Source organism: Pezoporus occidentalis, unplaced genomic scaffold (assembly GCF_034315485.1).
Source record: "Pezoporus occidentalis ecotype Australia unplaced genomic scaffold, CSIRO_AGI_Poc_V1 ctg70, whole genome shotgun sequence".
In the NCBI taxonomy this organism is placed as follows: Eukaryota; Metazoa; Chordata; class Aves; order Psittaciformes; family Psittacidae; genus Pezoporus; species Pezoporus occidentalis.
Window position 1 is genome coordinate 3,673,164 of NW_026916053.1, and position 285,275 is coordinate 3,958,438.

At 44.6% G+C, this 285,275-nt stretch overlaps 8 protein-coding genes and 1 long non-coding RNA gene across 21 annotated transcripts; 6 read left to right on the forward strand and 3 right to left on the reverse strand.

Annotated features, from left to right (window-relative positions):
* The first annotated feature begins 7,621 nt into the window (after positions 1-7,621).
* Positions 7,622-64,332, forward strand: NTSR1 (neurotensin receptor 1). Its single transcript, XM_062642054.1, has 4 exons — positions 7,622-8,644; positions 46,684-46,885; positions 57,206-57,296; positions 59,585-64,332. The coding sequence occupies exons 1-4, from the start codon at positions 7,973-7,975 to the stop codon at positions 59,832-59,834; spliced, it is 1,215 nt and encodes a 404-aa protein (XP_062498038.1). The 5' UTR covers positions 7,622-7,972; the 3' UTR covers positions 59,835-64,332.
* A 51,644-nt stretch (positions 64,333-115,976) lies between these two features.
* MRGBP (MRG domain binding protein) lies at positions 115,977-119,682 on the forward strand. The gene is made up of 5 exons (XM_062641996.1): positions 115,977-116,214; positions 116,681-116,802; positions 117,327-117,408; positions 118,319-118,393; positions 119,394-119,682. Exons 1-5 carry the CDS (start codon positions 115,992-115,994, stop codon positions 119,582-119,584), a joined length of 693 nt encoding a protein of 230 aa, XP_062497980.1. The 5' UTR covers positions 115,977-115,991; the 3' UTR covers positions 119,585-119,682.
* Positions 119,683-122,213: 2,531 nt separating this feature from the next.
* Positions 122,214-131,494, forward strand: OGFR (opioid growth factor receptor). Of its 4 annotated transcripts, none has more exons than XM_062642226.1 (9): positions 122,214-122,517; positions 124,463-124,516; positions 126,429-126,473; positions 127,173-127,235; positions 127,570-127,654; positions 127,981-128,059; positions 128,532-128,598; positions 128,887-129,035; positions 130,032-131,494. In XM_062642226.1, exons 1-9 carry the CDS (start codon positions 122,302-122,304, stop codon positions 131,392-131,394), a joined length of 2,121 nt encoding a protein of 706 aa, XP_062498210.1. In that variant the 5' UTR covers positions 122,214-122,301; the 3' UTR covers positions 131,395-131,494. The 4 variants fall into 4 exon arrangements, with proteins under 4 accessions (XP_062498210.1, XP_062498211.1, XP_062498212.1 ...); XM_062642229.1 differs by having other exon boundaries at positions 122,502-122,517; positions 124,114-124,516; XM_062642227.1 differs by lacking the exon at positions 124,463-124,516.
* Positions 131,495-134,318: 2,824 nt separating this feature from the next.
* COL9A3 (collagen type IX alpha 3 chain) lies at positions 134,319-170,493 on the forward strand. 2 transcript variants are annotated; one of them, XM_062642230.1, is made up of 31 exons: positions 134,319-135,096; positions 136,285-136,362; positions 140,469-140,504; positions 141,107-141,178; positions 141,269-141,322; positions 144,418-144,457; positions 145,559-145,632; positions 146,349-146,402; positions 147,129-147,170; positions 148,718-148,774; positions 150,020-150,073; positions 150,543-150,596; positions 151,233-151,286; positions 151,973-152,026; positions 152,862-152,915; positions 153,289-153,342; positions 153,620-153,673; positions 154,230-154,283; positions 154,856-154,900; positions 155,784-155,837; positions 156,227-156,280; positions 158,808-158,861; positions 159,584-159,655; positions 163,907-163,942; positions 165,198-165,242; positions 165,619-165,651; positions 166,035-166,181; positions 166,806-166,860; positions 167,595-167,777; positions 168,042-168,119; positions 169,607-170,493. In XM_062642230.1, exons 1-31 carry the CDS (start codon positions 135,031-135,033, stop codon positions 169,780-169,782), a joined length of 2,037 nt encoding a protein of 678 aa, XP_062498214.1. In that variant the 5' UTR covers positions 134,319-135,030; the 3' UTR covers positions 169,783-170,493. The 2 variants fall into 2 exon arrangements, with proteins under 2 accessions (XP_062498214.1, XP_062498215.1); XM_062642231.1 differs by lacking the exons at positions 134,319-135,096; positions 136,285-136,362 and having other exon boundaries at positions 140,465-140,504; positions 141,269-141,320.
* On the reverse strand, positions 169,988-176,380 carry TCFL5 (transcription factor like 5). 2 transcript variants are annotated; one of them, XM_062642234.1, is made up of 7 exons: positions 176,345-176,380; positions 175,371-176,097; positions 174,512-174,698; positions 173,726-173,885; positions 172,892-173,126; positions 172,344-172,485; positions 169,988-171,752 (listed from the first exon to the last, which is right to left on the reverse strand). In XM_062642234.1, exons 2-7 carry the CDS (start codon positions 176,093-176,095, stop codon positions 171,633-171,635), a joined length of 1,569 nt encoding a protein of 522 aa, XP_062498218.1. In that variant the 5' UTR covers positions 176,096-176,097; positions 176,345-176,380; the 3' UTR covers positions 169,988-171,632. The 2 variants fall into 2 exon arrangements, with proteins under 2 accessions (XP_062498218.1, XP_062498216.1); XM_062642232.1 differs by having other exon boundaries at positions 172,892-173,129.
* Positions 176,381-178,827: 2,447 nt separating this feature from the next.
* Positions 178,828-229,916, reverse strand: DIDO1 (death inducer-obliterator 1). Of its 7 annotated transcripts, none has more exons than XM_062642147.1 (18): positions 229,697-229,916; positions 217,547-217,733; positions 215,766-215,967; positions 213,603-213,713; positions 212,385-213,294; positions 211,773-212,091; positions 208,655-208,867; positions 208,000-208,225; positions 194,167-194,635; positions 193,306-193,465; positions 192,477-192,593; positions 192,146-192,253; positions 191,556-191,691; positions 190,886-191,432; positions 189,931-190,084; positions 189,001-189,090; positions 188,164-188,359; positions 178,828-182,708 (listed from the first exon to the last, which is right to left on the reverse strand). In XM_062642147.1, exons 2-18 carry the CDS (start codon positions 217,709-217,711, stop codon positions 179,350-179,352), a joined length of 7,482 nt encoding a protein of 2,493 aa, XP_062498131.1. In that variant the 5' UTR covers positions 217,712-217,733; positions 229,697-229,916; the 3' UTR covers positions 178,828-179,349. The 7 variants fall into 7 exon arrangements, with proteins under 7 accessions (XP_062498131.1, XP_062498137.1, XP_062498136.1 ...); XM_062642153.1 differs by lacking the exon at positions 217,547-217,733 and adding an exon at positions 228,979-229,449 and having other exon boundaries at positions 215,766-215,964; XM_062642152.1 differs by lacking the exon at positions 217,547-217,733 and adding an exon at positions 228,983-229,472.
* Positions 229,917-232,100: 2,184 nt separating this feature from the next.
* Positions 232,101-234,103, reverse strand: LOC134175771 (uncharacterized). The gene is made up of 2 exons (XR_009969138.1): positions 233,894-234,103; positions 232,101-232,232 (listed from the first exon to the last, which is right to left on the reverse strand). It is a non-coding gene; the product is annotated as an uncharacterized LOC134175771 (long non-coding RNA).
* Positions 234,104-235,383: 1,280 nt separating this feature from the next.
* On the forward strand, positions 235,384-243,206 carry GID8 (GID complex subunit 8 homolog). Its single transcript, XM_062642339.1, has 5 exons — positions 235,384-235,540; positions 236,740-236,869; positions 238,016-238,212; positions 238,827-239,024; positions 239,335-243,206. Exons 2-5 carry the CDS (start codon positions 236,752-236,754, stop codon positions 239,506-239,508), a joined length of 687 nt encoding a protein of 228 aa, XP_062498323.1. The 5' UTR covers positions 235,384-235,540; positions 236,740-236,751; the 3' UTR covers positions 239,509-243,206.
* Positions 243,207-246,025: 2,819 nt separating this feature from the next.
* SLC17A9 (solute carrier family 17 member 9) lies at positions 246,026-265,193 on the forward strand. Of its 2 annotated transcripts, XM_062642042.1 has the most exons (13): positions 246,031-246,336; positions 254,134-254,331; positions 255,856-255,995; positions 256,665-256,764; positions 257,500-257,630; positions 258,301-258,397; positions 259,254-259,350; positions 261,311-261,398; positions 261,713-261,747; positions 262,299-262,414; positions 262,874-262,929; positions 263,067-263,096; positions 263,206-265,193. In XM_062642042.1, exons 1-13 carry the CDS (start codon positions 246,242-246,244, stop codon positions 263,367-263,369), a joined length of 1,347 nt encoding a protein of 448 aa, XP_062498026.1. In that variant the 5' UTR covers positions 246,031-246,241; the 3' UTR covers positions 263,370-265,193. The 2 variants fall into 2 exon arrangements, with proteins under 2 accessions (XP_062498027.1, XP_062498026.1); XM_062642043.1 differs by lacking the exon at positions 254,134-254,331 and having other exon boundaries at positions 246,026-246,336.
* The last annotated feature ends 20,082 nt before the right edge of the window (positions 265,194-285,275 follow it).

Below are 285,275 nucleotides of genomic sequence, written 5' to 3' on the forward strand. Positions count from 1 at the left end.
CATCTATCCTTGCACTGAGGTGAAGCCACTCATCTTGGTGCTGTATCTCTAGGGAAGGCAAGGACTGTGTGTGTCTCACTGCATCATCACCTTAGACAACATCGGTGCCAGGCTGACCAGGGGCTGCAAATCTTCCTGAAGGATTGGCTGAAGAATCCAGGTAAATTTTGGAGAATCAAACTGTTTAAAGGAATCTTTTTTGCTGATTGAACTCTCTTTGGCTGTTCTGACAGCTCACCTCACAGCTCCTTCTGTGGCACTCATTGTCACTATTACTTTTGCGTTTATCACGTAGCACAGTGTGACTTTCTTTGATGAAATTATCACCACCTAGGGAGAAGGATTCCATCTAATTTTTCCTTCCCATTTCACATCCTTGTCATCAGCGGGGCTTTGCTGATGCGTATCAATTCCTTCTATGAACGCACCCTTCTACCTAAATGATCTTCTAGACCTTTCCCTCCAGCATTCAGACCTGGACTGCTGTAGCACAGGCAGCTTTTCCTGTTTCGCTGTAAAGCCATGCACTAAAAGAGAATTGATTTGGCTTCAACATCCATACATGGGCTTTGTGAGCTGCAGCCTCTGCTCTTGCATAGATACATGAGCTGGGAATATGCCTTGTGTACACATCTGTTGGGTGTTTCAATGTGATGCCCACCCAGGATTTTCCCAGTTATAGCCCTACTGCTCTGCTATGCTCCAGTTTAAAACCTCTGCCAGTGTGCATGAGCTCTCTGTATTCCCATATGTTTGGGGAAATAGAAACAGAGCAATTAATTAATGTTAATGGAGTACATTTTGAGATGAAACACGTTTATGCATTTCCCTTCCTCCCCAAGTAAGCCTGTGCACTGCACTAAGCCTAATCCACCCCTGTGCTTTTCCCTGGTATTAAACTATGCAAAACCACAGGCTGGATAAGGCTCCTCATGAAGACTCTTTAAATGCTGCAAAGTCTGAGCTAGAACAAGCTGTGATTTAAACCATCCTTTGCACTGGTGAAAGACTATTTCAACACAAGAGGTGGATTGTCTTCTTTAGAAGGTCTTTTAGATTGGTCTCGATGGGTCATTAGAAGGTCTTTAGATCGGTCTAGATTGGTCTAGAAGGTCTTTAGATTGTCTTCTTAGGAGAGCCTGAGAAAGAGCTTGTACCATTTTCTTTGCACCACAGTCCACCCTCATCTCACAGCTCCAACAGCAGATTACCAGTTCCAGCAAGGATACCATAGCATCACCCCTTGCTTTGGTGTTAGGTTTTGAGAAGTTATTCTCAGTTAGACAGGACAAGAAGCAGAGAGGGGAACTCTCTAAGAGCAAAAAGGAGAACGTGCTGCAAGAGCAGACATTGTTTTCTATGTGAGGCACAAAACTCACTTATTTTTAGCAATGAAGCAGTTGGAAATAGTTATCCTTGGAGTCAGAACAGTTCGGGGTTTATGACAGAGAGAAAGCCATTGTCCAGGGAGCTTTCCTTCCCAGCAAACATCTTTCTGCTGAATCAACCACAGGTTTATTTCACACAGGCTGGGTTTGTATTTCTTTGGTTGTTTGTTTGAATTCTTCAGCACCTGCAGTTCCGCAGACTGCTCTGATCAGGTTTACCAAACACTCTTATGTACTAAAAGCAACTACAAACAAGCCCCAGTATCATGTGGACCGGCACTGAATGAGCTCCCTCTCTAGCACAGGCTGAACTGAATGGTCCCTGACTGTATTTTATAGGTATGTTTCACCTCCTGCCTCCTTTGGCTGTTTTCTTACAGCATAATTCAGAGTAGTTCCAGGGCTGCTCTACATTAAAGCCTGGGGCTATTACCTGAGCGTGGCAGCTCTTTCCCTTTGGGGTGGCTGCAACCACTACTGAGCCGTAACAGAAGAAGGCAAAGAAAATCCTTCTCCAAGGACTCCCTGCTCAGTCTCACAGGGTCAAAGCTATTTTGCTTGTCTGGGTTGAGATGCTTGAACTGAGAAATCATCCGAGTGAGTCTGGTCAAGAAGGGGGAGAAAATCAGTAAAGCCTTAGGTGTGGGATTGCAAATCAGGGCTGTGAGACTGGGCCAGCATGCACAGGGCTGTGAGGCAGTGCCTCTGCAGGTCTGCTAGTGAGTGCCTTGGGACAGAAATACAACCAGGACAGCCCATGGAGAAGAGTTCCCAATAGTCCCTGGCCACAGGGGTGCAAATAACCCTTCCTTAGGAAGGAATTTTAGGAGAATTTTAGGAATTTTAGGAGAATTTTAGGCAGAAGCTCTTCCCTGTGAGGGTGCTGAGGCGCTGGCACAGGGTGCCCAGAGAAGCTGTGGCTGCCCCATCCCTGGCAGTGTTCAAGCCTCTCATTTTCCTCCTGGGAATAACCAGGAAGGACCTTCTTATCACTCTCACAGGCTGCAGACCAGCGTTAGCATCCTCTCCTCGCACAGTGAGAGGGATGCCAGCACAGGCTTCGGAGCAGCCCAGGCTCAGGCAAATCCAGTGTGCCAGTGCTGTGAAAAAATGGGAGGATGTGAGCTCTTAAATGGGAAGAATAGCAGGAACAAACCAGGCTGCAGAGTACAAGTAACATGTATTTGCAGCAGGTCACGGTGTGCTTTGGAAGACACAAAGCACCAAGTTTTCAAGTCTGCTGAAGGGGTACAGCGAGACTTGAACCCAGCATAGGGTGTCCCAGGAAAATTTCCACTGGGAATCTCCCTGGTGCTGCGTCATGAAGCCCTGGTCTCCCTGGTGTAAGGAAAGGGCCTTTATGGGTGTAAGGGATGAAGGCAGAGAGGGGTGTCTGAACAAATGTTATCTTGTTTGGTTCCATACGGCCAAGGAGAAAGCCCTACCAGCCCATGGCATTTCCAGCATTTAATAAAGGAGACTCACCCTAGGAAAGAGCACAAAGCATGCCTGGTGCTTTGTGTATTTCCTGAAATCCAAGGCATTTAACAAGGATTTGGGAGCATTTCAAACGTATGAGAGGGTCACTGGAAAAGGCAGTAAAGGGTGCGTGGCCAGTTTCCTGTGCTGCTTTCCCATTTACATTTGAAAATTGCTCTGAAATTTTGAAAACCAATGGGATTTGGGGGATGGGGAAGTGAGAAAATGAGGATAATCTGTGCCCCTGACACTTCCGGAGGGATGCTGGAGGGGTGTGCGGGGAGAAGCGACGGTGCTGAGCCGGAGCTGGAGCGGTCCCAGCAGGCAGGGCTGTGCTCCGAGCTGGCACCGCTGAGCGGAGCTGTTGGAAGCATCGCTGCTGGAGCTGCTGCAGCTCCGGGGAGCCAGGGCGGCACAAGCACTGCCCGTCTGCATGAGCACCGAGGGTGCCAGCGCCGTGCTTGGGGTTGCGGGAGAGCATCCCGGCTGCAGCGAGCTCAGGCGCTCCCTTTGGAGTCCTCTGTGCCTGATCTTTCTTATGTGTTCCTGGAATAAAGCAGGATTTCTGAAGGGAAACCCTGTGCGCAGTGTGAGTATGACTGTGTGCTGAACATTTGTATTCCTATATGAAGATAAAATGCATTTATTGCCATGAGGAATCTCATTTGGGCTTGTTGCAATAGCAGCTCAGGGGACCCAAAACCTGACTTATATATAAAGTGGGTGATGTCTCCTCTGTGTGTCCACTTAATGCATCAGTCTCTTTGAGACAAATATTAGTGTCTATCACCATTAACTTTAATGGAGTTTTGCTCCACTAAGGACTGACCATGCAGCACACAGAAAATAGGACCTGTAAAAGGTGTCTGCACACCTCATTTCCCAGCTGTCCCTTCCCAGAGATTGATCCTTCTTCAGGGTAATTCTCTTACCAATGTCATCAAACACACTGGGGTATGTTCTGCTTTTTAAGTTGCCCATTTTTGTGTTGAAACCTGCCCCAGAGACACAAATGCTGTGGGCTTGTGAACATTGCTCTGCTCTGGGTATGGTCCAGCCCACACACCGATGTGCTCTCCATGCACAATCTCAGCAGGTTCCCCTGCTATGAAAATCAGAGGCAATAAACATGTATCAGCTGGTTTTATTTAAAACACTCTCCTGAAATCAGTTCAGCCAAAGGCAGTAAATAACATGGAGCCGTTGGGAATCTTTTATTGCTCATCCAAACTAGCAATACTTCATTCTGCAATATGTTGAGTGGAGGAAGGGAAGTACTTCTGTGCCTGTAAGTAATGATAAAGTCGATACTGTCATCAACAAAGCTGATGTATGTCCCTTTTTCTATCATCCCTTTCTCCCTCACTTCCTTGTTTTTCAAGCACAGCATCCTTAAAAAAGCCCTGTACCCCCCTGGATTTTACCTTCTTAACACATCTTAGGAACTCCTGACTTTTAGGGAGAGCTTGTCTATAGTGAGTCCACAGGGACCACCTTTTAAAGACATGCAGTGACAGGACAAGGGGTAACGGGTTAAAACTTAAACAGGGGAAGTTTAGATTGGATCTAAGGAAAAAATTCTTTCCTGTGAGGGTGGTGAGGCACTGGAATGGGTTGCCCAGGGAGGCTGTGAATGCTCCATCCCTGGCAGTGTTCAAGGCCAGGTTGGACAGAGCCTTGGGTGAGATGGTTTAGTGTGAGGTGTCCCTGCCCAAGGCAGGGGGCTTGGAACTGGATGATCTTGAGGTCCTTTCCAACCCTGACTATTCTATGATTCTATGATTTTAAATGCTTGATTCAGCGGGACCCTGTTCTAACAGGTATTTGGGGCTGTGTGTTGGGACTGCAATGGGAAAAGGTTGATGCAGTCTCTTAGCATCTGCTCTTGCAGAGCTTTCTCTCTGCTGCTTTCAATGGCCTTAAGAAAAATCCCACCTGGTGAAATCAGATGGGAACAGGATTAATATGAAAAATTCCTAGTAGTTCCCAACTGCATCTGGAAAAAGCAAAGATGAAAAGCACTTGGGTCAATATACCAGGGAGTGAAGCAACCTGTTGGCCTCGCATCTTGGGCACTGTGGGACCCTCAGCTCAAAGTCCAGGCAGTTTTAATAGATGAGGTCTTTGGGTGACATTTTCCGGCAAGATTTTAAGTAAATGCCTTTTGGTAACATTTGAGATCAGGTATCTCTTGGTTTCCAGGATTCTTTTCCTTTTTAAGCCACAGACACACACATACAAAATACATTAAAACGAGCTCAGCTTAGCTGAAAGGTCGGCTAGTTCAGAAGCAAACAGCGGGGATTTAGGTTGGAGGCTTTGGTGCACAAGAAGAAAGCAATGAATCTCCAGCTCTGTTTTTGCTTGAAGGGGAATATGAATTAAAACCTTCCAAGAAGTAAAAGAAAGAAGAGATCCTTTTGTCATTCATTTCATTATCCCACACCAGGAAAGGGACTTCACACCCTAGCAGCAGTGGGGTAAAGAGGTGCTGGATAGAGGTGCTACGTGGTGAGGCAGGACTGGGGTTGATGTTGTCCTTTGGCAGGATAAACCTCTACCTGCTCCCAAGCCAGAGTTTGCAAGGGGTGGACCAGTGGTAAGTGTCCAGCTCTGTAAATGTGATGTGAGAACAGAAGGTAGAAGCTGCCTGGGTATAAAGCTCTCCAAAAAGAGAGGAGAGGTTGACCCCTTTCCTCATGGAGAGAGACAAGACTTCCTTTTCCTTCTTTACAAGCAGTGACCCACACTTCTGCATGTGGCTGCATCCTTCTGTGGGGCTGCATCCCAGGTGAACTCTTTGCTCAACTCTGTTCTATGAGGAATAGAACAGAGCAGAGCTATCTGCCTGTGACAGTGAGGATGCTCCATGTGTGGCTGAGACAGGCTTGCCAAGGAATTACTGGAATTCATTAGTTAGCTCCTAGAAACATGCTTCTGAGGCCTTTACAGATGGGAGCACCCAGCCCACTTGCTGGGTGGTGGTACCCTTCCAATGCACTTCTAGGAAAGGAGAGGTTTGGTCGGTACAAACTGCACCAGCCTGTTGAAATGTTGATTGCAAATCAACAGCCACTTTATTTCCAGGTACGTGGTATTTCAGTATGTAATTAGAATTACACTATATCTGTTGATATTCCTTCCAGCACTTGGCATAGAAGGAAAGTGGAGGAGGCAGCACGTGGTGCACTTGGGAAGAGCTGCTGGGACAGAGCAGAGATGAGGAACACTCTCCTTGTTAGCAGCGTGTTTGTGCATTGCCTTCATTGTGCAGAAATAAGAGGCAACAGAATCCAAAACAGAGCATGTCTAGAGACAGCTATTGATATGAATGTGCACATCCACACTGTAAAATTAGACCAGCAGGTGGGTATCTTGCTCGTGGGGATACCAATTGCTTTCTACAAGGCCAAAATTAAGTTCTAGGACCACAAAGGGATGATAACTCTTCATTATAAACAAAGATCCCAAAGGAAATAACTTGCTGTGGGAAAAGTGCTTTAGTCCAGGAGCATGGGCTTGTGCTTGGAACATGTAGCTACCAGCTCCCCCCAGTTTGGAGGTTAGGAATAGGGACACTGGGCTTTGCCTCCCAGCTGAGTACCTCCTTCAGACATCACTTATTTCACCTTCCACTTTCCTTCCTCAGGATAAATATTCTTGATCCATCCCTAGAACCCATCCAAGGACCAGGAACAATGGGTGAGACCAGCTGGGAACACCAACCCTGGTAAACTTCTCTCAGCTAATAGAAAATTCATAACAGAAGCTTTTAAATGAAAGGAACACTGGTGTTAAGGGATTATTAGTCATTCTTGAAACCAGTGTGGGATGAGTACCGGAAAACATTAATCTTCAAACTTGTAAGAATAATATGACAAAATAAATCAGATTTTGGATAGTTTTTCATGGTGATCCTATTGGGTGGATTTAAGAGGAGGAAAGTTTGGGGGAATACTGGCTCTTGGTGGAAAGCTCACTAATTGCACACAGACGTGATTTGATTGACTGCAGGATTAGACATCTTGTATCAAATAGGCAGTCAGCAGGACCTCAGCGAACATAGAGCCTACTGACTACTGGGGACCAGGTAGTCAACATCTGCTGATGAATGGGAAAATTATGGCTGTCTTTGGTTAAATCAGTGATTCTCGGAATGGGATTTTCCTACATCTCCTCTGTGTGTTCGTAAAGATTTTATCGGGAAGATAACTGAGTGGACAAACAGCTCATTGGAACCGCAACGGGTGCTGGCTCCATGCCCCAGGCCTGAAAGGGCAACCTCACCACAAAGGGCTCATCCTTCAAGGGTAGATATTTGTAGGTGTTTTTTTCCCTCCTTTAAATGCATTTCTCCTAGCAGCAGCTGCAGGTGTGAGTGCCTATTTAGGGACTAGGGGGATACACGGATGTCCAAGTGTGATGGAGCATCCCTGGTGCCTCTCCTCTCCCCGGTGGAGGGGGTGTCTGTGCTGGGACCCCCCACCAGCCCCTTCACCAACCCTCACCATGCCCCTGGGTCTGCCTGTGCAAGGGATGAACACCCCGATCCCCAAAGTGGAGAAGGAGCTGGGGCTGCAAAAGCCACCTCGGCGGCGAGGAAGGGAACCGAGCCGAGGGACCCCCGGAGCCGAGGGCTGTCACTGCCCGCGGCGGCAGCAGCGCGGTCAGCAGCGGTGCGGCGACTCCCGGTACGGCTGTGCGAGGCATGGGGAGGGGGATGCGATTGGGTGTGAGTCCATGTGTGTGTTTCAGGGTGGCAGGGGGAGTGTTTGTGTGTGGGTGTGTGCAGGGAGGCTCCTGCGCTTCCAGGGCACATCAGCGCTCCGGGAGCTGCAGGGAGGATTGAGCCGGAGCTGCTCACATCCGAGGCTGGCTCCAGGCGGGGAAGGGGAGGGGAGGGGGCTGGTGGTGGTGGTGGTGGTGCTGCGGGGTGTGTGTCTCGCACACGCACACGCGCGGCAGCCCGGGACCGCAGGCGCCTCCTCCCCGCCGCATTAAAACGAGCCAAGTTTCCACGCCGCGGGCAGCCGCACGTCGGAGCGCGGCGCCGGGTCGGGTCCGGTGCTGCAGCCCCGCTGGGACCGGACCGGACCGGCCCCAGGATGCACCTGAACGCCACGGCTCCTCCGGCCGTGACCGGCGGCCCCCTCCACCTGCACCCCATCGGTTACGCCAATGCCTCCAACCGCTCCGACCTGCTCCCCAAAGTGCCCGACGAGGAGGACCTGGACGTTAACACCGACATCTACTCCAAAGTGATGGTGACCGTCATCTACTTGGCTCTTTTCCTGGTGGGCACGGTGGGTAACTCTATCACGGCGTACACGCTGGTGCGCAAGAAGTCGCTGCAGAACCTGCAGAGCACCGTGCACTACCACCTGGCCAGCCTCGCCTTCTCCGACCTCCTCATCTTCCTCCTCTGCATGCCCATCGAGCTCTACAACTTCATCTGGGTCCATCATCCCTGGGCTTTTGGGGGGGCCGTCTGCAAGGGCTACTACTTCCTCCGGGACGCCTGCACTTACGCCACGGCGCTCAACATCGCCAGCCTCAGCGTGGAGCGCTACATGGCCATCTGCCACCCTTTCAAAGCCAAGAGCATCATGTCCCGTAGCCGCACCAAGAAGTTCATCAGCTGCATCTGGATCGCCTCTTTTCTCCTCGCCATTCCCATGATCTTTACCATGGGGGAGATCTACGGCAAGGACCAGAATCCCGACTCCCTCATCTGCACCACCATCGTGGACGCCTCCACGCTGAAGACGGTCATCCAGGTGAGGGGCCGGGGTCCCCCTCGAGCAGCGGGGCCGGGCAGTCACCTCCTTCCCTGGGTCGGGTGGCCAAACTTTGTGGAGACGGGAGGGTCAGGAGGGGGAGGCCTGGAAGGGGGAACCGGGTCTCGGGAATGAGGGTGTCCCGGGCAGCCCCGATGGGATGGACCGGCGCGGGGTACGGGCAGGCGGGATCTGGGGGAAGAGGAGGGGACGATTTCGGCTGCTCCTCCTCGCACAACCCCTCCGGCACCACAGCGCTGAGCTGAGATCCTGCACCGGGGTCAGTCCTGCCCTGAGGTTAATCCGGACCCGGGCCGGTGCAGAGCAGCCGGGCCCCTCTCTGCCGCGCGGCCGCTGTTTCGGAGTGGGGATGCTCGGGTCTTCCCCAAACGTGGCAGTTCAGAGCCAGAAAAACCCATAAATCTCCACCCTTTCTCTGCATCTCCTTTCCTTAAGCTGGAAAGTGGCCAGCAGGATCGAGGACAATAAAACCATCTCCCCCCTTATCCCGGTTTCTTGTGTTGAGCCTATTTCCCCTGTCTAGTGGGAGATCCCCACTTCAGAAAGTTTTGGGAGCAAGATGTAGCATAAGCATCCGAAAAGGAACTGCATCTTCAAAGCCAGAGGCTGCTATTTTTGCTGCTTTAACTCACAGATCCCTCCTGAGTTCAGAAAGGCTTTTCTGGTCTCCACACACTGCTGCACCTAACACACCCAGGCATGGGAAGGGTTTCAGCATCAACACTTGCTGTGCTTCAGTGCTCTGAGGGGTTGAGGCATTTGTTCATTGGAGCATTAGGCTTGAAAAATGCAAGAGACGTGGAATGAGAGAGACAGAAAGAGCAAGACATCAACATCCACAGTCCCTTTGCTGCCAGGCTGGCATGTGATAGCTTCTCAATCTTTTATCTAGTACATGAATTTCAGCTGGGTTTAAACAGCAGCCAGTTAGAATTTAAAGCTGCAGGTGCACTAAAGCCTTTAAAGTGTTCCCACAGTTTACTAGGTGGTCTTTAAGGTCCCTTCCAACCTTAAGGATTCTATGATTAAAGGGAGGGAACTTAAAAGGAAACTAATCAGAACAATTTCTCCCACTAAAAAGCAGTTGAGAGCACACATGGTTAGGTTTAAGCCCAGAGCCTGTGGATGTTTAGAGACGTCTCTGCAAGTTTCTCCCTGTACTGCTTCCATAACCCAAAATCCAGCCCGTAGAGAAGCCCTGGGTTCCCTCTGTGCCTTGTCTTGATACCAAACTTTCATCTTTATATGCTGGGGGCTACATTTCTCCTGTAGGTGCTTTGTAGATGTTGCCAGTGGCAGCCCAGTGTACTTAACCCAAATCATCTGCTCTCTGAGGAGGTATGAGCCATCTGATTTGAGAACAATGTGGCTGAAATGCATTCTTCCCAGTCATCTTCCCCTCAGTTTAAATTGATGTTCATTGTTACCATGGTAGGGCTAAAACCAGAGGATTATTTCCTAGCCATGTCCTTGGAGATTACATCTTAAGAAATTCTTGACATATTTTACAGTCTGGCTATTATTCAGGCTATACCTTATCCTGTTAGCCAGCTATGAATGCACAGTAAGTGAAGCTCACCTGTGGGCTTTTCCTCATCCATTTTGCTTCTTGATTATTATTGCTCTTATGAATAAATTCAGAAGTAAAAAGGAAGAGGCAGCTGCTGGGGGAGAAAGCAAGCCAAACCCTTGCATACTGTTCCTTCTCAGGGGATCTGGCTACAGGAGTAGATTTGCTAAGATAGGACGGTTGTTTAATGGCTTCGCTCCATTCCTCTGCGTGCAGGGAAGCAGCACACAATGCGATGCAGGGCCCTGGGCTGGGGAAAGCTCCAGGGTGAATAAGCAAAGCAGCTGCAAGTCAGGTTTGAAGCGCGTTAATGGAAAGCACTGCGCAGCGTGCGAGCGGGCATTCGCACATTGGAAGCTGTGCAGGGGGTTAGAAAAAGGCAAATAATGGAAGATCTGTGAAGGAAAGGGCAGTGGTAGCGTGGAGGGGGCAAGGAGAGGGCTCGCTGGTTGGAAACCTGGAGCCCTGGTCTCTCACAGTGGACTCAAGCTGCATGAGGTGTCTTTGCATCTCTTCGCGTTCATTTTCTGCCTTTAGATTAAGCAGAGCAATGATGCACTTGCTCGAGCTGGCAAATCACTTGTAATAAATCACTCAACGTATTTCACTCCTCTTCCTGTTTGGCAAACTGTCTAAAGCAAATCGGGGTTGTTTTGTTGTGGCTTTTTTTTGGAAGCCATTAGTCCTCTAAGAGGTTTTATTTGTTGGCTGATTGAGAGCCAGTCCCAGAACAGAGCAATTGTAACCATTTATAGCCTCAGAGCCCAGTGTGAGCTATGGTTCTGGTGGGATCATCGCAGGAAAACACTCCTCCCTGGACTGGAACAAGCTCTCTGGAATGAACGTTTGAGTGTATTCATTGAACGTTTCTGATTTTGAAACATTTCCTCTGTATTTGCTTTGAATATTGAAGTTTTAATGGGCATTCCTGAGTGAAACTAGACTGCTGAACAACCAGCTTTCCCTATGAGAAAATAAGTAACTCTTCAAACAACACTTCATGCTTTGATTCTTGCCCATATTCCTTAACTTGCACCACTTGACCTTCACAACACCTCTAAGAAGTAATTACTGATATTGAAGCAACTGCAGATTGCTCAGAGCAGCACGTAGTGATAAGCAATAGGTGGGATGCTCTGTTGGGTGTCACTGTGTGTCACTGAGGTCGGTACATCCAGGCATGGCACATCTCACCTCATGCCATCAAGCTCTGTGTGACCTCTGATGCTTTAGGGAAGTACCATTTCCCAGCTTTATTGTTATCCTTGAAGCTGCTTAAAGCAGCCTGTGAGTCTGGTTTATTATATATTCCTCATCGCCAACTCGCCTGTTACTTCTGTTAGTCGGGGATGTCTGGTTTGAATATCGGCATCAGCGTGGGATCTGGTAGCAGGAATAAGTCCATTATAGCCACATTATTTAGGTCTAGTTAACACTTTGACTGGCAGGCATTCTCTAGAACACTCTGCAGCCAATTTTAGGTTGGGGTTTTTTTTTCCACACAAATTGAACACCTCTTCAAGCCATCCCCATACAAGTAAATTCATGTTTTCATGCCACTTCAGCTGGAGGAGGTTTTAAAGCTGCTCATTGTGGCAGCAAGAGATAAGAGAGCTCCAAGGCAGCATGAAATGCTTCCTCTGTTCACTTGCAGGTCAGTACCTGTGGGTTTGGTTACATCCCAGCCTTGCTGTTGGCTATAGGGCCAGGTCCCCTGACCCTGGAGCCTGCCAAGTGTTCCACTCCACCACATGCAGCATCACACACTCAACACTGCTTCCCAAAAGCTCTGCATTTTAATGGCCAGATGGCTCTGCAAGTCAGTTTTCCTTTGTTGCTTCTTTCTTACCTTCATACCCTCTTTTCTGGATTGGTCCTTCGTGGACCTGGGGAAAGAGGGGAAGTTGAAAGAAATACCTGGTGCACCATCAGTCCCAGGGCAGTCAGGCAACATCTTGACCTAAAATCCCAGGATTTTTAGCTGAGCTTGGATTTGGCACATAGATGAGGGGAGCCTGGGTACGGGCAGCTCTCTGGCACCCCATAATTCACAGGACAGAGGGGGATGTCTTTTCCCACTGGCACGCTGCAAAATGTCCCCTACGTTATGGCAAGCGCTTGGGTAGGTAACGCTTCACACATGCTAATGTTTGATTTGCATGGACATCTGGTGTGAACCCATTTATTAAAACACATGGCCCTGAGCCTCCATAAACTGTCACAGCTCCATCAGCTCCAAGCTGCTCATTTGCCAGGGAAAATTCTTGGGAAGTGCATTGGGAACTTCTCTATACCTCAAACGGGTTTGGGTGGGCAGCTCTTCTGCTGCAGTTCTGCTCTGCATCAGCCAACCCATGTGTGGCTGCAGCCCCCCTTATCCCTCCACATATTTAATATGTCTTACGAAGCCTGCTCATAGTTCAGGAGATTTGTAGAGTAAATAACTCTGCACACGAAACAACTGCTTGGCCAAGGAGGTCCTCTGCTTTATTTCTTCCTATGTTCCTTCTTGTGATGCCTTTGAAGGTATGCGCCAAAGAGCCCCAGGAATGAAAGAGAAGAAAGGACCAGGAGTTGGAGCTGGTTCAGCTTGGCCTCTCAGCATCCATTAACTAAGCTTTTTACACACTCTTCCAAGGACATATATTCAATTCCCATTTGCCTGAGAGGCCCACAAAGTTATTAATTCCATGCGTGATGTTGCAAATGCTCCCTTCCACTGCCCTGCGGTGAGGAGCACCTTGGCAGGGTTGTGATGAGCTTTCTGCCACAATGCACATGGCCGGTGCTGTGGTTGGCAGGGCTCTGCCCACTGGCAGATCTGTGGTGCTGTGTAAATAAACACGACAAGCATCTCTCTGCAGTACATGTAAACAGCAACCCATAAAGCCAAATGGCTGAATTCTCCCCAGGTTTGTTGGCAACTCATATCCAGGATTAGTCAATGGCTTTAGTTCAGGAATCCTGTGTTTATACTGATGTTGACTAGAGGAATTGCTTTCTTTTCCTTAGGTCACAGCCAAATTCCTACTATGGCTTTTAGTGACGGTACTGTTTTAAATCAGTCACTACAGCTCCACGCAGTGATAATCCCACCCATGGCCCTGGCTGACAAAGCTATTTTGGCTACACACACACAGGACCTCTGGAGAGAGGCTCCCAACCCAGTGGGGATGCCCACCTGTGGTGGTGTGAGCATCCCTAAAAAGCTGCCTTTTTCCAATGGACACAGGGAACTCAGGGCTTTAGTTCAGTGCATGCACATCAGCCTAGGCTGTCTAATCCCAGCCCGCTTACACTGTGGTCCGTCTTGCAGCTAGATCTAAATTAAATAAGCTCTTGTGTTCATTGCTTTACATAACCACTTGGCCTGCTGTGGTTTGCCAGTTCTTACATAATTTCTTCTCTTCTTTTTATTCCCCCCAATTGATTTCAATTTACTTGATTCCTTTTCCCTCCCCCTTCCTGAGATGTCAGCCAGAGGGATAATAAAGGAATGGGGAAATGTGGCTGATCAATTTAGCTCTTGGGTTTTCCTCTTAACAGCAGTTTGCAAAGGCAGAAGAAACCAAGGTAATCTAGTGGCTCCTCTTAGAGTAAAACACAACCCACAGAACCTGCAGCTGCCTCTGATCTTCTTCCAGATCATTTAAAACAGCTATTTAATTATCTTCTCCCCACTTCCCCCCCTCCTTTCCTTTACAGGCTTTTGCTGTCGTCTCTGTGCAGCATCTGCTTGAGACTCACAGATGGCACTTTTCCTTCCTGACGTTTAGAAACGCTTCTGTGTCCTGCCCAAGGCTCATGCGATGGGCAGCATCACACCATGGGACACGTGGGTACCTGGGCAAGGGACAGAGGCTTCCACAGTGTCACCACTGTGTTTTCCCTACTCTGAAGCCATCCCTCGCTGAGGGGCACAGGGCAGTGGGTGAGCAAAGGGATGTGGAGTGTGATGGGGTCCATGGTGGGAAAGTCTGAGCATTGTGGCCATCTAGCCCTAAAACAGGTAACATTAGATGATAAAACCAGCAGTCCCAGTGCTGACATCCATCCTTCTCCTTTCATTAAGCAGATGAAGCTGGGTTATGACATTTCCAATCTGTCTGGTCGCTCTCCGGTTTAAGCCACTTGTGCTGTGTGAAACTGGAGATGCTTCCAGTGCCCATCCTTGAGTATCTCCATACCCTATGTTCCTCTCACAGGGGTCAGCACTTTCAGTCTGGCATGTCAGAGAAAAGCAGACTTCAAATTCAGAGCTCTCCCAGCCTTTTCCCTAGTTCTGGAGACACACAAGCACCCTGCAGTCACTTGTGTGGTGTGATGATCTGAGAGCACCCAGTCTCAGCTGCTGGCACCCATCGCCCTCTGTACAGACGCATCTGAGCAGGGACCTGGCCACACTGGTCTCCTGGCTTCATGAAGAGCTGCCTTTCTCCAAGTGGTAGATTTTGCTGCCTTTATTATGGAATTTGAATGGATGCTCTTAAATTCCCTTACAAAACACAGCAAAGTGTCCTTGCTAGTCCCAGACTTCTTTGAAATGCAAGCAAGGAGCATTTTGCATCATAATTAATGCTGGTCTGGCACCATGATAATTGGGGTTCAGCAGTTCCTCTCCCACAGTGGAGGGAGCATGGAGCTGCTCAAGCATGGCTGGGCATCGTTTCCACATCACTTCCCAGGGGGGGAGATAACACCAAGGGCAGGGGCTGCTCTTCAGCAGTGAATTAAGAGTGGATCCTGCAAGGCTGGATGTGCTTTGGAGGACGAGGGACAGAATCACCACACTGGCATGAGCCCTGCTGAATAGTTCCCTTCTGTAATTTCATGTAAAGGTGTGATCGCATGGAAAGGTTTGGAGCTTTCCTCCCTTAAATACCAGTCTCAGGGGAGAGGGCCAGCTAACTCGTCATGCTCCAGTAACATCAGCCCCCACATTTTGCCTCCCATGGATGACATTTCTTCCATCCAATTTCAGTTTTATATCCCACACCTTAAAGCTGATGATAAATCAGTTGAGCTGATGAGTTATTCAGAAAACAAATGCTTGGGGCTGGTTTAGAAAAGGTGGTGGTGATGGAGTTCTGGGTAGCAGAAATTTCTAAGCTGCTTGTTCATTCCTGGTGTTTTCCCTGCCTTCAAACTAGTAAGCTTTCCATGGATAGGAGGGAAACAGCAGTGAGACAATTTTATATCCTGATACCAAAGTGCCTTTCTGGTCCATCTGTCTATGAGGTCCATCCTCCTCCTGCCTCCCTGGGGTACCAGAACCCTGTCATCACCCCTCTCCCGGTGGGGCAGAGGATGCTGTGGGACAGGGCTGTTCCTTACCAGGAAGTGCTGCTCTTGTCCTCATCCTTTGGAGAAGATATGTCTGGTGGGCAGGAGGAGCTGGTTACCCGCAGGTGGTTCGAGCATGTGAGATTTGCTTTTGGTCTCCTGTGGCTTTTCCATGTCAATAATGCTCAGTGCAGAGAGGGCACTGCCGGGCACAGCTTCACAGGGGCTCTTTTTCTCTCAAGGAACTAAAGATAATAGAACAAACAAGGTCTTTTTAACAGAACTTCTTTTCTTTAAGAGAAAGTTCACTGAGGTTTCTGTGCAGCTTTTAAGTTCTCAGGGACTAGAAACAATCGTCAGTTGAAGACAGATCCAAGAGGTGAGATTTTCCTAGTGGAAACAGGAAAAGAAAATACAAAGGAAAAAAGTAAACTCTCACAAAGTCTTCGCTATGTGAAAGGAGGGAAAAGGGCATCTCCTTTATTCAAATTGCTCACAAAAAAGCTGGGAGTACCTCTAAACTATAAAGCTACACACAGAGCACAAAGCATATTTAGCATCAGTAAATCAGAGGCGTTGGAGTGACAGCCAAGCTGGAGGACGTGCCCTGGGGTTGGTGCCCGTGGTTGCTGGCTCCATGGGAGCAGCCACTTGCTGTCCTCATAGGCAGTCTCTGTGATTTACACCCAGCCCATGATGTACATCTCCCCACATGCTGAACCATCTGCAGTAAATCTTTCCTTATAAAACCTTCCAGGTGTCCCTTTGCCAAGTGGATTCCTAAATATACAGAAGAGGAATATACAGCTTAGACAGGACTGGGTATAGAGCCTGATTTCAGTGTTTGCCCTTCCCTTTGAAAATACCTTCCTGCCAAATATTACTCCCTCTACATAATAAAGAATAAATTTAAGGCCACTGCTGCTGCAGCCAACTTGCACTCTTGAAGTGAATGGTTTACCTTGCTTCAAGAGATCTGTTCCTCCTCCAGAGCAAATGAAGGAGATTAGCAAACACTCCCTTAGCATGTGGTATGCCCATCAAGAAACTCTGGGGATCCTGGAAGCTGTCTGAGCATCTTTATTTCAGGGATTCAGGGTCAATCTGGTTTAATCTTTCTATGACTTCCCTTTTGCTGAATGACCCTGGGAGAGGTAATACTTCAGGGCAATGCTTTGGATGTGCCAATAAGCCTTTCCTGCTGCCAGCACCACGTGTTGGGAACTCTCGTACATTAAAGCATCACAAGTTGTCCACACAGTTTCTTTGTGGTCAATGAAAAACTGCTGTCCTTTTGCCTGGATCGCTTGCCTCACTTTTGGAGCCTGCAGGATGGTTTCCATTGCAAGAGAAAGGGCTAACACAAGGCTGTAATCTCTGATAGACACTGGCTTACAGAGCCAACGCATGCACCTCTATTTTCTGAGGGACTTCAGGAGAATGTTACAGTCTCTTTGCTCAGGTTTCTGCCATGCAGTGGATGTACTGGTTGTCTTCTTTTCCTGGGCAACTCAGCCCTGCTGATGGATCTTCTCCAGCCCTTGCAGGCACATCCTGATGGATGCTCAGACTTGGCTGCCTTGGCTCTACTGCCCCAGGCTTTTTGGAGTACCTAGAGTAGGAGAAGCAAACTCACCCCTTAACTGACTGATTTTCTTCCTCCTTTAACCCTGTAGAAAGGGGTCTACCAACTTACCAGCTTCACCCAGACCTGAGGAGCAAAGACCTGCTGTGTACCAGATATGAACTCTACGATGCAGCACGGCATTTAGCTCAGCAGACCTCTTTTTTGGATCAGAAATCCAAGGAGCTAATTAATGCAGTCACTGCAATGCCACATCCTATTAACTGTAACATAACCAAGAACAATGCAGGTCTGCAGTGCTGAACCAAATAAATGTGGTCTCGGTACTTGCTAGGACTGTTGTATCTTGTTCTCTCAGACAAGTTGTTTAATAAGTCAATAACTATTCAAGTATGTTCAATACAAGATTAACCTTCTTTTCCCCCATATTCTGTGGGTTTTTTCAAAACCATCTTATAAATATGCAACTCACGCAGCCACTGGGAAAGTTTAGCTCCTTGCTTGCATCACTATTGATTGCTCCTGCAACAACCTTACGTTTTATCCTCATAGGCACAATTTATACATTTTAATATACTCATTTCATTCAAAAGAGAAACTCACAGGATTGACTTTCTCTCCCCAAAGCCCACATTTCATTTTTCATCCCTGACAGTCATGGGCTTATGACACTGTCATACTCGTTCCTGAACTCCAAGTGTGTGCAGTGTGATAAAGCACTGTAGGAGGGAGGGGAAATGCAGGTTCAGACCAGTGCAAAAGAGCTGTGGGATGGAAATATCCTCTGGAAGGGGAAAAAACCATGCAGGAATATGGTCAGAAAGCATACCACAGTGCAACAGCCCAGGGCATGCATCTACCTGGCAGCCCTGCTCCAGCCAGGACCAAGTAATGTCAGGAAGCAAATCCTGTTATACCTTTTTCCTTGCTCCTGTCCTCAGCAGTGCAAGAGATGCAGGCAAAGCCTCAGACCTGCACAGTTGTCGTGGAGAAAATCCTTAAGTAGAGTGTGGCAGGGGGAAAGGAAAGCAAAGGGATGGGGGGGTTGTGATTTTGTAGCAGGTAAGAATAAGCTAGCAGGGTCTGAAAGCTGCTAAGGGGTTAGAGAGGGATCAGTGGGCTGGGCAGCACCAGAAGCGGACAGAAATGCCATGTGATGATTCATTGGTCATGTACCTTCCTCTGAATATCTGTGGTCTAATTTGCATCCTGGGGGGGAGACATTTCATGTCCATGCTGCCAGAGAACACTGTTCTCTGCCAAGGGTACAACTATTGCTGGTGGCTCTTACTAGGTCTGAAGCAAACCAGAGCAACTTCAAACCCTTCTCTCCTGTGCTCGGCTCAAGACAGTCATTCCCACCTTCTCCTCCTTCAGCTAAGGGTCCAAATCGGGTGATGCCCTCCTGCACCGTGGAGCAAAGGGACCAGCAGCACTAATAGTTTCTCATTTCTCAATAGTTTTCCATTCCCCATTTCTTAACAATTTTCAAACTGTCTGGCTCTATTAAAATAACACTGCTGGCAGCAGTGCCAAAGGGCTTGTGCCGCTGGGGTCATGGTCCTGCTGCTGGAACAACCTGTGTTTATCCCTGGGATGTTAGTTTTCATCATCCAAAGCTTCAGTTCTTTCACTGCTATGCAGTTGGACCCATCTATCACTTCATGTACTCTGGGGCCAGGAGCAGTTTGCTTCACTTATTTGACTAACATATGTGATGAATTCATCTCAGTGAAGTTTAGTGCAAGCTTCTCTTTCCTTCCTGCCAGAAGAGCAAGGCTGACTGTGGTGCTATAATTAAGGTGTTTATATATGAAGTGAAAGAAATGATGCTCTGGAGGTATTTTTGCCCAAGCCAAAGTGCCCACAACACAGCCAGCACTACCAGAGGTTGGACTGGTGCTACAAACCCTACTCAGGGTGTTAATTGTCCCCCAGATGAGTTTCTTAGGGCACTAATGATGGAACTTGCCGCTACCATTTCCTTCAGCAAGTCAGGCAGCCACCCAAATCTGTACAGTCAACTGTTAACAGCTCTCACACATGAGCCTGCAGTCAACAGTGGGACAGTGTTGGACTTAAATATGGCCTTTAATTTATTTATGACTCCATATCCAGCACTCAGTATCATATTTAATGCAAGTAACATTCAAATGAAATCCCCACTGAGAGGCACATTATGAAGATTAACAGCCTGTCTCTTCTATTACTCTGGTTTATATGGTGCTGATTTGTGCTTGGTGTTTTACAGGCAAGTGTTAAGAATATTTGAATCAAGAAATCTGTATCTAAAAATGCTATTTTGTAAGAATCAGTGTCTGAAAGCCTGCTTGTGGCTCCATAGGCAAAGGGAAGAGCTGGAGGCATAAAAACCACTGGGAAATGCTGGCATCCAGGTAGGCAAGAACCTTGGAAGACAATCTCTGCTCATGCAATAGGCCATCTGTTTTATTTCTTCTAATTATGTAGCCCACTTCCCTTTTGAACAAGCGTTGAGAAAATTAATCTCACCAAGTTTAAGATGGCACTGAACATATTCTCATGCTCTGCGATTATCGGGAGCTATTTTATTCCCTTTTATCCTCACGTAATGACTTTGTCAGGTGTAATGCCGTGGGCTCACCACTTCATTATGGACTTTATTGATGGCTTTGTGTCTTATCCTTTGTCTGGGCTCCTCTCTGTCCCACCTACCCTTTAAAGCACTGAACACCCTGCCCAGGTCACTGCCTGAGTTCACCTTTCATGGAGGAGAAATGTGGCCAAACCCAATAGCTGCCAGGGAAGAATCAGTTTTGGTTTGATTCTTGCCATGGAGCAGGCTCATACTGCAGCTCTGCACACTGAAAACTGCAAAGGGCATTTTGCAGGACATTGGCTCTGTGACTTCTGTTGAGATTCGTTTCGCCATCTGCTCTGCAGGCTGCCATAGAGGTGCAGTTCCGAGGTGCATAAGGGAAAGACACAAAACTCAGGGTCTAACCCGCTCCTTGGCTATTGCAGTGAGGCAGCCACAGCTGTGTATATCGGGACACCGAGCCCCAGGCCTCATCTTGCATAAAGAACATTAAAGGATGATGCATGGAGATGTTTAGAAGGTGTAGATGTGGTGTTTAGTGGTGGACTTGGCAGTGTGAGGTTAATGGTTGGACTCCATGATCTTTAAGGTCTTTTCCAACCTAATTGATTCTATGATTCACTGCATCAAAGAGTCTAAATCATCACCAGAGTGCTGCCTCTTATTCCCCATGGCATTGTACAGATACCGGCTCTGTCACTGGAGTACTTGTTGCTCATTAAGAGATTTCCTCTTGTTGCAAAGGGGAAGGGAAACCTCTCCCCCTTTTCTCTCGAGATAGAGTGATGCAGTGCTAAGACCTCCTAATAAGGGCAGCTACTGCTCGAGAGCAGCGTTGGGCTATCGGCAGGGAACAACCAGCACAGCTTTAATGGGAGACAGGTCAACATAATGGCAGCATAGTCAGAAAGGCTGCCTGATCTGATCTTGTTGTCCAAGAACGTCCTGGAGCCAAGCAGGTATCATTTACTCTTTAGTGTCTAGGGAGAAAGGGGTTTCATTTGAGGACAGAGCACTGGCAGCTACAATAGCTGTTTTCCTGTGAGTCAAAGAAAAATGGCAGAAGCCCATTAGACGTTCGAGAACACATTCTGCTTGGGAGCAGCAAAAAGCTCGGAGGATTTCCAACAAGAGCTCCGTTATGGATGCATTTTCCCTCAGTTCGCTACCAAGGCAGAGCTGGGACTCACTGGCATGTCTCGGGGCAGTGAAAACAGCACCACTGTCATGCAAAGAAATGGACTTTTAAAGGTGGAAATGGCGATGAAACACGAAGTGCCTGTGGTTCCCAGCACCCAGCTGCCCAGGCTCAGCTCCCAACCACAAATCCACCCTATCCACCTGCACCTTCCCTGTTCCTCCTAAACCCCATTAGGTCCTATCAGTGCTTCCCACAGTCTTGCCTTGTTTCACCGAGATTTCAGCTTGGTGCAGTCCCTTAGCAGCCTACTCTTTAAATGCCCTGCATTAGGGGAAGGCTGGGGGCTAAAGAAGTTGGAAGCAAGAGGAGTATTTCAGGTTACAAGCACTCATAGGGCTTCAGGATAGAATAGCTGAGCAGTGTCAGAGGGAGCTACTCTGCTCCTTTACCAGATAGAACAGGCATCTATCTCACTAGTGATATTAATGCTAGGGGTCCTCTAGGAAAAGAGAAGGAAGATGAAGCATGGCAGGAGTTATCTATTTTGAGAATGAGATGCCAATTGTATTACTGCTTGCCAGCTGTGTCTCTTCCAGCAAATGAGGTCTCCCACCCCAGTCACTCCCTGCTTAGCCTGAGTTCCTCTAAGAAGTGTTAGAGATGCGATCTGCAGGGAAAGGCTGTATCACACAAGGTGATGCAGAAGGTCTTCCACTTTCATTAATGCTTCTCTTTTCCCTCTTCTCTCCCTTTTATCAATGGAGATGTTCCAGGGAAAACTACCACATATATAGTGATGCTACAGCCAGAAATAAAGCTGGCTTGTGTAGAAACAAGTGTGTTTGGGGAAGGGGAAGATTGCAGGGCATGCTCTAAAGAGGTTTTCTCATATCATGTAGTGCTATGCTAAACTGCATCCTTTAGATACTGCCTAGGCAGAAGTTGCTATTAACATCTCTCAGGGGCTGCCCCCCTCATTGTGGGGTTATGTCCCCTTGCTCTTGCACAAAACAAGTTCAGATAATGTTTCTGTTTTCTGCTCTGAAGATTGCTGATTCCTTCCCTGTGAAATAATGGAAAACTTTGTTAAACTCATCAGCTATTTAGGAAAAAAAAAGTCGTTTACTCAGTTTCTATTAAAACAAAAAACCTAAAGCAATAAAAAACCCCACACTGGCAGCCTGTTATAAGTGGAAGCAGAGAGACAAGGGCAGAAACAGGGCAAGAAATGACAGTTTTCTATACGTCCTGCTGCGCAGTGATAGAAGAGGCCTTTGTGCCTGTGAAACAAAACTGGTTTTCTGTGAAAGCAACTATTGACTCAGGCTCTACAACTGCAGCTGTAGCTCTGCACAGAAGCTGTATGCCTGCAAACAGACCGACTTCCTCGCATCTGCTCAGCCCGTGCTCCTGCCTCTGAGCTGTATGCAGCTCTTTACAGGACAGGGGCTGCTCTCCCTTGGTGGTGTAAGTCAGAGCTGTTCCTTCAAATGCAGACAGAAAGAACACAACCATCTCCGGTGATTTTCCAGGAGGAGTTGGTTTGGGTCGTTTGCATGACTTTGCCTATTCCCTGTTTTACTGGGCTGGACCAGTGTGGCTTTTGCAGGAGCTGGGTCCGGCAGGGTGCAATCCCTGATTTCCCATGTGGATTTGTACTATTGCCTTTCCTGAGCCGCCCTCATGACAACAGAGAGTAGCTTGGGTTTAAGGCCATGCGTATCAATCCAGCTGCAGAGATTATTTTGAATGGTGGTCATGATAATTGATATAAACCACTTGATATAAAAGTGAATCACAGATGAAAACCTTCTGGGCATTAATTACTTCTCAGCAATGGGCTTCTTTCTTCTCTGCGATGCTGGTCCACAACCCAGTGCTTACATTAAAGGAAAACCTTAATAGAATCATAGAATAGAATAGTTAGGGCTGGAAAGGACCTTAAGATCATCTAGTTGCCCTCCATTTCTACAAGAGGGAATAGTCCTACAAGCCTCACACAATCACATTTGCATAACCTGCTTGCGCTGCATGGAGCCATTGCATTGATCTCCTGGCTGCTCTTCTTCAGACACAACATCCCTTTAGCTGTGATGCTCTTCTGCCAAGAATTAACCTGTGTCTTGGGCCTTTCAGGTCAGTGTCTTGGCAGCAGGGAAACCACTCAGGTGGAGAATGAGTCTTTCTGCTTGGTTGCCTCCACTTATAAACACACACCAGTCCCGAACGCAGGGTTGGTGTTGCAGCAGCGCGATGCTGGTTTCCTTCCTTGGAGCTGGCTGAGCACAATAATTCCAGCATAAGCCCTGTATCAGCTTGCTAAGCTGCTTTTCTTGTGCACATGTGTTACACCAACATATCTATTGGCATAAATCATGGACATAGACACGGAAATTCCTAGGAATCCCTCAGGGAGGGAGATGGCAAACACCTCTTCAATGGCAGTGAAGAAGAGTGTCCAGTGTCCCATGAGGCTGATGGGGAGAAAATCACCTGTTGCCTTCTTGTAATGAAGCTGATGAAAATTACTATCAGCAAACACCAATGAAGAAGCCATGAAAAATTACTCTCCAGGCTGGGACAGTGGTTGTTTTGATAGAGGTTTCATCCCTTCATTCAATATTCCATTGAAGCTTTGCTGGAGATAAGAGATCTCATAGAAAACAGGGCTTTTGTGTCCAGTCACAAAGAATGAATTGCAAAGACTGCTGAGGAAAGCAGAGTTATTATCCAGGGAGAGGAGAAATTCAGCTGAAAATAAGCATGGCTTTTTTATTTGGAATTCTAGCAGCAACTTGTCAGAAACCTGACTCCAGGCAAGCAGATTGGGCTGCAAATGGGGGACATCAGCAATTAAATGAGCACTGCTCACCCCTAAGAAACCAGCTTGCTCCAAGACTCAGAAAATGCTTCTGGCTTCTCCTTCTGCTCATATTCAGCTGTGTAGCATTCAACAAATATAGGATGGCTTTTAGGAGTATGTGGTTAAGGCAGTAATGTAGATATGGAGCAAGGCTGCTGCCTTGCCATCCTGTCCCAGCTGCTGGGTAAAGTTTTGGGCTTGAATTGGTTTAAGGTAAATGAGACAAGCTTGCCTGGAGCACCAGCATCTATCCCAGAGCAAACCCAGACAGATTAAATAAACAGAGATTTCCCTGTTATTAGTGCTGTTTAGAGAACTTTGATATGCTTATTATTCAAAGTAAATGAATTACATAACCTTTCCCCCTTTTCTGGCTCAAAAAGGAGTCAGTGAGTTTCCTTTTTCAGAGCAGACCTTTTGTGCTTTTTACCATCATTCAGGATCAGTTTTCACTTCAAAACCGGTAAGCAGGTGATTCACTGTGACATATTTCGTGTTGGCAAACAGGCCCCATCTCAAAAGCCTCCATACACCAGTGTGGTCCAGGCTGTGCCGCTCTAAAAGTTGGGACTGCAGCTGCAGTGATCCTGGGGGAACCAGCTCCAAAGGGATTGATCCCTGGACCACACTAGTAGCAGTATTTCATTACCTTTTGCAGTTAGAGTACATCCTTATACTTGTGAAAAGTTTCATGGGTCACTTCCAGCTTTTCCTTTACTTTTTAAATTTATTTTTATTTTTTTTTTATTTATTTATTATTTTTATTCATTATTTAACCTCATTGCTTAGCCCCCATGTAGTGATGAGGGTGATCCTCTCCAAGCTATGGGTACCTGCTGCTGCTTTCTCTCTTCCTCCCCATTCCCTGGCCAAGGACACAAACCACACTGGCAATATGACCCAGCTCCTCTTTTCATCACCGTAGCTCCATCATGGTTTATATGCTGTCCCCCTGTTTATCACTTTGTGGGCATCCTCCAGTTTGGAGCTGCAGGGCTTTTTATCCTTCCTGTTTAATACAAGGCAGGTAACGTGGCAGGAAGGGTTGGGGTGTGAGATGGTTTTGCTCCCTGAAGCATGTCTGTTGAACTTAAGGGAAGTCATTTCCCACCCTGGTTGTCCCTGGTTTCTATCGCTTTTAAGTGAGAAGAGACAGAGCGGTGCAAAAAGTGCTGTGGAAACTGCTGCTGAACTCTCCCTTTAGTGTGTTAGTGGCAACAATATCATTCTCCAGTAGCTTTTCTATTTCCATCTAATTAAAACATTATTGCTTCAGTTATGTTAGTTTGCATTTTAAACAAGCAGATAGGGACAGAGTAGCTGATTGATAACTTCTTTTCTGCATGGGTAAAGAAAAGCATTAATCACCCCCTTACATAGACATCAGGTTGCAAAAGAAAGGGAGAAAGAGTCTATGTCTTGATGACACTTAATTTGCTTCCTCTGCTGCGTGTCAGGGAGGGATGGGACAGGTTCTTGCTGGCTGCTGCCCACACATGTGCTGCATTTTGAGGAATGAGGGAACTTTCATCCCGAAATGAAGCTCTCCTTTAGAATTAAACAGGCTTCCATCTCCCGTTGCCTTTCATTTTGATTATGTTTTGTCACTGCCATGTGCCTGCCCCTTTGGTGTGTGAAGGCAGGAGAGGGAAGAGAGCAAGACTGGGTGTGTATGCAAACATCCCTATTAGAAACATTATCTGAAAGGAGGTGATCCTGCCCCTCTACTCTGCTCTCGTGAGACCTCACCTGGAGCATTGTGTGCAGTTCTGGTGTCCCCAACATAAAAAGGACATGGAACTGTTGGAACAAGTCCAGAGGAGGCCACGAGGATGGTCAGGGGCTGGAGCACCTCCTGTATGAAGACAGGCTGAGAAAGTTGGGGCTGTTCAGGCTGGAGAAGAGAAGGCTGCGGGGAGACCTCAGAGCAGCTTCCAGTGTCTGAAGGGGGCTATAGGGATGCTGGGGAGGGACTCTTCATTAGGGACTGTAGTGATAGGACAAGGGGTAACGGGTTAAAACTGAAACAGGGGAAGTTTAGATTGGATCTAAGGAGGAAATTCTTTCCTGTGAGGGTGGTGAGGCACTGGGATGGGTTGCCCAGGGAGGTTGTGAATGCTCCATCCCTGGCAGTGTTCAAGGCCAGGTTGGACGAAGCCTTGGGTGAGATGGTTTAGTGTGAGGTGTCCCTGCCCATGGCAGGGGGGTTGGAACTGGATGATGTTAAGGTCCTTTCCAACCCTAACGATTCTATGATTCTATGAAATAGTCTTCACCATAAATAATGTGGTTCAGCAGCCCCTCAAAGCCATGATTTGCTCTCAGAATGGCTGGCTTGCAGCAAGCCCACATCCACACCACCCACAGAGCCTCAGCAGCCTCAGACCCCATCATACAATCATAGAATTACAGCATACTTCACCCCTCCCTCGGCATGAAGCCGCAGCAGAGATGGTCAATGGAGATCCAGGCATGTTAAATGGGAGCAGAGGTGCAATACTCAGCACAGCTGGGTTTTGAAGTGGGGAGCTGGAGCCTGATCGTTTTAAAGCTTCCCTGCCCCAAGTGTTTCTGTAGCCCTGAAGCATGTGTGCTTTTGTAGGGTATTTTTAGCAAGCTGCAGTTTACCGAGGGTCACAGAGAAGTAGAGCATCAGCATCTGGAAGAGCTGTCACTCCGCTTCCAGTCTAGCAGGACTAACACATTGACTTATTTATGAGAGCAGCCAGCTCCCTTCTCTCTGTGTGTAACAATCGGCTTTACCTTGCCCAGCAGAGAAATAATTTTATTGTCAACAATTCTGTGTCTTTAATAAAACCTTAAAGCGAGTTAAGCAAGAGGGAAATGGAAATGTTTCCAGATATTTATTTTTTCTCATTCTTTCCAAAATAACCCAGTCTTTCAACAAACAGATCACTGCTATGGCCAAATGGAGGGGGAGAACATTATAAAGCATGAAGACTGCTAGATAAACCCTTTATCCCAGCAATTCCCAGTTGCTGTGTGAGCCTTTGAGTGTTAGCGCCATGCTCACATCTGTTGATTTTCTCCTGTTGGATCTAGCTCCATCTCCTACCTAGGGAGAGGGACTGGCAGCATCTCGCCAACACCAGCAATTCACAGTTAGTTTTCATTCCATCACTTCTGAGCTGCACCAAAACCTCTTCCTTGCAGGAGTAAAGGAGCTTGAGTGCACAGCGAACTTCAAGCAATCCATTAAATCTTGCAAGGCAACATCCAAACACTTTGTGCCCAGTAGAAGCATAAACTGTTGCTGGAAAATGCCCCCAGTCAGTGGAGTGAATGTACAGGGCCATGAAGACTTCCAACATTCACCCACAAAGTCCAGTGAGGTTCTGAAGCCTGATAGCAAGGTTTTCTGCCTGAAGTGGGCACCCTATCTGTGTTTATGGGAATGCCAAACTGATTTCCTGGGTTAGATTTTGGTGGTACATCAAACAGTGCTTACCCTAGGAATGAGCAGTCCAGAGCTGGTTAGCCAGGGTACGGTAGTGAGGACTGTCAATCATCAAGATGGGCTTGGCTGAAAAGCCGGAGACTCGAAGATAAGATGTCCTTGTGCTTCATCAATATAATTATTTTCATGAGAAATGCCAGTTCTTATTAAACAATTGCCTGTCATAATTGTCTCCAAGACCATTATTACCAAGGAGTCAGCTGTCACTTGCATAGATGTGCTTCTGGAGAGGTTTCTGCCTAATTCAAATGAAATTGCCCAGCAGAGCATTGCTGTAGAAGACAGAGATAGCCCTGGGGCGCAGAGAAGGGTGATACAGCTCTGCCCTGCCTTTCCCCAGATGCTAGTGTGGTCTCTTCAAGCTGCAGCAGCAGCAGAAGCTGATCCTCCCTACTGTTCTTATTCATTCTTCAGTGCTGGTCATAGGAAAACTGGTGTTGAAGGCAGGAGATGCCTCTGCTCATAGCAGGAGCTACACTGCTGCTTCCAGTGTTCATGGGCTGGAGCTGCTCTTTGTCCTTCATCCACTCTTTCTACTGGAAATGTTCCTCCTGCGCTTGGGAGAACAATGGGGTTTGTGGTTTTGTAGTGAAATAATTAATTTTCAAAGGAAAAAAGTACGTTTGGGTCAAACCAAGAAGAACGAGTGAAGAAATCTATCAGGGGTCAGATAAACAAAGCCATTGATTTGGGGCTGACCTGCAGCGCTCGGTTTGCAATTGAAACATCTAGTTCGAGCTGAGGTGAATTGCCTTGCTTCATTGTTGGCTTATAAACCATCTTCTTCTTTAGTTTTTAGCTGAGGACAATTGTGAAATAAAACAGAAGTTCAGCAGGGTTTTTTTTCTTTAATATTTTGAAATGAAACATGTTGGTATTTCCAGAGGGAACACAAGTGTTTAAAAACAGGGAAACAGCTCAACATTTGCCCCCTTTTCTTTGTCAATACCGTTTATTGAATTGTAATACGAATCCTCAAGTAGCTTTTGGTGTCCTTCCAAAAATAATTGTTTTCATCAAATTCACCATTCTCAGAAGATGAGCTGTCTCGAGCTGCTGTATGCTTAAGCAAGGGCAGAATCTTGGACCTCCAGGCTTGTAACTCCCCATCCTTTTGCGTCAGCATTCACCTGGGTGACCTATGTGGGTTGCTGAAGCTTGAACCGGGGACCTCCAGAAGGAAGAACACAGCATGTTACCACCTGCTTTAGAGGCTTAGAGGGGTCATAGAAAGCTTCATTCTGTAGAAGCTTTTAGAGGCTTCCTTCATTCTGTAAGAGGTGTCCTTAAAGGCACAGCTTTTGCAGTGAGGGTGCTTATAGCAGCTACTCACAGGTGTGACAGGCTTCAAAGAGCACAAGGCTTGCTCTTTTGCTTAATCATGTTTTCTATTATTAGAAACTCCTTATAGGACAAAGGCATTTCTCAGTTGTTATTTTAACTTGTATTCTTGCATCTGCTCAAGCCCCGTACTTTTCTTTACCTCGCAAGAGCGTGTAATATATCCTTAAGTGCACAAAGCTTTTGAATTCTCCAAACAGATCTTTCTGCTTGTATTTTTCATACAGCTTGCACTCAGATGAGTCAAAACATGAGCCTGGTTTCATCAAACCCCAAGCCAGGTTCCACTTCTTTTAAGCCTTTTATTTGATGCATAACAAATAAATGAAAACTGTTCCTTAAAAGTTAGTTCTTGGCATTCTCTCTTGATTCATTTTGTTTAAAGTATCTGTCCTTTTATTTTAGTTTGCTCTTACTCCTTCAGTGCTAAAGATCAAATGTTTTCCCTTGTCTGTGCCAGGTATATGCCAGGGACATTGTGGAGTAAGAGTATTTCGTAAGGTCCCTAATGGGCTCTAAATATAATCAAATGCCACTCGACTGGTTGGTGCCTCTCCCTCTTTATGTTTGGTTCAGGCTCTTCATTTTTGTTCTCAGGTTGTGAGACTGACTGTGTCATTAAAGATCAGACAAATCCCTTTTTTTCATCTATAGGATCCCTGCTTCACCAACAGCTGTGCAGCAGAGCAGAACATCTGAATGCCTTTTTGACAAGCCCCAGACAGGTCCTTGCTTGTGAGACATTTTGACACAATCTAATTGGGTTTGAACTCTACCTTCAGGATTAAAGCTGGTCCTGGTACCACATGCATGCATCTATGCAAAAAAAACATTTCTTCATGCAAAAGGAGAAAAGCTCAGAGAAAGTGGTTTCGCAATTACCTTGACAGAGCTTTCGCAGAGCCAACAGCCTCAGCTGCTTGTACTGACTGCAGCTATAGAGACCTGGATGTACCTGGATGCCCACGGGTTTGGGGTGTGTGAGGAGACCCTACACTTCTGAGCTCTCTTGTATAAGCTGTAAACCTGATAAAGTGGTCAAATTTGGGAAAGCCTGTTGTTGTAGCTGTGCTTTTCCAAGTGAAGCACTGCTGGAAATAGAAGGTAAAATGAGTATGAGCTGTAAGTAATGGGAAGAGAGGTGTTTTCAAAACCAAGCTGGGTACCCTAAGTGGGGGGATTGCAGTGTGATTGGGGCTGGGGATGGGAAGTTGCTATATGAACAAATTATAGAATCATAGAATAAAATCCCAGACTGGGTTGGGTTGGAAGGGACCTTAAAGCTCATCCAGTTCCAACCCCCTGCCATGGGCAGGGACACCTTCCACTAAAGCAGGTTGCTCCAAACCCCATCCAACTGAGCCTTGAACACTTCCAGGGATGGAGATTATTACCCATTGCTTCATGAGAGTGATCATAATTCAGTGCAAAACAAGCACTCATTTTCCTTCTTGACATCCTGCTTTAATATTGCTCCTCCTCCTTCATCACTTCCACTGTCAGTGGAATAACTGAGGACATGGATGTTTTCATTTCCATGATTTGGTTTCAGAGTTAGCAACACATGGAAATTAGAAGAGCCGCTTCTCCAAGAGACCCAAATCCCTTTAAACAACCATGGACATCACTATCCAGCCAAATCCCCCCTGCATTGGTGCAAAAAGCATGATTTCTTCCTGAAATCTACGTCTTGCAATATCTGAGTACTCAATCTGTCAGCCTGGCATTTCAGCTCCCCTGTGGATGTTTTTATTGCCTTTAGTCAAAGCAGTATTACGCAGGAGTGAGACTGAGGTATGGAAAATCAGGCTTCCCAGGGCCTCTTGAAAGCTTCATTTAAAAATAAACCTTGCTGGAAAACAGAGGAAATAATTATGACAATGCTTGTGAAGAAGAGATTTAGATCAGATCTATTCATTTTCTGCCTCAGTTTATTAACCTGTAGAACAGCAATAATAAAAACACTTGTACCCTGAAGGAAGTGGAAAGTTTTACTCGATGAATCTCTTTGTCCATAAAATGCTGGATGAATCCAACGTACTTCTGCCATTTCAGTGCTATGTATGCTATTCTCTCTCCATGAAAATTCATTGCAGTACCCGAATACTGCGAGCTAATGAGAATTCTCTGCACTTAAAGGGCTGAAATTAAAATATCGCAATTACTGAAGTATCTTCCATTAGGTGGAATTATTTATGAGAACTTGTCACTTAAAAAACTCTCAGGTTTTACTGAAGCAGAAATCAAGAAGTTTTAAGAACTTGTCATATTTTCTTTTCCTACCAGAGTGAGTGGCACGGGAGCAGCTCTTCCTACACTGCAATGAGTTCTTTGGGAGAACCGAGCCCAAGGCTTTTTATGTCTCTTCTCTGATCACTGTGGTTCAAGTGGAGTCTCTCAAAACAGTTCAGAGCTGAAGAGCTTCATCTTCAGCAGTTTGGATGCTCATCCTTCTCATGACTGGTCCCTCATGGGAAGTGAATCTGAAAGGAATTCAGTTTATTGTCCTGGCAATATACACACACACACACACACACATATACACATATATAATATAGATGTAGTCCTAGGTGTTGACCATAGGGAACCCCACCAAATAATTACATTTTTCAGCTTTTTATGGCAGAGACAGACCTGAGCTTTGCTTCTCAGACCTTTTATGCCCCTTCTCACATCTTCAAAGCTTGGAGCATTCATTTCCTAAGGCCATACTTTCATCCCAACTGAATAGGTCACCCCTCTAACACTTTGAGGCTTTGATCCAAGCAGATTCCTTTCAACTGGAAGAAGTAAATAATGTCAGAAGTGCGTCTGTCATCCATTGTAAGGCATCATTTTGTATCTTTTATTAAAATAATGAACTGAACTGGAAAATAATCAAGGAAACAAAAGATCTTGGTGAGCTCCTGGGCAAGCAGGTCCGTCTTTGATACCAGGCAGGAGCAGACACCTTGGTTAGGTATCAGAAAATCAATTCTCTATTAGTTGAAACATTGGCAGTGGCTCGTCTCAGGAGTAGTTGCTTATGCTTAAAATACATGCCTTGGTTTAAGGGTAGGAAGGGTCACTGTGAGTCTTGGTGGTTTATTAGCCTTTTTCAAACAGAAAAGTTTTTGAGATGTGAATAGTAACACCGCTGGTTGTCTGTCCCTTCCCTACTGTTGAAGGGAGAAAAAAGACTGGAGATATTAATTGCATTTGAAAGGGATCAGATATAAAAAAATTGGAGAAGCTCTCAGTCACTGAAAGGAGAAGAATGTCTCATTAGGAAGCCAATTTGCCCTTATTGGACTGATGTGTGCAGGTACTAGCCTGGCCGTATCCATCAGCATTCGGCTGTGAGGCTCTGAGCAGAGCCAGCCCTCTCCAATGTATGGGTTCATCCTGTCCCTCTCCTCCCACCCCCCATCAACCCATGTTCTAGTGAAAGCCTGAGGACAAATGTAGTATCTTTAAAACAGAGATCAGAAATCAGCCACCAGAGAGATCCACACCAGCAAGGGCAGGGGCTGGAGCATCTCATCTCTCCTGCTTCTCACCTGGGTTTCCGCCAGCATCTGAACCTCTGCAGAGGGAAGATGAATGGGGTTTGGTACATCGCCCTTGGGAAGCTGCCAGCCCCCACGTGAAGCAGCTCAGCTTTCTCCTTTGTCACTGAAATGGTGCCAAAGAGGCTGAATGAATGGGGTGGCTGAGAAGAGCTGCAGGATCACACCTTGCCGCTCCTGCCAGAGGGTACCGGGATGCTTCCTTAGCCTGCAGCCTGCTGGCTTTAACTGGGATGTTTGTGTGCACTGTGCTTAGGCTAACGATGGGAAGGGAAGGGTCTGTACATATGGGAGAGCTCACAAGGTAAAAGCCAGGAAGCACAAAAAAGGTGCTTTTCCACAAATCCAGCAGGCAGCTCACCCAATCCAAGCTGGGGTTTGTGCTTACCGGCATGGCATTCAGGGCAAGCCAAGAACCTGGGTTTTGTATAACTATGAAAGCATAAATGCTCTGCCTACCTGAAAGGAGAGACCAGCCACAGAGATGCTGGCTATGGCACGTGGCAGAGGTTTGTGCCAGCAGCTGCCTGGGGAGTTGCTTTTGTGGTTTGTACTGACCTTTCCTTGTTTCATGCAGTGATGGATACGGCACATGCTAAAACAACGGCAGAGCTGCCCAATAGCTTCTGCATGAAAGTGTCCCCTTGCAAATAGGCATAAGGAAAAGGATCAAAGGATGATTTTGCCGTCCAATTTTGTTCAGCAGCAGCATCAAACAGAAACATAATGTGTCAGTTTGCTGCTGGGGTAGCAAAGCCAGATGTTCCCCATGCTCCAAATAAAAGGTGCTTCATTTCTCAGTGCTTGTTCTGAAACCAGTTTTCAGTGGTGAATTAGAAATTAAAAAAAAATTAAAGACTAAATAGTCAAATCTTGGCTATGAATATTTATGACAATATTGGACTTGCAAATCTAAGGTAATTTAAATGTCAAAACTGGTGTAAAGTCTTTCCTTTGGAGGATAAGTCAGAGAAAATTAATCTTGATTACAAGTCATAACATTGGGAAATTAGCATCTTAGGGCATCAGTGATAAACACTTCTGTACACCCCCTGTTTAAGTCATGTATGTTACAGAGATAAGAATTAATTTTAATAAAAAAATAGCCCCTTAATTAAGCAGTTCGTTAATTAACAGGGAAACCCTGGCTGCATTCATGACACTGTGATTATTTCATCTTGGTAAATCAACCTCCTCTTCTGCAAGGACGCTGCCTCCATAGCTGGTTGGAGAGGAACAGTTTCTACCTGAGCCTGAGCCTTGCGGCCGGGAAGCCTGCCTTAGGGATAAAAGCAGTGCTTGCCTTAGGGATGAAAAGCAGCATTATAAATTCTTGTGCTTAGAAAACTCTTTCAGTTAATGCATAGCAGAGGGCAGTGTAAGCAAGAGCCAGCAGCATCAGCTGCAATGCCCCTGTGAGCAGAGGATGATGCTACCAGCGGCCACACTCAGATCCTTGAACAGGACCATGAGTTCCTGTGTACCTGTAGGGATTTAGCTCCCGATTCTTGCATTGCAGAAGGCAGGGTGCTGGAATCCGGCTCCTGCTCCAGCTTCCAGGTCAATGTTTCCAGCCATTCCTCCACGGACCCTTGTGGGTTTCCAGAAAGGTAAATCTGAAAAGCAGCCCTAGGGTTAACAGGCTGTAAATTGCTATACAGGAGTTCGGATGCCAGGGGGAAATAGAGATTTTTCTAAACTTGTAATAAAAATCTTAATATAAGGAATAGCAATTTCTATCTTTGCAGGCAGCCATGGCTCCACGTGGAATCTGAGAAATTAATTAACCTCGGGCTTGCCTCATCCATCAGATTTTTAGCCAATTTCAAATGCTGGTTGCAGCCGGATGCACTGGGGTAAGGTCCAAAGAAATTTATTACAGAAAAGAAGCCACCCCTCAAATGAAATGCCTTCCTTATAGCAGTCATCTGGTGGTGGATTATGCCTTAAAGCAAAGTAGGTTACATAAATACTGTATTCAGTAATGAACTCCTCAGCAGCTACACCAGAAACAAATCTGACATTTGGCCTACTAGTCTCATTAGCAGCCTTATCCCGTAGCATTAGGTTCCACGTGTTCATTTTGCACTTTATATAAAACCCAAAGAAAATACATTTTGAGGAATGGAAATGCAATCAGTGCTTGTCTTTGTTATGGTTTGCACGAGAGAGCCATGACCTCTTGATAGGTTTTGCCTTGGAATCATTTTATGGAAGACCATGCAGGTTTGGGGTTCCAGCTGACCAGTTAGGCTTTGGACATGCAGCTCATTTGGACTTCACCTATTCAATGTAGTGAGTTTTAAGTAGCCAACAGAGACATTGTCACCAGGGAGGTGTTGCTCTCATATCTGCTTCTCCCTTTATCTATGCTAGATTTAGGATTTCTCACTCTGCTCATCACTCAAGCCAACGTGTACTTCCATATGGTCCCTACTATATGTGTATTGACCTGTTGATTTACCTTCATGGTTTTGTGCAGCAACAGGTCAGCAGCCTGAAACCAATGGATCCTGTGAGCTCCTTGGAGGTGCCAGGTCTCTCTTCACCCTCTCTGTTTGTCTCATCCTCCTGGCAAAATGGCTCTTCTCCAAAATCATGTCCCCACACGCACACCTCCTCAGGCTGACACCTGTAATTCTGCAGTAAGAGCAGCAGAGTGCATAGTATTACTGTAAAAATATTAAATAGGTCTTTTTTAAGTAGTCTGGAAGTCTGCATGAATTATCACTCCGCTTTCTCTTTGGGAGCTCATGGTTTGCTATACAACAGTGGTTAAGGAACCAAGTTGATGTCTCCACAGCAACCATGAATGCCCATCACAGCGCCCATCTCAGCCAGCTTTAGTACCCCTACTTGTGGAAGGTGGTATTGGCTGTGGGTGGAGATGTCCAAGATGACTATATCCACCTCTTGCAGCAGTTGCTGTTTCCCCTGAAAGCCCCACGAGCAGTGTGGCAGCCAAGCCAGTGCTCACTGATGGTCTCTGATGGCCCGCTGTAGTTCCACCTCCCAGACGGGCTAACCCTTGTGTCCATCTTGCACTAATAGTGACCTGTATCAAAGCTTCAGGCATGGAATTGCTCACTCAAGAGTAAATGCATCATTGTGCCCAGTTCTCAAGCCTCCTTTGGAAAAAGAACCATCTCTGAGCATCTCTAGCTATGGTGCTTTCGTTTTGTCCCTTTCCACGTTTACCCAAGTCATTTGTATTTCATCCCTACAACACAGAAAAGGAAAAAGAAGTGGTACCCACATCCACTGAGAGTGAATGGGCTTTTTTTTTCCACCTTCTGGACAGATCTGTTCCCTTCCCTCCTCCAGCTCTTCACATCCCTACCTCTCCATCTCTCTGATGCTGTAAATATCCTTCACAATGGATGGACTTAGCAAATGTACTAAGGAACATGCAGTGCTGTGGAGCAAACAGCAGCCACACTCAGATCACATAGGCTGGGCTAGGAAAGGCACGAGGAACAGACCTGGAAAAACAGACTGTAATATAGCAACACAATGATACATCTGGCCATTAAAGCTGCCTGACAAGGGCAGAGCTGATGCACTCCCATTCATTCTGGGAACACAAGAGGGCCAAGTCACTCCCAATTCATACTTTACTTTATTCCTATTTTTTTCCCACTGGCATTCAGCTTATGAACTGGGGAACAAAATGTAATTAATGCAGGACACACAGCAAGCGTGTGATAAAGGAAGAAAGACAAATCTGGTTTTGTGTTAGATTTATGATGTGCTGCCTACAGTGAGAGAGAAAAACCAAAATGATATGGCCAGCATCACCGAGGTGCTCCATGAAATACAAATGCATTTCCCTCCTTTGGAAATAGAAAACTGCTGGGAAGCGACTGAAATTTCTCAGCTTTGGTAAGGTCATAAAGAACCTGAGACCATTGTGAGTAGTCCCATGATGATAAACATGGGATAAACAAGTCTATAAGCAAAAGTGTGGTTGATTTGCCTTGGTCACATTGCTCAGGCGCAACAGAGGGAGATAATCCTGGTCTCTCTCAAGGCACTACCTAGTCAACGCTTCTTTTTGGTGGCTCATCCAATCACTCTGATTAAATGATGTGTAGTTGGATCCTTCAGAGCAGCAGGAGAGGGATTCGGGACAGATGAATGCACAATCAGGGCCACTTGACCTTGCTTGTTTTCGAGGGGTCACCTACATTTCCAAACAGAGCATCTCAAAGGAGAGATGGAGATGTCTGGAAATAGGGACCTCAGGAGGGTCTTACGGCATTAACATTAAGCTAAAACCTCACATTGCTTAATGTCACTGCTGTCCCGAGGTTCTCATGTTGATCAGATGTTAGACCAGCGTAGGTGCCGGTTGCTGCCCCTGCCTGTGGGGCACTGCTTTGGGCTGCAATATGTTTGTGTAAACTGGAAAACTATAAAGACAGAAGATCTGCATGGCCACAGCTTAATAATGCAACTCGGGTGGGGAGGAAGCTGAGCATTTTCTCTGTAAATTGAGGAGTGTTCAAAACTTCAGCTTTAAAGTTCAGACCCCCAGAGAGATTGTTAGATTTTAATTGCTACCTTAATCAACGTTTATTAGCGCTAACCAAAGCTCCTCATGGGTTTAAAATTCAACCCAATTGTCAACTACTAATTATTTTAAGCAGACAAGCTGTTATTTTACCAGCTATAATAATGTGACTTCTCAGCATCTGTGAAATAGCTTCAGAAGATTTCATCCTGAAACATAATTCAACAGATAAATCATTCTTTGCCATGATCCCACTTGTCTTTCAGGCACCAATATCACCTCTTACCCTCATCTGCCTCCACCTCACCTGCAGAACGTGCAAAACCAGAATGAGATCCAATGTGGGTTTCAATAGAAGAATAATTTGTTCTATTTGTTGCTTTCTTTCTTTTTTAAACTAATTCTCCTCTGAATTCCCTAGTGGTGTGTGTGCCTCATGCATCAGGCTGAAGGTTTAGTGGCTGGCTTGGTTTATAGCGAAGTCTTTACCTTAAATCTCCAGTATCATCCTGGGGGATGGAGCTGGTTTATTAATTACCCTGCACTCTTGTTCCAATGAGTGTGTGCTTTCCTGCCATCCATCTCCACAAAGAACAGCAGTAGGGGGGGGTCACTGCATCTTTGCGCACCAGTGTTCCAGCCCTGCTGTAGGACTGTGACTCCACATGCCTGGACCCAGCTCGGAGCCCAGCACCCAGCTTCTGCTTGGCTGCAGCATTGCATAGGCTGGGTGTAAAACTGAAGTTTGATAGGCACCACGTGAACAGATCAGACTCACATTCCTCTCTGTCAAGATCCATCTACCAGGAGTGTGGGAAGAAAGCAAGCAAACACCACTTGCTTTAACTGTTTGGAGCTCTTTACAGTTAGAAATCTTTGCTTATTATACTCCCATGCTTGTGGCTTTTGCTTCATTTTACTCCTAAACACTGACTAGAAATCCCCACGCTGGCTTGCTCCCTGTAAATGACTTCATACCCATGTAGGCAAAAGCCATCTATTTCAATTAGCAGGGATGAAATGACTCAGAAAAGTTGGGGGATAATTGACTGTCACCATGGTTTGTTTCTTTATTTGACATCATCTGTGCAATAATATCCAAGTAAAAATCTCCTTCATTGCAACAACTATCCCAAGCATCAACAGAAGAAATATGGAATGACAAGAGAAGCAAGGATCCAGGCATCAGCACACAAAATCAGCTGCTGTGATTTATTTACATGGGGATACACTCCTAAGACACGCGTGTACTCCATGCTCTCACTAAGGCTGTGGTGTCTGCCACCCCTGCGCCCGTCCCAGGCTGCAAAACCTGCACAGCAGGAACACTGGGTGTGCTGAGCACTTGCACTCACAGCTAACAGCATAGGAAAGAGTATGAGCTTCTTAGTTTTAACAAGGACATCATTACCTACCCTCAACAGAGAGTATCAGCTGCGCCAGGGGAAACACCAGCCATGGAAGCACTTTCTTTGGATTGAGCCCCCATAGCTTGTGTGATGCCCGGTGGGAAAAAAGGCAAGAGGACAGGCACAAAATCACTGCAAAAGATGGATTAGGATTACTCAAATGCCAGGAGCATGAGGCACTGTATGAATATTCATTAAACATTTAGAGGGCTGACAAGCAGCTAGAGAAAACTAAATATATTGTGATAGGTGAGGGGGATATCCCTTTGGTGAAAAGAAGGAAGAGCCAAAATACCAACAGACAGTGAGACCTGAAATCCAACTGCACTGGTAAATTATTTAGAGCGTATTTCCAACCTGTCGTTTGAAGATGAAGTGTTATTTCCCCTTCAGTAGAATATAGCTGCTGGGGAAAGCGAGGGGGAAGTAGTAACATAGACCTGCATGTTCAAAGGGAAAATTGAGGCCAATATCCACTGAGTTTTTGTTCAACCAAAAATATTGCTCTAAATAGGGCTATGGATAACTAGAGCTGAGGAGCAAAGCCGAGGTCAGTGAACTGCCAGTGAACAGATTGACTGTATTCTTGTTTGCAAGCAAAATTGGGTAAATTTAATTAATTTGCCTTGTAGCTCAAGGTACCAAATCACAGGAAACTAAGAAGGAAGGTTTCCTGAAGGAGGAAGAGAGGAAGGTTTGAAGCTTTTGATTTAATGATGATGTGATGGAAGATCATCACTGGTGCTATCACTTCTTTCTCCTCTCACCAGATACAGAGAGGCAGCAACCATCCTGGGCAAAACCCTTTCCATTTTAGCTTCTGCATATCCCTCTTAAATCAGTAGCAGGATGCTCTAGATTAACTGAAGTGAGATGTACAAGACCCCCAGATCCCACATCTTCATCAAGCATAATCCTAGCAAGGATAACTGCTTTACTCTTCATCTTTCTAAATAAACATTCTTTTATCCTTCAGTTTTATCAAGTGATAAAGCTGAATATCCATCATGTACAACAAGGCATTCAGGAGCACACAGTGGTAAACCTCAAAACCTTCCTTTTTGCCCATTCTCCGGTCCATTATTTCCAGTATTTCCTCAATTTCACAGCTTTTATCTCCCTTTGGAATCTTGAATCAGAAGAACCATTCAGGTCTGAGACAGAGATCAGGAAAGAAAGACATTTTCTCTCGTAAATAGTTACAATGAAGAAAGTTCTCTGGCATTTAGCAAGGAAGTGAAGAGCCCTGGGGTCCCTAGGGAGTTACTTAGGTATTACCCTTGTGTGCTATTAGCTGTAATAAGCTTTGTATCAAGCACTTATGAATGAATCATACCTTTTTGCTATTACTTATGATAAATCTGAAAACACTTTAGGCCACAGGATTGTAATTATGCATAGAAATGGGGTTAAATGATCTCTTCGGGTACCCAGTCAAGCTCAGGAACGCCACCGTTATCCATCTTTGCCAACCCATCATGAGCAAAGAGACCCATTTAAGTTGTTCTGCATCAGATGTTGGTTTTTATGAACAAAAGCTTTCTGCATGGAGGGAGATTTATGAATGGGAAAGCTGGTGGAATGCTTTTGCCATAGAGATATGATGGATTTTTTTTTGTCAGTGTGCAGTTTATTTCCATCTGTTCTGAATCTGATTAACTCCTGCAGAGTATGTGATTAACTTAACTTCTCGAGATCATTAGCTGCTCTGCATTCCCGTTATAGTTCTTCAGTCTGGGACCACACACAGGCTTGAGAATGCTACGTGTTGGCTATTCTTAATATCTCAATCCACACCAACTGGTTATTCTCTCATGATAGCCATGGATGTAAAGAGAAAAGGCTTGTTACCAGGAGAACATCACTGCTCTGAAGCAAACACAAAATGCTAATGAAAAGAGAGTTTAAGCAGATCCCCTTGATCTCAGTGCTAGAGCTAAATTAAGCCCTTTGGAAGAGCTCATGCCTGGTGTTAGCCAGTTGGAGACAGCACTGGAGGCTTCCAGCCAGCACAGAGAGAGGGAGGACCACTAGAATCTGTGAGTGGTTCCCCTGCATCACCATGTTGTACTGAACAAGTCCCATTTTGCAGTAGGTTGCAGGTACTTGTACCTTGTAGATCTCAAAGTGCAGCACAGACCACAAACAGTGCTGCCACTGTAAGCCCTTCAGTAACTTGTATTTTCTTCTGATGTATCTACCAATACAAACCCTGAAACATCTAAATAGAAGCAAGAAGCCAGAGCTCATGCACAAGCTTTTTTGCATTGTCCCTTCAGTTGTCTTCTGAGGGGTTTTCCTTAAGTGAAAAAGGCCAGCAAATGGATGTGTCAGCAACAGATGCTCGCCATGCAATTAGTAACCAGTCTCATTGATATTAATGGCTGCAGGGCAGGAGTATCATGAGGACAGGACCTCACCTGGTCACTTGGGAGCATCCATCATCTCCATCTGATCATTTATCTTCAGACCTGTCTGCTCTATTTCTCCTCATCAGTACCTGCAGTTCCGTACTCCCAGACCCCATCCAAAACAACAGGAAAACTGGGGCTCCTGCAGAGGTCTGAAATGCACAGGTTTGCCCAGCTCAAGCTCTACGGTCAATTCTGGCTGAGATCAGCAGAACTTGCTGTGTTATTTCATCAGATTGAACAGGATGCGCCTGCCTCTGAGGTTTTTCTTGTCCCTTGAATGGCACGTTTGATGTCCTGCTCATCTCCGTATTTAGATCATGCCCACATCACTGCCCCAGCTCCCAGAGGTTTAGCTGCTTGTGCCTGCCATCCATCCCCCTGTCCCTGTGCAGCTGTGTCCTAGCTTCAAGGTTTGCCTCTGTAATTTGTAGCTGATCAAAACGTTTTGACATCAGATACCTGTGCCTGTGAGGAATGTTTCACATCACAGTAACCTTCACTTGAAACGTCTGGGTTTGGTATTTAACACCTCTGAAAAGGCCTCGCAGGGGCAGAACAAAGGTGCTTCTCAACCTCTCTGCTTAACAGCTCCCAGAGATGAACAGGGGAGCTCTCTGGGGTGAGATTAGAGCAATTCACATGATCTCATTCTGCAAGAGGTGAGATGCTCCAGCCCCTGCTGATGCTGGAGTGGGTGTCTCTGGTGGCCAATTTGTGTTTCAAAGTGTTTTACAGATACTCCATTGTTCTCCAGGATTTCACACATGGATTGCTGTGGGATGGGAAGAGTCAGGATCAGCCCATACATTGAGGAGAGGGCTGACTGTACAGAGCCTCACAGCTTCTAGCAGCTTCTCCTGTATCTCCCCCACTGTCACACAGACCCAGTGCGGTATTTGTTGGGGTTTAGCATCTTATCTTTGATTACCCATTAAGCTAAAGATGAGCTATAATGTCCCACCACCTGGATCTGTATCAGATATATGCATTCTGGTCCTGGTTTTGAGGCATGGAGAGGGTTATTTCACACAACTGATGAAGGCCTTCTGGGCACGGGCACCTAGTACAACCCATCCACATCACTGCCAGCCTCCATCCGAGGGTGATGGCTGTGTCACATCGTATCACGCTGTCAGGGCTGCTTGAGATAGCAGCCACCAGATATAAAACGTGACAGGCAAACATGCCTGACTTAAAACTGGCAGTGTGCAAAGACCGAGCTCCTGCTCGAGTGCGCTGTTAGAGCTCTGGATTTACACAGGTTTCAGCACCGGACCCTATTCCTATTTATCCAGGATTTGTGCTCCCACAGCAGGCTGCACTTATCCAAGATAAGACTTTCAAATTCCTTAGTTTATTCTCTCACATCCACACTCTTTTAAGCTGCCTCCTTGAATCTGCATTATTTATTATACGAATGACCAGAGAAATGAAACATTGGAAAGATTTTCTACTAAAATCTAGTGCTAATACCCTCTGAAATTAATAAAATTCCTCAAAATTATTCCAGAAGAGCTGAATTCCTTCCCTAGGCTATGGTTTTTAGCTTCCACATTCTTCCCTGTAACAGGCACTGGCTGCAGAAGCAATTCTTATTTGCTTCCATCACTCACAAATGCAGATCTCTCCTGCCCTGTTGTATCTAAGGAATGGCATTTACCTGATAACTGTAAGATACTTGGCATGGAAATCTGGCAAGCTATGCAGAGACGAGGTTTAATTAGATGGTGATTCATTTACTGAAGGGGATAAAAAAACCCTTTGCATTTTTCACCAGATACATCCTGTGAACATTAAACACGAGTACCACGACCAAATGCTCCTTTTGGCATGCCAACGCCGTGTGCCTTTCCCCTTCCTGCTTTGTCTTGCGCAGATTGATGTATCCAGGAATGTGGTACTGTGCTTATTAAAGTCTGAAATTATCCACTGGGTGGTTAAAAAACTGTTAATTCCGGCCAATGAGTGAAATAGCTGGTAATTTTGTAAAGTACTCTTAGACAAATAAGAGTTTTTGGCAGCCGAATGTTGATGTAGCAGAATGTGCTTTTCTGATTGACATATGCTAACAATACTGCCTCCACAATCAGGGGGAGGATAATTTACTTTTCATTTCCATTGGAAATGAGGTGAACCAGAACGTGGTAGCTTGTTAAATCCCAGCTATGTGGGATTTGCTCAAAACCACAACTCAAACGATGCTCTGCATCCTCGGTCCTCTCCAGCATCACTTCCAGGAAACCAGCAAAGGCAGATTTCCTCCTGAGATAGTTTTCAGATCCTTTTTGGGTTTCTCAACCATTTCCCAAGGCTTGTGCTCAAGGGGTGGCTGGACTGGAGGAGAGCTCTGCACTGAGAATCCTCCTCAGTGGAAAGCAGAGAGGCTGACAGCCAGTTCATACCATTTCCCAGCCGGAAAGCAGGTGTGCAGCAGGGAAATGAGGTATGAGAGAAGCTTAATCATCCTGGTGAGGTTTTACAGTCTCACCATCATCCACACTTCTCTCCATTTTAGTTGTCCTTCTCACATCCCTGAAGATGAAGGGGTCAAAACTGCTCTGAGCATCCCAGCTCACTGCTGGAAGGGGCCGTGCCTCCAGAGATGTGGCACTGACAGCGAGCAAGAACTTGGCTCTGCTGTCACCTCATTTATCAGGCAACAAGGCAACATCTCTGGTCTCTGCCACAAAACCACTGTCATAACCCAGGGCTAAAATTAGCCCTAAATATTAGTTGTTCCCCACATCCGCTCCTGCCGGCAGGGGATCCCAGCTGCTGCTTCACGGGATGCTCCACGCCGCGCTGCTGCTGCGACCAGCATTTCACTCTTCATTTGCTTTGTGGGACTTTATTTACTTATTTAGGAAAGAAAAAGCCTGAGGGAGCACACAAGACACATATTCAAGAATATTTTACGGTCTCAGTAATGGAACATTTTCTCAGCAAAACCCTTTCAAAGAAAATATTATGAGTAGCTCTGATTCGCGGCTGTTTGTCGGTATAAATACTTGCAGTGGAAGTGTTTAAGTTGCTGCTGTAACTCCAGGAAAAACCTTTAGCCTAATTTTTTTACTTTCAACCACTCAAGTGCTCCAAGACCTTGTAGACCCTCCTCAAACACTCACTAACAGTTCCATACCCTTTCACAGCCACGTGCTGACGGAGCAAGGGAACAATCAGCTGAAGCAATTGAGTTTTGCTGTAAGTGCCTGTAACTGATGTAGTATTTCTCCTCCTTTCCTTCAGATACATATATAACAAAAGCCTGGGCTTGTAGGAGGGATGGAAAAAACATCTTCTTGTAGTGGTCTTTAAGTTTCTATTCCTACAGAAGCTGCCTTGGAGCACAAAAGAATAAGCCTTCATAAAACTTCTGGTTTAGAGGACTCATAAACCCCCCCAGGGAATCCCTGAGTGAAGTTATAAGCTCATCTTCTCCATCACCGTTATAAGTGGATGTCTGCTTTTAGTGGTAACCCAGGGAAACCACAGCAACCAGATAATTTGAGGGACAACTTGGCAAAAGCAAATCACATCAACGTGAAGGCCAGCGGAGCCGGGGAGCAGTTTTCTATACGAAAGATATAGGAAGAGTCACAAAGCCAAGAACTGGCTTCTGCTTTTGTATCACTTGATGTTTCTGGTCCACCCCCTCCATGTCTCTCCCATGTTTCTGTTTCAAAGGAAGAGGAGAGTGATTCAGGTCTCTGAGTGTTACTGTTCAGCTGGTGCTGGAAGTTGTTTTGCATGAGACAGAACACTATATGGTCCTGAGGACTAATCCTACCCTACAGATGCTACCAGACTTTAAGGATTGAACTGATTACTGGAGTGACAGCAGCGTGGAAGTGGGTTAGTGTTTCATTCTCTCCTGCCAGTGACAAACATTGCAGTATTGGGTTTTCTCTCTTTTTTTTTTTTAGGAGGATTTAGCACAGAGTTACAGGGTTTGAGGTGCTGGGGTTTTTTACACTTGAGAGCAGTCAATGCTAAGCCTTTCCATGCACAGCTTTGTGCTTCTGCACTGTGCTTATTCTGCATGCCACTGTCCATCATGGTGCTGAGCAGAAACCTCAGATCTGGTGGGTTTACACTGATGCAAACACATGAATTTTAATGGCGAGGAGAATCAGACTGAACCATGCTTTGTGACAGCAGACATCACAGAATCAGACCGCTTTTAGTGCATGCAAGCAGCCCTGAGTACAGAATTAGTTTAGATGCAGCACTGCACAAGCTGTCCTTTCCATGATGAGCCAACATAACACCTGAGACTTTCAGAGTCAAAAATGAACCTGGACACTGCCTAAATCTTCCTTCCCAGTGATCTGTAAAGGTATATAAGGACCCAAAGGCTCCCACAGCTGCTCACTGACACTTTAGCCCCATTGATGTCACGAGTGTCAGTACTGGGCTCCAAACTCGCACAACCCAGCAAGCAGCTTCCTAGACAAAGCACTGAGTACGGAGGGTTTGCAGGAGGGGGTTCAGCTTTTCCAGCCTTTCTAGTCCTCAAGAGTTTGTGTTTGCAGATAATTCCTTCCATAAATTAAAACCTTCTGCTTCTGGGGAAAACACTGATTATTTTTTTTTTTAACTATATGAAAGTTTTGGTACAAATCAAGCCATGGGGAAAAAATCTTTCATACAGCAGAAAGCTTTCACTTTTCCCATAACGATTCATAAAAAGGAAAGTCAGTGCTATTCTGGACAATTGGCCAAGCTCTTTAGAGACTTCACAATAGAATTATGGAATGAATCAAGGCTTTAAAGAAAGGTCGGAAAAGACTTTTTGAGTTCTGTGTGATTACATTAGGCAAGGCTAATTCATAGCTAGGGCAAAGGTTTTGAATGAAAGCAAATAAACTCTGAAGCACAAGTGGCAGAGTGAAGCTTTTTGAGACTTGTTTCCTTTTACTGATGTGCAAATATCGTTCTGCAGTAGGAAAGGAGGAAATTCAGGTGCTAAACACAGAAATAGGAATGGGGACCTACAGGGCCCCTTTCTTAGTCTGACCCAGTAAGTCTGAGCAGATCATTCCACCCCAGGCTGCGCCAGCTCAGCCCAGCTACATCTTGAATAGATGAAATAGGTCCTTTACAAGCACAAATTACTTTCTCAGTTAAACCATGTCATTTTGTACCAGCTGAGAACTTGATCCTTACTGCTTAATGATCTTCCTTAGCCTCTCAAGGTGACTCCAAAAGATAACTCCTCTTTATATGGAGGAGGCCTCTGAGATATCTTAAAAGCTTAGAAAACCACTATATATATAACAAAAGAAGCCATTAACAGTGCGTGATGGTGAGGTGTGTCTAGGAACTTTCTCAGTCCAAAGAGGAGCTCTATTATTATCACCAGCATAAATGAGAGATGATGTTCTTCTCACAGTGTGGGTTGCGAGAGACGAAACCCAGCTGGTACTTTTGCTAAACACATTGAGTTCTGGGCACAAAACTGTATAGAGACAGCTCACCATCCCACCACAGCAGCTCACCATCCCACCATGGCCGCCTCACCACAGACATACAGGCAAATCCCACACATGCCTCTATTTCCCTGGCCTGCCGTTTGTTAAGCTCAGCTCCAGCAGGGTTTCTAGACAGCCCATAAGGCCTGACTCACAAAGTCTTATTTGAAATGAACAGCGACTTGCACTTGATTCAATCACTGCTTAATTTGATCCTCCATTTAATTTTATCAAAACTGTAGTAATCAAATAATTCGTACTAAAACCATTACAACTTCCACTTGTTTATTCTGGTCAATTTTAATCCTTTAAGGCACAAGGTTTACTGGGTAATTTGGTTATGAGATAACAAAACGCTGTCATTAAATACACAAGGAAAAGACCATAAAAAAAAAGGAAGTAAAAAACATCCCAAGGAGTGCTCGTAATAAAGAAAAAATACAGTAACATGCTGTTATTTAGGAGTCACACTAAGCACAATGAATGCTAAGAAGCATCCTGCTGTTCCTGAGATGAAAAGATCAATGGCATGTTTCAGTTGAGACATTTCTGGCAATGAACTGCACTGAAAGAGGGAAGCAACATAAATGAATGTGAATGAATTAGGGGGTTTTGAGTGTCAACCCATGTTAATGAACGTGTATCAGTAGCGTATGAGTTTTCTCTCTGTGCAATACATCTTCAAAAGTCAAACCCAACAGAGTAAGAGGAACGAAAAGATTTCCACTGCAGGCTATTTCTCTGTTGCTTAGAGAAATAAAACCCAATCTCCTGCTCCATTGATCCTGCTCATGCCTTAACTGTGCCACTTCTCTCCTCTGCAGGTCAACACTTTCATCTCCTTCGTGTTCCCAATGGTCGTCATTTCTGTGCTCAACACCATCATCGCCAACCAGCTCATGGTCATGTTCAAGCAGGCTGCCCAGGAAAACCAGGTCTGCACCATCGGTGGGCAGCAGACGATGCTCAGCATGTCCATGGAGCCCAACCGTGTGCAAGCCTTGAAGCACGGCGTGAGGGTCCTGCGTAAGTACTGTCATATTTTGGCATGGAACTGGCTACAGGTGTCGAAGTAAACACCATTTGAAGAGTAATAGATTGAAACTGATAAACACTTTCATCCTAAACCTATTTTAAATGAAAATTAGCTCTTTTTGGAAATCCAAATTGCCCGCAAATGCTTTGATATTTTCAAACACTGTCCTATTCTTGTACCATAGACACAAACTTTGGAAATTTAATTTGTCCCCTTGCTCTCTTTCCTTCTCCATCTTTTTCTTTCTAAGTCACAGAGAGTTTTCTAGGGAATTTTATCCTCTATTTCCCATTATTTTCTTTTCCTCCTAGTGTCACTTTTCTGAGTTCTAACCTCCCTTTAAAGGACTTAAAAAAAATCATAGAGCAAACGGAAGAGGTCTAAGTATTATTTAGCTGACTGTGCTCAGACAAAAACCCCAACATTTGCATGGATTTCATGTTCTGTGAAACACAAACAACCTGATAACATCAAGCTTTCCTCTTCCTTCTTCTGTTTCTGGCCAGCTCTACCCTGAACCCTCCACCTCTTTCAGCTGGTGCTGGATTTAGGCTTTGAGTGTGACCAGGGGACTGATGTTGTTTTAGACCCAAACTTACTTTGTTTGAAGAGTTGCACTTTACCTTCTCCCACCAGCTATTGGGCACCCAGTGTTTTGCAGACTATTTGCAGCCATAATATCTAAAAAGACATATTTTCTCCAAGCCGAATCAGTCTGGCTGTGTTCAAGATTAATCAAAACCCTTATGTATTTATATTAAAAAAAATGCTGCTTCTTATATGATTTTTAAGTAAATCTTGCAGCCCTTTGAGGGCTATTGAAACATCTTTCAGCCAAATTCCCAAGCCTTGTTGTGGAAAATAGCTTTACTTCTATTTATTTCACATACAATAGAGAGCTCACATTTGCACATGTGATGTCTCAAACAACATTTATAACTGGGAACATAAGTGGCCATTTGTGACCTGCTTAGGTTGGTATTCATAACTTCACAGAGAAGCTAGACAGAACTGTGAACAGAAAGACATTCAATTTAGGGTTTTTTAGTCTTCCAAACAGCCACATTTAAGGTAATCACAAAGAATCTTTTTCTTTTTCCTTTGTCTGGTGATATGTAGAGGTAAAGAACAGACCTGACCACAGAGACTCTCTGAAAAAGCAAAACTAGCCCAGCATTTTAATGATTTAGTCAGCAGCAACTTGAGCCTTGCCTATTACCTCTTCTTTTACTGCAGGGCTTTGGTCCAGACAAAGGTTAAATAAAAGATCCTGCACCGAGGAACTGAGCTGTGCTGCAAAATGCTGGATGGCTTAATTAAATAAGCTGAGGAAAAGACCAAAGTGTTGGGTAGCTTAAACAGAGAGATAATGCAGCAAAAGTTGTTCAAAAGCAGTACCCAAAAATAAGTGACAAACTGTGATTGTTTGTTATTAACAAACTTTAAGCTGTGAGAGTCGCATAAGATGGGGAGGGTTAGCTAGCAGGGAGCTTTTTGGCTGGTGCTTTTCATGGCAAAGCTCTTGGTAGCTGAAGTGCTGTGGCCAAGGCCACACTTCCAGCAAGGAAATAAATCCCTCAAGAAGGCACTAAGAATCTCCAGAAGATTTTTCCAGCTGTTTTTCACACGGGATATGTCCTATGCAGCGCGCTATTCCCACATCATGTGCATCACAGCTCCTAATACCATGCTGGGAAATGCCTACTGAGAAAAAGAAGAAAAAACACCAGAAAACATGGAATTCCCCATAAGTATCTTGTTGGACTGGGATATTTACTGTTTCTGCATCCTTTATCCACAGGGGGATAAAGCGTGAGCCTTGCTTCAGGGCTGAGCCTGCAAGGATGGGGATGTGCATGTCACTTGGTTCCCTGCTTACTTTTTCTGTTTCCTAGCGCTTCCTCCTGCTGCCATTAAGTGAGAAGTTGCTTTTTCTCACTTGTGCTACAAACATCTCACACCTTTCTCTCTCCTTTTAGTATTGTGTACTCTTTAAACATCAAGAAGAGAGAGCTTTTCATGAATAATAAGTGCGAGACCTGAATTTACACCTGCCATTCTCTGGCATTGCTTGGTGGTGGTGGAAGACCATCACTCACCAGCAGGTCCAATAAGGTTAATTTCCTTCTCCTTCCCCAGGCAAACTTTTGCTTATGTACTGCAAAAGCTGAGAAAAGTTAGCAAAAGTGAAGGTTTTCCAGTATGTAGCCTGAAATGGTGCAGAAGTGGGTCAGATGTGGCACCGTGGGGCCTTATGGCAGTGATGCACAGATGTTAAAGCATCACTGTAGTGCCACCCCAGCAACAGGACTGAACTCCCTTCCCTACTGGGAAAGCAATGAAAGAGCGGCTGCTTCCTCCTTCTCTGCACGGAGGAAGACCCAGCAAATAAGAAATTCATCATCAGTTTTGTCTGTGATTCACCACATGATGCAGAAAGGCTTTTTTTATCTGCCAAGCGTGAGTGAAATCCTGCTGCATTTCATTTTGCAGATGCACTTGATTACTGGATGTGATTGGCTCACATTTCCTTTTGTCACCTATTCCTTATAACTCCTTTTTCTTTCAATAAATCAGGCCTGTGAGCTGTCTGAAAAGCAGCAAAATACACAAGGACACAAAGGATTTAACCTGGGACCCGTGGCAGCCAAAACCACGTACGCAGTCTAGGCTCATATATGGAAGAGGATGGGAATAGAAAAACGGCACTTGTCTACACTAATAGAACTGTTGACACAAAATCAGAGCTTCACAGGGGTCAAGTTATTTCCCATTTCCAAAAGTGAACTTTGGCTTGAAGTACAAAGAGCTTGATACACTTTCTTAAGGTTGAAATGTTTCAGAACTAGTGCCCAAAAAAGACCTTTTTTTTTGCAGTTCACGGTGTGCAGAGCTGTTGGATGAGATCAGAGCAGCAAACACCTTCCTCTTTCCTCCAGGTCTGCTGAGATGATGTATTTATTGACAATGAAGTAGGAGCTAAATCGATCAGGTTAACAGCTTCGTTCAAAACATGCACAACGTCATTTGGTAGCGTTTGAGTATTCCTTGGCTCTGTCTGACTTTGGTCATGTACAAAATGATTAGGGAGATTGGGATCAAGGAATGCATCAGCCCGGCTGCCAGGGAGCCACCTTGTTAATTCAGTCACCATGTGATTCCTGATTGTAATTCCCTCTCTGCTGTCAGCATTCACCAGGTGTGAGGATCCAAATTCAGGCAGCACTGGCAGCTTCCCAGCCCTTTAGTGAGGGTAACAGGGAAAGTCTGCATCAGTGCTGCTGCTAAATGCCTCCCACCACCAGATTTTGTGTCTTCCTTCATCCATCCAATATTCCATCTTTCCAATTGCAAACCACGTCCAATCTTTGTTATTACTCCTTGGCTAAACTGCAGTGATGAGAGCTGATTGCTTGGGCGATGTGTGTTGCTTCATGGAAGGGTGAGTGTTCTCTGATTGCCTGATGAGTTGGTAACATCCTAAATGAATCTTAGAGCCGTGCACACACGTACCCTTCAAATAAGCAGCCTTCAGTAGGTAAAACCTCGTGTATGCTGTGCACACTATTGCATGCTGTATCCAGACATAGAAAGACAACATAAATCTTCCCTATCTGTCTCGCATTTCCAAGCAGCACTGAAAAATCAGGTGATATTTGAGCTTGGTTCGGGCTGAAAGCACAGTTTGGGCAAAATGTCTTCTCAAAACGGGACAGTTTTGTGACAAGGATTAAATGCCCCATCAATACACCAGCCTGCAGCCCATTTTTCACTGAGCAGCCCTCAATGCCTCCCTGACTGCCTGTCAGATCGGTTCTGGCCGTGGATGGAAGGAAGGAAGGAGGTACTGGGTGGCACAGCTCAGCTCTGAGAACGTTGAGACTAACTGATGGGCATCAAGAGGAGGCTTTGCATGTCCCTGCGTGGACATTGGCTAAGCCTATTAAAATGCAATCAGTTCCAGGTACCATTTGCTCCATTAGAGAAGCTGCTTAGTGAAAGCAATTCTAAAGGACTTGGAAAGATTTAACCAATTAAAAGAATATCCTTTGGTCTCCCACAGCTGGCTGGGTGATGCCTCCTTAAGGGGCTTCTTAGGAGCCGAAGTCAGACTGCATTCTTTTTGCTGAAAATCCAAGAATTTGTAAATTATGATTTTTGGGGTCTGTATTTCTTCAAGTAACACTAGACAAAGGCCAAGCATTAATGAAGCATCCATGCAGCCTGCATTTCATTAACTTCTGCACTAATAATTCCCTTTCTGCAGGAATGTCTCGAAGGGTTCATTCATTTCTCCTCTCTGATGTTCCAAGTCTGAGCTATCTGTTTCAGGAGAATATTGCTGTGAGATTTAGTGTAATCATCTCACAAACAGGAATTACAAATAGCTAATACTTGGCAGCTGCAATACACAGAAGAGCACCAGTCTGCAAATGTGCTCCTTAGGCAAATATAGTTCATAATTCCTATATACTAAGGGAATCAGATTTGTCCATGAACCATTTCTTTTGGAAGAAAGGAACTAAATTCATGGCAGTTTGTCTCCCTAATAAAAAGCCTGAGCAGCTCCAAGTGGAGCTCAGCAAAAGCGCTGTGATATTAAGGGTGAGTGGAAGCTGGGTTTAACAGCTCAAGTGTCACACTGAAATCCGGGAGGATAAATTAGCTATAGGACAGTTGTATATATTTCCCTGAGATGTTTGTACGTGTAGGTTTACTTTAGAGCCTGCCAAGTGACATCAAGAAAGCCGTATCAGAGCGCTCTATAAACACCCTCTGAGGAGCAGGAAGGGGTGATGGCTGTACCTCTCAGGACAGGGGTACTCTTTGTTCTCCTCTCCTAAGCCATGTCCTTTCTCTGGCACTGCAGCTCAGGCTGCAGCGGATGCAGCTGGGATTCAGGCTCCCGTGGCTGCATCTCTGAAGACAACTCTAAGGCTTGTCTTGCCCAGCAAGTGGATTTTCCAGGTGTAAAACCCTGTCAATGTGAGCATTTAAAAGGTGACTGATGTGGTTTTAAATATAAAGTCTGTCCAAGGCCTTAGTCATTGCAGAAGCATGCAGTAAATACAGCTCCAGGGTCCCTCTGGAAAACTTCCTTCTTGGAGGAAAACTTCTTGGAGGACCAAAGGACACTTGAAACCCAGAACTGGAGAGAAAAGGAGAAAGGAGCTGCAGAGGATGTTAATTCAGGTTATACCTGATCTTACCAAATAGAAAGAGCCTTGAAGCTGGTGAGGAGAAGGCAGGAGCACTTATCTATCCTTCAAAGGGGAAATTTTCTTTCTTTCTTCTTCCTTCTCCTCCAAACACCTGGATATCCCCAGGAGAAACGGCAGGAATAAAGTTTAAATGGGATCGAGCAACTTCTTGTTTAATTTCCAAAATAAATAATTGCTTTAGAAGGTAACAGAGGATGAGACCCCAGTTTGCAGTGGGTAAGCAGTGATGCTCTGCTAGTCAGACCCTGTTCCTGAGCTTAGCTTTAACCTTCGTTTTCTGCCTTGCTCCTTATGGATGAAACCAGTGGATGTCGTAATCCCCTGCAGCAGCAGGAATTCACATCCACTTTCAAAGCTGTCAGCTAAAGCCATTGGAAATCAGGGCTGGAGAATATAGTCTAAGTAAAATGTGCTGGTTTTGCATGCCAGAAGGTTTGTCTAGTCACTCTGCTGTCTCACTGCCATTAACAAAGTGTTTAGGGGAGCATGGCTCCTTTCAGGAGAGGCAGCATCTTCTACCTCTTCATCCAAGAAAGAGGCAATCCTCCCGCAATAGGAATAAAAAAGAAGGAAAATGAAACAGAAAGATAAAAAGCAGATCTCCAGCTTCTTGGAATGGAAAATAAGGAGTGAAACTGATGTTTACACTGCTCGGTAATACACGCAAGAGCAAAGGGGGATTATATCCAGCAAATGCTCTGTGTTTTCAGGGGTGTCTGAAGGAGCCAAGGGTTCCCCAGGCCCATTGTTATTCCATTTCTCCTTCTTTGCTCTCCTGAGTACTACTGGTGCGTAAAGCTCCTCAATCTGGTTATTATTGACTTTTATGGAAATCCTTTCTTCTGCAGCCTTGTGACCCAAATAGCAGCATAAGCAGTTTTAATTTTACTAGGCTCATACCCACCCTTGCAGCTCCCATAATCCCTACTTTGGGGCCCGCTGGAATAAACATTGCCTATGACCTGTCAGGTAGTGCATCATGTTAATATAAACAGCGCCTCGAGGTTTAACTTGGCAGTGCCAGCTACATCTACACTTGGCCCAGCTTTTGCCATCTCTCATATCAAATGGCACAGTGACTCTTGCTCCACTTTGGAAGAGATTCTCTTGTAATAGCATCAACTAAATAAGCATGTTAAACCCAGGAGCTTTGAATACACAAGAACTGTTTCTCCCAAAATCAACATTAATGCAGATCCCTGATATGAACCCCATAACACTGTCATATATGTTAGCAGTACCAGCTGGAGCATGCATTCCTTGGGCAGCATTGGAGACACATGGCTGCTGATGAGCTGAAACGCAGGAAAGGCTGAGAGATGTTGTTCAGATGGGTCTGTATGTACCCAAATGCAGCTCCTGCTTCTGCTCAGAGACTACAACGCGCTGTTCCCCAGCTGTATGTGTTACAGCTGCCCTCGAAATGCGCAGAAAAAGAAACAAATTGGCCAAAATAATTTGAATTAAGCTATCCAGGAAGGATAGATCTGAGCTTCTCTGAATGCCCCATCAACAGCTGAGGTGGTTTAAAGAGGGAGCAGCATCTCTCTTCTTCTTCTCCTGGACAGAAAGGAGGAGAGACGGAGGGATGTCCTTGCCAAGGGCCACCCTAAACCATGGGGTTGTGACTCAGCATGACCCTGGAGGGGATAGAAGAGCTAAAGTGAGGAGGAAAACACCAGCCAAGTGCTTTGTACTGCAGTGGATCCCTGGGGTCCTGCATGACTCAGCAGCAGTGGCACATTACCCATCACTGTCCCAGTGCTTTGAGTCACACCAAGCCTCAGATGGCCCCAGAAGAGGGACCAGGGCTAAAAATCCCTCCCAAGCGTGGCTCCTGTGCTCAGTCAAACCAGCCTCTGAGCACTTAGCATGGTATTTTTACACATGATATATTGCTCTGTGCTCATGTTAACCAAACATGAGTTTTCTGAGATGCTGGCCCTGGAGAAGGGCTGTCTGCCAGCTTCAGCTACAGGATACACACAAGGTAAAATGAAATACTCTGTGCAATCTAATACAATTTAACTTCCAGAATTGCTTCCACATCCAGTTTAGTCTGAAAATCAAGACTGGCATGGTTTAAATCTTCTTTTGCACAATGAAAAGGATGTCACACAAAATGTATGTTTCCTTCTGCAGGACTTCCTGAGCAATAAACAAGAGCTCATCCACCGCTGCTCCTCCTTCCCCCTCTCCCCATCTTCCTTGGGATGTGGTTCAAGCGGGCAGAGAATAAGGCCATTATAGGACAAAATAGAAGGCCACAGGATGCAATAATTCAGGTTTTAATACACATTTACAGTAGGAGTTTGATTTAGAAGGGGAACGAAGATACAGCTCATTTTAGACTAAAGCTCACACGTTCCTGTATTTCATATCCATCCCTGAGGAGGGGAAAAAAAACAGGGCAAGATTGCCACCTTAAATCTTCTTGATCTCTTGTATGATAAAATTGAAACATACAGATTAAGGGTGACAAATACAGGTCAGGGTCTCCTAATCTGTGCAGCAGAGGCTGGCAGCACAGAACCGCACAGCGTGCTACCCAGCTGGGATTGCCAAATCAGACTGTAAGTGTCTCTGATGCACTTAGCAATGTGTTTAATAGAGTTTTAATTGCAGAGTGATTGCATGTGATATAACAGAATTACCACAGATTACTTAATTGACTATTTGTTTGCTGAGGTTAAGAAGATATTTCTCCCAGTATGTGTTGTTTCTGCTATAGATCCTTGCCTCCATATTATTTAGCACAGTATTGTCTGAGCCACAGAAGCAGAGATCCTTTACCAGGAGAAAACCACTTTCATTTGATGCCTTGGTAAATTTAACAGGCAGATGTGTGAGACTTAATATTGGCTGTAGAAAGAATCCAAATCCTGCTGCTCCTAAAGAGCTACATGCAGGGGAAGCAGCTGGGAAGTGCTAGTGGATGTAGGTCTCTGCAAAAACTATGATGTGCGCAAATGAACCTGTGTTGGGAGCCCGTTGGGAAGCTGCTTTCACAGCCTGAAAACCCAGTTAATCCTGTACAGGTTCTGGGAAAGCAGATGGACTGGAGCTGTGATGCTGGCTTGTTCCCATTGGCCTAAGGCTGATGGGTGGAGGGGAAGAGGCTGGACAGCATCACTTCTCCTGTGGCCCCTGGCAGGGTCCTCCTGGGGGGTCATGGGTGGACTGCTCCATCCTGGGCAAACCACAAGACCATCCAACAAAGAACTTAGTTCCTGGAGATGCTCAAAAGCAGATGATCAGAAACATGGAAGAGCAGGGCAGGCATCCAGCGCTCCCTCTGAGCTTCCCAGTGGACATCCCCACTTCTCCTACATCATGTGTCATCCAGGGGCTGTCCCCATCAATGTCCCATCAACGTTCCTCAGGGCAGGATCAGATGCAGGTCAACTTCATTCTCCTGACAGCGTCTGAAAAGCTGCAGGCTGTCTAGTGATGAATTGCATCTGTGATCACAGTGACCATACAGCAGCCAGAAATATTCAGATTGAAATAATGAATTCACTTGGAAAAGAGAATAAAACCAGACCCTCTAGCCTTCCTTCCAAAACATGTCCCTTCAGTTGCCTGAAACTTTATTGAATAAATGGCTTTTGCAGCATTCCTGGAAGATACTCATATATCATGCAGGCTGATGCTAAAAGAATATAACCATCTCCTTTGTTAGTTAGGAGAGACAGCACACGGAGTTGAAATGAGGCTGTAAGTACTGAGGAATTAATTTCTGTACAAATTAGGCAGCGGCTCTGTTAGTGATGACACCCACAGAAACAGGGCACAGACCCTTCCCTCCCCACTCCACTACTGAAGCCTCCCCCGTGCCTCTTGTCTGAGTAATGGTGATGGGGAGATGCAACCACAGCCAGACTTGCTCCTCCTGGACTGTGTTTTTAAAGGGAAACACATCTTTCTGCATGTCTCCTCTATGAGCTGTGGCATAGTCCCTGTGGGATGGCAGTGTCTGGGTCTGAGACACATCCACATAAATATTTTCAATCCCAAGGCAGAAGGAAAAGCAGCCTTTTCCTCCACGTGCCAAACCCGCATTGCACTGGTGATGCGTAGCTCTCAAAGAGAGCTCTGCTGCTTCCTAGCCCCTTACAGGTCACATAAAGGACAAGAGTGATGTGGCCTCTATTCTCCATACAGCAAATTTGGGATGAAGAATTAGCATAATTATTTCATTTAGCCTTCATTCTCTTCTTATCTTTTATTGTGTTACGTTTTAACTGAGATTTCTCGATTTCCTGCTAGGATTCTGCCAGAATCCTGTCATCTCATGCAGAGGTTGAAATGCATATTACAAAAGGAAACAAATCTTTCCCTTGATTGCCTCATCTGTCTGGTCTTTAATCTAGATTGACTAACGCACTCTATCCAACAGCACTTTCGTCCTTCAGAGCTGTTGCATTTTATTTTCCATCATTTGATGTCCCTTGGCTAGAACCGGAAAGGAAAAAAACATATCATCTTTCTCTGGTTACCCTTTAATTTATCATTTTTATTATGGCAATGTCTAGAGCCAAACATCTTGTAATCCGTGTCTCAGGAATTGCAAAAACGTGGAACAAAAGGACGAGCCCTGACACCAGAAACCAGCTCCTGAGGCTGTGTAATGATCCCTAGCACCACAGGGACTGAGACCAGTGGCTCCACATAGCAAACTAATGGGATTACAGCGTCCCTGACTCCCTGTCTACCTGGATGAAAAACATACACTAACATCCCTCCAGTAGCTTGGACAAAATACCCAGTGCCACAAGGGCATGAAACACAAGGACAGATGCAAACACAGTTTCGTAAGTCTGAACTAGGCATCAGCAGTTCTTTACCTTAACTTCTTCTATCATAATGTCATTTTCCCTGTGCTTATTGTTAGTTTCTGTTATCTCTGTTATGCTTGTTTTTACAGACATTTGCAGGCTGGCTGTCCCTCAGGGTTATTAATTCTTTGCAGTAGGGGGGGTTTAGATAAAACAGTTTACAGCAATAATCACCACACATACAGGTCTCTTTTTCACCCCGACAGAGAATTGCTAGCAAAAAGTAATGGGTTTTTTTCATACCTTGCAGGTGCTGTGGTGATTGCCTTCGTGGTCTGTTGGCTCCCTTATCACATACGGCGTCTCATGTTTTGCTATGTCCCCTCCAGTCACTGGACAGAGTGAGTAACAACACAGGGGACCAGCTCCCACCATGCTGGGATGTGGTCTGGGGATGGGGCTGCCACGATACCAGCAGACTTGGGGATGGAGATGGGGATTTGAGCATTCTCCATATGAGGGGTTAAAGCCTCAACCTCCTAGTTGTGGTTTGGTTTATTCTTTTGGGTTTCTTACCATTTTTACCAGCCAAATTAAGAGTTTTATCGTCTAAATCCCCATGTGTGGGTGAAGGAAGCATTAGTTCGAACCAAGATGCATTGTCAGCCCTTCCTTCTTCTGTGGCTGCGACCACAGCCTCGCCACTGTTAACAACAGCAATGGACAGCCACCTCTGACAGGCCTTGATGAAATGACATTTGGAAAGGGGGTTTTAGACATCCAAAGTGAATTGCTATCTCTGTGGCAGAGTTATTGATCATCAGCCCTGAAACGGAGCAGCTCCTGTCAACGCACGATTTAGCTCCATGATGCCACATTTCCTTAGTGACAGGAGAGATTATCACATAGGTGGGGAAATAACTGCACTACTCACTGAGTGTGGGGCACGTTACTCACTGGGTCTTGCAGGGAGTGGATCAAAATTAAATACTAGCAGTTGCACTGAGTAGAAAATGTGCAGATTCTCAGAGAATTTAGGGATAAGTGCATGCTTATGCTGAATGCACGTGCACCAGTCACAGATGTGCAAGGGCACACAAGCAGCTCCTTGCAGCCTTTCTGCTGTGTCAGGCCAAGTTCCTCAGCAAAGCACCCATAGAACTGATTATTCACTTTAAATCTGCAATTAAGTGCTAATGCTGTCTGGGGATACATACCCAGGTAGCCTGAGACAGGGTGAGATGCACTGTCCTCCCCTGGTGTTACATCCCTGTTCTCCCTGGGACCAGGTCTGTTTCCTGCAATGAGCAGGGAACAGACAGGGAACAGGAAAAGAAAAGAATCCACAATACCAAAAGGCAGAGGAACTCTGAGACATTAAAATTTCATTAACTGCAAACATAAAAAGGAGTAATTTACAATGCAGAAGTCTATTGAATGGAATTGTACATCCATCCGTAGTGAAAACCACAAACCTATCTTCAATCACAGAAACAGAGCTCTAGGCACACACTGGGACAAACTGCTTTTTCTTGCTTGCTTTCCTATAGGAAAAGCACTTAAAGCAGCAATCAATTATGTGATGACTGCCTTTGATTTATGCATTGTGGTTGCACTCCCATATTATTTGTTTCTCCTTTTAAAAGCCATGAGGGATCCTAGGGAAACATTGAATTTACAGGCATATTAGGAATGGGGAATTATCAGTATGGTACCTAATCAAGAGCTTGCTGCATCTGGATGCGTTCATTTATAAATGCATTCTGCCCATGAAGTTGGTAGACTTTTGCTATATTAATTCTTCCCATCTTCATATAAAAACTTCTTGGAAGAACTGGATGGGTCATGCAGTACTTGGCAGTGCTGAAGGGGTGTGGAGGGATTGGTGATATACTCCAGCACACATCTATTTATCTTTTGTTAGGCAGCGCTCAGCTAACAAAAAGGTCTGCAATTTCCACTGAGGTGAATGATCCTGGGCAACATCTTCTTGCAAATGAGACCCATGTTGTTTATAACTGTTTCAGCTCCGAGCTGTTGATCTCAGTTGGCCCAAGGGGAGGTATTTCCAAAAGAAAAGAAAAATAGCGACACATTTTCAACCAATTCTAGTTGAAAACATTATACTGCTATGGTCAGGGTATGTTTCAAGAGCACGCTATCATCAGCTTGCCCCCAGAATAGAAAATGCTATCCCAGATTGCATGCAGATCCCAACCCAGGGGCCCATTGAATGAGCTGATGCAGCTCTCACTGCTGGGAGAGACAGCTGCATCTGGATCTTGGCTCTTCTGTAGGCTCTGTACACTAAAACTGCAGCCAGAAAAGTCAAGCTAATGTATATGCATGACACAGAAACAGATTTCCATCCGGCTTCTCAGTTTCCAGAATCTATCTTTGATTTCAAAATGAATGCACAAGGTAAATACCACGTCCAGACCCAGCGCATAAATAAGCTTCTAACTGCTAGTGCTTGGGGTAAGACTCTCATAGAGACATTTGACCTACGTTTGGCCAGTCCAAGTGGAAAACATAGATGTTTTCCTGGTGGCTCATGCACCATTGGTAAGTTCATGTCCCCAGCCAAGATGGATTAACTGAAAAAACAGCTCATGCTTTTCTCACCCTTGTGGCTTTGACTTGAGTTCTCCACACTCTACTTAGATTTTTCTTTCATCTGTTCTTCCAGCTCCCTTTTCAACTTCTACCACTACTTCTACATGCTGACAAACGTCCTCTTCTACATCAGTTCGGCGATCAACCCCATCCTCTACAACCTGGTGTCTGCAAACTTCCGACAGATCTTCCTGTCTACGCTCACGCTCCTGTGCCTGCCATGGAGGAAGAAGAAGAAACGACTGGCCTTCACCAGGAAATCCAACAGCATCTCCAGCAACCACACATTTTCCAGCCAGGTCACAAGGGAAACTACATACTGAAGCCAAAGGATGAAAGGAAACGCATTTCATCGTGGAGTCAAAACTTGAGAGAGGCCTCTGTGACTTTCATGCATGGTCTCCAAATTCACGTGTAACACAAATGTGTCTAGCAAAGTCATTTTTGTTGGAAGAGTAGGCTTCGTTCTGCCAGTAACTTTGAGGTTATTTTAAAGCATTGGCCTTGCCTCTTGTGAGTAATGTCTACACGTTTTGTAACTTCAGTCTGGCATAAATCAAGATGCAGTGTTAACTGGGAAGCCAAAATATGTTATACTTAGGCAAAAATCATACTGCGTTCATCCTTGTCTCAATGCAGAGATGCCATGTTCACATCCAAGGGTTTGAGATCCCGTCTCTTGGTGGCACCGAGCAGAGAGTCTGATGAGGAGAAAGCGGTTTTGAACAGAAAAGGATGTTTTTGGAGAATGGACATGCTGTTCTATGGGATGTTCAATGGACGAGGAGTGAAAACTCAGGGAGCCAGGTGGTTACTTTAGGAATATGTCTACTTTATGACTAATATGACCTAGGTGCTCAGAAGAGCCAGTCTGGCTCCTTGGAATGAAATAACAACATATGATGCCTTACCTAGGTTGGGGTGGCTGTGGCCTGGGGGAATGAGGGTCACCTTTCACTTTAGGGCATCTATAGTGCCTGGCACAGTGAATCCCCTCTCCCGCTGGTATTGGTACTGCAACATCAACAAATAGCAAAGTCTCTGGCAAAGTCAAGAATGCAGAAACTCTGCCCAGCTGGAGCACTGAGAATGAACAGAAATGGAAAATCTTCCTTTTTCCATATAGCCAAATCCTGTTTTAAACCTGGGAGAACAGTTGGCTGGCCTGCATTAAGAGATGAAAAAGTGTCAAGCTCTGTGGACCTTCAGATTTTTCCCATTCTTATTCCAATTTTACTTGCTTCCTTACCATTTTCACAAACTGATAGCTCAGAGGTCACATCAGTTGTAAGCAGCAGGGCCTCTTGTTCTGCCTATTATTTCTTTTTGCTGCCAGACCTGCTGTCACCCTGATCTGCACAGAAGAATCTTCGGGTATTGCAAATGGAGGACTCAAGAAGGTCTAAACTGGGGAGTCTTGGCTCTAAAATAACTTTCTTTTAACAGGCAAAAGGAACAGAAACAAGACCTGAAAATTCTCCTTGACATTTCTCAGATGGTCAGGATAGGTAGCATGAGCTTTTCCCCCATATGGTTACACTTCTAACAGCCCGCTGTGCAGTGTACCAACTGCTCCAGAGTCTTTGGCAAAGGAAATCGCACACTTCTGGGACAAGCTAAAGGGCTTTCCCTGCTGTCACATCGCCACATGGTGACCTGCATGAACCTGGAACCAATCCATCATCCTCTGCAACCTCTGCTGTGATTTATTGGTGGTGACCTTGCATCTCCTTTCACACCACATTTTATTAGGAGACCAGGGCTTGCCCCTTTATGATGACAAATGAGAAGAGTCACTTGGCTCAATTCTGCTTTCTGGTCCCATGCCACTCTTCAGCTAACAAGCATCCTTGGTACTTAGCAGAAGTCTCAATGATGGAGATGTGGATCTAGTCCCAGTGATGAACTCACACAGTGATGGAGACGACTTACTGATCCACTGGGTACCGGTGAATTCTCCTGATATAGATGTGCTATGATGGAATATCTCAGGTTGAAAGGGACTTATAAGGATCATCGAGCCTGACTCCCTGGGCTAGTGATTTAAGTCCTATTGGGCTTAGGACATTGAGAAAACAATTGCAGAGCATTTGCTGTGAGTCGTTAGAGAAAGCCATCTGCTTCTGAGGAATATATAACCTGGCAGTTGTAAAGACTTAACTACCATCATAGACCTGGCTACCATCAGCCATGGCCCCCAGCCACACCAGGGATTGGAGATTATTTTAACCCTTAGTACAGAACCACTCCAAAAGAAAGGGCTCAAAATAGAAGTCAGTGAGGCTTTAGTTTCAGTTTCTTCTGATTCAGCCAAACTGCAAGCTCTCTTCTGTCATGCCTTCTAATTCCTTGCCCTGGTTGTACCAAACAGGGGGCAGAGATTACAGCTGACAAAGCACTTTAGTTGCTCGTGCACAGTTGACTCCTCTTTGGCAAGAAAAACAGGTAATGGCACACACAAAAGAATAAAGAAAGAAAAAAGCAAAAAGGAGACTGGTCTCTTTGGAAGGAAATCTGAGAAATCAGTAAATGTCATCTGTCTGCCTGTTAGAAATAGCTTAGGCAGGCTGGAGAAAGCTCTAGAATACTGATACGTATTGCCCCGTACAATGAGCAAAGGAAGAGGAGTCTTAATGTCACACACTTAACATTGGCACTTCCAGTGTTTCTGGAGAGGATCCACATATTTTAACTTCACCTCTAAAACGAGCCAGCAGCTGGGAGGTGGTTTTGGAAACCTCCCACAGAAGCTGTAACTGTTGCTTTGACTTCCCTTGGGATTTAACATCCTGCGTGTCTCAGTTGCTTTTGAAAGGTTAAACATTATTAATATGCTCCTTCCACACCAACCAACCTGCTGAAATGTGCTGGGTTATCTTAGAAAACACTGTTCAAAACCTTGTTGTTTCACATAAGATGCTTGTATCAGATTTTCATTACTGAGATACATAGGCAGAATACAGAATATTCGATCACAGCTCAGAGAAACTGGTGGGTTTATTTCTGGTTTGACATGAAAATGGGAACAAGCTGGAGTAAAAATGAAGTTATCATAAACTCTTCCCACAGTATTTGTTGGGCCACTCAAGTCCTAAAGGGATGACTATTCAGGGGGATGTATCCAAGCAGTTTGAGGGGTTCTACAGCTCCGTTCCTGCAATTTAACATGGGAGCAGACCTAAATCTATGGCCTTAATCTGAGATTGAGGCTCAAAGCTACCTCTTTCACTGGCCAAATCTGACTACCTTGAGCTGAGAAGTGTAAATTACAGCTGATTTCATCCTCTCCCCCCTCCTCACCTATTTTTGCTATGTTCAATAGAGATATTTAGTGCCCTTGAGCTCAAAGAAGTGAGGATAACTCACTGCAGGACGCCATGGTTTTGTAAAGGAAAGCATGACACCATAGAGAAGGAAATAGTACAAACTGCCCAGTATATGCTAGAAAACTAGCTCTTTCCATGTCTTTTAACAACAGTTGAACTACAAACCCAACAAGGTTTATCTTTAAACCTAAGTGAGTACAAGTGGCTTTTGCCATTAGACAACATGCATCCTCCCATCCTTTGCATTCCTGTCTTGTCTGGGGCAGAGGTGAGTGTTGGAGCAGCACGATGTTAATCTATGCAAATTTCCTGTAAGTGTTTTGAAATGTTTGTTCCCACTTCCTAAAGTATCTGTTGAACCCACAGATGTGAAGTGCTGCCAGATGGATCCCGAGAAATTCCCATCTGAAGAGAGTCTACCAAACGACCTCTTTCAAATGCTATTTTGATGCTTTGTTTCTCTTCACAGCATCCTTGCTAGGGCCATCGGTTTGGCAGCGTGTGAAATCAGGTTTACAAAGTCATGATGCGATTTGGAAACCTCCTCCAGACAGGACTTTCTCACCAAAGGCCCAGCACGCATCAGTGTTTGAGTGCTCTGCTGAGCTCGTCTATTTTGTAAAGTGCATGAGACCTCGCTCCAATGACTGCGCCCCTAAAGGAGAACACTAAATGGAAAAGCCAAAGGAGGGTTAGGAGGACACAGGCTGTAAACATGGTAATAGCAGGACTTTTGCACTTATAGCATCAAACGTTCAGTGAAATAAAACCCAAGGTGTGCTCTTGCTGCAGACAGCTTGTGTTGCAGGTTTGAACCCTTCATCGTGGGGCTGCCATCCCTACCGTGCCCCTGGACAGACATCCACATGGCATGAGAGAGCTAGAGCTTACCTGTACAACACCTTGAGTGTCAGTCTGATACCCTCCTGGCTGTGTTGTTTGGTAGCTGTTTAAACTAAGGTGTATCTGCTTGAGCTCAGGCTGGTTCTTAACATTACAGCTCGACCAGTTCTCCTGTTCTCGGTCTGGATTCGGTTAGTACAACAACAGGAATTGCCAATCCAAAATCTCATGGTGCCGTGTCCTGGCTTTGTGATCAAGAGTCCTTCCCCAGCCGTGCCACCTGATTGTCCTGCACATATTGTATTTAAATGGCGAATACTTTTTGAAGTGCACCTTTTATTTTCTGAGATACAAAACGTTGATGTGCTTTATTTTCTGTGGCCTGTTGTGCAATGGGGAAAAAAGATGAATGTTGCAAGTGAGTCAGCGTCTCCTTTGTAGTATTTTCTGTGGCAAAGGGAAGGAAGAGGGTGTAAAATCCTTTTGTGTAGCAATGGGAACCACTCTTTTGATGTAACATGCTGTTATTGATACTGTATTTACTGATCGAACTGCAATGAAATGGTTACTTCTTGATATAGCCTTTGTACTGTATGGTATCTTATTTTATTTTGTCATTTATTGATCCTAAGAAATAAACATCCAAATTTAAGGCTTGGGCTGGAAGTGTTTGAAATGGCAGCTGTGCCTTTAGCATACAGCCTGCTTACCAGTGTGGGCTGTCTGGTTGTGGTCTAAACTGGTGAAATCCCATCAAACTTGAACTGACCTTTGCATCTCCTCTGCAGGAGGGCCCCTGAGTCCTCTCCTACAGTCTGCAGGCAGGCTTCAGTGCACTGGGAGCTGTAGGTACAGAGCAAAGGAGATGGCCCTTATGCCAAAGAATTTGTTGCTTGAAACCAAAGCAGGTTTACTGTGCCCTAGCAGTAAGATTTCCCTTCCTACCTTCCTCTCTTTTCCATGATGCACTACCTCCCCAGCATCTGTTTCTGTAATAGAGATATAATTTTGTGGGAACAAAATACTTGGGTGTCACCCACTATATTAAAGTGTCCTAACACTTAATGAGCAAAAATCAGTCCCCTGCATTCCCCCTGCAGCTCCCAGTTAACATCCTGCTGTGAAATAGCCCAGCTGAACACCAGGAAAATCCACAAAATATTCATAGTTTTTAGGCATTCAACCCTACTGCATTGATTTCTACTAGAGGGAAGTTTGCTCGGGAGGAGCAACAAAATAAACATTAAATATTTGGAATCATTCATGCCTGGAAAATCTTCTGAAACACAGCTAAAATCACTGCCTCTCCAAAAGCGTTTTGGTGCTGCTTCTAGATGAGAAGAGCAGGAGCTTCTATTGTCCTTACACCATCAATCATTAAAGAATCATACCGTTTATTTTATGGATCATTTTATTTGGTCTCCAGCCCTGCTCTGTTAAAAGGTGTATCTTTAGTCTGATGCCTACGTTGATGCTTTCGTGCCTTCAGCAGTGAAAACCCACAACAAGTGGCAATCTCCTTGTTTTCTGGCTGCAGGAGACCTTTGTGCAGGGCACGATGCTCCCAGTGGATCCTCCATGTCTTAAGCAGAAATCCAGACCACATGGAGTGAAATATGCTGCCCTTTGCTTATGACTTCTCTAGCTCAGAGCTGACTCCTTGACAGAGCAAAGCCCTCGGGAACCAGAGATCCTCATTCCTCCCATGCAACCCTCCCACTCAATGTCACGAGATAGAGCATCCCATCACACCACACCGACATGAGGCAAAACAAAATGCTGCAGACAGTCCATTCATTTCTGCCTTTTCCTGTTAGAAAGGCACAAGGACTGTGCCCCAAGCAATGAGGAATGCCCGTATTTCTCATTTCAATTGGAAAAGTAACTTCCATAGTCCACAAGAGGAAAATTTCAGGCGTCTTCTGAAACAAATGTTACGTTTTAGTAAATGGCTTCATGAAATGTAATAAAACATCCACCCAGAAGTTAATTTATTTAAAATGTCTTTAAACCCTCCTCTGCCTTATTGGATTTGTTTGAACTGTAGATCAAGCCGGAGTATATTCATGAGGGCATTTAAGCAATAAGGCAGTGCATCCTGGTTATTATAAGTCTCCTGTGGGCTATGAACTATGAAGCAGAGCAGGAAGTGACTTTGGGCACTTAAGTGCAAAGCCCCCTCAGAAGTACACGAGCACAGGCACAGCCCCACGTGCTGTGAGGCGGCCAAACCAAAGTGATGGGGTTGTTTCCCAGGAGTAAATCCAGGGAGGGTGAACACAGAGGACCCAGACCTGCCTCTGCCAGCCCAGCACTGGGCTCACACAGCCAAATGATGGAGGAAAGGGTCATAAATATCACAGCCTGGTTTGGGTCGAAGGGATCTTAAAGCTCATCCAGCTCCAACCCCTGCCACGGGCAGGGACCCCTTACACTAGAGCAGCTTGCTCCAAGCCCCTGTGTCCAACCTGGCCTTGAACACTGCCAGGGATGGGGCAGCCACAGCTTCCCTGGGCACCCTGTGCCAGCGCCTCAGCACCCTCACAGGGAAGAGCTTCTGCCTAAGAGCCCATCTCAGTCTAAGACAGTTCAACTGACCCACCAGGGACCATAGCTACCAAAGAGAAAGAAAACACAATTGTTTTGTTCCTGAAGAAAGTCTTGCTGAAAGCAAAATAAGTGGGAAGAGTCAGAAAAAACTTAAATTAAACTAAAACATCTCAGAGATGGCCAGAATATCATCACAGCGGTGAAGATGCAGCCACACTCTCACGTGTGCATACACTCACTGTAAGCTGTTGTCCTTCCAGTGGTGAGCTCTTCCTCTTGGCTGGCTTGGCTACTTTGCATCACCAGTGACATGATCTTTCATTACACTTGGCTGCTTCTCTATGAAATGCTGAAGAAAGGGGAAACAAAATCCTTCACCCTTTTAACACAAAAATGTACAACCATCTTGTAAAGCAGGAGCAGTCCACTCTGTGCTTTCACACTGCTGCTGTTCCACTGTGCACTGCTGAGTTGTCCGGCTTTGTTGTGAACTGAACTTACATAAAGGAGTGATTATGAACACATGGAAGACCTGCTTCAAGATCTGCAAAGGTACAGAGAGAATAAAGAACTCTTGCAGGTAACATTGGTATCTTGGATGGATCATTTCACCTTGATGAAATGCAGCATGAAGATGAAAGGACAGACACAGCATGTTTTTCTATCACATTAGTTTCAGTTGCATTAAGAGCTGAACTAGTTAAATTGAGATTTCTTTGTTCCTTTCTTCTGCTTCTCCATTCTCCTGACACTGGAAGCTGCTCTATAGGTGCGTTCAAGACTTCTGCAATACAGCTTTCAGCCTCGGGCACTGCTATAACACATTGTAATTATTCAGCTCTTATTGATCTGTACCTCATCGCTGCTCCAGAACTATGCAATCTCCAATGAAAACATTCACATAGCATTTTCATCAGTGCTGAGCAGGTATCAGCACAGGTCACACAGCCCTGTGGTTCATCTCCCTGCCAAAACCAAGCATGCAAGGGAAGATTCCCAGCACCAGAGCTACAAGGGATGTTTGTAAAACCCTGGTGTTCCCAGAAATGCATGAAGGGAAAGCTGCTTTCCCAGCCAAGCTGGCGCAGATGTAGAAGATACTCTGAATAACTGGAGTGTGGGTTGCACAACGCCATACTCACTCCTCTGAAATCACATTTACTGTAGAATAGCCTCCCCTTGGCTCAGCTGGAGAGCAAACAGCCACTTCTGCATCCTGCATGCTGTACAGTCACTTGGGGACTCGCCAGTACCTCAGCATCTCATGAACATCATTGAGATGTAATAGCCGTCGTTATGAAGATTTAACAGTGTTAGCCCACTGCTAACAACCCAGCAAGCTCTGTACCTTCATTGCTGCAAGGCTGCTTTTGCCTTATGGTACAGATTTCAGGCACAGAGAATTTAAGGGATTGACTCAATGACTGTAATGAAATCTTGTAGACCAGAGAGTCAAACCCCAGCACAGTCAACTCTGATTCATTGTTCCCTTCATTCAGCATAAGCAGGTAGTCTATGAGTTATTTTAAACCTCCATTCCAAGACATAAATTAGCAAAACATGCCAACATTCAACCATTTGAAAGCAACTTCTCGCTGGCTGTCAGCAACAGCAACCACCTTGGCATAACACTTGGCAGGTCTCAGAGTGTTCCTGAGGGTGCTGTTATCCGTGCTGTCTTAGTACAGGCTGCAGGAGCAGCTGAAACGCTGTGCTCTGAATTTAAACAATATCCATTGAGTGGGAATGACCTCAGCAGTGCTACGGGGAGCTGTAACAAACTCTGTGACACCTGACATTTTCAACGCCCTAGTTCTTTTGTCCACTTGAAAAGCAGCTACTGCTACCTACAGCATTTTCAGTACGGCTCCACACATGGCATGCATTCTTACAGCTTCACATTCCTGCAAGAAATCATTTGTTTGTCTTCCTTCAGGCTGGCAGTTGGGTTAAGATCAATTTCTCTTTGCCATCACTGCAAGCATGAAATGACATTTTCTATGACCATCCCAACAAAACACCTCATGTAGCCAGTGGTGTTCCCTGACTCAGAACTTCAGGTTTACCCTTCTCCTTTCCCTGGCCTTCATCTGGATTGAGGCAAGCAAAAGGTACAGGGATTTTAAAGCTGGTCACCAATGAGCCCCAGCAAGGCAGCCAGGCTTGCCTAGAGAAGCGAGCATCTTTCCAGAGGAGGCTGATCTAGCAAAACATGTAAGCACAAGCCTATAGGATTTAGAAATGAAACCTTCTGTATCTGCAGACAAACCCAGTTTGTGTTTCAATGACCGAGTCTACCTTTGTTTTAGAGGCTTTTTCTTTCAAACATCATTTAGCAGGGGCAGACTGAAGCAGTTCATTATGCTCACAGCTCCAGAGCCAATCTTAGATGCCAGAGGCACTGATCAGATTTAAACAGAAATCACAGTTTGTAGCTTGTGTCTTGAAGGAACAAAGACTCCCTTCCTGATTTTAACTGAATACAGAATGATATCTCTTGCTTATTGTATATATTACAACTGCAAGGAGGGAAAGCATTTGTCACAGCACGCCTCGGTGCTTCTTAATATACTGTTTATCATATGGAACTCACTGACATTCACAAAACACCCTTGCAGATTTCACTTTGTATCTTAATGAGTTTCATAGACTTTGGGAGGTGATGGAGAAAAAGAGGTGCTCCCATGCTGCCAGCCTCACTCCATTCACACACCATTAAAACCAGCTCCTCATCGAAGAGCACACTGGTAGAAATCCCTCTCCCCCTTGCCCTAGGGATATGATCTTTGTGAGATCAGCCACTTTGTTATAGCCTGATTCCTGGGGAAGAAGGGCTGTCCTCTTCAGTAAACTGAGGACAAATGCGTGTGTGAATGGCAGCTTTATACCTGTGGTGAGCAGGAAAGCTAAAGCTACCCATAGATGAACACAAAGACTGAATGTGTGGAGGGCTATTTCTGCCCAACTGATCAGTCCAGAAGGCAAATGCAAAATTAATGAAGCTTTGTACAGGGAGATAGAGGCAAGAAAGGTTTCTGCAGGAGAAGGCCTCACTTTATTTGGCCCCCTGCTGAAATGCACGCCAACCCAAAAGCTACTGACTTTTCAGTGCCCAGCTCTGAGACAGATTGGGCCGTATCAGCTTAATAGGTAGGAAAAATGGTACAAAGGCCTCCAGATGTCTTCAGAAAACGTGAGTGAAATAAGTGCACAATAATTCTCTTTGCTTTCTGTGTTTCTATGTACATCATGTCATCAAAACGATTTGCAGACTTTTTCCAACTGAAGACAGTTGTGTTAGCAACACCAGCATGCAACAAAAATACATGGAAAATGGAAAAGGGGGGGGGGGGTGAAGAAAACATTCTGCTCCTGTCTGATTTTCACATCTTCACAAATCAGTCAAAAGCTTTTTTCTTCAACCAGAATCTCACTTCCACTTGTTTACGACAATTCATCCCCCTGTGCTATTCGTTTTCCTTGCAGATTGCCTCCAGGGTTCAGGGTCTGCCTATTTTTTATCTCCATCTCTCCAGGAGGCACCATAGGGTTTGAAGACCCGTTGTCTTAATCAACACAAAAGGGCTGGTTTATGTCAGAAGGGGCTGCGAGTCACAGCAAGACTTTGATGAGCCCAATAGACTTCCTTAGTAGTTGGCACCAGAGTACTGGAGATTTAGGAGGTGTAGGGCTGAAATGAAATACTGAATCAGATGATAGGATGGGAAAGATGTTTTGCTGGGGAGACAATTGATAAAGCTGAGGATATTGCATTTTTATTTGAAATGGAGCCTACTTAATTGAGGCACAAAATGGAGCTTCTCAGGAAGCTGCTCAATTGTACACAGAAAGAGAAATACAGAATAGGACCATAATCAAAATGAGCTAGAGGGGAGAGAGGGTTGCTCAGACAATGCACCCAATGCAGTGGAATGGAGGAAGCGCATGCGGACAACCCCAATAACCTGCTCAGTAAAGCATCCCTTCACCGGGCACCAGCATAAAGCAGAGAAGCAAAGAGTTAAGTTTGTTCATATCTCCCAGCAAATGCTGTTCCTACAATTTCTGTCTTTTTTTTTGGCCAGAGTTCTGTATTTTTTAACTGTTCTCGACTCGCTCTCAGAGCGATTATTGCAAAGTGCAGCTGAGGACATTTTCCCTTCTGCTCAGATGCAATTCGTTTCTATTCAGTTTGGTAGCAGCTCCTTGGACCACCTTACAGCATCTCCTTTCTTTGGTTTCTAATCTGCACGTACCAAGCTATAGGGAGAGCTGCCAAGACACTTGGAAAGTCAGTGGGAGAAGTGAAAGGGAGAAAGAGGATCTGAGCTGATGCTACGGAGGCTGAGGAATGGGACACTCACCTGGCTCACAGGAGAAAGAGAGAAGTGGGATAGCAAGGAAGGAGCTAATCATTCGAACCTGGGGAGGTCTGCAGAATTATCTGCTGTCAAATACAGCCCCAGAGCATGTCAAGCTGCATCTTTACCAGCATCCATCTTTTCATCACAGTTGTTTTTTCCAGTCATCCTTATTCTCCAAATGTTAAATGGGGGAAAAAATGGTCAGCCCCAGACCTGTACAATAAGTGCGTGTTTGGTTTGATTCATTTCATCTCCATAGCAAATATGTTTCATATCTTTCCAACCAGCTCCTTTTATTTAGGATTAACAAGCAGAAGTTTCACTTGAGCATCTGTGGTTACAGCCCATGAATGTTTAAATTGAGGATAATTTCTGTTTCTGTTCATATCAAAACATCTACTCTATAAAATGGCTTAAGTCAATTCTACATTTTGACTGTTTGTGAGCAGAAATACTTCTGGCTTATGGGCACTGCGGACAGATTTATTCCTCGCTTTGTTTTCTTTAATAAGGCTGAAACTTTAGCAAGATTTAAATACTGAGATTTACAGGATTCAGATTTCAGATAAATTGTGCCTGGTCAAGCACAAAAGAGAAAATATGTCAATTAAATTGACTGCAGCCTTCTAACTACTATTCTACCAACAATAATGAGTTGCAATCTAAAACACAGTTCAACTGGAGCCATAAATATTCATAGATAAAAGTCCTCATTTTCCCTTAAACTGTTCAGGGCTACTAGAAAATATAATGTTTCAAAAGTCAAGCACCGAGGCCTCATCATAACCAGATGTACCCAGAAAATCTGTGATGCAGAAAAGTGGATTTCATCTCAAATAAATCACAAACTGTGGTGGGAGCAATGCTACATACTGAGTTAATGCATGAAATTTGCATAGATACATAGAAAGTAAATCTGAGACAGGCAAATCTGAGATTACACAGCCAGGATTAGGTGAAGATACTGAGGTATCACAGACAGATGTTCTAGCCCCATCATGGGGATCGTGAGCGGTCATGTATGGCTGTATCTCACTTTTTGCAGCTCACCTGAGGGACCGCACTGCTGTAAGCAGAGATCAGCTTCTTTTTAAGCATTCTTCTGAAAGAGCAGCTCACTTTCCAGGTGAAGAAGTTGCCTTTTCTAACATCTCCAACAGCTTCTAATTGTGGTTTCCCATCCAAGAGCTGACTCTGTTGGACCTCACTTAGTTTCATAAGTGTCACAACCCCCTTTATTTATAAGGGACTGTAATAGGGAACATACCAGTCAGGGAAAGCAGAGAAAATGCACCAGAGATTTCTTATAAGCAAAAAAAAGAAGTTGAAAGTTAATGTTTTTTGCAGAAAAAGGGATCAAGCTGAAACAGCCAGGTTTTCACCCCAAAAAAACGCCTCTGCCACTGGAAACCATGAGCTGTTAGTGCCTGTGTTGAGCACCTGTGGCCAAGGGCACAAGCTCACATTCCCTGTGGCATCCTGGAGCCACCCCTGCTTGCTCACTTAGTGTTGCCTGATGGTTGGAGGTGTAGTGCCAAGCAGGAGTGCCAACCCTGTCTGGGTGCAGCCCAAGTGATGGAAAAATAACTAGGAAAGGCCAAATCTAACTCTGCATCTCGGTGCTGTCAAACTGCAAGAGGTGTTGTGGGATCCTGGTGCATGAATCCCATGTTTTCCCTACACTGCTCCCATCCCCTTGGCTGGCAGCTCCCCATCCCTTTTAAACCACACCAGGAGTTTGTAGTTTAACACTCCCTGGAAGCAGGTAGGGGACCAGATCATTTTGGTCCAATGGTCCCATCCTTGGATGCAGACACTGAGGCACATCAAGCTATTTGCTCTATGGGGAGGGGGGAAAGAAAGAAAGGGTGTCTTGTAAACCCTATGACAAATGGGAACTCAAAGGTAATTCAGTTACTCTGCACAATGATGTTACCAAAAAGGATGAAGAACTTAAGTAGATAATTGTTTGTCCTTTGTTTCCATTGTTGATTCAAAACTAATACAATTATTTGTGCAGGTGATGTCTCAGTCCTGATTCACGTGGGGGAACAGTACCTCTTGTGCCCATGAACTGTTAATTCAACATGACAGGTTTGACCTGAGAATGCTAACAAGGTTGTCATCTCCGTTGTCTGTTGGCACAAAGCTGGACTGATACATTCTGTCTCAGGAATTGAGGTAATCTGGTGGAAGCAGAGATCTCTTGGGTGACAACTGCGTACAAGGGGGATTTCTTTCCACTTTCCTTTTCATTAAATAAAATAATTTTCCCCATAACTGAAAGTTTTGGTCCTTTTTTGCTTTGGTTTCACCACCTAAGTCTTTCCTATATTAAAGCTCCATTAAGGGAAGACATATAAGCAGGGAAGTCATCTGCAGGGTGGACTTTGGAGTATAGACAGCATGGCTGTGGGTGGGTTGCTCACTCCTCTGTCTCCTACTGCCAGCAGAAGAGAATTGTTTCCTTTCTCCTTTAATTATCCCTGAAACTCAAATGGCAAAATCCTCACTCACGCAATTTTCCTTTCTTTAAATACATATTCCTTTAAATGAAGGAAAAGAGGCGAGGAAGAGAGAATCCTCTTTACTTGCAGCCTTCTGTCTTGAAAGCTTTGCTTGGTGATGCTGCTCACCAGTAGAGATGAGCATACACTTGCTTCTGGAGTAGTGAGGAGAGGAAAAAAGCTCTGTGTGCACACAGAGCTACAGCTGTTGCTTCATGATCTTCCCTGCTGGAAACAGCTTCAGTTATTACATCAGAGTTCCCCTTTCCCCTCATTGGCCCTAGCTGAAGTCATTATTGTGTCACTGGATGAAATGGTTGAAAAGCAAAGAACGTACCCGCACGCAGTGGGTATTCGTTACAGTTTCTCCTTCCTAGCTGATTACTGCCCCTCACAGACCAGTATTGCGGTACCTGGGACGTTCTGAAGATGGACAGCTCATCCCCATCATCTCACCCCACCTGCACAGACCTGCAAAGCTGTTGTTAAAGCACCAGCGCATCTCAGAAGCTGCTCGAGCCTAAATGGCAGGGCGTGAATCACAAGAGGTTCCCGACACCATCCAAAGGAAATGATTCCCAAACACAGATCAGACACAAAATATCCGCTAGGAACCAGGGCCGTGGGATGCCTCTTTGCACAAACTCCTCCACTCCTGCTGACAGCAGATGCTGAAATAAACTTGCTCAGATGTCACATTGGAGCCTGGAGACAGGCCGGTGGGAAGGGAGGAGGGCTGGGGGTGGATGATGGGGAAGGATGTTTTCCTCTTTGCAAACATCCATTTTCAGCACTGACAAGTCTGACAGGTGGAAAGCAGTTAATGAAAACCCTACCCACTGATGCTCGCTTCCATGGAGAAGTTCCTCAGCTCTCCCCACTCCCTTGTAATAACTTCTGGCTGGTCGCAGGGCAAGTGAGATAATGCAGCCTTGAGCCCCCGGTTTCACAGCCCCCTTGCTTAAACAGGGATTGTGCTGAGGTTTTTGTCATTGTCAGCTAATGGGGTAACATGACCACATTTGCACCCTTTGTGGGATGACACAGCAACCCCTCTGCTGCCCACACTGCTCGGAACGATGCTGCAGAAAGGTTGATTGCTCCCATTTTCCCAGGAGATGCTAACAAAGTGTCTCTGGAAGACATAAGCTATTTCAGCGTGACGCTTGGCAAAGCAAAGACAAGGACAAGCCTATTAAGATGGGTCAATTGGCTTCGAAATTTAATATTCGAGAAAATTTAATATCCACATATTAGAAAGGATCTAAGTGGAAATGTCCATGTCAGAAAGTCAGGTCCTGTCAATTCATTATCAGACAGGCCTGACACAAGAGCAGAAGATGGGTTCTTCCCCTCCGAGGGTCATGTTTGAATTGAAACGCATGTGTTCTTGGGAATCCACCACAAAGATCCTAAAGAGCTCATAACAGAAAGGGCAAGATGGGGAAACAATGGTGTTATTGAGCTGCATGTACAAAACCCCCATGCAAAACAAATGTGCACTAAATTACTGCTGCGGCTTCTATGAATCACAGGCACCTTCATGCTTTCAAAGGGCCTTGGGTGCCATGGTTTAGTGTGAGGTGTCCCTGCCCATGGCAGGGGGGTTGGAACTGGATGATCTTAAGGTCCTTTCCAACCCAAACTATTCTATGATTCTATGAGCTTTGCTCTGCTAGAATCCAAGCAAGTTTCCCCCTGTCCCCTGAAGTCAGTAAAGGTAAAGAGCTGCCAGCGCTTCGTAGGATGAAGTTTTCCTGAGAGACAAAAGGATTTCCAGAAACACAACTTGCTTTTTGTCACTTGCACGTCAGACAAAAGCCTTGTGAGATGTGGACCCTGCAGACCCGGGGGGAAGCAGTCCGGGTTTAGTGCTCCATGTACAGATGGGACACATATCATCGCTGGCTCTCTGGTTGTGGTGCATTTCCAAGCTGCTCCCAAGACAGGCTGCACACTGAAATACAACAACGGTTCACTCCTTTCCCTTTGAGTCTTCTCACAGACAAGGTGGAGCTTGATAACAGTTGGGTACCATCAGCAAACATAGAATCATGGAATGGGGTGGAAGGGACCCTAAAGGTCACCTAATCCCAACCCCTCTGCATGGGCAGGGACATGGTCAACTGGCCACAGTAGTGCCAAAGGGTTTGGTTTCTCAGTGCAGTTTATAAGATGGTTAAAAAAGCAATCATGGAATCATAGACCTAAGTACCTAAAATGATGGACTCAAATCCTTTGCTGTCAGGAGAAATCAAGTCACCATTTTAATTGCTATTAATGTTAGGACAGGAAGGATGATAGCACTTATGGCTGTGACAGCAGCCACAGCACTGTGAGTTGCTTCTCCTTAGGGAAGTGTGCATATCAGCTGTGGAGACCCTGCTAATCCCAACCACAGGAAGAAGTCACCAGCTTCAGCAAAGCAATATCAACTCAAACAAAGGAAGCCCTTTCTCTCCCTCCAACGGCCTTGTCAGAAGCTCTATTTTATTTAGTGTTTGATCAGGGATCCCCACCTCTAAGGATGCCGTTCGCATGTGAATCCATGAGAGACCTCCTGTTGTGAGGCATTTCCCCCTTAATGAGAGCCACTTCCTGCAAGGAGCCACCATGGTGACCAGTCAACATCCATCATCAGACACAGCTCCATAGCGGTTATAACCCAACTCGCTGCAGTGCAAAGCTCAGCATCGCAACCTGCATTCATCACTGGTCACCACACGTGGGGCAAATCACGCAGCACGATCCCCTAATCCCAGTTTACTCATTCCTTCCCTAAAAAAACAGGATCTGCGGAGTAATGACTCACAGAAGGTCTTATTCGCCAGTGTCTCTGAGTCTGCACTCATGAATTTTCACCCTGATGCCTTCCTCACAGGACCTTCGGAAAGCCAAGCTGATTTTATTGAATGTGACAGGAGATAACAGTGCCTTGTAATAATTGTGCTTTTTTTCCATCAGGAAAGCTATGTAACATAGCAACCTCCAGCTCTTTGATGAGCAAAGGGATACCTTCCTATGTCACAAGCTATAATGTAAGCAGCTAGAGCTCTGCTTAACCTCATTACCCCATGTAACCCAGGAGGTTAGCTCTGACATCCAACACATCTTATGAGTCCCCTTATGGACAAGAAAGAAGAAATTAGGATAGGAGAAGAAGCACACTGAAATGCACCTCCCTTCCGAGGGACATCTTGCTAACATGGAGAATGAACAGAACGGCTTGCTCTACCTGGTTGTCCTGATTTATCCTTGGAACAGGCAGTTAATTATTGGATAATGCCAACAAGGGAATCTCCTCCTATGGCCAAGAAAAAGCCTGCCTTCATTTGTGAGACTCAGAGGAATCAGTTGCTGAGAAGGTAGCCAAAGCCAAAGGGGAAACTTCTGCCAACAATATCTGCCTCTCTGAGATGGACATCACTCACCTTGTATCAAAAGGACAGGAGATGGAGCAGTTTGGAACATGGAAGGCTTGAGAACAGAGCTGTTGGATCCACATATGCTTGACTTGCGTGTCCTGTTGCATGTGTTGATCAGGCACTTGGCTGCACATCAGCTCCCAGGAGTGTTTGCAGTTCATGCTATAAGCACAGAAAACAACGGCTGTACATATTGTTAGAAGAAACTCGGGCAGTTTGGTGAAGACCAGAGCCAGAGCAGGAAGCAACATCGCTCCCAAGCTCTGGTTTTTATACAAAACCACTGGTGTGGAGATATCAGTACCCTAAAAGAATGCTCTCATACCTCATTTCTCCCTTTCAGCCCCATCATCCTGCAGGGATTCTCAGTTTACGTTACTCCTAACATCTTTCCCCCAACAATAATGAATTTTCTTCTATTTTCATTACCCTTCAGTTTGCTGCACATACAAAACAGCACTCCTGGCAACTCATGTAGGGTGTGTGCTGCTGTCATTTGAACGCAAGAAATGATTAAGGGGTCTACAGCAAGCCCTCACATCTACTCCTTGGCTTAGCACAGCCAAAAGGTGACAATGGAAGGATTACATCTGGAAAAGGGAACAGAATCACTTCCACAACCTATAGCATCAAGTTCCAAATGGACCATGGCTGATTCTAGGTGCGTTCATCCAGCAAAACATTTTCTGATGCTGCATGCGAAGGACACTGTGTGAAACTAATTCTACTACATTTAATTAGGTCTGTCTTTTTTTCAGAGCTGCTACACGCATGTTTCCTTTCTTCCTGTTCAATTACTCTGCGTTACTCTTTCAACTCCTTTTCTCATTTGCACTGTAGCTAGTCCCGTAGCTGGTTTTTTACTTAGGAAAGTGGAACTGAAGCAATTTGTATGGGATAAAAAAAAACCTTCTGTGCTACAGCATGCATTTCTAGCAGCACTCACCAGACACAGACTCTTTCTCCCTCCTTCGAGGCTCAGGGTAGCTAAAATCACCCCTGGCTGTACTGTACGAAGCAGGGCAGCAGCCTAACTTAGCTCTATGCAATCCTGTCTCCTTGGCAGTGATTTAGGAGGAGCCAGTGTCGGTGGCCTTCTATCAAAGCAAAAGAAGTACATCTATTCATCTTTGGCTAGAGAATATGTCCAATTAATTTTCAGCTAAATACCATTCACAGTGGAGCTGTGTTAATCTGACTGTTTGGACACTGGGACCTTGTTTGGATCAGCAGAAATTCATATTCCTGTGCTGGAGTGATTCTCAAGACTCATTTTTCAGCTGTAACGTGTCTTTCACCAGGCAGAAAGTTCCCTTGGCAGGAGCAGCGATAGCATTAGCACAAATACACCACATTCACAGACTGATGCAGGAACTATTGGCAGCAGAAAGACCAGAGGAGGAACAATCCTATGAGCATTCACTAATTGAAGGGTTTGGATGAGCAAGCTCCATGAAGGTGGTTGATGAGATGATGTGTGCTATGTAATCAAGCACAATAATACATTACCTTCTACAATCATGAGCAAATACTGGTTAGCAAGCATAACCCAGTGTCTATTATTATACCCCTAGAAGCACCCCAACCTGCAACCATCACTGTTGGATGACATTGCCTCATGAGCCAATGACAAGAAAACCTGTGCAGCTTTGTTTTGCACCCACGGTGAAACAGCTCCGCTGTCTTCCCAGCTCTCACTCTTTGAAAACATAACTTTGATGGGACCAAACTCATTCCTCCCTTCTCTCAGTTTTGTTTGAATTTCCTGGAGATGTAGATATTGCCACAACAACCAGCTAGAGTGATGCTCAGTGAGCTCAGATGTAAATCCAGCATTCCAAAACAAGAATTTACGTAGAAAAGAAACAGCATTTTGAGTTACTTTTGCTGGAATCTTAGGTTTGAGGTGCACAAATGTATTTGTTGGTGAAGAAGAAAAGTGAGAGAGGGTAGCAGTAGATGAAATAGCACTAATGCTCTCTTTTCTTTGCCAGTAAGAATTAAAGCTCCAGGGCAAAAGGTCTATTCTTCACCTGATTGTATTATGTGGCTTGGATTTAATTGTGAGCATCCTTTATCAGCTCTGTTCATTCTCTTCATCAGACTCCAGATGCACTAAGAACACACATTAGCCTCCCCCCACTATTTCAGCTGTCTCTGAAACACTGAAGCATCAGTTTTCAGGGCAGCTCCTGGGATGCCAGAGGGCATCTTAAATGAAGCTGGACCAAACATCTAGCCAGTTAAAAAACTACCACCTTATAGCCACTTTAAATCAACATGGATATGGTTGGAAGAAGAGCATTTCCTAACATCAGGGTGTAGTCCAGTGAGGATTTAAAAACACGAGGAAAGGATCTGTTACTGAAAAGCCAGTGTGGGGAAATGATCACCTATTTTATTTACCCAGTTTTGTAACAAATCTGCTTTTTCTCTGCTTATTTCTCAGCTCCGTTACGTACTTCCTTGATGCTTACACACAATCCAATCGGTTTGGGCTTCTCTCTGAAGTCCCCATCACAGGCTGGGATGAAATGATAGCGACAACATGATTTTGTAGCACCAAGTTTCACGAGTTCCTTTTCCTGCACTGCTCCAAGCATATTAATTCAGAAGTGGAAGCCTCAAAATAGCACCATTGCCACAAGTTCATACTGAAAACTGAGGCCAAATACACAAGGAGTATTTATTTATGAGCTCCAGTAAGTGTTAGTAAGCACAGCCTAAACTTCAAATCCAGAATGTAAGGAGAGCATTTGTAATACATAAATACTCTTGGTCAGTGACACTGAATGTGGTATAAATGTACTGTAAGAGACCAGCTTGTCATTTTGGGTCAGAGCCAGCTGAATTCAAAGGATGATTTCTTATCATCTCTGATAGCCTTTGGGACCAGGCCCAATTTGCTTTAAATCAGGCATCTGGCACTTAAATAAACTAAAAGGTTTCTTCGTTTGTGGGTTTCCAGCCAGGCTAGCAGCAATATGTTCTGCAAAGAGAAAGCTCTCATGTAATACTCCTTCCTGGCTATAGTTTTGTCCCAAGATGACAAATGTTTTCACATAGATTCACATGATATAATTCTATTACAGATGCTCTGTGCATGTTTCATGGTGGGTCTTTCTACTTCTTTAAACTCCTTCAGAAAGCATATTTTCCATTAAGTGTATTGATTTATGTATGTCGAAATCCGTGCGTTTAAAGGAAAAGGATGAAATAATGTCAGTTATTTTTTGTTGCTTAAAAAAGGAAAAAGAAGCAGGATATAACAGAAAATGGCATCATTTGTAGCATGATAGAACAATTAACTGCTGCAGGAAGAGACAAGACCTGTTCCAAAGCAAGCTTGGGTAGATGGGAACAGATCATCCCATCATGAAATTAGCCCTTGTTTCATTTGCAGAAGTGCCCTGTCAGGGATTTGTCTGTTCAGTTGAAACCTGGTTTCTGCTCAGCCCTTGGAAAACTGACCAAGCATTTGCACAACCTGATTGGCACAGATGACATCTTCATCTTGCTCATGCAAGAGAAGGTTGTCAGCTCTGCTCCAATATATACGGCCTTGCCTGACTTGATAATTAAAGACTCCCACACATTGAGAGGATCTTGACAAGACCCTCCTGACACTGCTCTTCCATCATGTCCTGCCAACTTCAGGGGGTGGTTATTTCAGTTCTACACATTGGGCATTCAAAGAGTTCCTCAGCTGCTGCTGTTTTACTGGGAACAAAACGGCACAGCTTTGGTACAGGATCAAGCCCATAACTGCCAAGAGGCTCTCGTCTTCATTTGTGTACCACTAATCTGCACTTACCCTTTTTCATGCTGGGATGATCACACACAGGAATAAATGCATGTATAAAACCCTTGGCACTCAAATACCTAAAGGATCTGGTTTTGGCCAAGAATATTGTGCAAGGAATTTCGTTTGTTAAATTCTCTGGATCCTAATTAGAAAAGGCAATCCCTAATATATATCTTTGGTTTTCACAGTCTCTTCATTCCCAGTGACCCAAATACTTTCTGTCATGTCTCGCTGATAATGTGGCTGTGATAAAAACCTCTCTTAGTGTTATTAATCTCTCATGTGGAACCACGTGAGTAGAGCCTTACCAAAGCCTGTTTCAAGCACTTTGAAAGCAATTCTCTTGCTGCATCTGTCCCATAGGTCGGGCTTCAAATATGAGAGCAAAATGTCAAGTTATGTTAATATGCATAAGGCTGCTACTGAAAATTATATATGCTAAGGTTAGCTATGTGATTACCAACTATCATTATATCAAAGGCACTCATAATTACTTCAGCTTTAATTACATTGATTAAGCAACACAGGCACAAAGCAAAAGGAGTTGAGTGTTCAAGGCCAGGTTGGATGGAGTCTTGGGTGGCACGGTTTAGTGCGAGGTGTCCCTGCCCATGGGGGAGGTTGGAACTGGATGATCTTAAGGTCCTTTCCAACCCTGACTGTTCTAAGATTCTATGATTCCTGAGCACAGTGAAAAACTCCTCCTTCATCTCAAGAAGATCCCTGAGAAGACGCAGGTTAACCCACAGTGCCCAGACAGTGTTAGGGCAATGGGCTGCCTTTTGCAATGTCTATCATCCGTCAGGTTTGTCTTCTCTTGTTCTTGCCTCTACCAGATTTGTGGTGACAACCGCAGCAGGAGCTGCTGAACCTTTGAGCTTTCTGCTAGTCACTTGCTTCTTCTGATGTGAATTGGGTAGGGAAGAGCTTGGAAATCAGCAATCACCTGCTGCAAGGATAAAACCATCTCACCTCAAGCAGCTGTGTGTGGGTAGTTAGAAGGAGTGGTTTCTTGGATGAGGATTCTTATTGTGCTCTAGAAAGGGGTATTGAATTGGGATTTATCTCTTGGGGTTTTTTGTTCTTCTGTTTCTTCAGCTTCTCTTTTCAACAATGACCAGATATAAGATGTATGGTGAGGGCAGAAGTTGGGACAGAGGTCAACCCAAAGCATTCTTTGGAAAGAAATGAAATCTCTCTGAGTTATATGTTTTTTCAGTGTCTTCTTTTGCTTGAGGAGGTAAAGAGAAGAAATTGCTTTCTTCACCTTTTGGCTAAATGGCCAGGTCTCCTGGTGCTGCTTCTTCACTGCTCCCGGACAGGGAACTTCTTCTGGTAGTGGGCTGTCTTCTGGGGTTTGTATTGGCTCTGCTCAGTGTAAAACTGGTGTCTGCCTTTGGGGTGGAAGCATTGCATTTGCCTTTGGGAAGCAGGGCTATGAAATGTGTATAAGCCATGGGCATATGGTGTCTCCATCTTAGCACAGCTGGTTAATAAGAAAAGCTGGGAAGTTGTTGATGCTAAGGATGTCAACCTGCTGGTAGAAGCTATTCCTCACAAGGATTATTCAGTTTACGACAGACACCAGCAAAGCCAGGGTGTCTTCGGTTTTCTGTTGCTTTAACTGGGCCAGTCCCTTGCCTACATTTAGTTTAAGTTGCCTTTAAGATCTAGAGGTCCAGGAGCATCAGATCAAAAGTTCTATTTTCGGCTCATCACTGTGACAGGAAGGGGAGGTTTTTTCCTTCGATGGTTTGAAGATGACATTTTCTGTCTCGAGTATCAGCATAACTTTTATTGAGTCTTCACAATAAAGGTTCTATTGTTTAGTCAGTGTTATTGTTTCCGGAACAAGAATGACTGTCAGTGCTGCTGCGGACTGGTATTTTCTCTGGATTGGAATTGAATGAGAAGTCTAAATTAACAGTCTGCTATAAAAATGAAGAGATGGCAGCAGCTGTCATAAATCTGTCTCTCTGCGGAAAGAAAAGGGGAGCTTGCCGCTGATTTGCAGATGGTAGATCTGGGGCTCAGACCAATGTACAGTATGCTACATGGAGTTACACTGAGGTCCAATGAGTTAAACAGCTGTAACTGCATTGGTGAGAGGATGCAAACTCTCTATTTTATTCACTATTTCATAATAATACAATATTTTATTATAATAATAAAATAACCAGCCAAATTATTTCCACCTTACTGTTTGTTCTGGCTCATGGTATGCCCTTAATTCTTAGGAGAAATAATAGCATGGAAGATAGCAGTCTGCATGACTCTAGAAACGATTGGATCAGTTTCCCAGACATGGTGTATCATTTTGCATTGATTTCTCTCTTAGCAGAACCAATGGGAAATTCCCTCATTATAGGGGCATGTAATGGTGCCTCAAGTAATGACTTGCAGTGACCTGTAAGATAGGGAGTAGAAAGTTGCCAGAATCTAAGGATCTTTGGCTGCGAGCACCCTGGAGAGATGGGGGTAATGCGGAGTCTGTCCCAGAGGAGGTGTGCTGTGGGGTCTGTGCACTGATGAGCAATGCACACTCTGCGTTCTAAATTCAGGGGGACATGCGGGGTGGATGACAGAGACAGAGCCAAGGCACTCAAATTTTCCACACAGAAACTTTAGAGAGAAAAAGGGGAATATGGGATTGAAAGAGCTATTGACAGAGCTTGGGACCCAGAAGAGTCATGGGATGTGTCAGTGGTTTTTACCACAACATAGCAGCTTCATCTTCCTCTCCTTGCCTGCAGTGTGAGTTTGTTGTGCCCACTGCTGAGGAAAGAAAAACACCCCAGACAGATAGAAATCCTGCTCTGCTGTTGTAGCCCATCTTAGAAAACATCACATCTGATGTGATAGCTGGGAGCAGAAGTGAGTCACTCTGCCACAGCAAGTGACTTTAATTCAAACTTCTTGCCAGGATCCCTGAAGGCGCTGTCTTCACACCTCTCATTTGATCTTTTTTGGGATGCCTGCATATGGCTACAGGATCTTCCTTCCTCCCCATCCTTTGCTGGCATCCTCCATGCCCCCTACTCCCTCTACCCAACCCATATAACAGCTGTGAAGGGTAAAGCTTACTGAGCTCACTGGCAGTGGTTTAGCTTGGTGGCATCCTGAGGATTCCTCTCTGACAGCCCTTCTTCCCTTCTTAAGGATGGTCAAGAGAGGACAGGGTGGCAGAGAAACAAGCAGCCATCCATCTGATACCAGCAGGTGCCTGTATCAGCCCTGCAGGAATAGACAGCTTCTTTACATTGACAGGAGATGCTGGTGGAGAAAGAGAGCTTTTAAGTAAGGCCTTAGCAATTTTTGCAAGATAATGCATCCTGGTAGACAATAGCGAGTCGTGTCATGGTGCATCTGACATCACATTGCATTAGCCAAAGCTCAGCAGCAGGACAGTGTATTACACAGCATCCTGGTGTATTAACCTGAATCTGCACTCAGTGTATGTGCATCCTATGGTAATGGTTTGCTGTCAGCAAAGGTTGTTGGGAAAAGGAAGACTATTACTACAGACATAATGAAAACAGAGAGAGTGGGAATAATTACATTTCCTAGCTCTTGTTAGAGGCCTGCTGGAGCTCTGGGAGGAGAAGGCACAACCTAAACGGGGCAAGAAAGGAGCAATCAAGGGAATTCAGAATGTGGGATAGATGGAAGTGTTGTCACAGAAGTTGAGACCAGATGGACAACTCTTCTTTTTCAATTAGAAAGGATCTTACTTCTTCTACAGCTACACACCACCAGGTAAGTAACTACTCATGGAGATGCTCTTTGGAAGTAGGCTTATTTAGAAGCTCTGTCCCTGGTAACAGACAAGCATTTATCGTGTTTATAGGAAGAACAAGGTGTTTCTTGGGTAAGATCTAAAGTTTCAGCCATGTTATTTCTGTCTTCAAGGGTTCTCATCAAAGGAATGAAACTCGATTTAGCACCGAATCACTGTCTATGTAATTCACCTGTAATTCAGCCATCATTGATTCAGAGAGACACCAAGAATAAGTGGACATGGAGTAAAAGCCAATGTGCAATTGATATTTTTCCATCAAGGATAAAAATTTACAATACTGAAAACAGGACACGGCTGATTTTAAAGTGATCTCACTCTTGCAGAAGCAGTAAAAAGCTTTTTAAACGGTATCTCCTGCAGATATATCTTCAACATGTAGCTATTCAGAAAAACCGAGAGGAACACATTAAATAGATCAGGTTTTTAGGATGCCACCTGACAAGTGAATCTTGTGGTCAAGACACAAGACTGCAAGCTGGAAGAATATGCTTTAGTTCCTGCTTCTGCAAGGAATGCTCGCTGTCACCTTTAACATCTCATTTATTCTCCTGCTGTCTGCAAAATAAATAACGTACAAATCTGAATATCATTGCCCAACCTCCAAAGGGCACTGCAGGGATAAATACATTCATGCCTTTAAGGCATCCAAGTATTGCCATGGCTACAGCCTTATTACAGTCAAGACAGATGCTTCGTGCTTTGGCCCATCAATCACCTATGGGTCACCAAGTCAATCCCTTGGCTATAAATGGCAGTGACAGTCACACAACAAATTACAGAGCTGTGGGAGAAATGGATCTGTCGTGTGCTTCTGACCCCGTCACCTGCCCTCTGCCCACAGATGCATTGATTCCATCCTTCCCATCTTTGCAATCTCCAACCTGATGGCATTTGACAACTGAATCTTAGCTATAATGAGGAATAGTCAGGGAACTGCCTTGTGAGAGCTGCAAGATGAGCACTCCTCTACTTTAACAGTGCACAGATATCAGTGTAGCAGGGTGGGAATCGTGTCCCACCTTCTCCTTACCAATAAATTATTGCTTTGCATTTAAAGAACATACAAATGAAAACCCTGCAATCACCAACAACCAATTTCATTTCCAGTGCCATGGAATAAGTTACCACACATTATCAATAAGTAGAGGGAGGATGTAATAATTCTAGTGAGAAATGTTGTTTGGAAGGAACTCAAGTGGACTCGAATGGAATAATACAGCACAAAAAGTTCACTGCCTCTACTCTCATCACCAGCTATTTGTAGCAAGCATAGCACCAGCCCATATTACCCCAAGGCATTCCTGTCAGGATCAATGACACCTTTAATTAATCCAGCCAACATAAAAACAAAGGAAAAATCTCTGCATTCAATATTTTCTTTGTGCTTTTTATATTCCATAGAAGTGAACTTTGGGGAGAACAGTGCAATGAGGCGTTTTGGTACCCAGACATCCGTCAGCACTCCCTGCGCTTCTCTTCTAATGGCCTTTTAGGTGCTAAGTCTTTTAAAAGCTGGTTTAATCACAAAGATTTTACCAACCCTTTGATAAGGGCTGACCTCCATCACTTTTGGGGCTCATCCCTTTCTTATGAGGATATTTGCTTGTGTGCATTCGGTATCCTGCCTCTGCTTCAGTTTCTCTGAAGCAATCTAATGAAATCCATTCATCTCCCAATCTCTAGCCGTTGGCTTTTCTCTTTAATTATCTCCTTTGCTTTGCACATGGCAGGTTTGAGAAGTGAAGCCACCAGAGGCCAAGATTTAATTTGGGCGGATCACACACCTAAGCAGACCTGATAAACCAGGCTATTGGCAACACTACCGGCCCCAAGACGATGCTGCGGATTGCTGCATGAGCTCAGGTAGACCAGGTTGTTATTAAACATGATCTCATTGCAGCCAGCGCTTTAGAAACTAGAAGTTTATTAGGCTCTATATTGACATTCCAATGTCCAGCAGCTGACAGAACAAGCACAAATTCATCTTCTGGCTGACTGGGCAACCCTCTGCTCCTCTCATGTTGACAGAGCTCAGCTGAAGCACATTTTCGGTTTTCTTGGCAGATAAGTCAGGGAATTTTGCCATCTGAGCTGTCTCAGGCCAAATGAATTCGCTGCCAGACACACGCCTGCCCAGCTCAGGACACTGGGCACACTATCTTGGTGCCAGGAAGCATGTGTTAACTGATGGGTGAGGGAAGCTCAAAACCCAGGTGACCCTATCCTACACCTGCCAAGTTGAAGTGTGATTCCAGTCCTGCCCAGCTGTGGGCACTGAGAAATCAAAGTGTTTCATTCAGTTTTGTTTATGCACATACATACGTCTGTAAATTTACACTCAAACACACACATGCACGTGTGCAGAGGTTTGTGTTGGAGTACACCCATACAAGCAACCTAAGTAGAAAAGAAAGCACTCCACTGAAGGTGGTTGGATTATAAGGAAATACTGTACCGTACATATATCTGAAAGATAAAAACAGCAATAGAAAGCGTTTTCCCAACTGATCCAGCTTCCCCAAATGCCATTCCCTTTACTCAATGGAGTATTATTTTATATTATATTTTATATATTATAATTGGATTCCTTGATGATTTCTAATGATTATCTGCAAGACCATGAGGACTCCGGATGGACCATGGGGCTTCATTAATGGCGCAATCAAAACCTTTCAGATGGCTACAGGTAATAAACTGATTAACTAGGGCATAAGGCTATTCAGAGCATCTGAGGGGCTTAAGGAGTTTCTCTGCTTTTAAACATGATGATGTTTTGCCAGAAGAGCACCTTTTGCTTGTTATAAAGCACAGCCTAACAAAGCGTACCTCAAATAACCTCTTGCCGCCATCACTTCACACCTTGTTTTACGTTGTACAGGGTCACTGTATGAAGCCGGGCTCTCTCTGACGCCTTGGGTTTGTGTGATTTCTCAGGAGCAGGCAGAAAGGCAGATCTCACCAGGAGGGCGCACACAGGAGGTCCAGACAAGGATTCTTCTCATCAAGGGAACTGCTTGCTCTGTGTCTGTGCTGTTTGCCGGAGATTTGTGGATATCTGTCATAAATTAATGTCAAAGAAGATGCAAGTCAGACATCAACCACTTCTCATCCTAATGGAAAGAGCTCTAAAAAGCTGTGAATATTGGTTAATCACACAAGTGAAAAGGGCAGCAACTCAATTAGCCAGCCCATTAATTATTAACCCAGTATTTGTTTCTTTGCTTTCCTGAGGAAACGTGGAAAAACACTACCACAAAAATCAAAACGCATGGTAAAGGCAATCTCTCAGGGTGTATTTATTGAGCTCAGTTTTTAATTTGCATAGGGCTGCCACCTATAAGGAATAAAGTCCTTGTTTGAATCCCATTTCAATAAAACCCACATGATGTGGGATACCCATCCCACTGAACGTGGGTGTCCGGCAGCCACTTAAGCCGGTTCCACTTTCAAACACATGCTGGTAATGGCAACAGCTTCATCTGCAGGATGTCTGTGAGGTGAGGATGGTGCCATCCTGCCCATCTGTCTGAGGCTCCAAGACTCGATTGTCCATGCTTCTCACAGCACAAATCCATGCAGCTCACTCAATCCGCATCTTTCCTGCGTTCCCTGTGTGAGTCCCATAGTAACAGTCACTGAACAAACTTCTGCTTGAGAGGCAGGACCAATGTGTGGGAACACGTTGCAAACCAAAAGGAGACGGCAGCTGAGAAGAGTGTCTTCATTTTGTGAGTGCTCAACTGAGGAATCCCTCACAATAACAGGGTCTACAATCTCACCCAAGTTCCAGAATTAAGCTTAAGGCTAACTCGTTTCTTGACTTCCAGCCCAGCATCTTACCTAAACCCCATTTTCTGAGCTGCGGTTGTGAAGGGATAATTGAAAAACTACCCTTCAGTTAACTTCATCATTTTGGATCCCGTTCTGCTCCCTTTCCCCAGATGGGACAACATTTAGCTCTGCAATTCATCTCACTTAAAGCCCGAGAAAGAGCAAGTCACTAATCAACTTGAGAGCAGACAGAATCTGGCCTTTAGAAAGGGATGCAATGAAAATGAGGAAGCAGAGGATCTCTAGGGGATTTAAAGTGTCTGTCAAACACACACCAAAGCTCCAGTTAAGTGGGCTGTGGAAAGTTTAATCGGATGGCATTATCCCAAACGGAATTCATTTGCTAGTGTACAATGTTAATGAACGTCGGCTGCTCTCGCTGAAAATAGAGTATGAATGTGCATTATTTTGAGTGCATGCATTAGCCACCACTAGTTCCTCAATTAGTTTTTCAAAGACCATGTCTGAATGGAAAGGTTATGGAATAAGAAGTCATAATGGACTCTTATTTGGTGCTCTTTCTTATTTTATATGACACTAAAAGAATGGTAAAGAGAAATCATTTCTTTTCGTCAAAGGTATCCACGTTGTGAGCAAAACAGAGCATGTATGTTTCCTACAAATGATCTGAAACTCTCAGGCCCAGACAAGTGCAGCTTTGATAGAACTTCCTTTTCAAGGGACAATTTGCCTGCCAAAAAGGAGTGGATTTTTCATAAAGCCTTTGGGACCTGCCAGCTTCCCTGTAATCCACTTGAGAGATGCTCCACTTCTCTTTAAAGAGCAGATCCGCGTCTAAAGGGCTTCAGACACAAAGACAAAGGAAACAGTGAAAGTCCAGGAACTGAAAGCCATCAAGGCACTGGCACATGCATTGACATCCATGAAAAGAAATGGATCTGGAGCTACAGGGCAGGCTTTTGGAGAAAGAGGCCTGATTGATGGAAACACAAAAAAGGCCAGGATCTTGGAGGAAGACAGTGTCAGATTTCCTGTAGAAAATAGGAACAGTCCTTGAAAGAGGTTTTTTTACTAGCAAAGACCTTTGCATATTTGCAAACCAGATTATGTAGCAGTGATCACAAAAGCAGAGACAATGACCTACCTGAAACAGGAGACCCAAAGTCTTACCACAGAGCAATCTCCTGACAAAAGGACGGAAAAGGCACCTGAATCCTAATAGGAATCACTACTCGACAAGAGTTCAGAATACAGATGCCCATACACTGTCTTTAATCTCTCTTATAGTGGTTTTTGCTCTCCCCAAAAAATTAGAGGCACAAACTACACCCACAGAAAGGCTTCCATGGATGTCCATGTGTGCTCCCCACTTTCATTGAGCCACTTTTAAATCACACACAGCTTCGTGCATCAGTCAGGAATTAATCAGATCCTGGTGTTCTTCCATGCATGTGGCATGGGAGGATGCGCTTAAAACTCTGCCAAGGAATCATCCATCCCTTGGGCTCCCTCTTTGAGGATCTTGCACAGTGAGGTTGTCTCCATTGGATTGCCCTGATCAAATAACACGAGGATCATCAGCTTACACCGACATGGCATATGGCTTGATAACAAATGACTTAATAAAATTGTAGTAGCCATTTCTATTTGCATGAACCTCTGCTCTGCACGAGAGATCCTTGAGGACATCCTCATGCTAGCAATATTTGCAATTCAGTCCCATACCCTCACATCCATTTCCTTCACCTCGTATATAACCTCTTTTACCTTCACGCCTTTTGCTGTCACTTCCTTATTATGAACAGTTTAGTGATGAAGCAAACTGTGTTTTGACTGAAAACATACAAAAAAGAATGAAACGTCTCTATTTATTCCATGTAACTGTGCCTCAGCTTAATTGTGTAAGGCTTGAGGCTGCGTGAAGGGGCCCATTTGCACACAAAGGCTCCCTATGCCTGAGCTATTTTCCTTTGCTTTATGGCTCAGAATAAAATGCAAGCCCCACAGTGCCTGCGTGGTTGTGCATTTCATTGTATCTCATTTCCATACTGCAGGCTTGCTAGCGAGTCACACACTGTGATTTACAGCAACAGGAAAATACGAGACTAGTCTGTCAGCCCTGTCATTGAAAACCTGACACATTATAATGTCTCCAGAATTGCCCCTAATCAAACAATTAGTTAAATTGTAGTGTATTTCGTTATTGGTAAACTTTACAGATACTGCAGCACACAGAGCAGTCAAAACCCCTTCCAAAATCATTTTCCTTTGGAAAGCTGCTTTCTTTTGTCAGGATAATTTTTGCCATGTCCAAACTTCTCACCCCACACTAGCAGAGCCTTTAATGTAGACAAGGATTACTGTATGATTTGCAAACTTATTCACCGAATACTGATGCCATGATGAATGGAAGCAGTATGTTCCTGAAAGCCTGGGGTATAAATTAAACCCTGAGGGAGGTTAATATCACCCCAGGCTGCTCTGAAGATCATGAAGGGACAGTGAGGCTTACTTAGATGCTCTTTCATTTCAACCAGAAATTTAATTTTACAGGACACTTAGCACCAATCTCTGACAAAAGCTTTACACAGACTGGTTTTTAATGCTCCTGTGAAGGAATTCTTTCCAAAGAACCCACTTTTTCCACCAAAAGTGCCTCTCAACAGCTCCTCTTCACAGTCGTGTCCCAAACATAAAAGAAGGGAGGAGATGCACAGCACCATCCACAAGAGGCAGAACCATCCGCAGCCAGATGCACTGCACCCTGATATACCTTGGCTGTTCCAGAGCTTAAAGATGAATCACAGCCACCTGGAACTGGCAAACAGGGAGAGTGAAATGACCAGATTTAAGCCTGGAGAGCTGCAGGCTCACAGGCTCGCTCTCATGGTTAGAAAAGAAGCCTTATCAGCTGACAGAAGGCATCCTTATTATGCCAGACGGAAACTCATGGGCCTTTCACTTCTAATACAGGACTTTAATAGAAGAGGGGAGAAGAAAGGTTGGAAACAGAGGATAAAATGAAAATCCCTTCTTAAATCCAAGTGACTCATGGATAACATTTTATTCAGGTTTTTCCTGCTTCCACCTGCCAAGTAAAATGACAGTGGGTGCTATCAGATGCTTTCTCCCAGAGTGTAAGGGCTGAGAACTGGGAGACACACATACAAACCCAGCTATAGAAACTCATGTGCAGCACTGATTTTGTCTTATTTTGCCACACAATAGGGAATTACTGCAGAGGAAGAATGGAATTGCCCCAAACCCTCTTTGAGGGTGACCACGGTAGGGCAAGTCGGCTATCTCTGATACCTTATGCATACTTGGTTCTGAGTTGCTGTCCCAGAGGCACAACAAGACTTAACAACTACAAGTTGAAGCCAGACACTGCAGTAAAGTCAATAAGATTTTGCTAGCTTCAGATTAATATTGGGTACCTTCTAAGCCAGTTATCAGTCAAACAAAACCAGGTCAAAAGCAAGGTAAACAGGTGAATTTTCGTCCTCTCAAAAGTGCTGCACCTTTTTGGTGTTGTAACTCTGAAAAGGGAGGAAACATCCGGAAATTTCATTTAACCAACTTAAAAACTAGGCCTGTTTTTTGGGGGGCTGCACATTCTCCCTGGAACACCTCCAGCTCCTTACTCAAGGCTCTTTTTGTCTCCTCAGGGGAAACGTTATAGCGGTGCTGATGTCCTGATGGATTAGACAATGTCTTAATAATTAATGGCAGTTTCCCTGTGCAGCTTGGTCAGCATCCCACTAAACAGCACAAAACAAATGAGGTAACGACAAAACAGTTAACCAGGAGGGAATGCATGGCAAGAGCTCTGACTCTTCTTTGATTTTTCCATGCACCTTCCAATTCCTAGTGTGGGAAGCCTGTTGAGGGTTGTACTCTTTAAACAGGGTAATAAAGACCATCAGGAAAATGAGTTCAATAATATCCTCTGAAGTACTGTAATTTATGTCCTTTGGTGCTGCATGCTCTCACACCTCTGTAGAGACTTCAGTGCAGTGTTCTTCCCATCCAGAAGACCTGGTGATGGGGTAGGGCTGACTGCCTGCAGAGGAAGAGCTAAGCTGACAAGTCAGAGAAACCTAACCTAAGCTCCCCTATGGATAAACCTCTCAATTTCCCTCAGCTGAGCATTTTCTTATTGTTATTATTTCTATTCTTACTATTTCCATTTCTTATTCTTCTTATACGCACCTTTTGCTGTGTGATCATTAGAGCAGAAGCTTTGGCTACCCTTTACTAGTATCTCACAGCAGGGGGGGGGACAACTTCCAATGAGGAGAGCTGCCTTTTTTACCACTAAAGAGGTTTCTTAAACTCTCTTGCATCACAGGTGCCTCCATTGCCATCTCATGAATAAATAAATCTGATCACTGATTAGACACTAATAAGAATCTCATGCAGTTTTCAGGCAAAAACTGGAGCCACCATCTTTCTGGAAGCATCGGGATATTGCAAACCTGGTGGGAGTTTGATTAAACTGGAAGTGCTGAGCACCACCACCAAAAATCTCCACGCAGCTGTAGCCCCAAGTAGCACTCAGTCACCTGCAGTCATTCTAATTAATAGCAATCACAAAATTCCTCAATCAGAATCAGAATTCCTTGTTCCCTAAGCAATATTCTGACTGGCAGGCTTCAAATATTGGAGACAGAGAAGAGGTAGATTGCTCTGCAGATGGATGGATGGATGGATGGATGGATGGATGGATGGATGGATGGATGGATGGATGGATGGATGGATGAAGCTGAGCTGTTGCATTTACCACTGGATAGGTCCCATATGCGGCTGCAGCTCTAAATAGCCTTGAGCTGGCTTGAAACCACTCAAGTACCCTGAACACTACAGAACTTCATGGGGGCTGGGAAACTCCCTGGGGAAATTAAGTACATATTACAGCTGTCAAGTAAATTATATATTGGGGCAATGCCTCCAATTACTCCTGATTCAGCTACTTACAAAGCAATCTGGATAGAACTGTGTGACCTGACAGTTTTCATGGTATAAATATAATCAGGCATAATTAAGGAAAGATGCTAGCTGGTAGGTTTGATTTAAACACAGGTATTGGTTAAACCCATTCTGTATAAGAAGAGGGCAGTTCATGTCGATTGGTTCTTCAATCTCCCCTTCACGCTTGCTGTTTGCTCTCTGCCATGCATTCCTCTCTGCAGTGAGCTGGAATTTCATAGTCCACTTCACCCAGCATTTACCTTTCAGCTCTTGCCAGTTCTACTGCAAATTCACGGGTTCCAGAGGATGTCCTTAGTGTATTCCTGTTCTGGAGATGAATCCTTGTTGTTAAGTGCTATCACAGGATAGAAAAGGAGATGAAGCACTGAACTACACAGCATTGCCCCAACCTCTGTCATGTGCTGTAGCTGTGCACTGTCATTGGAGAGTTGCCAGCACTGCTTTTGTGAGTGCCTTTGCCTTGATTGATGGCTCTTGTGCTGTGCTCTCTGCCACAGGAGATACAGGGAGAGGTGCCCAGCACTGGCTGAAGGGGTTAATTCACATCATTTAACAGCCATCCCTTTGGCTGACTCAGGAGTGATGCTCCCCTGAGAGCATCATGAGAGAGACGCTCCTAATATGTCTCTGTTCAGCTATCCCGAGCCTGAACGACGCCGCTTCTGGGAAAAGGTTTGAAACCAAGGTCATGGATTATGGCTGAGGGAACGTCCCCAGGTTAGGGAGCCCTGCGACAGATCCTGGAGAAGCAGGGAGAAAAGGAAAGCTCCTTTTGATGTTCACCAGGCAGAATAATCACAGCCAGCAAGATGCAGGTGACAAAGATGCGCCCTGTTCCCGTGTTCAGTAAGATACCTGCTTCATAATTAAAGACTTTCACAGCAGGCAGCAGTGCACAGTGGATTTTACAGCAGTCCATGAAGAAGCAGAAGGGCACTCTTTGCCTTCCAAGGTCAGCTGAGAAGCTTAGAAAACTTGTCTAACTGTGCCTGCTTTCTGCTTCCACCATCTCATGTGTCTGCCCTGAGGAGCTCACGTGCCAAATCAAAGCACTTCTGGGATAACAGAAGAAAACCTGGATGCTCCCAGGATATTCACAGGCATGTTGTTCTGTGAGCAATGAAGCCTGGTAGCCTACAAACCGGTGTTGCATGGCTGGATTCTCTAGTATTTATTAAGGCATACTATTTTGTCTGAAGTTGTCCCCCAAAGACTTCAATATTCATACTGAGTCCTTCTTGTGTGTCTTCTCTGACGTCTCCTTAGGGCTGTGGTTGTACTGCAACCGTTCCCCAGTGAGAACGCTAACAAAGTCCATTCCCTTTACCAGGCTGCCTTCTGCAAAGAGATCTGTCAGACATGTATTTCTTCAGGGACTCTTCCTATCATGTGAAATGAAATGAAATAAGACCAAACCTAACCATTTGGGACACAAACTCAGGGTTTTGTTTACATAATTCCTATGGGAAATGAGTTAAAAGCTGAAAGATGTGAAATATTCCTGATCCACCCAAAGTCAGCCCTTCTTACTTTTCAGGACCCCTAAGGATTTCAAGTCTAATAGGGAAGCCTTGGCTTGCTTTAATACCTGGCTTTATCCACCCTTTTTCTTTCAGTAGTTCCAGGCTACAGGCACGTGGGAAAGAGTCTGTTTTACTAAGACATATCTACAAATGCCTGTGCAAAGGGATTCCCACTGGATTTTCTGGCTACTAGAATGGTCAGATCAAGAAGGAAAACACTTGGACATTGAACAAAAATCCATGGCTTTTCAGTCCCAGGATAAGGCAAAAACTCATTTGGAGTGAAGCTGGGGGAAATCAGAATTAGCACCTATGACCTTTTCATTTTTCATAGTAATAAACACTTTCTTTGCTATTCCTCCCCCCATTTAAAAATAAAGCAACTTAAAGATTCTTGAAAGATCCTCTTTTTCTGGTTCTTTGACAATTGCCTCAGGTTAACAATAATCAGAATAGAGCATTCTTCAAATGAGCTCAGGAAACTTTCCCCAGGACATCTCTCAATCCATCTTTTGCAGCCCCGAATCAGCTTGCCTGTCTGTGGCTCTGCATTAACAAGATTTATGTGGGTTTCACTCACCTTGGGCAGGGGAACCTCCTTGGTTCATCCATCACTGCTTTTCACTGAGTAACGTGAGCAGCAGCAGCGTGTATCCTTGTGTTGGAAGAAATAATGCAGTTGCCAGTCCTTCATGGTGTTAATTCACCAGATAAACTCAATGAATTCCCATAGGGACTCAAGGGTAGTCAGCAGGAGCCTGGGAAAAGGACTACAGTATTGAAAAGGACATTCCTTGTCTTGAGTCCATGGCTGCGTTGTGTAGATAACGTGAGTGTTATTTAGCTGTCACAAGTAATGAAGATTTCCTTCTTGGCAAGCCAATATCAGCGTTAGCACATCACTGCAGTGATTCTGGTGTGCATTTCTTGCTGGTTTGGGGTGGTTTGGAGGTTTGTTGTTCATTGGGTTTCTTTGTTGGCTTGGGTTTTGTGGGCAGGGAGAGAAGCCAATACAGAATGGAGTGTGAGACAAGCAAAGGGAAGGACAAAGGAAAATCCATCCTAAGGACACTTCTGCTCCCGTTTTCATTGGTAACATGACAACTTTGGGCTCAGACACACACGCAATATTGTTGCTGACTACCCATTCTGGTATTCATTTTGCGGAAATTGGATAATAATATGAGTTAGGTAGAATAAATGCATTCAATTGTATCTAAAAACTACTACATAATGAGAGTAATACATCATTAATTCAGGGAGCAGCTTAAGAACTGTTTTGATTTCAGAAGAGCTGCTCTTGACACACACCACTGAAAGCCACATGTGGTGTTTAAACAGTCGCAGGTGTCGTTTCCAAGCTCCTGGAGGAATCCCTTGTGTTTTGTAACATAAAAATTACACCTCAAGTGAACCTCTGCAACGCCTGACAGAACCAAAAGCCCTTATTTGCCTTTCATTTTTACTAGTAGAATTACTCACAGTAAATAAGCCAAGGTTGTGCTCTAACGCTCTCCAAAGACTCATTGATCACAGAATGGTTTGGATGGGAAGGGACCTTAAAGCTCATCCAGTTCCATGGGCAGGGGCACCTTCCACTGGAGCAGCTTGCTCCAAGCCCCTGTGTCCAACCTGGCCTTGAATACTGCCAGGGATGGGGCAGCCACAGCTTCTCTGGGCCCGCACAGGGAAGAGCTTGTACCTAAGAGCTCATCTCAGTCTCCCCTCTGGCAGGTTAAAGGCATTCCCCTTGGCCTGCCATTACATTCCCCTGTAAGAAGTCATCATGCGAATTGTGGGGCCTGATTCCACTCTCACCTTCCTGCCCTTCACCAGGGGCAGCAGCTTGTTTTATGAGCCAAAAGCCAACGTTAAGATAAGTCCTAAGGAAAAGCACAGGATAACCGAAATGCAGCCCAGCGGTGTTTTTAATACTACCACCCTTCAGTTTGCTCCCCATGCATATGCAAGAACTGTAACGTCCGTGAAGCACTCAGTGGGACTGTTTTTCCTCTGATATGTTTCTCACAGGAAGCCGAATTACATTCCTTCATCCAACCCCGAGGAGTGAAATCTGCATTGGCAATACCAACTGAGTATACCAATTGCAATACCAATTGAGTGACTGCAACATGCACTTGAGTACCAATTTCTTGGTGATTTTTGGCTCCTCAGAGATTTCTTCAGGTCTGTCACGTTTCCATCACACGCACAAATTCCCCACCCAGGGTTGTGGCTGTTTCCTTGCCACAGCCTTGTGCACACAGGCCTGTTACCTAATGGAGAAATAGCATCCCTATTATAAATCCTATGCATGCAAACCTGGCATGTAAATATGAATGTTAGTCTGAAATGCAGGACCTGTGTACCTTTAATTTTAATGCGTGACCTACTTGAGTGCATCAGCTCATCCCTGATATTGATGGTTCTTCCAGGCTTTTGTTTCTGCTCCAGCTAGAGTTTAATCTTCATTACACAGGTGTGACTATGCATCTATTTAATTGACTTCACCAGCCATCGCATTGATCCCAATGAGAAGATTTGGACTGCGCGGACTTGCCCAATGTGTCATAGTGGATTTGTGACAGGGAGGGAAAGTAAATCCACGCGTCCTGATGCATTCCCTGCTGTTCTCCTTACACAACACTTTGTTACATAAAACTTTTGCTGGAAAAAAAGAAGAAAAGGGGGAGGGAGATGGAAAAAAAATAACATCTTTTTGGTTGCAAGCCAGTTTTCTGTATCAACATGGCAGCAGCGTGTGAAGTGAAGCAAGATTTCCTTATAGCACCATGTGACAAGGCTAATCAAAATAAACATCTAAAAAATAAAGGAATTAAGGATGAGGTAGCAGACTGTGGGGAGAGCAGATGGTTATTTAAAATAACAGCAAATTTTCCATGCTGACTGAAACGCTAGCTCTTGTCACAAACCATAGCTGTTAATGGCAAAAGAGAAGGCAGGAACATCAGCAGACTATTTTGTGGGGTTGGTGGAAGCAGGAGAATGAAAAATATATGGGGAAGAGCGCATTTTCAGCTTTCCACGTTATCTGCCCCAAATATCAACGGCAGTGGAGCAGAGGCAGGGGAGACTGAAATGTAATAGGTGGAAAGAATTGATCGTATTGATCAAATCTGTCACACAATAGAAAAGGTCTCTCACAAGCCCAGGGATCAGACACTGAACTAAAGGAGAATCTTTTGTCTGCCCAGGAAAAGAAAACCACAAAATCTGTAGTTCAGAATAGTCTCAAACACAGAAAAGAGGGTCCAGACTCTGAGAAAGGAGCAGGGAAAGCAGGGTTGCACTGACAGCTTAGCTCAAGCCATGGTTCAACTGCAGCCACCAGCACAGTTTCCATCCCTGTGCCCAAATCTACAACTTGTGGGGGTCTTAATGTGCTTTCCACCCCAACCCGTTCTATGATTCTCTGCCTATTGCTGGGCTGCAAAGCACACGAAATACAAACTCTGTAGTCCCTAAATTTGCATCCTATAGTCAGATGGCTCCTTGCTGATCAGGAGCAAAACACTCACTCAAAGAGGCTACCACCACCTCGGATGGGCTCCCAGCCATCTGAACATCCTCTATTCATCTTGCAGATGCCATTCCTTGGGCTGGTTCCCTGAAAATTACACTTGAAATGTGCCTGGTTGAAGAAAAAAAAGAGCCAGCGCTCTCCTCCTGGCATGCCTGTTGTGACAAATCAGGCTGCAGGAACAAAAACTCCTCTCCATACAAACCAGCCATTTGACAAGTGTGTGGGAAGGTGGGCAGGAGCAGGAGGGGAAGGAGGCTCAAAGCAGCCCCAGGAAATCCATCTTTCTACCCTCCAGCCTGCAGCAGCTGCTGTGGGAAGAGCTCTGGAATAGCAACCTCCCTCTGCGCATCCCAGTGATGCTACAGCATCAATCCATCTGCTTATGGAGACTTGGTCTTACAATGTTCTGCAGTCCAGAGGAGCTCCAGGTCTGAATAACAAGGCAATGAAGAGTTTATCTATGTGGTCATCTCTGGTGCATGGTTCACCCCAAATCAGGAAGGAAAAAACGCTTCACTGAAGTCCATATCCAGATAACTCCATCCTGCCTAGAGCCATGCTTCCTATAGTTAAGCCTCCCACACTGATCTCTCAATCTTTCCTAGTGAAGTGCAAAATAACGTGTCTTTGTCCATTGAAAAATGGGCAGGTACCAGTCTGAAATAAACCCCTCTGTTTTAAACTCCACTTGTTTCATGCTGAGTGGCCACTGCCAGGTGCCTTCTCCCATGCAGGCAGCACCATTTCAAGGGCAGTTTATCCACCAGCATTTTCTTTCTTATGAATTCAAATTCAAAGGTGGTGCTGGAATCTCAGGTAAAAACAGGGAGATGCAGCTTCCTAGAGGATGCTGCCAACAAGCTGCCAAGCAGCACCTTGGATGTCTCAGATTCAACAGAGGGGACCTGGGAGCCTCTGCCTGCAATTTCTCTGTGCTGCTTGTAATATGTCTGGTTTTATCTGTGAATTCATTGCTGACCCTCTGGCAAGGAACAACAGCAGATTGCTGTTGTCCCACCACCCTGTCCCCTGGGACCAGCTGTCCAAGCGGAGGTCAGCCAGCAATGATACGAACTCAACAAAAGACATACAGGCTTTTACAGCTCACAGAAAATACCTGTTTCCTCCTGAGCCACTTTTTACCCTGAATCCCCCTTTAAAGCTGAATAATGAAAAGAAAAATCAGAAATTGCAGGCAAATTTCTCCCTCTCTACAGTTAAAACTTTCAAAAGTGAGCTGTCAGCACACTGGAAGAATGGAAAGCAGCCGACGCTGCTCTGTGCTATTAAGTGTTTTTAGCACACCAGACACTTTAGGATCCTGGCACAGTGAGTGATAAATGCAAAAGAAGCATCTTTTCTGTCTCCTTCAGAGGAGGGGAAAGTAGAGGCATGCAGTCTAAAGCCTCAAAAGCTGGAGATGACAGTGACATAGAGGATGCAGCTGTATGCTTTTCCTTTTCCCAAGGATGAAGGGTTTCCAGGGAGTTCACACCACTCATCATCTGCTGTTCCACTGGTCATGTGTGGTATTTTCCTACCCTTCTAGCTGGTTTTCTGCCCTAATATAAATGTTTGTTTCCCATGACTGTGAGACAGCTTTTCTGGGAGTTATTTCATTCCTTCATATATATATATAAAAAAAAAGGGTTCCTGAGTTTTCCATTGAATGGCAGCTTCAGATCTGTTGCATCAGCTCCTCCGAACTCAGACAGATCTCAGCTCGTCTCACACAACTTCCTAGTTAAAAATACATCTAGCAGCTATCTCAGCAACAGAAAGGACAAAGGCAAAGGCTTATTGCCTGCCCAGAAACACAGAAATGTTAATCTCTCTATCTTGATAAACTACTGCAGCTGAATAGCAAATGACATTAAAGCATTTGTCCAATTCTCTTCCTCCTAAGTGATCACCCTTGCAAAAATGAGCGGTGGGGATACTTGCAGTGTTTAAGATCATGGTCGGATCAAAGGTGCTTTCTGAAGAGAGAGGGAAGTTTTGCTGGGTCTCAATTCCTGGTGACTGGACTTTATACAAGATCCTTCTGCAGGGTTACATAGGTAAATTATAACCCTTTGCTTTAAACCCCTAATAGTATACAACCAATTTATATCACCCCTCGTCAGCTGAGATTTAACTCAGTAAAACAAAGAGTGAATGTAAACTGCAGTTTATTCTCTGTATTTCTTGCACATCAGGATAAAAATTCAGCTTTTATTTTCCTTCAGATGTTATTATTTCTTCTTCACTTAATATTGCTTGATTAAAAGGGATGAATTGAATGGAGCTGTTGTTTCCTAAAGCTGATTGTGTTTACTGGGACTCAGGGCAGGAAAAATCTCATCACTAGCAGACAGAACAAGGATATTTCCAGGGTTATGATACACAGGTGGGAAAAAAAGATGCTGCTAATCCAGAGCAGAATCCCACAACCACACCTTGTAAGGCAGCTGAGCACAGTTACAATGACCCAAAAAAGGCCAAAAAGCAATAAGGAAAGCTGACAGGGGCAGTGTTAAATCCACTCAGGGAGCATCGTCTCCTGTGTGTCAGAGGCAGATGTCGTGAGTCATCACCCTGCTCCTGGGGAAGCGGAGCTGTCATACGTATATATGTATGCTAATACCCAATTTTCTAGTTCCTGCCAGAGCATTTGACTGGAGCTTTTTAGTCTGTTTAATTCAGTTTTGCAAATATATCCGACCTCAATGGTCTAATGAAACAAAAGATGATTCCTTTCCCCATTGCCAAAGGCTTTGAAATTCAGCACGGCAACTTCATTACAGAATCAATCAATCAGATTACATTAGAGTCCTTCAGATCCCAAACATGGACACCTGGTGAGCTGCTGCATTGCATTTCCAAAATTTAGCAGCCTTTTTCAATCAGTTCCATTGCAAATTAATTGGCAGCGTGATTAAATCCTTACTCAGAACCGTACACAGTGATTCACGCGCCCATGTGAATATGTAATGGAACATAAGATTACGACTCACTATAGGAGCAGAACAGGAACAATGACTGGCGAGTTTTGCTTGCGTTTTTTTCTTTGGAGATTAAAGTTCTTGCCGAGTTTCGCTACCCCAAAAAAATTACGCATTGATGCCTCTGACACCTGAGTAAATCACTGCTTTGCGGAACACCCACTCGAAGGATAAAGAATTAAATGCAACCCCAGTAGATTTAATGGAGGCTGCTGCCGTGGTTTGAGACAAGGAGGCACAAAAGTACAAAACGTAATCGGTTCTAAGTAATGTTAAGTTTGATGGCTTTGTAATGGAAAATAACTGCGGTGCTTGAAGGTAGTTGACATAGTTTCAGGCCCTCAGGGCCTCAGTACAAAAGGTGTGAGGAAAGCAGAACTGAAGGACAGGACCTGGGGATGGGGAGTATCTGGGACTAGCAGATGTCCAGGGTGGGCACAGATAAACTAACTGATAAGTAATTAAGAACAGGATGATTGCTATGTTTGGGGTGTTAATAAACCCATTAAGCTGCTGTAAGCATCTACTAGGGAGTATCCCGGACTAGCGGATGCCCAGGATGAGAGCAGTTAAGCTAACTGGTAAGTAGGAGGCCAGGATGATTGCTATGTCTGTAATGTTAATTATGCTTGTTGGGAAAAGTAAACGAGCCTTAAAGACCACCACAATTTTGTCTGCATGTCGGAAACTTTTTGGAAAAGGATGTAATAGGCTCAGTGACCATGTAAGGATGACCTGGGGACACACGTTAGGAGGAGCTATCCCCCGTGTCTCCCGGCGCCGCAATAAAGAATACCTGCTTGTCAACTTGGAACTCTGTTGGCGAGTTTGTTCCTGGAGTTTTCTCCGAATCAGTTTAGACTTCATTTTTCTTAGGAAAATTAGGTCTTCCCATCTAATATTTCCTGTCCTCAGACCCCTGTTGTGCTTAGTCAAGTACAAGCCAGGTAACAGGTAACCTTCAGTTTATTCTCAACCTGGGCTCAGGGGCCCCGTGTACTTAAAATGCCCACAAAACATTGTTCTTCCCTCTACTTATAGGGCCTGAAAAATAGAAGGAAATGACCAAGAATCCCCTGCCCATTGTCTAGATTAGTCTGCGTTCCTCCTGCTCAGTGCCAGCCTTCACAGGAGCCAGTAGGAGCAGAACCAGTGGGATTTTCTGAAGGGAAGCACCCAAGTAATTCATGGCGCAGAGAAGAGGTCATTCCAAGCTCAAATCCCCCTTCTCCTTCTGCTTTGCCACTAAGAAACCCTCCCTTGTTATTCGTGGTTTCTCTGGTGATGGTTAACAGGGATTATTCCATGTCTGCTTAAAGAGAGATATGTAAAAATGCCCAATGCCTTCTGGCTGGAACTGGTCACCTAATCTGCAGACAGCTTCTTTGTAAATAGCTGATCAACAGGCCACAAGCATCTATGGAAAAGCCTCCAGCTATTTCACTAAATCCCAAACTTGGATGTGGCTCCTCTGGGACTTGTATCCAAGGCAGCTGTCTTAATGTCACAAAGCATCACCGGTGATAGCAGTGTAAATGCAGGTAACAGACAGCAGTCTCAGACTATACAAGAAACACAAGTGATGGTAACTGCCCATTAAGCCTGATAAACGGTACTTATCTTCCCAATTAAGAGAATAATAAAGGAGATTTGGATTTGTTGTTGCTGTCAGAGCTCAGGTGCCAGGCCCCAGTAAAGCCTTCTCCTTGGTTTAATCTCCAGGCACCTAAACTAGAATCGTTTTCCCCTGCTTGTTGCCCACCGGGATCACAACCACATTGGAGGCACCACGGAGCTGCTGTCACTGATGCTATCCATCCCAGCCAGCCAGCCAGCCGTGGTAAGACAAACACAGAGCTGCTATTGACATGCCAGGGCTTTGGATTTGCCTGGTGAGCTGATTCCAGTGCAAAGCTGCTGTCATTAAAGCCTGTTATTTTCACAACACAGCCACACAAGGCACTTTGTAATTTCCCTGTGTATACTAAACTGTTGTTATCTCCCTGCTATGTGTCTGAATCACATGAATGCTGGGGTGTAGTTTGTTATGGAAACAGAATGCAAAATCAGTGTCTAGTAGTGCTTTATAACTGAAAAGTAAAGACTATGACCTGGGCAGAGGGAAAGAGGTAAGAATTAAAATGGAGCTGTGGGAATACCTGAATCCTTCCCCACTTAGATATTTAGTGTGGTATCAGACAAAGGCAGTTACAGGTTTTCTTCTGTTCATTCATTTGTGAAAGACTGGGGCATCCTCATCTGTAAAGACTCTGAAGCACATCTTGTCTAGTGGAAGGCGTCCTTGCCCATGGCACGGGTTTGGAACTAGATGAGCTTTATGGTCTCTTCCAACCCAAACCAGTCTGGGATTCTGTGATTAATCTGTTATTATGAACTTTTAATTATTACAAATCATTTGAAGGTCCTGTGAGGAAGCCTTGCTCTCTACAACTTGCTTTAGAGCAGGCTTCCTAGCAGGAACGGTCCAGCAGAAGCAGATTGCCATGGGATAATTTATAGTAACAACTGAGAACCCAGACCCTCGCTCTTCCCAGCAGGACTGCTCCTAAAACAAGTCTCCTCCAAGCGAGTTTTTCACCTCTTGTGGACATTCATTTGGAAAACCCTTGTAGCAATCAGATAAATCACTTAGAGAAACTCTGATGCCCCTTGTAAGAAGGTATCATGTAGCAAAGGCTGGAGCACATCAGCCAGGGCAAGCCATGAGGAACAGTCCAGAGGCAGGGGACACTGAGAACTGCACACAGCCTGCTGCTCCAGAAACAAAGGCACCTCTGGGGCTCTTTCCAAATGGCTGCTAATGCAACCAAGGGGACTGAAAATAAGTGGTTTGCTTTAAAACAGCACTCAGAGGCAGTTCCACTTAAATACTGTGAAACCAAGTATTTTCCACTTACGATTACAGCCCATAATGGCATTTCCTAAGGGATCTTACCGTGCTGCAGACACAGACAGTCAGCATGACACAGAAATGCATAGGATAGCCCCAGTAAAGCTGATGTCCAGTGGGTTGCTGGAAATTATTTATAGTGTAAAGCCCGTTCTGCAGACATTAGGCAGGAGCCCAATTTCAATGTGTCTTGGCTTCTTCTCTCCATCTTGCTGTGCCCCTCCACGTGCAGCTCACAAAAACACAACGGTAGTCAGACAATGAAATTCCTACTCACAGACTTCCACGTAAGGACGTGTGGGATTAATTGCATAGGAAAAGCTACACCTCAGGAGTCAGAGGCCAGGCATGCTGTGGTGAGAGGAAAATCATAGCAAATTAGAACACTGGTTTTCATTAGGGGAAGCAGAGCATGTAATCATCGTTCTTACTGCGCTCCATCACTGCCAGGAAGGTTGACACTAGCACCTCTCTTGCAGCTTCTGCTTTAAGATGTAACCCTGCAGGGATCATAGGGCTGTTGGACAAATTCACCCCTGCCACTGCCACCAACACAGCACCACCGCTGCTGCAGCCTCAAAACCTTCAACACAATGGCTTCTTTTCTGCCAAAGCTGCTCTTTTGCTTTATGAGTTTAAGAAAACTCTGTGCAGACACTAAAATCCCAACCCAAGCTCCTTTTGGAGCTGTTTATTTCTATAGGTGAAGTATTTTTAACATGTTGTTTGTTACTTAAAACAGTTTTACTCCAAACTATGTTTACTCCACACATTTCCAGCTATATAAGTGTTATCTCTGCGCCAGTATTTCTTGCGAGAGGTGGATTTAAGCATGAGGACTAACCTCAGATCTTTCCTGATGTCAGAGATACTGGAGTCCAAAGCCAAACTGCCTGGCTAAAATCTATCCCAGCAAGAACACAAACCAGATTACAACTCCAGATTACAAACCAGTGAACTAGGCATTTGGATTTGTAGCTCAGATTCCCTTCTGCATTCCAGCCTCACCCCTTAAAGTCAGTGAACACCCCTTAAAGTCAGTTTTCCAGCCACCCGTATCATCAGCAGGATTGCACTGAACTGCTTGACCATTCTAACCAGAAAACAACCTCTGCATTACAAAGTTTAATAACTTGCAAAGTTACGCTCCATTTTGAAAGGCAGAAACCCTCAAGAACCCAAGTAATTAGCTCACATTCATTTTCGGTTGCCCCCACTCCCTAAGGTGACCGTGAGTTATATGAGCTCTGTAATCTCTGTAACCACTGGGTCAAGCCATGAGGATTGCAGAGAGTTTTCATTTTGAGGCTGAATGCAAATGCACAGAAACCTACTGATGATTCTGAGGAGCATTCAGGTTTCCAGTTGTTGATATCAGCAGAGCTCATAAAGCAGCAAAAAGACAGCTGCTGCCACCAAACAACACCACTTTGAGATCGGATGCTTGATCCCACTTACCTTAATTATACCCTTTCACTAACCATCTAAAGAGAAAAACAATTTTAATATAGTAGCTCTTGGCTGAAGACTCAATTGAACAGCAAACTGAGGAAAAAAATCAGACTCTCATTGCAGTTAATAGTCCTAATGAAAAGCTTTTTCCCTCAGCTGCCCTCTCTTTAGAATAGGTCACAAAGGTTTTAAATTACATTATCTTCAATGATAGGTTATTTTTTGCAATGTAAATAGCAATTGTTGTTCCAAATAGAAAATTAAAATGTAGGGCTTGGAGACAGAAGTTTCTTATATTAGGACAATATTACAGATACAAGTATTACCTCTCAACAGGGCTTTAACAATCTTTATTGTCTTGCCTTAGACATTTGAGGAATGGGGCAATTTAAACCTCTTGGACAACCCCTGCCCTATAGTGAATCCATCAGAATGAAACTGCTCTCATTGTTGTCCACTTAGGACTCATGCACACGAAGGATGTTTACCAGCCCTTTATCTGGAGCTGGACTTGAACACGAAACTGCACAAAAGAGCAAATATCAAGGTCTGAGGGGTTGAATTAGATCCACCAATAATGTATAAATAGAGGATAAACAAAACAGCAATGTGTAAAACAAGTAGCCACACGGTAGGAATGGTACTGCCACCCAGACGGACACAGCATCTCCTGTTTGTACCACTGGGAATCAGTAGTTCCAATGACTGAACTTAGTAGGTTCAGTCCAGTGTCACAAACCACACGATCATCACCATGTTCAATTGCCTGCTGTCTAAAGCACTGTCTGTTTGTAACTAAAGAGTAAAGGGAGCAGCACACATTGTGCATTCATCGTTCCAGCCAGTTTGTGATTTTCATTTTCTAGAAAGACATTTGTCAGCAACTTCCTATGGTGAACCTGAATAATGCCTGCATTAGAGCTTCACAAAGCTGCTGTCAGAATTCATTTTAGAAATGGGTCTGGAAGACAAGTATAAGACACCTAATCTGCAGTCCCATCTAATAAAACTGATTAGAAGAGCACAGTTTGCATGAGTCCACCTTGATCACAGTGAGAGCAAATAGAAACCCTGCTGAATTTGAAGAGATTAGAAGCAACCCCATCAGGGCACAGAGACAAGGTAATATAAGGAGATGAATTGCAGCAATAAAAGATAAACTGGAAAATGAGGTGAGATTACTTTTCTTAACAACTCAACTAAGCTGATCCAAGAAGAATAACCCAAAATATTCAAAGTGGTAAATACAGCTTATTATGTTCTTGGGTTCCTCTGCCAGAATAGACTATAGATATAGAGGAGAATTCATCAGCTCCCCCTAACTTCCCCACCTGTATTGAAGATAAATTACACTTCTGCACTTGCATACCTAAACAGCTACACACTTTATACATGAAGCTGTTTTCTAAGGGTGGAAAGGTTCCTGTTTCATCTCACCTTTGATCATGGAAAATGTTCAGACTCCCCTTCAAAGGAGAGAAATGAAATGAACGTAGTAAGTCATGCAAGACTCTTTTAAAACAGCTTCAGAAACTGCTATACACAAAATGGGGAGAAACTGCCACTGTCCTTGCTGTTGCCCTGTATGAAAGCCACCACAGATCACCACATCTGGACACTTAGAAAGGCAATGGCAGATTAAATGTTGTCCTGTGCAAGAGCAGAGCTTCTGAAATGAGAATACCATCAAAATCAGCTCTGAGGGTGAAAGGCTGGCAGCTGTATATAAGGACAGCAGTCACATTAGACCCCGGGCTAAATCTGTATCTATGTTTCCATCAATTCACTGATTAAAATCCTTCCCATTCAAACCAAATATAAAAACATGAGACTAGTTTAAAGGGGATCATTTAACAAAGGCAGGGAATGAGCCAGCATTTTCAATTTACCACAAACATCATTTTTTCCATCTCTCATTTTAGGTCTTTCTCCATTTCAACTATTGAACATTTACTCTTCAGGCTAAGAAATAAAAGGTAGGACAGCAGAACCAGATACAGGCAAAACGCAGCAGCATGAGAAAGGCCAGTGTAAAAGGGAAGTTCTGAGAATCCCAGCTGATAAGCAGATGTGGTGGGCAGTTCTTCTACTCAACAGAGATGGATGATTCTGTCCCCTGACCATGCCAGGTGGTTCTTCTAAGGACACACAAATCTTCCCTTAAAAGCATCCAAACATTGTATCTGAAGGGGGCCTATAGGGATGCTGGGGAGGGACTCTTCACCAGGGACTGTAGTGACAGGACAAGGGGTAACAGGTTAAAACTTAAACAGGGGAAGTTTAGATTGGATCTAAGGAGGAAATTCTTTCCTGTGAGGGTGGTGAGGCACTGGAATGGGTTGCCCAGGGGGGTTGTGAATGCTCCATCCCTGGCAGTGTTCAAGGCAAGGCTGAACAGAGCCTTGGGTGACAGGGTTTAGTGTGAGGTGTCCCTGCCCATGGCAGCGGGGTTGGAACTGGATGATGTTAAGGTCCTTAACCCTAACTATTCAATGGTTCAATGATTGGTAGATACAAGTTCTCTTCCAAAGTGACCACAATAGTAAATGTTTTCTAGTGTAGACTTAGTCATTCAAATGAAAAAATGAGGATGATTATGTTTCACAGCACCGAAAGCTGAGAGCACTTCAGGTAATAGCTTACAGGGAAGGGAAATAAAACACTGGGAATAAAGCCATCCTCTTAAACACGTAAGTATTTATTATCGCATAAGCACAGAGTTCTGGTGTGCAATGTTAATACGACTCATAATAGTTCACCTGAGCCCCAAATTTCCTCCTGTTCAGGCAAAACTGATTTTTTTTCTTTTATTCTTATTGTTTTCTTAAAGTCCATTGTATGGCAAGGTGTGGGTGGATTCCAAATGAACTCTCGTCTGCTTTCAAGGCTGAGTAGAAAAAGAAAATCTTCTGAAATCAGAAATGCAATGTGATTGAATACTTCCTGCCTCAGGGCTGCTGCTGAACCCTGGGCCTAATTTAGTGTTTCTGGAGTTGCTGCAGAAAGAATCTTCTCTTTGTTTTCTAAAGGTTTTGATGTCTCATAGCAGCAAAGAGAGCTGGGGAAAGAGCTGTGTTCCGAAACACCTGGAGTTAGCTCTGAGGTATAGTAAGTTGGGCAAACATAAAGTAAAGAAATCAAATTTCCTTTCACATATATATGGTCTCTAAAATACAAAGCGCACAGGTAGCTGATTTGAGGCATGTGAGTTAACAAATCACCCCTCAACCAGGATGAAGTTGGTACTTAACAAATGCATTGATTTTGTGGGAATGAAGGGTCAGCTTTGCCTCCGCCCCATCCAGCCAGGTCATAGAATCATAGAATAGTTAGGGTTGGAAAGGACCTTGGATCATTAGGTTAGTTCTAACCCCTTGAGATACCTTGGTAAATATGAACACTAGTCAGTGAAAGAAGATTAGAAAAAAGGAGGATTTTTCTCTTCGCTGATTCTTTAGACCATGTAATAGCATCTCTGGTGTGCTAAAGGACCTCGGAGGGCTAAGATTGACAGGTATAAAGTGTTTGGGGAACCACAGAGCTCTGACATTCCCCAGGATATTCCTAAATTACTTCTCCAAGAGGACAATCTGTAGCAAATGCTGCTTCTCAACCCCACTGCTAATGGCTTTCTAAGGGGTGAATTTAAGATCAGGACAAAGACCCCCACAGACATCAGTACCTTCTGTATCAGCATTTCCTTCGCACAGTGGAGGTCCCTTTCTAATGGGAATGGAAGTGTGAGTAATTCAGATCAGCAGAGACAGTTTTAAGAATGGGATAAGAGCAAGAGACACCTGATTACTCTTACATGGGCTGGAGGATGTGACTCAATAGCACTGGGATGTGTAGGTGGGATCCAAAGCCAGCCAAAGCATTATACGCACCCTAGCATCAGCCTCTCATGCCTCACCTTCCTGTGTCAGCCTATAAAGAAAGAGTTAGCAAGCTTTTAAAAGTATGTTCCCCAGCACACACGATAAAATCAAACAGCTATTTTCTCTGTAAGTTTCTAACATATTTATCTATTGTGAAAGAAACAGGGGCCTTCCTACCATTTAGAAAATCACTTACATTTCATAGAATCATAGAGCAGTTGAGGTTGGAAAGACCTTTAAGATCATCAAGCCCAAATGGGATACTTTTCCCTGAAATTGTCTCAAGGAGCATAAAACCAGCATGAATGGCTGAGGCCATTGGGAAATCCTGAATAGGAAAAGCTCTGTGTCTTTCTAAAAAGCTTATTGCTGCAGCTTGATGGGACAAGCTGTGAAATCTGCTAACAGGCTTTGTCACTAACGTGATTATGCAAAGCAGATGATAGCAATAGCACTGCCCTGCCATCACTTACGATGGCATCTGCTCTCTTTCAATTTTCTGTAATTTTACTTGAATTTAGGTCCATCAGGTTGCCCTGCCATAGGATTCATGTGAAAATGAAATCCTGCTTCTAAGCAGCTGATGCAGTCGAAGAAATGGGAAGTGTTAAAGGCTGCTATCCATTATGCGAAGGGAGGAAGATTACTCAAAAAATGCAGAGATAAAATCTATTTCAATGTGCAAGTTTTCAGTTTCTTCTATTTCAGAAAAAAAAATGAGGCTATTCTAAGGGAGAGGTCTGTGTATCGCAGCTGGCCTGAGAATACTCTAACATATGTGTTCAGATGGGAATTATAATACATATGTAAAATTGCTTACAGGCCTGACCAAGCAAGGAATGCTTTCTGATAGGATCTGAGCTGGAGTTTGGAGTGAATGCTCACTTCTGCTAGATTGGGATAGCAACTTTGGGGTAGAAGCTACTGAGTGAAATAACTAAGGGATAAAGCAGGACCATAGTGGCCTGTACCAATCCATTATAACTTCCTCCAACACAAGAGTCCAGTTATGAGGTGCTCCTAGTAGGAAACAGTGCAGAAGGCAGTGATCAGAAGTTCATAGTGTAGTATAGAACTGCTTATCCAGTGGGCAGGGTTGTGCACTGAAGTCTGTTGTGAAGGTAACACACAGCGATAGCCCATTGGCATCATTGACTTTTACATCACTTGTGTCACCTCTGCACGGTTTATAAAATCACTGAGTTATGGTGCACAAAGAGCAATGCACTGAAATAAGGATCTGCCCGATGAATCAGGAAACAAAGAGTGGCTCAGTGTATCAGTCTGTCACAAAAAGAACTGCACACATTACCTTGGTAATATCATAAGCTGTATCTGTTCCTTTGTTCCTTTTTGCAGGAACAGACTTTATGTGTGTATGTATATGTTTATATTCTTAAACAGTGATGTCAGTCATGCCAGTGTTGTCTGCAGCTTTTCTTTAAACCTGTTTATTTATTTGAGGGGTTTTTCTTCCCCCTTAGACGCCCTAGGCATGCACATGGTGAAAACTGACATTTTGTTGGCTATGAAGATGCAAACATTTCCATGCTTCAGATCTAATCCAAATACTTTAAATTAACAATATAGTTGCTCCGGTATTTTTGCGCTGGTTTAGAGGGAATAACTGGCTTTGAAATACGTGCTGTAAGTTAAAGAAAAAAAAATAAAGAGTCACAGGCCTGAAATATAGCAACCAACTGTCTCCTGTCTCCTCTTCCAGGTGTCTCATAAACTGTCAGATAAATAGAAAAAAGAATGTAGTCTATAGGAAATAATCAATGGTATTTTCCCCCTTTGATTAACACTTAAGCGTACAACAACTGTTCTTTCTAGTTTCTTTCCTTAGTGGTTCTATTTTAGGATTAATGAGGTGGATTCATTGAAAATGGTGAAGGATAAAACTCAGAGACTTTTGGCAACACCAAAGTTCCTCCTGATCCAGGTCAGCAGCATCTGTCTGGTTGAAAACCTGACCCGTGTTAAGAGCATCTTCTACCGATAGAACCACTGCAAATACACTGGTGATTTCTGAGAATCTAATTTGTTCTCTTTGTGATAGACCTCACACGCAGCGAGGAATTTGGCTCAAAAATAAAGCTCCATCGTAAGATGGTTTATTAAGCATCCCCTACTGAGAGTAATTATATTCTTTGCACATAAGGATAAACCTGAAATTACAGAGCTCTGATTTGGTTCTGTAAATCAAATGGAGGCTTGAAAACATGGAATCAGAACAGAAGTGCTTGTAAAACAAAACAAGAGACAGAACAGGTCTCTTTTCCATGAGGAATGGTGAAAAAAACCAGACTGTTATTAGCCCTTCATGGACTCTTGTTTCAGAGACATGCTGAATCTAGAAATGTGTTTCTATACCTCAGACAAGTTGAGACATTCTTTACAAGTTACTTAGGCCTGGGTGATGCTATTGACTTATCATCATTGCAAACAAAATCTCAAACTAACCTGTTGGTTTCATAGCCTTCTATAACAGCTTTACCCAGCTGCAGTTTGTTCCTAACTCATCATCTATTGCCAATGCATAGAGCTCATCATAGAATCATAGAATTATAGAATGGTTTGGCTTGCAAAGGACCTTAAGTTCATCTCATTCCAACCCTGCCATGGGAAGGGACACCTTCCACTAGACCAGGTTGCCAAAGCCCCAGGAGTAGGAATCAATCCTTAATGTCACCTAAGTGTTGAAGCCTAAAGGATGATGATGCTGAAGGTTACTTGTGAATACCCCCAGGTAGTCAGAGCTGAAATGCAAAACCAGGGTGCTAACAGACTCTCCCAAACCCCTGCCTTGCATAGTTTTGTCAACGTTTGTATGTGCTTAAAGGATCGCCTGTACTTCATGAAAATCTGCTGCCACCCTCCGCCACAGTGAGAGGCTGAGCGTGGTTGTCGTTTTCATGTCAGCTCAGCAGGCTTAGTGCTCCTCTGCTTTCCCCCTGAAGATCCTTTCTGTTTCATTTTATTCCATATTATTTATTATAAAAAGCAGTATTTTTGTTTCAAAAATGATGATCTGAGCAATCCCGATCACAACACTGGAACTGTCAAGGAAAGGAATCTCTTCCTGATTTTCCAGCCAGCTGGGCTACCACTATAGTTTGGCAGGCACGTTAGCCGCTCTCTATAAGAACCACCTTCAGTAAAGCGTGCTGTGGTCTTCTGATGTTGGCCAGGGATCCCTGAACCAGTTCTTGAACTGATTCATTCTAAATCCACTGGTGCTTTATACTTCTCTCTAAGCCTGGGATATAATGGACTTATTAAACTGCAAAATCAGTAAGATGGCTTTTCCTTCTCCAATCCCCACTCTGCACTGGGATATGTTAAAGTGCACAGCAGAGGTAATGAACAGCCTCTGTGCGTGCTTAGAGATGATTATTTGCACTGTTTTCAATCTATTTTTCTAAGGCTTGCCATCTGATGCCCATCTAGTATGTAGCCTCTCTCCGCTGGAAAAAAGCCCAACGGATGACAAGGGAGAAGTTCAGCTCAAGAACATATGTCTTAGCAAACAGAACATAACTGCTGGCTGACAGCTGCTTCCCTCCTCTTTGCTGCTTCACATCCCCCCCCACCCTTTTCAATTAAATTCTCTATTTTTGCCCTTTCAAGAAGCCACACAGGCCAGATCTGAGGGCGAACCCCTCTGTTCAATGTTCTTGTTTAAAATAATCCAACACTCTGTTCTGCTAAGAATGAAGGTAACTGGAGGCAAGCAAGGAAGTATCTCCTTGCCAACCCCTGGAAGAGGCAATGCTGCTCTAAAGGGCTGTGTGATAAGACTCTAACGACAAATAGATCTTTCTTTCTGATTCTTCCTCCTTGGCAGGTTTAACAGGGAGAAAAGCATGTCTCTATAAAGCTGGGAATGCAATCTGGGGGTCTCAGGAGTCTTTATTTACCTATGAAAGCAAAATTCTGTTAGATTCTATGTCAAATATGCCCTACCCCCCCCCCAGCCAAGTTTAAGTGATTGGTTTGAATGTGAAAGTATGCAGATGATATTCTTTTACAACCGTTCATGTGGCATACCAGAAATTATCCAGGATTTGGAATGAAGCTTTTACTTTAAGGGCACTAACACATGGTGTTCTAAAATAATGACAGAAATAGTCGGAGTCATATTGCTCATCCCAGAAATCCAACGCTTCTAAGGGAGGATGCCAAGTGCTAGGTGCTGTTTCTCAGTTGTTGCAATGTCTGATGGAATCTCAGATTGTCTCTCCGAGGGACACGACCCGACCCAGCAAAGGACTGAGCACCCTTCGTTGAGCTAAGAGGCAGGTGTGTTTCTAGGGCTGAAAGCAGCCAGAAGAGCGGGAAGGAAAAGAGAGGAACCGAATTGTGCGTGTCTGACACAGCCAAAGTCTGCTTAAAACCAAAAGGAAGAGTTAAGCTTGAACCAGAGGAGGGTGAATTTTCAGGATCTGAAAAATCTCTTCTCTGAGGATGAAAAAACCCTCTGGAGTTTAAAGAGAGAAAAAATTAACGCTGGTCTGACTCCAGGCAGAGGCTGTATGTGGCACTTTTACAGGCTTCCATATGTTTCCTAGAGGCATCGAACGAGACAAGGAAATTCAGACACGGGGAAATGTAATTATTTGTGATTGAAACAAATAGCAGCCAGTTTATGCATATACTCTTCCTGTTGAATTAACCTTAGTCCACTGAATTGACTTATTTTCATGTTCTATTGTACTTTCAGAGGTAGCCATATGTTTTTTGCGTTCTGTTTCACATTCTGCTTCTTTTAGTCATCAGAACTTAATGACACAAAAATTGCTATCGGAGTTGACACGGTTGTTCCCTCTTGATGGTAGTCTTTAAGTAGAAGCCTAATGTGACAGGTGAGAGCGCTGAGGCTCAGTGTTTCGCACAGACTTCAAGATAATAATACATAAAACCCACTCCTGCAGAACTTGGAAAACTATTCTAGAGGGGAACAGATTTTCTCCTCTGTCATTTACTTGCTTCGTGTTTCTACGCCTAGAAATGTGTATGAAAACAGGAATTTAGTTGTTCAGGAGCTCATTTACTCCCGCTGTGCAGGCATCACAGGAAATCATAACCCTCTCTTTTGGGAGCAGCTGAAGACTAGGTAAGAGTATAGATCAAATGAACCCTGGGAGATTAAAGAGGGCTGAGATCCACACTGGATTTAGGGCTGGGTTTAACTGGAAAAGGATGGATGCTTGCATTTGATATTGGCAGAATCTTGTTGATAGCTAATTTTGGCTCAAAATGAGGGAAGTCGTGTGAGGCCTGAGCTGTGTAAGGGCAGGTTCAGAGCAACCAGGACATAGGTATGGAGGTGGCAGCAGGCAGAGGAAATGCTCCTGGAGATTACTTTAGTGCAGTAAAGTCATTCCAGCGAGGTCTCCATCACTCTGAATGGAGCTCTCACAGAAACAGTTATTCCTGGGGAATTTCAACAGTGCCTAAACCAGAGCGGAGTGAAAGAGCCTCTTCCATTCAGGAGGGTAGCCTGAACCCCGCTGGAAATGAGGGTTTGCATCCAGGCATCCATCTCCAGGATGTGCACTGCCAGACTTCACAAGGTTTCACACGTGAGGTTTGGGGCTCACGTGGGGATTTCAGTTCAATCTGAAATGAGTTAACTCACTTTAGATTAATCTGTTTTGGGTAAAAGCACTACATCAAGCCCCAAAGAATGATACGAGTCAAGTTAATTCTTTGGGTATCAAAGGTACAGAAAGTTTTCCATTTCAGAAAATTGCATCTTTCCTTTCCTGCTTTTCATTATTTGCATAATTTGCATGAAAATAACATCTCTGCTTATGAGCTTTTGCCCCCACTGCTTTATTATTCACTCAGAACAGTTGTTCTTTGCATATGATATCATTGTTATTTGCTATTGAAATGCTTTCAATGTCACAAAAAGGATTAAGATTTCAAGTGAGGAGTGAGCAATAGGAAAACCTGATCACCTCAGCAACAGAAGTCCTGTTTCATGCCTGTGTCTAATTATACCTAACAAGGCAAAAAAACCCTGTCACAGAGGGAGAGATTCATTCTCCTTCCTTAACAAAGTGTTTTTCTACATGGTAGGCAAAGCTGGTGGTTATTTAAACACGCCAGGCGAAGTTATTTGTTAGGCTTCAATGTCAGGTTGAGCTAAAGGATGCTGTTGTGACAAGGACCGGCAGTTTGGGGGATCTGAGGTGCTCAGACCCTTCCCCATCACAATCTTCCATCACAGCATCAGCCTGGTTTGGGCTCTAAAGGACCTTAAAGCTCATCCAGCTCTTACCACGGGCAGGGACACCTTCCAGCAGAGCAGCTCGCTCCAAGCCCCATCCAACCCGGCCTTGAGCACTCCTAGGGATGGGGCAGCCACAACTTGAGCCGGGAGGGTGAGTGCTGGGGTAGCCATGGCTCTGCCCTCCCAGTGCCACCTTCCCAACCCTCCATTCATCCCAGCAGCAGCAGAAGTGGCCCCCGGGGGGGTGGCATTAGCGATGCCGCATCGCGCTGCCCCATGCCTGGCTCAAGAAACCCTTACGCCTGGCAGCGGTGGGTACCAGTTCCCCCCGCAGGGACCCCGCGGCCTTCCCCGTCCCTCAGGGGATGCGCTCCGCGCTCAGCTCCCGCCCTCCCCGCGCTACGAGCGCGGTGCGGCCCAAACCCGAGGTAAACTCCCCCCGGGAACCTCCCCTCGCTGCAGGGAAGGCGCTGGAACGGCCCCGTCCCGCCCCGCCACCCCCTCCTCCGGGCCGGCAGGAGCCGCTGCGGGCGGCGCGGCCATGGGCGAGGCGGAGGGAGGCTCGGCGGGCGCAGTGGAGAAGCCGCCGCTATCCGCGGCCGGGCCTGGAGCCGCCGCGGCGGTCGCTGCCGCCGTTGCAGCCGCCGCCGCGGCAGCTGCCGCCGCTCCGGAGCCCGGCGTGCCCGCGGAGGAGGCGGTGGTGGTGTGGAGCCCTGAAGTGGAGGTTTGCCTCTTCCACGCCATGCTGGGCCACAAGCCCGTAGGTGAGAGCAGGCCGCGGCCTCGAGTAGCGGCGCTAGCGGGGGAGGAGAACCAGGCGCTTGGGCAAGGGGCGGTGCTTTGGGCCCGGATCCGCTGCGGCTGCCGGCCGGGGGCCCCGGGGCTTTTACCGGCCGCAGCGGGACTTGTGGGGAAGGCGGTGCCGCGGCACGGAGCCAGCCCGCCTCGCTCCCCCCGCCATCGCCTTTCGTGGCTCGCCGCCTTGCTGACCTCGGCTGTCGGTCACACAGCCCCCCTAAAAGCCCTGCGGCTGTGTCAGCGGTGCCCCTGGGGCACCCTCAGCCCCTCTCCAGAGCAGCACCTGGAATGCAGGGTGAAATGCCGGCCCCCAGAGCTCCCCGTGTTGCCCCGCGTTTCTTCTATAATGTATGACCTTGTAACAATAGGATGGGGGGGGTTTATGATTCTGTGAAAGAAAGTCGCGTTAATTGCGTGGAGTTCTTTCCCCAGGTGTGAATCGCCATTTCCACATGATTTGTATCCGGGATAAATTCAGTCAGAATATTGGACGGCAGATTTCATCCAAAGTGATTTGGGATCATCTGAGCACCATGTATGACATGCAAGCTCTTGTGAGTATCAAGGGTGGATGCAGCCACGTTCTTACTCCTTACAGTTTTGAGAGTTTCAGTAGGCCAAAATCACTGGGCCTGGCACACCTACTAAGAATTACGTGGTATTCAGTGAATTGATGGGGTTTTCCCCTGTTTAAAAGTACATTAGGTGGGAGACAATAAAACCAGCACTGATCCGTGTTTTGTTCTGTTGTCCATACTGTGTTGTGACTTAGTTTATTAAAGTTGCCTAAGTGCTGACCCAGCAAACGTTTGCATGGGTAACTTAAGTATCAAATAAGGAGGTTATAGTGTGTTTGCATAAGAATTTGTCCTGTTGGTGTCCAGAAATTATCTCAGGTATCTTAACCTTAATAATCATTTTGACACCAAGAGCCTCCTGATCTCTAATGTCTGAAGTGTCCTGCTAGGAATTATTTAGCTACTAGTTGCATGTGAAATAGGACTTGAGGTTGCACTTCTAAATCCAAGTTAAATTTGTTACCAGAGTCATTCACAGAGACCTTCCTTTCCTTTCTCAGCACGAATCTGAGATTCTTCCATTCCCTAATATAGAGAAGAATTTTGCTCTTCCTGACGAAATGATTCAAGAAGTGAGAGAAGGTAAGATGTCATAGGAGTCTCTTATTCTTGGTTGCTTGGACGGAAAGGATCACAGTGCTTGTGCCATTCATATTCTCAGCTTCTGTGAATGGCCACTGTAGCAGACAGGCTACAGACCTTTGGACAGATGCCACACAGTATTTCTGTGTTCTTAAGTGTAATGTAGATGGGATGCTAATGTATCACAAACATGTTCTATTTATACCATTTACATTTAGCTTCTCCTGGGTATACACAAAAGGTGCTTCACTGATGTTCATTTGCAGAGTGAAAGGCAAAATGTGATTCATTGCACTGTGAAATCATCTCTCAGTAGTGTTACCTTCTTGGGATTCAACTACCTCGCTCTTCCAGATCTCTCTCACTCATGATAGGCCTGTCTGTATTGCCTAATGTAATGTGCAGCAGTTTGACAGAAGTCTTAGGCTGAGCAGTGAGAGCTGGATTTTCAAAGTTTAGCAATACGTGTGTTGCTTGGTACTGTTACCCAAGGTAGGAGCTACAAAGTTCAAGCATCACCAAAGGAGTCTGAGGGATATTTTGGATTACAGCTTCTCAATTACTAGGTTACACTAAACTCTACACTAAAAATTCAGCATAAAAATCACAGTATAGCTAAGACACTGCAGTATGTTTTGTCTGTTTAGCATTTTACTAGCTTCTTCTTAATTTCAGTGGAACTTCTTGACATGAGACACTATCTTGTTTAGTGCTTCAGTATGCCTGGGCTATATTTTATATATTTGTTAGCTGTGTTTTTCTGGCACAGTGCTGAGGAACCTTTCTAAATTACTGCGGAATGTTGCACTGAGTATTTGTTAACACCGTGTACATATGCTGAGGCTACTAATCCTGAAAGAGCTACGTGGTTCTTTAAGAGTCTAACCATTGCTAACAATCCTTTCTATAGGAAAAGTAATGATAGAAGAAGAAGTAAAAGAGGAAATAAAAGAAGAGATGGAAACACATGCAGGTCCAGAAGAAGGTAAATTTGTAACTCTCTACTGTGTAATACGAGATTAAAAACCAACTGTAACTCTTGAGAAATTAATGTCAAAATGTAAATCCCAAATCCAATGTACTTTGTGATTTGTATTCAGACTTAGCATATGCTTGTGCCAAGAACTAGAGTAACTCCAGAATGCACAGAATAAGCAGTTGCCCGCATCTGATACTTTGAAAGATTTCTCCTTTGCTCCTAATTTGTGTGTGCAAAGTTGTATAGCTTTGGTTTTAATATGTACTTAACAAAACCCTGGGAGCCTGAAGTAATCGAAGGATCTCTGAAAGTGGAGACTGAAATACTCTGTGTTAGGATCTTTGTAGCCATGGGGAAAAACATGGGCCTATAGATCAAAAAAGATGCTTAAATGGGTGGGTGGGGAGAGTGGGGTTTTATCTTCTTTGCATTATCTTGCTTCTTACAAATCTAAGGCTTATTTTCCTAACACTTTGCTGTAGAACAAAGTCAAATGTGAACAAGTAGAGATCCTGCTATTTCCCTTAACAGGCCAAGCTGTTAACTATATAACTTTATAATATTTATATCACAGAATAAGTGGTGTTTTAAGACTGAGTGTAATAAAAGATTTAAGAATGTATTTTAAAAAAATATATTAAATTTCATATTCTGGGTGTTCAGCTTTAAAATCTGTAATACCAAATGTATTGACTTCTGCTGATGATAAATCTCATAGATCGGTCCTCTGTTCTGTAAGTGTTCCTCTTAAGTATTTCAAGTGCTGTTTAATTCCACTTACTGAATTTCATTTTTTGCCTGTCTTTAAAGCAAATAATAAAAGCAAGATGTGCCTTTCTTACAGATTTTTCCTTGAAATATTAAAGTCATATTTAAACGGTGGTTAATTATGCTGAGAATGGCTTGGTTTGGAAAGTTTGATGTAATATAAAGAAGTTTGATGTCACTTCTTGTTTGCCTATGTGTATGACTCTGATCTGGAATCATTACTTTGATCCTATTTCAGTTTTTGCACCCTCTGGAAGTTTAGGAAAAACAACTGAAAAACCAAGCAGCAAAGAGAAAGAGAAAACTTCATCAGATCCTGGGTCCAAAGAAGGATCTGATAAGAGGAAGCGCAACAGAGTCACTGAAAAGGTCTTAAACGCGAACAGTAATCCTTCCAGCCCCAGTGCTGCAAAGCGGCGCAGAACATGAAGCAAGCTGTGAAAGAGAGAAGTCAAAACTGGAACATGAGGAGGGAACAGTAAAAAACGAGTAGCAGGATACTCGCTACATAAACTTTTGGAGGAGGGGGGAAAAAGAAGCCAGGTATTTGAAGAGTCTGCACATTGGCTTTATAATCAGAAGACTCTGGTGTTCCTGATGTGTTCTCTGCTCAGCAGTGAGTGGCTGAGTGACAGCTACCTTCTCAGGGCACTGGGAGTGAAAGCTGGCAGTGTCCAGAGATCATGAATATGTAACAGTTCCTGTGGCTGCGTTTCAAACGGGTAACACACCCTGTATCAGCATGGTTCCTCCAGCAAGTGCTCAGTGAAACACGGAGCCTTGGTTCCTGAAAAGCAAAGGTTGTTTCTGTAAATCTGGGGTAGTTTTTCCTGCCTTTGCTTTGTTGCGCTCTTTGAATCTTACAGACCCTCTGAGGGTAACATTTGGCCATTTTACTTAATGCTAACATTTGGCCATTTTACTTAATGCTAACATCGTGTTTGCATCAAATGCTTGACTTTGTTGGTTCAGTGAAACCAAAATCCTAAATCCACATAACCACTGAGTTATTCTCACTGTATTCTCTCATTCCATTTGCTGGAGGAACCTTTACTTCTTTCACCCTTAGAGATGTAATGTTTTTCAATCTTTGTAAGTTTATATTCCGAAGTGAAGTGAAAATAATGCCCCCAGATAGAATAATAACTGTCCTAAATAAAATACCCCAATGTCACTTGTAGGGGATCTGCTGAACCTGGAGGTGTTGCTTCATCCATTTATAACACAGTAGAATGTAACAGAGAGGTTTGTACTTAATTATTTATTGTTTTTTTTTTAAAGCAGTTTTAGTAGATTGTAATGGAATTGGTATTCCAAAATGTTACTTTTGTTGTAAAACTTCAGAATCTTCCTGACGTTGTAATGCTTCTCTTTTATATGCTAGAATATTCAGATTTGATGAAGTTCTTATTTTTGTGTTGTGCAAAGATGGACCACAGTCAACAAACGTGTTAAATGGTGAACAAAGTAGACTGACAAGTTACTGTATTTGTTTCACCATGTTAACTACCAGTTACTGAAAAGAAGAACTACTTCTTGATCCATCAGTATTGCCTTCAAAGTGAGAAACTGGGAATCTGCTAGTTTTTGCTTTGTATTCTAGGTACGTAGCGAAGTTCTGGTCTGCCTTTTTTGCTTCACTTGTTTTATATCAAGAATAAATTTGACTTGTTTTTATTTTACTAAATGGGGATTGTTGTGCAACTTGATTAAAACTTGGTCCAACTTACTTTGGAAGTTATTCAGACACCTTGTGCCTTTAGTGAAATTGGTTTTACTAACTTTACCTGGACTTACGGACTACTACCTTGTTATTTCTAGAAGAGACTTGATAATCCTTGCCTGCTGACCCTGAGAGTCAGGTCGCTCTGAGCTTCCAAACTGGAGGATGTTCTCTGTTCTGACTAGCAAGAAGCAGTTACGAAGTATGGTGTTAGAAGGTCAGAACTCTTATCAGGATGCCCAATGTAACTGCTTGCAGCCTGATGCAAGCTCACTGGTTTAGGGTCTGAAGTAGTGGGGCATAAAGTTGTTCGTGTCACCAAACGAATGAAGTGCTGTGAATTTAGTGCTACACTTGGATAATCCCTGCAAAATGTCCTGGGTTTAATTTTGATGTTTAAAATGAATGTATTCGGTCTGGGCAGGTTTCTAGAGGTTGTCACTTCTCCATCTACCATCAGAGTGAGTGCTGGAAGCTGAATGGTGCTGTTAAATTTTGCTGCTTCCAACGTGCTCGTTACTTTGTCCTGATCTACACAGGTATTGGCCAAAAAGTGCAGATTTTGTAGCTTACAAATCTCACAGCCTTGGGGTTAAATCCTTTGCATCCATCTAGTCGATTTATATGTGTATATATATATATATATATATATATATATATATATATGCACACACTAATGAATTGTTTTCATAGCTAGATTTGAGCCAATATTAACATGTACTGATGCAATCCCAGAAGCAGGGAGAAGCCCACTTGGAATTTCACGGTCAGTCCAGTGGCACAGGTATTTTAGGAATTGCTTGGTTGAGAAGTTAGGTATTGGGCACCTGCGAGTGCTTTGAGTGACCTGTGTGTTGCTGCTCGCTCCTTCCCTTCCCTGGCATCAACTCCTGGCTCCTTAGGAAGGTTGTTCTTGTATTCATTCTCCTGTGAGAGGAATATTGCCGTGGAAGGAGTCAGTTTTTAATGTGTGAAGAACACCCAAGACTTGCTAAACTCCAAGGGGAAGAGGAAGCTCCAGTGTTTTGTTTCCATCAGCGATCACCCCGGGGCACGCACACATAGAGCCTATTCGGGACCCCTTAGAGCTGCCCATCGCCCGGTTTAATGGCAAAGAGCAGGAATCCTTTTCCCACTCGGTTTTCCCTCGGGTGGACCCACGAAGGGGCTGGATCCACCACGGGCGTGAATGGAGCGGCGGCGGGCGGGCGCAGGGACCGCGCGGCGAGCCGGGAGGTGGCCAATGGGGCGCGGCGGCGCAGGAAGGAGGCGTGGCCTTCCCGCGCTTCCTTCCCTCCTGTCCCGCCCCACGTGCTCGCGCTTTGTGCCGCGCCGCTCTTTCGCTTTCCCTTTCCCGTCGCTCTTCCCTTTCCCTTTCCTTTCCCTTTCCCTTTCCTCTTCCCGTCGCTCCCGCCGCGCTCCCATGGCGGCCAGGCACGGCTTCGGGGCGCTGGAGGACGAGGCGTGCCTCTGGGAGTACGACTCCACCTGGGAGGAGGAGGAGGAGGGCGAAGGAGAAGAGGAGGAGGAGGAGGATGGCGGCGGCGAAGGCGAGCTGGAGGCAGCAGCCGAGGAGGATCCGCAGGATGAAGGCGAGCAGTCGGCGCTGAGCTGGGCGCAGAGCTGCTGGCAGGCCCAGGTGGGTCCGGGGTCCCCGCGGTGAGGAAGCCCCTTCTGTCCGCTCCGCGGCTGTCCCGGTCCCGCTCGCTGCAGCTTTCCTCCCCTTAGTGCGCAGCAGAGGGGTCGGCACCGTCAGGGTTACAGCGACCCTCGGGATCAGCCCAGATACTCGCGTGTGCGGGTGATGCGCGCCCTGGATCCTCCCCGGCCACCCCCTCCTCTGCTGTCAGTGCATGTGGGCTACTTCTCTGCAGTTCCTAATTTGCTGTCAGGAAATGGAGCAGCTTAAATTGCTTCCAAAAAGTAAAACATTTTTTGCCCTGGCAGTGATTTATAGCGTATAATTTTGTCCTCATCTCCATGAAGCAAAGGCGACGTGACCCGAGGCCCGTTCAGAAACGAGCTCTGGGTGGTGAAGGCAGAGGTGTGATGCGACTTTATGACCCCTTAAGTTCCATTAGACCACCATGAGTTGGGTTTTAATATTTCTTTCCCCACCATTCCCTGTGATCTGGATACATTATTGCATAAATACAAGTTCTGCCCCACACCTGCCTGTTCATCGTATCCTCATGGCCTCTGGATTTGATGTTATAACATTGATGTTCTTCAGGTACTGCCTGGTGTGCAGTTCTTTGTTGGTATCTTCATCTCTGAATGGTGGCCTTTTCTATGCTTTTTGATGCCATCCATAAGAAGCCATCACATAACATGTTTTTTCCCTCGGGAGCATATTTAGAGCAACTCTAAAACCAAAATACCCATCAGTGTTTTAAAACCTGCAGGTATATGTGCAGCAGTTACAGTAAGTGAGGTGGTGCTGCGTAATATGAACAGTTGTGGCTGAAAACAAAAACAATCTTGATTTGAAATAAGAACTTGTTAATCTTACCTGAAGTTCCTGTATTTAGCATCAATGTGTTTGATGTGGAGTGTCAGTGATTTCTTCTACAGCATCGCTTTGGCAAATACAAAACTTGTGTCTCTGTTCTTCAGTATTTCTTGGGTCAGTCAAAACACACTGAGTTTAGTCCTTTAACTCCTCCCCTTACAGAGAAAGGGAAACTGATCATTCACTTGGGTTTCATTTTGGTGGCTCATCCCTATTCTTTGACTATAAGTAGGTAGATAAAGCTTTGTAAGTAATACACTTGTAAAGGAGCTTAATGTTAAGCTTTAAATTGTTTTTAATAAGCATTAAGATGTTAAAATAACTTCCCTTTAAAAAAAGTAATTCTGTGCAACACCATATTCCAAACGCTCATGATTCCTACAAAAATATGCACTCTATTCTTTGCTTTTCAACTTTGATTTTATTTGCAGCAGATGGAGATGCCCGTGCGTGTCTCTGCATCTTCATGGAGCTTCCTGCAGGGAATGTGGTGAGGCCTTGGCTGTGCACCTGGGTCTGTGCAAGGTCACAGGTGTTTCAGGTGGAATAGTTGTAAAACTTACAGAAGGCAGAGATTGCCTTTAAAGTGTTCTGCATTGTTTGAGGGCACACTGGCAACTTCCTTCTGTACTCTGGTGTTGTCCACGCGTGTTAATGCCTCCACAACATTCACGTTGTTCCTTTTTAAACGAGTTTCTTCTTCAGATGTTTTTGTTTTCTTAGAGCTGCTTCTGGATTGTGGCCACTCTAAAAGCAAGGACCAGTTTTTCACTCCAGTGAGTGGACTCAAACTTTGCCTCACAAAGGAGGATCCTTGTCCCTGAGACTTGCAGCCCTTGGAGTACTCTTCTGCATCTTTAAAGAGTTCTTCCATCAGTAATGAACACGTATTCACCTCTGTCTGACAGTGCCTGAAACATTTTTAAGGGCAGTGAGAGCGGATGCAGAAAGAAACAATAAATTCTGTGTTGTCCATTAACGCCTTTGCAACCTGCCAAAGGCTTGAATCGGTTTCCAGAAGTAGTTCCTATTTCTGCTTATATTGCACTAATTCTCATTCTTCTCCCCTCAGCTTTCGTGGTGCACTCTATTGCTGAAGCTGCTAATGTTTTCATTCAATACTGAGGTTAGAGGGTTTTATTGCTCTTCTTTTCACTGCGTGCTTTCAAAGCCAACCCAAAGTTCTGCTTTTATCTTTGCATTTCACTCGTGTCTCTCCAAATCCTCCTTGTGAGTGGATTGAAATTCCTGCAGGGGTGTCTTTTCAATTCTCTTGCGTTTTGGGGCTTTTAGTGTCTTAGGAGTGAGCATTGAGAAGCTTGGGGTTTGTATTCATTTTATAAAGGTCTTTCTAACTTGGAAAGGGAAGGTTATGTTTCTGTGTGGCTTAAATAGGAGTTTATAGAGACCCAGAAACAGCACCTGCTTAGAGGGAGGGCTGAGCTTTGCTTTCTTTGCTTCCCCATCTTGTTCTCTTCCATGCTGAATTTCAGGCAGAATGCCTTTCTCCTGGGTCTAGCCTCTTTCCAGATAACCCATACAGCACTTTGCATCTCTCTCAGTATCTGCGCTTACTCTGCAGCAACTCAGTTGTGTTAGCCTCTCCCACCTGACTCTGTTAGTGGATGTTATTTTAGAACATGAGGTGTAAAGAATATCTGGAAGTTTTTGCTTTTATAGCTGGGAACAAAATGTTCATGAATTCCATGTGTATCAGGATTTCATCCTTGGGGTTCAGAAGTCAACAGCATCGATGAATTTGAGTGCTGAAGCCCAGCCTCTGCTTACATTGTGAACAAAAGAATGGTATTGATCTGTTTTGGCTGAACACATTTCTTAGTCTTGTGTTGGCAGCCACTTGCTTTTTTAGCTGGGTAGCAAAGCTTTTTATAGGTGGGTGCATTTCTGCAGTCTGGGTGGGTTCTGGGGATGGACACCAGCGCTTGGATTGGGCCATGCGCCTGTGGGAAGTTCTGCCACCTATTTTGGTCTATGTTGTCATGTATAAAATAGAAATGGGTTGCAATACAGACAGGCAGTATTTTAGGTCATCACAAGTTACTACATTTAAAAACCAACTTGAGCTTTGTTTAATTCCTGTCCAAAAAGATGGGGGAATCATAGTGTGTCTATGATTAGTAAATGTATGTTGAAAACTCTCCATTGATGGCTTCCCTCTGTGGATAAAGGTTTGATCTGCCAGATGGTGTGCGTGCTTCATGAATTAAATATTAACAACCAACAGGGCAGCAGAATGGATGACTTTATTATAAGGCATTACAAAATCTAATCCAGTTCCTGCCTTAATAATTAATGAACCAGTGATCAGTGTACACTAGAAAGCGGTTTTAAGAAGTATCTCATTAAATTAAAGAGTAACTTTCTGCTTCTTTCTTCTAAGTTTCTTAAAATGCTTGTTTTGCAAGAGCTTGCCCATCTTATTCCATTTCACAAAGACCCTGCTCTTGCTGTGAGCTGGGGTTGAACGCTCTAACTGCACTGTGCTTGGTGTTGGGAGCATTCATGAGCAGTCTGGTTCATTGTGATGGTTCTACCTTGACAGGACACTTTAAAGCACTTTAACAGTTTGGGACAAGATGCTCCAGCACTCAGCAACATTAAACCTGTCTGTGCAGCTTGTGAAGTGTAACAAAATCTCTTATCATTGAACTGATGCACTGTAAAAATGCATTTGAAATGAAGTCATACTTGCAGCTTCTATTTCCATGGAGTTCAGAGGAAGAAATGAAGCTGTTCTTTGTGATTTCTGTCTAAATGCTACCTTCGAGATGAGCCTGGCACACGTGTAGTGAGGAAGCTGACACCTAATTATCAGGTGGACGTGGCCCCACAGCTTTTTCTCTGTGGCAATTTGAATTATGAATAGAATCAAGTGACTTCAGCTGTAACTAGGTAAATCTGTCACTTGGCAACTGGTAGGGACCATGTGAGTCACTGCTGTGGGTATTCTTATTTCACTTGTTTTATTAGTCAAGTTTGGTTTCGGGATGCTTCAACTAAATGCCTTTTATTTGTAGGAGCCAAAATCAAATTCGTCACCGTTGTTTCGGAGGAGTTTTCAGGTAGGCTTCACATAAAGGTTGGTTACTTGGAGACATGAGCGATGATGAAGATGATAATTGGAACAGCATTCCAATAAAATAAATATCTCAATGTGACCATATGGCTCTGTTATTGTGCACTGTCTGGATCAGCATGATGTTGAATCAGCAAGGCTGCTCTTGACTATAGAGCAACGATGAAGAAAACTTTATTTCAACCATGTCTGCAGGGAACGAGAATCTTGAGTTTAGGGAATATTTGTACATCCTAAATTCAACAGTTTTAAAGTCTGATCTCTGTCTTGCTCAGACACAGACAGGCAAGCAAGGCTTAGTTTGTCTTGTTTTAAAACCATGGAGTTAAGGAAGAAAATGACATGTAAAATGTTGGGGATATCCAGCGAGTTCTGAGCATTTCTGTGGGAAAGCCCAGCTGGGATAAAAGATGCACATAAAACATGAAGACCTTGACTAGTAAGACTAGAAAGAAAAGGAAATGTTTTGGCTAAAGGAGATAATGGGAACTTCTTGTAGTGCAAAGTTGTCTTCAGGAATGTAGAGAAAGGAAAGGACTGCAGTAACAAACTGGCTGGTTTGGAGGAGTGGAAATTGATAGGCAGGGGAACATGTGTATGAGATGCCAGATTCAGGCAATGGATTTTGTTTCTTTGGGTTTCCTTTAGAAGACAGCTTTATTCTGGATCTATCTCTTTCCTCCAGTTCTCAGGGAGGCGCAACTGGAATGCAGCAGAAGACTTGCAGAGATACAGACATCAGTACCCGGTATGGACTAGACGATGCTCGGACCCCTGTGGCTCTTCCTCACTGCATGTTGCCTTTAGGAACACGTTCTAGATTTTAGGGCACCTTTTAGTCTTTACACTGACAGGCTGAGAGCCTTTAAAGGATTCATTTGTGAGGGGGAAGGGATGATGTGTATGTGGGTGCATCTGAAACAAGCTGTTACTTCCCCAAACACATTTCAAGGATTCAGCTTGAAATGTTTAGGAAGCGAGAGGGAGTGCAAGGAGGAGCACTGAGTAGGGCGGTGAATAGGGGCAGTGAATGCTGCCTTTTAAAAGAGTGCTGCTTCTTGATTTCTTGTTCTCATTGCCAGGATTTGATGGAGTCAGAAAATGAGGAGGAAGAAGAGATGCTGAACTTAAGGTTTTATAAAAACAAGACTCGCTTTTTGCCCCAGGGTGAGTGCCTTGTGTGATAACTGATGCAATCTGCTGCAGTTGGTTGAATTGATGACGGCGTAGCTTGATCCAGGTGGGACACATGCTAAAAAACCCAAACCAAACAAAGCACCACCAAGAATTTCCCTTTGAAAAACGTCCTTGTTCCTGCTCTGTGTTCCTTAATGTTCTGTTTGGTGGTAGAAAAGGAAGGTGTTTTTCTGGGCTTGCCTGGTTGTCTCATTGGAGAAGCCAATACCTGTATGCAAACACCTTGGATGAGTGGCTAATTGTAATTCTTATTTGGCATCATTTCGTCCTGCCTGACTTTTTCCTTTTCTGTCCAGGTTTGTTTATTGAAAATCTGCTTGAATCTTGGTGGGACAACTATGAAGTTCTGGAAGAAAACCATTCTTACATACAATGGTAAACTATCTGCATGAACATAGTGTCTGTCTTTAGCTGTGCCTCTGAAGAGTCACTTGTATCTCTGTTGCTGGATTCAGCTTCCCAAAAGACCCAGAATTGCTCTTCAGTGAAACCTGAGTCCACTTTGTTTCAATTGAGTTATATTCTGCTGCAAACAATGCAGTGGAAAGCCTGAAGACACAGGTTTGCAGCGTAGCTGTGCCAGTAGATCTCGGTCATCCTTGGTTTTACAGCATACTGCAGAACAAGAGAGATGCAGATAAGCAAAGAGCATTATCACTGGTGTAGACGATGCTTTTATGAGAGAGATTTGTCTTACAGTGAACTATTTCTGTATCCATAAGGATGTGAGTTCTCCAAGAGATGTCTGTGATATCACAGATTCTGGAATCTTTTTAGTTTAAACAAATGGGTGCCCTGGTTGGATGTCATCTTTGCCCGTCTGCCCTGAATATTCCTTTCCCTTCAGGCTATTCCCTTTACGTGAACCTGGGATGAACTGGTATGCCAAACCACTCACGTGTCGAGAAATCCAGGTACTTAAAGCTTTTGTCTTTTGAGATCTGAAGGATAATGGGATTTTGCCTATATTTGAAGTCTATAGAGTCTTTTAAATTGCTTCCTTGGGCTGTAGTGAGAAGGGAGCTCACTTGAGCACTGTTAAGCATTCCTCTGTCTTGTGTCTGCCAGTAGCTACCCAAGCAAATTAAACACTTAGTGATATAGTAATAAAATAAGCCTTGTTTATGATTCAGGCGCAGCTTGAACTGGTGCAGGTCATTAGGGAGTTGCACCTTGTACTCATCGCCCGGTCTTGTTTTCAGGCCTTCAAGAAGTCCAAGGAAGTCATGCAAAGATTTATCCGTGCTTATCAGCTCATGCTGGGATTTTATGGAATCGCTCTGATTAACGAGGAAACCGGAGAGCTCAAGAGAGCAGAGAACTGGGCTGAACGGTTTCAGAACCTGAACCGGTGAGTGTCTGTCTATGCTGCTGCTCATTACTGCAGGCAGGCTCTTGGAGGAGAAAAAGGAAGTGGAGAAAACCCTCAGCCTTTGAGGAATGGAGGCTTTTACTGATAGGAAAGTTAGCCAGTTAAAGTCTTTTTAACTTGGCTCAGCCTCTGCAGGTCATCATGCTCTCGGTGACTTTAAGTGACAAGTATAATAAGTAAACCAGCTGAGCCTGGTGTGTTCTTTTCCATCCGGTGCAGCTGTTAACAGCAGGCATCCTTCATGCTGCTCTGGCTGAAATACAAAGTACAGACTTGGAGATGTTAACATTTGCTCTAGCAGAGCTTATGTTTTAAACCATATTTTAAGCAGGAATCAATGAGACATTGTCACAGGTAGGCAAATTGCCTTTGTTAGCATTTGGTTAAACTACAAAATGGGAGTGTTTCCATCTGCTTCCCTGCTTGCTTATAAAGATGCCTTAATGTGTGGAAGATGCTTGGAGTCCTCGGTTGAAAAGTGCTCTTTGACTTGGTGGTAATGGTTTTATATGCTTGCAGGTCTCATTAATGGTTTTATATGCTTGCAGGTCTCATCATAGACATAGCAGTGACCTCCATGTTCTAGTGCCTCTCGTGATATTAAAAAGGGCTAAAAGGGCTGGGCATGCTCACAGAATTAAAACCAACTGCAGAGTCACTGTCAGGGACAGGAGATTGGGCTGCATGGACCTGTGTGTATCTGACCAATATGGTAGCTGTCATCTACTGATGCAGAAAGCCAGAACTGACTGCTGAGGTTGATCACCTCAACTACATGGAAGGAAGGTGCTGCTGAAGGCAGACAGCAGCAGTAGGTGCTTTAAAAGTAAACCCACCTGTGCTCCCATCTGCATTGTCAAATAGGCTGTAATAGAGGATGGTCAGTAATACCCTGAATGTTTTGCAGATAGCCTCAAGGTTCATATTGACTTGTAAGGCTTTCTCTTAACAGCTTTGCTTCTCCGTTTCGTTCAGGTTCAGCCACAACAATTTGCGGATTACTCGCATCCTGAAGTGCCTGGGGGAGATGGGATATGAACATTATCAAGTGCACTTGGTAAAGTTTTTCCTAACAGAAACTCTTGTTAAGGAGACGTTACCAAATGTCAAGAGAAGTGCCTTGGATTACTTCCTGTTCACCATCCGGAGCAAACAGAAGAGGAGAGAACTGGTCCACTACGCTTGGCAACACTTCAGACCTCGAGACAGCTTCGTGTGGGGGCCACACCACAAACTCTTGAAGTACAGACCCCGCTCTGCCAAGTCACAACTGCAGCAAAAGGCTGAAGATAAACAGGAAACTCCTGGTAGAAAATGTGATGGTTCTGTGGATCATCAGAGCCAGTCTTCAGAGGAAGAGCAGGAGGCTGGAGATGCTGCAAGGTTGGAGGCTGGAGATGCTGCAAGCTTGCATCCGGAAGTGAATGATAAAGATGTAAAAAAGAAGAAAAGTGAATGTCCTTTGAAAGGAGGAGGTGATGAGGAGGCGAAAGAAGCTTCATTTACCCAGCAGGAGGAGGAGGATTTAAACAGTGAGGCTGAAGAAGTGCAGGGTGCAGCAGAGAATGATTGCACAAAGGAGAGCAAGAAGAGAAAACTGGATGCAAATAGGGTAGATGCTAACAGTGGACCGTTGAAAAGCCCCACTGATATTGAAAACATTTCCCATAACCTGGGAGAATGTGCAATTGATGCAGAAATCCCCTCCTCAGCTCCACTCATAGAAGCAGAAGAGGACAAGGAAACACTGAAGGAAGAGAATGCAAGCACCAAAGACCCAGCAGCACCAGAGAGCACTGATGCTGCTGTGAAACGGAGGAAAGTAGATAAAAGAACAATGAGAAACAGACCATGCAACCTGGCCATAAACCTGAACATGGGGATCAAGTCAAATCCATCAGTTGCAAACGCTGAGGCTGAAAATGACAGTGAGAAAATTGCAGCTGTGGATGTGGTGAGAGAGAGGAGCGGTGGTGATGCAAATGGTGGGGCTGTGGGACCCCCAGTCGATTTCAGGCTGCCCAAGTCTGGCTGGACTTCTCCAATAAGTGATGGCTTGGAGGCGAGTGGAGACCGAGTCAGAGCAAGGAGTGATGAGCACCACTGCAACAGCACATTCCTGCAAGGGAAAAGTGAGGTATATGGGGTAGAACAGCATCAGAAGGCAGAAAATGCGAGTGAAAAAGAGCAAGCAGAAGTCACAGGCAAGAAACATCCTCCAGAGAGTCTTAAGCAGAGCATTGCATCCCCTTGTCCTGAAGAAGACAGTACTGAGTGTGCAGCAGAACCCGCTGAGGAGCTGGTAGCAGCAAGTGACACCAGCATGGGAAGCACTTGAGCAAGCAAAGATGACACTGCCCTAACTGCTAGGAGCCAGCTTGTGGTTTGGATAGCAGAAGTAGACAGAAGAATAAACTTCCTTTGGCTGATCCAGGCTAGACCCTCTCTGACTTGCACTCTTCAGCTCTTTTTTAATCATCTGTAGTGATTTCACTGAGATCCAGTCCTTGGCTGCCCTAGAGAGGAAAACTGATTCAGTCACTCCCCCACCAGCTGTGTGCTGTTCCTGGTTTTTGTCTGATTTTCAGGACTATCTTGGAGCAACAGGGATTTTTGCACTTTGATTCTGGTACGCCCCCTCTTAAAGAGGCAGGGAGAACTGGTCTGTTCCCTTGTTTGAACTGGTCAAGTTCTTCTTAAATACACGGTGTTCAGTGTAAGACAGCATGACCTAACTTGCCAAAACTTTCTATTACCCTGTAATTTCTATTTGTTATTTTGGATGGCTGTACCTTCCCAGGGGGGTTATTCCTGGCAAAGGTGCAGTTTCCCCCAAAGAGAAGGGTATATATATATATATATATATATATATATATATGCATTTCACATCATGTAAGAGTACTGTTGCCTCTTCTCTGATAAAGAAAGTGGGTTTGACTTTAGGCTGGGATAAAATGCATAGGCAAAACTGCTCTCTGACCAGTATTAAACCTCAAAGAGATACTGTTCTCTAGGGTACAAAGTGCTGACTAACGTGTTCCCTTTACCACCGCTGAAGTGGCTTTGTAGTGCTTTTTGGAGTCAAGTATGGATTGTCTACTGGCTTCTAAGAGGAGAACCTTCAGACTTTGCATAGAGCTTTCCATTTATGTCCAGTGTTGGTTCAAAGCTCTTTCTTCTCCAGCTGCCAAAACAGAACACAATATTTGTCACTGCATTTTTCAGACTTTGCTGTTAAGTTGCAGTGGTCTGTTGGGGATTTATCTCTTCTCTGCATGCTGTCAGATGTGTCGGATTTAACCCGGTTCCTGGGAAGGGCAGGATTGTTTTACCATTAGTGATCAGTGGGGCATGTTGGAGTGCAACGTGTCTGCAAACCACTGGGCTTTGTGGGGCAGATAATCGAAGCTTTAATTGCAGGGGGGGTGCTTGTCTGCTTCATTTATTTACAGCCCTCAAGACTTTACCCTCAGACCTTGCCAGCTATTTGCCTGCCTTAATGTTCCTGACCTCCCTGTTAGCTGCTCTGCCTGACTTACACAGCCCTCAGCTGAGTCTGAAGGAGCACTAAACTATTTAGCACTTTTGCTCCTAGAGGTTTACAACAGGGGACCTGTTTCGTGAAGCAGAGGAAGCCATTCCCAACAGCCAAAAGGTCTGGACTTGTTTGCTCGGATGGTTTGGTTTAGTTCTGGGGGTTTTAGGTGCTGTTTGTTTTGTGCAGGAGGTGGCTAAAGGTTTGCCTGCATTTGCAGGGGGAAGATGCAGTAGCCTGTGCAATGCTGATGTTTTCCCTCTCTGCTACAGCTCTTAAGAAGCTTCCTCTTTGAAGGAGTTTGATCTGTGACTTGTCTTCCCAGCTTAGTGGGTACTGATCCAGCATGCCATGTGCAAGTCTGCAAGCCTAAGATCTAATGTTCATGGTCACACACATGCTGGAAAAAGGCTTTAATGTTTTTAAAGTACTACTTCTTATGAACAGGTGGAGTTACAAGGCCAATGAGAATACACTGAATTACAGATACAGATACTTGAAGGTGTTGAGTGAGAATTCGTTCATAAAAGATTCATGACAAAATTGTTAATTGTGGCTTTTGTACAGATTTATAGTCATTTTCTTATTTAATGAAGTTTTCATTGTGAATACATGCTCAGTTGGGGCATAGATCATAACTCTTATTAGGGTGATGTGTGGTTTGTCTTTGTGTTTAATGGGATTTCACTGTGAGCCCTGGTCTGAAGTGCTCAAACCAAACCATTCCTGATCGTGATCAGGTTTGATTTTGGCTGTAGGTGTTTGCAGTGAGTTCACAGGATGTTTCCAGCACTCAGAGCTGTATCACAGAGTCTGTTATGTTAATGTCACCTATTAAAGCATGACTTCGATGCGTACCAGTTTCTGCTTGTTTCATCTTTGAGGGTAGGACATGACCACATCCGTTTGCCCCACCACAGGACACAAGCGCAGTGGTGTCTTTGTGATGATGCTTTCTGAAGTCACTGTGTCCCTTCAGCTGTGCCCCCTCTGCCTGGGTACATGGAAGGAGAAGAGGACCAGTCCTTTTGTCGGGTGGGCTTCGTGATGAATCCTCCCAGGGCGCTTCCATTGCTGGTCATAAGCAGGCTCCTCTCACAGCAGCCCTCATCCCTGCCTTGCTATGAGAAACGTGTGGCTGAGGAACTTGAGCATTCTTTGCCTTCTCTCTTGCCATCAGTTGGCCTCGGTGTGAAGGAGGAGATGCAAGCTCTGTGCAAAGCCGCTGTAGTGACTGCGCTGCTCGTCCTCTGTGGGGTTTGTGGTGTCTTATGAAACATTCAGTTCCCTTTGGAGACAGGCACACACACACTGCCTTTGTGTCCCCAGCTGCCACAAAATCTTGTGGGAGCTTAGTGAATCTTGGAGCCCTTTATCCCTCTGTCATGGTTAATACTGGCTGCTGTGGAGCTGGACAGGCACACACTGTGTGCTCATGTAAACCTCCTGGTGCAAGGATGCAAACTGAGACCTGGTTTTTCATCCAAGCTTGGCTTTTCCGCTAATGCTCTCCTCTTGCTAACCAAGTGGGCTGTGTCATTTAGTCCTGATGAATCTTGCCGCTGTTCCTGTCTGCTTCCCAGCTCTGCTTTGGATTAAATTGCCTTTCATCAATAAAGGGAAGCATGAAGCTATGGGCGGAAGATGCATCTTCATGAATATATTGCCATTTGGAATGGGAACTCTCATCCTGTTCCTTCCATGCAGATACTTCCAAGGCAAATTCTTCCTTAAATTATTTGGTGGCTCTGAGAATGTTTCTCCTTTTTTCTCCCTCCTTGTATCCATCTGCAGTCATCTGTTCTCTGCTCAGAATTCCTCACTTCCTCAGGCTGGCATCCTTCAGATCTCCCTGCAAAAAAGAGCAAACCCAAATCAGATGTGAATACACCTCCAGAGCTAATAAACCCTCTCACAAAGCAGTAAGCGCATGTCTCTGTAGTGCATCTTGTGCTTGTTACAGGCATAGTGATTTCTTCAGTGAAGTTGGGTGGCCTCAGGCACTGAATAACTCACTTTGTGTTGCTTTAGCATCTGCCCAGCGCAGAGGTGGTGATGGGCTTTGAGAAATGGTCCGTGTGAGACCTAAGGAGCGTCTGCATCTCCTGCAGCATCCCTATGTCCGGCCAATCTGTAGGCTCCCTCGCTGCTCTAGGCTGGGGCTGCTCAGCAGGGCATGAATGAGCTGCTCTTCCTGACTGCCTGCTGCTGCCCCTTCTGCTCCCACCTCCTTCCTAAACCTCCTCTTTCCCTCCTCCAAGCTCAGCCCCTCTTGCCTGTGCTCCTGCGCTCTGCCCCTTGGGCTTTAGCCGCAGGTTTATCTGGAGGAGAGGAGTCTCTGTGTGTAAGCTGAGACCTGGGAGGAGGGATCTGCTGGACCCTGGAGGAGAAAGGGTTTAGCTGCCCAGGAGGAAGGAAGGGAGGCAGAGCCTGGGCACCATGGCTGGATTCTCCGCTTTTGGGCTTCTCTTCCTCTGTCAGCTATTAGCCACAGCAGCAGCTCAGGTAAGAAGCCTCGTTGATGTGTTATGCTCCAGGAAAAGGTCTATAAGGGTAAAAGATAACGTGATGTGTGTATGTTGTACCTGCAGGGGGAAATGTGGCAGTTTGCAGGTGATTAGAGTCTGAAGTCCATTAAAAATGTGTGTTGCTTGTGCTGTTACACAGTGCCTGGCAAGCACATCTGGGTTTGTGCCTGCGTAGTTAAGGCTTTCAGATCGTATCCTCCTGTAGAAAGTGCTGCTTTATACTTTCTGTGTAGGTATTGTCTTCCCATTCAGGACTTCAGTTACAAGAGAGAAAGACTTGGGAAAGGGGAGACCTGTTGATGTAAGAGGAGCAGTCTTCTTTTACAGTGAAGTATAGGCTGCCAGTGAGACTGATCTGATCTGAGCTGGGTCTTCGTCTGAATCAGAACTCTTTACTCCTTCCCTCAATTAACTTCCAAATTTTACACGTATAAAATAGCATATCTAACCCTTTGCTCACTGCAGATTTATATTGAACTCCCCTGCACGTTATTGGTAGCATTGCCTGGGGTAGTAACTCCTCAGTGAGGGTTTTCATTGTGTTAGTGAGGAATTTTTGCAGTCTGGCTTGGGAATTCAGAGCTGCTTCTACAATGAAACCTTTGTTCACTGAAGCTACAGCAAGTTGCTCTCTGGAGCCCTCTCCATATAGAAGTCAATGATTGGAGCTTTCTTTCCTTCCCCCCTCCTCAGACCTCCTCCAGAATCCCAGATTTTCAAATGGCATCATGCTCAGAGAGGTGAATTTCCCTTTCTCCTGTTTCCAGCAGTGTCTGCCCGGCTCTTCCATCACCCCATAAGGCTGAGACTAGTACTTAATTTCTAGTGCCATTCACTTGCACCTATTTTCCATGGGCTTTGCATTTCCTCCTCTGCCCCAATTGAACCGTGCTTGTAGGCAGTGAGGATTTCCTATACAACCAAACCCATTTGTCACCCAGCAACCAGCTTTGATTCCCATTATAAGCCACCTGTTAAAGAAGCTGGGAGCCCTAAGGATGCCCTCAGTCAAAGGGGTTTTCCAAAGAGCCTTGCATTACTCCTGAGCTCCTCTGAGTCCCCCCTGTTTGTGGGGGAGCGCTGAGGGATGCAGGGCTAGGGTTCAGCTGTAGGATTTAGCCCATTTCTGATGTGAATATAAACTCTTCTCCCTCTCTCCCCCCAGTCCTTTCACAGAGTAGGACCACAAGGCCCTCCTGGACCACGAGGACCCCCTGGACCATCTGGGAAGGATGGCATAGACGTGAGTGACGTATGGCAGAGGGAGGGAAGGGGTGGAGCAGGGGCAGAGCCAGCTGAGCAGAGAAGCTGTTCTTGTTCTCCAGAGCCCCAGCCTTTGGCTTATCCCACAGAGGTGAATGGACCTGGAGAAGCAGCTTGCTTGCCAGAGCCAGCACAGCTGGTGGAGGTGCTGAGTGGCATCAGGTTCTTTTCAGGATCAATCCCCTATCTCAAGAGCAACTTCAGGGCAAAGCTAATGTATGTGCAGGGATTTGTGACCCTGCTTGTAAAGTGGGATATTTCTCTATTGGTGTCTAGGAGGAAGGGGAGCGTAGTAGGTAAGGTTGAGTGCGTGGGTATGATGTTTGTTAGAGTCATTGCCTGTTGGGTAGCTCAGGGAGAGGTTTATGTGACACTTCAGAGCATCCACATTTCTAAGAGGCTCCAAGAAACTCCAGTTTGCAGCGCTGGACACTGCTCTTACTTATAGTTGGTTTATTTCAGCATTGTCAGTAAGGTTATCCCTGGTTTACATTGGCATGTGTGAGATCAGAATCTGGCTCCTGTGTTGCTAGATGTGAGTGGCCTGTAGTGGCACCAAAGGCAGCTGAAATGGGCAACCTTTATTTCAGCAGCAGTTCCTTATTCATCCACCTCCTGCAGAGGTAGAAGGCTGCAAACCACAGCATTTGCTGCTGGAGAAAAGCTTCTCCTATTACATTTAATTGTTGTTTCCATAGAAATGAAGGGTTTTTCTCCTGTGCATCTGTTGGATAAGGACTGAATTGTGTCCTGGAGCTGGCAGTGGATAAAAAGTGCATCTGATGGACCTTCAACAAGACCACAGCAAGGCCAGATTCCTGCTTCTATACTCAGTTTGAGTAGTGCTTGTGTCTCTAAGCTGCCTATGGAATAAGGCAGGGTTTTTTAAAGCTTGTCTGAAGGGAGTTTATTGGAATTGGGCCTTTAAGCAGCCTTGAAAAAAATCTGTTCATTCCATGCAGGTCATTTTCTTTTGGATAAGAAAGTAAAGAAAGATGTATGAGTTCCCTGGCATACTGTGAACAAGGAGCTTTTCTGTCTGCAGCGGGGAGCTTTCACAGTGGCTCTGTGAGCAGGGCTGAAGAGAGAACCTCATTGATTGCAGCAGGTCCCTGTGAAGTGTCCTTTTGGCTAACAGGCTCTTCTACTGAAAATCTCACTCTGGTTTTGTAGCATGGAAAGTGCAGAGCTGGTCCTCGATGGTTTCTCTGCGCTGTTTTTCATGGTGTGATAAAAGGCTTAAGGGACACCCGGGAAGAGGGCAGAGGATGCGTGTTCACGTTGGGAACAGTGAGTCTCTGGAATCAGCATGGCCAACGGGCTCTGGGCAAGGCTGGCTGTTGTTCTGTACGGAGTGAAAAAGAAGGATTTAGGAGGGATCAAGCCTTTCAGATATCAGTTCATAACTAACTTCTGCGTGTAGGCAATGGGAAAGAAACAGATCCCTGTCACTGTGTTGTTCTGTTCCTGCTGTCTACAGGATCTTTTACACCTTAATTCTGGAACAGCACCAGCATCACTCCTGATTGCTTTTGGAAACAGGATCCTGGAGAGATGTTAGCCACGTGAACCTGCTCCCTTTTATCCTCTGCCAAAAGCTTTGGAAGCTCCCTATGGGACATGACCAGATAGCAACATCTAATTAACATGGAGATCTTTGGTCCTAATACATCGAACGGCTGAGTAAAGTACTTAAGGTGCAGAGTCTTTGCAATCCCAGCTGGAGCTTGGAGTGTTGGCTGTGCAGGAGCAGTGTCTCATTTGAACAGCCCTGATCTACATCCCTCCTATGGATGTAGGTGCTCAGGCGCCCTATTCATGTGAGCATCATGTGTTCATCTCAGCTGGTCAGGGACAGGCTCTGGGATGGGTCCTGCTACTCAATGGGATACTGAGTTGTTTAAGGAACTGTGTAGAAGAAGAGATACAGGGCTGTGGCTGGTGTTGAGCATAGTCATATACATTCACAACACCCTCCAAAATGATGGCATAGAAAATCCAGCACTGCTCTGCACTGTCATAGTGCTGCATGGAGAGGATCATGTGGAGCCAGAGTGGGAGCATCAATTCCACCAGTGCAAAGAATGAAACCCATTATTACTTCGATGATGAGGCTTTTTCTGAAGCACAACCAGAACTTTTCTGGGCTGTATCTATGCAAGTTCCCTGAACTCTCTGAGCCACCAGCTGGATCATCTCCACAGATGGCTTTGGATGAATGCTGTGTGGGAAGAGCTGCTGAATGGTCTCGAGTTGGATGAGCATTGCTGAGGTGTTCAACAGTCCCTTACCATCGGCTGCAAGCAGTGAGCAGTGCATAACACACAGCTGAATTATTCAGGCTCTCTCTAAACAAACCCTGGATGAACCCCATCAGCGCCATTTCTAGAAGCTCCTGCTTTTATCCTTGCCTTTCTGCAGACACAAAAGTGGAGTCTGCAACGTGAAGTCCCTCTGAAATACTTTATAATTACAGCCTTTAACACGCTTCACGTTTTGTCCTCGCTAACGAGCAGCATCTCTCCTTCCCAAGAATAGAAGCAGAGTGTGGTGAGCGAAAGAATTGGCTGCGGGTCCCTGTGAATTATTTCTGGGGATGTAATTCCCCAAATTGCTAATGAGCAATTGTCGCTTTGCAAAAATCAAGTTGTGGTTTTAATCCCCCCCTTCCCCGTCTCCTGCTTTGACTTGCTAAGAAAGAGTAACCCTCCTTCCCTCTCGCCTAGCACCAGGAGAGCATTTCCTCTTGCTGACAGCCTTTGCCTCTAATTCCCAGTGATCTGGCATTAGGGATATGAACACTGATTAGGCTTTTGATTCAGCTGGCTGAAGTTCTGGTGCTCCCACAGAGTCCCACAGGGGTCCACGATGGCTGGGTCAAGGTTTAAGATGATCCCAAACAGCCTTTGCTGATGCTGTGACCTTGCTGCTTAGATTGCCATCACATAGGCAAGAAAACATGCGGGGGGTTGGCGATCAGGTGATGGAGGAGGGAGTAAATCACCTCTGCTGCCATTTCTAGCTGCCTTCCTTGCAAAAGAACTGCTCCTTTCATTTCCCTGGCAGGGGACCTTCTCCACCTATGATAATGATAACTATTTATGGAAAAATCTGTGGGCAAAGGAGTTGCTTCAGCAAGACAGAGCATAAAGAGCCCTCTGTTCAGTGACCCTCTGGTCTGTGTTGATCAGTCCCCAGTGCAGCCCATAAATCCTCGCCTGAGCAAATCAAAGCAGCCAGTCTTGAGAGATTTGCCCACAGACTTCTCAGTTGCTGACACAGTAAATATAGAAACACTCTATAAATGCCACAGCTTTGCAGATTGCCTTCTGACTCCTAATTATCAGCCCCAAGGTGGGGAGGGTGTTATTTCTGGTAATAAACCCTTTTTCCGTGTAGATTTTCTTCTTCCAGGATATCCACGTGCCTCTTCCCCTCTTCTCACGCCCAGTACCTGAGCCTCTTGCAATATTTAGTGCACTTCTCCTGAAGCCAACAGGGAAAGGAACCATCCAGACACTGGGAACTGGGACTGAAGGATGAGATGGGAAACCAAGCTTCTTCACTTTCTGATAGTCGCGAACTCCTGGTAGTGCCACAGTTTCATGCTGTGTCCTGGCTACCTGGAGCTTATCATTATATCCCCCTGTTTCACCAGGAAGATGTTTGAAAGCCTTGCTGGGTACCCAGCTTCCTCTCTGCCCCGCTTGCAGATAATCCCAAGTGCAAATAGCTAGGAAAAGTCGGAGGTGCTGGGCATCATTTGGAAGCACTGGTTCTTTCTGGGAGGCTGAGGGTGTGGGTTTCACCAGATCTACTACCATGGATGTGGAACGTTCATAGAATCATAGGATGGTTTGGGTTGGAAGGGGCCTTCGAGATCATCTAGTTTCAACCTCTAAAGTTCATCCTGCTTTAGGGGGTGGCAGGATCTAGAGCATCAGCTTCGTAAGACTGAGCATGGTGAATCTTGGAGTGGGCATGAAGGGGGACTTGGGTGCTGTGACAGTTGGAAACACCATTGGGGCAAAGAGTCAACAGAAGGAGGTTCAGCACTAACACTGATGTCTTTCCTCTTTCATTTAGGGAGAGCCGGGCCCTCCTGGCTTGCCAGGCCCACCAGTAAGTATTCTGTGGCTGACACTGATTTGCTTATCCTTTGGAAAGGCACACAGTGCAAGAGCTAAGACTGGCTCATCTTCCTCTTGACCTGCAGCGGAATTTCCTGAAGGGATACACAGGAGTGGAGATGCTCAGCACTGCTCCTGGGGTCAAACACATCCTCCTGCTTCTTTGCTAGCAGAGGATATCCACGAAATAAAGCTCATCTGTCAGCGGCACAACAAAACTGGCACTGAGCCGCATATGCGCGGTTGGTTTTGGCATTGGTCTGAGTCTGCTTCAGCTCCTCAGTTTGCCAAGGGCTGCTCAGCGTTGCGCTGTGTGACACAGCTCTTTGCTTTGTGCCACTTGCCCCATCCCTTTCTACCCTTTACTAGGAGCAGCTTCTGAGCGTGTGGAACTGAGCCAAAGCACCAAATCCAAATTAAGAGTTTGGATTCATGGCAAGTTTCATCTCTGTGAAGGAGTTCTTCCATCTTGCATGGCTTGGGATGAACATCAACAAATGAGCTTCCATGTTGTAGCCTGTCTCAACACACACCACATTCCTCTTGTTACTGCATTAAAAATAATCTTCATAATCACGTCTGCATCTGATTTAGGGGCCAAAAGGTGCACCAGGGAAGCCTGGAGCAGCTGGTGAAGCCGGATTGCCTGGCCTTCCTGGGGTGGATGTGAGTATTCTGTCATCTTCCCTTAAATACCTCATATGAGCATGGGTGTTTTCCCAAAGTGCCTCATCAACTTTCTTTATGCTATTTCAGGGTTTAACAGGAAATGATGGCCCACCTGGCCCAAATGGGCCTCCAGGAGACCGTGTGAGTACCACATTAGAGCCTAAATCCCTTTAAATGAACGTTATCACTGATTGCGCTGATGATTTCTCATCCTTTTGTAAGTCGGTGACATTCAGGTGTTGATTACAAGGCTTTATTTATCCATAAATCCTTGCAGAATACTTGGGCCCTTGAAATGAAGCCCCAGATGGCTTTTCATTAGGTGGGACATGAAATCCATCTTTCTTTAATGTGGCTTTGAACGGGGCTGGGCAGCCTCAGTGGTGGGAGTCCCAGTGCAGAACAGCTCTGGTGGTATTTTGAGCATCTAAAAAGTTCCTTGAAGCAGTCATTAGGCTTAATGATGAAGTTTATCAAAGTGAAGCTATTTTGGCCTTTATTTGCAGCCTGAATGTGTGGCTCTGTTATGTTTGTAATTACTGCTACTGTGTATTAACTGTTTAAACTTTTCCCTTTTGCTAATTCTGGGGCTGTCCATATGGTTGACATTATTAGTTGCTTTGGCATAAACTTCCCCAGCCAGCATAGTCAGACATGAGAGGTTTTTTTCTTGCTTCCTGCATATTACAGCTCTGCTAAGGGGCACCACAGGGATAGAGAAATGACTGCCTGAGATGTTACAGATGTCCTTCAGATCATCATGGGGCTGTAAAGGCCTCCTTGTGATGTTAAGAACTAAACATTAATGAGCCATTCAGCACAGATTCTTATCCAGCATAGCCATTTTCCTGCCTTCTGATGTGGGAAGATAAGGCTTGTATCCACAGCTGGTTCAGTGGTCTCTTGAGCTGGAGGCTGCAGTGATGGGATGAACACACATCACAGCATGCAGAGGTTAAAAACTGGACTTCCTAACATGTTCAGTGTATCTCAAATAATCCATTTGTTGCTCCAAGGAGTTACCCAAAGCTCAAAACCCTGTGAGTTGTCTCATTTAGTTAAAGGAATGAGTGATAAAGCCAAGTATCTTTGTTATGTTCTTGTACCCTTCCCATGTGCAAGGCAAAGCTTGCTTGGCCATGGGGAAAGCTCAGTGGCAGGACCCAGCATCTTGGTCACAGCTCCAAGCCTCCATCCATCGGTACTGCGCTAAACCCCTTCTCCTTTACTTTTCCTTGTGCCCATCTTTCTCCCTAAAGATCCAGGGCTGCAGAATCCTGATGGCTCTGACAGCCTGTGGCAGGAATCCGGCACCTCCTGGGAGCTGATCCCTGATCTCTAAAGCAGAAAAGCTCAGGACCACACGCAGAAGGCTGTGAGCAGTTTTGTGCCTCTGCTTCATGTTCAGCAGTAATGTTTGCCCATGCCCACTTTAGCACACAAGCTCCTAGTTTGCAGGGTAATCGAGCAGATCATTTCTGGGCACAAGAACTTCCTCTTCAGCTGTCCAGTGGCAGCACACAAGCAGGGTTACCTTAACTACATGCTCCGATTTGACATGCTTTCCTGTGTCTCCTAACTCAATTCGCCAGCATGGGGCAAACGTGGGACCTGTTGTCGTTTATGGGAGCTTTTCAAGGTCAGTGATCCATCTGGAAAATTGTTTTAATTGGTCTAGCAGAAGCCTGGAGACAAGGAAAAACCTCTAAAAGCTTTAGCACTCTGAAAGGACACCGTTGTTATCCCAACTTTCCTTCTTCTCCCCAACTTTCAGAACGTATTTCTGTCTCCCAGGGATCACTGAAATAAGCTGGTGCCTACCTACTCTTGTGGGAATGATTTCATGCTTAACACTATGACTTCCTTCTAAATAAGTGTATTTATCCAGAGCGTCTGGGAGCGAAGGTGTTCAGCATATGGAAGTGGGCTCATGGAAGACAGGTTTTAGCTATATTATTGCTAAACATTTCCTCTATATGCTATGCTTCATCGGTCTAACAGTGATTCATGTGTGACTAGGGACAGAGTGCTGGAAGGCAGCATAAAAAAATGGGGTTTATCTTATATATCTCCTCCTGCTACCATCATCCATTGGCTTTTCTCATGGTTCTGCTTCCAGAGTGATTAGATTGAGCCTACTTGGTTTTCGGATTGGAAATATCCTTTATGTTTAGCCAGGAGCAAGTTGAGTTCTGACCTCAGTGCTACTGAGTGCCCTTCATTACAAACAACGAGGAAAACATCATTATTCACATCTCTTTATGACTGTCAGATTAATCAAGTATTTCCTGTGCTCCACAGTTGTGTGTTCATAGAGTACATTACTTTAAAGTGAGAAATTAAGGTGAGATTGTTTTCTAATCAGACAAGAAAGAACATTGTTACCAGGAGAATGGGTTGAGTCAGGCGATGTTATTAAGATCAAGGTGTAAATCAGAGTCTCTCCTTTGAACTTAATGGAATCGCACCAGCTTGCTCAGGGACTTGATGATCTTTTACCATGCCAGAAGCATTCACTGCTGCACCTTAGACACACAAAGAGAGCAAACTTAAGGAGAGTGAAGTGCCGGCACTTGGCACTTTGGGTACTCTGCCGACCCTTTGGCATGTTGGCCAAAGCAGAAAGGGGCCATGCAGGTGGTTTCAGGGCGGGCAGGATTAGGGTGTAAGTCAGTAGGGGTCAGGAATTCAATGTTTGCTCTGCAAGAGGAAACCCCAGCTTGTCCCTTACAACCATCAGGAGTTGTAAGGAGTTGAGCCTAAAGATGAAAGGGAGTGGAAGCAAAGCAGAGCAACCTGCAGCAAGAGGGATGAAGGAGCTGACACTTGCAGCTGAGTTGATTTTATTGGATCACAGCTTTCTCCTCACAAGACTGCTCTTAATGAGGCCTTGGGTCCTCTGTATCTTTCTCCTTCCGCATAACGAGGGGAAATGTTTCTAATCCAATTTGGTACGCAGAGCATGAGGAAAGGGCCGGCGTCTTCCCTGGGATCACAGCCAGCAGCGCTGGTTTGGGATGTTCTCCAGCTCCATCAGGAAGGACAGGGTCATTATCCATAGATTTCTGTCCTGTTTGTGAATTCAGCTGAGCATCACCAGTTGTGGGCTCTTTCTGTAAGACACTCCTGGAGTTCCCAAGCAAAGACTGGTGCCAAGGGGGGCAGGCCCTCATGTCCACCCATACTGAGGTCTCTGGTTTATCCCTGCTAGTTTTCACTCTGTTTTATTCCTGTAGGGTGCATTGGGACCTTCTGGGCCACCTGGACCTGCTGTAAGTAACTCCTACAACTGCCTATGTAAAATGGTGTGTAATGTTATGCCAAACCCATCACCAGGGGCAGATAAGCAGCTTTGTATCCCAAACAAAGGGATCAAAGCCTGAATGAGTGAAAACATTGTTTGAAGTGTTTAAATATGAATGTAGGACCTGTTCTGGTAACACAGGACCTGGGTTTAGTCTCTGAGATGTTATAAAGCGAGCGAGCCATGGACTAAAGGCTAGCATATCAAATGCTATCAAAATTATTAGACATTAAATAATATCTGTTAAAAATGAGAAGAAAGAAAGGAAAAGTAGATGAACTATAACGTTGTTTCCTTAACTTTGTCCCACTATCACATCATCGTATCTGGCTTTCTTTCGAGATGTCTCATAGGTAACAGTGATGTAAAGGGAATAGAAATTACTAGAGGCAACAAAAGGATTCATCAAGACTCCAGCTTTGCTCTGATTGCAAATTACAATAATTGGGGATGGGGGAGTGCTAAGGAAACTTAAAAGAATTAAGCAGCATTTTCTGGTGTTTGCTTTTCTGTATGTTCAGTTTCCAAGTGATCTTTTACTGGTTTAATTGTTGCTTCCAGGGCAAAGGATTACCAGGACCTCCGGTAAGTAATAAGGATAAAGAGTTTTAAATTAGTATACTATCTTTATGGGGTACCCTGGGTGCTATAAACCCATTCCAGGCCTTGTGTCCCTCTCTTGTGCCGGGCAGAGGGATGTGGAGTCCTGCCGGTTGGCAGCCTGATGGGGTTTTTGTGCTTATCCTAACCCCAAGGAGGCTGACACTGATGCGAATTCAAGCCACAGCAGCTTTGTAATCACTGAAAGAACCCAGTTCTGGGGCAGCTTTTGTTTAGTGGGCTCCTGGGGCATCTCAGACCTGCCCTGTGTTAGAGGGGATGCAGATGCTGGCAGCATCCAATGATGATAACAGTATGCTCTGTGGGAATGTGGTGCAAAGATGGGCACTGGTAAACTGATTGTCTGGCTGCAGGATTGAGCCCCTCAGGGGGGATTAGACAGGGAGTACAGCCAGGATGTTTGGTTGCTCCTAGGCTTTGGCAGCTCTGCGAGGTCTCCATGGGTGTAAAAGCTCTTCTCTCTGTTCTACAGGGGCCTCCAGGACCCAGTGGGCTCCCAGGTGGAAATGGATTTCGGGGTCCTCCTGTGAGTTTCTCCTACCATTTGATCCCCATTTACTGAACATGCCACAGCCATAGCATCATAGAACAGTTAGGGCTTGAAAGGACCTTAAGATCATCAAATTCCAACCCCCCATTTCTGGTCTTTTACCCCATTGTGGAAGTGTGATGCACAAGAAGCTATAAGCTCTACTAATGCCCACAGGCAACACTGTTCCTTGTATCAGGTTGTGTAGGGTCTCTCCCATCAACCAGTGCAGTGCCAGAGATGTGCAACCGCTTGCAGCCACATCTTCCTTTGCCAACTATGAATAGAGACAAAAGAACAGCCAATGTCACTACAACAGAGATTAATTACCAGCTGACCTGTACTTTCAGCATCCTCAAAAGGAGCTACTGCACAGAATGGGTCTGATCTAGGGGAGCCTGTTATGCAGAAGCATAGCATCATTTTTGGGTGCCCACAGCTCCACTGGAGAGATACAGAGCCAGTGGAAATGGGAATGTAGGCACAGGGCTGTGTTCTTCTGTCCTAATCGCTACACTTCCATATGCATCTGCTGTTCTCTTTCCAATCATAGGCCCCTCTGCAGAAAGAAAGGTGCAGTTTAGACCCATTAGGGATACCTTGTCCCACATTCACAAGTCTGCAGTGGTATTTGGTAGCTGCCCTTCCTCTCCCTTTGTGTTTTCATTGGGATGGTTAAAAAGGGGGATTCTGACACTTTTCACTCTTTTTAGGGACCTTTTGGTCTGCCGGGATTCCCAGGGCCTCCTGGACCACCTGGACCTCCCGTAAGTAAATAAATGTGGGAAAATCCCTAGGGAGCATCCATCATTTTCCTCTTGCTGCCAGAACAGGCACTTCCTATTTGCTGTCATTGCCATGAGCTCTCCCTTTCCCGACTAAGCTTCAGCAGGCCATAAACACTGTACCCCAAGGAGAGCAGTGACTTTTCACTGGCCAGACTTTGGTGTGTGGATGATCTCCTGGTTATTATTTGGGTGGTGGAACCCAATGACACCCAGGCTTTGTGGCATTAAGGGATTGCAGGGTGGGCTCCCTGTTCTCTCCGCTAAGGTTTATGTGGTTGTTTGGATCATGACACGTTCTTGTAGGGCCAGAAAGTGGGGCTTCAAACCAGCAAGTCTCTGGTTTGGGTTTGCTGGGGTGTCTCTGGAGGGTTGAGTAGTGGGATCGGGAGGTCTTTCCCAAGGAGTCCTCCCCAGGTCAGGAGGAGGCTGTGCACAGATGCTCTTCTCGAGTTGCTGCCTTCATCACATAAAGCTCAAAGCTCTTCCTGAAGCTCAGCTGTGCCTCTCCAGAGGGCGATTACACCCCTGACATGTCTGTTGTGAGGACTGCTCTGGGTTCAGGGCCTGCATTTTAAGCCGTGGGGCTGGGTGTCTGCCTTGTGCTCATCCAATGGAGCTGTGTCTGTGAAGTGCGTTTCCTACAGATTGTATTTCCTCCCGGTGTTTGTCTTGATGTATTTAAAAGACCACATTGCTTGACTGCAGGGTCTTCCAGGCGCAATTCCCGATGGCGGTGGGGACCTTCAGGTAGGTTTTCTTTATGGAAATACGCTTTTGGTTTAATCATAGAACAGTTTGGGTTGGAAAGGACCTTAAGATCATCCAGTTCCAACCCCCCTCCATGGGCAGGGACACCTCACACTAAACCATGGCACCCAAGTCTCTGTCCAACCTGGCCTTGAGCATCGCTAAGGACGGAGCATTCACAGCTTCCTTGGGCAGCCCATTCCAGTGCCTCAGCACCCTCACAGTAAAGAACTTCCTTCTTATATCCAATCTAAATCCTTGCTGTGACTTTTCATTAGCATACGTGGGTGACCATTTAACGTGCACCATCCAGGTGTGGGTCTGAACTGCCTCATTGCAGAATGCATAATCCTTGTGTGTGCGTTTCCGAGGCCGAAATGTTCTTTTGAGGAGGTAGACGCCCCAGGTTTCATTTTTCCCTTATCTTTGCTTTCCAGTTTGTTTTCCAACACGCAGGCTTTGCACACATCCTTCACTTGGAAAACAACCTTAGCATGTGGTAAATGACAACAGCTTTTCATGCCTCTGCCTCTAATCTTGCTTTACAAGAGAAAAGGCTGTGCATGCAGCTCTGTTTATTTCCATGGATGCTGGCTCCGGGCTCCTCTGGGCATACGCTCTGTTTAGACATCCTTCCTTATAACAGAGCCCTGATTCCTGTCTTTCGGGGGAATCAGAGGCCTGTAAAGTCCATGCACGAAGGAAATGACATTTCCACGTTTCACAGCTGCTGTTATGACAGCATCTTTGGGTTTCTAATTGCTGTGCCCCCAAAAAGCTCAGTTTAGGCTGCCTGATGGCAAGTCACGTGGAATGTAATAGAAAATGATGCTGTTTCTACAGGTTTCATTTAAGTTACCCTGTGGAATATACTAGAAAATTAAATTTCTGCTGCAGAGGTGTTGCCTGAGATTTATTAAAAGAAAGAAAAATAAATGAAAGAAAAGCTGCAGGAGAAAATCTCACTCCCTTTTGATAACGTTTTTAGAATATGGCTTTTGAGCCCCATTAAATTCCCAAGTCAAACTTGAGTTCCCAACCACCCTTAGACATCTGCAGGTACCAGCTTATAGGTATTGGGGTCATTTTTTTATAGGTCCCCTTCCAATATGCTCTAATGCTTGTTCTTGTTTCAGTGAGGCGAGTAGTGCAAAGGAAATCCGTAGGGGTGAATTAACACCCAGGATGAAACATGTTCCTAATGATGTACAAGATACAGATCCAGCTTCACTGGGGAGCTGGGATTCTTCAGCATTTTGGCCTGTGAACAATTGTCAGCCTTCAGGATGTCTCACAGTCCGTGCCACAGTGAAGCAAACCCTTCAGAAATCATTATTTTATGGGTTACTGGGCGCCTGAGGACCTGTTTAGGACCCTTTGCCACAGGGAAATGCCTGTGATCAATGCATGATGCTATGAATCCCTAAGCTTTAGTGGGTTTACAGCCAAAACCCACATGACTTCTCCACCTCTCCCTTGCAATGAAACCAGCTTCCCTGGCCGTGCTGTTTGTGTTTGATAAACCAGGGTGTTTCTGTTCCTTGCAGTGCCCAGCTCTGTGCCCACCGGGTCCTCCAGGTCCCCCAGGAATGCCAGGGTTCAAGGTAAGGAAAACACCACTGTGAACCCCTGGGATTAAACTGGTTTATGCACCATGTATAGCTCCACACCTCCAAACCAGCCGTGCATTTACGCTGTTGAAACAGGAAGTCCCTAAAGCAGCCAAATATGAGGCAAGAGGAGGATGAAGGATGCGATCCTGCCCTCTTTGCATGCTGTTCCCACCCTTGTAGCAATAGCTGAAATCAATCCTACGAAGTGTAAGTGCTCTCCCTTCACCTCCAGCAAGAGGCTTTACATCCTTTGAGTACCTGTACTTGCAGGCATGTTGTTTTGTGGCTCCATCCCTTGCAGCCTTTCTTAGATGGAGGATTTAACTACGGCTGCTTATTCCTACAAATGAAATTCAACCCTTTGCACAGGGCAAGCAAGACCTAGCTTACATGATTAAATACAATTTAACTGTCATTTTATAGCACCAGCCAATTCCTGATCGTGTTGTTTCATTCTGGTACCTAAATCCTAAATTGCGGCCATCAGGAAACCTCACTTGGCAGTCAAACATCTCCCTCTTTATCCCCACTATGATTCACATGAATTGTGTGCAGGTCTGTTTGGTCTCTGAGCTGAGTCATAAATGTTGTTCAAAATACACAATGTTTAGGGTAGGACCATTCACAATTCATAGCTTAGGGAATGGGAAGAACCTGTGAGGGTTTCCAGTTATGATGCGAATGATGCCCAGGACCTTTTGCATGGTGAGGAATAACATCTGCCATGGTTGGGATTGGTCTGAGTCTCTCCCACAGTTGTAGGAAGGGAGCCAAGAAGCAAATTGAGTCTGAGTTTATGGCGAAGGTTTCAGTGGGATATGGATTTCTTTGCAAGCTTGATGCTGCAGACGTTAAAGGCGATTTAAAGGGAAAGGGAGGTTAAAGATGCAGAATGGGGTTTTCAGAAGCGTTTTGACCCCGTTTTCAGAAGTGATGGGAACCAAGTTCTGGTCCCTGACCTGCCATTGAAATCCAGAGACCTGTAGCCACAAGTTACTCTTGAAAACCAAATCTGGGCATCTCCTGAAACTGGACCAATTCTGAGACAGTGATACCAAGCACAGGGCTGGTGCATGGCCAACTAGCCCCAGAGCTGACCTCCATCCACATGGTTACAGCACAGGTATATGTTCTTTTCCCAGTAGGTTGTTTGTGTGGGTTTAGGTCTCGCAGCTACCTTTACACTTTGAAACAATCCTGTACTGGAATGTGAATAACCAGAGCTCTCGTTTCTAGGGACACACTGGTCACAAAGGAGAACCTGGTGAAATAGGAAAAGAAGGAGAGAAGGTAAACTTCAACTGAAAGGGTACGGGGAGGGGGTTCTCTTTAAAAGCATCGGGAGTGATTCCTTCCAGACTGGGAGAAATGAGGTAATTGGCTGAAGAACAAGGAGTTACTGTGGGTGAAGAGCACTGGCTTCCATCGCTCTGCATGTGTGACCCTGTGCTAGTACTTCAAGGAAAACTATCTTCCCAATAATCACAATGCTCAGCTCACTTTGAGGAGTCAACACCTATTGTTTCACATGCAGGGGTGTCAGCTCAGGAAAAAGCCCTGCATTAATCACTCAGGTAAATTCCTGACTGATGGAGTGCTCTTGCGTGGAGAGGAAATTGCCTGTAATAGAGATGTAGATTCCAAAGCACAAATCTGGATGGGAGGGAGCTCAAGGAGAAAGGAGATGGGATGCTCCCTGGCTTTGTGCTGTCAGGTTCATGCTGGCTCACCCCTTGTCTGACTGATCTTTCTCCCCTAGGGCAGCCCCGGCCCTCCAGGTCCTCCTGGCATCCCCGGCAGCGTTGGCCTGCAGGTAACAACTGCTCTTCAGACCACTTCCATTGGCTTTCCTACTGTGAAACTCAATGGTGCCATCGATCACCTTGTGTTACACAAACAGCTTTGCCTCCATAGAACAGTGCTGGTGATAAAACAAATGATGCTGCTTTCGCCAAGCTTTCATTCAGGTCTTGCTTTTGGTTCCACACCTTGGCTGAGACATCCAAGTGATGACTGATCCAAAGCTGGATTGGTGACTGCGTTGATGACCGATCCAAACCTGGTTGAGACATCCAAGTGATGACTGATCCAAAGCTGGATTGGTGACTGCGTTGATGACCAATCCAAACCTGGTTGAGACATCCAGTAGTAATGACTGATCCGAAGCTGGGCACCTTTTGGGTGGATCTGAAAGCTGAGCTCTGTGCTGGCTTGACCGGCCAGGAGGCCTGTATCAGAATACATCTCTGCACTGGGGGGGTCAGCACCGTGTTGCTTGCCCAGAGTTGTCACCATAGAGGAACATGCCTGTGCATCAGAAGGCTGAGCTTTCTGCTCCTTCTTGCTATTCATTAATGCTTTCCGTCTTGATGAGTCGTTACCTCGATGCTGTTCTGCTGCTTTACGTTTAACAGTGATGGGGTTTTAACTGATTTGTTTCCTTAATTAGGGCCCAAGAGGACTAAGAGGCCTCCCTGGTCCAATGGGTCCGGCTGGTGACAGAGTAAGCAAAACACCTTCTGATTTGATTTGATTCCCTCCTTCTGCCACCAGTTTGTCTCATGCGAGGGCCAGGTTCTATTTGTCTTTACCACTGGGGAGCTTGCAAAGTGCTGGCTCTTTCCTGCACCCCCACTACAACCTCCTTCATACCTGAGGGGCTGACAGGATCAGACCCAGGCTGATTTAAGCATCCTGACCAGCAGGACAAAGCGCTGTCCCCATGAGACTGACAGTGCTGAAGAAGCTTGTAGGAACCTGAGGAACGTTCTGTGAATGTTTTGCTCTCTGTTCTGTCTCCCTAGGAGAGAAAAGCAAAGAATCACTGATGGGCAAAGGTTTTCGGACATGAAAAGGCTCCTCAGTGAGAACAGGGTCACTCTTTAGCTCATTGTGGCTTTGGACTTTTGCCAGGGTCCCTTGACCATCAGTCTATAATGGCTTTGAATTGGATAAAGTCATGTATTTATTTAGGAACAAGTGTGTTATCAGGATAACAAGGCCATGAATTGCATCAGCATGTCACAGAGATCCAGAGGGAAAACCTGCTGGTTCAGATGGGGATCACTTGCAGGAATGGGATGTCTTTCCAGGGCTTTTGTGTTTTCTTAGCTTGCAGTATGAGGTAGGGGTACCATCACTGCCCCCTCTGCCTTCCACAGCATTACAGTGATGTATTATCCTTTGCAGGGTGACATTGGTTTCCGAGGGCCACCTGGAATCCCAGGACCTCCAGGGAAAGCCGTATGTATCTGCATCATTACGACACTGCTTTCCACAGGCTAAGCCTCAAGTTTCTTCCTCCTGCACTAAACCCTTTGCTGCCAATGAACAGGAGTGCTCTCATCTCCATCAGATCATTCCCTTTGCCTTTTCCCTCCAGTTAGAGCAATGTTATTCCACCTGGCCCAGATCTGATGATGTCTCTCCCTCAGTTGTGCCCCGTTCCAGAACAAGTTCACCACGTTTCCGTTGCTCTCTGTTCCTTACTGCTCTTTCCCTGAGCATCAGCAGCTTGAGAAGGGCATCTGTGTTGTGCTTGGGAAGGAGAGTTTTGAGGAGGAAGCAGTAAGCGCTATCCTGAGCTTGCATCCTTTGAGCCGGGTCTATTCCCAAGTGTCTACAGCTACAAGCAGAAATAATTGTGTATTAAAGATGCACCACATCCCCTCTGGGGACCCCTTCTAGGTCTTTGCAGTTATAGAAGGTATTAATCTGAACTAAAATAACATGAGGTGCTCGCTGTCCAGCCAACGTTCCATTACACCAGGCAGGACTCAGACAGAAAACATTACAGCTTTTCTCCCCCTCTGCTTCTGGTTAAAGAAATCGCTTCATTAAATGATGCTCTCTGCCCTGAGGGATTGTTGGCAAAGTCCCTGCTGCGATTCATCTGTGTCAGGAGTTACAGAGTGTAACTGAGGAAGCACAGCCGAGCTCCTAAGGGAATGTGAATGCTCCCTCCTCTGCTAACACCAGCAAACAGCACAAAGCCCTTCATCATTTACACCCTTGAAACGTTAGTCCTTGTCACTGTGTGGTGAAGGTGCTTTTAATGGCTTTTCCTCCTCTGTCACAGGGAGAGCAAGGAAACAAAGGACCTCAAGGATTCAGGGGGCCCAAAGGAGACACTGTAAGTGCAGCAAAACACCCGACTGCTCAGATTTGGGATGTGACATTCAAAGGTGTCCGTTTCAGGGATTTATTATGGCTTGTCCCCACCTTGATGTGAAAGGGATGAAAGTATTCCTCTCAAAAATGAGATGCCTGAGTCTTATTAAAGATGCCCAAGTGCCGCTTCCAGCCTAGGGCACAGGGGTCAGATCTTACATCTCCATCTCTTGAAATGATCAGAGTTACAGCCAGCATTGGGCCAGTTTTCTGCTGTACCTGAACAGGACAGGAGCCACTGAAATGTCCCTACAGAGCCTGAGTATTATCTTTGTGGAATGATTGTTCTGAAGGGTTCTGTCCTGGATAACGCAGGATTTGTTGTTGATTTCTAGGGTAGACCTGGACCAAAAGGAAACCCAGGGGCTCGTGGACTCATAGGAGAGCCTGTAAGTCAATTAAACAGGTTGCAAGTCTCGCTAATGTCCTGCTGGCTATGATGAAATAAAACACGATAGCTAAGAACTTGCATCTTAATCTCTGCTATCAAACTTCTGCTCTCTGGGTCTCTGTAAGCTTCAGTGTAACCCCAGTTGTACTGCTGTTAATGTAAAGTCTCCCAGTACAACTGGAGCTGGACCCGCTACCAAAAGGTTCTTTGATACGAATGTATTTCACAAACCACAATCTCCTTATAACCTTAACCTGTGCTGTATGTGCTTGCAGGGCATGCCTGGCAAGGATGGACGGGATGGGGCTCCCGGACTCGATGGTGAGAAGGTTTGTAAAGTCCGACTTAACCACTGCACGGCCCGTTTCCATCCCATGCGTGTTGCAAAGCTCCTGGTGCTGTCAAGAACGTGGCTGGAAAGCTTTGGCTTCTACAGGGTTTACCATTAGTGTAACTAGTGAAGAAAAGAGAAGTTGCTTCTCTTAATTAATCCCAAGGATATTCTCTAAAGAGAGAAGATGCGCAGCTGGACCATGCAGGGATGATCTAAGCTCAGCCGTGCCCCTGTACATAGTGGTTCCTACTGGCTGACTTTAGGCCTTCAGAGATGCCTTTTCAGAGCTGTTGGTGGAGGCATCTGTTTATTTTAATTGCCTGTAGACAAAGTGCTGTCAGATGCAGCACTGGATTTTGAGCAGTGATCCCATGGGAACATGGACCATGCGCTGCACCCTGTGTCCCATTGGGTGCTCACCTCCTGTAGACACGATGTGCTCTTGGTCCTGCACATACAGGGAGGGATAAGACTGTTTGGGAATGTGTCTCCTACCTGCATCAGGCCATTTTCTGGTACCAGGTGTCCCTTTAACGTCTCTATATCCACAGGGTGATGCAGCTCGCATGGGTGCTCCTGGAGAGAAGGGGCCAAATGGACTTCCTGTGAGTATGGCAGCAGGACCCGTCCCCTCTGGGGCCTTTGGCTGCTCTGGTTCTCTCTAAACTCAAATTTGAGAGGGGTTTTCTCTTTCCCATCCCAGTGAGTGCATTCTTTATGCAGGGAGGTAAGATCTGGGACACAATATCCTCAGCTCTGTCCCTGGCTTTTGCTTGTTCATTGGCAAAACGTTTCCTCTCTTCAGACTTCCACCTATCCTATGAAAGGTAAATGATCCCTTTCTCCTTTTCTTCCTGTCTCAGAGAACATTCCAAACACCCCTGGAGAGAGGTTTCTGCTCTGCAAAACGTTGCTGCTCTTCCTCTATTTGTATATTCCTCCTCTTTGCCCTGTCAAGGATTAGTGTATGTCGAGCTGTCAAGGATTAGTGCACACAGAGCTATGAGGGCAGTGAACAAGAGAGAAATTAAAGCCATTATTTTCACGGTGAAAGCCAAGGAAGAGTAAATCCTCCCTTGCTTCAAGCAAATGCTGCTCCTTGTGTGTCAGGTCAGAGCAGAATAACAAATTTAATAACTCGTGCTTCTACTGACATTGATTTTTCTCCCCCTTTCAGGGACTGCCTGGAAGAGCAGGTATTAAAGGCTCCAAGGGTGAACCAGTAAGTGAATCCCTAATGATGGGTTCTGGTGGGGAAGCTACTACACTTGTCACTGTGAGGCTTTTCAGCTTTGGGGGATTGGTGCTCACAGGTAGACCCTGAGAGGACTTACCCCGAAGTGATGGTGGGCTGAGCTGCCCTGACAGTGAGGAGCAGGCATTAGGTAATATGATGTCCGTGCTCTTGCTGAGACAGCACCTGGATCAGCAAAGACATAGCAGGTACACAGGGAAGTCATCAGTGGTTTAGTAACCCTCAGAAGGATGCGTTCATCCTTTTGTCAGGGCTTCAACTTTGGGAATCAGAAGGCTGAGTGCGTGCAAGCAGGAGCAGGAATATCTCATCTTGCCTCTTGGAGACTTCCCCCCTACCTCAGGAGAAAGGCTTCCACAGAGCTTTAGATTGGTACCTACCTGTGAGATAAAAGGAAGTCTCAGACCAAAGCACTCCAGCACAAAGCTGTTCTGGAAAGTGTCTTTTTTTTAATGCCCCCCTGCCCCTTGTTCTCTGAATTTCTCCATCTACATCATTATTCTTTCTAATCCTCATCCCTGTGAGTACACTGAAAGGAGGTGTTTCTCCTTGCATAAAGGAATGAATGAAGTGGGGTATCCTGAGCATGCCTCCCAAAGAGCATCCCTGTATCATTGGTCCACTCCAGTCTGAATGAGCCCTCCCTAGGCCCTGGCCACAGGACAGGATGCTCAGTTTTTTGAACGTCTTGCTGAGATTTTGTCATCTTGGTTTTTAAACTGTAAAAGCTTAAAGCTGTTTTTATTCCCCAATGCAGGTTTTAACTCCTTCCATTTGTTGCTCTGCGTTAGGATTAGAAATAACTCTCTGAACTTATGCCCTAACTGAGTATTTGCTTCCTACACTGCAGGGCAGTCCTGGAGAGATGGGAGAGGCAGGTCCCTCTGGCGAGCCAGGCATCCCTGTACGTATCCCCATCTTTCACACTTATCACAGGCAAAGCAAACTGCAAAGCTGGAGCTCGTGTGCTGCTTCCCTGCACAGATAAAGCTTTCAGTAATGGAATAGGTGCTGTGCTGCCTGCAACACATGCAAACCATGGTGGTGATGCTCATGCCTATGTGGAGCCACCCAGGGATGCAAGTCGGATGGGTGGACCCCTCCATGCACAGATATGGTGCTGCAGCAAAGCCCACCAGGGCAGGCAGTGTGACCTAGTGTATGGGCCAGCAGGGCAGGAAGGATGCAGTTGAAGGAACCTGGGATGTGGGAATGCATTCTGGCTCTGCAGCGGGTTGGGAAGGCGGATTCATGGCTCCTAAATGGCACAGCTGACTTTGGTGTTATTGCCAGGGCGATGTTGGTATTCCTGGTGAGAGAGGTCTGCCGGGCCCCCGAGGAGCAACTGTAAGTACAGCACTGCTTGTAGAGCAGATAGATACCAAAAGAGAGATGAGCGCATGGGGATGACTCTCTGGCTAAAGAAAAAGACCCCATTCCCTCTTAGTATTGTGCCTAGGGAGGTTTGGCAGCAGAGGAATTACTCCTCCAAAAGAGGATCAGATCCTGCTCTCACTGACAGCTCTGTGCAGATGCAAGGTGATTCCTCCCCTTTAGTTTGTCAATAGAAGCTGCTGTTGTCCAAGAGGTTTGTGGAGCTGCAATGGGCAGAAAGGAGAGACTGGACCATCAGCAATTCCCTCTTTAGACAGTAATAACATTCAGCTTTTGCTGAATGTGAGTCATTAATGAAGCGAAACTCCTGGTGTGCCATTGCAACGCACATTGCTCCAGCACATGGAGCATGAAATCCTTCCCCTTCCTGTATCGCTTCCCTTGGAGTAGCAGAGGTTCACTGCGAAACCCAAAGCTGTACAAGCAACAGGACTGGAAAGCCTGCACGTCATCCTGGTGAATGACAGGGCTTGAGAAGTGTATCTGGTTGATAGGAAACACACCCCATACACAGCGCTGGTACTTCTCACTTTTGCTCTAAAATGATGGCTTTTTGAAGCTTCTGGGTTAGAAACCATTGAGGTTTTCAGTGGAGCATCTTGTTCCTGCTCTCACTGTGTTCCCTACGTCACCTCAGAGCCTGAGAAATAAACTGGAGTTGCGATGCAAACCTGCAGGTAACTGCATGGCTACCTGTTGTGTCCCTGCTCAATAGCAGAGATGCCAGTAAATGATACCAGGATGATAACAGCCTGATTCTACTGCTCAAAATACCAGGGTACCTTTTATTTTGTCCCCCCCCCCATCTAGTGCTGCTGTTGTGGTTGGACCTGACCTCCCTGTGGGTTTGTTGGCCTTTTTTCTTTGCTTTTTTTCCTCCCCTTTAATCTCATTTTGAAACCCAGAAGCCCGCCGATGTGATTTCTGGTACGTGCCGCTTGGACCAAACTGAACTGTGTGGGGATCTATTGCTTGGGAGCAGCTGCTCTTTAAACTTCCAAGGAGAGGGAAATCAGAAATCAACTAAATTATTGATGTTTGCCTTTATGTCTGCGAGTTCTCATCAAAATAGCTGACCCTGCGAAAGGTATCACCATCTTATGGCCAGAAATCAAATGCAGTCCAGCTAATTGCATCGGGGTGGACTTCTGATGTGGGTGCAATCGCAGCTGAACCCGTGTTTGCTTCTAACCTGGGTTTCTACCCTCTGATTTGCATTATTAGAGCCCTAATTTATGTGAACTACAGTTAAGCCTGGGCTGTTCCGAGGGTCGCAGGGTTTGTCCAGTGCTAAGGCTGTTTGGCTCGGAACAGTTTGCCTTTATTTAGCATGGAGCACCGGGGGGTTCTTCCCATTCAGAGGCTGTTGGTTCTTTCAGGTCCCACCACTTGTAAAGGCACCAGCAGAGTCAGTTTTGCTGCAGTTCAGTGTCATTTCCCCTACCTGTATTTCTAACTCTCACAAGTTCTTCACTGAATTACAGGCAGAAAGCAGAAGTGGAACCAGAACAAAAATACCTGAGCAGCTCTGTGGCCTTTTGAAGACGATGCTGCTTTGTTTCAGCAGATCGGCTCCTTCCATCATGTATCACACAAGGGTTTCCTCTTTGTGATGACCAGGAAAACTTAGGTTCAGATACCAGGGAGAGTTTGTAGGGCCTAACAGTGAGGGAAAATATACTTAAGGGTTTCTTGGGTATGTGGGACAGTCCCTGCTGACTGATCCTCTGCCTGGAAGGGCCCGTTTGAAGTTCATTTGTGTCCATTAACACTACACTCAGCAGATGCGGATGTGAAAGGAGACGAAGCTGAAGTCCCACCTTGTGGCAGATGCTTGCCAAAGGCACCTATTTCTAGAAGCCACTTTGCAAATGGGATTTAGATGTCTAAATTAGGGTTTTTTTCACCCAAGATCTTAAATGGGTATGTGATTTTTTTCTATAGAGAGCAATAGAGACTCCTAATGGTAACATTCATGTTCTGGCTGGTGAGCAGGGCTCTTAAAAGCACTGCGCTGACAGCGTAATATATTGCCTGTTTCTGTATTGCTGCTACCAAGTGTGTCTAAGCAAGTGGATGCAATTGCCATTTTTCATTTCCAAGTGCCTGTAGCTCGTGTTTTACAGTAGTTTCTTGCAGAAGTGGATTAATTAAGAGCATAATATTGGGACAGCAGATCCCTTTCGATGCACATCGTCTGTGCTCTGTCACGCTACCACTTTCTGCTGTCATTGATCTGTATTACTCATGAGTGTGGCATGTTCTTGAGCATTAATATAGAAGCATTTCTGTTAATATTAACAGAGCTCAGTCAACACCAAGTATCCTTTACAGTGGCTCATCAGGTTCATCAGCAATGGCACTGGGCAAAGTCTGCTGCCATACAAGAGCAGTTCTCTGTTAGAACTCATGTAATTACCCAAGTGACTTACCTGACCCTATAGTATTTCCTTACCAAAACTTATCTCTCTCTTTCCAGGGACCACTTGGTCTGCAGGGCCCGGTGGGAGCCCCCGGTGTCAGAGGTTTCCAGGTCAGTCGCTCGCAAGGGTAATTGAATGTGCATTGGGTTTGACAGGCCGTTTCTCTGCACACCTCTGGCAGGACAATTGCATGATGGCAACAAGCGATAGGAAGAAACCTTCTCCTGTTTGCCAGAGCCAGTGTGACACCTCTATTAACACAGCGCAATAGGAAGAGCACAAGGCCAGATAAGCTGCCTGCTGGAGCTATTTATATGTAGTAGTTGTTGGCAAAAGGTTTGAAGTTTGACCTTTGGAAAGACAATTTAATTCATCCTCAATTGGGATGCTTCCAGCCTATATGTCCTCAGTGAACTCCTCCTCCCTTCTGCCGCACTGGAGACTCCCATATTCCTGCCTCCCATCTCTGAGGGAGTGTTCACAACCATTCCCTAATGAAACTGGCTGAAAACCAGTGTGTGGTGCTGAGAGCATCCCTTGGTCGGGAGTCACAGATGGGGCTTTACCAGTGAAGAGACCTAGGGCAGGCAAAGCCTGGAGCACTTTGCCAGGGTGGTTCACCTCGGTGATGAGCAGAAGGTGGAATGGGCTGTACCAACCAACACAAGTGGAACCAGCAGCCAGCAAGGGGTGCCTAGGTGGAATGGATGGATGGGGGAATACAAGAGAAGAGATCTAAGACAAGTGACCTTGAACACATTGTGGGCACTGGTGAGCTTTGGGGGTTTCCTGGCACTCTTAAGCTGTAGCTTGGTTTTTGTTTTCCTAACAGGGTCCCAAAGGTGCCAGCGGTGAACCTGGCCTGCCCGGTCCGACTGGAGTTCGTGGAGAGTTAGGTGACAGGGTAAGGACAAGACACCTGTAATTCCTGCTTGGGAGAGATGAAATCAGAGCATTAATGGGGCTCCAAACACAGTGTAGCTGATGGCACCCCAGCAAACACAAGCAGGCTTGATAGAAGGTGGGTCCATCGGGTGTCCTGGTCTATCCTCTGTGGCTGCTACACACTCTACAGCCGGTAGCAGGATGTGTGCATCCTGTCTCCTCTTCCTTGTTTCTGTTTCAGTACAGGAGCTCCCACTATTTTTATGCAGGATGGCTTGTTTAAAAGAGGCTTTGGGGTCCTCTCCTAGCCAGAATAGGTGATAGCTGTTGGTGTTTGCCCTGCTCTGTACACTGATCTCCCCAAAGCCTCGCTCCCCATGAGCACGGGAGAGCTGATTGATGCATTTGCATTGCTCAGATCCTCAATCAGGCTTTCTGCATCTTAAAATAGCACTTTGTTCAGTGGCTTTCTTTCTCAACAGCAGCACACCTGAGCCCCACACCCCAGTAAATGTGGCTATTGAAATGAATTCATCCTCATTTAAAAGAAGCCAGCAGGGCAAAGCGAACCCTGTGTGCTGGGGGCTTGCAGGGGGACAGGAGCCCTGTGTTCGCCGTTCCTCGACTCCAGCTTTAAGGTGAAGTTTCTATGTAAGCAAGCGCAGCCGCGGGGCTTTCACAATGGCCCTTCTGTGACAGCTCCAGGCAGGTTTACAAAGGCCTCTTGGAAGGGAGTGTGAGCCTGGAAGTGTGAGACAGGAGGCTTATTGTGGAGCTGAGGGCTTCTGGCTGCAGGCAGGGCTTTGCTGCGGTCAGAAATGTATGTTCAGAGGGGAAGAGGCCCCTGCATGGAGCAGCCCAGCATCCAGAGAGCAGCCCGGCATCCAGAGAGCAGCCCAGCATCCAGAGAGCAGCTCAGCATCCGGAGAGCAGCTCAGCATCCGGAGAGCAGCCCGGCATCCAGACAGCAGCTCAGCATCCAGAGAGCAGCTGGGCATCCAGAGAGCAGCTCAGCATCCAGAGAACAGCTCAGCATCCAGAGAGCAGCTCGGCATCCAGAGAGCAGCTCAGCATCCAGAGAGCAGCTCAGCATCCAGAGAGCAGCTCGGCATCCAGAGAGCAGCTCGGCATCCAGAGAGCAGCCTGGCTTCCAGAGGGCAGCCCGGCATCCAGAGAGCAGCTCGGCATCCAGAGAGCAGCCCAGCATCCAGAGAGCAGCTCGGCATCCAGAGAGCAGCCGAGCATCCAGAGAGCAGCCTGGCTTCCAGAGGGCAGCTCAGCACCCAGAGAAGCAGCTCGGCATCCAGAGAGCAGCTCAGCATCCAGAGAGCAGCTCAGCATCCAGAGAGCAGCTCAGCATCCAGAGAGCAGCTCGGCATCCAGAGAGCAGCTCAGCATCCAGAGAGCAGCCCAGCATCCAGAGAGCAGCTCGGCATCCAGAGAGCAGCCCAGCATCCAGAGAGCAGCTCAGCATCCAGAGGAGCAGCTCGGCATCCAGAGAGCAGCTCAGCATCCAGAGAGCAGCTCAGCATCCAGAGAGCAGCTCAGCATCCAGAGAGCAGCCGAGCATCCAGAGAGCAGCCGAGCATCCAGAGAGCAGCTCAGCATCCAGAGAGCAGCTCCGAGAGCGAAGGAAAATGTTATGCTTAAAGGAAAATATAATCAAAAAGTCCATGTTTTATATAGGAGCAGTTCTGCTCTGGAGCCAGGCTCAGAGCTGGGCTGGGTCAGCCTGGAGAGGAGAAGGCTCCTGAAGGGGAGACCTTAGAGCAGCTCCAGTGCCTGAAGGGGCTGCAGGAAACCTGGAGAGGGGCTTGGGACCAGGGCCTGTAGGGACAGGCCAAGGGGAATGGCTTTAACCTGCCAGAGGGGAGACTGAGCTGAGCTCTTAGGCAGAAGCTCTTCCCTGTGAGGGTGCTGAGGCGCTGGCACAGGGTGCCCAGAGAAGCTGTGGCTGCCCCATCCCTGGCAGTGTTCAAGGCCAGGTTGGACACAGGGGCTTGGAGCAAGCTGCTCCAGTGGAAGGGGTCCCTGCCCGTGGCAGGGGTTGGAGCTGGAGGAGCTTTAAGGTCCCTTCCTGTCCAAACCATTCTATGATTTCTGGCTCTGAAGTCAAGTTTAGTTACTCTAAGATGTAATTGTTGATTGTTTCTTAACACCCCAGAAAAACCCCAGGAAAGCAGGTTGTAGCAGGAGACTTTCCCCCTCTGCATACACAACTGGTACTTGAAATAACATCCATCTGCCCACCCCATCCTGCTGGTGTTGGTGACAGCCATGTGTGCCCCCAGTCCTCCTCCATGCAGGCAGTGCCAGCACCATGGACTTTCACATATGGGCACAAGATTTGGGCTGGGAAAGACCCTAAAGCCTCAGCCTGTGTCTTTATACCTTAAGCAATGTGTTTGCTGCTGGGGGTGGACAGGAAGCACAGCATGTGCTGCCCTGGGTTTGCTTTACAGGCACCCCAACCCCTCTGGTCCTGGTGTGTATATAGAGAGCTGCCAACACAGCATCGATACAGTCAATCAGAGCAGCCCACCCTGAGATCAATTGTGCCTTTTTTATGTAGGAGGAAAAGCTATTCCTGCAGGCCTGAGTGAACAGGTTCTGATCTGATTTTCACAGTCCTTGGACTGACTGTGGCCAGGAATATAACCTGCTTCATCAGTAAGTGTGTTTGCTGGCATGAAAAACACAAGAGGTTTAGTGCATTAAGGTATAAACCGGCATTGAGACGATGTGTAAACCATCTTGTTGGAGTGGGATATTGGGCAGGGGTTTGGTGGTTGTTGCTCACTGAGGTAGCAATAAGCAAATGTTTTTCCTAAAGTTTTTTATTATGATCAGATTCCTGAGGGTTCTGGATGCTGGCAGCCATTGGGACAGTGCCTCAGCTCCATCATGGCATCGTGAGATGCTTGGCCAAGCATGTTGGTTGTGTTTAACTGATGGGGTGCTACCAGTGTGAGGGCAGCCAGTGGTCCTAAAATCCTGGCATGTATTCCTGCTGTTAGGAATCACTGTATAGTTTGAATCTGAGCTTTTCTTGAAGGGAGCTCCTTGCAGGACATAGCCTTTGGTGACTGAGCTGTGTTTGATTGCCATCAACTTCCGTGGAGCCTTGAGACTCTGTGAAGGCGGAGGTACAAATCCAGATGCTAATGTTCAGAAAGGAATCTATCTCCTTTGCCATCAGCAAACATAAAATGGGGCTTATAAATAGCTGTGGTCATTTGTGCATTTCCACATTCCATTGTCTGCTTGGCTGAGGATTATTTTTTTCTTTAATAGAAATGCCCCTTTTTAGCTTATTTAGCTTGACTTGAGCAAAACGACATGCCCTGGTTATGTATGTTTCTCTTCCTTGAAGCTTTTGTTCCGCTGAGCCATCTCCAGATCTAGTTATTAAAAAAGACCATTTTGCAGATGCCAGGTTGATGAATGTGCCATAGAAATCCTGTTAGAATGGTAAAAGGATTGAATATCCCATTTGTTTGCAGTGGAGATAAAACCCTGAACTCCTTGTTGGCCTCTAGGGACCCAAAGTTAGGAGTAGGGTTGAAAAGGCCTCATGTCCTCTCTGTGAACGCCAGGGAGGTAAAGGTGGAAGGATTGCATCTCCTTCTCCCATCTTCAGGAGTGAAAGGCAGAGATCAGTCCCCACCAGTCCCATCCTGGACCTCCTCCTTTAATTTGGGCATTTGTAAAATTGCTGTTTCAGTCATGGTAGTGACTATAATGAAAAGCAGAGGGGAAAGCAGAGTTCTTGCCCCTGGGATGGATGTGAGATATGGCTTTTGTAAACCAGGTTTTAAAGACTAGGATTAAAAGCACGGAATTCCTTGTTGTTTGATATAGGGAATCGAGGAGGCTGGTGTGAAATGGGCCAGTGTAGATAACCTGTGCCAGGCAGGCGGGGAGCAATGCATTGCTGAGCCATGGCAAGAAGGTATCACTGGTCTGGATGATGAGGATTTGATGAGCAGAAGACCACTGGGGCCAAGCTGAGAGCTCTGCTCTGGGAAGCTGCCCTATAACACAAACTGGTGACTGCAGAGTGCTATGGAGCTAGCAGGGATGCTTAAAATCTCTTCTTATTTCCAAGAAGTATGAATGAGATTCAAATGAGATTCAAATGAGATTCAGACTGTTCTACTTGGCAGCTGGAAGACTAATTCCCAGCCCCTTGCTGAGCGAGTGAATGTCTGACCACACCAGGAATTCACAGTTTGAGCTCACTGGCTTGCTTTCTTTCGCTTATTCTCAGGGTCCTATTGGTGTTCCTGGTCCCAAAGGCAACCAGGTAAGTGATAACTTTCCTGTTGGAGTCAGCAGGGGTATTTAAAGTATACTGTAGGTGCATCCTGTGATCCTCCCTCAAGTGAAAAGATTCTGGAGCAGGCACCAACTAAACCCTCCTTGGTCCCATTTCTCCTGTGTTGGTGAAAAAGGTGCAGTCTGTTCTAACGGAGACACATGAAAATGGTGCCATAAAAGTGCTGGTCTCTTGCTGTGTATTTCATAACCCTGAGGATGCTCTACGTGAGCTCCTCACCTCGATACTGCTGAGTTCAGTTTGCACATCTCTTCACTGAACTTCATGTGCCTCATGGAGAGGATTCGTTGGAGCCTCAAAGCTTGGCACACTAGTAGGCTGTATTAAATAGAACTTAACCTTTTCCTTTCGCTGGCTTACTCTCATCAGTGAGCTTTTGAGCCTGTTTTCATCAAATATCTGACTTTTGTTAATGCCTGACTGTGTCTGTGCAGAAAACAAAGAGCTTTTCCAGCAAGTTGCTTGTTTTGTTCACCAGTGTCAGTGCCTGTGTGAGCCCTGTGTTGTTGCTAAGGGAAAGATAAACCTGCTCACTGCTTCTCTTGATACAACTTCCCCTCTAAAGCCACAGAAGCACCAGAGCAATGTTCATTTTCTGCCCTGATTACTGTGTAATAAGCTCTGCTGCAGTGTTGGGGTGGGATTGCTGCTGCCCCCAGTGATGCTCAAGTGGCACACGCTGCTGTTGGCTCCATGGAGGGGAGCAGTAAAGGGATGCTCCTTGTCACAGCTGGTAAAGAGAATGTCAGCAGAGCTTTAGCCACCCGTAGATTACGCTCCCCAACCAGAGCAGAGAGGGATGGTCCTCACTAGGTGGTGGATGCTCCTGTTTAAGGGTGGGATGAAGATGTTCTGCAGCTGACTCTGTTGAGGAAGCCCATTTACACAGGACACTGAACATTCAGCTGTCATTGCAAACCCACATTTTCTGTGAGACCTGAAGTTTGCATTCAGTGTATAAGGAATGCCAGTGCCAGCCTGTGAATGTCTTTCTCTCCATCAGGGCTCTCATCTGTATGAATTAAGCCTTTCATCCAAGTGCCAGCTTGGGATGCAGCCAGGGAACTGTAGAGCTCAGCTTTGGGAAAAGAGAACTTGCTTTTGCTGGAGCATTGGATAAGCTGCACGTGCCCCCATCTCCCTTAGGAGCTGGGGTTATCCAAGTCTCAGCCTTATTGTCAATAATCCTTGTGCACCACTAATTGTGGTATCTGACTTTCAGGGCATTGCTGGAGCAGACGGCCTCCCAGGGGACAAAGGAGAACTGGTAGGTGTCCTGAAATGCGGTAGAATTGACCCCTCGAGTAACAGATGGGTGTAGAGAACCGTGTATCAAGGATTAACATGGTCAGTTAGAATTAACCATCCATGCATTTTGTCCATCCCAAGAAGCAGCCAGGTTGCCTGGACCTGTGTTCACCAATGGTACCCAGGGCAGGTCTCGTCATTGGAGTCCTCTCCCTGTTGTGCCAGGGCTCAATCTAGTCTCCAGCATCCTGTTGTCATTCCTGGCCTCTTTGCCAGAAAAGCCCATGAGGTGCCACGTGTGTGTGACCGTGGCTTCCTGCAGCTTGGGACATTTTACTTCAGGTGTGTGGTTGCTGAATGATCATTCTTCTTTATTTCCCTTCTCTTTCTAACAGGGTCCCTTTGGTCCCCCCGGCCAAAAAGGAGAGGTATGTGTCAGACCTTGCAGGCTCATGCGCTGAAGCTTTGGGAGCAAACATGTTCATTGCATCTTTAGATGATGTATCTCCATAAACTATGTCCTGGCATCATATCCCAGAAGCATGTTTTCTTCCTGGGCATGCTATAAAATCTATGGCAAGGATGACTTTTGGTGGCATTCAAAACACTCAGATGTGTTTTGCTGCAGGAAGGAGCCCTGTTATCATGAGCTTTGTATGTAAAACCACTCATACATTGCAGGAAGGGTACATGCCAGATCAGTTAGGGAAACCTGGAGAAAGGCTCAACTAATCCCCATAAGAAATTAATGGGCCATGTGTTCTCTTTGAAGTGTTAGTGGGTTTTAATCTCATCTCCTTCTTCATTACAGCCAGGAAAAAGAGGAGAACTTGGTCCAAAAGGCGCCCAAGGACCTAATGGGACAGCTGGAGTACCGGGGATCCCAGGACATCCAGGGCCCATGGGCCGTCAGGGAGAGCAAGGCGTCCCCGGCATCACAGGAAAACCTGGGCCTCCCGTACGTATTACCTGCTTCTGGGCACAGTCAGGGAGCCTCCCAAGTGGATAAATCACGGGGTTTGGATGCATATTCAAAGAATAAGGTCCTGTATTTAAGCAGACAAATGTGGGTAACTGCTTGCAAGAGAACAGTCTTGTACCTGGAGTTTACCAGTGCAAAAGGATTAACACTTTGCAAGCTTCAGAATTAAAGTCTCTGCAGAATTAACCTTGTCTCACAGTCATCCATGAGCAGATTATCTGTGTCCATTGGCACAGGCTGCAAGTCCCTGTTCTCATTACAAAAGTGAGGTAGAAGCTGGTAATCCAAAATACAGCTTCTGTTCACCACTTCTGTCTTGGTCCAGAGCTCCTGTTTCATCATTGAGGAAAGGTCACATAAACCCCAGATTAATTTTAACATCAGGCTAGATATTCAATCTATGCCATTAGTATGAATAGAGCTTCTGAATTGAAGCAATCATCTTTCGAAGAGGGAGGAAAAACCCACTCCTCTTCATGGAGGATCCAGTGCTTCCTACTGAGCTGCTAGCAAGGAGTTTTGTGCCCTGAAGCTTCTGTCAGGGATGATTATGGACAACATGGTTTGTAGGAGGTGTCCTCATTCTTCTGTTAATTGCAGGGCAAAGAGGCCAGTGAACAACATATAAGAGAGCTCTGTGGGGAAATGATAAGTGGTGAGTATTACTGAGAGCAAAGGGGCTTTAATTACCTCGCTTAGCTGAAGATGGGTAGATCCTGAACAAAAGACGGCTCCTGTGGGTTGCTATTTTTGTGTCTTGGTAAGAAGAAATAAGCTGACCTTTAATGTAAGAGCTTATTCAGAGGTCAGTTGTTGTCTGGCATGAAATTCATTTTTCTAAGATTAGTATTTTTAAGTGGTTCATCACAGCAACAAGCAGCGTGTGCTTAGAGCAGCTTTGACACCAGTACCCCACACACATACCACAAGCACTGGCTACAAGGGTTTGCCCTAACCTGTGCTGTTGTGAACTTCAGCACATCCCATCACCTTGGTCAGGCCAAGGAGGGGGCTTCTTCCTCTAAAGTCCTTCATTTAGAGGTTATATTTGATCGCTGGGATGAAGTTAACTCTGAAAGCTTGTTTCAGAAAACTTGTTTTAATCATTGGATATTATTTTCTAGAATACTTGATATTTTTTCAAGTGGTTTAGGAAAAAGGAAATATTGATAGCTTAAAAACCTGCAGGTTTCTCACCAAAATCAAAGCGTGTAGGAGTGCAGGGAGCAAGCTCTGCCCAAGTACACAGCTCTGCTTTAATGCCAGGCACTTGCTTTTCAGCTCTCACTCGATTAAGCACACTGGGTGGCAGACAACAAAGAGCCAAGCAAAGAGTGAAGATGGTGGATGTGGAGTTTTCAGTTGTTCTGGTTTAATTGCTCTTTTCAGATCAAATTGCACAGTTAGCTGCTAACCTGAGGAAGCCCTTGTCTCCTGGAATGACGGGTCGGCCTGGCCCAGCTGGTCCCCCGGGTCCACCTGGAGTTGTGGGAAGCGTTGGACATCCTGGTCCTCGTGGTCCCCCGGGATACAGAGGGCCAACGGGAGAGCTGGGTGATCCTGGTCCCAGAGGTAAGAAGGACTAAACCAACCTGCTTCTCTTTTATGCCCACATAAATAAAGTGCAAACGTGCACTCATTTCAGCAGTGGAGGAGAGGCAAAGTCAAGCCTTGGGGTTGTAGAGGGCAGTTTTGCATCTTTAGGGGTGCAGTGTAAGCAAAGATCTCAGCAATGTCCTGAGGATTTTGAGCTTCTCCTGTTCTTTGCTCTTCCTGACCTTGGATCCAGCTGCAATTCACAAGCCATTGTTGAAATCCTCTTGGTTTTGATTAAAGGTGACACTGGCGAGAAGGGAGACAAGGGACCTGTTGGCCAAGGTATTGATGGGCCTGATGGTGATCAAGGACTTCAAGGTAAGTCTGTGCAAATGACTTCAATCATGGTTTAAGAGAGACAGCTCTGCATAGTGTCCGTGGTGCATTACAACCACTTTGTCCCTGTAACCGTTATAGTGGGGTTGTTTTCCTGGGGTTAGAGTCGGTGGGGAGAGTTGGAACAGCAGAACTTCATTAATTCATGTCATGTTTCTGGACATATTTAATTTTACCAGAAGCAAGCACACCTTCCCAGTGCATTGATTCTGAGAGACAGCGGTGCTATTGCTCCGTACCTGGCTCTAATCCCAGCTCCTGAAGTCACAAATCCTTTCTCAAAAGATTCAAAGATTAATTTATGCAAATTAATGAGTCTCTATTAGAAACTTGCAAGAACAGTCTTTATTTTGCTCACCTATTAAAGCAGCTTTCTAATTGTGATTACATCTGTACAATGAATAAGCTACAGGTTCTGCACCCATATGATTTCATAGAAGTGGAATATTTATACCCCCTGGTCTTAGATCCTTCCATAAAATTGTTGCATTAATCCATAAATGTTTTCTTTTCCAAAGCGTGTAGAAAGAGGCTGTTTCACATATTAGATACTGAGAGCATTTGTTCTACTCAGGAAATGTAAGATCAACAGGAGATGCAGCTCATCACTTCCATGGCTAAAAAGAATCAGGCACCATCTCTCTACCATAATTGAGACAGAAAATCAGGTTTATAGCTGATAGAAGTGTCCCTCAGGGAGACAGAATCCTATTTTAGGAAGCCTCAGTAGCCTGCTGTTAGGGCAGTTTGTGGTTTGTGAATCATTTTTGGAATCTGAAGGAAAAAAAAGTAACAGCTTGAGTCACCCAAAGCAGAAACTGGTTTTGTCAATAAACAAGCCATGTATTTCATTGCGAGCACAGTTTTGAAAGCAGACGCAGGTAGAAAGGATGCTCCTGATCTGTAATGGCAGGGAGATGTTCTCTATCATCATTCTCTCCACTCTCCTTTCCTCACTCAGAGTCTGAGTTACAACTAGACTAAAGGAGGTGCAATGAACTAAAACAAGTGAAGGCCGCGGCCTCCCACTAATGAGGAAGCTGGTGGTTGGGAAGGAGGGACAGTTGTGAGCGCTCCTGTTGTCACAATAGTAAGGACATCCCTTGAGCAAACTATTCAGGGATGGTGTAAAATAATCCTGGTTAGTAATTACTTGGTACTACTATGACTGAGGCAGTACTGAGGTGGAATCCTGTTCCACACTGGTCAGCAAAAGGCAAATCGAACACACTCAATACTAAACATCCACCATCAACCCAAAGGCAGTCTGAAAAATCCAATGCATATACTCCAGAGTCAGGCTAAATTTATTCAACACCTTGTACTCAACAAGTCGCATGTACAGACACTTCAAAGGATTATAAGAATTCTTAAAGTAACACATATATTTACACATACATTAAAGAAAAGGGGAAAAAAAAAGGAAATAAGGCAATAATTCATGTAACCTCTTTCCCTTTCTTTTTTAGGACCACCTGGTGTACCTGGAGTCACTAAAAATGGTCGTGATGGTGCTCAGGGTGAACCTGGTCTTCCAGGGGATCCTGGTACTCCTGGTGCTATTGGGGCTCAGGGAACTCCAGGAATATGTGACACATCGGCTTGCATGGGAGCTGTCGGAGTATCAACTTCCAAAAAATCATAAAATAACAGTACAAGAAGTGGAGAAGTGACTGACTATTTAAATAAACAGTGCATTGTAAGAAAACAGACAGAATCCTCCTAGTGCTAAAGGGACAGATGTGCCTTCTATTGTATTGAGTGGAGACTTTGACACAGTTCTATGAGAAAGAAAGCATCAGATGAAAACTTTTCATTCAAAGATGCTTTATGAGTATTTTCTCCCCCCCCCCCCCCCCCCAATTACTGTCCAGAATTTTTACTGTTTAACAACCTCACCTTCTCTTTCTCCCTTTGTTCAAGAGACCTGCGAGAGGAAGCAGTGTTCCTTCTTACTGTGTGCTAAAAGATCACGACCTCTCTGTATCACTCTTTGAGCCTTGTCACTTGAATCCCTTGGTGCTGCTCCCACTGACTTTTTGGTTATTGCAGGTTTGTGCACTAAGACAGATGCTATTAAGGTGTTCAGGCACCAAATTGCTCCTTCCATCAGTGGAAATTAGGCATTTAAGTATCTTGTATTTCAATATCTTGAGATTCTAGCCCAAGTAAAGCCCTTAGCTTAGGTCTGTGCTGTCAGTTATCAATTTTCAGATTGCACCTCGACTATTTGCCAAGACCAGTAACTAGTAATCCTCTTGCAGTCAAATTCTGCCAAAGTGAAATGTATATATTTTAATTTACAGGGAAGAATTTCTGTATATTTCCATACGATAATAAAGGAAATGAAGTAACAGCATTTTCATGACCTCTACTTCAGCTATTTGCACAGTAATTGTGAATGAACCCCCCAATAAGAAAGGATGCTCATCTCAAGTCCAGCCAAAAAGTCCTGTATGAACTGTTGTAAAAATAAAAGGAGTTGTTTTTTTAACCTTTGTGATGTTGTAAGTGTCGTTATACTCAAACTAATGCCACTGAATTCCGCTTCCCAGAACTGGCTTTACTAGGATTGTTTGGGAATAAACTGGTGCAAAATTGTCCATGTCCGTGATTTAAAACAGTATTTCTTTCAGGAGACCATTTTTGTCCTTTAAAACCTACTATAATATCATCTATTTTAAAAAATCAGTAAAACCATTCTCAGCTCCCACACTATTCTGTTTCTGCCCTATATGCTAAAGCCTATGAGCAAAGGAGTCATATTTAGCTTTACATAGGAAAATAGCTTGTGCTTTTAAATAATCTGCTGTTTATAATATGCCACTCTTGGACTAAAGTAACAACACAAGAACCTCTTGGACAGCTGTGGGATAGACATTAAAAATAGCACTGTATTTACAGAAGAATGCTAACACCATTGTATTACTCTTTGGGCCCAAGCACGTTAAAATGTGTATGGCAAATGTACACTTCATTATAGCAGCACAGTTTAGGAACCATGCATTTATGCCATTAAACAATCTGATTTCTTTAATGGAAAAATATGGGCATTCTAATATAGTAACTTCAATTTCTTTTTACACTTGAAGAGTACGTTTGCATCTAGTCATTAAAATAACAGGACAGATGAATGTTCTATAGCTATACCTAACTCTACTGGCTCATCTCTTACATAAAACAAATAAACGAAAAACCCCAAAATGCCCCAAAGTAGAATGACAAACAGAAGAAGAACATGTTTTTTATAACTAAAGGGGAAAAATACGTAGCTGTCATGACTTTTTCTTGTAGGTCCCAAAGCCCCTTTAACAGAGCACTGATTTCTGTTGCTAGCACTTCACTGTCATTTCCATTTTGAATAAAGATTGTTTTCTGTAAAGCTCTATTTATATATTTTACAAGTTACATTTTGTAATTCACATTCAGCATGTAAATGGGGAAAATAAAACAACATGGGCCATTGTTAGCCATACAACTCAAGGTGGTCAGAGGTCAGGCTACTTGGTCTTCATAGCCATACGTATTTTCCTGCGCAGGACACGTTACAAATGCATCTGACCTTGGGATTTTTAGTCTCCTGCCTGTTTTACCACAGAACATAGTCTCAAATTCCTACAAATGAAAATATAAGAAATAGCAATTATGCTTAATGTAAATATTTTCTTCAGATGTGTAGTTTTTGTTTCACTAGTGTCTTTGGGGGAAAAAAGACCCTTTAGCAGGAAGTGCTGAGGGGCCATCCCGCTATTTAGACAAGCAGGTTTTCCTATACAGACTCCACCAACTCTCTTAAGATACTGAATAGAGTGAAAATTGCAGCTACTGGTGTGGTTATATGGGAGCTGCTCATACAACACATAGTCCTTTAATATTCTCACCCACTTTGAGGTGGGAATTTGTAGAAAATTGAGGGGGTTAGAATGAATGAAGAGAACCTCAGTTCTACATTGTTGTCCAGATAATATCATGCTCAGGGCTTAATATCTGACTTGAAAACCCTTGCCTGAGGACATCCTATGACTTTACACTGCTGAACCAAACCAGCTTAAAAAAGAAAATAAAAATAAAGGAAGGCTCAAGGGTACAGCAGTCCTTCTAAAACAGCATCACACAGAAGCATTCCACATACTTCAAGCTGTGTTGTGACAGCTTTAAGCCATTTCATGTTTTTATCAAGAACAAGAATGAAGTTAGAGGTCAAACCTGTTTCAGAGAATCCCCGTGCCGTTCCTGAATGTACTTCAGAAATGCAGTTGTCCACTGTAAAGTTGTTGCCTTATCGGTATCAACAGTACAGAATGGAACCAGAAGATTCAGCTCGTCACAGCAAACCCGGATCCTGCGCCTGCAGGCAAATACAAAAGGTTAGAGACCATGGGAGAGAGGAAGGGAAAAATAGAAGGAGGAGACTACTTACATGCCTACAAGCTGTGGGCTTTGGGGACTTCCTTTTGTTTGCTACAAGCTTTGCCTTTGTGCATCAGTCATGTTTACACAAGTTACTTTGTCTTTATAGGACTGGTTAAGTGTTTGGAAAGCTCTCTTTTTGTTTGTTTATAGAGTAAAAACCAACAATCACAACAACATACATCATTCTTGCCTGCAACAAACACCCAGTCCCCACCACGTGCACCACTTGTCCTTGTAGGTAAAGCAGGACGTGTCCAATTTACATTTGACTCTGGAGAATGGCAGGAAAATTGCAGTATCAGCTTCAAAACCTTTGTTCTACCACTCCTCACAGAAATTACCTCCTGTCTCTCTCCATGCGGTTATGCCTTTCTCTTCGCTGAGCCATTCCATCCTGAATACCACTTTGCATCTGCAGGCTTGAACTGGACTGTGCTGCCTGCCAGGGGCCCTGGGCACTCTGGCTACCATCACATGTGTTCTGAATTTCACTGAGAGGTTTGCGATCTATGTCTGGATCCAATGGGCTTATTTTGCTGCAACTTCTTCTGTTTAGCGCTTGCTTGCACAAGCTCTCTTCTTGGAAAAAACAAAGAGGAAAAGAAGAACCTATTTATGACCCTCCCATTGATCATGGGATTTTTTCTTTGTTGCTTTATTTATGTGGAATAATCATTGAAGTTTTACTGCCAACCAAGATAGGCTCACAGCTTCCTTCAGAAGCCCTAAAGCACCACTTGCTGTTTCAAAATCCACCCAGCTTCTGTTTTCTGAGCAAACCCACTGAGCTCATGCCTGCCTTTGATGAGCACTTGAAGTAGTCCTTTACATGTTCCTCAGTTTGATACTGACTGGACCTGCTGTATCAACTTTGGGGGACAAAAAAGTGTAGAAAGAAACCAGTTGCTTACTCGAGGCCCAGATTTTCAAAGGCACTTTGCAGCCTCCTGGTTTTCTCATTTCCAGGTAGGAGTGCTAAATGATTTTGAAAGTAGAGCTAAACTCACAAGTACCTGGAGAAATCCAGTCCCATATTACCTATAGCATATCTCAGACATGCACCCTCCCCCCCCTTATGATTCACTAAAATCATATTAATTCTAGAAAACACACAAATTCAGAACAACAACAGATCTGAAAGCCAAAAGAAAGCAAAGTAAAAAGAAGTGGTTTACCTCCAACTTTAATCCAAACTTCTTCAGGCAAAGCTTTATTCATAGCCCCTGCTGCCTGTTTCATGGAGTCAATTTCCTGATAGCAGAAGGAGTATGCCTTGGATATCCCAAGGTCTTGATGTTTGGCAGCTTCCAAAATAGCACAAGATGCACCAGAGGTCTGTGAAAACCAAAAAGGGACTACTTTGAGGACTATATACATAAAAAAGGGACTGTTTTGGTATCTTCATGTTAACTTTTTAAGTTTTAGACCTGTGATTCAATTGTGATTCAGTTTATTTTATCAGAATAAATCCCCATTACTTCTGTCCACAACCTCAGGATTTTGACAGACACAAGATTTATTTGGGGATACCTCTGACTCTTCTCAGTGCCACACTATCACTCTTGATTTTGGAGGGGGGAATCTATCTTCCATCAGAACTGATTAGAAAGAAAGGTACCACGGAAAACGGTATCAGGTGTCTCCTTGTCTTGCACAGATGAAGCTGATGATGCACTGATGAACTCAAGAATACAACCTTTCTAGTAATAAATTTAACAGCCTACTGATCATTACCTAGATGCAGGTTGTTACAAATGCCACACCATTGATTTGAGCAAGGTTTTTTGGATGGCCTTAAAGATTAATGTAAGAATAAATAAATTACAGCTCATTCTGACCATCCTTATTCAAACCAAGTCACACTTCAACATAAACCTCTAGAATTATATTGCACCTAAGAGGTTAACACTATTAGCTTTTGAAATCAGCAGAGCACAACTAGAGGTGACTACGTTACCTACCTGTGCCTGTGAAGGGTTGGCACCTCCAGCAGTAGAACATGCATTCATAGTCAATACTGGGTATGGGAACTGTGAGGAAGGAGAGGCGGGGGATATCTTATTTTTCCCTAGTGCAACACACTTGTTTTCTTGCTGATAGAGAGGAGCGCCGATCAGTTCCGACGGCTGTCGAATCAATGTTACTAAACTTAAAAAGAAACACACACACAAAGAAACGACACAGGAAACATACCAGACTGACTACCTGAAAATGAGCACAGAAAGAGGTACAGCTACACGTACTTCTAGTCACTCCCACCAAGAAATTACTTCCATTTACTGTAAAGAGAAATCATTCTTATTGCCATACTGCCTGCTTCAGGGACAATGAGCTGAGAAGGTATTTCATTCTGTGCAGTAACACAAGCTTTATGCCTCAAGGAGATGTTTCATCAGCACACTAACAGTTACAGGGCCAGGGGTGAAACAGTATCTTTGCTCAAGGTGTTCCCCACAGTGGCCACTATGTTGTAACACTAATCAACAGCCCTTAACATTTTAGTATGATAAAATAATCTCCTTTGCTTTTAGCAAGCTGATGTTAAATGTTCTTCTCTCACCTCTATTTATATTGCATGTTGTTATCAAGAATAAAGTTGTAAACTACTTCAGTTTGGAACTACATGCTGCACCATTCATGCAATGTGCAGAGGGCCCTAATCTGAGTCAGTGGAGTTGCAGCCACCTTTTAGAAAGCCCAACTCATCATTCTCACGTATTAAATCAAAGTACGGCTCTTAAGCTTCATTTAGAAAACCAGCTTTGAACTCTACGATGGTACACAGTCTAACAACATAAACTAAAAGTAATTGCAACACACTTGTTAAGGGTTACTCCAGATTCTTGGGGTTCTTGACATCTGGGGTTCTCTGTCTGGATGCTGTTGAATCTGTCTTCCAACCGAACTCTGACTGCAGGTTTAGATTTAGGCTCGGGTGCCGAATTTTCAACAGGTATGTTTCCTTTATTGCTCCCAAAACCATTCTCACCGTGTTTAACTTTTACTAAGCTCTGCCCCGGGACTGCTACCGAGCTACTGTGAGGCATTTTATCTGCATGGCTCAAAGGGAGGTTAGACTCGCTAAGTAGCATCATTCTGAGCTCCGGCAGGTCACCATAGCCCAGCCGTGCGTTTGAGCTGCTGTCAGCGGGTAACCCTGACCGGCAGCTAACCCGGTACCCTGGGTTCCCAGTGCTGCTTGCTAAACCCCCTTCCTGCCTGCTGCGCGGTGAGGGCTGCAGAGGGGGGGCTGCAGGGTTACCAGGCGAGGAGGAGGAGGAGGAGAAAGCTCTGAGCCTGGCTTGCGCTTCACCTTCGCTGGCTTGCGCCTCGGCGTGTGGGTAAAGCATGTGCTGCAGCTGGGTGTACTCGGTTTCCATCATCTCCACCAGGCTGACGTCTGGGGCGGTGAAGCTAAGGTTTTGCTCACCAAAGGAAACGTCCCTTGAGCCTCCAGGTCCGACAGCAACCGGAGCGGGATCGGCAACACTGGGTGTGCTCTGAGGGATGGAGGTCTGAGGCTCCTCCGGGGCCGATCCTGACATGGCTACTAACCGGTTACCAACGCTCTCTTTCAACGGTAAACCAGCAAACCCTGACAGAACTAGCAGTGCTACCCGTTTAAAAAGGAAAACAGAAGGGAAAGAAGAAAAAAACAAAACCCCACGCGCTTCCAACACCGCCGGCTCACAACGCCCGGGCAGCGCGGGACCACCACAGGCGGCCTCACCGCCCTCCCTCCCGCTCAACAGACACGGATCTGCCCTGCCGCAGGAAGCGGGGGCTCCAGGTACCTACGACTCCCTCACAGCAGCGCCCACGGGCCTGAGGGGCCCCGGTGTCCCCGCAGCGCAGGGACGCGGCGGGCCCGGTGTGGGGAGCGGGAGCCGCCGCCCCTCAAGCCCGCCCCAACGCTTCCCCCCCCCGCGCGCCGCCGCCGCCGCCAACAGCCGCCCTCGTGACCGCCTGCGCCCCGCCCCGCTTTGCCCCGCCCCAGAGGCGGTGGTTGAAGCACCCGGTGGGCGGAGCCGTGGATCCATCGCGATATCAATCGCGTTATCGATCGCGATATCGATCGCGATAGTGGGTGGGGATCCGGCCCTGAGGGGCTGGGGCTTTGTCCAAGTCGAGCCGGGAAACTGACAAGAGCAGGGAGACACCCGGTGACCGGAATGCGGCTGCACAGCAATGACAGTCACAGCCTGGCTTGGCTTGGAAGGGACCTTAAAGCTCCTCCAGCTCCAACCCCTGCCACGGGCAGGGACCCCTTCCACTGGAGCAGCTTGCTCCAAGCCCCTGTGTCCAACCTGGCCTTGAACACTGCCAGGGATGGGGCAGCCACAGCTTCTCTGGGCACCCTGTGCCAGCGCCTCAGCACCCTCACAGGGAAGAGCTTCTGCCTAAGAGCTCATCTCAGTCTCCCCTCTGGCAGGTTAAAGCCATTCCCCTTGGCCTGTCCCTACAGGCCCTTGGCCAAAGCCCCTCTCCAGGTTTCCTGCAGCCCCTTTAGGCACTGGAGCTGCTCTAAGCTCTCCCCAAAGAGCACGGGAACCTGGCTGCAAAATCCAGGTCCAGGTCATTATAAACTGTCTAAAGCTGTGCTTTAATAAAGTCGTTAATGCCTGACTCCATGCTGTTGATTTTTTGGCCGTTAAATGCCAGGATGCATTTACTGTTCTGAAGTCAGAAGAGATTCCCCAAACCGATCTATGATGCAGGAGTGTTAGATGAAAAGCTATACATCTATTTCATATAAAGTCAAGGATTCATACATGTTGTGAATGAGCTTTTCTTAAGCTCAAAGCTGACCTGAATATAGTTTTTCTTTAGCCATTTTTTTTTTTTTTTGCTGTAAAATCTACAAATCACAAACTTCCTAATTCAAACAAACAAAAAACCCTTCAGAATAAACCAGAGCATGTTTTAGAACTCAGACTCAGAAGCACAGATTTTCATAGGCTTTTTAGACCGCCTACAACCAAGCCTCACTTGGTAGCGATGCATCTTCTCTTCATTAAACAATGAGGAAAGGAACCCTTGTGACATCAGTCTCCTGTGGTTCACTGAGAAGCAGCAACATTTAGACAGTAACATTCACATAGAGATTTAAGAAGGGGACAACAGTTCTCTGTAGAGGTTTATTCTACTTTACAGTAACAAAAACCTGCCAAGTCCCGTATTTTCATGTACAGTGATATAATTTGCCATATAAAATACAATTTACAGAGATTTCTATCAAGTAAACCTAAACAAGCACACTCCTTGCATACGTTTATGGGTGTCTTTAAATTAGAAACATCTCATTAAGAAAAGAAATCTTACACCATAGGAGATGGTTGCATTTCATACCAGCTCTGCATTGTAATGCTGTGCCTACAGGTTCAGGATACAGACGATCATTTCCACCGGCAAATCCTCCATGTAGCAGGGCTTCAAAGATGCACTGATGTGAACTGTGCCACACGGCTTACACGCTACTCGCAGTCTCCAAGATGTAAATTTTTATGAGGAATCTCGTTTTATATCTCCAAAACTATCTTATAAAAATATCAAAATATTTACCCAACTGTCCATTTAGACGGTCAAATAAATTAGAGGGGGTTATTTCATACTTCAGAATGAGGACCACATGAAAAGGAGCCGTGTGATGGATTTCACAGCGAAAAGTCCCGCTTGAATCCCACCAAGAAGTCCCGCTGCTCTTCTTTCCAAGCTCAATGCAGTTGTACCTTTTTCAGTGGGCAGGTTTATAGACACCACCAGGCTAAGCAGGCTCCAACAGAAAAAAAAAAACCCAGGGAATTTCTTAAGTGTATGGGAAAGTTCTGGAAAATCACAGCAAACCACAGAAACGCTCCACTAAATCAGTTCAATCAAAGGAACAGATTCAGCTGCCTATTTAACCAACTACTCCCCTTTGGTAAGCCAATTCATTTGAGTCTTAGCCTTGTTCAGAGAACTGAGGCTTTCTTAAGTTTTGCTGCTTGTAAAGGTGCTATGTTTTATGTTCTTTAATCACAGATCTGCAAAAATGTGACAATGAAAACCCCTCACCCTCACGAAAAACCCCCAAGGACGACTGGTTTCTTTGCTGTACACTTAACAGATGGATTCCAAACCACAAAATACCTGTATATAAAAAGGAAGACAGTGCACTTTAAGCTCATAACACTCCATTTTCAAATCCTCATCAGCCACAAGTAGTTATTAACACTGTTCTTCTGCAGCCTTTGCCTAAATAGACATGACCCTTCTGTTGTCAAATAAGCAAGACAGCAACATTGGACTCCTTTTTATTAAAGCATGTGCTGTAGGATCACCTTTTGACACCAAAATATCACGTAAATGAGATGTAAAAGTATGGCTCCTAAGGTCTGGATTAAATTCTCTTATAAAATTACAATTCAAGTTACTGGAAAACATAACTTTATAATCTTAAAAAGCAATATGCTCTTCTTAGACTTTTTCCATTTCTGTACTGTAAATGGAAACTTTAAGATAAAGATGCAAGTAGAAAAACCAAAATCTCAGTACAGGTAACGCTGTGAATTCGGATAAGAAAAACATTATGCACAAAATGCAGCAAGTGACAGTCCGGTGTGTTCTTGCCTTTTACCCATTCGAGTAGTTGCATTCACAGTTGTTCCAAAATTGCTTATTATTTGTCAGGACATCGTGTAAGGCTAGTTTTACAAAGGGATTCCTGTAAAGGTGAGAATATACAGTATATACAAGATGTTGCTTCAGTCCTTGCTGTGTTCTAAAAGTTTATTAATTACGGGAAATATCAGTCTTAGTTCTATGCTTGATTAGTGGAAGATGAAGCTTCTGTTTCTGATGGTTTCTGAGTTTCCTTCGGTGTTTCAGGCTTCACCTCTTTACCGGTTTCCCTACTTTTGCTCCGATCTTTGCGATCTTTTCCTCTGTCTCTGTCACGATCTCGATCTCTCTCTCGATCTCTGTCTTTTTCCCTGCTCCGATCCCGGTCCCGGTCTTTGTCTCTGTCGCGATCTCTGTCTCTGCTTCTCGATCGATCTCTGTCACGTCTTCTGTAGGAGTCTCTCTCTCTGGTTCTGGTTCTGTCTCGGTCTCTGCTTCTTTCCCAGTCCTTACCTCGGTCCGAATCCTTCTCTCTATCTTTGTTTGGGTTTCTGTCTCTATTTTTGTCCCAGTCCTTGTCTCTGTGTCTCTCCCAGTCCCGGTCTCTATTCCAGTTTCTGCCACGGTCTCTTTCCCAAGGTCTGCTGTGTTCTCGATCCCTTCGTCTTTCCTCAAAGGGTCTGCCTTGTCTATTATCTGCTTGCTGAGACTCTGGCTGATCCAAGCCCTTGTCTTTATTTCCTCCCTCATATCTGTCTCTCTGTCTCCCTTCAAATGCCTGGCCTCTGAACTCAGGATTTTTGCCTTCTCGGAAGTCAGATGCTGACCACTGTCCCTCCGAGTCAGGTCCTTGTCCAGGAATACTGGAACCAGATGCAGATGGTCCAGCTTCATCCCACATCTCTTTTCTGTGGGACGGGTGGCTTGGAAGGTCCAGGAGTGGTCTTGGGCTTGGCTTCATTCCTTGTGACTGACCTTGGAAATGAAACCTAGAAGAGGGAGGCTCATTTTCTTCTGGAAACATTGCAGGTGTGGATCCTCTTGGTCCTCCAAACTGAACTGGTGCTGGACCTCTCTGGTTGGCAAATCTGGGTGGTGAATTCCCTCTCCGCTCTTCAAACGGCTGTGGCAAAAGTCCTCTTGGACCAGGCACATGATTTGGAGCTGGTCCTCTCTGCCCTTCAAATTGATTTGGGTGAGGCCCTCTTGGTCCCCCAAAATGACTCGGGGCTGGACCTCTTGGCCCTCCAAACTGAGGGCCTCCTCTCTGTCCTTTAAACTGAGCTGGTGGGGGTCGTCTCTGACCTCCAAAAGGGAAAGGCGAAGGTCCTCTGTTTCCCATAAACTGAGGTTGATCTGGTCCTTCAAACTGCCCTGGAGGCCTAATCATTTCATTATACTGGGAATCTGAGTATTCCCTTTGTTCCATGTGAGGTTCCCTGGGATCTTCAAACTGAGATGGTGACATTCCTCTTGGAACACCGTGATAAGGAGGGGCAGGGCCCCTGTTATCACCAAAAAGAGAGGATGGTCCATGCTGTGCAGAAAATAAGGAAGGAATGGGACCCTTTTGACCTCCAAATCTTCCAGATGGAGGCCCCCTTTGCCCATCATTGTTTGGAAAACCATGCTCTTCAGGGAACTGTGGGGCCGGTCCTCTAAAATTAGGTCCATGAGGTCCTCCAGGTTGCATGAGTGGTTGTGGAGGTCCTCCTTTCTGCCCCGACAAAGCAAACTGAGGTCCAGCTCGGTTTTCTTCAAAGTGCTGTTGAGAAGGTCCACCCTCACCCTGAATTGATGGAGATTCAGTTTGTTCGACAAATTGATGAGACTGATTTCTTTGCTCATCATATTGCATTGCTGAAAGACCCCTCTCTGGTTCAAAGTGACCAGCTGCCTGTTCCTGAGGAGTGAACATTGGATTTGAGAAAGAATCTCTTCCCATCATTTCCTTTGACTCATCTGGCCATGACACTTTATGCATATCATGCAAACACTGACTGTCAGTTGATGTGGGGAAATTAGGCTGGAAAGATGTACTTGGAGGTGTTGGAAGCAGCACCTTACGTAAAGGTTTGGCTGAAGGTTCTCCAGGAGCCGTTTGTTTCACGTTTTCCAAAGTGATTTGGAGAGTGTTTTCAAATTTGCTATTAGATGACTCTTTCTGGGACGCTGTAGAAGCCGTGATGGTTTCACTTGAAACCCAATTATCGCTAGTAAAACCAGGCTGAGCAGCTTTATCCTCCTTACCAAGTGACGTCTGCAAAGCGTTTGGAAAACCGGCTGGAGCCATTTCTCTTGTGGCCATCTCATTCTGTACCACCGGGGGCTTTAGCCGAGCATCAGCACTGTCATTAGTCTCTGTTGCCATCCTCCGAGCTTGGCGAGGATCTCTGCTCTGCCGTGGGTCACAACCCTGGTTTGCAAGTTGTGCTTGCTGATTTAAAGAGGAAGGTAAGTCTACTTTTTGTGTACCCTGCTGGTCCTGGTGGAATACTTCAGGTTTTAGTAGGGAAGATTTTGGTGGTGGTGACATTAAAGCATCAGACACTGAAAAATGAGCCATGGAAACACCAACAGCTGCTCTTTGTTGTCTGAGGGCTTCTTCTTGCTCCTCTAGTTGTCTTTTCTGTTCTTCTATCTGTTTGTTTAATTCCTCCAACATCTTTTGCTGTTCTACCAAGGATGAGGACGCAGATAAATCGGGGACGTATGAAGCAGATGTTTCTGAAGAATTGCTTTTAGAATCTGTATACATTTTGTTAGGTAAATCATCAACAGTCACTTTTGCTTCTTCCAAGATAGTTTCGTCTTCTGGATCGTAGGCCTCATCCTCTAGTTCTGCTGTACTTGACGGCTTTTCCGCATTATATCGTTTTTCACTGTCACCAGTCTGCATTTCAAAAGCTTTCTCTGGACCATATTCTTCTTCAGGATCATAGGGTCTATCATCCTCCTCCTCTTCTATAGCTTTGTCTTTTGACATCTGGCCAAACTGCTGCACAATGGGATCTAACAAAGGAACGGCTGCAATTCCCCCATCAGCAGCAGCCTGACCTTCCTGATTCGAGGCCTGGACGCTTTCAGGATCCTTAGCAACGGGCTCAAAAGTTTTCTTTTTGCCAAAAAGCGTCTGCAGGATGTGCTCGAGCGGCGTGGCCGTTTTGGTGGATGAGGAATGGGTAGCAGCAGTGCTGGCAGAAGCAGCAGTTGAAGCTGGTGGTGCTGCAGTAGTTGTGGTTCCACTTTTGATTGAGGACAGTATTTTTAACACGGAAGGTGTGACTGCTGAGGTGTCTGGAGCGGGAGGTGGAGGTGGTGGCGGTGGAGGTGGGGGAGATCCCGGTGGTGTTGTACTCATGGCAGGGTCTCCTGAGTAATGGGTGTACTTTGGAGCTTTCTTCTCCTGCGAAGCTGCCAGCATCCCGCTTTCCTCATGTGCTTGAATTCGGCTTCGCTTTTCCTCTGGCTTTTCTGTTTCCATGCCAGTGGCGGGACGTTTCCCCTTCTGACAGATAACCAACCCAAGGATTAAATTCGGCCGAGATGACTCAAGACCTGAAAGGAAACACAAAGATTGTAGATGTAAAAACCTAGGTTTTAATTATGCTTTCAGTAGAAACTTAGTATTTTATATAGTGGCAGCTACAAAAGACATAACAATAAGAGGGTTTTCTAAATTCCATTACATGACTTACTGGCAATTTTCATTAGCATATGCATCTGTATTTCTTTACTTTTTACATATATTTGTATACAATAAGTAATGTTTTAATCCCTTCCTTGATATTTTAAATAAAAGATTACAGTGATAGGTTTGAAATCATGATTTAAATAGTTGGCAAACGTTGTATACACAGAGACACTGAAAAGTGACAAAACCTAGGCTAAACTTTGTAACTATTTCTGTTACAATCTGTGCTAAACCACTAACATTGACACCAGTCTATAAACATTTTGTCCATCTCCAAGTTAAAACAAATACCAGCAATCACTGCGAAGATGACCTCAAACAAACTGCGTTTGGAAACAGTATCAAGGCTCGGAACTCATTCCCCCTTTGGGGTTTTTCCAGCTAGACTTCAGAAGCAGGGAAACTGCTTAACTACTGAGCAAGCAAAGGAGGGGTTAAGTAGGAAGGGGTTAAATGTGTGGCTGGATTTGCTTTCCCTGGTGACTTTAAACCCGCTGCTGCAGGGTTCAGTTTGATGCCGTCGGCCTTTCTATAAGTGAAACACAGAATTACACCTGAGTGAAAGCTTCATTCAGGCTTGAATCCTTGGAGAAGTATATCCTAAACTGATGGGAACATTTCTGATAAAGAGGAAAAACCAAAAGGGCTGTAGGACTGTTACTGTCTTTCTTCCTTTTACATGGACAGCTCCCACTCACACTCAAGGAAGACAACATGTCCAGAATGAAGTTCTGTGCTTAGGAGGGTACTGGATGTGCTGCTTTAGGAAGCTTTCATTTTGTAGTACATATCATTTCCTGTTTGTATACCTAAAATTCAGTGCCCAAAAGTTTTGTTTTTTTTTTCCTCCAGGTACAAGATTTGTGATTAAAAAAAAGGTGAAAAGTGTTGCAAATTTTCACCTTCATTCATATTTAGAAAAAAACATTAAAATTTATGAAAGCATGAAGAAAATTAACACTTATATTACCAGGACTAAGATTTGCTAATAATTCAGTACATGCATAAATCTGCCCTCTAAGAGAGGGAAGGATGCTGAGATGGACAATGAAAGCAGACAGGACAGGAACTAAACAAAGTATTATCTGAGTATCTAAACAACGTGAATCTAAGGCTATTCAAAAAGGATCACAAATACTTGACTTATCCAACTACTCATTTGCACCCGCAGCCTAAAAGCAGTTATAGCAGTTCTGTTCACAATAACTTACTACCTTAAATGAAATTATATTAGTATAGAAGATCAAGACATAGTTCAAAAGACCCCCACATTCACAATTCACAGTCAGAAGAGACTCATTAGCTAGAAATGGTTCACTGTGTGTGAATTTGCTTTGTATCTTTTCTTTATCAGGACAGGAATAACAACTCCACGTCTGGTCGGTGCTGACCACTCCAGGGTATCCCTCACACTGGCGTTCATCCAACTCCCCCTAGTAGGCACTTGTTCTGTTGTTAACGTTTTGGTTCTTGACTTCTATGCAGAGACCTGTGATTTATGCAGTTAGTCACAATGAATCTCAAACAGTGAGTAACTGGCATCAACAGGCTTCAAAACTCCACCAAACAGGGTATCTAATAAACAGCAATTACTGAAAAATCAGGTTTGAATCTCTGTAAGAAACAGAGATCGAGGCACTAATTAAAACAGGGTAAAGTTTTAATACACTTTCAAGACAATAAATTCCAGTAGTAAATTAATAGCATTAGGTGTAATTTAATCTCCTTAGTTATCATAGAAGAAACTCCAGTAACATCTTATGTTTTGCTACTGTAATTTTACACCAATACTAGAAGTTTTGCCTAACCTGGCTTTACATTCACTTAGTTTGAAGTGACCAAATACTAAATGCTTCTTTGAAATGGGAGCATACAGCCAGTGCAGCATTTCAAGTCAGTCCCATTCTATCTCAACATCCATAAATAGGTTAAGTGCCTAATTTTAGGTACTAAGGAAAATGGTGGCTGCAATCTCCAACTACTGCTCAATGACTTGTCTTTCACAAGCATTTCAGAAGTGCTGCAAGCCATGTCAGCAGAGTTAGCAGCTTTCAGCACTATATTATTTACAGTTATTAGCCTATTAATTACTTGAAGTCCAGACACTGGTTTTATTGAGATACATCCTGTAACTAAAGCTACTAAAGCAGGATGTACTAAGTATCAGCACTGGACAACGATTTGGTTTTATCCTTAAATATACTAATTGCATCAGTTTCACCATATGTATGCATATAATGGCCACATCTTTCCCTATCATCACCAGCAGGTTAAGGAACTACCTGTTAAGAGACCTGTGCCTGCCCATGGTGCACAGCTCTGAACTGCAGAGAGACTGACACAAGATAGTCTTTAAATATTATCAACCCCATTTCAGTATTTGTTCCAGTTAACCATGAGAACAACTGACTGGCATCATCAGGTTTAGACGTACAGATCACTGCCTGCATGGCAACGCTGCTGCCTAGGGAGGTACACAATGAATTTCATGCCACGTTCTTCTATAACTGCTGCTTTTCCTAATGATTTCTGCTGAGATAAAGACACCCAACTCCATTGAAAATACAGGTAAATCTGGTTCAATTTGTTGCAATTTTTAAGAGCATTCATGCCTTCATACTGTAAACTACCAGAAGAAATCAACATTTGTAGAATCCTTTGCTGATACAGGGCTGTTTCATTAATCAAACTACATAAGAATGTTGTTACATTGCCAACGTTGCCACTAAATCCCTCAATAAATCCCTTTCTATTGGTAACTAAGTCTGATTACGCTATTTTTACAAAGTGCCTTGAGATCTACAGATGAAAGTGCTAAATAATCTTAAGTGTGTATGTGAAACAGAGAAGTAAATTCACATACAGTAAACCACTGCAAAAAGACAATGTAGAAGAACCCACTGATACATGAAATCTGGTAATAACTGAGGTAAATTAAGTGTAAGTATGGATAACCTTCAATTTTCTTCTGGTTTTAAATCACCCAAGTTACAGTTTTTTGTAGATCTTCTAGGTACTAGCGCAGTTCAGAAGTCCAGTTGTGTTCCCAATCCAGTCCACCAGAAATCAGGAGAAATCCATAATCCATATGTGCCCGATAGAACTGGGTAATACAGCTGGAATATCTCCTAACTAGGATTTCTGGAGTGGCAGGGGTGTATTGCCCTCTCCCTCTTCCCCCCGTCCAGTCATCTGAAGATGATCTGATATCTAAAGCATAATGCTTTTAGTGTCCTTGCTCAACTCTATTTGAAGGTACATGATTAAATTTAAGGAGACAATGACCACTTTCCATAAAATATTTTTATTGATTATGAAAGCAAAAGCAGTGAATTCCATCCGATGTCATTAAAAAGTGTGGATTACACATCTTTTATACCATGGTTTTAACACATATACAAAACCAGAAAAACACCTTACCTGAACACAACTTAGCACAAGTGTGAAGTAAAGCTGTTACAGGGGTTTCCAACAAGTGTGAACTGATGGCCAAAGTCTAAGTCAAAGAAACTGTTACATCTTCTGGCCTTTGGAACCTTGTTTCTATTGCTATTCTTTAATCCACTTCACCTACAAATAGGTATTTCAGTCTAAAACTCAAAATTTGCCTCCATGAACAACACCTGTAAATCATACCTGTATTTAAGAGTTTCATTTTAAGTGAAAACTATAAAGGAAAAATAAAAGGAAGTAAAAAGGAAAGCTGGTCCTTCCACTGGAATGCAGGGAGGTGACAAGTAGGGAAGTGCCTCCCTAAAGCAGGTTATTTACCAGGCCAGCATTTACAGCTGATTCAATGACCAGCCCCTTCCTGGTGTTACTGCCCAGAAAGGAGGGTGATGCTTTTATTCTGGCTGGAAAAAACAGTCCATGAGTTAAGACCCTTGGCCTATATCCCTGTGCCAAGTGTTCTGTGCTTAGTGTATTCACATCTTGGCTAGGAAATGGAATAATAGCTTCTACACACCTTTCAAGAATTCAGGAAGTTAAAGACTATGAGGCGCTGAGATTCAGCAATTATAGCTATATTGTTATAATTCAAATAGAAATAATCCTGCCTTTTTAGCTATAACCTAAAAACAATGACTTCCACTGTGCACTGTTCCAGGATGGGTAAGACAGACTTGGAGTGTATGAGAAAAAACTTATTGGAGGATTCAGAGCAAGTGCCCTTTGCAATCTCATGGAGGGAGATGTATCATTTGCTGTTGTTGCTGAAGTCATACACCATCAACGCATGAAAACCTGTCCCAGACACTGTTGCTCCTGCAATCAAGCTCTGAGAAGGCTTTATTGAGTTTAGTCCTAGATGTGTATTTGAGGAGGAGATGACAGTCAGCTTCTCAGAAAGGTCAGCTCCTTGCATATCTGCTGTTTCATACCTACCGTTTAATAGCCTGCAAACCATTGCTAGGACAATGAAGTAGGACCTTCATTGTAACCTGCAGCTCTTCAGCTTCTCAATCTGTTATTGTGTATAAAATCCCAGATACTTATTTGGAAACTATGCACAGGCAACTCCTCCAAACTCAGATGAAGATGACTTCAAGTTTTTGAATGGGTGTTTCATGGGTGAGTTCATTCTCAGTTCTTCTGTCACCATGTTGAACACACAAGCATGGAGCAAACTCAAACGAAACATTACTAATGGTATTTTTATCTAGAACCAGAAGCTTGTACTATAACCTGCCTATACCAACTACTACCTGCCACCTACCAACCCTATGGAATATGAATCCCTTTTCCCCCAACAAATCAATTTTGAGAAGTCGGTGATTTGGCCAGAATTTGCTTCAACTAGAATAAAATGTTACAAACCTCTTGTGCACCATATTGCACATACAGATCAATAATCAGCATAAGACAGGAACAGAGTAGTGAAACCACTACAGATACTACCTTTGTCTTCAATGATTTCTTGACTCCTCTGTGGCTTACACTTCCTGGTTGGTTTAAGTAACACTGAATGGCTTGTAAGGGCCTTGTTTTTGTGGATTTATGGGTTGATGAAGATAGGGTGTTTGGGGGTGCTACTTTGGTTATTTTTCCAGTAATGTGGCTGGGTTTAGCTGATTTTATAGGTAAACTCATCCTCTTATTAGTATACAAGCATCTTGTTGGAAAAGCTATGGAATTTTCAGATAATTTTATCTCAACCAGCGTTGGATTTCCAATTTTTCCCTATTTAGAGACTTTAAAATTGGTTTTATATAGAAAAAAATTTAGTAACACTTAAATTAAACATTCAACAATTTGTCTTTGATTGACTTTTGTGCGGTGATTTTACCTAGCATTTAACCTCCCCTGTTTTGTGCTTACCTGGTCCCTCAAAGGGCAACAGTTTGGAAGGAATTGGGTCCTTAGTACTCAGGGGGATCAGGTAGAGATCCTTGATATGTCTGTTGTTATTAGCTACAACACCAAAACGACCACGACTGCTAAAATAGGAGTAGAGAGAGATATAGGCAACCTCCTCTTCTTCTGTTGCAGGATGGAAACGAATCAAACACAATTCCTGTAATACAAAAGCAAAGTGGAAAAATTCAAGCTGCAATATACCAGCAAATAAAATGGTAAAGGACAAATTCCAGGGGGGTAAAAAATAACTGTTCATTTATCACTTCAACAAGGCAATACTCTGGCTTTAAGAGAGAACTCTTGTTCAATTTGTAATACTAAAACAGAATCAGGCTTCCCATTTTCAGAAATACAAGTTACTTGTGTATCTTACATCAAACTAACCTTCTTGAGGCTCAAGTTAATACAAATGAAAGGGAAAATTCTTAGTTTCATTATTATATTTGTATCTAGGGCCTCATTTTTTTCATTTCTGAAGTATTTCTAATAGTAAAACCCATTAAAGTTCTTTAAAATTTGGGGTTTAATCTTCAATACTGAATAATTAATATTCAATCATTAAAAATTAATAAACAATATGTAGATTTTAACTAATATGCAGGAGAGAGAGATCAAGAGGATCTGCAGCTCTATACTAGTATTTCTTCAATAAATCAAAAGTGTCAAAGGAGTAAGTGGTGTGGGTAGTTTTCCAGGTGTGATCTATGTCAGTATTTACTGTTTACTCATTATAAAAAGTTCTTATTTCATATTGCTGTATTTTTCTTCCGGGTTTTGCGAAGGATTGTAAGTGAATACCTTAGACAGCGAAGATTTGAGTTTGCCAACATAATCCCAGACCGTCTTCGGTGAGATCCTCCCACCAATATGAATTGTATCTGGTAAATCCTAAACGAGAAGTATTACATGATAGCATGAGAAAGACCAAACGAGACTGATGTTTAAAAGCAGTGCAGGTTGCCCCATCCCAGCAGCCCAGTGGATAATGCACTATTATATTGTGGGAAACTTTCACACATACTTTTCTAACTTCAGACAGGCTATTTCTAAATATCAAGGTGTTTAATTACCAAGAGGCTAATGGTATACACAGAACAGAAAAGGCACTCCCAAACAAGGACAGCAGCAAAAATGCAAACTAGCTCTGTATGCCCATTACTGGCTTTGTTTTTATAGGGAAGCTGCCATCTGAAATAGAGCTTTCCTCCACTCTTTCGGTTTCTCAGGAAATGCTGCACTTGTGACTACAAGTCACATGAATTCTAGTGAGCTTCCTGTCATGGGGACTGTGAAACTCAGTTTAGCAAAAGCAGTATCAAAGAGAACCACCCACCCTGTTAATAAAAGTCCTAAACCACCCATTTGTGTTTGAAACTTCCTAACGGTCACATAAAATAAGCTTCAGAGGAAAGGGAAAGAAAAGCTTATTCATTTTAGCTCATCTTTATGCAGTCTCATTACTTCAATGTACACTCTCCCCAGAGTAAGAGCATCCAACTGGGTTCAGTTGAAAGGTATTAAAAAGCACGGTATTTTTCATAAATGGCCAAGCAAACTTCTGTAACAGATCACATCAGTGACCCCTCTACCTTGAGCCACCTATTACTAAAGGGATGCCATTTACCACTGCTACAGTTCTAATATAACACCTATGTAGTGACCCCAGCCCTTCCAGCAACAGGAGCTGCAGTAGATTTATTCTAAACACATAAACACATCAGTGCTAACCTCACTAAGATAATCAAAGCACCCGGAGACAGGATATGCTTTAGTGACAAATTTGGCCACACTTTGCATATTAATAAATCCTTTCCAAATGGTGTTGAGACGAGAGAGAAAGAGGGAAGTGTCGCTGTCCTGAGGTGAGCGTGGCTCTGCAACACTGAAAAACAAATTCAGAACAGACAGGTTATAGAACGCAAATGAGAATGCATCTTTTTTCTTTTCCTCCCTCCTACTTTATTTTAAAGAAATAACAGATTTATTACTAAATGCTTTAATGTTTTCCACTAACTTGCTATTAGTGAAAAAAGCAAGGAGTAACAGTAAATGAACCTGCAGCTCCAGACAGGAAAAAGGATGCCAAAACATGTTACTTTATAAAATCATATTAGCACTGTAACTATTGTGATCCTGACTCCATAACAAACTAGTATGAATTGTATATTCCCCACTAATTGGATTAATAATATACACCTGAGGTTTTCACATAAAAGAATTGGCTACAAACAAAAATCTTTTAACTGCAGCTGCATAAGAATATAGTTAATATTTATGTTGACTATTGTATATACCCAGAATATGGAAGTAATCCACCTCCTTTCAAGCTGGTCAATTGGTTAATTCATAAATTCAGATGTAGAAGTATTTTAATATAGGATGAATAATCTAGGACTGATTTTATACTCTCACATACACTAACTTTCTCTACATTAATGTACATGCAGACTTCAAGAGTGCATAATACCTTGTTTTATTTATCTGCTGATGGTCTGAAAACTTTACCAACTAGAGACGGTAAATTATGAGATGCTAAATCAAAAACCTGAATCAGACTACCTGAACTTTAACATTGACCATCCCTTTTAACAGGGAGGAGGGGAATGGAACATGGGACACACGGGATGTTGAAGATAACCACGTTAAAGACTGGGTAGCTTGGGTTACTATAAGATATACGCACTTGACATTGGGTGAGTGGTGAACTGCTAAGTATCTTGGATCTGGTGAAGATGATGGCTTTGTCAATATTGATTTGGGGACAGTCATAATTGGTTTTGAAGTTTCCTGTTTTGTTTCCACTGTTGAAACTTTGTCAGAGGCAGGAGCAGAACGCAGGGCTGGGGTCACAATACCAGAGGAGTTGCTCATTGCTGTCCTGGGGTCTCTGCCTGAAACTGTTACCGTTGTGACAACTACGCCAGCACAAGTGGCAGGAAAAGCAGAGATCTCTTCAGGTACAGAGGAATCTGCATTGGTAGGGGCCTGGGTTGTAGGAATGTGAGTTGCTCTTTCTGCGCTTGACTGAGGAACTGTTTCTGCTACTGGTTCATCTTCAGTTTCCACTGCAGTTTCAGAGCTGGCCTCTGTGGCAAGCTCTGCTGTTGAGGCTGGTGCAGAACTTTCATACTTTGGCTGAGCTTCTGGCTTTGATTTTGACTCCACCTTTTTAACAGAAGCCACTGACTTTTTCTTAGGTGGCCCTTCATCTTCGGATGCTGAAATCTGACCTATAAATTGATTTCAAAAGCTTTTGATTACTATTTAACAATGAAATAGCTTAGAGGAAAACAAACACACTACTCTTAACATAACCATTCTTTTACTTTGCACAAAGTCAGCACTGTAGGTACCTGTACAGATTTTGCAGTTCAGGTCAAAAAGATGGGCTCGATGTTGGCTTGTTGTATCCTTCAGCATACTGCTAAACACATCTAGAGAAGCAGCACTGTTTGAATTTGATGCAGTTCGAGTTGACTCTTGCTGCTCCTAAAAGTGAATAAACACAAAAGATATTCCAGTTGATCATTAATTCCTGCTATTGAAAAAATACTTTGGAAACCATTAACTAACTTCAATTCTTTTAAAAGAAAGATTAGAGGTCTCAGTTAAAGCATATCAATGCCTGGTAGAGCTCTCAAATAGTATCTGTCTTCATTTCATTCCACATGTTCTGGAGTAGATAGCTAATATTCAGAAATAAAGGACTGCTCTGTAAGTTGACAGCGGGGCTGAAAAATACACAGCATTTTAGAACTGCATTCAAATATGCCTATCATTTGTTGTACTCTGTCAACCTAAAAGGAAACATGCTCATGGCACACCTACTAGGCAAGAATATCCTTACAGCTCAACTGAAACAATCTGCACTTCTGATGAGAGACTGGAGGCCCTGATTTATCTCCCTCAATGTCTTCATGCTGAAGCAATAGCCAATACTTACATCAGAATCAGACACTGGTGGAGAATCTTCCATATTTACGGGTGGCACATGTTCCCGTTTTACAGCTGTTTTCTTGACTTCATGAGATTTGCTCCTTGACTCTGGAGTCTGAAAAAAATAAAACCAGTTTGTTATTTTATAATTTTTGACTTTTATTTTGTACTTGGTTGTCGGTTACCTCGTGGTGGAGAAAAAGTGTATTGAAACTGAATGTTATTAATATTTCATTAGGGAGAAAATGGTGCATCAATGTAATATGGGTGATAAGGGTTAGGGAACTGACTCTTAATTTGCATATACTAAAGATACAAGGGGACATTCTGTTACTTACTGGTTTAGTTGGTTTCTCTTTCCACACAGACAGCTCTTTAGATAAAAGTTCCTCTGGTTTCATTCTCACCAGTTTTGACAGTGAGATTTCCTCACGAAGGACACGATGAAAGAGTCCCTGAAAACAGAACGGACTTTGTTCCTATGCTGAAGAAAACCTGCTTAAGGTAACTAACAAAATTTGCAGTGCTTAACAGGCAAAAGCTGTTCCAGTTTCTCAATTTTCTATTACAGATACTGGCTACTTACAAGCAAATTTGGAAAGGTGTAGTAACCAGAACATAAGGATGAAATATACGCAAAGTATGAATTTTCCTCATTATTATTAATAACAATCAATGTAACTGAATAGGAGTGTCAGAATTTGCCACTTCTTGTTTCATATCCATTGTAGAAATTTAAAAAACAATAAATTTCAAGTGTTCTCTAGTGAATATTTTCACCTGTGCCAGCATCAGCTTTTTTCTTTTAAAGCATAAAGATGACCGTGTATATGGACAGTATCTAACAGACAGTAGAGAATGCCACAAGAGGAGAAACTAATAAAGTCTGTATTTAAAGAAAGCCATTCTGTAATAAGTATTTCACACCAAATGTCCACACTTAATAAATACACACGACCAACTGATGTAGACCTTGAACTTCTACTTGGCTAAACCATTTTTTTCTAATATTTGAATGGCTCTATAATAATCCTTTATAGTGTAATTCATAAGTCTCTACCTTGAAACTCTTAAATGTTCAAGGCAATGTTGAAGGCAGAGTTTGAAATACTAAAAAACAAATATATATTTCAATATATATATTTACTGCTTAAGGAAATTCCAAACCTGGTTTTTGGGGTCCTTGAGATTGAACATGATGCTACGGTATTTACTCTTGTATCTGTTGTCCGTAACTTGGAACAAGTTAAACATTTCCTTTTCAATATTGAGTGCTACTTTTCCTACTTCACTCTCTGTCATGACCAGATCATCGCTATCATTGACTCTGTTAAAAACAGAAAGGGTACGTGCATTTATGTTAGGCATGAATCTTCAGGTAGCATTATTAAAAGCTGACTTAGGTTTATCCTCCCTCAGTGAGGTTCAAGTGCTTGAGTCTTAGTCCTAGATTCTCCACTGTGAACAGCATTTCCATTTCAGAGACAGCGCAGTGCTCTGTAATAAGACTCAACAGCTGGCATTAGCTTTAATAATCCTTGTGGGAATGTTTGCTTTTTGTTTTTTCCTTTCCTAAGGGATAGCTGTCCACTGACCTGGCTTTGTTGTTGTGGATTTTTATGTTGGGAGGGAATCTCTACTTCAGCAAGCATCTAACCTTTCACTGGGATGTTTCCTGTACTATGTTCCCTATAACCTCTACATCCCCAATACTACCAACACCTGATTTTAAAGCTTCAGAGCACCTGTATTATAAAATGCCCCTATGCTGTAATTTAATTCAACTGTAATTGCTTCACTATAAATGGATTAGTGAGGATCTTTTTTTATTCCTAAAGGCTTTTTCACATTTATTTAATAAAGATCATTATTAATGTACACCTGAAATACCAATTACACTTGCAGTAACTTGCAGTATAAATTCAATCCCTCAATACCCCTTTATTAAGATGTAAGCAAAACTCTTCAGGCTAAACATTCACTTCTACTTGTAGATTCCTACATAAGATAAGCACTTTGAATTCCCACCTCTTCCATAAAATTTCTTTTAGGGATCGTCGAATATTTTGCCGAATCTGAGAGTTGGGCTGTGACTGGATAGGGCCAGGTGATGCCTTTCCTTGACTGCTTCCAGATGCAGGAGAAATGGAAGACTGTGAAGGCTTTTTGAGCCCTCCACCCAAACTGGAAGACGTAGCTGGTTTTTTGGAAACTGATGAGCCATGAGAAAGAGATGAATGCTTTGAAGGAACACTGCCTGCTGGAGAAACACTGACTGCTGGAAGCCAAGGCTTCTTGGGAATGACACCTTTGAAACTCGCAGCAGAAGGTTTAAGTGGTTGTTTAGTTACTGCTGCATTAGAGAAGGAGGAGGACTTCTTCGAAGGAAGATTTCTAGAGAGAGAAGATGTCTGTTTCTCCATTACAGATGCAACAGCTTTCTTCGATGTCAGCGCAGCCTCTGCTCTATCTTCATTCCTTTTCTCTTCCCTGTGAGCTGTTAGAACAAAGAAGGTAATATAATATTAAAGGCTTAACTTTATAACCTCCTATTCGTGTAGAGCAGGCACCAATCTATAACGAAGTCTGTGAAATAACATCTCCAGAGTTTAACTGTCAAGTAGGCAATTCAAGCTATTTACTTCCATTGGCATTTTAAAAGTACTTTCAAAACCCATGCAGAGATTCATATAGTTCCTTTTGAAGAAGTTTGTCTTTGATCCTTCAGATACCGTGTCTCCAAGGCCAAATGAAGAATTTAAGAGAGTTCCACTTTGGCTCTACAGGTTAAATTTTTATTTATAACCTATGCAAGAAAACTGGAAGGAAAATAAGGCACCACCTTCAAAGATTCCTGAGTGGGATTTCATGGGGAAGCTTCCAAAACACCCCAAACTTCCACAAATTTAAGAAAAAGGCACAATACAACCCACATTTTAACAGAAAAATCCTTAAAGTGCCTCAGAGAACCACTTCATTACAGAGGCTGACCTGAGGAGAGTCCATGAATCTGAAACTGCATTAATACTACCTTAAGTTTAGCATCACGGAAGTTTAAGAAACCCTTTCACCCATATTTCTTACTTTAATGAGCAAGAAAACACAGAAGTTACTTAGAAAATCTGCACACATAGTCCACTTGGTGGATAGTATCCATATCACATTAATGACATTGCCATAAACCATTATTAGAGCTTCCTATTCAGTTCCTAGCTAAATTTTAGATCTACAGGGTAATCAAACATTGATATTGCTGCTCAGGCTGTGGTGATCTAATTCCCACCATTCATTAGGATTACTCCATTCACAACATACTGATTTTCTGTTTAAATGTTAATAGTCGATACACATCAGACACTAAGAGATTTAGAAGTCTAAGCAAAGGCTCCAGTTTTCACACGTGCTGCAGTTACACTTGCCCAGGACTTGACAAGTAAGCATTTCTTCAAGCCTCGTTTCATCTGTCCACCTTGTAGCACTGACAGGAACAAGTCAACAGAGCAAAAATAGCCAAAACTACCACACACACACACAGAGCAAATGAAACATCATTTACAAGACACTAATGTTACAATAGGAGAACACCAGCACATTTACCCTCAAGGTAATGTGCTCAAAGGACGAAGGGTTCTGAGGAAACGACCAAAACCCAACTCCTGAAATACAACTGTTCCAATTGGAAAAGCCAAGTTTTCTCCCCCAAAAAGCCCTTCTCACAAATCCATAGATAACCACTGACCAGTAAACAGGTTCATTTTCAATCTGATGGTTTTAGCTAGTGAGGGTTTGTTGATGAAACAGCCCCAAAGCCCTAGTTGCAAATCACAGGACACTTCCTGGGAAAGGTCCAGGAATTTAACTATCAGTAACTTCACCAAGGACCAAACGGTCACTTTTCACCTTCCAGATCTGCTATAACAAGAGCAGAAATTACTGGGCTGGGTCTGCATTGTCCAACCTCTGTTACCAGATGGACCGAGAGGGGAGAAAGCACTCCTGTGAAGTCCGGTTCATGCAACCCCACAGATCAGCACAAGGCTCCAATGGAAACACCCCTCAAATTGGGGAAGACTTGGAATGCTCACGAGTCATAACGGGAAACTCACTTCAGGAGGAAAGGGCCTTGTAACCTTCCTCCATACTTAAAGTTTGGGTGCCCCCAAAATACTTGCATATGCCTCCAGCAGAATGATTCTTCACCCCAGTTTCTTTAAATGGGCTCTTGCTGCTGGTGGCTTCACCGCACACACCAAAACCTGCGGTGAAGATGAACTTTTGCACAGCTAAGTACAAGGGTGTGTGCTGGACTTCTGGAACATAAGGAGAAGCAGCCACAAGACCCATAACCACTACATACTCATCCTGATTTTCTTTTCTAGAAGCATTTTACAAGTGGAAGCCTTGAGAATTTCTGAGTGAGATTTAAGTATTTGAAGTGTAAAATGGAAACAGTTGCCGTAACGCATTAAATCAAAGGATGTGAAGATTTATAAACTATTTCTATATAAACCTCCACATAAGATCTACACTTCAAAGTAGATTAAAATTATCACTCTCACACTATTCCCATGGATTTCCCTGGAGACCCATCTTGGTCACTGCAGAGACCCACCTAGAGAGACCTTCTGTGACCCACATTGTCTCTCCTTGTGCTCCCACTCTCCCCTGCCGCACCACCACCATTCTAGTTGATCGGAGGGCTTTGGCAATCCCATGGGAAGGAAGGGGATTAGGAACTATTCCTATGATTCTATTTTAATAGTCTTGAATGGAGAAGAGGCGAATATCCAATATGTGTGCAGTGAGAACGCTGCAGGAATTACTTTACTTCCACCCTCTTTTTCCTGGTTTATTGCATGATCCTTGCAGCAGTGCACCTTTCCAGGCAGGTTGGACAGGAGCTCGTTCCTGTGACTCATCAGGGAAAGGCAGGACAGCACGGCTCGGGTTTCAGAATGATGACAGCAAAATTCCGGCCTCTGTGCCTTGGTTCTTTTGGTTTACACGAGTACAAAACGTGACATTCTAAATCTCTGTCTCATCTTCTATGTGCTGTTTCTTAATGGTCAGTTCAAATTCATTACCAAGAACTACACTGGTTAAAAATAGCACAATCTGGATGCTTTGGGTCAATCACATGACGTATGTGCGAGAACTATATCCACACCACGAATCTGTCACAAACACCAATGTCATAGTAAGAAGTACTTGTAAAATAGATACAAGGTACTAGCACAAAGGTAGATCAAAGTTCCCAGGGCAGCAGAATCAGCAAGCATCCATGAAGATGCAGAAGCATCTTTTATTCTGCAAGTTGACACTGTGGCTGTTTAGAAAGGTTTCCAAAGGAAGGGATGCAATTCTGTGCTGCTTTAGCCAACAGAAAATACGCAGACATTCGCTAAGCTTCATGAAAGTGTACCAGCAACACTCATTTATACCAATTAAAACTGTCTACCGAGCAGTACTTGATTAGAGGAATCGCTGGTAGAGGTTTTGTATGGACTAGTTCAGTCATGTGTAGGACATTCAGCGCTTCACAACACCTACCAACTACATGTTCAGGTTTGGAGGACGCGTTGTTGTTTGAAGGACACTATCAAATAGTGGGCACACTTTGATGAAGAATCAAGACTACTTAATCCCTACATATGCAAATAACCTGTGAGGGCTGCAGATGGATCTAACCCAAAAAACTTCTCCTATTTTATGAGGAACCAGAGTTTTTCTCCTACGAAGTTCTGAGGTTTAGTGACAACATTAATGTGCTGCCATGTAATTCAGCTGAACCAACTCGCTGTGTTGTTACACAGGGTGGGATCCAAGGCACAGGAGCTCCCAACTGAGCGTGAGGAAGGAGCAGGACTGCCTCTTCCACTGGCAGCTCACTCTTCCATTCACTACTCTTCCGTTCACTTAGCATGACATAAGCACAGCCCAAAGCTCAGCCTTTCTTCTGATAGCTACGGAAGCATGGAAGTGTATGTTTGGAAGAGTTAACAGAAAAATGGACTCTTCTCAGAGGGCAGTATAGCATTGTATGTGGAATTTAACTTCTGAACAGGTACCACAGCTCAGCAAACTGGTGGGATATGAAATGAAGCAGGTATTCTCTCTCAGACACCGGGTTTCAAATTGCTTGGCCTTGGAGTCCACAAACAACTTGAAGACGCAGTCAATGCCTAGCACACACACTGACCACTGTATTTTACACAGTGGTGGTTCCAGTCCTTCTCATCAGTAGCTCCAGCATACCTACAATAAATGCTCCTCAACAAATTGAAAACAAAAGGAAAGAGGACTACTGAACATCAGCCTATCCAAGGCTCAACAAGGAGTTTCAACACAGACAGATTAATGCCAGAGTGAGGCATTCAGTGGCTCTTCCATTCTCCACTTCAGAACATACAAGTGTACCTCCTTGGCTTGATGTTAGAAACGTCACTTAAAACAAAACATGAATTCCTGTTTTCCCCATTCTGGACTGTGAGCAGCAGGATTCCTGCTGACTGAAGAGGCTGAAAGACTGAGAGGTTCTGATGGAGCTAATGAAACAGCTCACCAAATCCTCTGGCAGGGAATGAAAGCGCATTCCTTACAAGGCTTAAGAAACAGTGCTACTATGGTATGTTTACTACAGACATAACTATAATCTCTCCCACTAGATGTCAAGAGATACAGAACCCCCCAAGGACATTCCCCATGAAGCTAAGCTAAATATTACAATACACAGCTAAGAACGAAACTCCTGTAAGGGGTAGATGACACAACTGCCACATTATCTGCTGTGTTACAGACGAGCCTGTTGAAAGGCTGATGGTCACATGTATTTCACTTCTGTACACCACAACGGTGATGTTTCAGCACCATAATGTGGCTGTTGAAGCTTGATTTAAGAGTGATTTCCAGTGTAGCAATGCTGTGTGAAGGATCCACGGGATTCACTCACCATAATCCCTCTGCTACACCAGGCGGTTGCTTTACACCCCCAGAACAGAAATTACTCAAAGGAAACGTTGCTCCTCTGATCTCATAACAGTATTTTTGTATAGCATTCTAACCTATTCTGGTTCTTCCCCCTTCCCTCCTCACCCAATCTTCCTTTGGAATGGCTTTGGAAAAGCCACCTCAAAAACGCACCACCACCTGCTCTAGTTTCTATTTAAGTTACCTCATTTGTGACATGTTACTTTGCTGGAGATACTACCTGCTTCTTCCAATTATTAAATACTGAAGAAATGTGCCATTACTTTTGCGTACCTTTATCACAGCTCTTTAAAGATCTTTCATTTCTTGCTCGAGTCAATGCTAGAAGTTTTAAACGATGTGTAGAGAACTACATGCAGTTACAGCCGAGGAGCCTGTTTTGTAACGAGCCCGTAAGGCTCAGGTTTTCTTCTTTTACAATCTCTTTTAATAGCAAAAGGCATCACAGCTACTACTGCACAGCACTAAAAGGATACTTGTGAAAAACATCTTGCAGCCATGAAGGCTGATTGTAACATTACTGATTATGAGAAGTTTCCCTATGGAATTAAAAATCTAGCATAAAGTTGCTTATACCCCAGAATTATTGCCTCTGCTGTCTTAATAATCCCAGCCTGGTTTGTGTTGGAAGGGACCTTAAAGCTCATCCAGCTCCAGCCCCTGCGATGGGCAGGGACCCCTTCCACTAGAGCAGCTTGCTCCAAGCCCCTGTGTCCAACCTGGCCTTGAACACTGCCAGGGATGGGGCAGCCACAGCTTCTCTGGGCACCCTGTGCCAGCGCCTCAGCACCCTCACAGGGAAGAGCTTCTGCCTAAGAGCTCATCTTAGTCTAAATATTGTCTTAACAGTTCCGTGTTCTCCTCCATCTACACTAACTATTCCCCCTCTCCCCTGGACAGAACTCCTCACTGCATCATGTGGGCAGCGCAGGCCGACAGCTGCATCGTCTTGTCCAGCTTGAGCAGAACTGGTCAAAAGTGGGGCCCAAGGGAGCAGGATGTTGGCAGCCCCATGCTTCAGAAGACGCTGCCTTGCACACCGGTGAGTCTCCAGCATGGGGCTGCTGAAGCATGTGTGGGTCCCGCAGCTACCATTCACGCTCTTCTGACGCTAAAATAGAGTGGTTTAGGGGAAAAACAACACAAAAAAAAAACCCCAAACCCACCAAAACCAAGCACCCAAAAGTAAAACTAAACCAAAACTACAACTACATTTCAAACTCACGCACAGCAGTTTGTGTGGCACCAACAGTGAGAAAGCTGGTAGTTAACATTTTTCTGTTAAAAAATATAAAATTCTGTAAAATGCCACAATAAAACAGGAGAGTATAGCTACCTGTGATCTGCCTCAAAGTGGATCATTTACTACACTTCAAAAGGATTTCTGTGACTTAAATAGTAGTAAAAGTCAAATTAGAAGGAAAATTCTCGCTAGTGCAGCTTTGCAGTTGTTATAAAAGCGAGCCCACCCATTAGCAGATCTCTTTTCAACAGCCCATGTAAAGGCTGCACCAAAGAGTAGTTCTGTGTTTTGAGAAGAGCCAGTCTCTTAAGACAGGCACCAGCACTGGCCTCTACAATAGCTCAAACATGCAACAGGAATGCAGGTTGGAAATAACAGCCAGAACAATGACCTATTTAGGAATTCCCCCAAAGCCCAGCCAGCAGTCTGAGTGTCTCTCAACAACAGGCCTGTGCAGCGGCACTGCGAAGTCCTCCACCCGTTGGTGCTCAAGATGCAGGTGCCTGTCCCATCCATCTCCCCGTGCCGTCGCTCCAGCATGCCACAGCTGTCCAGTCAGAATGGCAGGAGAGGGCAGCCTGTGTTGGCACACATCACAGTGGAGGACAGGCTCTTGGCTCAGGGAAGATGATCTTGTCCCTATTTGCCAGTATCTGACAGCTGCATTTTTCCCTTTGTGAAGCTGTTAGGATGGGCAGGATTTTTCAGCTAAAACCAGTGGTGCTCCCACAGCTTCCCTCTGCCTATGTCCTACATGGATTGTCCGATGCATTTGCGGTACGATCTCGTTCAGCACCACTTGTGATACGGATAATCACAACAGAGCAGAGTTTACTCCAACCTCTCCACCCCAATGCAATGGCCGATACCGAACTTTAATCCATGAGTTCTTCTGAAGTGAAACCTTCTGATGCATTATCCAAGTTAAAAAACTGAACAGAACACATGGGTGAGCTGGTGCTTTACAGGTCAGCTATAAAGCACTCTACAACGGCAGGTTACTTACCCGTTAGGAGACGTTCCTCAAGAGCAGCCTTTCACAGTCACCCATGGGATGCATGCCTGACATCTCAGCCTCAGACACTGTCGGAGTCAGTCCTGATCCCGTCAGGTGCCACTGAAGCACCCTCTTGTGGCACTGAGCGCTCAGTGCCCAGGGCTGTGGAGGTGAGGTGTAGTTTGTAACCGCTTCGCTTCCACGGCCTGCTCTCTTCAAACTCTGCCACATTTTTTGTCATATCCCTCAAAGACACCTTAGCGTTAGTCCTAAATAATTCACGAGGGTCGCACTATCCTAGTGTTAGTTTTCACCGCTACCTGCCTACAGAACCACGTGTCTGCTGCTCTCAACACCAAACCAGACTTTATTACCTGGTGTTTCAGGTGTGCCTCCTGCCCTGCTGCTTTTCTTCTAAAGCCTCCATCAGTGCTCATCTGCACCACAATGAGAAGGTGGTAATGAAGCTGCCTGTGTGCGAGCCTTTACATTCAGACACACAAGGAAGTAAACCTCTCTTTAAAGCTAATCCATTCAGGAAACTCCAAAACAAGGACCTTTTTACGTGGTGATTTGTCTGCATTCAAGCTAAGCTGTAGCTATGCTCATGCAGATCTGCAGCTTAGATATGCAAAGCTGTTTGGTCTATAGGAAATGACTGTGATTTATCTGATCTGCATCTTCACAGCTACACCACTCTGGAGTGAGACAGGGGCACTATCTGCTGCGAAAAAACAAAGGGCTCCTTATTTTCCAGATGGGTGGTATCATCACCATTCATGGATGGTATCATCACTCCTTGCAGGGCCAGGCCATCTTCAGGTTCCAATTCAGTACAGCTCAGACACAGCGAACCATCAGCACCAAGATCAGCTACAAAACTTGACTCCAAAGTGCCAGTGATCACCTTAAAAAAAACCCTTTTGTTTGGGACTAGCAGAGAAAGCTTTTCACTGGCTATAGTCAAGTGAGCAAGTTCAAAGAACTAAATATTAGTCAAAGAAAGCAAAACAGCAATAGAGGGTGGTGAGGTTCTTTTAATCAAACTTTCATCACTTTCAGTGTTGATGACAAGAGATAAACCACCCTAATATTTATAGTGCATCCATAAGTTGTACCAGGCTTCTGCCCCCCAGCCCTTCCCCTCAGCAGTGGCTCCTTAACACTGAAGCCAAGCACCCATTAAGGCAAGAGGGCTGGCTTTCTGTTGTCCAGGGCCCTGGGGGTACTAGAGGCAAACAAACAGGCCACATGCCAGCAGCAGGGACCATCTTTCCTAACTTAAGAGACAGGGCAGGGATCTTCATACGGCTGCCAGCCACAGGGCAGATGTGACATACCTTGTAGAGCAGAGAAGGGGAGCTCCAGGAGTTCATAGGCAGGAGATGACAATCACTCCCCAAGGATTCACTGCTCCTTTTAACTGGCTGGCTCCCAGGGGATGCTGGCAGGCCAGCGGTGGCTGCTGGAGCCTCACTCCACAGCCAGGGTTTGATCCTGTGCCAGCCTCCGTGCCAGCACAGCCCCTACGTGCTCTCATGACACAAGCTGAGCACCGGAGCTGCAGCCACTCCCGTACTATGGTCTTTCCAAAGCCAGAAGATCTCCAGCATGGATTCCTTGGAAGTTCTGGCAGACTCATCTTAGGTGGATCATTATCTGGTCTGTCAGCAGCCTTCCAGAAAAGTTACAAAGCATTAACGTTAAACCTGCATCTACAGCTGCCATGTGGCCTGGAAAATGGCCAGGAACATAAAGAAAGTAATTATTTTCCTTCCCCTGATACTCGTCAATACTTACTGTCTCTTAGTATGGGTCTATGTTGCAGAATCTAGCATTGAGCAAAGACAACTTGGCTTTCAAGGAGTTAATTCAGATGTCAGAAGTAGTTGAGGTGTAACAGCACGGCTTGGCACCTGCTAGTTTTTCCTACAGGGAAGCACTCATACCAAAACAACAGCATTGAGTTTAAGTACAATCAGTCCTTGCAGACAAACGTTCATGACTTCAGAACAGCTCCACAGTTTAACATAGAATACTTATTTAATAGTTAAGCTAAACCAACAGCAGTATATACATACACTGCACTCCACTGAAGAGTCACAACTCAAGCTGGTACAATCTTGCCTGAAGAGGAACATTAAATCTGCACCAGCCTGTGTGCAGACAAGGTATTTATTGGTTCCTCCATCAATTTTCCCTCCTAACTCTTCTGTCTTGAGTGTGCTACATTTCCCACCTGCCCTCTATGGCAATCTATGTTTCTTTCCTGTCTTCAAGCTATTATTACGGAAAGAAAATAATACCTATATTATGTACGCTATAATCCTAAGATTTTGATATGCACATCACATTTTCAGATGATGGGCTCCCAGTATCATTATTCCCTTTATGAAGCCTCCACATTTTGTTAGAGGTGTGTATGAACAAAGCAGTCCAAATGCCCTCTGTATCCGGGATCAAGCAAGCACTATTCACTTCATGAATAGCTCTTGGGAGCAGAAATGTTTAGCTGCAGAAGAAATGAAGACGACTGAAAGGGGATAATAAAAGGGAATTTGTATCACAGAGTCAGGGCTCCTCAAACCTGGGCTCCCACTTCCAGGAGGTGGCAGCATTGTCTCTCTGTAATTCGCTACTGGGAAACACGATCAGGTACCACGACCATTGGGCAGAGTAGTACCAAAGTAAGATGTTACAGTAGATAACTCACACTATGTATCTGACTACAGTTAAGCAAACAATTCTTTTAGTCTGACAAAGAAATGCTTTTTACTCGGAAGTTGTACTACAAACCCAACACATTTACTGTTTAGTTTTTATCTAGAAACCCTCTTCACTCTCCTGTGCACTTACTGTTATCAACAGATGCAGTTAAGATGCTTCAGGAGCTTTAGCACCTGAGTAAATTATCAGTTGGTGTATTTCTTCTATGCCTAACAAGTCAGCTGAACTTCAAAGACTTGAAGCACTGACCACTGTTTAGCATACTTATCTGTAGTTTAAAAATGGGGATCCTGCAAATGCCTATCTTCTCCCCTTTTGGATTAGTTTTCAATTTTAAAACTGCTGACACATTTGCCGCTGGCTTCTGTTTGACAGATAAATATACAGAAGAAAGTCCCTTCCAAGTGTTTCTCTACCAAACACAAAGTCTGAGTTCAGGTGCTTCAGACACTGATACTGCTGACAAACATTTGCATCAGCAAACTTCATGTCTGAAGTGTTCCTTTATCCTCTTTTTACAGGCAGCAATGACTACAACGGACGAATCCTGTTACAAATACAGTATGTGATATTAAATAGTGTAAAACTTTATACTTAAGGTTCCCAGCAGAGTCAAACAGGCATGATGCAAACTGCTTCTGCACTTCCTTCTGGAAAAAAAACAGGCTTATATTATGTTGTTTAAAGCCTGTCCACCTTCGGTATAATTAAAAATCAGGCTTCCTATTACCATACAATGTATGTTTGTCTGCTAATAAAACTGAAAATGTTCATGAATCATTTTGGATGGTGCTTCCCCACAAACACCTACATGATCTTACTAGATAAACTGAAGTCTCTTTTGCTTTGTTCTGAATTCTGCATCTCCTTTGAAATGACCCGAATATGATAACACTAGCTCACATCACAAATTCAGCATTTCTATCACAACTTGAATCCTAAATCTCAACAATCCATATATATATATATCAATTTGGAAGCTATGATGACTTTTGAAATTCAATATAAAAGTTGAGCACTGCATATTGAATACATACCCATTTTCCTAATGAACTTAGAAGCGACACTTCTGAAAGGGAATGTAACACCTGATTTCCTCATATAAGTGTAGTTCAAATACTGCCTGCAACTTTAGAAGTACTTGTACTTAATGTTCACTATTACTTCTACTTAATATTCACTAAGTTCAAAGTATTTTCCACTCCAGTTACTGAATAAATAGGATAAATATTTTCACTGCGAACATCAAGTGTCATTAAACAGCCTCCAGATTTTGGTGTACAAAGTCACTTCCAGGTACAGCCCTAACTCATTCCCCAGAACAGGCTGGAGAAGGGGGCTTGGTGGCAAGGTTTAGATGCAAATATATTATATGCCCCTATCGTCCAGTACATCTGTAATAACAGCTTGGTTTCTTCTTGCTACCACTCAGTAAAACTACTGTCATACGTAACAATAACAAAGTCTTGTATCTGACAAGTCCAGAGTAAATGTATAAAGCAAATCCACGTCCGAAAGATGATGACCAGCAGAAAAAGCATTAGAGAGACGAGTTCTACTAATCACGTTAAGTTTCCTCAACTCCTAAGTCACAAATCAGGATCTGAAGGACTTAGCTTGAAGCTACTGGGAGAACATGGGAGGTATTTGCAATATTGTGTATGGCAGAATCCCATCCTCAGCCTCCTCTAGGTGGCCCCTTAAGTCCAAACATTAGACACCCAGATGTTTGAACCAGTAACCTTACACTTCTTTCACAAGCGATGTACACAAATGCACGTTTCTAAGCAGTGAGTCACTTTGTTTTAAGATTAGTGTCTAAAATAGATTATATGTTTTGTGAAGTGAGATGACTCTCACGAATTTCTGTAACGCCATAATCTCTCAGCTTTGAGCAGCATTTAGAGCTGTTAAATAAACAGTCTTGTAGAATACTCCTAAAGATGATGCAATGGCAGCTTCTCAGGAAGACAACAGCTCAAACCCATCCATCAAAAAAGCAGGACAGTTTTCTTCATAAAGACAAAAACAATTTACCTGGGAATTCACTAATGGCACAGAGTCCCTGTATTAGTACAACTTACCTTGTAACAGCAAGCTGAAGTTCTTTCTTGCACTTGATATGAGAGCTCTTCATCGCACAAACTAAGTTGTGTTCTAGTCACAACTTAAGTCTAACATGGTTTTGAACCAATTAAACAATGTAGCTACAGCAATCTAATTTTCTACTGGAATTGGTTAAATCTGTAAAACCTCCAGTGTGGTGAAACTTAAGAGCAACCCCCTTTAAACACAACTGAACTCTCTACCTCAAAACCTGTATATTCCTGTCTCCTACAAAAACAGACGACAGCAAGAAGGACATTTTAAGTGATATGGTTATATGGACACTTGTAATTATACTGAGATCAAGTGTCATAAGTATTTGACGTGTAAAATCAGCCCTTAAGTTTCTTTGCTGTTTTTCTCACCTACTTTTAGTTATGTTTTAAATACTACTATTTCTGCTAAAAAAGCTACAGTTCCTCTAGAGTAAGCTTAAAAAAAAATGCAAGTTTATGAAAATACATCTCAAGAGTTCACTATAAAAAAGGCACACAGCCCAAGTAACAAAACACAATGAACATTTGCAGGGAAAAACTATAACCATTAAAACATCTGATGTGGGCAAATACAATTTAAATATACCTAGAGTATCTACCATGTGCTATAAAAATAAACAGCAATTTAGGGTAGCGGGTGTTCTCTCAGTGTTTAAAGTTGCATCTAAAAAAACCTCATCTTCAAGGTAACTTATAAACTTATCAGTTACTTTCCATACAGTGTTTCCATACAGTGTTTGACAACCAGATTTCTGAAAATAAAATGTAAATGGGCTAATTTATGGTAAAAGCTGTGAGAATTGAACTTCTGAATTCATTAGTCTTCACATGAGTAAACATCAGACACTTGGACATGTGTTTTGTAACTGTGAAATGTAAGATTCCATGTGAAGTTCCACCACTGCATTATAAAACTACTTAACTGGAGTCAATGAAAAAATGTCATTAGCAGAAAGACTTGTTGAGGCTACAAAGTAGGAGTTACTTACCTTTGTGTGAGCTACAAAGATGCTATTCAAAACCTGCAAAAATATGCAAGGCAGCATCTCTGCCTAATATCCACTCAAGATGTGTTCTTGTGTGTGTGGATAATGTGTGAGGTATGAACATATAAATACAAAAGGGAAAAAGAAAAGGAGAAAAAATACAGTACTGTCTCCCCCCCGAATTTCAAAGTAAAAATGGTCCTTAAATCATTTCATGTAAGGAAGAAAAGCAGCAGGAAGAACTTGGATAAAACTTCACAGTTAAAAGCTGTTTGCAGAAGTGTAAAGTATCGTTGGATACCATTGGATACCATGATGAAGATTTCATTCTTGGCATCAGCACTGAAAATGCAAGACCTGAGAGACCTGAGATGCCCAAATAATTACAAAAATACAATTCAAACTAGTACATTCAACTGCTGATTCACGGTGCACACTGTGCAGCCCTTCTGTCAAACACAGAGCAAATGTATCAATACTTACCTCTTCTACATTAGAAAGAGTTATTATCTTTATGGGAAAAAAAAAATAAAGCTTAATCATGTAGTTTTCCTCCAGGAATCAGCTGGGTAGATTGACAGGCTCTTAATCATACAATTGGCATATGATACAAATGAAACCTCTAAAAGTGTTTCCCACTCATGTGTATCTCTGGGTGCGGAATCTTTGAAGGTGGAGAAAAGTAGAGTTTGGTGCCATACATTAAGAAAAAAAAACAACCCCAAATCCTAAACTTCCTAGTCTTGCAGAGCCAAGAATGGATGGGCATTCAAAGAAAATGTAAATGATTACTCAGGAATATCCCTATGCGATACATACATTTGAACAACAGTGAAGATGAAATGGCAGCAGTCCTTTCAGGCTTTACAGCATTGTAATTATGATCGCTTGCCCAGGACGGTGTGCTGTTTTCTACTGCTGGCTCTTTAGCAACAGGTTGAGTGTTTGCCTCAGTCTTGGTGCTTGTCAAAACAGTCTTCTTCATATTCACCTCTTTCTTCTCAGGAAATGGTCTCTTTTGGTTTGAAAGAGGTTTAATACCTGCCTGTATGATTGAGTGAGGCTTGGTTAGTAATAATCGTCAGGTGCATTTTACAAACAAGCAGAGATTGAGTTACATACATGTACATAGATTTCTTTTACAGTGAACTCCTGTAAATACACTTGAAATATACAGTAACTACAGGAAAAGGCAATAGTAAGACACCACCTCAAAAGAAGAGTACTATCAGTATGGTGGGGGTGAGGTGGTGGTATCTGTTTGCAGAAATACTGCCCATTCTATAGCATTTTCAAAAGCGAAAAGAGAAGGCTTTTATCTTTTTCCTTCCCAAAGCACACATACAATGTAGTCATGTTAGCTCAGAATTGACAGTCATTTTGAATTAACTAAAATTCTTCAGAAGAACCCCAAACCTGTGCTGCCATCTAGAAGACCCATGCAAGAAACATAGATCATGAACAAGAAGCTTACCTGCAGCTGAGATTTTGGCATGCCAGGTTTGTCGGGTTTCGGTTTGATCTTCTCTTTAGGTTTTGGTTTGGCATCTTTGCCAGAACTTAAAAACTTCATGGTGGCTGCAGCATGTTTGAGAATGCAGTCATTGCTGCAATACACAGAATCAGGCTGAGCCAAATTAAAACAGCCAGGACCAATGCACTTGGAGGCACCAGGAGCGTCAATTACCTATGGATTGAAATGGAGTGAGTTCAAACTTCAAAGAGGAAGTGACAGAAACATACCTTTGTAGCATTAAGAAATGCTTACATGGCGTACGTGCAGACCACAGCTACGACTGTGACTTGCACAACTGCCAGTGTGAAAGCAACTTTCATTCATGGTGTAACAGAAACAACACATACAAATGTAAGAATTTCCCTCCCATAACACACTGTTTTCAAGTGGCTGGTCTGCCAGCAGTGACCCAAGGGAGGCTGATTTCCTACATTTTCAGATGCCATAAGCACACACATTCTTTTTTCTGATCCTCTGCATCATGTGAGAAATTTCTTTAATAATGCAGAGCTGCTTTCTCAAGAGCAAGGTTTCTAAAACACATTTTACTTGCGTAACACCATCAGCCACTGCCCTCAACCATGCACACTTGCAAAAGGAAGGACTCAGCTATTCAGGTGTACAAATAATTCTCGCTCTGGAGGTTTTCGATTTACCAGTTTTCATTTCAGAAGTCCCCAACTTACATAAATACAACCATTCTCCCAGTTTGCCACAGCCTAAACTTCTTGCACATGGAAAAGTTTGCATATGCAATCTGTATTCCCTTCTGCTTCACAATTACTCTCCATTTATACTGATGTGTTACATACTAAACACTTCCTCTTCAGATGTTAAATGTAGAAAATAGCACTCTCCTTGAAAACAAGAGTACATTAGGTCAAAGTATAGAAATATTTGATAGCTCTTTAGGCTCCACTATATACTCCAGGTATTATGCCTGTAATCTCACTCTTCTAGATTACTCCTAAAAATGTTATACAACTGACCTAACACTCAGCACTACTGTAGTTCTAACACAGCCCCTCCCCATCAATAGACTGCAATGTGTAATTACCAAAAGGAAGGTTTTCAGGAATATTTCCAATGAAAATTTATATAATTTGATAGCTTTTCTCCTATCAAAAGTTATTAAAACAGCATTATCTGCTGCAGCCTGATAAAACCTCAGCTTAGGAGTTTTCTAAAAATTAATATGCTTTAGAGCACTCTTCCATCATGTACACACTGAACTGTGAAGTACAAGAAGTAGCAACTCATGTTACCTAAAAAGCACCTCAAACTTCAGGTTAACTGAGCTGTCATTTCTAATTCAGGGCATTTTCTCAGATGATGACAAGATCTGCAGTGCTGATGTCTGTACTCATACAATTTCTAGTTTTAATCACAACCCAGACCTCTGCAGTTATAGGTGCCCACGCACAGCACCAAAAAGAAGTCCTTCTCAAAGTGCTTAGAACAGTGGTGCAAGAAAACAGGTAAAGTGAATAATGAGACTGTTCAGTCACTGGTAATGATTTCAACACATTAACATATGAAATGAGCTTTTTGCCTAGAATGGGGGGAATTCTCCAGAGGGAGAGCAGTGCTTGTTTATCCAAGCCATGGAGGGATCTTAACTGAGGTATGAGGGATAACACTGGCCAAAAAAAGAACAGATCTGACTGTTCCGTTCCCTCAAGACATGGTACCCCCTGGCAAACACCAGTACAGCAGCTCCATTCCATTTCCACATGCCAAAAGAACACCTAAAATATAAGCAGTTCTTCCAAAAGAGGCAATAAGTTGATAATAATTATGGTTTTTCTTTCACTAAATGAGAGATGCTTAATGCATTCAAGTAACTTGTTAGCATGCTAACACCAGAGAGTAACTAGTGATACCCAGAAGCTGAACTTAATACTAAGTCCGCCAGTGAAATGTAGTCCAAAACAAGAGAACTGGACTTCCAAAAATGTTTTTGTGTGCAAAGTAGTCCAAATGTATCTGAAAACATTTGAGAGAAAAATACTGTTTTCTGCACACAGTAAAATAGTGAACACATACATTAAGCTCAAACTTCTCATGTATACATTATCCTCACTACACTAATACAGACAGCTCTGCTATTTAAATTGACTAAAAGTGTTCCATAAACATTTTGTAGAAAATGTACTAAAACAAAAAGATTCCTCCGGAGACGCTTACTCACACTTGTCATACTTATTCTAGGGATGATTTCAACGTTTAAAGAACATGTGTGAAAGAATAAATTCATAAAGAATAAATATATAGATAGCTGTAGCATTCTAACAGCAATGACATTAAACATGCTCTTACAGGCACAGTGAGAAAAGGAGAATGTTCAAGACTTGGCATTACTACAGTAGTTTAGGCACTACCAAGATGACCACCATAGCATGACGTTTTTACGTCTGCGTCCATTGAGCTGAAGAAGCTCAATGAAGTATTCTTTGCCTGGATTTTGAACTGGGCATGGAAGAAGATTCTGTATTTCTATTTAATGCCACAATTTGCAATAATTCAAAATACACAATTTCATGTTAAAAACGCTGTATAGAACAATTTTCTATGTACTAATAACTTGGGAGAAGCAGCACCAAGACAGAAGTCAGAACTTCAGAGACTAACTGGATGTATAGAGAAAGTACAGCTGGAATTAACTCCAACAGACACCTGTCAGTGTTAAGTAAAAAGTTTCACTGCCATTGAAAATGTCCAAAATTGGTTATTTTAAATATAAAGTATATATATGTAGTATAACTCAGTCCAGAATTCTAGTACTTTTCTTAGAAGGTCACCTTATTATTTTACTTCCAAAACAGTATTTAGGAAAGGTAGAATTGCACAAAGCACTTCCTTATGCCTACATTAAGCTTTCAAATCCCCCAAATCAAAATAACAGTTTTAGTTCCTGACCTGACAGAACTATGGATAACCAGTGACATTTAGTGAGCTGTTCAGCTTCATATTTAGCTGTATAAAAACCCAAGTCAGATTTACAGCCATACAAGTAAGCTGTTGTCTCAATGTACTCAGTGAGGCGTGGAAAGTAAGAAACTACTAAAATACTTACAGGTTGAAAGATCTTTAGTTTTTTCTTCCCACTTGGATTTGCAGCTTTTTCAATCCTACCCTTGATTCCTTGGTCCTCAACAGATTTTTGCTCAATTGTTCCTATGCTTGTGAATTCTGTGCCATCCACATTTACTTGCCCAGTGTTAGCTTCCTGCTGGTCCATTTCTGAAGCAGGCTCATCCTGTCCCTGTAGAATGGTGCAGTTCGGACAGATATAGTCCTCCCCATTCCTTTCCAACAACCGCCCTCGAGCCTCAGAAATACCCACACAGTCACCATGAAACCATTCCTCACATCTATCACAACAAATCATAAACCTGGAATTAAAACAAACAAGAAAGAGTAGAACATTATGAAAAGACAATTAAAGCCCAACAGGTATTTCCAGCAGTAGATCCTAAGTACTCCATAAAGTACCAGTATACTGCTCTGCCTCGCTTCCATATTCATTTATCCCTTCTTAAAAATACTAAATAAACTAACCCCCAAACTTCAAACAAACCCAAAAGCTCATTTACTTACACTCAGAAAGTGAGCATTTGGTTTCATTTTTCATCACAGAAAAATTGCAACTACTTGCTCTGTGGTCTTACTTGAAACCTTTGCCTACCTGTTGTTGTGAGGCTGACGACAAATACAATACAGTGCATTCGGGTCATAAATCTCAGACTCAGGTTTGCTTTTGGGCAGTTCCTCGGGTTCTTCATCTATATTCCCTTTTGCAGCAACGGCAGGCTTTGCCTCCTTCTGCAGCTCAAGATCTTCAGTGTCTTCTTCGGACACCACCACCTGACTTGCAATTTCAGTACTGTCTACAGTCTCAGGCTCTTCTTTGACAGGCAACTCAGGCTCAACTTCTTTTTCAGGCTGGACATCACCAGTTTCTGCAGGATTCTGTTCAGTGTTTCTTTTCCCAAAGCGCTTCTGTATATCCTTTATTGTCAGCTGCACAGGTTTCTGTTCAACACGTTTATTTCTTAGTCGATTCTGTAGTTCCTTTAGTGTTAAACCATCGCTATCACTATCAGAAGTACCATCTTCCTCTTCTTCCTCCTCCTCCTCCTCTTCTTCTTCTTCTTCTTTTGTACGTCTCGTTTTAGAGTCTTTCTGATCCTTACTGCTCCTAAGGCCAAGCCTCCGAGTTAAAGGTTTTGCATCTGGAGTGCTCTCTACACTATCTTCTGAAGCAGTTTCAGCATCTGTAGCTGGACAGGATGCTGCTTCACTTGAATCCTCTAGAGTAGTAGGGATACTCCTCCTTCCTCGGCGTCGTACTGTGGTAAGAAATTCTTCCACTCTTTCTGTTCTCTTTGGTTGTCGTCCACTTCTCCTGAGGTTTAAGCCTTGCTGTTGCTGGGGCTGTTGCTCACTGGAATCCATATCTGTATCTCCTACACCTTCTCGCTTAGCAATTGTGGTCCTTCGAAACCCCCAGGTTTTCCTGAACTCTTTACTTGTAGGCTTGATAGATTTTTGTTCTTCCTCATTGCTTTGCTCACCTTTTTCATCCACAACTGATGCTAAACACAAATGAACAGGTATTAAACTGGTGGTGAAGAAAGATGGAGTTTTTTCAACATAGTATGTTTTCTTTGTGATAATGTATCTTTTAATCTCATTCTATGTCCCTGAAAACAGATAAAATGCTTTACAGTCAATGTAATACAACAGCAGCAATTAAGTACCTCACTGAATACTGTGCCAACATAACCCAGCTGTTACAAATGCTTCTGTTATTTAAAAATACATGTATATTCATATATATATACACACACAAAATAGACAAATAATCACATTTTCTGCTCAATCTAAAAGGAATAAATCTTACCAGGAGAACTATTTTCCATGTTGTCAGTATTAGATTCAGATTCTAATGACACTGGCTGCGAACTTACAGCTTGTTCCATAGTATGGCCACCACTGTCCACACCCTGAAATGCTGAAGAAAAACATAAGGTTCAAAACTCAGATTCAAAAATACTCATAGCTTAAGTAACTATTACATATTCTGATGTAATCTACATATTGTTATTGTAACAAATAGTTACCTCGAATTTCAAGCCACTAATAGTCACTGAATAGCAACAAAAAGTTGACTGAATCCCTTCAAAGTACTTAGCTGAATATATGGGTCTGGACACTATACTAACATACTTTATTAAATAGCCTTAGGACTTGTGATATCTCTGATATTTCCTAATACTTCTCAATGGTATGAAACGCTTCCCTGGAGTTTGGGGAAAAACCTCCAGCAGGTCCACTCCTTACATGGACACAGGAACCACTTAAGCAGTAGTGGGAAAGAGCAAAGAACAGAACAAGAAGTCATCCAAACAGACAGTACAGGCAGAGTTACTGCTTTAAAGGTGAGGATGGCATTTGATACCAGTAATATTTTCTGCTGATAACTTACAGGAGGTAAGAAACAAGGTAGAAACACCCATCAGTTTAAAGGAACTGCTGTTTAGGGAACGCAGAGTTAGCCAAAGAGTGAGGTTTTGGATTTTAAACAAAATGTAAAAACCAGAGAAATACTCCAGTCTTCCTTGATAAAATAAACCAAGTCTGTATCCTGACTAACAGCTTAGCTGCTATTTTTCAGTTGTTTCAGAAACACTGGTGGGTATTCACGATAAGGCAACATGCTTTCCCTTCGTTATTTCTCTAGCACGGTTTATTTGGATAGAAAAAAATATATAGACAAGAACAACTTATTCTCAAACATAAAAGCTTGTGTGGAATGAAATCTGAGAAAGGCTGCTCCTTGCATGGTTATTTACAAAAAGGTTTTCAGCCTGTATGATCTACAGGAGTGACCAATGAGCCATACAGGAAAAAGAAAGCAACTGTGCTGACAATCAGAACCCTTTTTTTCTCTGAAGTCTTTCCCAGTGTACCAGGAGACTCTCTTATTTGAGAGCAGCAAATAACAGGAAAAAAATATAAGATCTGAGGCTGCATTCTGAGTAATTCAGGAATAACATGACCATGGATTGAAGTTGGTATTACATCATGGTGCACTGCTTTAAAAGAGTTGCATGTCATACAAATACTCTCCTCAGTGAGTGCAGAAACTGTATTTTGCAGTCATTGCAATTACATTGCTCATATGAAACTATACTATGCAGTAGTAAGTACACCCTGAACTGGGTAAATAGAAACAGCACTTTAAAAACGACAAGAAACATCCCCCAGCTCTCCCCCAAGAGTGTTTTTGGAGTAGTTACATGAATATTCCTGGCTCAAGAACTGCACAGGATAGCCAAAAGGCAACATTAACAACTGCACATATTACACCTACAGGTTTTCACAGACATCCTTTAGTGAGCTTTTCCCAGTCTTGCAGTGTGCACTGGTGATGATAAATGCCTCTTTATTGCACATACTGCAACAGTTGCTTTACTGTTTTGCCTTATCCAAAACCATCTCTCTATAGTGCAATTCCTCTGCTTTCTAGCACTATATTTAACAACGTTACAATAGAAATGTTAACTTGTCAGTGCTACGGAAACATCAACATTCATGGAAATAGGTTAAAAAAATTAACACTTAAGTTGTAACTTAAAAGTCATTTCAGTGAGATACTATAAATGTTGCTGTACAAGCAGCAGACTCCAGAACATCCATTTAATAGCAACTTACTACTTTAACTTTTAATTCTGGATGTTATGCTTAATTTTAAGCCTCTAGGACACAGGTCAAAAGCTGAAACTGCTTCAATCCAGTGGGAAGTTTCGTTAAGTTCCCCTGTAAAACACATCACTAAGTATAGTTTTTTGATAGACACGACTAAAATTATATTCATATCAGAAAAAGGCTGCAACAGAAGTAAGGGAATAAGCCAAAACAGTTCAAGATTACCTCTTTGTTTACCTTGAAAGATGAAGAAATGTTAAAAGCTACAGGAAGAGGTATCCAAATCCTGAGATTTAAATTCCAGATAAAAAGTAAAGAATTAAGAAGTCTCTTCAAAGTCCTCTATATGCTTTACCTGACACAGCATTAGAGGTTTGAATGGTTTCTCCCTGCAGAGCTGAATGACAAGGAGAGCCAGAGGAGGGCAGCAAAGGATCAGAATCATTCAGCATTATCCCTCCAGCACATGCTGAATTCCCCGATTCTGAGGTGCCAGACGGAGTCTCTGAGCTGTCAGCAGGACCAAATCCTAGAAATTCTCCTTTTCCTGCTGCCTCCTGGAGGGGGGGGGGAGAAAGGAAACAAAATCAGTCACTGATGTATTTATGAACTGATCTTGCTATTTTCTGCATAAATTTGGAATTGTTTTGCCTCTATCACTCGTTCTATCACCTTCTTGAGAGTTTTCTACTTTCCAAAAGACACAGAAGCTGGAAGGAAAGTCCAAGTAAACCAATACCACCTCCACCAGATGAGACCTCTGAAATAAATACCAAATATGACTGTACTCTCATCAATTTGATTAGATCCCATTAGGCTTCCAGAACAGCAACAAACCGTAACCAACAAGTCTATCCATTTACAAAGTTTAAAAGCATTCCAAGAGTGAAATTTAGTAGTGTGCAATGAAACTGCAGAAATGCTTTTAAACCCTATCAGCATGCTCAAGGTTACAGTAGGCAAGATTTACCAGTTTGTACTAAAGACATCTGCAGAAGACACCTGCAGCTTTGAGGATTTAAATCCAAGTGACTACTTGGTGATTTTGTAATAAAAGTACTAAAAATTTATAGTTGAGCTTCAGAATTAAGAAGAATATTCCTTATTACTGTTCTTTTCACAAGTAAGGTTTGCAATATAGAACATTTCAGAAGCTTTATTTCAAGGACAGCAGATTCTATCAGTAACAATAAAGCTTCCCAAAAAGCAACCCTTGGGAACCATCTCAAAATCACAGGGAATTCCTTTAAAGCACCTGAACCAGAGCAAATGGATAGTCCAGGGGTCCCAATTGATGTGCAGAATGGCAATAGAACATCAACACTGACTGCCTGCTTCTAAGCAGGTGAGCTTGGATAATGAGTAGGTTTTAACCCAAGGTAGTCTACCAAACTACAAGAACACTGGAAAAGAATCTGGAAGGAAAAGGAGGACCAGATGGACAGGATAGAAAATGTCGCTTTTGAACTGGCCTGTAAAATACTAGTGAGAACATAAGAGCAATACTGGACAGTCTGCATGTTGTGTTCTGCCATTAAAAGATGCAGTACTGCCACAGAAGGTGCAGGGAATGACTAAAACATTAGTAACTCTCAAAGGAGTAAAAACTGGGAGAGTTTAAGAACAGATTAGATAATCCTTCACAGACATGCCAATACACATGGTCTTTTCTTTTTAAAGGACACTTTTGTTCCCTCCAAATCTCCCAAGCCCCCAGCTCTTAAAGCATCTTTGCTGTTTAGGAATACTTTTTATTTCCTAAGGAATGATTGTCTCTAGGTGCTCACCAATGCCATGTCACTGTTCCAGAAATAAAGAGAGAGGAAAAGACAAATCCCTCCCAGATCTAATTTCCATCAGTGGATCACTTTACTATTTCATGAACAGTAAATCTCAGAATTTGCATGACTGTGGCAAAGAAGAATTAAGAAAAACATCATGGGTCTGCAGCTAGATCCACATCAGGACTTCCTTCCCGTGGACCTTCTCTACAGGGGATTATGTACATTATGAACATTCTTTCCCTCAGCCAACTGTTCCCACTCCAGAGAGAGAAGGAAACGAGCAACAAAAAGAAGGCAACAGAATAAACTACTTTTAAAGACCCTGGTGCTGTTGTTTCATGGCATTGAATACCTGCTCTAATAAATATTTTGCTTCATTGTCTGGATCAGTGATTATATCCTGGGAATCAGTCACTGATGGCTGAAGACAGTCTGAGTTTAAAGTGTCTTCTTCCACGCTGCTGTTCTGCAATAACCTCTCAATCTCCCTGTTCAGAATCTCCAACTGATCACACATCACGCAATTTTAAGTGATAGGCCTATGGGAAGAGGGAAAGTCAGCTGAAAACTTCTTGTTCAGCTCTAATATTAAGCTATGAAACAAACTCTAAAACAGGCAAAACAAAGTGCATCCTATGAGTAACTTATCCAGTAACATTTGAAAGGAAGAATTGTCCAAAGGATTGCCTTCACAGCGCACAATTATGTATTGGTGCATTCAAGGTCTTGTCTTCAATGCACTCTTTACAATCACATTTCAGCTGCAGAGCTGATACCACTAAAGAATTCCTAACGCGGAATTGGGATCCTCCTCTTCTCAGGAGACGTTCTGGCTCGTTGAACGGAATCCTTTATACAACGGTACTCATACCCCACCCAGTGGCAAAGCTGCACAGTGCAGTGTACAGTTCTGATTTAACATGAAATAGCATTTTTAACAGAAGTAATAACTGAAACCCAAGAGATCCTATGCAAGATTCTATGCATGCTGGTTTGCATGTTATCTCATCATTATTACCTATAGAAAAAACTTTAACAGAACTGCAATTTGAAAATAATCAAATTTGAGAGGTATAAAAATCCAGTACACTTAAAACACTGCAATTACAGTCCCCTACATTTGCTGTAACACTCTTAGTTGTTCCTTATTATCATTCAGTGTCTCCATTTTTTCCTCCCCCATTTGGTCCAAATTATTTTTCTTCATTAAAAACAGAGGAAGATTCAAGCTTATTTTACATAAATCTGCTTTTATAAAACTGCATTTTAATATACTTAAATGACTAGAAGCAGCTGAAAAATCAAATAGCATCAACATATGAAAGTACAAAGCCTTAACTCAATTATAATTTGCACTTCAAATGTTCTAAGTGCCTACAAAAATATTTACTGCAACATAAGGCAACTTTGGAAGTCTTCAAATATCTGCTTCTCTTCCAAACTCAGTATGATTTTTTGCTCATTTTGCTCTCAAGTTCACTATTCAACCTAAGCTGAAGCAGCAAACTGTGGTTATCTTGTTTTAAAGGAGCTGAAGATCCTTTGTGATGAAATTAACCTTATACCTCCTAATGCAGTAATCACATTTCTGAAACTGCAAGTTCAGAAACTGAAAACCCTTGCAGTTCCCCTAATGGCCGACTACCATCAGCATCACCCTGCCTTTCTGCCACATCTCTTTTAGAAAGGATACTATATACCTCTGAAAAACGATGCAAGGATCTCTATAAATGACAGTATAGAAAGGCAAAATAATATCAAACATACATACTGTTGCTTATCAAAAAGCTCAGGGTTTGCTTTGGTTAACAACCTCTGTGGTAAGCAATTACCACAGTGAAAATGCATAAGCTCTTAAGAGCAACTATTAAGGAAGTCAGAAACATAAATCAAGAGTTTCTTACATTAAAATTCCCTTCTCCCCTTAGAGATGAAGCAAGCTTTGCCAATACAAACCCTAGCTTGATTTAAATGGTTACACAAGATAGGCAGCAGGTCCCCTTATGAAATCCATGTTTATGAACGACAAAGAACAAAATACAGCCCTGACACTACTTGGGCTGCTACTGTCCTGCTCCCTTCTCCTGTGCTCAGTTACATGGTCTATGCCACATCTGTCACAGCTCCGACAGTCACCAGGCTTCTTAGCAAACACTCAGCAGAAAATGAGCCCACCAAAGAGTGGGCCAAAGGATAAAAATAATGATCATTAGAACCAGCATAAAGACATTCAAGAACAGGGATGGAGAACACAATCCCCTCAAGCAGGATGAGCTGGTGTAGCACCATGCTGCCATCTCACTCAACATGTGCACACCATCATCCACGTAGCATGTGTCCATCAGGTCTCAGCCAACAGGACTTTAACTGCCCCCTCAAGTCAAGGTTCTGTTTTAATCTTATGAACCGTAATAACAGAAGCATTCCAGTGAAACAGAACAGTCACTTATCAGAAGTGGAGCATAACGCTGCTGCACAGTATCTTCAGATAGAATATTCAGCCAAGAGAAGAACATTCCGGGTTTCCCTCCCTCCCCAGTGTTTTGCAGATAAAATGTTCCGGTTTTCTCAGAACAAGTTCAGCACTTGAATTCATTCTGGACCTACAGTACAGAAGCAGCTGAAGAATCAAAGTATCCTACTCAGGAAAAAACTATCACAAGCTTTTAATTCCAACACAACTATTCTCAAGCAACGACAAACCCAAAACCCCTGGGCTGCCCACTCTCTAAGATGACAGGGGCCATCACCCACACCAAATATCCCTGTAAACCCATGTGGTGTTAAGTAAATACACCTTGAAGAAATTCCAGAGGAGCTCTCAGCAGTTAATTTAACATGAGACAGAAAAGATACTCCCAAATTCCAAATCCTGCTACTGCAATGCCACTTGTTCACAATCACACGTTAAAAATCTATCCTTAGTTAAACATTAACAACAGAAAGCTTGTACTCTCACTCCATTTTTCTTTATCCCTCTCCCATTCAGGCAAAACCTCAAGAAAAGCATACTTCTATTGAGGGCCGTCTCTGTAAGCCAACAGCTCATACAAATCTCAGGCAAAAGAGCAATTATCCATGCCAGTAACACAGGGCTGAGAGGTGTTAACTGCAGGACATGCAGCTTAGAGACACCTGGATCTGCTGATGCTGACTTCATTAAGTCCTTTTTAAGACACCTCAATATAACATCTTAAGCTGATGATGACAGAGAAAAGCTTTTAAAGAACATAAATATTTCCTGCTCTTCTTGTGTTTATATTTTTAGACAAAGGCCAATTCAACCAGTTACCAACAAATACACATTCAAGCAGTGTCTCCACTGTTATTTTTTCTCTCATTTTCCTTATCAGGTAATAAGACATTCAGTGGCTCCACTGACTGCAGAAAGATTTAGTCTTTTCTAGAACTTACTATTTTAACTGCATTAAGAATTCCTGCCTCAGTTAACTGGGAAGACTTCACTCTAAAAAAGGATCTTGAAAGACAGCTTAGTAATAAAACCTTTTAACATGAACTAAAAAAACACAAACCCAAAAGAAATAATTTCACCTTTATCTGAGGACTGAGCTAAAAATAATCTGTCAGAATTGAGGGTAAATGTCTCCATTTCTGCTTAACCAGCAGTTATATTTAGCTTTCTGAGGATCCTATATGAAAGACCAATGATCTTTATCCTGTCATGAATGTTAATTCTCATTGTCAACAGCTGCATGATGAAACACGCTGCACCTCATTCCATGTTCTTGGATGTCAGCACTCTTCAATATTCAGTTTGCTGCAATCTGCACAAGTGCTGGTATCTCATTATTCAGAGGTTACACAAGCACCTTGCAGGAATACTTAAGTTCTCTTATCCCCTACCCATTCTAAGAACTCTACAGAAGAATGTCTTACTGAAGCTCAAGTTAATGTTTTAGGTACGTTTTGGAAATTCAGTGGCCACTGCCCAACAAGAAGACAGAAATCAAGACCACTGTGGCCAACATAATGTTCTGCCAACAAGGTTTATAATGAGAGAACCAAACACAGTTTGCACTTGAAAAGAAATTCAAAGTGTAAGTCTTACACCTTCTGTCTTTCAAAAGCAGGTCTCATACATCAGTTACCAGTTTCATCTCCATGTCCTGACACAGCCAATGTCAGTATTGAATATACTGGCTTCAGTTTGAATTACTTGTAACTGGCCTCTAGGTATAACTCCTTTGAGTTTCTTCAGAATTAAAAGACTTGACATGCAACATATTTGGCTAGAGCTAAATTATCCAGGACAGGTTTCTTAAATATCAAAGAAACTGCAGGATGTTATAAACAGGAGAGAAAGCATCCTTTCCAGAACATTGTAACAGTGATTCCAATCACAACCGACACTGTCTGCACATTTTATTCCCTATGGAAGATGAACTGGACTTGGCCAGTGTTAAAAAATTCCTAATAAGCAAATATGTTAATATCACATGGAAAAAAAATACTGACTTAAAACTCATACAAGGACATAATTCCTGATGCAAATAAAGAAATGTTGGTATGGCTTAGCTGATGCTATTCTCACTCAGAAGACTGATCCCATTGAAAATTACTTTGCACCCCTGTTTATCAAAGATGACATCTGGGAAACCTGCACGTTTGACAGAGCAGCGGCAAAACTAATCCCTTGCATCAACAAGCATTACAAAAGCAGCCCAAACGAAGCCAGCAGGGCAAAACCTACTTTATACATAAATGAGCAGTTCCATTCAGACATGGACAAAAGGTGCAACCCACTGGCCCCCAAGGACAGCAGGAAGCAGGTTCTGCACTAGAACTGGAGAAGCCCTGTACAGCCGAGGCTGCAGCGCAGCTCCTCCATCTGTTCATCTTTGAGAGATGCAAGAGCTATTGACTTACATGAGAAGGGAGAGAAAAATCAGATGACCAGGTACAACTAGCATACAGTCTTTTATTTTCATATATAACATATCTACTGTTTACTGATTTAAGTATCTTCCTTCCGAAAGAAAGAAAACACCCTTCAGAAAGTTATGAAATGGGAATGCTGTGACAAGAGAGAGTGAGAGAAGACACAGTTGTATGGCTCAAGTATAGATAAGGGGAGATGGAAAAAAATCATTGGGATCCTGAACTCCTCCCTACGCCCCAAATAATTTACTCTCTCACTACTAGACTGCTATAGGTAAGGCACAGTTCAAAGTCAGGAGTCCAAGCATCCCTGGTAAATGCAAAGATTTTATATCAGAAGCTGCTTACATTTGAAAGATCGTGTTAAAAACAGAATCTGCATAAAATCAAAGTATTTCAATGCTTACAGTTAGAGCTACAACAGAAAAATGCTACAAGAACTGTACTACTGGTCTGTAACTGCTCTGACAACCATTAAATACACTACATTAGTTCCAAGATTATAAACAAATCCACCATCTCATATACCCACAACACTAATAACTTACAAGTGGCCGTTAATTCCTTCCTATTCAGAGTCAGTACATGATTGCCATTTAAAAACTTCACACATTAAAAAGCCTTGAAATTTGCATGAAGTAGATTCAGTAATACATTAATTCAGTAATACCGCCACATTCCTCAGAAATGAGCCATCCCAATTTAAGGAATGTGCACTCTTCTTAAATACTGCATGAAGCAGTTATAATTTCAGGCAAATATTATCAGTGCTACAGAGCCAAATTAGGACAAAGCATCACCAGGATCTAGTTTCAAGGTAGCTTTTAATATCAGAATAGCATTTCACCCCCAGATGCACATGATATTAATCTGTCAGGGATATCACCACTGACATCTACAGTAGAGTCTCACATTCCATCCTTTCACTCAGACCTGCTGCTTCCCTCACCTTCCCACGTCTCTTTACAAAGACAGGTTCTAGCACTTGTAAAGCCTCATTTTTCTGCGTTCAGTGGTACCCCATCTAAGCTCCTACCAAAAGTAATGGAAAAAAACTGACTGAAGCGGCATGGGAGATAAGGCTCCCTCTGGATAGATATGGCTGCACCAGACAACAGAAAATCGGCATCCTCTGGTAGAGATAAATGTCTGATGGTACCCGTATTGCAGGATTCTCCAATGCAAGGGAAAAGCTCGCCAGGGACACCTCAGCACACAAACATGATCAGATCTCCCAGCGGAATGCTGGGGGCATTAATTCAGAGGCTTCTGCACCTCTTTTGAGCCCCCCCCCCCCCCCCCCCCCCCCCCATCTCCCTGGCATTTTACCAAGAAATCTTTGAAGGTACCGTAAGACCCTGTGGTGTTGTGATGTGGTTTCACAAGGAACTCAGTAATGTCTGTCACTACCACCCTTCTACCAACAGACACCCCTGGAAACTCAGATTGACTATTTCAATGATGTTTTGTGGTATGCAGGCTTTCTGACTTTAAATGCAGCTGCTTTTTTATTTGGCATTGAAAACTTACTTCAAATGTCCAGTAAATGGTGCAAAACACTTGTCTTGGTATTGGAGAACCTATTAAGCGCACACTCACGATACCAAGTACCATCAATTTGCAGTGCTGACGCCAATCAGCTACTGAGATTTAAAATGCAAACATCAATCACTCTTTTTATTTCCAGAGATGCAGAAACAAGTGTTCAATTCTCTTCCAGATTTCTCTCTCACGACAAATAAGACGAAATACATTTATGATTTCACAAGACCACTTTCTTCCGCTTGAGAATGGTACTGAAGAAACAGTCTTAACAAAAAATGAACTTGACAGCTTACTTCTTAGAATCATTAAGGAAATAATTAATTTTAAGAACCTAAAGAGCTTCCCTTAGAAACAATAAATACAATCACTTGGTCTCTGTACTTTAAATAATAAAGATATTAATCCTTAAAAATTAAAATGTATTTGGTAGCCCATTACTATAAACCCTCTCTACTGTATGTCTGAAACGAATACATACTCCCTTCTCCACGGTTTCTGTCAGGCTACCTACTTACCTTATGTGGGCCTCATAAGAAGGCCACTGCCTCACATGGTGGAAAACTGCACATACAGGACAGGACAGCAACCCTGCATGCTTGCAGTGAATGAGGGACCTCCTGAAATTGTGGAATTCAATATGTGTGATAGAGCCACACTACCACGCACATACAGACAACTAGTGCACAGCAGCAGTCACAAAAGACAATGAACAGCTCCACAGAATGTAATGACTCCCAGCAAAAATGCATGAAGTAGCTCTCTGATTTATAGAGAATACACACATACTGGAGTTTATTTTTTGTGTCTTTCAGACTAGAAAATCATCTTCTCAAGCAAAAAATCCTTAAAAATTCTTATCTCAGATTGCATCATAGAGGATCAGAAGAGTCAGAAGTAAGACCTCAAGGAAAGAAGGGATGACCACTCAGCAGAAAGTGCAGCAGAATGAGGACAGCACCAAGTATTACATGTGTATTTTATTCTGGATAAGGAGCAAAAAGTGCTTCTTTGAACCAGAGTGAAGTTCCTACAAGTGAATAGTGATTTCTCATAGAAACATCTGAGGCGCTTTAGCAGCAGGTCCACCAGAAATCTGGCAAACACGAAAATTTTATTTAATGATATACAGGACTATGATCATACCCTACACTACAGATGTTCACTGTCACGACTGCTCAAGGTGAAGGGATACAATGTCTAATCAACAGAGCTGTGCTGGTCCAAGTGCCTTGTACCAGCGTGATTACCCCTGCAAACCTGCACTTTCACCTCAGTCAGTCTGTTTGCAGGGTGGGGTATCAGGTGTACACCATCCTGGTGCAATGGTGGTTTATCAGTGCAGCTACACATATAAGAAGAAAGTTCCAGCAACACACTAGTACAGGCCCTTCCAAGGAGGGCAGCAGTTTCTCTCAGGAGGAAGAGAGACTTTGAAAGTTCATTCAAATTCCTTGAATGAAAAAGGTTACATTAGCAAACAGGTTGCAAAATATCTGCATACATATTAGAGCTTTTGCCAACACAGCTCTGTGAGTAACTGGGAAAAGAACTATAACTGACAACTGTACTAACATAGCTTTAGTAACAGTGCTTAAGACTATGCATATCCTCCAACCCAAAGGCCCATAATCGTGTTCAATGAACAAAATTCACATTCAATTTACTGTTTTCTCCATTTGAGGAAATACTACCTAATTTTAAGGGGAAAGAAAAGTATTATACACATGCCATTGATATTTTCTAGTCCAGAGCTTCATGCGTGCTTAAAACACTATGCACATACACTCTATCGGCTTACTAACAGATTGACAGCTGGCTGTTTTACTACTCCTGTAATACTTTCTGAAGCCTTTATTCACATTCTTCCAAGTAAACTAATCCCATATCTGCCCTAACAATGAAAATTTACCCAAAGACAGCAAAATAAAATTGATTTACTTTTGGTCAGGTTTACTTCTGCTCTCGCAGTCTGAACAGTATGAGCAAAAATGAGATAGCAAACAGACTTTTCTCATTAGGAAAAGTTGTGAGCAGAATCACGAGCAGTGTAGATAGCTCTGATTTTTCTTTCCCCCCTTTATATAGATTAAGAAGAAAGAAGGCAGCTGTCTGTGGTCACAAGCTTAGATTAAAAGAAACAAACATAAGCATCTCTGTAACAAACCCTTTAAAGGCCCCAGCACAGGCCAGTTTTTCACGCCATGGGTCTAAGTTTAGGCAACAGAAATGTCAATTACAAACTCTGACTGTTATTGGATAAACTCAAGATACAGTATCTTTACCATTCCTTTACTGTCACCTTGACTGAAAATATTTTACACGTACATATTACTTATTTGACTAATGTTCAGTGTCTGCTACTGAATCCAACTTCTTCAGCAGCACTGAAAACACATTTTCAGCAACTGCACAGGAAAAAGAAATGCACTTTGGAAAGGTGATTCACACAATCTGGCATTCATCCACTTAAGTACCAAAGAAATGAGCTCTTCATGGTGACTGCTAGGAACACTGCTGTTAACTGAACAGCAACAGTTCAGCAGCTGTTAACTGGTAATGGAATATTCAGAACACTGGGGCTAAATCAGAGAACCTCACAGTTTAACTCTTCAGCAGCTCATAAGCTTGTTTATATTTAAACATGAAAGATGACAATCCTACAACTGTCAGATTTCAGCTTGAATACTTAAACTGTACTTAAAAAATCCCCCTTTTCAAACAGTTTGACACCAACTAGTAAAGCTGTACAGGATTTTTATCAAGTTGGCATTATAACTGTACATAAACTAGCTATACAGCCTAAACTGTTGTACTTAGTTTCTAATTAAACAATCTGTATCCTCTGGCATGTCTAATTCTTGCTGTCAGTCAAAACTGGGTATACAGAAATGGACTCAAAACAACTGCAGGATTATGATTTGACTCCATCAGCACAGCTGTTGAAGAAAAATAAAAATCTTGTGGTTTTATAGTTTTTCCCTTATTTCATTTGTAAAAATTAAGCCAAAATATAACCAGTTACCCTTTTCATTCTTATTCTAACAAAAAGGCTTCATTAAATAAAGTAAAGCGAATAAATTTATCTACAAAATTTAGTGAAGCACAGTAACTACAGCACACCCCCATGCTATTAACAATGCAGTAAACAGTTCAGTTCCCAATTTTGGTTGGCGTTTACTGTGAGAACACACATAACGCACATTTAATCTTTGTTTCTTACTCCCTAACTGGAAATCTAACATTTTTCTTAACCTCAAAGTCTATGAATGCTAGAGACATCTACCGCCATTAGTACCTGTGAAGTTTTCACTGATTTCAGAAGCTGTATTAGATAATAACCTAACAGTAGTACAACCCTTGTAACTCACAGTTGTTGAAGATTCTCCTAGTGGGGAGACAGGCCTGACAGCACACAAAAAGCACAACCAGCTCTTACATAAACTAGCTAAATCTTATGTATATTAAATATCCTTATCTCCTTAAATCTTCTACCACTGTCCTACTATTTGCAGCACTACGACACTAGGCAGAGAAAGTGCACCAGAGAATAATACTAGTTTAGATAGGCATTACCACAACCACCTAATCTTACTCTTACCTAGTACAGACCCTTCTTCCATCTTTATCGGTTAAACCTGATAAAGTCTCAGCCTAACCCCTGTAATCCTTGCCCTTGCTCTCCCCACTTACTATTTGTAGCTGAAGTTTCAGGCTGTATAGAATTAAAATCCTACAGTTTTAAGTTACAACTCTGAAGACAATTACTATTTTAAGTAGGAAACAACATAACCTACTACCAGAAAATCTTAGTGGTGAAGCAGGATTAAGTAGAACAAACTGTCTTTTGATGAGTCTCCTAGACACTGAAAAACTCCTATTTACTACTATGGACTCAGACAATTCTATTAACATTGCTTTTGGGAGTTTCAGGGTTGGTTGGTTTGGGTTTTGTTAAACTCAAAAGACACATAGGGTGCGAATTACATGTATCATTTCATATTTGAACAGTTTTAAGGTCTATATTTTGTCATGTACATGCATTTGCAAGCTTCATTTGCACACCAACAGAAATCAACTAAAATATAAATACCTTCAGAAAACCAAATACCACAGAAACGTTGTAAAAAAAAAACATTATTTAAATGCTTTATATTAAATATATATAATATATATATATAAAAAATATATTAAATAAATGTATTATTTAAATCAACAGTTACTCGATTTGCAAATCACCAGGGTCATGTGGTCTCCAAGCAGGCTGAAGGTTAACATGAGCCTTTACTCTTCCACCAAAATGCATTAAACCACATTTTGGAGCAATGTTTCTGCAGCCATCAAGGGAAAAATAAATTTAAGGCCCAAGTGAAGAGCTATTTTGAGTGTATGTCTATATTTATTCCTATAGAAAGTTCCAAATGTCAAAGAACAGTAACAAGCAGCTGGCATACATAAAAGTGGAGCACAACCCAAAATATCTATTACAATTAACACAGTATGTGCTACACTTGTGCAGTAACTACACATTATCATTTGTCATTGACCAGCAATTAAAGTGCTTGAACAACTTGTATATTTTGTTTGTAGAAGTAGCAACGACACAGTCGAAGCTAAACCAATTCAAATTGCCACTTACAAGAAAACTGGATAAAACAGAAAGACAAAAAAAGCAAATTCTCATCAAATAAAGGAAAATATAGCTGAGTAGCAGCTGCCAAAGAATTTACTTAAACAAGGCTGTGCTGATTCAGTATTCAAAAGAGCTATTTCTGCAAAAAAATCTTAAATAGCTCGAGGGGGAATAACCAGGGAAATCAGGAATACTATATACATCCTTTGAGTTAAATAAAAGAAATCAGCATTTTTTTGTCTCCCTGAAGTTCCTAGAAGGAAAACATGAGAGCAAAAACTGTATGTTACACTGATTTGCATTACTGACCATACAAAGAGCAGGGAGACTAACACACATGCGTTTTGTAACACGTTTAAAAGATTTAAGGTTCCTTCCAAGTTAAAAATGACAAGCTAAAACGGTAAGATCTTCTTAACCCACTACTAAAATATAGGTATCGCTTGGAGGTATACACTGAAAACTACTTAATTGTATGAAACAATATTTGGTCAGCATCAAAGAACGGCTTTCGCAAGCCAAATGAGCAGCTCCAAACTACCATCACCTCCAAGACACAGTGGTTCAGTACATTAGCACAAGGGATGGGGAACAGTTATTGACAGGGTATTGGTATTTAAAGCCAGCCAACAATCCCTACTGTCTAAAAATCCAACCCCTCCTCTTTTCCCCCACAGGAGTATGATAAAGTTCCACTTTTCCTGTTTAACTCACCAATAAGGAGATCCCTTCACCGCCCAAAGATAACAGCCATCACCTCGGGGTAGGTGAGTTCTAAGCCCACCCTCCGAGGGCCCCCAGCCCCAACATTGAGTTCCGGGGTTGCCAGCGGCGTGCGCTACCCCCGCCCCAACAACCCCGCAACCGGTACTAGGGCAACGGTGGAACAGAACGGGAAAGGCGGTTAGAGTAGGTCCTGACGTTACGGAGAAGCTCGCCGGTGTCAGCTTGATTATGGCGTCGATCGCCTCAGAGCACACCCGTCCTCTCTCTCCTTTTTTCCCCCCCAACATGGAGGATCCCGCCTTCCAGCCCGCTCCGCCCGGGGAGGGCGTCCTCTCCGCTCCGGCCCAACCACGTTATGAGCTTACGGGGCGGCGGCTCTCAGCGTCCTCCGGGGCCCCCGCATTGAGTCGCCGACCTCCTCTGGAACCGGGCCAGGCCTCCGGCGTGCCCGCGCCCTGCAGCCGCACCGACGGTCCCCCTGAAAACAGGCCGCGCCGCCCGCCGCTGGGGTCCCTGGGGCCGCCCTGACCCGCACCACCCGCCCGCCTCCATTTTATAGTCCGAGCCCAAAGGCGTCCAGGCCGGAGGAGGCGGCCGCCCCTTTGCCGCGACCTCTCCGCCGCAGCGGCGAGCCCCGCTCCCCTTTCTCCTCCCGTCCCGGTGCGTTCTCCGGCTGCTTGCCGCCCTCCTTTCCTCACTCACCGCGGGGAGGGGGTGCGGGGATCTCTCTGCCGCCGCGGGTCTCAGCCGAGCCGAGCCGCCATTTCCTCTTCGCAGCCGCGCCAGAGCGCTGGGCGGGGGCGCTCCTCCCCCGCTACCATAGAGACCGAGAGGGCGACCGACGGCTTGCCTAGAGCGCTTCGCTTTGCGCACGGCTCCCGGAGGACTTCGGTTGGAGGCGGGCCCGCGCGCCCCCTGGCGAACGGGCGGATGGGACGCAGCCCCGCCCGCGCTTCCCGCCGGCCGCGCCCGTGCTCCCCACACGGGAGGCGGGAAGCTCCGGTCACCTCAGGGCTTCCTCCGCAGACCGGTTCTATGGCATCCACAACGCCTGCTCCCGATTCCCATACCTAAAATACGGGGTGATCTTACCTCGCAGAACCCCGGCTGTATTCCTGAGCGAAACTGCACATTAACAGCGCTAAACACCGTTTTGTTCGCAGTGACCTCTCGGAGGAGAAGCACAGCTTCGTGACAGGATTAATATGGCAGAGGAGCCCCTCTCCTGCTTGCAACGAGCTCCTCCGTGCTGCCCACCTGTGCGTGCTCCCTTGGGGTTTGGTTTATTCCTATTTTACCTGTTTTAAAGAATCAAACAGCAATTGCTGCAGTAGTGCTTTCCTCTGCATCCAGGTTATGGAAGTTCAGTGATCAGCTCATCCACCTCATGGAGGTTTTTTCGCTTTTAAAAGGGTCAGGCTACCCAAAAACCTCCAGGATCCAAGCTGCTATACATATCTATAAACAGTTAATTCCCATTTACATGTTTTATTTCTATTGCCATCATTTGTGATATTAACGACCTGCAGTTTACAGTCAGTGAGGGGTTTACGGCAGCACCTATGAGGCCTGACTTGGACACCTGAAGAGCCTTTCAGGCAGCTGGAAGTGAGGGGTTTGGCTTTTTGACTGACCCTTATACTGCACATTTTCCCTCATGGGTTGATAACATTGATTTCAGCTGGCTCCCAGACAGGTACAGTGTTTGCTAAAATGGATTTAAGGAATGAAAACATGAGGAAACACACACACTTTGCATGAATTCTGTGGAATTACAGGATTCCATCAAATAATTTGCATCTTTTAGAAGCCTACATTCTATACAGGTGACTTCTGGTGCTAAAAGCTCAGGATAATGTTGGAAAAGGTACTATTAGCACAGTCAGCCTCTTTCTCCATCTGTGAAACTGGGCAGTATAAATACTTACTTTACATAGGAGCACCAAGAAGTAATCTCCCTGCCCCGCCAATGGATTGCTGTGCAAAAGTACAAGACACAAGCAGAGTTTGATTTTCATTCTGCAGGTACAATAAACGAAAAGCACATGGAAGGGAAATACCTTATGTTTTGGTAGATCAAGCTGCACTGTGATTTATGCCCTGGCAAAAGCTAAAACATGTTGTTAATGGACAAATTTAACATGTAGGGAGTGCTCAAACCCAGGAATTACACACCAAGGGAAAGGGAGCATGCAAAACATGGAATTGCACACCACAAGTGAAAAGGGGATGCCCGCGATAAGGGGATCCAGCAGTGAAACAGGTATTACGTTCCCCTTACATATATTTGGCAAGAGGCTTACACCATCTTAACATAATACTGATTCACTTTGCACACCCAGTGAATACCATCCAAACCACATTACAATTTCAAGACCAAGTCAGAGTTATCTACCTTTGCTGACTAAACACCTGCTAAGGGTACCATTAGCACCTCAAGTTTTTTCCCTTCCCAATATTTTTTCCTGTAAAAGCCTCATTTCCCTTAATTTAGGACGTTTACTCCTGGGTTACTGCCCTGAATCTGCACTGTCCTGGCAGCAAAGCAGAAGTAGCTTTTATTTTGTTTTAGGCCTCCTCACATATAACATGATGATAGTCTAACTGGTTTGAACTGAAAACACTGCTGGGAAATCTTAATAGAGATTAATGACTATCAATCAGCTTCTAAAAAAGTCTAGTAAGCACCTTGTCCGCCTTTCCTTAAACACAGCAAAAGCTTATGCTGAGGCATCAATAACTCCCTCGGCACTAACTTTCCATGAAAGAGATGGTCCCCTTAGATCTGGGTTGTCATTTCTGCTCTCACACACACCTTTCCCTTCACCAAGACAGCAACCGTCTCCAGTTTTTGAAGATGCAAAGCGCTTCAACATAATACTTACTTTAACACTCACCCCTTCTCTCAATTCTTCCTCACTGAATGTTCTGGTGAGCAAATTTCAGCAGCCAGGTAAAAACTAGAGACAGAGGTAGCCCATGAAAAGAGTAGGAAGAGGGAAACAAATGAGCAAGTTCTCTCCATCTCTGGTATTTTTAACAGATACTTGATCATTTTAGGTCAGAAGAGACCGATTTCTGTTGGTTGTGCCTCAGTTCTACCTCCTTCTTTATGGAAAAAGGCCTCCATCCCTGGAGTTCAGCACAGCACTCAAAACAGATATGTCAGATGTCAAAGTAGTGTACGTTCTGGGTCCTTGATTCTCCAAGGCTCCTGATATTTCATTTGTTGCAAAGACTGAATGAACACAGAGAAACACCTTACTGAGGGTTAATATTATTCACAGAAATAAAGCAATGCCCTGTCATCAGACAGAAACTTGCAGATATTTTTTACCTCCAGTTCCAGGTAAACTCCATCCCCTCCCCCCCCCCCGTGCCTTTTTCTGCAGGGATTTTTGTGAGTGCTCCAGGAATTACTGATCTTGGGTTGGAATTCACTCAACTCCAAATACCAGTCATCAAAATGGCATTCTGAGATTAGGGTTTGTCAAACCCTAACTCATGTAAAAAAATCTAGAAATTGTGCTGAATTACAGTAGTTACTTTTCTTTTCATCTCGATTTTGTAGTCTTTCATCTCGATTTTGTAGTCTTACCCAAAAATTCCACTTTTCATGTTATACCTGCCCTCATTACCGTAAGATTCTTATAAGATTGTGGCATATTGAAACCATAGGATAATTTCCTGAGAACAAAGTAGTTTATTTCCAGACATTTTAATCTAACTTTGTACTCAGAAGTATCCTGCAAGGTTTTCCCCAAGTAATAAAAGACAGGTTTGGTTCCAAATCTGGGGAGAATGTGAGGGGTTTTTAACAGAATCAGGTGCTAGTGCTAGGAAAAGAGGGAATAATGTAGGAATTGCTGCAAGCTTTGTATCTTCCTACTCCCTTCTTAATTTTGTAAATCTTAACAAAGAAAAGCCATGCAAGATTGGTATTTCCAAATCCTTAAGTATTCCAAGTTATGAAGCAGAGGGAATAAAAGCATTCATCTACATTAAAGACAGCCATGGGTATTATACATGGAATGATCAAACATTTATTCAGTGAGATACAAGTTAAAGAGGGAAATACAGAAGGTCACAAGGCAGCTTTCTATCAGGGGTTGTGTAAATGTGTCATTTATTACTCAAGAATACTGCTCAGTCCCCCAAACATGCAGAGATTTCATTACACCCAGAGCATTAGCAGAGAAACAAAAGGCCTGTATCAAGATAAAGGCATAACAGCTCTATAAGGTTTTTTAATATACTGAGGATTTTATCACATTGGGCTAATGATGCCATCAAAAAAAGGTGTCACTACCAGTAGTACTATTTAGCAGTATTTAACTGCATAAAAACAATTCATGCATTAGAAAGTCACTTTGTTTTCAGACTCAGTAAGAAAACACTACTATAGTAACACGGAATGTGGTTGTTGCAACTGAAGTTGTTTTAACTCCTTTTCTCTCAAATGAAAGGCCAGTTTCCAAAATTTGATGTTAACAGAAACATCAAAAAACTAGGGACAGCATATTAAAGGAAGAGAATGCATCTGGCCACCATATTCTGCTCAGAAACACTGCAAACTTCTTTTTGTTAACATTATGGTCAGAAGAAATGCCAACTCCTACAAATATAAGGAAAATCCCAAACAACAAACTGTACTTCATGACAAGCAAGCCCACAACTCAGGAGCTGCTTTCAGCCCATTCTTACTCTTTGTTAGCTCAGGAAGAACAAAGGAGGAAAAGGAAACCTCTGTTGCAGTTGGTTGGACTTCTCAGCTTCTGGAAAACCATGTACCAGCACCTCACAGTCAAGCATGAAACCAAACAGCAGCTCACACATTTTTACCTTACTTATTCATTACATTACTCTACTTACTAGAAAACAATGATACCTATTTGTTACCTGTAAACAGCAATCGTGGCTATGAACTACGCTCTGTTGCCTCCTCTCTTGTTAGGGGTATGTCTCCCTCTATTGACAAGTCAGGAACCCCTCCTGGAGAAGGGCACCTTTACCCTCTCTCCCTCTTTATGGAAGTCTCGTGAGAAACTCCACCTTTTAGGGAGGAGCTAACAAGAACCAAACTAAGGCAAAGCCAGCTTTGCAAGCCCACTGGTTTATATTTCCCAACAAGTCAAATTAATTGAGATTAGCTTTTAGGGTAAAGCCTGAGGAAGAGCCCTCTCCAATCAACAGGGATACTTGCCAGCTGTAGTGTGCTTTGTCACAGCTAATAGCATCTGTTACTAAATATTTGAAGTCCTTTGACCACCATTTTGTGTTGTTTATAAACTTGGTGCTTTGCTTGGGGAGGTAAGTTAAAATAATAAAGTCATTTCATTGCGGATTTTCTTGGTTTCAATCTAAGAACAACTGTAATCAAAGTGAGTTTGACTGGCTTTGTTTTGGTTGTGCTTTATTGGGCAGTTACAAAAACAAGAGTGGAAAATGAGTGAAAAGGGCAAAGCTGAAGCATAGCTAATAGAAATGAGTTTCTGATTTAAAATTATCTGTAAGTGAAATTACATTTTTATGAGCAGTTTCATTTGCAAAATAAAAGTTGTACGTCTTCTGCCCACTGTCCATGTTAACACACAAACCGAGGTGCATTCTTGTTTGCTGTGGAGTGCTTTGAGTCACAAACCCCACTGGGTTTAACCATAGTCAGTTTATTAACTCTCCTCGGCAGCCAAGACAAATTCTGTCAGAGATCACAAACCACAGCCCTCAGTTCATATCGATGTGGAAACCGGTGGAACTTTACTAGCCGTGACTTGCAGCAGACTCTCCTCCGTTCCCACTATCGTGACAGGGCCAACTCTGTCACAGCAGCCCCAGCTCAAATGGCCAGCCCTTGCCAAGGAAGGCTCTAGAACAACTGTTTTGGTCCTGAGGACCCTGCTGTGTCCGTGTAGGTGCTCACACAGGCTGCCGGTGCACCGAAGCAGGGACCAAACCAACGAAAGCATCAATTTCTGCCTCGGTTGTTACTGCCGGTTGTCGTCCCCCTCCCACCGAGGGCCATTATTAACGTGCCAGGCAGGGACGTGATCCACCGAGCAGTCGTGGGAGCTCCTGCTGAAGGTGGTCGTGACCGCAAGTGGAAGCAGCACAGGCCCGGCCCAGCCGCCTGCCCTGCGGCCGCGAGGGATGGTGGGTAAGGAACGAGACCTGGCCCTCTCCCCCGCTGCGCGCATCGGCCTCCAGTGACCGCGATCCCGCGGGCTAGCGCTGCCGCAGGGCTGCGCCTGAGCGGCACAGCACCCCTCCTGCTGCCATCCTGCTGCCATCCTGCAGCAGGACCGGACACATCCCACCCCGGCCTCCGCGGCTCTGACGCGCCGCCACCGCTGCGCCGTCTCTATGGTACCCCCGGCGGGGTGGCTCCACACGGACGGGTGTACAATCCCTCCCGCGGGCCGCCTCTATGGTTACATCTTCTTGCTGATTGGCCGAGAGGACGGCTCTCGCGAGATCCGCGCCAGCGGCCTGGCGGAGGTGCTGGAGGCCCCGTGTTTGTGCGTCGGAGCCGGCACCGCGGCGCGCTCGGTAAGATGGCGCCGGGCGGTCCGCGCCTGCCCTCGGGGGGACGGGGGCTGCCGGGGCCCTTCCCGTGGCCCCGCGGTTCAAACCGCTGCCGCCTGCTGCGGGTGGTGGGGAAGCGCTGGGCCTGTGGCGAGCGCGGCCGAGCGCTTCGGTGTCACGGGCCCCGTGGAGGGCCAGCGGCTCGGCGGGCCGGGGGTTGCGAGGCGGCGGAGGAAGGTCGGGGTCCCCCAGCGGGTGAACGTCCCTTGTGTTTCGGGTCGCCACAGCCCGTTGTGGCGGGAGCCCAGTTCCCCGCCGCGTGGGTTGGGTTGGGAGCGGTGTGAATGCGGAGCCGGGGCCCGATCGGCTCCTCGGCGGGCCCCGGGTTGATGGGGCCTCCAGCCGGCCGGTTCACCCGGGCGCGGTGGGGGTTTGGCGGTAGTTGAGAGAAGGAAGAACCTGTTGGAAGCGGCTGGTGATGGGAAGGCGCGCTGCCGCTCGTGTTTGCCTGCGAGGGGTGGCGGTGCCTGTTGCTGTTGTTGTTGCCGCCTCTCCTCCCCTTTCGCTGCCCCGTGATCGTGACTTGGCGGTAGCAGTGGTTAAATACCGGGTTTAGCAAAGCGCTTTGCTTACCAATCGGGTAATAAATGTCTAGAGAAATACTGTGAGATAACATTTTAATAGTACCATTGACAGGAGCACTTTTGGGGACAGCAAAGCTAAGCGTAAGTCTTTAGTTGTACATTGGGTAATGTAGTGTGTAGTTTTGTAGCTGTACAAAGTATGGAGCTGCCCAGACTAAGTTTTGGGGAACACTTCAAAGCAAATCCTGCATACATAGGCTTTGCTTTAGAAGTTTGCTACGCTTTTTTTCTGGCTAGCTGTCAAACTCTTTGATTAACTTTTTCACACAGTGGTGTGTGTCCTGTATGAATTCCAACCAAGGTTTAGTTGGAATAAGCAAAAGAAGATGGTATTTGAATGTTTTATTCTGATGACTGATGAAAGCAGCTTTAGAGACTGGCTGGTAGATGTGAAGGTGTGCAGGAACGAGGAGGAGGAACATATAAAATTGTGGTTTGAGATAAAAGGCTCTCATTTGGTTTATTAGTTTAGAAGATCTCATTAAAAAGATACAAAGATGGTAGTAACACGGTGCTTACACACATTAAACTCACTGCTGCTTAAATTCTGTTAAATGAGATGCTTTTCTTTTCTTGTAGTAAGAGTCCAGGATGAGTTATACAGAAAAACCTGATGAAATCACAAAAGATGAATGGATGGAAAAACTTAATAACTTGCATATCCAGAGAGCAGACATGAACCGCCTTATCATGAACTACCTTGTTACAGGTAACAGTGAGTAGTGATGCTTAGGAGGCTCTTGAACAAATGTCACTTACTTTCTCAAGGCAGTTTTGGCTGGAATGTACCACTCAATTGAGTGAAATCAAGAGCTTTGAGGACTTGGTGATTGCTGTTGGCTGCTCTTAGAAATGTACAACTGCTCTTGTGTAAACTGACCAAGATTTAGGTTCTGAGCCGTTACCATGTAATAGAAGTAACATTCATAAACCTTAACTCCTCTGCTAAAAGATATAGAAAAGAGTGTTTTCTGGAATGCTGTAAAGAAACACAACCTGGTTTTGTATGATGTCCTTTTTTTGTGCCTTCAAACAGACTTCAAGGTTTGTTGCATTTGTTAAATAACACTCTGAAAGCTGTACAGAGCTATCAGAAACAAGTTTTAACTGGCTGGGAAGATAAACTCTTAAAAGGGCACTGTTGACAAAACAGCTTGAGACCAGAAATATTAACCCCTACAGCACATTGCCTAGCTTTATACTTAGAACAATCAAAACTCCTCGGAAATTGTCCTTAGCAATTATGATACATACCAGGAGACTAAGCTGTTGCCTGGGTGGAGGCATTTGTGTCCCATCTACACCCTGTTTACACTGGTGTGTAGGTAAAGCCTCTGGTTTGAAGGAAGAGCATCTCAGTGGGTGGTATAAATCATTTTTGTGTATATGAAAACATGACTTTGCATGTGAAATAGCTGTTCTAACTTTTAAAAAGTATAGTTACAGTACTTGTGTAGTACTTTATAGTATAAGAAAGCAGTGTTCTGCTGTTAATACTGCTAGGGCTGTAGAAACAGATTTGGGGGCTGGAGGGTGAAGCAAAAGTGCCCAAATCTTGGAAATCCCACTTTGGAATAAGCACATTGCTCTAAGTATAAAGCAGACTTTCAAGTTAAGAGGTGTGGGATTACAAGTTGCATGCATCTTTAGAGAAGGCACATGAATTAAGAATGAATTATGTCCTGTTAGATGTCTGTTGGATGAATGCTTATTTAAATAGAGAAGAATTTAGTAGCAGTTTGGATTTAATCTTTAAAAACCCCAAATGAACAAGCAGTACTCAAGTCTCTTCATTTAAACTGATACTTAAGTGTTGAAGGAAATGTGTTTTATAGGTAAAATGTTTCTATTTCAGAGGGCTTTAAAGAAGCAGCAGAGAAATTTCGAATGGAGTCGGGAATTGAACCCAGTGTTGATTTAGAAACTCTGGATGAAAGAATAAAGATTCGAGAAATGATATTGAAGGGACAGATCCAAGAAGCCATTGCATTAATAAACAGCCTCCATCCAGAATTGCTAGATACAAACAGATATCTTTACTTTCATTTGCAGGTAAGGACAAGTGGCAAACTTTGTTTTAGAGTTTGTTGAGAGCAGTGCAGACTTTAGCAGCGTGTTGGGAGGTTTGTGTGACAGAACATAGATGCAGTTTCAAGTGTTTGTTCTTGGCATGGTTCTGTAGCGATAGGAGACTTTGTGGCATGGTGCAGGAACTATTATATACAATTAGCAACATGAAAACTTACAACAGTAGCTATGGTCTGTGGCTTAACCAACTTCAGTTACTGTTAGCTTGAATTTTAGTAGCTCTACTTTGCAACAACTGAAAAAGCAGTGTGTTATCAATATTATTCTCAGACTAAAACCAAAACACAGCCCTGTACCAGCTGCTAAAATGAAAATTAACTCTATTCCAACTGAAATCAGGGCATTTGAGTAATGCTTCTTTTCAAAACATGTTATTCAGAAGCATCAGGTTGCCTTTTTGAGCAGATTTTTGAGACATGTCTGCTGCTTTTCTCGCACATTAAGAACAACTGACCTCAAACTATTAAAGTATGGATTAGTGTTTGCCTCCAGTTTCGCACTAGTGTCTGAATATTACAGCCTTGACATAATGAAGATTTAATTTCTTTAGCTAATATTGCTGTATCTTCCTTATGTAGCAGCAGCATTTGATTGAGCTGATTCGGCAGCGTGAGACAGAAGCAGCTCTGGAATTTGCTCAGACCCAATTAGCAGAGCAAGGGGAGGAGAGCAGGGAATGCCTGACAGAAATGGAGCGCACGCTGGCTTTGCTTGCCTTTGATAATCCTGAAGAATCACCATTTGGAGACTTGCTTAACATGATGCAGCGACAGAAGGTAGTCCTTTTGCAAAAGGAAATCAATGTCTTTTATTAATGTGTGATGAAAATAATGTCCAGATATTGTTGATATATTTAGAAAAATAATGTATCTAATGGTTACAAAAGAACAGAAGTATTTCTTAAGCAAGATTCAAAAAACATGAAGTGTTCAACTACTTGGCTCTCTTGTTTTCTCCACGCTCATAGTCTGAGGAGCTTTGTCCTGAGGAATTAGCACACTAGGTGTGATCTTTGCAATGTCTTTGTGACATTAGCAGTGTTAATCATACAAAGGCTGTTACTGAACTCCAGTATTTCTTTTCCAGGTATGGAGTGAGGTTAATCAAGCTGTTCTAGACTATGAAAATCGTGAATCAACACCCAAGTTGGCAAAATTGCTGAAACTACTACTGTGGGCTCAGAATGAGCTGGACCAGAAGAAAGTGAAATACCCCAAAATGACAGACCTCAGCAAGGGGACGATTGAAGAACCCAAGTAAAACGTGTGCAGATGGACATCAAACAATCCTAGTACTGCACAGTATACATTTATATCAGTCTGTGACTGAAATATTTTTACTACAGTACAGCACTCAATTCAGATTTTTCAATGAACATCGAATTTGAAGGGAGAAAAGTCCCTTTTAAATGCTGCAAAAACTGCATTGAAAGGCGCTGTATCTCTTTGAAAGTCTGACTTAGGCTATGCACTATAATACCTTTTTAAAAACCAAGTGAACAGGACAGGAACAAGAGCATTTTTAGAAGTACAGAACTCAAAACTTTCTAATTGGCTACTGATGCCTAGTTTAGTGGCCAGCGAGTTAACACGGTGTTATATTGGCAACTATTCAGTTCAGTTTAACTGTTTCCTGTTTGAAATGTGTATATAGAACAGTGAATATTTTCTACCTTTAAGTTATAGACAGATACACATTCCCCTTCAAAGTAACTGGTCAAGTTTTCATCTATAAACTTTGCAGTAAGGTCAATGTTTTGCTTAGGAAATAGTGTACAAACTTGTAAATCATAATTTAAGGAATTATTTTGTTTTTGTTTTCCTTGTTTCTGACTTTTCTGGTGCTTTATATGGTGAGAGCTGTATTCATAATGGATCAGTGACCCATCTTTTCAGGAGGAGTATTGTTGGAAAGAAGTTTCTTTTCCTTCATTTTCACTAATGACCAAAATGGCCCCCAGAGGCATTAGTGGGTTTTTCTTAACAGGGCCCTTTCCCCACTACATTCACTTTGCAGCTGTGGACACTGCACTGATTCCAGCAGGCTACAAAAGCTTTGAAGGCTGCTGGATGTTTGTAAGCTCAAAGACATCTTGTGTTAGGAAATCCGGTGGAGGGGAGGGGTGCTTGTTGAAGCCTCTGATGCATCATCTTGTGCAGGATCTGCCTTTGTGCTTGCTGAGTAAGAATCGTAGTTTTAGAGCTACTTGGGCTGGTTTTGCCTTGAGCTGAGCAGAGCCGGGCTGTCTAAAACCAGAAATTTCCTTGTTTCTTTTTCAATTCTTCCATACCTTTCTGAAGAGATGCAGTTCGTCTTCACCTGTATTTGTTTAATGACTGTCCTCACTCCACTTAGGATTATAGTTTTAATGTTTTACATGTGAAGTCCAGACTTTCAAGTCAACAAATTGTAATCTTCTGGGTATGGGATGCTCTGGTCGACTTAGTTTTGCAGCACTGGGGTATGTCCAGTGGTAGTAAGCACTAATCTTGCCAAATCAATCTCTAGGTTTTTAGGTCTGTATATCAAGTTATTACAGATTCAGTTAAACAAAGACTAAACTGGTGGGTGAAATAGCTTAACATCATGGAACGCAGGCAGTTGTCACACCGGTCCCATACTGTACATAATCTAGTCTTGTATGGTAGATATTACCCTGTAGAAATGAAACTTAGTTTTCACTTAATTTTACTGGAATACTTACGCATTAAACTGTATAAAGCTTTGCAGATACACCTGATTTAACGGGATCTAACAAAACCTGTTACTGATTGCATTACTGTGAACACTGTTTACTTGTGGAGCTATTTTCTGGGTGGGGGGGGAAGCCGTTGTTTGTTAAGCAGCTATTAGAGTTTTGGAGCGCCAAGGTTAAGCTAGATGGTGGATATAACAAAATTACTTGTTCCCGTTTCTTCCTGATCATTCTGTTCTCCACTTTGAGGCATTTGTGGTATGGAGATCTTCAAGTTTATACAGAAGAAGCTGACAGTAGCCCCCCAACTACAACAGCCTTCACCCAGGCTGGTTATTCTAACACCAGACTTTTAACAGTTGTGGGTTTGTTTTGTTTGTTGGGTTTTTTATTTTTTCCCTTCTTTTTTTTTTTTTTTTTAATTTTACTTTATTTTCTTAAGTTTATTTTCTTCTTTTTTTCCTTTTTTCAAGTCGGTTGATGTCTGAAAACCATGTGTGACTTTTAGTTTGTGAGAAACTGTATGGTTTAATATAACTTTGTTTAATAACAAACCGCAGAAACAAAACTGGAATAGCTCTTAATTTCTTTGTATAGAACTGATCAGCTTTTCCTCTGTTCCGACACGGGGGGTGGTGGTAAATGTCATCTAAAGCTTGTCCTGGTTGAAGTGGAAAGTGGAGCATTTTTGTGGCATTTTTCTCCATGAGAAATGCAGTATTAGAGTCCTGGTTGAGAAGTTCACTGTACTTCTAGAACGCTGCATTAATTTCTTACAGTCTTTGGACACAGATTGAGCATAGATTACTTGAATTCTCACTAGCTTGTGGTGTTGGGTTTGGGTTTGGGTTTTTTTCCCATTATAAAAGGCACCTGTTTTTTAAGGGGTTTACTATCAAATTAGCATAGAACTATTTCCCTTTGTTTTTATGAACATGCCACATTGATAAGCAGCTTTAATCTGTAAAGTTTTTGGTAACTGCAAGAAAATATTCGAAAGCTATGCATTTTAGAGAAAGCATAAAGGTAGTGATATTGGTACTTCTAAGGATCTTTATATTAGTGTATATAAAATAGTTTGCATATACAAATATAATATATAATCTGTTTGAAATATTCTTGAATGGTAGGGGCTGTGAAACATTATAATTTATGGAAATATTGTACACAGTAAACAGACGTCTCAGTACACGAATGAACTTTTGTCATATGCATGAGAAGTGTCTTCTTTGGTGACTACTAATGAATGGGATTTTGCTAACCCATTTTTGTTAGATAACCACTTTAACAAATACTATTAAACACCACTTGGATCCGTTTGCTTTAGTGTAAAAAAAGTACATCTTTTGTTCCACTTAATTTAGATCAACATGAGAATAACTTTTATAAGAGGGTTTGTTCCAGACTCAACAGTGGCAAACCTGGTAATGAAACATTGTACACTACAGTCATTCCTCCCTCTCCTCAATCTTTCTCTTGTTGAAAGCAAATATGATTTCTTTCATTAAGACACAAAAACAGTTGGGTTGTAAAATACCCTGTCTTAAATGCCACTGTAGAAAGGCTCTGTGTCCAGTGTGGTTTAGGCTCCAAATCTCTGTTTGCAAAACCTATCACCTCCTTAATAACGGTCATCTTTGCTGTTGCTATGTCTTGTTCTGCCTGTCAAATCTAAGCTAAACCGTGGCTGCTCCTGTTGTACAATGGAGTCATTAGTGAAGGGGGGGGATATAATAGGTTTCCATGAAGATTGGTCATACTTTCTGAGAAGTACTTACCAAACTCTTTAATTTTATATAGCTGGAAAACAGAGGCTGCTGCACAGAAGCTATCAGCATTTTAAGTAAAGCATTTCTTCTCAAGACTTTTGAAGAGGCAAACATATACTGCTTGAAACCAGGTGAAGTACCGCTCTCTCTGTAAGGTGATTTCATTGAATCACTTTCAGCTTCTTCCACCCGCACTAAAAGAAAAATTGAAATGAATGTGGAGAGCACTTATGTAGCATTTAAGATGTGTGAAATTACCTGGAAAGAACTCTGTCTCCTTTCCTCTCCTTGTACATATAGGGGAAGCCATTACATTATTCTAGGATGGTTTTACTGGTTTTAATTTGTAAACTTTGCTTTGTATGCTTGAGTATAAGCTTAAAAGCATTACTTCAAAAGAATCCTTGACTAGTAGATGAGTGTTGCTCAACTTATTTCAAACCACTTTCTGTCCAAGTTTGTTAAGAAGCTTATTAAATTGAGTTGGAGTGTGATCCTGTGTGTGTTATCTTCACGGGTAACAGGGCCTCCTGCTGTCAGCCACAGCTGAAAGCATCCTGGAGGTGCTTACCTCAAAAAATAGAGAAGGATATGGAGTCATATGTTGCCATAAATCTACCTTTAGCAAGTTGAGTTGGGCTCTGGCCTGCTCTGCAGGTGTCTCTTCCATCCGGAAGTGCTGTAACTGGTCAGTATCTGCTCGTACTGTCATGTTCTTGATGAAAAGGGACAAGTTGGGTCTGTGGCTGTTGTGTGAGCAACAGTGTCCCCAGCCGTGCTCGATGTTCCTAGTCCAGTTATCAGCTCACTGCTTCGAGTGCTCAGCTGAGCAGGGACAAAACACAAAAGCTGATGAACAGCACCCTCCAAAGGATTTGTGCTTCTCAATGGATGTGTTGAGGTGCTAGAAGTGATTTTTTATTCATTTCCTATCCCCTCCTGCCTTCATATGATAAAATTGAGGGTGAGATCACCCAAACTACCTCTTCTGGGGGGCACATTGATGTATTCATCAAATGGGGATTCCAGCAACATGCTGCTATTTCTCACCCACTTGGGGGAACTCCTGCGTGGGAGCTGCTGTTTATTTAAAAGCAGTCTCCATTTGTGAACCTCTGATCATTTGCTTGTTTTCAGCATATAGTTGTCTGCAGTGATTTTGCAAGGTTGTGTTATTTAGTACTAGAAACCACACTTGTTTTCTTCAGACTGAACAAGTCACATTGAAACTGCTCTTGGTTAGCAGGAGGCTTTCAGGCTGCACTTGGACTGGCCTTTCAGGAGACAGTTGACTCTTCGGGAACCCGTGAGCCTCTTTCTCCTTTCACACTCCTTCAGGATTTGGTCTTGAGGTGTGCTTCATAAAATCTTCAACTATTATGTGGATAAGCTCCAGTGATAATTCAGCTCATATATTAACCCAATAATCTTTTTGTGTGGTTGAATCTTCATACAGATTAAGTTGAACACAGGAAAAATGGTAGGAGATTGTGCTCTTGCACCTGTCTTCTGAACTAATTCCATTTCCCATTTAATTGGCTCAGTGGGAGGTTTGCTTCCAGAAAATGATGCAATCTGTGGTTTTATTTCTTATTTATGTGCATGCAAGAGATGCTACACTCAAATGCTTTTTTTAGCTGCAGCTATTTTGGACAGTAAAACTTGCTGCTGATGTGAGATGCAAATTAGTTAAAGCAGCTGTTAACTGGGGAGGTGATACTGAATGGTACAGGGAGAGGAACTGAAGAGTACAATAGCTAAAGAAAGCTGCACTGTGCTTGATTTCCAAACTGCATCCTTATTTTGGTAAGTTAGCAGCTGCTGTTGTGTCTTGCATCCCACAGCAGTGAGACTTAGCGTAGTAGTAACTCATGCAGGGGTTCGAGTTAGTAAGTTGTCTGTAGATGTGATTACTGTCCCATGCCCAAGACTTCTTTAGTTCGTTTCTGAGTTTATGACATGCATTTCACTTGTGTAGTTACATCAGGACTCAGGTCCCCTCCTGCCTTGAATTAACTCCAAGCATACACACTGTTTAAAACCCCCCACGTTGAACAATGCCTTTGATTTTTGGCTGCGTTTTCCCATGCCTTGGCTCCCTCTTCTGGAAACGGGCACAGTAGCAGAGTGAATAAAAATACTTTATAGTTTCCAGTTTCCTGTCCAAATAAAGGGCGGAAAGCTTACTACTGGATGGAGGTTAAGCCCTGTGGTTACTACACATGGTTCCTCTCAGTTTCCACTTGTAGCAAAGCTTGTATTGCTTTTCTCAGCTGGCAGCAGGTCTGTGTGACTGTGCCAAGGGCATTTTGGGGTAGATCTCTCTGAGGAAGAAATGCTGAAGCAAAGGGCAAAGTATGATTCTTGCTTTGGTCAGCCCTGGCAGCCTTCTTCTGGAGTTCTCTATGGGGCATAAGGAACCTCTTTGCTATTTGACTCCCTGAAGTTCAACTCGGTAATGCAGTTACCCCTCTTGATTTAAGTAGCTGACTGCTAGGGACCTGCAAGGTATTCATGTTAGAAGAAGAATGAGTGAGTTAGGTAAACATCAGTCTGCTAAAGGCTTGATTTCAGTGAGCATTTACAGGAGCAGAGGGGAGATGCCTGCCCTGCACCTGCATCCTGTACCTGGTGCAGTTTGGTACCCAGACGCTGGCGCCTTCCCCAGGGTTGTGTATGACCTTGGTGAGCCTGGGCAGAAGCTCCTCGGTCCTTTGCTGACCTCAGGTTTTGTTGTGTCTGCATCCATGCTGCTGCCAGCCACAGAATCACCTGGATGATTTTGTAATGCTCTTCTGCTGGCTCCCTTGATATTCCTGAAATGAGTCATGAGTCCTCTTATTTTGACTGAAATAACCACCGTTTTAATGATCTATTTTGAGTTTCTTGCACACTTGTCTAGTGGAAGATGTGGATCGGTTGGAATTAGATGATTTAAGGTCCCTTCCAACCCACACCAGTCTGAGATTCTATTTCTGTAACTGACTCTGGTCCTTTCTTTCAGTTACATCATGACCTCAGCCCTATGCAACAGAGTTAAATCAAGCTGTAACAACACCGATTCCTCTTTATTCATTAAATTCTTTAGATAGGAATATAATGTTCAATTCTAATCCTGAAAAAGCAGAGCGAGACTCTTCTGCTCGCAAACCCATGGAAGCTGGAGGCGCAGGGGCTCCGCAAGTGTTGCGGTCTCTGCTATCAGGTGAGGAGGGACACGGTTCAGCCCCTCTCGTAACCCCGTTTGGTTTTGCCGATGGGGGGGGTCAGTATTTACCGAAGGAAAAGGGGAAAGAGCTAAAACCCCGCAGTTCTGTGGGTGCCGGATGGAGACCACGACCCCGCCGGGGGCCGCGGGTTCGACACCGCCCCGGGACCGGCACCGGGGACAGGGACCGGGACCCGCCCGCTGCGGGACTTCCCGGAACGGGGCGGCGGGAGGCGCTGACACGTGGCCGCGGCCCGGCAGGGGGAGGGAGCCGGCGGCCGCCGCGATGTGAGCGGAGCCGAGGCGGAAGGCGCTGCCCGCATGGCCGCGGGTGGCGGCGGCAGGAAGGTGCCGGTGAGCAGCGCCGAGCACGGCGGCGTGAGGAGGGATGGCGGCGGGGACCCGCACTGGTCCAGGTAAGGCTGGACCCTGCTTCCCCGCTCGCAGCGCTCTCCCGGGACACCCCCCACAGCATCCCTCGGTCCCTCGCCACCGCCTGATGCAGCTCCAGGGAAAGATGCAGCTTCGGGATGGAGGGGGTCGGGAAGCCTGAGGCGGGGTCGGGAGCGCCCGGTGTTCCGCGTCGGGACCGCGGCCGGGATGCGGCCGGTCCAAGCCCGCATCGCCCCGGTGCTGTCCCCCCCCCAGCGGGTGCAGGAGGATGGGACCGGGGTACGCGGCCTCACCACCCCGGGCAGTCCCCGCTGCTTCGCTTTGCCGGCTCCAATGGAGATGGTAGAGGAAAAGGTGAAGCTCTGAGATTAGTGTGAAACAAGAGGGGGAAAAGCCTTTTGAGCTTATTTCTGGCCTGCAGTCATAGTGCTGAGACCACTGAGAGGTTCTTATCGAAGTGTTGCAGCAGGGATGCTTGTGCTGGTGATGATAATTACTTAAGGTAAAGTCTGGAATAGTTGCTGGGCAGCAGCACGAACCGTTCTTGAAGTTAAGTAATTAAAACACTTAAAACATTATTAAGCCCAAACTGAGCACTTTTAACAGTCAGGGGATAAGCAAACGGGCCAGGTTGGATGGGGCTTTGAGCAACATGGTCCAGTGGAAGGTGGAACACCAAGGGAGGAATTGCCCTTTCCAACAACAACAGGCAGCCACTGGATAAATCGAGGTTTATCATCAGTCGCTTCCTGCAGGGGCAGCAGGATGATGGCTGCTTTAAACTTCCATCCCCAGGGGGACTTTTCCAGCAGTCAGAGCCCTGAAACTCCAATCAAACCCATGCTTATCTCACCTAAAAGGTCTCAAAAGCAGACTTTTGGTGCTGGGGTTGCTTAAAATTGGAAGACTCTTTTCCCCAGAAGCACTTAGGAATATTCCTTTCTCTCTGTCTCCCCCTTTCTAACTTTTCCCTCTGTGAAACAGGAGGGGTGGGAGAGGAAGAACCTCGCACCAAGTTTCCATGAAGCGAATTTCCATTTAGATGTTCTTCCTCTAGTACAAAATCAACACATTTGGCCAGAATGAACCCTCCTGTTTCCCCAAATCTCTTTGAAACCCCTCGATAACACTTTCCCAAATGAAAGTGGATGTAGATGAAGACAGTCTGTGGCTCGAGACAGACGTATTTTGCAGTGATTCTGATCATCTTAAGTGCTGCTAGTAATAGGAAGAACCTGGTTAAGGCAAAGGAGCAGCAGGATAACCATTACTCCCATCAGATCCTTATCTCTATTGCTGTCATTTACCGAAGCTGAGCTCCTTTGCCTGTTGTTTGGTGTAGACACACACATGTGGTCACAGCCCATGATCGACCAGGCTTTATGGGCAGGCAGAGGGTGGGAAGGGCAAAGGAAGAGCAGAAAGGAGGAGCGAGCAGCCCCATCATGGTGCAGGTTGGTTGAGTTGGACAAAATCCCTCATTGGGTGGTTTAAAGTCAATCTGGTGGCCAGTTTTCAAACAGCATATGCAAATAAAGAGCTCTCCCCATTTCCCAGTGTGAGTTCTTGCCAGGAAGGCAAGGTCTTATCAAGTGGGGGAAGTGACATGGGTCCTCCTTTCATGCTCCTACAAAAGACATACCAGGCAGCCTTCCAAGATCTGTCTGCGCCGTCAGTGCAAGGAGGGATCAGCAGTTATCTTGGCAGGTTTATTTTGCCATCTTTGTTCATGCTGCTTCTTCTTTTGTCCTTCCCTTTCTCAGATGGCTTTTCCTTCCTCTTCCATGTTCTTGCCCTGTGTTTCATCCTGCCTTTCCAGCTGCCTTTCCCAAACGTTTGTGCAGGTTTCCAATGGCTCCGTTATTGCGTGTCTCCTCTTCCTCTTCCAAGAGCAGCACTATGTAGCGCATCTGGACATTTAGATAGCACTTTTAAATGGAGATCTTAACGTGCCAAAGCAGGACCGGGGCATGTAGATGTGTTTAAGCATCTCTGGTTTAACCGGGGGAGGACCGAAGCAGTAAGAAGATAACTCAGTTGCCAAAGGCTGCACACAAAGTGGGTCCAGCAGCAGATATGGGGCTGGCATTTGGGGTGGTGCCTCCAGCAGATAAACACAACATGGAAAAGTCAGTGTGTCCTGGGAAACAGATGACTCCCGAAACCACTCTGCCTCTCCCAGCCTCTGGCTACACCCGAAGACAAGGGATTTTCTATCCGTTTCTTTAAGCTCCAGAGATAACAGGAGTCACAGCACTGGCCTCAGGCTGGTCTCCAGTCTCCTGACCGCGCTCTGTGCCTGGAGCCAGCGGTCCCGTTGTGTTTCTGAGTCCTGCCAACACGTTGTTGCAGCTTTAGTTGCATTTGTTGGTGCTGGGGTTATTTTATTGTACCCATTCCTCACCCTGGTTTTAATCATGACCTCGCTGAGGACTTTATCCCCTTGGAAAACGTAAGGAAGACGCAGTTCATGCTGGCTGCCCCATGAATGCCCTTAGATCAGCGTGCAAAGCATGCGAGTGCTGTAGCATTATGTTTTCCCACCACCTCCACTTAACAAGCCTTTCCAGCTCATATGAGCTGCTGAAATCTTATTTCACCCCTGCTTTTGCCAAAAGCAAGAAATGAAGAGAGGGAATAAACCCAGAGCCGTGCTCGCTGAACACCACTTTGTTGCCATCTGCGGCTCTGCGCAGGGAGCTTGTGCACAGGAGGCGGGCAGGAAACCAGCAACTTTCCCAGCAAAAAAAGCCCAGTGTCCTCTGTGCTGCTCTTGTTGGCTGTCAGCGGGTGCATGGGGAGAGAAAAAACCCCTCCTCTAAACCCCAAAGCTCCTTTTGACAGCAACAAATCATTAGCTTGGAGCCAGTCTGCAGCGTGACAAAATCAGCTCGAGGAGGGGAGGAATTCACCTCTCTCTTGACAAGCGTGATGGATTTCCAAGGAAGGGAGGAATTCTTGTTGAGGGAGCAGTGAGAGGACGGTCAAAGTGCCTTAGAAATAACTACCTGGGTATTACCTCCCTGCACAGGAGTGTGGGCATGGCTGCCATGTTTACGCCACATCAGTCAGGCTGCAGTTGTGGTGGTGATTACAGTAAATTAAAGCCATAGGCAAGTAAGGTGGAAAAGAGGTTTTAGAAGGGGGATGCTCCAATGGGGTTGGGAATGGGTGACAAGGAGGGAAGCATCCCATGTTGAGGCAAGTGACCAGGCAGAGGGGGACTGCAGGTATGTGCTGGGGATGTTCCCCTGGGAGGTGGTCCCATGCTTGGGCTGCAGGGTGCCCTTGGTCCGGAGCTGTTGGCCCTTCAGTGTGGCTGGGAGCTGGGGACCAGCATGTGGGCTCATCCCCATCCTGCTCTGGGGTTCTGGCAGGGATGAGCGAGTGTCCACTGCTGGTGGTGGGGATGAGCAAGCAGGTTGGGGGCAGTGGAGGTGGCTCCTGAGGATGTATCCTCCGTGCATCTCCCACAGAGCTATTTCAGTCTGTTTATAGAGAAGGGAACTGAGGTGAAGATGCCCTAAGGGTAGGCGGTGCGCCCTGCTGCCGGTGCTTGTGCCCACATTGGCCATGGCACTGCTCCAGCACAGATCAGGAGCTACAGCTCCCAGATCTTCTCCCACTTCCAGTTATGGAAAACACCCACAAACCTCAGAGACAGCTTCTGGCCAAGAGCTGTTGCTGGGGCAGGCTGTTTGTAGCATTGCTAACACAGCTCTTTTACCACCTGAAAATACCCAATGGCCCAAACCCGTGCCTTGAAGGGGGTACTAAACTGTGATCTGATTGATAGCCTCAACTCCAGCAAGTCCATTTTAACAGTGCCCTGCAGTGTCTGCAGACAGGCAGAGCAGGGGGAAAGGGGGGAGCAAGTCAAGAGAAATAAAGTTAAATAAATATTTGCTCTGTGGCATCTACTGGAGAAATTCCTCCAGCAGGAAAACACACTGCAAATAAAGATACCCTGTGCTGCTGGCTCCCCTTCCACCGCGGGACAGCTCAGCTTGGGTTTGCCTCTTTAGGGCTCTCGGGCATCCTTGGAAATCAATCCTAACCACTGTGCCCTGGGCAGGGGACCTGTTCGGTTGGTGGCAGCTGGGTCCCAAGGGCATCGCTGGGTGCTGAAAAGCAAAGCTGTGACTCCCCCTCCAAGCACCCAGGGCTGTGTTTAGAGGAGGACCAAGGGACATCAAGCAGAGCTGCTCAAATGTAGGGCTGCTGCAATACAAAAACCACCCAGGAAGAGTCATTAGGGCTTGAACTAATTATAGTCTGTCTGGGTGGTGGTTGGCGGTTATGAAATAGGAAGTGTTTTCTAGCTTCATGACTGCTGCACTCAGTAAAGAGGGTTTTGGTGCCATGCAGAGGGGATGCACCTGCAGTGCCTGGAAGCAGAGAGGCAGGACAGGTCAGGAGAGCACAGACTGGGCACCAGCGAGTCACTGCCATCATGGGCATCCAATTCAGTCAATTAGGTGTCCCCAGACAAGCTCTGGTTGTTCACCTGCCAATAGTTTGGGGGTGGCTGCCCCTTCTCATGGAGGTTTCTGCCCCACATAGCTGGGGCTTAGCCAGGACCATTGTGGGGAGATGCTCAGTCTGTCCTCTTGGCTGGTGGGATGGGCATGGTGGCACCAATGACACCGATGGCTGCGACCTCCTTAAGTTTAGGTAGGTTTTATTCTGACTCAGTTTGGTTGTCTCCAGCACAGATTATCTCTACCTCCCTCCTCAGTTAATCCATTAGACTAAATTCATTAATCCTGATAAAGCTCCACTTCTCGGACGGCTGCTTTTACCCCCCAAAACTAGTGTTTGAGTTGTCATTATTCCTTACTTTTTGAAGGAGAGCTCTATTTCCCCCCCTCTGTGCTAGTGGAGGTTTCTCCTGTAACCTTTGCTGTTGTTGTTTTGCACTGAGCAGAGCATTGACTCATCGGCAGCCTCTGTGATAACTACAATTAGGAGAAAATGCATTTAAGAGCTCTTTCCTCTGATGCAAGCACATCATTGTCCTTGCAGAGGAATAATTCTTGCTATGTTCTCAAGTGGGTGTGGGCACCCAATGATTACATTTGTCACTCGTATTGTTTGAGTGGATTGTCCTACCTGGATATGCTACCTGTGGAGCAAGTGGTAGTCTGAAGCCGTCTTTATCACCTCCACTTGTTTTGAGCACAAGTCTCTACTGATGCATTTAAACATATGGGAAGAGAATATGAATGTATAGAGTGGAGTAATCAAAGCATTGGCACTGCATCATGTACCTAGGGGCTTATATAGTGCTCCTGAAAAAGCATATAAGTCAAGAGAATAAATTCACTGGATTTCTATCCAAACATCACCTGGGGATGAGGATTGTCAGGAGAGCATCCCTGCCTGGGAATCCCTTCCCACTGCTGTATCTGAGCTGTGCTTTGAATGGTGTTCGTCCCTCCACACCCCTAAATCCCCCTGAGTGCCCCAACACAGGGGCTGGGGGCTTGGGTGGCTCTGCCCTCCTTATTGGAGTGACAAAGAAGCTTGGGATCTCACAGCATCCCCTCCTGCCTCTCTGTCCTGAAGCCAGAGCTGCCTGGCAGCCTGCTCATTGCCATTTGGGGTTCAATCCATTAGCACCAACCTGTGCCTGCACCTTCCTTGGGCACGGTCATTGCTGCATTTCCCAGTTGCTAACATGGAACAGACCATGGCAATATTACAAAGAGAAGCAGAGTAAAGGCTGCTTGAGCTGCACAAGTCTTTTTCTCTCCATCTCACACCTAGCAGAGTCAGACAAGGTTTAGGGCCAAGGAAGAAATGTCGTTCTAATATCCCATTAAATGCTGCTGTGTTCATCAGAATAACTGCTGGGAGAAGAGGCAGAGCTCATCCAGTGAGAAAACTCATAAAGCTCTCCCTTTGCTCCAGGGGGAAAAGCACAATGTAGAAAACTACCTTGGCAGCTAAATAATAGGAGATACCTACGCACATCGCAGGCTGCTGCCTTTGACTTTGTCGCCTCAATAGCTGCAGGTTCAATAGCTCAAAATAATCATTGGAGATAACAGGAGAGATTATGGAGCTGCTCTGGCAACAGCCCATTTTGATGGGTGCAGAAGGTTGGTCGCTTATACCTGCGAGCATCCCGTCTTGGATTGTCTCAGACTCCCCTCCATAACGTTTTCCATTGCCAGTTGCTCCCCATCTGCCCTCTGATGGGAGATTTATACCCAAGCCCTGCCCATGTTGTCCTGCTGGGCTTGGTCTGACCAGGCCACGTGGCATCCAGGAGCCTTTGGCTTCATTGTGCTTTCCCATGGGAAGGTGAAGTTGGTGGATCTGCTGATCCCAGAGCTGATTAAAAACCAAATCATACCAACTTCAGGTACGATTGCTGCATCCCTTCCTCTTACTGCGGGACCAGGAGGGACTCTGAGAGCGTTTATCAGTTCAAATGGGGCAGTTCAACCCGTGCTTACTCATTCCCCCAGCAAAGATACGTGAGGTTTTCTGGTTCCTGTGTTATTTCCTACGTGTCCACAGTAACAACGGTTCCAACCTCCAAATCACCAACTGAAACCCTTCCAGTGCCTCCTGCCAGAGGTTGGCACTGAGCTGCTTATCTGCCCTGTCAGCAAACAGCAATAAATCCACCTCCGATGGGTCCAAGTGCCCGGCGTGTTCTCCTTTTCATTGTTCCTTTGCCTCCCGCCGTGAGGGGCCGTTTGACACGTTTATAAATGGGTTTGTGCTGTGTGGGATTAACCTGCATTTATCATCGTTCCAGGACAGAGGGATAAGTGCTCACTTTGACACACGAAGTGACCCAGGTTGGTTCCCGTGCGGGAGGTGGGTATGTTTAGTGGGGTGGAAAGCACAGAGGTTAATGCCCCGGTACGGTGAATTCCGCAGTCATCTCTGGAGCAGAGCGAGTCTGTTTGCCCAGTGCTTTTGTGCTCTGGGCATAGAAATAACCAAATACGAATGGTGGCGTTCATACTAAGCCTTCAACTCCGTGATTCACAGCAAAGGGGGATCCAGGCTGATGTTAGTGGGACTGAGGGGAGGCAGAAGAGTTCAGGTATCGCAGCTTGAAGTTTACAGGAGGATGTGGGTCTCTGCTCCAGAATAACACTGCTGACTTGGAGCAGGAGAAAACTGCTTTCCCACTTATTTCCAGCCTGTATCTTCTGAAGGGGGGTGCACTTTTCTTGAGGCTGGGTACTTATGTACCAAAAAATGTATTCTGTTAATGTATTATTGCTCATATTATCTTAGGCTTCTTATCAGGTCAGCCTGGATTATCTTGCTCCTCTCTTTGGGCTATTTAGCCCCATCATATCTTGTCTCTTACTAAAGAAAACCTCCATCTCTCTCCTATTTAGGAGGAGTACCACACAGCCACCCTCCCTGGGGAATGGGTAGGAATGCCAAATAGCAAATGTTTGCTACCAAGACGGTGTGTCTTATGCAAATACCTCCAACCTCATGCGCTGACCTTTCCTTTGTTATCCTTATCTTTTGAAGAACAGTTTCTAAAGCTTTTGTTTGGGGAAAAAAATGCAAACAGGTTCCCCCTCCTTTCCCTCTATCCACAGCAATGCAGGAGCTGCCCATTCCACCTTGCAGCCTCTGGACAGGCGTTATAGTGTTTGGGTTGAAAGTTAGCATCATTCATAAAGTCACCAGCTGTGTCAGAACCACTGTGCCACAGGGGATTGCGTTGACCTTTCTGAAGACAGACTCAGCTTGCAAGCAAAGACTGACCCGTGAGCCCTCGCTGTGCATGGATCTACCCCACAGACCATTCCCCATCTTCCTCTCCCTCCTTGCAGACCCGAGGCCCGTGTCTGGACGGTGATGTTGCTGCTGGGGACGTGCCTGCTGTACTGCGCCCGTGTCACCGTGCCCATCTGCGCTGTCGCCCTGAGCACCTACTTCGACTGGGACAAGAAGCAGTCCGGGATAGTGCTCAGCAGCTTCTTCTGGGGCTACTGCTTGACACAGATCATCGGGGGACACATCAGTGACCAGTACTGGAAACTGTTCTCATGTTGGCCTCTGCTCAGGCTTTATTTAATGACACAGATTGGTTTTGACCAACCTCAGTTCTAGTCTTGGCAGTGCCAAGTTTCACCTTGGGGCAGTGATGGGGTGAAGTGTATCCATGGGGAGATGCTTTATGGGGCACTGCAGATTGCTCTGAGAGCTGTTGAGGTCTCTCCACCAGCCTCACTCAGGGTCTATAGCTCTGATTCAAAGGGGATGTGTAGTTTTGTCTGATTAGATTCCTTTGCCTTGAAATTGCTGCACTGCTTACAGGGCAGTATGCACTGATGGACTTTGCATAGCCAAAATGCCCAGCAAACACAGGGGGTATCCACACAACCATTGTGGCCTCAAGAGCTCCTACAGAGCAACTGCCAGGAGAGATCTACAGTCACATTAATGGACACTTCAGACCAACATAGGGGTTTTGTCACCTGGAAACAGTGAAGAGCACTTCTATACCAGCGTAATTCCTCTGATGGAGGTTGTTTTTAGCACTGCTTCCGTAATTGGAGTGAAAAAAGCAAACCCACAGGCTTATATGAAAGAAATAGTGGGTGTGAAGCAGGATTTATTTTAGGGAAGTGATAAATGCTGATGCTCTTCATGAGCTGGGGTTCATGGCTGCTGCTCATTGTCCATTTACAAACAGTTTGACCCCAGCAGTGTTGGACAGGAAGGGTTTATAGCTGCAGTCACTAACCACAAGAAGAAAACGTTTCCTTTTGCAAGCCCTACAGCTTCGATTTGATCTGCACAGCCCGTCTTCATTTTCAGTTCAGCACCTCCAGTTTTTCCACCCTCTGTTCTCATGCACAAGCAAACCCCCATCACAGTTTCCATCATGTTTGGGGAAAACAAGCGTCTCCATTTTATCACATCAATTAAAAACCAACTTCCCCAGCTAACTGTAAGGAAAGATCTGAGTAATCACCTGCTCGGGTTCCTTACCCCAGCCACCCCATTCTTAGGAGGCTTTGCCCATGAAATCCTTTGTGAGGAACACATGCCTGGAAGAGGCACCTTATCCATGCAGTGCACTATGCTGTTTCATTGTGTTCCTCAATAGTTTCCAAGCAAAAAGTCACATCTGAACAGGCAGATCTGGTGCAAAGGAGCAGATGGAAGAGAAAACACCATCACTGAGCAAGAGAAGCAGGATGGCGACGGCAGCTTGAGCTTCCCCTCTGTTAGAGCCTTGAGCACATCAATGTGGTGCTGCCTCTAGGGTTGGTGTGTGCTGGAGCTGCGTGGGCAGCACTGGTGGCCAGTGTCCTGGTGGGAGCAATCCCAACTCACTGCCTGCTCCAGGGGAGGCTGAGGTGGGAAGGGACAGGAGGTCACAGCTGCTCCTGAGGGGCTAAAGACGTTTGTGAGGGAAGAACAGGTTTGACTGAAAGGTGGCTCTTAAAAACAGGCTGAAATGGGAAAAGCCCTTGGGTCCTGGCTGGGGGGCTTTGCCCTTTCGCCCTCCCCTTGGTTTTGATAACGTGGTTTCTGTGTTCCAGAATAGGAGGTGAGAAAGTCCTCCTCCTGTCGGCATCGGCCTGGGGGTTCCTCACGGTGCTCACCCCGCTGCTCACCCACATCACTTCTGCACATCTCGCTTTCATGGCCTCCTCCAGGTTCCTCATGGGGTTGCTGCAAGGTGAGACCCATGTCCTGAGCCCGTGCCTGTGTCCGTCTGCCCGTGGGCTTCCTTGCACGGGGGCTCTTGTGCAGTGAATTCAGATGCAAGCCATGTGCTTTGCGCTGCATGGACCCTTCTCCTGCATGTTTGAGCCATCCTCTCTGCCTCAAAACTGTCTCCACATCCAGGACTTCCACTGGAAAAGAAGGTGACATCTCTAGAGAAAGCCACTGACAAATCATTCCCCTGTAGAAATCTCTGTGCCGGGCAAGGGCTGCTGCTTCTGAAACCATCCCTGTTCCTTCTTGGTTTTCCATGTCTTAAAACCCCTTCAAAGCACTCGGCTAAAGTCAGTCCTTGCTAAAACTTTTGGCTCATTTGGGATGATTTCCCTTCCCTCCTGCCAAGCTGCAGCGCTTCGAGCTGCTGGGATCAGTGCATTGGCACCGATGGATTTACAGCAGCCAGGGTAATGATGAAACCAGGGGTTATGGAGAAGGCCACAAACAAAACTTCCATGGTGATGGATTCACTTTCATTGTTTTACGCCCCTGTTTTGTATTCACCAGAGGTTTTGGTGCTTTGTCTCGGTGTTTATCTCCTGCTGGGTTCTTTCCATTTGCTGTTGGTTTGCTCTCAAGGGCACAGGAGCCTGACTGCTCCCTGCCCTCCTCCCGTTGCTTATAGGGGTGTATTTCCCATCTCTGGCCAGCCTGCTATCCCAGAAGGTCCGTGAGAGCGAGCGAGCCTTCACCTACAGCACAGTGGGGACCGGCTCGCAGTTTGGGTAAGTCCCGAAGGCTTTGAGCAGCGAGCAGCAGTCTCCGGACATCCTACGTGGTGAAATGCCATTGAAGAGTTGGAGGCAAAACCCACAGCCCAAACTGCACGTGGCTTCCCGGGCCCTTGAGGACACCGGCTGCAGCTGAGGAAGCCTCAGGCAGTTGCTGTGGGGCATGTCAAGGGTTTATGTATGGTTTTAGCTTTCTTTTCAAGCCAGACTTCGAATGGGGTTTGCAACATTCGAATTACTGTGGGAAACAGGCTGATTCGGTAGGAAGAGCAAGGGCTGGCCTGAAGCTGCTCACCTGTCCTCTTTGATAGATGGGGTAATATAACGTCTCGTGTTAATGGCCACGAGAATATTCTTTCTAAATGGAAGGGTTGCTTAAAAGCCAAATGGAAACATTCCTGTGTTTAATCACTTGGCTTTCCAGTGTTACACATTCTCTGAGATGCTTCCTGGGCCCCAGTAACCCCATGTTCTTTACTGGTATGTGTGTTCGAGGGGCTGGTGAGATCCTTTCATGGTTTCTCCTGCCCGAGTGAGGGTCTGGCCCAAGATGCCATGCAGGGAGTAGGGCAGGTTCCAAAGACACAGTGTGATAGGGCTGATGTGCAGCAGCTCTTTTAAGTGCATTTAGTGATGTGTGGCATCCACCCTGGGGAGCATCTCCCACTGATGCATCCAGTCCCAATGCTCTTGACCAAACCTGTAATCCAAGGGTGTTTTTCCTTGCAGGACACTGGTCATTGGTGGTGCTGGATCTCTCCTCCTGGATTGGTATGGATGGGAAAGCGTTTTCTACTTCTCTGGTTTGCTCACTTTGCTCTGGGTTTACTGCACCTCCAAGTACCTCCTGAGTGAGAAAGGTAAATCCAGTCACCTGTATCCCTTGTGCTGGCAGTTTTGAGCTCTGGCATTGCTGATTTCCTATTCCAAGTCCCACACTGGATTATATTGCTGCCAAGAGCCTGATCTGACTCCTCGGTCCCCTTAAGTACCAGTGAAAACACCCCACAGAGCATGATCTTCAAAGTGGATTAAGCTAAAGCAGGGCAAGATTCTTATTCCAAACAAAGAGCATTTACACACAGAGCTTTTAAAAACCAGTTAATCTGGAATGTCTCTTCCGAGGTAACTGTCTGGGAGTAATTCCACACATGGGGAAAGCCTTACATCTGGCTACAGCATTCTTAGTACAGTGTGACGTGTGGGAGCCCAGCTCATGAGGAGCCTGGCGTGTGGCTGATGCTGCACAAAATGCAATCCTGGTCCCTGCCCAGGGGATTTTTCATTCATTATAACAGGAAATGTAACAAATGGGTGAAGGTGGCTGGATGGGAAAAGTATGTGGATACAGTGGGAAAACGTTGGTCCATATGAAAAGGTCTTTTCAGGAGCATTCAATAGCTGTATAGCCAAAAAAACAAGGGTGAGGAGGAGATTGAAGGTAGCGGTACAGCGGCCTCCCAAAGCTCCCTCCAGCTGCACAGAAAATCACTGATCAAAGCTTCCCTTTGTACGTTTTCTTCCCTGCAGAACTCATCATCCCCATAGACTGTTTAATGAGAGGCCTCTCCATATCCAAGCAGACCAAAGTTCCTTGGAAGCAGCTGTTCAGGAAGGCACCGATATGGTAGGCAGCTCCGGTGGCCTTGAGCATCGGCAGGGCTGGGGAGCAGCCTCCTCCCAAGGGCTTTTCCTCCCCTCTGTGCTTATTTCTTCTGCATATGTGTGTTTTGTCCACTTATATATGTATTTGGGGAACACGACCAGCTTTTCCAACCCCTTCTGTATAAATAAAGAACTAAAAAGGTAAGCTTGACAAAAGGGTTTATGTCCTATCCAGAGGAACGTCAGGCTTCGATGTTGCTGGCAAATCCTTTTCCTTCACAGGCTGTTTCCTGGATGTTGTGTGCCCCTCTGGAGTGATATTCTCCACCAGTCTGGTTGGAAATGCTGCTTGTAATGGGCTCCTAAGAAGTGCTGCTCGGGGGTGTTCTCACTGGTGGCAAAACATCTTTTTAATAGCTCTTTTTCCTTCGGGATGATGCATTCGGTACTGAAGCTCATCCAAGCATGCTCCCAAGTGCTGTATTAAGACAGGGAGGAGGGGTGGTGGGGCTGCAGGGCAGCAAGCCCATTCCTGCCTTGAATAACCATGGAGCATCTGCTGATAACAAATCCCTAGGAAGCCCTAAACACCTCTCGGAGCAGGCCAGCTCTCAGCACTTGGAAATGCACTCACACAATTGCTGCTGCAGTTAACCTTACCTGATGCTGGGCACTGAGTGATGATGAGGAGGAGGAACCAGAAGTGCTGGGAATGGCAAGCCAAAAGGAGTCATTACCTATGGAAACAGCAGGAAGCAATTGTAGCACTGCGAGGGATCCCTTTATAGAGCAGGAGCTGAGAGATTTGGTTGCTCGAGTGCCTGTTTCCAAAGTGACTTGTCCCTCCTGATGATTTCCTCTCTGCTGCGTGTTTCCAGGGCTGTCATCATCGCTCAGCTCTCCACGGCCAGCACGTTTTTCACTCTCCTCTCCTGGCTGCCAACTTTCTTTAAGGAAACTTTCCCCGAGTCAAAAGTAAGTTGGCTCCGAGGCGTTGCAGGTCTCTGCGCGCATGAGGTCGTGCTGGGTACCAGCTGAAATGGGTTGTTAGGGAGGGATACGATGGCAGAGGGAGTTGGTAAGAGCAGGCTGGGAAGCAGGAGGAGGCGGGAGGTTTCTCTGTGGGGTTAGGAGCTGTTGTTCTCCTGCACATACATTTGGAGGTGCATCCTCCCTTCAGGTAGGCAGAGGCTGGTTTCTAGTTGCTTCTTTAGGGATGCTGAAGTGAGGTGGAGCTGGAGCCACTTCATGACAGGGAAGAGAGGGTTATATTTGGCTTTTAGACTGCTTTTCTTCTGGGGTCTCCAAATGGCACAGAGCTCATGATGCTATGCAGTTGCAAATGACCACCATTCACATTTCACCTGTACTGGAATTGTATAGCTCAGGCCTGAGAAAATCATAATTACCTTTAATAGCACATACAAAACTACTACAACAGCTTCCCTCTGCTCAGCACCAACGATGCTCCCATTCATCAGAAGCCTAGGCAATGCTCATCTGGGCTGGGAGCTGGTATTTAGATCTGGTTCTCAGAAACTCAAGACAATCTTTAGGCTCTGTTAGGTTTTTATACTTTCCAGAGCTGCTTACAAATGCCTTTTCCTATTACATGAGCAAAGTGCTTTATGGCAGACTTGATATTCATATTAAAATCATGTATTAAAACGAGCAAACATATTGTAGTGACAAGATCTGTGCACCTCAAGTAATGTGCTTGTGCAGCAGTAATTTACCATCTGTTCAGCATTATATCATGGTGCCTTTATGTAAGATGCTCTATGAGCGTTCCTGCATCTGGTAATCGCTTCATATGTTTTAATATAAAGGGGCTTGAGGATGCTTGATTTTAAAGGATGGATGATAATCCTTAATGTGGGAAGCCTGTGTTGCCTGCTGGTCAATGTCCCTTTCTGCAGGTGGGCTGCCCTTACCACTACTGGCAGCCCATCAGGATGGAGGTGATGGAGGGGTTTGGCTCCAGGTGATGGGCTGTAGGGATGGGCAGTTCAGAGTGCTGGGACTGACTTGCTGAGCCACCCCAGTCTGTGTTAACAGACACCCAACCACAAGCCCTATAGGATAGCGCTTCCAAAAGTGACCAGAACCCAAAGTTCTGAGGCACTGAAAGCTGGAAATGGACCCTAATGTGATATCCAGGAACAGGATTGTTCAAATCCAAGATCACCCAAGAGCTGGCATCCTAAAACCAGGCAAAGAAGGGAGGGATGCCCCATGGGTGACAGGGATACCCTGGGGATGATGGATGGTTCAATCAGCTGAGATGAAGCTCAGCCCAACCCGCACTGATTTCAGCTCCTCGCGGGATCTGGGCACCAAAACGCCTCTGATCTGCTCTAATCCTGATGTCCGGTAATCATCTGTGATTACAACTGCAGCAAGCTCGCTTAATTGAAAATAGGCCAAAATATGTTGCTGCCCATAACGCTTCCTAATCCTGGCGTTAGAAAATCCAGCTCTGTTCCCTCAGCTTCACAGGGATGCTGCTAATGAGGCTGCAGCTAATGGCGGAATCCTGCTGGCAGCTTTACTGATGACCCACAGGGCAGAGTAAAGTCTGTACTTGCTTTGCAGGGCTCTGTGGCTCTGCCACATCACCTTTAGGAGCAGTAAACTTTAATCCCTCTTTCCCAGAGCTTTCTGCCTCTGCAGGGTCACCAGGGCAAAAGGAAAGACAAGAAACCCACAGATGCGACAGCCCCGTGATGCTCCTGATGCCTTAAATACTTTGGGGTCATGCAGGGTGTAGCAGGGAGCTACATAAAGGGGGTATAAAGGGGGTAGAGAGCATGCAAGCAGTCCTGATCACTCCATTTGTTTTCCTTTCTACAGATAACACAGACTATCACATAAAGTGTTTGCAAAGAAACTCGGCTCTGACAGCAAACCTCTGTTGACTTTTGCTCCCTTTCAGGATTGGGTGTTTAATGTAGTCCCCTGGCTGGTTGCGATTCCAACAAGCTTGTTCAGTGGATTTCTGTCTGATCATTTAATCAGCCAAGGTAAGAGCTCTTTTGGCTTTTTCTCAGCTCTTATTTTATGTGATGTGGGAAGAGGACCTGGCTGGGAGGAGGTGGGCTTGTTGGTAGGGTGAAGACCCAGCAAATAGACGTGAGGTTCTGATTTGAAAGCAGAATAAATACTTCAGGGTTCAAAGCCCATCCATGTGCTTGAGGCTCCCTTTGATCTCACTTGCAATATCCACCTGGAGATGAAATCTGGCCGTATGAAATCCACTGACCTTGTGGTCTTCTGGCTGGAGAGCAAAGAGACCTGGTGAGCTGTGCTTAACTCCAGTTCTCCCTTTCTCTTCCAGGCTACAAAACCATCACCATTCGTAAGTTCATGCAGGTAAGAGCTGAAGCCACAAGAGAGACACCTGAGTACCTGCTGGGCTCTGCTTACATGGCAAGATTAGACTTCTTATGGAGCTGGGCTGGTGGTTATAGGTGGAAAGAGGGAAGGGGTGCAGAGTGATTGGTGATCAGTATGTACGGGAAATGAAATACAGCACAAACCCCTGACTGAGGAACAGAGCGTGGACCAAAAGTGATGCTGAGCACAGAGATGTGTGAGTGCTCCAGAGAGGTTTTCCTTCACAGGCAGAGGCCAACTGCACTCTGTCGCTCCAAATGACCCCTTAGATACTGAGGAAATAGCAATGCAAGGATGGACGCAAATAGAAATGCTGGTTGAGAGCACAGCGTATCCTTCCCACCCCGCAGCATCCCATCCCTCTGGACAGACACATAAAGGCAGGACACCAAGGAAAAAAAGGCTTGAGAAGCACCTGGTGCATACGAGCTTTTGCCATTGTAGAAGGGAACAGTTTGTCCGTGAAAGGACTCGCTTTATTCCCTACAGAGACTGTGCTGTGGTGTTTGATTTTCCCTTTCTTCCAGGTCATTGGCTCCGGTGTCTCGAGCATTTTTGCTTTGTGCCTGGGCCAGACCTCCAGCTTCTGCAAAGCAATAGTGTTTGCCTCCGCCTCTGTTGGCCTCCAGACCTTTAACCACAGGTAACCAGCGACAGCAGCCGGAGCTGTGGCCCTTAGCTCTTACCCCACACTTGGCATTTCAGGGTCCGGAAGGAAGCTGCCTCCCTTATTACTGTCAGAGCAAGAAGTGGTGCTTGCCTGAGCATCCTGTGTTGGTCGCTGTGAGGGTGGTGGGGTTCAGTGGGTTGGAAATAATGCAGCAAACCTCTAGTGTGGGGAAGGGCTGGGACCAGCAGGGATTAGGGATTGAAGCAGGGAGGGAATTGCATTTTTGTCCCTCTAAACGCTTGAAGTCGAATCCTTTTCCTCCTGGTACTCTCTGGTGCTGCTTCACTCTCAGCCTCTTTCCTCCTTTCTCCCCCCAGTGCCATTTATTGCCTTGGTCCCTTCCTTTTGTTTGACAACTGAACTCGGGGTGAATGATGAAAAAGGAGCCGTGCTCCATTAAAAGAACCATTTTTCCTCTGTGTTTCTCACTAGTGGCATTTCAGTGAACGTGCAGGATCTGGCCCCCTCGTGTGCTGGCTTGTTGTTCGGTAAGGATTCCTGTGGGAAGGGCTGTTTGTGCAGGGGGGAATGCTGTCATCGGCAGGAAGGTTTGAGCTCTGTGCAATGTCTATTCCATACGTGCAGCCTCAGCTTCCTCCTGTGATATAGCTGCTTTCCTTTCCAGGTGTTGGGAATACAGGTGGAGCCCTCCTAGGTAAAGTACCTTCCTCAATCTCAGCTGCTCCTGGGCAGTCCTATCCTTGCAGGAAAACAGGACCTGGATCTGGAGCCTTTGCATTCCTTTCTCGTCTCTCCCATCCCAGGTGTCATTTGCGTGTACCTGGCTGGTTACCTGATTGAAACGACCGGCTCCTGGATCTCTGTTTTCAACCTGGTGGCTGCTGTTAACAGCATTGGCCTCTGTGCATTCCTCCTGTTCGGGGAGGCCCAGAGGGTGGACACAGACTCTGCATATATGGACCTCTAGAGATGAGTCCAGCAGGCAGCCCAAGGGCAGGAGAACGTCACATCTTTGTGTCTTCGTCGCACAAGTGCCAAAGAACATATTTTTTTAGGTGTTTAATAGGAAAACATATATTGGGACCAAATACATTGTGGGTCTGGATGGAACCCATGAGAGGAAAGAAATACGGAGTTTACCGTGTGCTCAGGGCATAGCTGATGGCCTGCAGAGCCATTCCAGCTCAGCATCTCCATTGAGGTTACAGCCAGCGTGACCAATGTGCCCCAGTCTGTGTGTAGTGGACAAACACCATGTGGCTGAAGCAGCTCATGCGGTGTGTCTCCAAAGGCTGCTGTGGTTTGGGACCACAGGGAGGGCGGATGGTGACACATATCCTCTGAACTAAATGAAAGGAATAATCCAAATGGATGTACCTCTGACCTTACCCCTCTCTTGCGTGCCTTCGTTTGCAGCCTGCTTGATAGGTACAAGCCAGGTTGAGATGAATTCCAGGCTTTTCTGGCTGGATGTCTAGTGTGGACCCAGGGGCATGAGGTTGCATTGATGCTGAGCTGGGATGCGGCAAAGCAAATCTCTCGCATCAGCTGAGCCCATCTTTGCTCAAGGGATCCCATCTCTCCTGCTTGGCTTTACTCCATCCCTGAGCCAATGTAGAGCAACTCCAATGTGGGAGCCAAGCTAAGGTGCAGTTGCCCATGATCAGGCATAGCTGGGTTGACCTCATGGTGTAGGTGCAGCCAAGGAATCCCCTGGGAGCTGTTCTGCCATATGCTGTGAATGTATTGGAAGAGCAGGTCATGTCCTGTACGATGGATCTATTCTCCCACATGCTTTTTGCTTGGTTAGACACATCCTCCATGCGCTCCCAAAGGGACACAGGAGTCTTTCCAAAGAGCCTGCAAGGGGCAGGTTTTGTTTCTGTGTTAAGCATAGAGCAAATTTCTGCACTGGGGATCCATAGCACTGGATGTGGATCCCTGCGGTTCCCTGTGTCAGAGGGGAACACTCGGCTGTACACGCCGCTGAGCCTGAATGTCTTAAGTTATTTATAAATATTTTTAAATCCAAGTGCCAAATTCTATATTTTATGGACTTGAGGCCTGACTCTGCTTATTTTGAGTGGTTTCCCCACAGTATCTCTAGAAGGGAAGGGTTTACCAGCCTCCGGTGTCTGGTTTTGGAGGTGCTGTTTTAAATGTGACTGACGTTTCGTATTAAAGCAATTCACTGCTTTCCCTCCCACCCCCTGCTTACAGCCTGAAAGGATCCCTTTGATAGCTCCAGGAACCTTCAGCTGAGCCTTGGGAGCAGATTCCCCAAGGGCCCTCATGGTGCAGGAAAAGCTTTAGGTTACCCCCTGCTTTTCCTTTTGTTTTGGCCAAATTTCTTCTTGGAGGGTGTGTTGGACCCATGAATGGTCTCTGAATGGCTGAGTTTATAGTGCAAATACCGACCAACTTTGAATTGCAGAGCCATTAATGGGTGCCACTAAGCTGAGTTACTTACTGGGGATATTAAGAGATAAAGATGCGACTGGCTGATGTCTGCAAGAGAATATGGGATCCCTGTGACCTGACGGGGGCTGGGTTGATAAGAAAGTGGTTCTTTTGCTCCTTCTGTGCTTTTTTGTCTCTAAAAGACTCATTGCTACAGTTCTGTATCTGAGGTGCTGCAGAGCCAGGACACACGAATGCTGCTGGGAAGCCTCTTAATATCAGTAGGTAAAATAGGGAGGGCACACAGAGCAAATGCAAGCCAGAGACATCTCTGCCAGCCCTGTCCCTCATCCAGTCTGAGCAGGTGGTTCGCATGGCCTTTCTATAGAGACATCATAGGGAAGAAAGAGGTGTGGGTTTCTTTTCAACATAGAATCATGGAATATTTAGGTTTGGAAAGGACCTGAAGATCATCCAGTTCCAACCCCCCTGCCACGGGCAGGGACACCTCACACTAAACCATGGCACCCAAGGCCTCGTCCAACCTGGTCTTGAACCTCGTCCAACCTGGGTGTTCATTGTTGTAGGTCAGGAGCACAAGGAGGGGATTCTGGTTCTCTCTGCTGCTTGCACCATCTCTTGGGAAAGAGTTGATGTGTTTAAACCACTCTCATTCAAAGCAGGCAGCTTGGCCACCCCTTGGCTCTGCAAGCTGGGAAATTCGGAACTCGTCTTCAATGCGAAGTCAACGCTGCTGCTGTGCCTTCTCTGCAAACTCAGCTAACGCTTTGGCGGGCAGTCCAGGTTACCTCTCTCTGCAAGCCAGTTAAATATCTGAAGTACTTTTGAGGTTTCATTATGTTCGTGCCTCTGGAGAAGTATTGAAACCATTTTACACAGCCGTGCTATTATCTGTTTAAGCAACCTTGCCAAGGCTTGCTGCCTGAGAGGTTTTGTTAGGGAAGGATCTAACAGAATAAAGGCAGTGAATCATTTTCACACTGTCTGAATTCCCTGTGCATGCAGAGATGCTAATCTGCGTGATCAGCCAGGGCCAGACAGAGCTCAAGTGCATTTAATGTGATTAACTCCTCAGGGCTGGTTCGGGAGGACGGGGAGGTTCTCCTGGGAGAATATCAGGGTTGGCAGATTTTCGCAGCATCCTTGTGTGTGTTTGTACATTGGGCCTCAGAGCACATCCATCTGCATCGTACTGTTCAGCAGAGCTGTGGTCATGCAGCATCAGGAGACATGGTCCATTATCAGTTGTTTGAGTAGCGACACAAATGAAGCAAGGCTTCGGTTAGGTGGGAGATCCCCCGAGAGACATCACCTTCCGTCCGGAGATTGCGCTGATAGAAGTAGATCGATCCCTTTGCATCCTCGCTCTCAGGTTCGAACAGATGCCAACAGAGGGAGCTGTTAGATTTGGGATGTAGCAGCTCCGGGCTGCTGAGCGCTGCTGAGCACAGCTGGCACAGCTGGCACGGGCAGTGCGGGTGGTATGGATGGTTTACCTGGCACAGCTGGGCAGTATCAGAGCCCTGGCTGGTGGCTGTCACCGATGGAGCCAGTGCTGGGGAGTTCCAGGACCTGCTGCCCCAGCATCCATGTTCCCTTATTATGTGGCAATTGTACAGTTAGTATGGAAGGGAACAAAAGTTTGGGAGTACCTGTTAAAAAGGTAAATAGCCACTAAAGGAGTTTCCAAACCTCATCTGCAAGGTCATGAGATCAAGAAAATATCTCTAAGGACTGCAGAGTTCACTCTTTTTCTCCTCAATGTGTTCAGAATAAAGCAACATGAATCTTTGTGGATGGTGAAGCATTTAGCAGAATGCAAATTACCCTCATCTTTTCCTGTCTCTTTGCTCCTCTTATCAAGGAATGGGCAGCCTCTGATATACACCCTTGAGCTATTTTGGCCTGAAAAGCTCTAAGAAGCCACAGACCCACCTCAAACCCAGCCCTGTTGCTCTTCATGGGATCCTACCACTGTGTAAAGCCTGAGATAGAAGAATAAGCTCTGCCACATTCCACAAATTATCCAGCTCCCAGGATAACTACCCTGTCTGCCAGGCTGGATCCCAGCTTTCCAGCCTGCCCTGGGCAAGCAGGGACAGGTACTGTGCAGAAGGGACTGGGAATCTGGTACTGGGCTTAAAGGCTGGTTAATCACAGTTATGTTGTATTGCTGCTGTGGGTTGGGACTGATGGATCGGTTTGCATTTAAATAGTTTGGGGCATATTCAATAGCTGGCATTGGAAGGATTCTGTTTTATTGCACTTTGCATAACACAAAATCAATAAACACATTCAAGCAGATGGAAAGCAAAACAGGAGGAAAATAGCACAATTTGGAGGAGGAAAGAAATAGCAAAGAGCACTTCTCGCTGGTCCTTTCGCCTTGAAAACACAAGCAGATGCTCTCCCAGCAGAGACTTGCTCTAACATCCACCTGCCAGCTCCCCAGGGCTGGGACGTGCCCCAAAGACACCACCGCTCTGCAAAGGGCACCCAGCATCGTAACAAGCAAAATATCACCATTTACTGCAGCTGTGACCTACTGCGTGGCACATAATGAGGACTTTTCCATTTCAAACTTTAATGCAATAATTAAGATGTCCATTAAGGTCGTTACAGTTTGACTGCTTGTAATTAAAAATAGGGGTTATGTTGGGGGGGGATGGCAGAGAGCTGCGGTCCAGGGTATCAAGCTCATGCCAGCAGCTTGAAGCTCTCTTCCCTTTTTAATTCCCTGTTTTATTTCTTGCAACCAACTTCCCTGGGTTTGTTTCTAAGTGTCCTCAGTGCAGGTGGCCTGAAAACACATGGAAAACAATCTTAGTTCCATTAGTACGACTTGGTTATAAGGAAGAGCTTTTTCCCTCTTCCGAAACAAGGGTGCTCCTGGGCTATAGTTTTCGGGGGTGTCTCTGTGCAGGGAGACCCTTGGGGCTCTCAGGCATCACCTTAGGCCAGGCTGCCCCATCTGATGGCCCCACAGCAGTGCTGGGGACACGGTGTGAGCCAGGACAGCCGAGCTCCATCAGCAAAGAGTCACAGGAATAACAAACACAGCATGGCCATCAGCTATAGGAACGGTAACTGGGGTTTTATGCTCCAGTTGGTCTCCAGACAGGTTTAGCTCCCTGCTTACACAGTTCCTGGCGCAGGATTAAGGGTGAGGTAGGTTTTAATCCAATAATGAAAAGAGAAGAACCCTCCCCCATAAACCCACATCTTCCAAAGTCTCTCAGCTCCTGGAATGCTAAAGTCCCATTATCCAGTAATAGGATTTGGCACCCTAAAGCACTACTGAAATACTTGTGAAATTTTGCTCCCAAATCACCAGATTTTTGCACAGGATTAACAAAAATTAATGATTTGCCTCAGGAAGTGGCTGCCAGAAAAGCTTCAGCTGATCCCTTGAATCCCTTCCCAAATTGCTTTCCCCTGTTCTGTGCATCTACTGATCTACTAGGGACTTACTTTTGCTCTTCCAGACGCAGCACTGGGTGCGATCTCCTGGTGCTTTGGCATTAATTATTCTTTAATAGATCGTTTTTCAGTTCAGCTCCAAAAAATCCCACTTCCATGGGAGGCAATGGGAAGGTACATGTGTAATAATCACGGGTAGGACTTTGTGCAAAGAAATTAGCAACCTACTCGTGCACGTCCTGCAGCCTCATTAAACACAAACCGTTTGCGGTTGACAGGGGAGTTTCTTGTGCAACCATTTAGGCTCGTTGCAGCTGTTAAGTTCCTTTCATGTTGGGTTTTATTCCCCCTTCTTAACAAGTCTCAGACAAACTCACTCATTTACAATCTCTCCTGTGTGCCTGAGTTACAAGTGAGGCGGATGCTTTCATGGGATTCATCCTCGTCCCTTCAGGTGCCTGGAGCGGGTGTGAACCTCGGCTGTACATGGGTGGTTCTAGGACTTTGCTCTTTGGTTTCTATGATCCCATAACCCTGGTGTCACGTTTTTCCCAGCTGCAGTTGCCTTCATGTGGTTTTGCTGCTAAAACCAACCTGCCCCATCCCTGGCAGTGCTCAAGGCCAGGTTGGATGGGGCTTGGATCAACCTACTCTAGTGGAAGGTGCCCCTGCCCGTGGCAGGGGGTTGGAACTGAATGAGCTTTAGGGTCCTTTCCAACCCAAACCAGTCTGGGATTCTATGGTTCTATGAACCTACTTGTCAGGTCCACCCCAGCATCCTCCCTCTGTCTTCTCCACCCTATAGTCCATTCCTCTCCTAGCCCTTTAGCAGGCTTGGGGGAGGTGACAAGGGAGGATGTACCCTCTTCTTCTGCACCCCAGACCTGGGTATTTACTGGTTATTTAACAAAATAGGCCCCCTAAACAAGTATATTACCAGCAAGAGCATAATCAGATCTCAGAGAGGAGATCTTCAGATGAGTAACTGGTCGTGATCTGTTGTATCTCATTGTATTCCAGCCCATCTGGGGCACAATTGCACTTTGCGAAGGGCTGGAGGCTGCAGTTCCCACCGCAGGAGCCATCTGGAGCAGGAAGAGCTCAGCAGAAAACCTCCGTCCTTGCAATTTCCATTACAGAAACCTCTAAGTAGGACACACAAAGTGGGTGACCTGAGAAATGTCTGCACTGCCCTGGGCTGCCCTTCCAGGAGAGCCAGCACCGGTGGGGACGGGCTGTTCTGTACCTGGAGAGAAAGGTTTGGATCCAGGGACCAGGACAAACCTTTCCAGAGGGAGAACGTTGTGCCTGGAGTCAGCGGAGAGTATCAAATCCAAATTTAACTCATTTCTTAGTCAAACAAAGCATTTTTCAGGGTTAAAAACCATGGGGAAATTTTGATTCACCTCCAAATCAGATTTTTTCCCTGGCTCGTGTCTCTGTGATGAGTGAAGTGAAAAGCTTTAGTCTTTCTGTTGCCAAACTCTGGATGCAGCTCTTCATCCTCTGAGCTCTGCCAAATGCCAAAGTGATCTCTCTCGGCACCTTTGGATCACTTCAGAAGTGCACTTTGTAATTTTGATTCAAGTTAGGATAAAGTTACTGAAATCCAAAAGCAGAGACAGAGGTTTGAGATGGGCAAACTCTTCCTGGCAGGTTATGGAAACGGGAATAGCTTGGGGTTGACAAATGGGAGAGCTGAAAGATGAACGTGCCTGGAACCAGCTGTATTTTAAAGGGTTTAGGATAGAAACCATGCCTGAAAGAGCATCATTCAGATGTATTAGCCACAGGTTTAAAGGATATGGACAAAGCTGTTCAGGATGGAAACTGAACCAGATTCACTGTTGTTTGAGAACCAGCTATGCTAATACACATGCAATTATATGCCGAATTTGCCATGGGTAGCCTGGCTGAGACCTGCCTGTGTGGGTTGTACCTGCGTGTGCTGTCACACTTAAAACACACGCCGAGTAGACACACGAATATCTGGCTTGTAGATGTAACACCAAGGTAACGGAATTTGGGGTACCAGTGATTGGTTTTGCTGTTTGGATTGAGAGGGGTTTAAGCCTGACAGCTCCAATAAGGCATCTGCCTCCAGGATGTCCCAGATGATGGAAACCAAGAAGGGTTTTGCTTTAGTACCTTTTCTGGCAGGTTTAATGCAGAGCCAAAAGCTACAGCATGAGTAAGAAACAGCACATTTAGGCATTGCTCAGGGCTTCAGTGTTTATAGGTGAATCTTTACCATTGGGCTGGTAGGTAAGAACATGTCATCACTCTAGCAAAGACACTGTTTTCTCTCTTTTCCTTACACACAGTGCCAATTTTTGTCCACTCCCGATGGTGTCAGTTCATCCTCTCCCTCCTCCTCCTCCTTGGAGATTTCTGGATTAAAGAATAAAGCACTGAATTGATTTCCTGAACGTGCATTAGAGAGGATTATTCCAGGAGATTCAGCCGTGTTTGGTGGATTAATATTTCCAGGGAAGGACATCTCTGATCTCAGCCAATACTTCTCTCAATACATCCCAAACCACCTTTTTCTTTTGCAGGCAGTGTAATGTATGAAGGTTGACTTGTGTGAACTCTGTCCTTCTTTACCTTGTTAATAATAAGGAATAAAACCAGGCACATGTGAGAACGACACAGAAGTCACCACCAGCACCAGTGAAGTCAGGCACAGATCCCTGTGTAGCATCACTTGCTGCCTGAGACAGGGCCACAGCATTTAGATAAAATAGGGGTCTATCCAATTAAGTAATTTGGCTCAAAACCTATCACAAACATAGCAGATCAAGGGCCTATTATGTTATAAGAGCAATCTGTGAAGCCTTTACAGCAATGTGTGGCTCTGAATTATGCTTCAGATGTTAACAACTGAAGCAGAGCTCAAGCTCCCTCCCTCCCGGTCTGTCTTGCATGTGGAAGACACTGTGTATAATTGAGCAGAAGAGGCAAAACCTTTTCCCAGGAGAGGTGGAGGTGAGGCAGCCCAAATCCTAATTGAGACCTCAGAGACCAGCCTTTAGATGTCAACCAGCTGGACAAAAAGTATTGCTCCTCAGTTATGCTTCAGCGCATCAGCTGGGTTCCACTTGCACTCGGCTTTAGCAGGGCTTGGTCTGGGAATGGCTGTAAGGAAAAAGAAGAAAGGAATAAAAACATCCCAGAGCAGGAGGCAAAAGAAATAATTCAGAAGGACTGTCTGCCCATCCCTGGGGGTTCTACTCTAGGCATTGACTCTACTCTTGCATGGTCCAAGGCTTGCAAGCAACTGCTGTGAAGCAGAGTGAGTTAGAAGCAAGGTGGGGATTAGTACCTTCAGGATGGTGAGTAAAATCATCCTGCCCTATTCTCAGCATATCTGGCTACTCCTTCAGAGAAAAAAAGGGTCTTTGCTTTTATATACTGCTCTGGAAATGGAGGAAGGCGCTGGGTGATGTAGCCACGGTTTCCTGAGTGTCTGAAATGTTTGTTTTCAAGAGCTGGTGTGATTTTTGCTTCCAGTCTCAGCCTAGGACCAGAGCAGGAAATCCTGAAGTGTCCGAGAAAGCCTGTCTGTAAGGATGGGGCAGGAAACTGGGCATTGCCTGGCTCAGTAAAGGGGTGGGAAAACCTGGCAACAGCTGAAAGGTTATGCTAGAAAGGATGGAGTTCCACTCGCCCAAGATGGTTACCAGCATTCGGAGCAGGAGATGCTGAACACAAAACACATGATCTATTTATTAGTGCCCTCAATGATGTGCTGTTAGCTAATGCCTCAGCAATGCATTTCCAACAGGCAACATAATGAGTATTGTCTTGCTTGGCTTCAGATAGGAACTTCAAGTTGAGACGTGGATTGAAACCTCTCCTTGTGGTCCCTCTCGCTTTCCTCTTTTTTTTTTCCATAGGAATCATGGAGATCTCCATCTCTCTTCCCCATCCCCATAGCAGAAGTATCCCACACCAGGTCACTGTCTGTTTTGCTTTCTACAACAAATCATATGAGTCTTCTCTATAACTCTATACACCTAAACAACAGGGATAATTGGACAATATCATCCTTTTCTCCCAGTTTCCAGCTTTCTGTAACTAATGTTTCCACTCTAAGAGATTCCCCCCCTCCTCCCCAAGGTCTGCATGAGAAAACCAGCTCTTCAACCCTACCATTTGGGGTTCAGGATGGATGCGCTGCACAGGAATTTCTCTCGGTCTCGTTCTCAAAGTGTTTCGAACGGGAAACCTCAAGCAGATGGCGCCCGAGAGAGCACATTGCAGCTCTGCATCTTTTAGGACTGATGTAACTCACGCTCGACTGCAAAACCAGCTTCTTTCCCCACTGTTCCTTCTACCAGCTTTTAACAGGAACCTCTTCAGCGACACAGCTCTGTAATCGCAACTTGCAGTCGGGAAGCGATACCTTTAACCATAGAAATTAAACGCGTTGCTACTGAGCTTCCCCCAGAAAGGCTGGGAAGACTCCTGAGGACCTATCCCCATGCAGTTTTACTGTAGGAAAGGGAGATAAATCAGGAGAGGGATGCATTTCTTGGCCCTCAGAGCGAGAAGAGCCACCTGCAAGTGCGTGTGCTCCAACTGCAGCCTGGGCTCGGTGTAAATCTTCCCCCCCGTGCTGCAGCACCGCTTGCTTGATAAATGATGCTGCAGCCTCAAGTGTCAAAAGGAAAGAAAAAGACTCATTTTTTTCCCTCCCCCTACTGCTTTCTACTGATTTTTGACAAGCTGGAAGAGAACAGGGGGAGAGGGAAAGGCTGACGCATGTTTGATATACACTTTTGACGGAGCTTTTACTTTATTATGTTTAATTGAAAAGTGTTAACGGTGTCCGACATGAATATTCAGCTGATGCCTTTTGGTGCTGTTCCAGGAGTTACGATCGCCTGTGATTCCACTATGGCTTCTCAGCACGGAGCCCTGTCAAAGCCAGAGTGACAGTGGGGAAGCTATTAATTGAAATAGCTTCATTAATTAGTAATTAACAGCAGGGTAATGACTGTGTCACACATCGTATTTCAATGAATGCCCTTCATGTGTTATGGGGCTTTTAATTAAAGAATATGCATTTTAATTAAAGGCAAGTTTGGCCCTTTGGCCTCTGGAATACAAAAGATGTTTCTAACTTTCAAGACTGGGAGGAGGAAAGGTTAGAGTAGGGAAAAACAGGCTGAGTGCAAGTCGTTTCAAAGTTAAATCCCCGCTGCTGCCATGCCTCGAGCATGGCTCCCGGCTCCTGGATGGGTGAGGAGCAGCCGCTGTGTTTGCAGGATCCATGTATAAAGCAAGGTCCAAGCAAACCACATCTCTGTACTCAAGGTGGTGTAGAAACCACCCCATGCTGTGCTTGATGTTCTACATTCATGTCTGTCGGAGGGAAAATGTGGGCCTGGGGGATTTTAGAGCTGCTCAATCACAGCTCCCATCCATCCCGGTGGTTCCTTGGGAAGAAAGTACTCATCACTCCTGAGACAGGCACAGGGGTTGGAGAGGATCATTTCAATGAGCCAAATGGAATAAATTACAGCAGATTTCGGTCTGATTAGGATTTACTCCCTGGGACTGGAATGGGCACAGTGTTGGTTTCTGTTGGCTGTAAGCACAGCTCTTCTTGGAGTGATCCCATGCATATGCTTGTAAAGCAATTTGGAGGTTTGGAATGTCGGGACTATACAATGAGCATCAAGGGAAAGTTTAGGAAAACAGATCCAAGGGTGTCTGAGAGCTATTTACAGTCTCAAGCAAAGAAACCCCCTCCAAACCAATGAAACCTCAACCCAACAGAAACAACCACTAAAAGGGTTACTCTACATTTTAGATCAAAAAAGCATTTACATTTTAAGAACAAAAAACTTCAAACCGGCCCTTTTCAAAAATAACCTCTACTCCCCTGACATCCGGATCTGAAAGCCTGAAGAGAAGCTTCCCAAATGTGATGAGGATTAGATGAGTGAGACATTGCATTTCAAAGGGAAAATGGCACTTCAAAGACGGCTCCAGCCCGATATTGAAGTACCCACCCAGGAGGGCTCCTGCCTGCAGGGTTGGACAAGGCAGAGGCGGTCGCTGCTGCTGGGAGTGCTGAGGGAGAAGGTGGGAAGGGCAAGAGGCATCCCTAAGTCTTTCTGAAGGTAGTCGGGGTCTCGATTGGGCTAATACAGCTTTGGGAAGCACATCTGCTTCTACTGGGTAATGGTGCTGGTTGGAAAGTCACTGCTTTGTCCTGTGCTGCTAAATTGTCATCGTGTCTTTAACCAACCCCAGAAACTGATTAAATAATGAGCTAAGAACATCTTATGCCTCCCTTCCTGGCCGTTTCCAGGAGGTCTTGGGTGAAGCATCCTTTACCTTGCTGTTACCTTGCCAGTGTATAAAGGATGGCTGACTCCATCAGAAGCACAGGCTGATCCCTCGGTCCATCATGTGATGAGGACACTGTTTCCCTCCAGCAGACCAGATGTTGTCTCAATTTATGGGCTACAGGAGAAACTACATTAAAACTTACTCATAAAAGCCAATAGTTTCACCAAGTGAAGATAATTTATACTACTATCCATACTAAAATATGACCCTTTTATTGCACCAGAGTGCTGAACATCCCCAGTATCTCTTTAGCCTTATTGGAGAGGATGCAGAGAGATCTGAGTCCCTGACACTCAAGAGCACTAATTGAGCACACCCTGGACCTTGGCATGGGCCAAACCCTTCCAGACCCCCCCAGTATGCCTATGGGTATAGCTGGAAACTGGACACACATGTATGCACCAAACTGGACTTAGTGGCTGTGCTGCAAAAGAAGGAGATGCAGAAAAAAACAGGTTTGGAGCAAAGTGGACTGGGATGGCGAGGTACCATCTGCCAAATCCCTTTTGCTGCTCTAAGGGAATAAAGGGAGGAAACAAGTGGAGGAGAAGTTGGGGGAGGGAAAACGTGTGAATCATTCAGGGTGTCCAAGTATGGTAATTAATGTTAATAACATTAAATAATTTAAATGGACAAGCAATATTTTATATTATATTTCTTTGGCATTTTTACTGGTGTCACACGGAGTTTGTCCTTGTGTCCTGGATCAGTACGATCCCATTCACCGCGAGTAAAACCAGGGTGACTTTGGGGTGAGGGGTTGTTTTAAAGATCATCTGTCTTTTTCTGTTTCCCAAAGTGAAATTCCAGGTATGACATTCCCACCCAGGTGAGAACACAAATTGTACAGACACAAATGATGTATTTACGTCGCAACAGCAGTTATTCTGTGCAGCTGCAGGAAGGTAAGTCACGTTTCTGCTCACCACAAAGGCTTATGTGTGTACATTTTGCTGTTACACTTGCTCAGACACTGAAAACAACACATTTTACTTGTATTTTCACCTTTAGGAGCTACATCCGTTCAAGACCCCCTGGGTTTGGTTTCACAACCTGTGCTAAAGTCGCGACCAAGCTGGAGGGGAAAGTGCCATCACATCGTGTGTCATAAAAAGCCTTTGGTTTTAAGATGCTGCTGGTGTGCTCAGCTGTGTATAAACACAGAGAGCAGGTTTGCCTCCTGAATAAGGCTGCTTGAAAAATCATATCTCAATTTTTAAAGGGAAAATGGCTCCATGGGTAAATAAACCTTGGTAGCACATAGAACAGCAGAAGATGATCTGGCTTTTGTAAAACTAAGAATTAACCCCCCTTGTTTTCCAGTTATTTTAACGCTGGCTGGATTCCCCTCAGTGGAAAACCCCCTAATGAGTCTTCACTCTCTTCAATCTAATAAAAACAAATCCTGATGTAGGGTCAGTCTTGATAGACTAAACCCAAATATACTGAGCATGAAATGCCTGGATTGTCCCAGCCTTATCCCCTTTCTTGCTGTAAGGCAGAGAGATGCTCGGGGTGTTTTTAGATGCAGCTCTTTCAACTCTAGAAAATTCCAGCAGCAGCTGGAAAATACAGTCAAATCCCTGTTCAGCTCCAATGTAGACAGGGGAAAAGGAACCTGGCTGGTGTCTGGGGAACATTTTGGCTACAATTTCCCTTTTTATTTGTATCCACAACAAGAAAGTCCAACCCAGATGAGACCCATCCTGTGCAGAGCAGAGTTTGGTCCTGACTTATGGTGACTGTGATTCAGATCTGATGATCACAAGACCACAGAATGATTAGGGTTGGAAGGGACCTTAAAGCTCACCCAGTTCCATCCACCCTGCCACAGGCAGGGACACCTTCCACTAGAGCAGGTTGCTCCAAGCCCTGTCCAGCCTGGCCTTGAGTACTGTGAGGGATGGGCATGATGATGATGCTTCTCCCGCCTAGAAGAGTCTACCATTAGTCTGCCCATTAAGTGCAACTCATTAAGCTAATTGCTATTGCTGCAGGAAGGCCCCCCAACAGTTCTTACACCCAGGCAGAGGACATCAACATCCTGATCTGTGGCTGATGCCAAAGCTGGCTTTGGAGTCAGGCCAGTGCTGCTCTATGCTTACCTCTGCATTGGAAGAGCATCATGACAGAGGAAAGACAGACCTACCCTATTTATAGGTTTAGGTGAAATCCAGACATCCTTGCGACTGGGAACCTGTATCAATGCCTGACCTTGCCCTGCATTCCCTCTGTTGTACAGCTCCAGGAGGGCAGCCAACTTGTCCCTTTTTTCCTCTGCTCTTTTTATTCCTCATACCTTGTTTGTTGTGTACCAGAAGTCACCCCCTCATTTCCAAATCAAACATCTTCTTCCTTTCTGCTCCCGGAAATTAAAACGTGGCAAGGTCTTCCTTTTTAGTTTTGGTTTGGTTTTGAACAGCGAGATTAAAAGTTGTTTGAAGAAGAATGTTTTCCTAAGTTTTAGCTGACATTCAATTTTAATGACTTTTAAAACAAAGTAACTATTAACTGTGCATCGTTTTATAGTTGCCTGATGTCTGACAGGTGTTTTTGCCCATGTGGGAAACAGATGCTAATAACATTTTCCCTAATAGCTCATAAATAATAAGCATTTAACATTTTCCTTTGTATACTGCTCTGTCAATAGCCAATTTACTTTTCAGAAGCCACAACGTTTTCCTGTCAATCAGTTTTAGCCTCCGGCACTTTTTGGTGATTAGAAACCCCTTAGAGAGTGAGAACTCCAAATTAGTTTTAAATAAAAAATAAGAATATTCATGCTGTTGAACATCTAAAGGTAAAAAAAAAAAATAGATCTGGGTACATAAATATCACTGGTGGGGTATTAATACTTTATAGAAATAGAGTGACCAGCTGCTCTCGGGAGAGATGCAGCAAAGGCAAGCACATGACACAAAGGAAGGGATGTGCGCTGGAGAAAACAACTTTTTGCTTTAGAAATGAAGTCATTTAGGGGTTTGCTGCAAATCTGGAACTTTAAGAGAGCTTTATCACCTTCTAGTTTGGAAAATAAGCAGCAAACGTAGCACTTGGTGCCCACAACGGTGCCTCATCCCTTCGATGTACCCTGGATCTAGTCCTGACATTTTGTCTCTTTCCAGAAAGGAAAAGGGGGGAAGCCAAAACCTTTCTCTCTGAGGGAGAGCAGATGCAGAGCTGGGAAGTCTGCAGTGATAGGCACCAAAACCAGAAGGTGCCTGGAGGACCACAGATACCACAGGGAACAGGGACTGGCTCTCCAGGCAGATGTCTCTGCTGGTTCATCCCTGCAGAATCCCTCCCTTCTCTACGGTCACAAGGAGTGTCAGGTAAGGGTCCAGGTATCTCCTCCCTGACCTTTTAGGCTTCCCTGTAACATCTATGCACCTCCCAGGTAAAAACAGTTTTAATAAACTCTATTTAAATCACCTTTTCCCCCTTCAATTATCACCATAAACAGCACTTTGGAAGAGAGAAGAACCTGGTGCTTCAGGATTCAAACCTATTTTGGGTGGTGGTGCACCAACTTTGCGTACCTGACTTTATCACATCTGCATTTCAGGGGTTGTTGGACCTTCAGCAGAGTTCTGGTCACCACTGGAGACAGGATACCGATGTGGATGGAGCTTGGCTCTGACATAGCTTGCCCTTTTCTGCATGAATGAGCTGAAACTCCTTGATTTTACTGTTCATTTGCCTTACATCGTCACATTGGATTGTAATATGCAGCTCTTCCACCAAATTTATCTTCTCGTTCATTTTTCAAGAGCAACGGTGTGATGCAGCGTTCACCAGTCAGTACAAAAGGCAGCAATTTTATTCTAAGGAAAAGTGGCCTCATTTATTCTAACATATTGACCTGAAACGCTGTGGCACACTGACGTATCTGCAGCCTCACTGAATACCATTAAACCCCAACGGGTCTTAGTTAATCAGATGTAAACATGAATAATGCAGTGACATAAAATGCAGGTATCACATACATCCAAGACAAAGGGTCAGACAGTGGGTTGGTCCTTCTGGTTCATTTTTCTTCTTGAATGAAGGAAAAGGAAACTTTTGCCCTCAAATGAAGTGATTCTTCAGTCTCTGCCATCAAACATGACAATGGTGACACGATCCACGTTACTTTATTCCTTCGTGAGCTCATTTTGTAACAGCAGCAGCGTCACATCAACTCCCTTTTGACAGCAACAAAATGGTTAATGGCAGTGTTAAATGACTACCCTTGGATTTAGCATTAGCACTGAGGTGAGGAAGCCTCGATTTCTCTAAGCAATTCAGGCTGCCTGGTTGCCCATGCAAAAGGCAAACATGCCTAATGTTTCAATTCACATGTGGCAGCTTCCTAATAATAGGGGTGTTAATTGAGAGTAGAATAGCTCTAGCAGGTGAGTAACAATTAGCTGACTCTCCTGCTTTTACAAAACCATGGCATATCCATGCAGAGCGGGCTGGAAATCACTTTTGCATATCTGATTTTTACAGCTAAAATAGGGTTGTTCTGGAAGCTAAAGGTCCTCTGGTACCAGGCTGGGGCATTGCGTTAGCACTCATTGCCTCGTAAGAGTCCCAGTGAAGAGCCCTGTCACTGCTCAACAGTTGTTTCGCTCAACACCTTCTGTTCAATTCTCAACTTGACAATGTCCTTCCGGGAGGATTTGCTAGGGATAGCTGGATGAAAGGTGGATGCTTGGCATAGCTGGGATCGTAACTCCTTGCCATGGTCTGAGTGCTTGATGGGGCACCAAAACCTATGAGCAGCTTGAAGACTTGCTCTCCAGATGGCGTTGGGTGGGAATTGCCACTGCTGAGTAGCTCAGTGTTAAATGTGAGAGGTTTGAAAGAAACCTGAAAGACTCATGACACTTTTCTGTCTATTATTTTCATTCATTCACTCCTTAGTAATCTTCTCCCACCCATCCCCACCAGTCCCAAACCCTTTGTTAGTGCTGCTCAGGCTTCCACATGGGAAGAGGTCAAGCCAGCCTCTTCAACAGCTTGAAAACAAGGGAGAAGCTCTTCAAACCCACACACATCCTTAAGAGACTTTCTCTTACACATCCAAATGGAGAGGAATCGGGACAATCCCAATGAACTCCATCGATGTCTTTAAACACAACTCTTAACATCCCTGCACTACTCAGGAATAATGCCTCGGTTGGGTCTTCTCTCTTCCTTTTTATTTGGGCTTACTACACACCAAACAGCAAACTGCCCCGAACAGCTACCTTGTTAGCTTTCCCTCTCTGAGCAGTTGGGTTGGAACATATGCCATTAGACCCGATGTCCCCAGTTAAAACCCCTGTCACATCACTAAATATTTTAGCAAATAGGAAATTTTTTAACCACGCGGCCAGATGTCCACGCTGACATAGTGCTTAAGGCGTTTGACTGATAAAAAGCCAGGGCTCTTGGTAAGTGGGGATTTAAAAACATGTCCTGAGGCAAGAGTGTGATATTAAAAACATCCTGGGCTCTTTTGTATGGAGATTTGCATACGTTGAGGTTTTAAAGAGAGTGTCCATCTGTCACTGAGCATTCTCCCAATACAACAAAGCATGGATAAATATTTTGAACCACAGTCACTTTTCAGCAGGCACCAGCAAGGAGGCAGAATGGTTTCAGCTGGGATATCCATCGCTTTGTGCAATAAAAGGAGCTGTAGTTTCACTTGGAAGTGGTGTTTAATATTTATGAGGATGACAGCCCTGTACAATTACAGAACTGCAACCTGGCCCCTGAGTGATTCCATAAAAAGTAGCAGCCAGCCAGAGAGAAAAATAACCCTAAAGCTTTTGTTCTGGAAAGTTTGGTTGCTGGATGTAGTGAGGTACCACGATTGTGCTTCAGGAACTGTGGCACCCGCTTGCAGTGCTCATGGAGGCAGTCCTGCTCCAGCGAGAAGTGGTGGAAAGAGTCCTGCCAGCTTTATTGAGCTCTGGACCAAGCTGGGTGCAGCTGAATTGTCACCCAAGTGGATGAAATTCACTGTTTTTAGTGTACATGGTGGGAAGAAAGGGTCAAAAATACAACTGGCTGCAGTCCTGTTCTGGTCTATTGCGTCAGTGATGGGTTAAGACAATATTCTCTTTTAGGGCTCAGTCTGGGGTGTGGGAAAAGATACAGAGGAAGCAAGGATGGGGATGAAGATGTTCTATACTATACTATACTATACTATACTATACTATACTATACTATACTATACTATACTATACCTATGTCTAGAACCATACTAGAAGGCTCAATGCATGGGAGGTATTTTACAGAAGGAAGACGCAAGCATCACTCAGTGCCTTTAGGAGCTGGCAGTCTCACTCAGAGAGGACAGAGAGTGACATTCCTGAATTTCAAGTTTTCCACATCAAGAACATGCATGAGGGAGTGCTAACTCTTCCAGCACAAGCAATAGCCAGGAAAACAAATGGGGATGTTAAAACCTTTAGGGATAGTCCCAGTCCCTTTTGTAGTTAGGTCGAACCGGCTTGGCTGGGCTTTATTCAATGACCAGAGCTGGCTTGGGTACACCAGTCCTGTAGCCCATGCAGCTGAAGAAGAGCTGAAAGACTTTTATTGATCATTTAAGTACCTGTTGGTTGGTGCATCCTTCATCCAGCACCGACTGCCTGGGCAACATGCACATCGTGCTTGTATCAGGCAGAGCCTCACCTCAGCAAGCCAGCGGAGCAATGCCAAGGCATGCTGGCTCTGGCTTTTGCCAATGGCTATGCCATAGAAATTAAATGCCAAATCCTTTTCTTTTAATATAGCAAATTAGAGTCAATTAGGCTACTGGTGTGAGCTGGGCACACCAGCGCTGGGGTAAAGACAAAACAGTGCTGCACGCCTTCAACAAGCAGAGATGAATTACTCTGTTATCCCCCCCCTCAATAATTCAAGTTAAGGGAAGAAGCACTAGCTTGGGAGGAGAAGCATTCCAGAGAGAAAAAATCAGCTCTCACTGAATATCCCATCTCCTCAAAGCTTGCTTATTGCCAGCTCCCTAATTTATGTAAACCGGTCGTCAGAGCTGAATTAAAACCTACAATTAGCAATCCAGGAGGGCACGGCTGTAATGCAGACAGATGTGCCACTTACAAATATTTACATAAAGCTTGTAGGATAACCAGCACTCCCCGAGGAGCCGTCAAGCAAGGCTCCAGGCACGCTAGTGCAGCCCAAGCACAGCAGCATGGCTCAGAGCTGGCTTTGGGGTGATACCCACCCACCCAGCCTGGCTGCCTCAGACCGCAGGGCACAACCATAGTGTGGATTTGCTACCACAGACACAGCTTCAGCACTTGAGGCCAAAAAGTGCCAAAAGCCAAAGAAGCTATCGAGAACCTCAATGTTTTCTGGCCTTTTTCTCAGAGGAATGTTCAAGGAAGTGAAGTGTTCAAGGCCAGGTTGGACACAGGGGCTTGGAGCAAGCTGCTCTAGTGGAAGGTGTCCCTGCCCGTGACAGGGATTGGAACTGGATGGGCTTTAAGGTCCCTTCCAACCAAAACCAGTCTGGGATGCTATGGTTCTATGGGATAGGAGAAGATGTTCTGCAGCCAGAGTGAATTTGCTTTAAGCTGCTCAGAAAAGCTCAAAAGCATCTTTACAGAGAGCAGCTTGGCTCAGTAGTTAGAGCAGGCGGAACGGAACCTGTGTTTTGGTGGCCATGCAAAGGGCTCGTAGGTGCTTCTCCATTCGCTTTGTTGCTTGTAAAGGCCAATTCAATCTAATAATTTCTTCCTGGAAAGAATTTAGAGATTCATTTGCACTGTTAAATACTTGGGATTATTGACCAGACTAGAAACCTTCCACTGAGCCCTGGCTTCCACTTTTGCTTTAACCAGCTGGTGTCAGCAATGTGCTTTTGTTAGAAAATGTGAAGAAGCTTGGGGAAAAGTTGTAATTTGCAAAGACCCATTACTGTTATGGTGCAAAATCCAAACCTGATTATACACAGCCTTAGTCATTCTCCAGTGCAACTCAGACATGAAGGAAATCCCTGTGAATGGGTGCTGGGTTCCACTTCTTGACCTCTCTCCGGTCCATCCCCTATTTATCTCCCAAATCTAATGCAAGAGATAAACTACCTCTGGAAAGCAGCACCTTCAAAAGCTGTAATTTAGGGCTTTATCTCCAATTGCAGATTGCTTGAAAGGAATTGTGTAGGTGGAGTTGGGATGCCAGGAGAGGTCTTTCTCAGGAGGATTTAGGAACCCTGAACAAACACATCCATGGGAGTGTTTTAAAGCTGGGGAAAACATTTGCAACAGACAGTTATAAAACAGGGCCATTTCACACAGACTGTCACAGAAGACAGTCATGATGCTTGAAATCCACAGCAAAACCAGTCACTGAAACTATCTCTAATAGAGCTCTGGTAGAACCAGTAAAAACTATTTACAGATGTCAGTTTATGGAGGTAAGCTTTCTATGAAGACCACCACCCCCCCCACTACTGCTAATCACCATTTTCCACCTTTCCAGTTCACATTTAATGTAAAGACATTTCAGCCTGGAGAATAAAACCAAGATTTTGAAGGCATTTCTTTGCTATTCCCTTGCTCCTCTCATCACATGCAGTATTTCCTGCCCCATTACTGGTAGCCAACACCTCCTCCGGCACTGATGTGTTCCAAAATGACTGCAAAACCCCATGAATTTCTCTCAAATATTTATAGGAACACCCCGAATATTCACAGCAATGGATGAAAGAAGTTCGAGGACCAGATTTGCTGTTTATCAGCAAAACACAGGATAAAGAGCAAAGTGGTTGCCCTGTTTGGTTTCTATTCCATCTGCAACTTGCTCAGAACTTTCCACATTTGAAGAGACTTTCATTTTAAAGTGGAAGTGATTTACACCAGGCTTGATTCATGGGCTGGCCTTGGTGGCTGGAATATTCCAGCAATGGGTTTGCTTTGTTTCAGCACAATAGAAGTTGAAAAAAAAAAAAGAATACTGTAGATGAATTTTATTATTGCAGCTTTTATATGGGACATGAAAGCGGACTAGTTTAATACAAAGTCATTACTGCAGTTAAAACCATTAAGTTAATTAATATGGACATTTATTACTACCGATAAAAGATAATACCAGGGGATTTATAGAAACAATATATCTGTATATTCTTCCTCCTAAAGGCTCCGAGACGACAGGACTTTCATAGGGGCGGAATATATTGTAATGGCACCTGTTACTGCACTGAAGGTAGGTCAAGGGGAACACTTGCAGGAGAGTCATTAAGATAACCCCGGCCCCGAGAGCACCAGGGCTTGCAGAATAAATCCTTCAACCTTCATAATTAGAACACATTGAAAGAAGCAGAAAGTCCCTTGGTCCTGCCAAGCCTGGAGCGGTAGAGAGAGAGTTGTCAATGTAACTTATTTCTTTTATCAGGAGCAACCCCTCCACTGCCCAGTGTGGAGTGTCAAGCACAAAGATAATCTTGTACTCGGTGTTTCAGCTCGAGAAAAGCCAGCAAAGCCTCAGCTTTCACCCTTTCCACCTCCCCAGGTCTTTGGAGCTGAAAAACCTCAAGATGTCCCTGACTGCTCTTGGTCATTTCCTTGTACTGATGCGGATAACAGTTGGGAGACGTGGTAATTTAATAAAGCTTTGCAAATGGAGACAACTGCAGAGTGTGATAGAGGGGCTCTATCAATCACGGTAATGACAGACATTAGCAGAATGCCAAGTGTTTTGGTCTCAACAGATCTGTCACCGGTTTGCAGGCGGCAGTTGTAAGTACAGGTCTGTGCAACGGCCGCTCTAATTTAGTGCTGTCTGCAAAGCTGTCATTTTGAGAGAAGATTTATTGGGCTGATAGATGTGATTTATGTCAGATGGTTTCAGCTTTGCTAGCTTGTGTGCGACAATAGTAGTTAACAAGCAATTAAAATCTTTGGTCCATTGTGCTGGAAGCTACAGGATGGTTCCCCGGAGCCATCATTCAGCATTAGCCCTTCTTAAAAATCCTCATTTTGGAGGCTGGGGGGAATTTCAGGGACTGCCTTCCCTGGCATAGAGAGTTCCTTTCTCTACTTAAACTCTTAGACTCACAAACTGGCTTGGGTTGAAGGAACCCTAAAGCTCATCCAGCTCCAACCGCTGCCACAGGCAGGGACCCCTTCCACTAGAGCAGCTTGCTCCAAGCCCCTGTGTCCAAGCTGGCCTTGAGCACTGCCAGGGATGGGGCAGCCACAGCTTCGCTGGGCACCCTGTGCCAGCGCCTCAGCACCCTCACAGGGAAGAGCTTCTGCCTAAGAGCTCAGCTCAGTCTCCCCTCTGGCAGGTTAAAGCCATTCCCCTTGTTCTATCACTTCAGGCCCTTGTAAAAAGTCCATCTCCAGACTTCTTGCTAATTCCCTTAAAGTACTGGAAGGCAGCAATAAGATTTCTCCAATGTAAATCTGTTCTTAGGAAGCGTATTTTTAATTCTGATTTTCTCTAGGCCCACTTGTTCCATGGTTATGCTGTGGAAGTCTTTAGGTGATGAGAGATGTCAACCACTTATGTGTCTGCTCCTGCATTCACATAGCACTGGTCTGCAACCAGCGGGCAGCACCAGTAGATATAACAACCCAAATTAAACATCACCTCGTCTTGCAGCTAAACTCAGGTGGCCTGTGCATGCTTGCTATGGCCCCCTAAACCAGAAAAGCCC

What these genes read in the sequence shown, in the direction of transcription:
- GID8 (XM_062642339.1), top strand. Translation starts at nt 236,752, where the DNA reads ATGAGTTATACAGAAAAACCTGATGAAATCACAAAAGATGAATGGATG. An exon ending in CATGAACTACCTTGTTACAG is followed by an intron (nt 236,870 to 238,015) that starts GTAACAGTGAGT and finishes TTTCTATTTCAG; the next exon opens with AGGGCTTTAAAGAAGCAGCA. An exon ending in ACATGATGCAGCGACAGAAG is followed by an intron (nt 239,025 to 239,334) that starts GTAGTCCTTTTG and finishes TTTCTTTTCCAG; the next exon opens with GTATGGAGTGAGGTTAATCA.
- SLC17A9 (XM_062642042.1), top strand. Translation starts at nt 246,242, where the DNA reads ATGGCCGCGGGTGGCGGCGGCAGGAAGGTGCCGGTGAGCAGCGCCGAG. An exon ending in CCTCATGGGGTTGCTGCAAG is followed by an intron (nt 255,996 to 256,664) that starts GTGAGACCCATG and finishes CGTTGCTTATAG; the next exon opens with GGGTGTATTTCCCATCTCTG. An exon ending in TACAGGTGGAGCCCTCCTAG is followed by an intron (nt 263,097 to 263,205) that starts GTAAAGTACCTT and finishes CTCCCATCCCAG; the next exon opens with GTGTCATTTGCGTGTACCTG.
- NTSR1 (XM_062642054.1), top strand. Translation starts at nt 7,973, where the DNA reads ATGCACCTGAACGCCACGGCTCCTCCGGCCGTGACCGGCGGCCCCCTC. An exon ending in GCACGGCGTGAGGGTCCTGC is followed by an intron (nt 46,886 to 57,205) that starts GTAAGTACTGTC and finishes CATACCTTGCAG; the next exon opens with GTGCTGTGGTGATTGCCTTC. An exon ending in CCCTCCAGTCACTGGACAGA is followed by an intron (nt 57,297 to 59,584) that starts GTGAGTAACAAC and finishes CTGTTCTTCCAG; the next exon opens with CTCCCTTTTCAACTTCTACC.
- TCFL5 (XM_062642232.1), bottom strand. Translation starts at nt 176,095, where the DNA reads ATGTCAGGATCGGCCCCGGAGGAGCCTCAGACCTCCATCCCTCAGAGC. An exon ending in CCAACCCTTCACAGGCACAG is followed by an intron (nt 173,886 to 174,511) that starts GTAGGTAACGTA and finishes TGGTTTTCACAG; the next exon opens with ACCTCTGGTGCATCTTGTGC. An exon ending in CGCATGGAGAGAGACAGGAG is followed by an intron (nt 172,486 to 172,891) that starts GTAATTTCTGTG and finishes ATTTGCCTGCAG; the next exon opens with GCGCAGGATCCGGGTTTGCT.
- MRGBP (XM_062641996.1), top strand. Translation starts at nt 115,992, where the DNA reads ATGGGCGAGGCGGAGGGAGGCTCGGCGGGCGCAGTGGAGAAGCCGCCG. An exon ending in GCTGGGCCACAAGCCCGTAG is followed by an intron (nt 116,215 to 116,680) that starts GTGAGAGCAGGC and finishes TTCTTTCCCCAG; the next exon opens with GTGTGAATCGCCATTTCCAC. An exon ending in ACATGCAGGTCCAGAAGAAG is followed by an intron (nt 118,394 to 119,393) that starts GTAAATTTGTAA and finishes ATCCTATTTCAG; the next exon opens with TTTTTGCACCCTCTGGAAGT.
- DIDO1 (XM_062642147.1), bottom strand. Translation starts at nt 217,711, where the DNA reads ATGTGTGATCAGTTGGAGATTCTGAACAGGGAGATTGAGAGGTTATTG. An exon ending in AAGAGAAACCAACTAAACCA is followed by an intron (nt 192,254 to 192,476) that starts GTAAGTAACAGA and finishes TATTTTTTTCAG; the next exon opens with ACTCCAGAGTCAAGGAGCAA. An exon ending in TCAAATCTTCGCTGTCTAAG is followed by an intron (nt 188,360 to 189,000) that starts GTATTCACTTAC and finishes TTTGTATTACAG; the next exon opens with GAATTGTGTTTGATTCGTTT.
- OGFR (XM_062642226.1), top strand. Translation starts at nt 122,302, where the DNA reads ATGGCGGCCAGGCACGGCTTCGGGGCGCTGGAGGACGAGGCGTGCCTC. An exon ending in GATACAGACATCAGTACCCG is followed by an intron (nt 127,236 to 127,569) that starts GTATGGACTAGA and finishes TCTCATTGCCAG; the next exon opens with GATTTGATGGAGTCAGAAAA. An exon ending in AACCATTCTTACATACAATG is followed by an intron (nt 128,060 to 128,531) that starts GTAAACTATCTG and finishes CTTTCCCTTCAG; the next exon opens with GCTATTCCCTTTACGTGAAC.
- COL9A3 (XM_062642230.1), top strand. Translation starts at nt 135,031, where the DNA reads ATGGCTGGATTCTCCGCTTTTGGGCTTCTCTTCCTCTGTCAGCTATTA. An exon ending in ATGGATTTCGGGGTCCTCCT is followed by an intron (nt 145,633 to 146,348) that starts GTGAGTTTCTCC and finishes CACTCTTTTTAG; the next exon opens with GGACCTTTTGGTCTGCCGGG. An exon ending in CAGGAAAACCTGGGCCTCCC is followed by an intron (nt 166,182 to 166,805) that starts GTACGTATTACC and finishes TGTTAATTGCAG; the next exon opens with GGCAAAGAGGCCAGTGAACA.